General features: G+C 33.6%; 2 protein-coding genes and 1 long non-coding RNA gene across 3 annotated transcripts; 2 read left to right on the plus strand and 1 right to left on the minus strand.

The window, feature by feature from the left end:
* Positions 1-1,856: 1,856 nt before the first annotated feature.
* On the minus strand, positions 1,857-108,262 carry LOC149482053 (synaptogenesis protein syg-1-like). Its single transcript, XM_089703738.1, has 16 exons — positions 108,120-108,262; positions 65,937-66,099; positions 57,495-57,691; positions 34,267-34,377; positions 31,961-32,167; positions 28,726-28,880; positions 28,126-28,270; positions 24,753-24,883; positions 23,505-23,664; positions 13,839-13,990; positions 13,060-13,279; positions 12,200-12,415; positions 10,692-10,823; positions 3,725-3,829; positions 3,153-3,310; positions 1,857-2,027 (listed from the first exon to the last, which is right to left on the minus strand). Exons 1-16 carry the CDS (start codon positions 108,196-108,198, stop codon positions 1,908-1,910), a joined length of 2,451 nt encoding a protein of 816 aa, XP_089559864.1. The 5' UTR covers positions 108,199-108,262; the 3' UTR covers positions 1,857-1,907.
* LOC149482054 (uncharacterized) lies at positions 55,000-55,723 on the plus strand. The gene is made up of 2 exons (XR_016316680.1): positions 55,000-55,235; positions 55,539-55,723. It is a non-coding gene; the product is annotated as an uncharacterized LOC149482054 (long non-coding RNA).
* Positions 108,263-110,406: 2,144 nt separating the features above from the next.
* Positions 110,407-113,518, plus strand: LOC149482055 (uncharacterized). Its single transcript, XM_089704006.1, has 2 exons — positions 110,407-112,476; positions 113,400-113,518. Exon 1 carries the CDS (start codon positions 110,856-110,858, stop codon positions 112,467-112,469), a length of 1,614 nt encoding a protein of 537 aa, XP_089560132.1. The 5' UTR covers positions 110,407-110,855; the 3' UTR covers positions 112,470-112,476; positions 113,400-113,518.
* Positions 113,519-288,358: the final 174,840 nt, after the last annotated feature.

The raw sequence follows: 288,358 nt of genomic DNA on the forward strand, positions 1-288,358 counted from the left end.
TGCTATTTTTAAATTTCCCCGACCTTCCCGTTTTGCAAGACAATACACGTGTTATTCATTATAAGAAAATTGTATTTCAAAATTTATATTTGATATATTTTATAAGAAGAATAGAATTCCATGAATAATAAAGAAGTTGTTACATGCCTAGAAACGCAAGGCTGATGACAAAGATCTTAAAAGATAGAAAAGTCATTTTCTTTCCCAAGAGAACTACAGAAATAGGAATGATGTAGATACATATTTGAAAAGCGTAGCATATCGGTCATGAGATCCGCTACGGCGTAGACATTATGTAGGCGATAAATCGGAACATATTTAAGCGCAGAGGAAGTGAACCTTGGGTGTGCTATTCGTGAAATTCTTTTATGCTATTCGCCGGGAATTTCGTCTCGTAGCAAGCACGAAGGAATTTGCATAGTATTGTTAGTTTTATGTGTTGAAGGAGTTATGTGAATAATGCTAGGGAAATAATTTTACGATTCTCTTTTTGTGCTTTGCCTTCTGAAAATATTCATAACGAATACCTTGTAGAATAGTGACTGCCCTACATTGTATGAAGTATAAGAAAATAATATCCTATGTATTACAGGCAATTTCCGGTTAAGGCCACCAACCTGGTGGTGCTTTTCTTTCATTTATAGAATTTTTAACTTTTTTTTAATTAACAGAAGAATTATAGCGACAAAAAGTTAAACCTGGTTAACTGAATAAAAAATAATAATGGTTTGTCACACCTGCCTTTTCCTAGCTGAATGCGTGCAGCATCTATGCGAAGTACTTATGTTTTATTCACAGTCCCTGCACCGCTTGACGCGTTCGACATCCACTAGAGCTCTTAACGATATTTTTTAATAAAATCCGAAATAGTCACGCTACAAACGAATTGTATAATTCTTTTCCAATAATATTCAAGCGTGTCGCAAAAATCTAAATGACTAAACTCCAAAAATATTTTTGAAACTATGTTCATAGAGAACAATTGGAAAAAGATTTGATTCGAGTATCGCTTACGAATTTTGTTTGAAAATCTAAATAAATTCAATGGAACGTGCGACTTTATGAATCAAATTTATAAAATAAAATTTATATTTCGAGCAATAACTGAAATACCTTTATTTTTATGAATTTTTACTAATCTATGTCACGGATAAAAAGTAGGTCTTTGCGCTTGGGTATAGGATAACTGACCCTATATAATTTCATTAAAACTGTACTCAGGTTTTCTTTTCCTACTGTATAAAAATACTGTTAAATAAACATAATTTGCTTCCAATAATATATATGTATGAATTACGACATGTATATATTTACAAAATGCATGCTTCGCTTGAACCTAGCTGGCTGTGTTTGAAACAGGAAGTATTTAAATATGCATGGGGTCAATAAACTCATTTCCCATTCATTTGAACATAAATCCACTCATTTATTTAATGTTTGCAATTTGTTATTTGACGTCCGAGCGGCTCGACGTTCTCTTTGTGAAGCCTTTTTCTTTATTGCTCAAAGAATTACAGTGCCTTTGAGCAACTGTTGCACAATTTTAACTATCTGACTAAAGAGGATTCAATTTTTCGTCCGTATCGCAATTGCATCTATTGCTTTTTAAAACTAGTCTGAATGTACTTTTGATGCTGAATTAACTGTCATTCAGCGATTTTTGAGCGTTTAATCTTTCATCCAATTTGCAGTAAAATACGCTTTCAAGAACTTTTTCATTATCTTATATACATGTAAATAGTCATACCAATAATTGAACTAAATAAAAAAAAATCAATATTAAGTATCCTACAATCTTCAATCAACATAGAAACTAGTCTAACAATAAACAAATTAAAAAATCTAACTTTACATCAATTTCCCATTGGGACTTTACAAGGATTCGCTATATTAACATTAAGCTTAGTCTACACACAACTCTCTCTCGCGTTCGCTAGGAGTGGTGTCCTTGTCGTGACGACTTCTCTCCGCCGTGACAGAGTTCCGCTTGTCACGCTGCGTCGGTCCTCTCCTAGCGTACCGATGCTCTATAACAATGGTTTAGACGTTATGAAGGTTAAATGATGGGTTAAAAGTTATCATGGGCTCAGAAGGTCGTCTTATATATAAGTTAAAAATAATCTGGTGCTGTTTGATAAATGGGAAACATTTTCACACATTCTTGAAAATCTGTTATTCTTTAGAGCTGAATATTTTATTATGTTCAATGTGTGTTACGCAACAAATTATGACGAAACCATTGAATTATTAGATACAAATTGAACTAAAACATCCAACCATTATGGTAACCATTTGCTATTTCACTACTAACGTTATTTTCATTCAAATTGGCCAAATCAAAAACAGCAAAGTCAAATGATTTGTCACAAAGGAAGTTTTGCGCACTACGCAATAAAGTGAACTCCTAGACAACAGCTTAGAAACGTGGTTGTTATAATATTAATCTAATAATGTCAAGGAACAAATGGAACGATGATGGAGGACGTGTTGGATCTCGTATCTGGCAAAATGTATTTCGCTGTGATTTAACAAGCAGGGGACTTCTTATAGTTGTTTTTTTATAGAGGAAGAATAGACGAAGTTATGATTTTTAGTTTCACCAAAAAAATATATATAATATATAGGTATTAATGGAGAGTTTAGTATATTATGCTCAAATGGAACGTTTAAATTTGTGTGAAAGTGGACATTCAGTAAACCTTTAAGGAAAATTGACGAAATATACTGAAATAGAACTGGACTCCAATATCCAATTGAAAACCCCTACCCTTGTACAAAAACACATTGGACATTAATGATTTATCTCTTCGTTCGACAAAATATTTGTTTTAGGTTAACATTTCTTCATCTATTCCTGCCAACAATACTTAATAGCTCACAACTGTGTCAGTAAGCAATTCCTTTGCACTATTACTTTTCTTTCTTTAAATTTCGTGTTATTTTCATTCTGCCTGCGGCTTCGCCCGCGTTTTCAAAGAAAACCCCGCATAGTAGCCTATGTTCTATTCTAGGTCTTCTGCTATCTACATACCAAATTTCATTGTCATCGGTTCAGTAGTATTTGCGTGAAAGCGTAACAAACATTCATCATCGTGCGTCCATCCAATCCATCCTCACAAACTTTCGCATTAAGAATATAATATGTAGGATACCTGAGCATCAGAAGCTGGAGTGTTCGGCGTGTGAGGCGTATTCGACCTCGTATCGTGTAAGCTATGCACGCTCCGGGAGGACCCCACGGGCGGGGATACCACGGCAGCGTAGGGCGGAGGCTCCGGCGGCCGCTCTAGGTCCCTCGCGCAATTATAATCTATGTAAAATATTGAGACAATTATAGTTAATGAGATATCGAAAACAATGTATCGAATGATTGGTTGGTTAAAGTAATTGATCATTAGGATTATAATATTTAGTTTACATTATTTGTTCATAATGTTGCTAGCTTCAAAAAGAGCATTTTAAACTAAGGTAAAAAGTATAAGACGAAACTGCATAACGTAAATAAATTGTCCCTACTTTAGCTTTATTACCATGTAATACATATACTTCTGACAACTCTAGATCTATTACTGGTACAATTCCAGTTCAAAGTTACAAACATCTATTTGAATACTTCAGATTCGATTACTCTTCATATCAAAGCAACACAGCCATTACAGTCGCTCACAATTGTCAATAAAAGTATCACAGTTCAAAGCGTACAATAGAGAAACAAATACCTTACCTTTACCGAGCGGCACTACGTCTGGATTTTTGTCGTCTGTCTGTATGGGTGAATGGTTAGCACTTTGCATTGAGCCTTTATACGCCTTCACTGTTTGCACTGGCGCTGCAAAAGGATTTCTATTGAATAAAAGTATTCATGTTTTCATAACGCATTGTATGGTTGAAGAAACCCTAGCGCGTGGGATGTTGTTTCACTGACGGCGTAAAGGGCTTGTGAGATTCTAGAACGTTCGTTATGATGCAATTTGAATAGAGTTTCAACTATATAATGGACTTGTATGAACTAAGAAAAAACATAAATGTTGATTTATTTGCACAAAATAATATATAGGTATGTAAGACAGAGTTTTAAGACATAGAACAATATAATATAGGTAGGTTTATAGTGTATGATTTACAGATGAAAAAGCAATAAAAAAATTTACACGCGCATCTGACGTCAAACCTCCGACTTTTTAATATTGTAGTTTCGAAAGCTAACTCCTAAGCCAACACTGCTCCTAAATTACGTTTCAAAGAGATTCCGATACCAGTACGAAATCACAGATAGTATAATACCATACAATTTAGTCCATCTGTTCAAATGGCATACTGGATATGTAATCGTCACTTACAAGATCAGAACGTCATACACGGTAACATGAATGGATCTGTCAATCAATGTGCTCAAAGGACATTGGTTTTATGCATTGGTTAGCGTTTGCTAGTTGGTTATGGACTGTTTGATATGAATAGTGCGTGATTGGTTAGATACATGAATAGCTGTAATTAGAATGTGTTATGCAATTTGTTGCTTATTTATTTTGGCATTAAGACATTGAGATTGTCTTTATAGGATGGTGTGGAATGAGAATATGTTATGAAATTTCTTTGAGCTTATTTATTTTGTCATTAGGACTTTAGGCTTTAAGATAATATGTTTATGTATTGTTATTTGTCTTTAACTTTAAATTTTGTCTATGACAGATAGATTGCATATTCTCTTATACGTACAAAGTTGTTGTTTAAAAAGTTAATAGAACAAAAAAAAACACTTTTCATAATTCACAACTATTATAATAGACTACAAGCCCGCATAGGACAAAAATATGGGTCAAATGAACCACCAGGGGACATATTATCTAGAACGATAGCAGAGCAAAAAATAATAAGATTCATCACTATGCCGTCACTTGTAAGCTGTCCAACTGAGTGCAGATGAGAATTGAAAAGTACAGGTAGACTCGGTAAATTTTGGTCATATATTTTTGTACGGCATTCTTAACCATCGATAGATCCATTAAAAATAATAAGAAACCGCTCAGTGCCGTACAAAAATGTTGGTCCACCAAGTCGGAATTTTTATTTAATTTTCGAGAGTTACCGGGGGTAAATTTGGTCATTTGACCATGTACGGCATCTGTGTCATACTATTGCTATACTGCTTTTAATCCATTATTCCGCAACGCCGTACAAAAATCATGGGGACAAGGGGAAAAAATCGAGAGTTGTAATCTCCTCTCTTTCCCCACTCCAGGGGGTCATTTGACACAACACGAAATAAATTTATTTTTAAAGTATTTTATGCATAGATAATATTTTTTCATGTGCCGTACATTTTCGTTGGTTCAAAGGGGAAAAATCTGAAAAAGAAAAAAATCCATATAACGAAATGTTTGCTTTATATTTTTATAATAAAATATAAATATACATTAATATTAAGAAGCTCGAGGTGGTTAATTATCACCTTGGAAAGTCGGAGTCAGGTGGAATGGACTCCGTTAAATTGATGAACTAATAAAAAAGCTATGAATGAAAAGATGTGAATTATATGCAATCAGTCCATGAATACAGGTAAAGTCACAAGCAAATGCTAGTAATATATACATATTCAAAATGTACAAGTAAAGCGCTTTCAAATGATACCAGACACTGCATATTTATCTTAACTTTATTTTTTACTCTGTATGTTTTGTCCGCTAGAGGGCGCCACATTAGATTTTGTGAAACCCCATATAGCCTTTAGCTAGCTGGTCGCTGGTTATCCAGTGAACAATTCAGACGCTTCTAATGATATGTCATTTGTCGAATTCTGATAAGTAGTTTAGAAGTTACGAGGGAATAGATGAACATACATACATGACCTGTAAACAACCATAACCCTCCTTTTGCTTTGCTGTAGTTGGGTAAAAATATGTTAATGCCGTACTGTATCAAATGGCCATAAAGCACCCTTAAAATTGTAGCTTTCGTCGCTTTCATCAGCCTAAAAGATGTGGTCTGCACAAAAATGTACGGCATCATTTTTTCCTAATTTATCTATGTTAATACTATTTAAAACAACGGATAAAGTGAAGAAAACTATTATATTTCATTAATCTACGATGTTTAAACTTTAACAAAATTTCTGGTTTTGCATTTCTCTATAACTTTTTTTAGAACGGTTTCTTTTGAACGGCAATACTATACAACAATTGAATTTTACAATATCATGTTAAAAAAAAAGTTCCCGTACAGGGTCAAATGACCTTACAGCTCTTTATATCAAGAATTCGATGAAATTAAGATGATTATTGGTATACATTTAAAAGAACAATTATTTTTTGACGGCATTGCTTTTAATAGTACTTTTGAGTGCTAGATAATGTTTTGGAACCGAAGCCGTACTTAGTCAAATGACCCCCTGGAGTGGGGAAAGAGAGGGGGTTGCAGCTCTCGATTTTTTCCCCTTGTCCCCATGATTTTTGTACGGCGTTGCGGAATAATGGATTAAAAGCAGTATAGCAATAGTATGACACAGATGCCGTACATGGTCAAATGACCAAACTTACCCCCGGTAACTCTCGGAAATTAAATAAAAATTCCGACTTGGTGGACCAACATTTTTGTACGGCACTGAGCGGTTTCTTATTATTTTTAATGGATCTATCGATGGTTAAGAATGCCGTACAAAAATATATGACCAAAATTTACCGAGTCTACCTGTACTTTTCAATTCTCATCTGCACTCAGTTGGACAGCTTACAAGTGACGGCATAGTGATGAATCTTATTATTTTTTGCTCTGCTATCGTTCTAGATATGTCCCCTGGTGGTTCATTTGACCCATATTTTTGTCCTATGCGGGCTTGTAGTCTATAACTATCATTTTCAAATAATTATATTAAATAACATTAAAGCGAAACATTATCTTCTTGCTATATATTTTTGTATTAACGACGGAGTAATGAAGATCGTACGACATCAGAGGGAATTCCTCAAGGGCTTTGAATTATATTGAAATAGACTATTCGACTCCAAAGTAATATTGCTAAGAATTTATATTAATATTCCGTTTAAATTTCGAATCATTTCTGTTTCTTGATTTCGTCTAATTATTGGGAATGTGATTTTTCCTTAAACTAATAATAAATGAAATGAATACTGTTGTGTGAATAATTTATTAAAGAAAGTGATGTTCTTTCGTAGAGTATAACTCTAATAAAGATCAAGAAAATTCCTTCTCGTAATAAAATATGATAATTCTAATTGGACATTTCACTAACAAAAATCTTGCTATCTCCAGCTGTATTTTCAAACGATTCAAAACGGCTTTCTGGTTTAACATGAAAATGTATTTCGACATTTATTACTCTAGCAGCAATGAAACATGAAGCAGGGGAAAACTACGTTTACGATCATATAATAATTGGCTTTCAAAAATCACCCCTCTATCTCTCAAAGGCTGCTGCTCATTTGTTGGTACAGAGGTAGATTTAGCCATCGAGTAAATGATTCAGTATAAATTTTGTATGATTCCTATAGAAAGATATTTCCAAGTTGTGAATTATGATTGTTTAATAAAATTGTTTAAATAAGTATGGCCCATTTTTTTATGTCAGAGCAAGCAAAGGAGCAGGTGGGCCACCTGATGTTAAGTGGTCACTACCGCCCATAAACATTAGTGTTACAGGTTCTTTGCTGGCCTTGCCCATGATCAATCCCAAAGCTAGATACCCTCTTATTTATTCAAATTAAAATATCAGATGAGGTTATTTTATTTGTGTCGATAAGTAAAATAAATATAAAAAACACATATTATTACACATAATTATTAGTTAAAAATTTACACAAATATCCCACAAATATGTTTTTTTTTTATAAAACAAGAACAGCATCATAAAATAACCTACAGTAGTACCACCTCACACGAATTTTATGTAAAATTCACATGTCTAGCCGTGATCAAGTTACCTATATCACAGACAACCGATATTTTATATAAGTATTGAGCTTTGATGTCTCATCAATACCTCAGTATTGCTATATATCACGCCATTCTACACTTAGGATCCAAAATTTACCTGGTACTAACTCGGCTTAGCTTCAATCCAGAAATTATTACCTTCGCACCGTCAATGTAGACAATTTATGGCTACGGAAAATGTATAAATTTTTATCTAGCATGCACTCTCAAAATTTCTACTATCAAATTTTGCTTCTGACTATCTTTATGCTTATTTTATACATTTACACTGTATTACATTCTGCATTTCGTGTACCAAAATTGTCTCCAATACGTATCTAAAATAGTATCAATAAATTTGTCCACATAACAATAGCAAATGATTTAATAAAACCATTAATTCACGCATGCATAGAATTTAGACTCAAACGAAATAAAACAGAGAGCAGTCAGCGGAATAGAAACAGTATTTTCCATTTTGTTGAATATGCCCGCAGAATGTGTCTTCTCAATGATAGAATTTATAACTCGAAATTTAATACTGAACTGTATAAATTTAAACACGATATTCCTTTTTGCGGTATTGGAAACTTAATAAAAATGTCTCTTGTGAGTGACGAAACATGCAATTTCTTAAGTTCGGGACATAAATCACATTGAAATGCAGAGAAATGTGTTGCGTTTCGGAATTCTAGACACGAGGGAATCTTTCTATTCTGCTAACCCTGGCGAAGATATTTCGGTATCCGCTTGTGCTGACATTTCAACAGAAGATTATTTATAGCGACTTCTATTTAGATATTGCACTATTTTGTGTGCCATTAAATGAAATAAAAAAAAAATTTATTTATTTTGTAAGACTTTATATTATGTGGTTATTTTGGTTTGCCAGTCTTTTGAATTGTTCTATGTCTCTGATTGGCTTGTCCGAATTTTCAAACGATTAAAAAAAAGACAAAAGTGAATAGCGATTCCCTAAACTTTTGTATAGTTTTATTGTTATGAATATGATACAATAATACTATGTATCTACAATAGTATTATTGTAAATTAATTTTCTTTGACGTTTTAAAAAAGATGGTTTTATGTAGTACCCACGTACCTACTACTTAGGAACATGAATATTATTCTGGTCAAATTACATACATAAAATATCACTTACATCAGACCACTCAATTTAATATCTATATAGGCTATAAGACTTCTCCCTAATCTGAAATTGAAGACATGCTCTATCCTGAAACCCTTTACAGCAATGATTTATTATTTAATTTAATATAATTAATTTTTAATATAATTATTTTATTTTATTTTAAGGATAATAATTATTGTCCTCGAGAAAATAAATTATTATAACACTCTCTTGAATTTTTATAATAATAATAATAAAATTCCAACAATTTAATTTAGTGAAATACTTTCAAATATTTTTCAAGTTTAAAAAAATAACGAAATAACGAGAATTCTTTGAAATTAATAAAACGGAGAAATATGAGCACAAGATATCATATTTCTTTCAAAGATTAGTTTTAACTTCCAAGAAAAACTGGATAAGATATAAATATAAGATTCAAAGTAATAAATAGATTTGATATCTATTGATGGATACAATATTCTTAAGTATAATCTAAAAGAAATTCTACTAAGTAAAACTTAACATTTTCTGCGATGTGGCAAAACCTATTTTTAATTTGGAACACAGATAACTTAAAATAAGGCTAGATAAATAATTTAATCTTTAAGTTACTTTCATGACGACTGAACCCGGGCAAGCGTACAATTGGAAAGAAAAAAAACACAGAAAAACTTTGAAAAATAACATAATTAACCTTCTAACTACCTATTAGATGAATTGAATATTTTATTCGTAATTATTCATTGTATGCACGCAAGCAAAACCGCTCGTGTATACACATATTTTCAGGATACAACAAAAATATATGACATAATAATGTACTTTATTACGTCACTGAATGTTTTACCGAGTGCAATTAACTAATTAAGCATACGACCCATTTATGTGAAAATTGTCGCTAAAGGTGATAATCGCGTCATAAAATTTAAACTTCACCCATTAGCGAGTTAGTACGATTGTAAAACACGCAAACAAAAATGGTCATTAACGCTGCATAGTTTTCGAAATTGTTTTAACACCTATGTAATAACAAAAATATATGAATGTGTCCATTGCAATTTTGTTATAAATTTTAATAAAAGACATGCTAATACAAAATCTGAACTAAATGGAGCCTACAAAATATAGTCACAATATCTTCATTGTTATCAATTAAATATTTTTAGCTTATTACTAGACATTAATTTTTGTTCGTGAAAAACCACAATTAATAACAACAATACTATGGTTCGAAAACTCACATTTAAAAATGTTTCAGAAAAAAAAGAAGTATGCTTTTTAATATTTTTAGTATCAAACGAATCGAAACTAAATATTGTTTTAATAGATAAAGTACAAGACGTGTATAATACAATTTCTTATATTTAATTTTACTTCATCTCAAGCAAGCTAAGTTATTAAATAGCACAGTGTTGCATGCAAGAAAATAATTTTAGCGACAACGGTATGGTAGGTAGGTATGCTTTAGTTATGTTTAGTTTACATTTTGTCAAGTTTTACCAGATATATAAGCACGTTATAGAAATAAACAAATAGTAAATGTACTTCAGCTATATTGGCAGCACAATAAATTCACAAAAAATAGTTATATATATTATGGTTAAAATATTATTTAAATTCGACATACCTTCATATTGCAACGGCCTATGCCGTTTCCTGGCCAACAGCGCAATAGCAGTAAGTATGGCGAGAGTCACCACGATACCAGCTATGATGCCTAACGCCCAGCTGGTGTCCATCCCTGATGTACTCTTGGCCTCTGAAATATTATCCTTTTTAGTATCGAGTTAACAATTAACATAAACCAAAGTAGTACCTATAAAGGTGCTTTTACACCAATAATGTGCGAAGAATATTATGTTTATAACCAATAGTTTATATTAAAGGCAAAACGCTTCAAACTTAAAACTAAATGAAGCGATATGATTGGGTATTTTTATATTAAAGGCAAAACGCTTCAAACTTAAAACTAAATGAAGCGATATGATTGGGTATTTACAAACACATTCCTCACTACACATCCTCGCACATTATTGGAGAAAAATCACCCTAAACGCGCGTAAACCTACTACTGAAATGCCTTAAGTAGAACAGTGTAACTTTCAACGCTTTCATAGTATAAATTATTAATGTCAGAATCATAAAGCGCGTCACACACGGTGAAGATACTATAATATTTTATCTTAAGATACTGTTATATTTTATATTACAGTATCTTAACGCATCCGGTATCAGCGTTCGGACCATCATTTTTCTTTTGTCATTGCGTACTAAGACTCCTGTAGAACCGCCATCCTGTTACAAATGACCCACAAAATTTCGCGTCATTTGTAACAGGTGTGTGACGCGCTTTAGGCATACAATTTCTAGTCAGAACTATTACTATAGAAAGACTTAAGACATCATTACCATCAAATTAAAAACCACCTTCCCTATTTTGCCGTATTAAACAGAACTCATTAAGAACCCGTCAATTCTTTTTAATATGAGTTGAACTATATCTGTTTAACTTAACAAAAAGCTGTACAGTATGAAACTAAAAGGTTCTTTCTATAACCTGAGCTCTATTGAATTCTGTAGAATTTCATCGTCGGATTAAAATACAGCTTAGTTTAAAAATTAATTCTAGAACTATTCCTAAGCATCTTCAGCGGTTTTTGCATTCTGTTGCATAATGTATTCTGCACAATAACAATGTTCCACGATAAAATATGTAGCTTTATAATTTTTAATCTACCGTTTTTAATTTATCTTCATAACAGCGTGGTCTGTATTGTATTATGCAACTTTGCTTATGGAGCAAATAAAATATATGGCTGTAGGTCCGATCTATTTGCTCGCTACGTTTTACATAATAATGTTTTCTGCTGACCTAAATTAAAAATATGTGTCGTTTAAAATTATTCCCTATCTATTACATACCTAGTATATTTACAAGCATAATATTATCTACAAAACATTAAAATATAATAAAGTGTATTTGGCTCAAAAATACACAGACAACACTTTTCGCAAAATTTTTACACATTAATTAAATTTAACGTATCCAAAAAGAGCTCACACAATTCAATTTCACGTAGCGAATTCAGCATAACTAATACGAAACAGTCACGTGAAAACTTGGCAGCTAATTACCTGTATGCAAGGCGAGTCTTGACAGTGTATGTACTCTCATAGTGGTAACTTCCGACCGCCCCCGCGCGTTGTTTGCATAGAAGGCCAACTTCAACGCCTTCCCGGAACCGAGCCCTTGCAGCTTCCATACAGGGGTAATAGTTGAGACGTTGGCTATTAGCTCGCCAGCCTCCCACACTTCTACGAAATACGTCGTTTGGAGGCCGCCGTCGTAACCTTGGAAGAAGAAGAGTGTTTATATAACGCTTGTGTTATTTTAGTACCTAAATATACCTTATATTTACAAAATATAATTTCGAGAAACGTAATTTATGATTTCTATTTTTTTGAAGGAAACGTGACAGATTTTAAGCACAAAATGTAATGGGTTGAGCGGTGGAAAATGACCTATATTTTTTTTTGAAATTTTTAATAATTATTATTATTGGATATTTTCTCAATATAATCACTTTTTCTAAATACATTGGATTAGAAGACATCGAAGATTACTGACTTTAATTATTATATGTATAGAGCCACATCACTGTAATGTCCGGTTTATGATAGTTATAAGTCTATACATCTGCCAAGCTCAAAGAAGCTTCATTATTATAAATAAACTTCAACTTAGGCCTTCTTCACAATCGAGAGCGATGGCCCAACAAATTGTTGTCGATGTTTGCCGCCATTACAGCGATTATGAATAAACATCTACAATGTCGGCCGTTCATAGATATTTAGGCCCTCTATACAGAGGCAAGAATCGATGAAGAAAATAATAGAGGCAATCACAATAGCGTGATTGCCTCTACTCACCCAACGCTGCCCATTGTGAAGAGGGCCCATCAAACAACATAAACATGTTTATAACAACAGCTTACCAGCCGCACATCGTAATTCCGCAGAATCATCAGTCAGATTCCTAGCTGAACAGTTAGTTGGTGGATCTGGCTTCACAGCCGGCAGCATGGTATATCTGCATGGCTCGATCTGCTGGCCCGCTAGGTTCGTGGCTCGACACGCTAGCGAGCCATAGTCTGTTTCTGCGGTCGGCGTGTATGTGAGTATGGAACGGCCCACGCTCGTGACCGTGAATTTACTCTGTAAGAAAGGTGTTTCTGTAGTGTGTTTATAGGATAGTGTAATTAAAGAATTATATTTTTTTGAGCAATGTGAAGGTGGAATATCATTTTGTTTTAATATTAATCTCACAAAAGGCGAAATTATTAATTAATTTCAAATTCAAGGCATCATTTTTTAAGTGAAACTTTTATTACATCGTCTCAAACTTTTTGGTCGCGCGGCTGCCGAGTAGGTATACCTACTCGGCAGCCGACCGTCACGCGACATGCGCTACACAAAGCAGTGTTCGGAACCGTTCGAACAGTTTCACTTTTACCGTGGTTTCATAAAACCACACAACATTTTTTCATAATACCTGATGAATGATTTTCTAAAAATGGTTAATGTATATCTGTTTGTTAGCCAGTTGTTATTTGTTTAACATTAACTATTCTCACAAGCTTTTTTAGTTTAGTTTTATTTAAAACGGGAATCAGCTTTTATCTTTTTGTTAAATAAAAAGTCTCTATCTTAATGATAGAAATTAATTCAACTTTTGAGTCAAGTACTTATAACACTATATTATATGTCTACTTACAGGATCAATCTCCTTAGTCCCCATGGTGTTATTTAGGACCCATTGGAAGTTCTTTGGTGGTGGAAACGCATCTACCTCGCACGTCACTCGCGCCGCTTCGTTGATAGCAGCACCCACTATAGCTGTCATTGTATTCTTGCATACTGGTTTATCTGTAGGAAAAATATAAATATTTTGTATGGAAGAAAGAAAGAAAAAAAGAGCGTCTACCCTTGCACACGTGTCAGAAGTGAAACATCTTTGACAAGATACAAAGATAACGAAATCGTCGCCTTACTCCATGACGTGACTGTATTTCTATGACGCGTCACGCGACCTTGTAATTTTACTCTCAACGCGCCTAAAGAAGTTTCACTTTAAAAAAATAATATTTATTACAGTACTAGCGCCCACTTTGTCTAAACCGAATAAATTATATACTATAGGTCTACCAGAATCTGATGGCATATTTATATTTTAAAAATAAAAGATTTTCATGTGGCAACTTTATTTGACAACTATCAAATTGGTTGTCAAATTATTGTGTTGATGATTAATTTTTTGGATTTTGTCTTCAAAATCTTCGAAATGTCGATAAAACCGCTGCGACCACAAGCAAGAGGTGTTGTTTACAATGTGTATAGAAAAACATTCGATGAAGAAGGGTCAAACACATCACAATTTTCAATTTTAAAGCGCGTGAAAGATTTTATTGCTAAGTTGGACTTACCTGTTTTGATACTTTAAATTAAAAATGTTATAAATAGGTAACTATAATTTTGTTTGTTGATTAAAATATAATTTTATGAAAACTTATTACAGGAGTTTCCATTCTTGGCTATTTGTCAAGTCCAAGGTGTACAAGTCAATTTTATAATGTGTTAATACTTACGAAAATAAACATGATTTTATTTTATTATTGTTTTATTTTATAAAAAATTATAAACAATCGTTAATTAATATAGTAAATAAGTTTTGATCTGCATTATCATTACATCCATATTTTCACATGCCATAATGATATACATATATTCAAAATATATAGGTATGTGTAAATACATAATATTATGTATTACCTTTAGAAAAGTAATATGTATAATTGTATATTATACATGTAATAAGTACCTACATAATATTACGTGGATATCTCATTATTAAATACAGTATTATCCACTTGTTTAATGTGACTAATGATATTGAGGACAAAATAAAAATACGCAGTATCAAAATCGTTCAGTCCATTTTCCCTAGGGTTGCACACTCAAAATTTTGATTTCCCTAATTGCCATCAGATTCTGGTTTACCTATAAAACCTTCATCGAGAATCACTCTATAGGTATATTAAAGAAAACGCATCAAAATCCGTTGCGTAGTTTTAAAAATTTAAGCATACATAGGGACAGAGAAAGCGACTCTGTTTTATACTATTACAGTATAAGCTCACCTTCTGCATCTTATATTATCTCAGTATGAAGTAAAGATACGGAGAAAAATATTAATTAGTGGAAGAGACGTAAACAGAACATGGTCAAAATATTATGTCGCAAAAGGACAGAAAGCTTTTGTATTACACCAGGCAGATTCTTGGTTTAAAAATAAATTGTTTTTATAGAATAATTTCTATGATAAGTGTTTGTATTTGTGATTTTTTGTAAACATTAAACCATGGTAAAATTATTTGTAGTAATAATAATTAATCTTCTAGGTATCTACGCTATTTAAGTTAAGAGTAAGGGATTGTCTTATTGGACGCTTAAGAAATGGAATTCAAATGAATCGAGAAGATAAAACATAAAAATTAAGTACTCATCAACATTAATCACTTATAACATCAGCAATAACATGAAAAAAACCTTTAAAATAATTAAATTCCACCTATTAACAAAACACATTTTCCTTTGACTGCGGTATTTTCATTGTGTATGTATTCAGAGCACTTGACATTTTTTTTGCTCTTATATGATCACGTTCCCACTTCATACAACGCCGGCGGCAATGCCGTAGAGATGTGTAAAAATAACTTTGTAACATCACAGCTCAAATGTAACGTCACTGTTATTTTTAGTAACAGTCACAGCCCGTTAACTCTATTAAGTACGCGTGAAGTTTGATATTATTTTTTTCATATGAGTGTATGCAATTAAACTGCTTACACTGTGATGAGTTGTAACATACGATGTGCGTTGTTACATCGAGATCATACAAATGTAGAAATTAAACGTTTTGTAGGATTAATAATAACTTCAATGAGAACATAATATAAGATATTATATAGGTACTAATGATTGTCTAAAACGTTTTACCAACTCACACTGAAAGTATCACTATTTTACAATAAATTCTCGCGTACGCATACCAATCTCAGCTGTTTTACTACTTTTACTAACTACAAATACTTTGTGTATTTATTGTTAGCGAAAGTCACTAGTATCAACTCCAAGGAGAGCTCACTACAGAGACTACAGAAATAAAACAATGTACTAGATACGTTGTTAAAGTTAAATTACCTACGGAAAAAGGTCTTGCTGAGTTTTTAGCTCTTTCCCATTGTTTGGAGTTGTAGGATCGGATTCAATGAGCCGTTGTATGTTTGTTAGGAGTAAGTTTGGGAGAATTTATTGGTGTACTGGATATTATTGCAAATCGTGACGTCACTAGACATTTGAACGTGTCGTTTATTTTGTAAAGTACTTGGATTATGTGTTGGGGATGAAACTATCGAATTTTATTTCAATTCTAAAAAAGTTGAATAGTCTATAAGTAGTGTATATTGTATGGCTTATTATAAAAATAAAACTGATTTAAACTACCATGTTTAGTTTTTTTATGGGCACGGTTTAACTTTACTTACTTACTTTGTTAGTCTCTGAATTCTCTGAATGTTTTATGTGGATATTGATAAAAAAATATTTCAAACTAAATATTTGAGTTAGTACATAATTCTATAGATCCACTAATCTATAGTCCACGTAATGCTTGCGTGATTTTCCGCAGTAACTAAAATTTCAATATAAAATTACAACTAAAAATGTATTTTTGCTAGCCTTAATGACATTTAGGAATGACATTGGTTTTTTGTTTAGTTTTATGCGATTATTATAACCGTGATTTTGCTCGCTCTAAACTGTTCAAAATAATTTAGAGAACAAATCGAACAAATTCAACTCCGTTTAAAAGCAATTAAATATTACTTTATTTATCGTGGAAAACTGCATGATCGGAGACGTAATAGAGCTGTATACAGTTTTAGGTATATTTATAATTTTATAAATATCCAATTGTTTATAATTTAACTTAAAATATATAATTTTAATGTCAGCATCAATAATTGCTTTTAAAATTACTTTATTTGTCACACCACTACATGAAAATTTCATAATATGATTTATGGTAATCTCTTATAAAATTTTGAAATAGAGTTGTTCTCTAGTGCCTGTTGAAAGCAGACGTGTTAGCAAATTTGCATAAAAATATTCATAATTTTTAAAAACAGTGACAACTTAAAGTGATCCTTATTGGAACATCCTTCAATACAAATTTCATAAACACTTAAATTACTTGAGACCCTGTGCTTCTACTGTGCCAGTGCTGCGGACCGCCGTACGCGCCCCCGCGCACCTTCCGCGGAACAAGAGCAGTTGCTATTTTTTACCTTGTTACACCCGTGCGGAGAGTTTGCGCTGTGACGTACGCTAGCTACATCATGAGTCTGCAGAGAACGCCGCCTCGTAACATCTCAATATGTGGGAGCGAAACGACTAGTGGATCGGAACCTAATCTATCTACCTTCATCGAAAAAAGTGACTATCATACAAATGTTTGCTTTAGAAAACGAAAGGAGCGGTCAGATGAAATCGATTACAAAAAGGATTTCGCGAGCCTGCGCTCGGATATGATGAAGTTCTTAGAGGATTTTAGTAAAACACAAAACGAAAATTTTAAATTTGTACGTGATGAAATATCGGAAATTAAAAACGAAATTAAAACTGTCAAATCCACTGCTGAGAATCTAACACAACAGTTCGAATTAATTACATCGAAAATTAAAACTATCGAATCTAACTACGCATCGAACCAAGAGAAAATTAATACTCTTGAAAGGGAAATAATTCAATTAAAAAATATAACAACCATCGAAAATTCTATACAGCCCGTAATACAAGAGGAATCCGTTATCCTTGAACTTAAAGACCGATATAATCGTGAAAAAAACCTTATTGTCACTGGAATAGCGGAAAAGATTGACAGAAATCCTGACTCAAGACGTACCTATGATAATGAAGAAACTTTAAAGCTTATAACATCGTTATATAAAGACTGCCCCAAGCCGATTAATTGTTTTAGAGTGGGGAAATATATCCCAAATAGGAATAGGCCAATCAAATTATGTTTTAGTGATACAAGTACGCCAAAAAACCTGCTTTGTAATAAAGATCACGTACCCGCTGGTATTCGTATCTACTCAGATCAAACTCCTGCGCAAAAACGTTTCTTACAATCGCTAAAAGTTGAGTTGAATCGACGCACAGAAAACGGTGAAGCCGATCTCACCATAAAATATATTAAAGGTAAACCTACAATTGTCGTTAACAAAATCAACCAAAAAAACTAAACATAAATTCATTACAAAACGAAAACCATACCGATAAAATAAATCACCAATTAATAAATAAATACGAAGATATTCCGCTACACTCCTCCTCACTAAGATTATTTTATGCAAATTTACGTAGTATTCGAAAAGCTGGAAAATTTGATGAAATAAAATGCATAATAAAATCAATAGCAATGACCACACATTTACTTATTTTCACCGAGACCTGGATTACGTCGGAAACCGATGCTAAACTGTATGAACTACCAAACTATACGCATATTTATAACTATAGACCCAATTGTAGAGGAGGGGGTGTTTCAATATATATTCACAACAACATAAAATTTGAAATAACGGAAGATTTATACAAAGACGGGAATCACTATCTATGGATATATTTACAAAAACTATCACTAAACATTGGAGCTATATACAAACCTGGAGATACAAATATAAATAATTTTTTGGAGATATATTCTTCACAACTCGAGAGCAGAAAAAGAGCAATAGTACTCGGGGATTTTAATATAGATTTGCTTACCACAGACACAAGTTCCACAAAATATTTACACGAAATCAAAGAAAATGGATACGAGATTTTAAATAAAATTAACAAATTATATTGCACGAGAGAAACCAGCACTTCTAAAACCATTCTGGACCATATATGTACAAACATAAACAATCACTCATTTAACATATCCATAATAGAATCGAGTTTATCAGATCATAAACAAATCTACATCGAAATAGGATCCCTAACGCCACCCAAACCCAAGAAGATACAATATAAGGCCCTCGACTATGAAAATTTATGCAAGAGTGCGTCATTAGCGACCTATTGTAATGAAGACAATGACTATTGCTACCTCGAGAATTTTATAAAAGAACAAATAAAAAATAACAAAATAGACAAAACAAAAATTTTGAATTTACCACAAAAAGATTGGATTAGCCGCGAAATAATAGAATCAATTAATTTACGGAATCAATTATGGCAACAAACTAAATCTCAACCAACTGATTATAACTTAAATGAAAATTTTTTAAAGCAACGTGAAAAAACTAAGGACCTTATAAAGACGAAAAAAGAGACCTATTATCTAAATTTATTTCAAAAGAACTCCAATCAACCGAAGAAAATGTGGGAATTAATAAACAACTTAGCTTTAAATAAAATTAAAGAATCGAGTGCTCCTCCAAAGCTGTTATCGGGTTCCAATTTAATAACGGATGGCAATTCTATATGTGAGTTATTTAATTCTTATTTTTCCGCAATAGGCACAGAATTAGCAAACAAAATACCAAGCAGATACCATACGAATACTGACACTACACTTTATTGTACACAACTTTCACGTGAAGACAAACTAGAAGTACTAAAACCATGCACAACACTTGAGATAATAAAAATAATCGATAGCTTAAATAATAACACTAGCACTGGACTGGACGGTATAAGCACAAAAGCCATCAAATGCTTAAAAAGCTCTATTGCTGATCGCTTAACTCATTGTATTAATAAATGTTTGACCTTTGGTGTATTTCCAGATTCTCTAAAAGTGGCTAGAGTCAGTCCAATTTTCAAATCTGGAAGTAGAACTGACCCAAGTAACTACAGGCCGGTGTCAGTTCTACCCGTTATTTCAAAAATATTTGAAAAAATACTGCATAATCGACTCTATCAATACTTAACCGAAAAAAATATATTAATCGATCAACAGTACGGCTTTCGTCCAAAATCTAGTACTCTTACTGCCACCGTAGATTTAATAACAAAAATTAAAACTAAAATAGACCAAAAGAATTTCGGATTAGGCATTTTCATTGACTTAAAAAAAGCTTTCGACACCGTCAGCCACGAAAAGCTCCTTAAAAAGTTAGAAAACCTAGGGGTGACTGGAAATGCCCACAAAATGTTCACATCATTTTTAGATAACAGAAGACAAGTCGTCAAAATTGATAAGTACACAAGCTCAGTTCAAAACTTAACATATGGCTGTCCTCAAGGCTCGATTTTGAGCCCCTTACTTTTTTTGATTTACATAAATGACATCGATAAAATTGGCCTTAAAGGATACTTGACACTATATGCAGACGACACGTGTCTCTTCTACTTCGATAAATCCCTAAATAACATTACATCGTTAGCTCAACAAGATTTAGACTTACTTTCTACATGGCTTAAATACAATCTTCTCACAATCAACACTAAAAAAACTTCATTCATGATATTTGCTGCAAAGAATAAACCCCTGCCAAACACTACCCCAATTCTTACTATAGATAAGGAAATCATCCAATACTCAAACTGTGAAAAATACCTAGGGCTGTGGTTAGATGATAAACTCACTTGGACGGTACATATTAACCATATCAAAAGTAAACTAACATCACTACTAAGATCACTCCATAGAGTAACACAGTGTATTCCAAAAAAAGAACGTTTAATGATCTATAATTCTTTAGTAAAGCCTCATCTAGATTATTTAATTGAGATATGGGGATCAGCCGCCAAAACAAATTTAATTTCACTACAAAGAACTCAGAACAAAATTATAAAAACTCTTTTTAACTATCATTACCTTACTTCCACAAAAACACTATACTCAAAAACAAAATTATTTACACTCTCACAAATTTACGCATATTCCACATGTATCCTTATCAAGAAAATAACAACAAATACAACAAAATCAAATTTACAAATAGATAAAAAATCAACAAAATATAACTTGAGAAATCAAAATGATTTGCAACCTATCTCGACTCGAACTAACTATGGGAAAAAAACTATACTCTTTGAAGGAGCACAGATGTTCAATAGACTACCAAAAAAATTAAAAAATTGTAAGAGTCTTAATGTATTCAAAAAATTACTTAAAAATCATATTCACTGTAATTTAGAATAGAAAAGTAGAATACAACCTAAACTTGTTTTGTATAAAGTATAAAAATATGTAAAATTTGTAATGTATGAGTATTACCTTAAACTAGAGATAAATTTAATTTATATATAAGATAGCATGTAACTCATTTTAAGTGAACTATTGTTTTTATGAGTAATAAAGTCTTTAAACCTAAAATTCTCGTGTCACAATGTTAGTCTGCATACTCCTCCGAAACGGGTGGACCGATTCTCATGAAATTTTCTGTGCATATCGAGTAAGTCTGAGAATCGGCCAACATCTATTTTTCATATGTACCACGGGCGAAGCCGGGGCGTGCCGCTAGTTTAAACTTTAATTATAAAATTTTGTGAGAGACTGACTGGAACCTTCTGTTTACCTTTGTAGTAGTTATCTGCTAAATTGTTTTAAACTTTCAAATAATAAATTGACAATCAATATATAACATCATTCTAAACGGAAAACTGGGGCAAAGGATCCCCTATTATCCTGAATTTTATAATCAAATTAATACCACGATACGTGTGAAGAATCATTCAATTCAATAAGTCAAGGATAACAAATTAAATCGTATTGTAGAAACCTTAAAAGTGTTTGTTTACACAACATAGTTCCATTACCTTATAAATTTGTTTTCCATTTATTCATAACTAGCTTACCACTCGCGGCTTCGCTCGCTTTGTCTTAAACCTAATAAATTAAATGCTAAAACCTTCCTCTTCAATCACTCTATCTATTAAAAAAACACATCAAGATCCATTGCGTAGTTTTAAAGATTTAAGCATACAATGGGACATAGGGACAGAGAAATCGACTTTGTTTTATACTATGTAGTGATTTTAACTTATGCGTTCAATATTGATATTTGATATAATAAATAAATTTCAAGTGGGAATACAAAACGATATGATCAAACTGAATACCAGTCGTATTCATTTTATATTCCCTTTGTAATCTTCGACACCAGCGCTGCTCAGCAATTATTAAGAGAGTTTAACAATACATTATTCATATCAGATTTTAAATATAAAGTATGGATTGAGGCAATGAAAATAAAACGTCACAGGAAGTGTGATTTTTCGTCGCTATTTAATGTTTTCGATTGACTATATTCCATTGCAAAGGCTTTGTATATTCTATGATGTTATTATGATGTATTTCAGTGTTTAGGAAGTGTTTTGTATGTGTAACCTTAATAAAAAAGAAATTGACTATATTCCATTGCAAAGGCTTTGTATATTCTATGATGTTATTATGATGTATTTCAGTGTTTAGGAAGTGTTTCGTATGTGTAACCTTAATAAAAAAAAAAATTGAATCAGACACCTTTACAATTAAGTGTCCAAAAGCAGCTAATAACTAATTGTTTTAACCATGTACAAGACACTTTTATATAAACAAAATTTGACATTCGTAATATCCACCAGTAATTATAAAATAGCTATATTTGGAAATAATAATTATATCTTACAATTAGTTTAGAGAGGAAAACATTGAACATTCCGTGTTCACGAATAATCAATGAAAAACAATACTAACGAACAGACAAACTCGTGGCTAGGTTTATGTTAATACCGCGATGTTGGACCAAGTTTCATCCCATTTGCATGTGGCTGCATATTACATTGATTCATCGCGTCATCACTGCGTTGGATTGAATTTGAAGTTCTGAGATCTTATTGGTGTTGCTATTATCCTTATTTAGTTTACTCCACTACTACATGAACTATAATATTAATTTCCCAAAGCAATACTTAAATTGATTGAGATAAAAGTGATAATTCTCAATATTATTTTATATATTATTTACTTTCACGTGCCTATTAATCGAATTATCTTGGTGTGTATAATATTATGGACGTTCCTATGTGTTTTTTTTTGTTCAAATGTTTAATACTTAATTATTTTTAAGAAGCTATCAATCAATGAACTAGTTTTGATGCCACACCCATATTTAAGAGTTAGATTGCTTGACAAAGTTTCCGATACCTACGCTTTATTGACGTATAAATTTCATTTGCACGATTATTTAAATACGAAGGTTTTGTCGGGTCACTAGTCCAAAAATGTTATTTAACTGACAGTGTATTAATTCAAGGGGCAGGTCGATGTATATAACACGCATAATTCTACCCGTGCAAAGCCCGGTTTTAGTCACTTAATAAATTTTTCAATACTCACAAATAACTTGTAAAGTGACCGGTTCAGACCGACCATCTCCCTCAACGTTCGAAGCTATACAGACGTACTTCCCCGCCTGCTCCCTCGACACTCCTTGCAGCGCTAAATGGGCAGATCCAGCAATCACTCCCGCTCGCTGATTGTGCGTCATTACTTGGCCCTGGGGAAATAAATATTAAATTAATAATACTGAGGTATCTCTATCTGAGGGACTCTTTCTTCCATCAAAAATGGTATAAGGTGAACGCTGTTGATTTGTATGATTGACCCGCTGGATCAATTTGGACTGATACCTTATACATAAAGAAATAGTTCGTTTGAACGTGAAGCAAATGACTACGACGAAAAAAACGTGCGAATAAATAGAACTTCTAGATTCGTTTTATATATTGTTCAATTTGATTAATACAAAACTCTGTACATTATCCATAATATGCATAAAGCTTTTATTTTAATCAAATTGAAATATTTATAAACCTTTTTAAAAGCTTAATTCATTACACATTTTATCAATAAACAGATCAAACTTGTGAAACAGCCTTTATAAAAATGTAGAGGTCAAATCAATGTGAAACATAATAAATATACAATAGTACATTTCAAAATACACGCAATATACGTAACTAAAACTTAAAATTATTGACCGCAGAACTTTAATCAAAGCCGCATAAACTATTTTATTAAGTCAACTTATTAATAACTTTCAAGCTGTCTACAACTTGTAAGTTATATTTCACGTAAATCAATCTTAAGAGTTATATAGAGGGCAGACCCTGTCACAAAATAAAAAACACCTAGCTAAAAACTTGACATATATGAGTGACTTGTATGTGACAGAGTTTACAAAAACAGTAATAAAATACACTACTGACTAACCTTTTAAATAATTGAAACTGCAATTCATTTGGCTTTGTTGCATAAAACTAATTGTGATGTTGAAAGATCGAGAAAGGTCTTTTAAATACTATAGATATAACATTCGTCATTGCTTTTTACCCGGATACCACGAGTGAAACGGTGCACTATAGCTAGCAATATCAATTCATATGTATTATTTGTAAACGCAAAGTCAGAAAGAGAGCTAATTCTATTTGTAACGCATTCACAGCACTGATTAGGGATGAAATTTGTAACGAAAGTAATTAAAGTTCTTGCGCATTTTAATTTTATTTTAAAAAATCACCCCAAAAGGGTTAAAACGAAAGGTTCCGTGGTTTTGCGTACACTATGTATATAGTTAACACTTACATTATGTTCCCAGACAACTTTATAAGCGGGCGGGTTCGCATTGACCCCACAGTCGAAGTATACGTCGTCACCCTCTTCTATGTCGTTGGGGTTCAACGTGGACCCCAGTTGTAACGTCACTATTGGCATGACTGGAACAAAATAGAATTTTAGTTTGTAGGCAACATTAAATTTTTATACATATTGGTTATTTAACCAGAAAAGTTAAGGTCTATATGCAATCAAACTGAGTAAAAGTAGTATAAGAACAGTAAAATATATAATAATTGTAATATTCATTAAAAATTGTACTGATGACTCTTACAAAATGATTCTGATTGTTAATTATGTATCATGTAGAAAAGGTATCGACTAAATAATACTGCTACTAATAAATACTAATTTAAATTAAGATGTTTAAAGAGCCTTATTTCAATAATAATAATTTATAATTTACTACGGAATAGCATAACTAACCAGTTTATTATGAAGTCTTAACAACGTAATTATAAATTAAAAGGCGAAAGAAAAACTCAGCGTCTAAGATTTCATAATTTCCAAAGCTTCTAACGTTTCAGGGGAATATACGATATAAATATAGTTTATGTCGATCTTAAAGCTACAAGACAAGGAGTCCCGGGGGCGGGACTTAAGATATTTCCCATCAATTCGTATTATATTTTAGCGTTCTTTGTATTGGCACTTCAGCAGAGTGGTTTTTCATTAGCTTGTGACATTTTGTTAAGTAATTTTTCGGGATGTTTAATTCTCTTTTTCTATTTTTCCCATCTTACAAAACATTATAACAAGATCACATCATAACATCATAACGTCATTTCAAATAGTCTTAGTAAAGAATATAAGTTTTGATTGTAGAGCAAATATTTTTTCTACTGATTAAGCTTAATATAAGTCTTTGTCTTCGTCTTTGATTTAGACTCAAAGTCGTCGCAATTTAGATTTTTGAATCATAAATTCAGAGTTATTCTGCTTCTCTGATTTCATACATTGAAAGCTCACTTGATAACTAGTAAAAGGCGTTCTCTGTTATATGATATTACAGCTGTTCGAGTGTATGAGTTATCACAAAGCCTTATATAATTAAATAAATAAATAAATAAATAAAATAAAATTGTTTTATTTCAGGAAATGTCCCTTCCCATAAGCAAGTTACAAATTACAATCAAAATAAAATACAATAAAATTAAAGATAATTAGAGCATCATTTATAGTTTTTTCCTGGCTTTATAGGTTTATCCCTAGCATAATATGATGAATGAACTTTGCACCAGTACAGATGTAAAGGATTGTCATAAAAGTTAGAGACAGCCACCAGAATACTATTACTGGAGCGTCTCATTCTCTCCCAGAAATTTGCGATTCGAGATCTTATTATGGCCATGAAATCCGGGACCCTCGTCTCCAAAAACATGCCAGATGCACTACAGAACCTGGGCAGTTTCATAAAGAGTCTGTATGCGTTATTATACTGCACTCTCAATGAAGAAATCGCTTTATTTGTGAAGTTACACCACAATTGACACGTATACATGCACATGGAATATGTTTTAAATAACAATTTTTTAACGTCAGTAGTGCACCTGGCAAATCTTCGCGCCAGCATGTTGCTCCGGACTGCAAGGGCCCTGCGCTCTCTTTCAATATCTGAATCGTCTTTTAGATCCCCCGTCAAAATGTGACCCAAATATTTAAATTGTTCCACGATTTTAACAGGAGAACCATTCAAAAATAACCCAGGTATTCTCTCCGGTCCCTGTCCATATCTAAATACCATCAATTCGGTCTTTAAAGCGTTATACTTCAAGCCGTGAGAATTAGCATAATTCTCACAAATTGAGAGTAATTTTCTCAGACCCTTAATTGAAGGGCTCAGCAGAACCATGTCGTCGGCATAACTTAAATTGTTTACGCACACGTCGCCAAGATGACATCCAACCCTGGTTCCCCTGAGCTCGCCAATCAATCCATCTATATAAAGATTGAACAGGTCCGGAGAGGTTAGCCCTCCTTGACGTACTCCACATTCTAACCTATACCCGCTAGACATGGAGTCGCCCCATCTGACATAATTTGTTTGATTTCCGTACCAGAATCTCAACAGACGCGCTACACTGTAAGAAACTCCTGTTGCTTCCAGTTTATCCCAAAGAATACCATAATTTACCAGATCAAAAGCTTTACTAAGATCTAAAAAGCAAGCATACACCGATGTTTTGTGTTGCTTATAGTAATTTATGGTACTCTTTAGGCTAAAAATAGCTGCGTCCGTTGATAGTCCAGGACGAAAACCAAACTGTGCTTCATTAATATTTAATGATCTCTGTATTTCAGGATGAATAAGACGCTCCAGCACTTTACTTAATATAGTTCCTAAAGATATAGGCCTATAGTTAGACGAATCGCCTAGATTACCGCTTTTATTTTTAGCAATAGGCACAACTATTGTTCTTATCAAATTTTTGGGCAAATAAGAATATTTTATGCACTTGTTGTATAGGTTGCACAAATGTTCGACCAACTTCTCACTTCCCCAAATTATATGCTCTATGCTGAGACCATCATAGCCGGGTGATTTTCCCCTTTGTATGCTTTTTATGGCTTTTTTAACATCTTTATGAGTAAATTTTATGCATGATTCCTTATCTATAGTAACTGGCTCGTTGTGAGTGACGGTCTCAACACCAGGCACACTCTTTACAGGGAGAGGCTTAGTTTTGAATTTATTAGCAAATATCTCTGCAATCTGATCTGACATTTGCACACCATCTACAGAAACCGATCTACTCTCTCTACCATTAAGCTTTTTTGTAGTTTGCCAAAATTTTACGAAGTTTTTGTTTTTACTGCATGTAGCTAATATATTCATCTTAATACGATCTTCATTTTTTTGACACCACTGAATTTTATTTTTAAATATTATACGGCTCTTTCTCATATTATCATATAAAGGTCCATATATAGGTTTGCCCGATTCCACCCACTCCTTAAAGCAATATCTAGCTACCTGGTGGCTCTCTCTAACATGGAAATTCCAGCCTACTACATGTTTCCTATTTTTCGCATTGTAAAATGTATTCATATTGCCAGTTATTCCATAGTTAAATGAATGAACCTTTCTTCTGCCTGAACAGAAAGTAAAAAAAAAAATATCTATATATATCGATACTAAATAGAATAAGTATTTTCTAATTCTCCTGTCGTATTTTTCTTGTCTTAATCGTGTAGTTACATAATATGCATATCTAGGTTATTATTATTACACAATCAAAATCCATTCAATCAACATGTTCGTCGAACAATATACCGATGAGGTCTAACCAAGAATTGAAAAATCACTATAGTTGTGTCGTAGATTTTATAGACAAATACTTACAATGCAAATCCAATTTGATACTAGTCTCGAGTGTGGCGTGTTCCAATTTGGTGTGAGCAGCTCGACATTTGAGAGTGCGCCCGTCGTCCTCCATGCGAGGCGTCCACCGGAGGAACGATATAGTTTCGTTACGGTCCTCCGAGTCCTGGGGAATTATTTGTTTGTAGCTTTCTTTGTCTTTGAGATAGAGGGACGTACGTCATGATGTAACGTTAAATTAGTGGTTAGGTGAAATCATTGGGAAGCAAAAGTTGATTATGATTGGGATGAATGAATGAATCAATATGATAAGAGTTACAAAACAAACAGACTTGTATCGTTGATGCTTGGTTTCATCTTGTTTTGTTAATTTAGTAGCTATATTAATATTATATCCTTAACATTTTATCGAAGTCTCATTAATTATATTAAATAAATACCACCTAATTAATGTATGTCGTTTCAATATTCTACAAACGATAGTACGATAATACTTTAGTATACGATAACACTTTAGCATAGACTTATAAATCGTCTCTAAACTCCACGTTATAATTATTATGGCTTATCTTCTATTAGATATTATCTGAAATCTGAATAAATCGTTGAAGCTCTTCATACCTTTTGTGGATCAGTGACAGCCATCTGCTTATTATCAAGCCACCACGTGATGGTAGCTGGCGGTCGAGCACCAACCGCTCTGCAAGCTAGTTCTGCTTCATTCCCCACTGATAGAGGCTGCTCTCTTGACAGGATCTCCACTAGTAACGGCCGCACTGCAGATGATATGGGTTTAGAGATAATGATTACTATATTTAATAATGTTTACTTATTAATACAAAATTATGCTGTGAATTTGAGCCATAGAGTTCAATAATCAAGACAATGACATAATTTTATGCTTGTAACTATTTACTAATTTTGTATTTATTACTTTAACTATCCAAATTGCCCAAAATATTCATATTATAATCAAAAAATATCTAACATGCGACAACACTATTAGTCACATTTTCGATGACATTTCTGTATCGCGTCGCAGTTCAGTGCCTAACGTAATTCTGAAAAACGTTGATGGAAACCTAACATTTATTTTCATAACACTATTAACTAAATTACAGAAGAGCGTTAAAGTCTAATGGAACACAAAAAGTTATAACACAACAACGTAGAATATTAAAACAATGTCACGATTCGAACATTAAGCGAAAACAAAGGCATCGCCATCCATTAACATTAGTAAGTGGAGTGAAAAGCCCACGAAACCATAGAAAACTTGTATTACAAGAAAATTACGGGTCACATAATGATAATGAAACATAATATCCTGGATTTCAGCGGTGTTTCGGAACAATGCGCGGCAATGTGTACTAACGAATCTGTATGAGACGGAGCACAAAAGAAATCTGTAAGCTGTCGTCATAATATCAGAGATTATTTGAGAGTCGGCGTGCCGTTTGATCTAGGTTAATCGCGGGGATTTGTGGATTCCGTTTTGTAATAACCGGGAATGAGGCAGGTGAAAGTGGAAGAATGGCAATTTCGTGAAATTACTTCGCCGAGCGAATACTGGCGGATGGAGCGACGTATTTTTTTAAAGTTTCGGATAATTCGGAGTGGTTCGTTTAACCAATTTTATAGTTATGGCGAAGCATTTGTATCTTATCAAGTAGAAAGTAGATTGGACATTTTTAATCAGGGTTGGTTACAATGTATTTTCGTTAATTAATACAAGCCAACTAAAATAATTCACTTATATTAAATTAAGAAAAAAATATGCTTTGACTCTATTTTAATTAAAATATTACAGCAATATCCCGAAGCGTTATTTATTCCTCGCACATAGATAATGCTATCGTTATGGAAGAGTCTAAATACGTAAGGAATTAAATGAAATATCGACTTTCATATAATATCTCTATTATCTATCTTATACGAAAGCATCTCTTCATCTTAAACATTATATTAATATCTTCTATATTTATATTATGTTGAATTCCTTCCCAGGTGAAGACTGGCCCAACTCATAGCGAAGCATGCTTAACTCCCGTACTTATCCTTGGGTATATATGGAAGTTGAGCATATTCTTGGGCATAATTACTCTAATCTTATAATTTTATTGAACACTTATTTACAACAAGCGTCAGAAGGATATTGTTAGATGAACTGTCAGTTTGGTCTCTTACGCAAAGAAAATCATGAAATATCAACGTAAAACATATTATCTTTTTAATTATTCCCTATGACAGCATCTCTGTACAACTTAATTAAGACTGTTCTTGTCTATCTCAATTTGTTTATCTTGACGTAATTGGATGAAAACTGGATTAAGGCCTGGAGTTGATGTGGATGAAGTATCTACAAGATAAGGTAAATAACTAATCTAATCTAGATGTAAGAACAGTTTCACGCGTGTATTAGTACTACGACTTTGCTGATAAACTTCATAAATCAGTATGCGAATTACTGTTTAGGAAGGTACTACACTGTTTGGTCGGATCATAGCTCAAGACAGACAATTTTGAATTAAGAAATAAAAAAAACGTGTGGCACTCCGGGACTGCCGCGGTAAAGCTATTGCATAGCATGCCTTCAAGCCACACCTCCGCCCGTAGGAGTAGGGAGCGTGAGGTTTTTTCGTTACGGAATTTCTAGATTCGGTCCCCGCGCTCAAGGCCCGCGATACAAGCTATGCAATAGCTTAAAATTGGTAAACATTAGAATGTGTTGATAAAGATGAAACAGTAAAAAAATTTATGCATATAAAACTTTGTAGTTCATAATTATTATGACTTTAATATAGTGCATGTGACTAAACCGCAATTTATTTAGATGACATTCTAGGAAATGTAGTAAGTTTAAACATTTGTGGCAACGTCAAAAGTTTTGCTTTAATTAGCGAAACTATAAAATATAATTATTCTACACGTTCATTCGAAAACTTGTTTACAAAGGTACCTCCAACTTCTTTGTTACTTTTTCTTTTTCTTTGGTACTTCTTTGTTAACTTTAACACTCTAATTAAATTAGGACTTTTATTCATACACAAATTAACATCATAGACGCTTTCATAGATCGTCACAACACATATTAGATACTCGTTTATGATCTGCTAATAATTTTTATTCCCGTCAATTTCTTACAAATCGCTTTTAAGGTAACCTGCCAATAGCCGTAATGTCTATTCATATCAGCTCAGCGTATACAATTGTATTTACTATTCAAAACAATTTCACATTATACGCTACATATTAGTGCGGTTGCGTCAAAGGCCTCGACCATTCACCTCCACCCTTGTAATAACATAAAGGGTCTAGTGAATTATTGTTCTCAAAATTAGACGTTCACACATCACTCACATTCACTAATAACTATTTAATTTAGTTCGCGCTTCTTGTTAACTATTGCATGCTTGAGTTGTTTTGATATATGAACATATTTGGGCAATTTTGGACGGAAGATACAAATTTAATCATTTACTCAGTCGTATTGTAGGTGTTGTGATTGTAATTTAATGAAGCTTAATTCAAATTTACTTGATAATTAAAAGATCAAATTATTAAAATTAAACACACGTCGTATCTCTACTTATATTTAAAGTGGGAATGACTAAAAGGATTTGTATGTAACCATGTTTTTAACGAATTAGCTCAAAAAAATATTGGACAGATTTGGATGAAACTTTCAATAATAATGTAGGTGAACATAAGAATAACACATGAGCTATAGAAATTCTTGATTTTGAGCGGGTTCATCCGCTTGTGAAACCGCCCGCCGCTAGTACAGATATAAAACTACCATATTATATAAATAGCATGGAATTCATAACATTATGTATAAAATATCAATACTTACAATATAACTGTATTTGAACGTTAACCCGTAGCGGCGGCACTAGCGCAGTATTATCTGCAGTACAAGTATACACTGCTTCGAAGTATTCTCTCTTTAGCTTTGGTATTTTGAGCTCTAATGTACTGAGACGGGAACCGTCTTCTGTAGGGTCTAGCTTTGATATCATCTTGTCGTCACGCCACCATCGAAGACGCGGCATTGGTTTACCTAAGGAACACGTTTATGCTTATATATAGTAGTTAAAAATTACACGGGATAAATAATATAATATAATTATAACTAGTGGTCCGCCCCGGCTTCGCCCGTGGTACCTACATGCTTAAACTATCCTATCTCTCAAGTTGGATCGAACTGCACATGGTGTGCTAATTTTATTATAATCGGTTAAGTGGTTTAGGAGTCCATTGAGGACAAACATTGTGACACGAGATTTATATTATATATTAAGATAACATTATATGTTTTTTTTTTTATGTTATAGGGAGGCAAACGAGTATGTGTTGTGTGTGTTTCTTATGTGCAATAGATTTTGGTCTCGCGAAACTAAAACTAAAAGTACAATTATAATTAACTAGCTTTCACAAATATTAAATTTACCTCTTCAGATTTTTATGCTTCAAAAAAATTACACTACATGAGTTTTCTTTTGCCTCAATGTCTAGCTTTTTGGAAGCCTAAGCTCACTGCTCATACTAAGTAAGAGTCGTAAATAAAATGACCACAGTTACATGATATACCACTCACAAAATACATAAATATACCACACATGTGGCTATGTACTTGGCCTGTCAAACTTTCACATTGGGTAACAAATGCTGCACACGTTTTTGCACCTAGCTTGAAGCTGGTGAAAAACTTTTTGTCCTTTTAAAGTAGTGAAATTATCTACATTTCAAGGAACTATTGTATATTTTTAAAGAATTACTTAATGTGCTGTGTATGTTTTCGTTTCAATGTATAAGTTCACTGACTTCATCGTTCGTGTGAAATTCGATAATAGATATTATGTACCTAATAGCTCTTTGAAAATTAATCCGCATGACAATCAAACTCACGCACAAATGTTTAATAATAATGATTACTATTTATATATTAAAACAATTCTACGTATAAAATAATTATACCAGTGTAGCTAGTTTAATTTCCAAATTAGGGAATAGAAAATTAATCTCCTTGTTTAAAAATTGTATAAAGATTTTTAAATAGTAAATAACTAAAGCATTATTTCGCATTTATTTTGTATATTTCAGTTGCTTAAGCATTACATTAAGTAGATTTTATTTGAATATGTTACGTCAGAAAAAAGCCATAATATCAGTGCTCCTTATACAATTACAACGCAGCATAATAATAGCTTCTAGTGTTATTAAAATACATAGAATCTTCTAGAAGTCGAACGTTATTCGAATCAAACAAAGCGTTGATAAATATGAATAAAAAGCTGCCTAACTTCAAACATAATTACGTGGTTGCTGGCAATTTTGTTATGGAAATGGAATGGTTATTAACATAGCAAAAATAATAGACCAATGCTCCAGTTTCATTGTTCTTTGGTAATTAGGTTAAGGCCTTTTAATTGAGTGTTGAATTATAAAAGTAAATAAAGGGCTTATAATCGAAATTGAATTTAACACGAAGAGTGCGAGTTATTCCGTTCGGTTTCATTTTTAAAGGTTTATAATATTATGAAGTTAATAGAATTTTATTGGAAGTTATGTGGATGAAAACATGGTCTAATAATACCAAGTATTTATTAATATTTGGACGTGGATAGTGGATTGAATGGTTTTTGATAATAAATAAATTATTTAGTTTGTGCTCTTAAGTGATCAAGTCTTTGAAACGTCTGGATGCACAATAAATAACAAAATAATGAATAAAGCATAATAAATATCACATTAAAAATGAAATAAAAAGTATTAACAATCTAACATATTTATTAATTATGTTGAGTGTTGAATTATTATTATTGATGTTCACTTTCATTCATAAGCTTTAATTTGTATTGACTGATGAATTTATCAAAACATAATATCTAGAATTGGTAAACCAATTATATTATTACTCGTGTGATACCTTGTAGTCATTAAGTTATAAGTATTGGACAGAAAAAAGCAGAACCCGAACCCTGTGGTCCCGTAATTGTAAAATACGTGTTCTGGGTCTCCGTACATAGAAAGACGAACAAAAATTGGTACATTGCAGAAGTTGTTCAAGGAATAACATACACCAATTAAAAGTTAACGCAACAGAGAAGTTATTTTGATAAAATGTTACCACAAATAAATGTTTTCCACTAGTTTTACCTCCACTTACAACACAGGTAAGTTTGAGACTTGTATCTTCTATGTAAGGGCCGGCTATACCAATTATTTCCTTGTCGCTCTCGTCAAATATTTTCGGCTTTTCTGGTAATTCTGAAACAAAACAATATATATTAATTATGAATAATGAGGAACAATGCGAACGGATCAAAGGAAACCCAACTCAAATAGATTTTAAAAACAAATGCTCTCATTTTATTTACAACAATTTCAAATCTTCCATTTATAATGTAAAGTTACAGAAGCCATGTTGTAGTATGTAGTGAAGCCATTTATTCACTTTTAAGAGTTTTAAGTGAAACCAAATATTATTTATTGCGAAATATTAATCACTAGCGGTCCGCCCCGGCTTCGCCCGTGGTACATATTAACGTTTTCTCTACATAAGAACCATCCTCGTACTTCAAGGAATATAATAAAAAAAGAATTATCGAAATCGGTACAGCCGTTCACACGTGATGCCGTGACAACGCGAAACTGATTTCATTTTTATATATATAGATAGATGTCATTTGGGGAAAATAAAAGATACACATTACTTCAGAGGTCCCTTTGCCTGACGCTTTTTACTCTACATAACAAAAAAGTTTAATTATGTTTACATTATCTATATTTTGTATAAAAATAATTCCAAACAAGTATTTTACAAGTATATTTAACAAGTATTCCAAACAATTTGGTCACTATAACCAGTACTGAGATATAATAAGCTATAGGTAATTACATAGGTATACATACATACATACCTATGTAATTCTTCTTCTTCTTCTTTTAAGAATTAAGGCTTAAAAGAAGAAGAAGAAGAATTACATAGGTAATTAGATGTGGTAATTATGCATTTTGATATCGCTCGATCAGCGTAAATCTCCTTTGAGATTTGTCAATGAAGCCATAGTATGGATAATTACATTTCGGGAAATAACATATGAATTGTAACTTAACCCATTGACCACCGTAAGGCCCGATCGGGGCGCGACACAATAGATTTTCTATTGTGTCTGTGATTCCGAGGACTGATGGATTAATTTAATAACGATTTATCTATAAAGTTCCATATATATCTAAATTTTACGATTAAAGTTAGATAAGCTGGCAACAAAATTAACGAATTTTCTTTAATTATTTTGTAGTTTATTTTAGCTATCAACATAATTTACATTAATATAATTTACATAAAAAAATACAAAACAAACATAAAAAACATCGCCTGATGGAAGTTACAAGTTATTAACAAAACCGCCAATGCAAAATCATTGGTTGTTTTTTCAGCAGAACTGTCAAAACTTTTAAGCGGCATCGCGATTGGCTCAGAATGAATAACGAACATGTATTGTAACGAATGAAAATGAATTGCTGTAAAGGTTTATATTCACTGTACATTCATTTATTTTGCTGAGTATTAAAATACTGGTGTTATTATACAAAAAGCATAATCAAATACAACTTTGTTGACTCTATGAAAGCGTTTTTCTCCTAAGATTATTAAAGTGATGTAATATAGAAAATAAAACGTAAGTGGGGTTATAAGACACCCGGATGGAACGAAGTTCGGTGAGAGAGAGAGAGAGAGAGAGAGAGAGAGCTCTCTCTGACAGGCAGAGAAACATGCGCATGCCGCATGGCATACAACTATTACAAAAAGTGTCGTTACAACTTTTGGTCTTGATTCCATCTAGCCCCCTTTCGCAACGCGTGATAAGGAACTTCGTTTTGAACGTTTTCTAAATTGAATTGATACAGAATTTGTTTCAATTCAATATAGAAGTGTTTCTATTTTAGCTGCATAAATATTCTGTGAGCGAAACACCCTTTGTAATTGGGCAAGTAAAGTTGCTAACTAGCAATCGAAATGTTTGTGATCCCCAGAAATACAAATTCGACTGTTGTTAGAAATTCGCTAAGATCGCCCGAGCTTCCTTGTTTTGTCCGATATAAAGTTTAACCCTTTATCTCTTACCTACTTTCGTTTCAAGTTGTATTGTTTAATTAATATTTTAGTCCAGTTATAACAACCTAATTTATTTATGTATTCTAAAAGATGAATACGTCTATGTGAGACATTTTTCCATATAATCGTAATCATACCTTAAATAATATATTTTTAGCTGGTTGTATAAATCAGCTCTTCTGTATTGAAGGCTATTTTAATACCTAAAATATGGATTAGGTTTCATAAAGTTAAATTAAAACCATTAAAATGTTCGTACTTGTGGAACATTTTTTTATATCAATTCTAATATCCAGAACTAATATGCAAACACCTTTAGATAATAATCTATTCGAAAATCCGTTGAATTGTGTTACGAAGCCGAGCGGGTTCACATAGATTGTACGATAAAACCAATCATTCACACATGCCAAATGATTGCAACTTTTGTGTTAGGAAAAACGATTTTTAGTTCACAGTTTTGGGGTGATAAAAATTTGTTTGGCGTTTTTAATTCGCCACATAACTGTTTTAGTACAATAGTAGTAATCTGTTACAATAGTAGTTTTGTTTAGTTGAAATAGAACGGGATATTACGTGTGCAAAGTTTAAAAAGTATTAATTAATTTATTAAGCTATTGCATAGCTTTGATCTCAGACTTTGAGCGCGGCGATCGAATGTAAAAATTCCGTAACGAAAAAACCTAACACCCTCCACTACAACCGGCACAGCGATGCGATGCTATGCAATAGCTTTACCGCGGCAGTCCTCGAGTGCCACACGTATTTTTTTTACTGCAGTTAATAATGAACATCGAAGAGAAGACACCGATAAGCTGCATAAAATTAGTTAATTTAGGCTAATTTACTTTTAGAGAAAAACCCGAATACTTAAGAAAAAATACTAGCATTTCTGAAACAAAATATGTATATGAGAGTCTCTTACTTCTAGAGCTTCATTTTTATCACGCTTAATCTATTTTGATAAAACTTATGCCATTATGATAGAAACTTTAAAAAAATATAGTAGCATAGAAGTAGTTGTACGCATATTTGCATTTCTTATATCTTAGTGGTGTAGAGATATTATTATATGTATATATAGAGAGTCAAGAGAGAGTATATTATTTTAATATGAAAACAACCACAGCATGGTGACCATAAAATATGTTCTCGAAGAAGCACCACTGCGTAATGAAGCACATAAAATAAACAACGTATTGAAGTTTAAATACATGGTTATTACCAGTCATTAAAAAGGCGACCACCTGAGTCCACGTATTGCAGTCATCAGGGTAAGTGCATCGGTTGCGAAGTAATGAACTTCGGTATAATCGATACTTAAATGTTATTAGCTTTTCAACCGACTTCATGAAAACGAGGTTCTTCTGGGTTTGTTAGCTGCTATTGACTGGGTGAAGCGATTTTGATGATTCTTTTTTTGTTTGAAAGAGTCTTTTTTGTCCAGTTCTGACCATTTGAGGGTAGTTTAGTTGTTTGTTAAAAATTATTATGTGGCTGAGAACAAATACTATGCTATGGTTATAATATAATTATGTACTAGTTACTGCGTGAATTGAATGCATTCAAGGAATGAGGTATTGTAGTATTATTATTATTTATTAGTATAGCATTGTAGTATTTTATCATATATTTACTATGTACCTAGTGGACAGCTAAATACAAGGAAATTAGTTAATAAAGATATTTAAACAAATTTATAAGCTTATTATATTAGTGAGCCGCTGGCGTTTCCACGAATGGATATATTAATTTATTTACAACTCCGTCTCTAGGCGTGTTAAATTTTCGAACTTAACATAAAGGAAGTCATTTAAAATATATTAGGTATTAAAAAAAAATTGGTTGTCTGTAAAGTCGGTTTACTGACGATAGTTGAACGTGACAACGTCCGATTGTGCTTCTTTGTCGCTCGTTCCGCGCTCTCGCTTGCACTTCAAGCCTTACATGGAACGCCTCAGAGCGAGGTAACGCCGCACGAGTTATGTTTTTTCGTGCGTGCAGCCGGCTCTATCGAATTATAAGACGTTGTCACGTCAAAAATCCATAGATATAGATCAGCTTCATAACCAAATTCAACATACTACATATTAAATTAATATTAAATCAGCTAACTTTTCAAAGATTTCACAAAGTATCCCTAATATAATTAATTAATTAACCAAACAATATGTGAACAAAATTGTGGATCAAACTTCAAAACAATTTCTATTTCCATGCTACATTAATAATTTATGGAAAACTTCAAAATATTTCAACCTAGAGCAAACTACCCACTTATAATTACTATTTATAAACAAAGTATGCTTGAATATAAACTAAGAATTTCTTGGTAATTAAGAGCGTATGAAAGTTTATATTGCAAGTTTTCTAATACCAGTTTAAGAGGCTATTAGATAACTGATATTGAAGAAATAATATCGATAGTCGTGATAAATGTTATATATTATTTAATAAGCGAACTTTTCTAAAATGAAGGTTTGTTATACAACCTTTTTTTAATAATATTATTTATGTTTAATATTATCTTGATATTATCAATAATCATATTAAAATATATATTTTAAAGTACATTATTTCACATCTTTTTTAGTAAGTTCATCATACATAGTGATGCAAATAATTATTTAATAACTAGGTACGCATAAAATATATATACAATATGGTTTTGTTTATAATTAGTTGCATTAGCATACCTACATAAAAACGTTCGTGCAATGGAAATATTATATAGATTACTAGCTTTCCGCCCGCGGCTTCGCCCGCGTTTTCAACGAAAAGCCGCATAGTTCCCGTTTCCGTAGGATTTCCGGGATAAAACCTATCCTATGTGTTAATCCAAGTTACCCTCTATGTGTGTGCTTAATTTCATTGTAATCGGTTCAGTAATATTTGCCTGAAAGAGTAACAAACACACACACATCCTCACAAACTTTCGCATTTATAATATTAGTAGGAAATAGAAAACCAAGTTTAATATTTAATATCCACAGTAAATTAACTGACTATTAAACTTGTTTGTTTCATAAAGTTATTTTTAAACGTTGCCAAATAAAACAATAATTTATCTAAAATTGAAAATTCAGAATATTTTTGTGGTAACCTCTGCTTATATTCCCTCGTAACGAAGTCAATTAAAATTTCTAACTGGCAAAACGTTTACCGCCAAAATTACAAGTATATCCACATGTTAAAAGAACTTTTATCGCATATCTGAACATTGGGCATTGTTATCTTTTAACTCTTTAAATAAAACGACTGATATGATTACAATATTCGATGAAAAAACATTCTTATTACGGTGGCGGTGACTGTGAGTCCGGGGTCCTCTTAGTAGGCACTGCCACGGCGGGCAGGTACTCCAACTGCTCGCTAGCGCCCGGACTCGGCCGAGAACTACTCCTGACGGGTCCACGTCACGCTTTCGCAGGGGGTCACTCCAAGACCCCTGCGAACTGTTAGGTAGTGACAACCTCACCCCGCTATCACCAGCGGGACGCACCAAACACACCACACACACATACATACGTGTAGGCACACAACCCCCCCCCGCCCGGAAGCGGGGAGGGCCGCTAGGACGACGATTAGGATAAATAAAAACCGTTAGGATGTCCGATTCGTTGGAGGACCTAGATATAAAAGCCTTTATGGCTTTCTTAGTCAGGGAGAACCCGGAGGTGCTGGATGCATTTAAAGCACACAGCGCCGCCGGGGCTCAAAAACTTGCCGCGCCCGTTGCGCAACCGTTAAGGGACTCTCCTGAGTCCCCACCGCTGTCCCCAGTGGCAGTCGAAGCGGGGTTCGAAGCCCCGACCGTTATGGAGTGCGAGAGCGCTCCAGAGTCAGAGTCGATAGCTTCGGAGGCGGAGTCCTCAAATTCGTCAGACGGCTTCGAAACCGTCACAAATAAAAAGAGACGCAAACTAAAAAATGCTGCTCCGCCCGCCAAACGGAACGCGACCGTTCGCGATTCCGCGCGCGCCGAATCTAGCCGTGCGCCCCCCGCCCCTCAGGCATCCGCCCCTCAGGCACCCGAAGGCCCGACCGCGGGCAACGCCGCGACGCGAAAACCGCCCTCCCCTCCCCCCGTCTATGTGAGGGATAAGTCCGCGTGGCTGAAGATCTCAGCCTTTTTAGATAGTGAAGGAATCTCCTTCAAAGCTCGTCCAACTAAGGACAACATTCGAGTTCAGTTATTAACGTCTACCCATCACAGGGTTTTCACTGCATATTTAAGAGACCAAAACATAGGCGGTCATTCGTTCCCCCTTCCGGAGGAACGTTCTTTAAGAGTCGTTATAAAAGGGATCCCCAAAGAGATCTCTGCCGATCAAGTCTTCAACGACTTGAAAGACCAAGGTTTCCCTGTGCAGGAGTGCTTCCGCATGCACAATAGAATCACTAAAGCACCATATGACATGGTCCTCGCGGTCCTAGATCGTACCCCGAAGGGTAAAGACATTTTTAAAATGCGGCATTGCTGCAAACTCTCAGGGCTCAAGGTGGAAACACCCGACTCCCACAGCTATATTAGACAGTGTCATCGCTGTCAACTTTACGGGCACTCTGCTCGTAACTGTTTTTCGCGGCCTCGCTGCGTCAAATGTTTAGGCGACCACGGCACGGAGGATTGCACGAGGTCCAAAGATTTGCCTAATGAGGATCCACCGTCCTGCGTACTATGTGAGACTTCGGGTCACCCCGCGAACTACCGGGGTTGCCCGAAGGCTCCCAAACACAGGGCGGGGGGTCGCCAGAAGGCGAACAAACCTCGCGGGATCGCCCGCGCCGGGGCTCAACCCCCACAACCAAAGCCGGTCTTTATACCGGCTCCACCTCCCAAGACAAACGCTTGGACGAAACCTCCGTCACTAGTGACGCAGGCCCAGTCGAGCGTGGCGGTGCCGCCTTCAGCGGCTCCCGCTATACATATAGCACCGAAGCCCTCAGCTAAAGTGCACACACCCGAATTAGACTTGCCTGACGAGTCTATCGCAAACCTCGTTTACTTAATGAATTATATTCACGAAATCAACTTTGATGAGGTAAATCTAGTTGCAAATCAACTTAGGAATGCCAAAAGCAGCCTAGAGAGAATCCATATATTAGCAGCTCATAGGGAGTTGGTAATAAAACTTAACAAGACTCCCTAATGGCTACCACAAGTAGAATTAAACCTAGAGCGATCTCCGTAGTTACTTTTAACGCGGACGGCCTTCTCAAACAGACTAACTTAGTTAGGGACTTTGTCACCAGACGGCGTGTCGATGTGCTAGTAATGCAAGAGACATTCCTTAAACCATTTAACCGTAATCCGCGTATCGCCAACTACATGTTGGTGCGTAACGACCGCGAAAACAGCCCCTTAGGCGGCACACTTATATATTACAGAAGGGCCTTGCACTGCACGCCCATCGACACGCCGCCTCTAATTAACTTAGAAGCCACAGTGATCAAGGTGTCTATGACCGGTCATCAGCCCGTCATAATCGCCTCGGTCTATCTCTCACCGTCAAAGGCAATCTTGGAGAGCGATCTCAGAGCCTTGCTTGCACTGGGCGACTCGGTCATTCTGGCCGGCGACCTCAACTGCAAGCACTGGAACTGGAATAGCTCCTACGAGAATGCCAATGGCAAACGACTAGACCGACTGACTGACCTACTTAACGTCACGATTGTAGGCCCCTTAGAACCGACTCATTTTCCGAAGAACACGGGACACAGACAGGACGTGCTCGATGTGGCGGTGATGCGGAACGTGACGCTACAGTTGCGCTCCGTTGAAACGTTGCACGAGCTCGACTCTGATCACAGGCCCGTGTTGTTCGAACTGGGTCCCCCCGATAGCACCACCGTAGAGTACATGACGAAGGTAGACTGGCGAAAGTTGCACGAGGCCTTACAGCCCGTCGACTCGCCAGAACTGGAGTCTGTACCTGACAAAATCGACACGGTCGTAGAGGCGCTCGACGCGGTCTCCTCGGTCACCAGCCACATTCAATCCAAGATTGAATACGCGTCCCGGCGGGTCCCCGTTGGCCTCGGCCACCGGTTGGATCTGCCCCCGGACGTACGAAGGCTGGTGGGCGATAAGAACGCGGCGACGCGCGCCTACGACCGAGCACCGACAGACGAAAACCGTAGAATACTTCGTTCCTTACAGAGAGAGGTAAGAGAACGAATTCACGAAATACGCAACGAGCGGTGGGACTCTTTACTTAGCGATCTCTCTCCCTCGCACACTGCCTACTGGCGGCTTGCGAGGACTCTCAAATCTGATGGTATTGCCGCCACGCCACCGCTCATTCGTCCTGACCAACCTCCCGCTTTTGACGATTTTGAGAAGGCCGAATGCTTAGCTGACAGTTTAGAGGAACAATGTTCCCCCAATCTCGACATGACCGACTCGACTCACATTAACGTAGTTAATCAAGAGATCGCACGTTTTACCGAAACCCCTCGTATCGATGCCGAGCCCTTGTCACCAACGACGGCCACCGAAGTAAAATCACTCATCAAGTCACTTGCCAATAGGAAGTCCCCAGGCGGAGACTCTATTCCCAATAGAGCTCTAAAAAGCCTGCCGCCCGCCCTTATCGCTCTCCTAGTAGCCACCTTTAATTGTCTCCTGGCCAATTGTACCTTCCCCGCTAAGTGGAAGGAAGCAATTGTGATCGGGATCCACAAACCGGGCAAACCCCGGAACGTGGCATCTAGTTACCGTCCCATCAGTCTCCTCAGCTCTCTGGGGAAAATCTATGAGAGAATCATCTCTAAACGCCTCTGGGACGCAGTCATTGCCAAAAAGCTGCTCCCGGACGAACAGTTCGGCTTTAGGCGAGCTCACTCATGTCCTCACCAAGTACACCGCATCACGGAGTACATTCTCGCGGGCCTCACCCGCCTCACACCCCACAGAACGGGAGCGGTCTTCTTTGACGTAGCGAAGGCGTTCGACAAGGTCTGGCACAACGGTTTGATTTACAAACTGTACACTCTCGGCGTGCCAGACAGTCTCGTGTTCATCATACGAGACTACTTGTCTAACCGGTCCTTCCGCTACAGACTAGACGGCACGCTCTCGTCTTCACGTCCCATCCAGGCTGGAGTCCCTCAGGGCTCCGTCTTGTCGCCCCTCCTATTCGCGCTATACACTAGCGACATCCCTAAGCACGATAAAGTGCAACTATCCCTCTTCGCGGACGACACGGCACTCTACGTGTCGAGTCCATACCGCAAAAGAATAACTCCACTCCTACAATCCGCGACCGATGCACTAGGCAAATGGTTTCGCAAATGGGGTATCACTGTGAACCCCGACAAGAGCGCCGCCGTGCTCTTCAGGCGCGGCGGCCCCGAGGCCATAGATAGTGTCAAACTCTATGGCCAAGTCATTCCGTGGCAAAAGCACACCAAATTCTTAGGCGTCACTCTAGACGCACACATGTCATTTAAAGCCCACATTAAGGCAGTCCGTAAGAAAGCCAGCTATGTTCTTAGCCGGCTCTATTACCTTATAAACAGTCGCAGTAAAATGTCCCTTAGACATAAGGTGACACTTTACAAAACGGTGGTCCGTCCTATCCTCACTTATAGTAGTGTAGTTTTCGCGCATTGCGCTCCCAGCTCCATACACAAGCTCCAGACGATTCAGTCGCGGTTCATGAGAACGGCGACTGGAGCGCCCTGGTTCGTGCGTAACGTGGACCTACATAGGGACCTAGAACTCCCCACCATAGCCCAATGGATGAAGCAAGCGTCTAAGCGCTACTTCGACAAGGCTAAAAACCACCCCAACCCATTGGTGACAAAGGCCATCGCATACGTCGCGAATCCCGATCCCACTCGTCGTCGCAGGCGGCCGAGACACGTCTTGGACGACTCCGACGACGACATTACCAAAGCCAACGCACGGCTAGACTCGGCGATTGAAGCCCAACGTCGAACCAACCGCGACACCGCACACACCACAGCAGAAAGCGTACACCGTCTTCGCCGGCGAAGACGAGGTCCCTTGTTCCGCGTTCCCGCGCCCACCCGGGTGAGCGCCCGTCCGATTAGGGCCCTTCTGGCCTCCTCCACTCAAGCGACAGCTCAAGCCGAGGTTCGTGGTCCCCGTCAAGGGGGGACGCCCTTGTGCATGTCGCTACCAGGGTGAACCCTCAGTTCACCCCCGCGTCCGCGTTAAAATGTAGAAGCCCTTCTGGCTAACATTGAGAGACACCACACAAAAAAAAAAAAAAAAAAAAAAAAAAAAAAAAAAAAAAAAAAAGTATCTTGACCGAAATGAAAGTCATCGTGATAAAGTTGGGACACACGGTAGCTCATAATTGAGTTACCCTACATTTAACTTTTTCCCGGGACCGTATATTGCTTAAATAAAAACCTTCTCGAAAAGTCCTGATGCAAATTGCTTTTGACCGGATAATGTTAAAGGACTTTTTGTTTTCAGCTATGTAGGTATAGTATGGGAAATATTAAAGAATCGTCATATTATTATGTCAGTAGGTATAATGGTCAAAAAATGATTCACAAAATTAATTTATAGCTACACGAAAAGAAAGATCACAGCAAAACTTTTTCGGAATCAATAACTTTTTTTCATAATATTTCGCAATATTCTTTCACACAAAAACACAATTTTAAAGTCGATGAACTCGCCTAATACTTTATAAAATACGTCAATAATACCTTGAAACCTTCAAACTGATTTATGGTTCAAATATTCAGATCATAAGAATATAGTTTATCACTACTATTAATATACTATAGAAGATAGTTTATCACTACTATTATAAATTCGACGGCGACACGCGTATGGAATCATAAATTTAATATACTACGCTACGGGACACTAAGTTATATTAAAGAAAATAACCCAAGGCTGAGAAATATTAAATATCTCAATTTACGTGTTTTAATATGACAATTTGTTAAGATATTCGCATAAATATAAAATTGAGAAAATTTTGACGCCAAGACTGATGAAGAGATATTTGTGAATGTTTAAATTGTTTAAAGTACTATTTGACTTTAATAGGTGAAAAGGTTGGTGTAAATGTAAATAGAAAATAAACTTCGTTCGATTTAATTTTAATATGTACAAGCTATGGCAGCGTAAGGACAAAAAAATGAAACAGCAAAAGTACCGACATAATTAGTAATTATGTCATTAATTAAGCAAAAAATCATCTTAATTTTTGAATTGACAATAATTATTCAAATTTATTTTTCCCATTACATCTTTAATCTTTAAACCACCACACAATTATAAAACTTTAACTAATAATTTGTGACGGAAAAATTAAAATCGAATTCAACTGCAACTGCAAGTGAACGAAATAAATATTAGCTACTCGTTTATAATTAAGAATATTGAACTTGTCTTAAAATATTTGTGTTTACGAGAATAAATATCAATAACATTCACATTATTTTTAAAATGTCTGATAGGGCAAATCATCTGTAGAACGTAAGTGCCTTTTGCTCTACTAGAATCTCATTTAATTGCTCTTAGGGGATCGAAGTTCGGCCCTCTCGATTAGACGCTCACACGTAATAATTGATGGTTAGAATATCAGCTTGAAATTGGTATGTATTGTTATTTAATTATTTGAAGGAATATTTATGAAACAAATTATGTCCTGCTCTTAAAAACTGAAAAGTTTGAGTGATTACCGTCAATTGAAACAATTAAGAATGTGATGGTTGTATTATTTATGGTTTATACCATATCAGCAAGGAATAATTGGGACACATAATAACTTCTATATTACTGGTGCATTATAGAAGTTACGAGTACGAGTTAATTTCTTCTGGTAGCTAAATCATTGGAGTGATATTCTCTACAAACATATTTCCACCACTCGCTAGCTTCTCCTATATTAACACAAATAAATTAACCCCAATAAGAATACACAAGATGCGTAAATAAGTGACTTAATAAAAACCGGCGTATATTGAACGTCACGTGAGCGGAACGGCCGGGATGTGTCTTCCATCTGGCCGGCCGCCAATTCGTGCTTTATTATTGCTTAGTATATCATTCTTTTGCAATATATCCTTGACCATGCGCTGCAGCCTGCGGTAAACTGTAATTTTGTTAAGCTGCACGACGCTGCCGATGTTAATTTACGGGCCGGAATTTAGTTTTTGGGCCATTTTCGGTGTGTTGATTGAAACTGTTCGAGATTGTATAGCAGCTAGAGTATAACCACAGTATAACGAATTATATTTAAATACTAATAAGAAACAAACAAAAATACTTTATTGTGCACCAGGAAATAAAAATTACAAAAGCAAATATTATATAAAAGAAAGAGACACAGCACAACAGGCGGTCTTATCGCTAAGACAGCGATCTCTTCCAGACAACCTGTAACAGACTAAATACTTAAGTAACAGGACATCAAAAGTGTATTCTTTATAGGACAAAGCATCTAACACAGCACTAGTGTAGCAACTTTTGCACTTAACATTAGATGGTCAACTTTCTCGTTTACATGCTTTTAAAACTGGTCGCTAATAATAAGAAAATGAATAGAGCATTGTTGTCTGTGTGTGTTGAAATAAATGTTTTCTTTCTTTACTTCTTATTTATATGAATCAAGATGTCCTAATTAAGCAGCCATTGAATTAAATATTTTTTTTCAATTAAAAAAATAACCTATTACTGCTCAAAACACACAAAACCAATTGTATAGTTTTTCAGCAGCTGCCTGTGTATGCGAATTACATGGCGTCATACTGATTCGTGACCACATAGTAATTTCATTAATTAGAGGCAATAAAAGTAAAACATTAACCATGTTATGTAATTGCATTCATTTCGCATTACATCATTTGCAGGGTAATTTTTGAGATTCAGTCAGTGCATTTAATATTGTCATTATTGTGTTTTATTACTTTGTATTATTTTTGAATTGGCTCTCGTTATAATATTTTATATACTCCCTCAATGGAGGCTCTAGTGGGAAAACCAAAATACAATCAAATGGAATAATAACAGTAAAAGATTTAGTTTATTTTTACATTACACTCACACAATACTAGGAAGGTTTAAAATGTAGGTATATAATATACCAATGTGAATTATATCATCATATAATATATCATGCATCAAAAAAATATTAAAAGAGCTTATTAATATTAACTTCATCACCTTTACATTTTTCACTAAAAGAATCGTATATCCTATTCAAGATTAACCCATTTTCATAGGAAATTGGAAACACTCCAAATCGCGAATAGACATCGTCACATCGAAACTCAAAGTACGTTTTTATTATTACCATAAAATAACATCACGTCCCTATTTCCTAAGTGATAGGGAAAGGTTTATAAGGACATATTGCGGTTTTTATATAAAACTTATGACAAAGGGTCTCATTCTTATTATCTAGGGGACAGTGCCATAATGCTAGGTATGCTAATAGGTTCCTAGTGCTGGTTATTACACTTGAAGTATTATTATGCAGTTAGCTAGGCTTCGCCCGTGTTAATTTACGATATCTACTAACTACCTAATGATACTTATTAACTACCTTATGCATCAATTTACTTTTCATACTCATCCTTCTCTGCCTATTTCATACACACACATGCACACACGAACACCACCGTATAACGTCTAGAAGAAGTCGTGAATCATTTTACACCGACGACTACTCCCAAGAAGCACAAAATTGACAAGACATAAAACAACTACACCCCATCCACGTCGGCCATAAACATTCCGTGGGCTCTAAACATTATTTGAACGCAGTATTGGCAAGATGTTCGCTATATAAACCGGCCCGATTTGGCTTCGTTCCTATGTCCGAACATAAATTGTACTGGACAACTGGTTCAGGTGACTTGCACGCTGGCAACACTGGCCCATCGTTATTATTATGGTAATTGATAGTATGCTGTGGGAATTTGTTATTATGCTGTAATATTGAATGGGGGAATTATTGCTCTTTATAGAAATACTTTTCCTAGATTCATTCAGCTTGGATTATCTGTAGTTCTTTCGCTTGAAATTCCCTTTTCATAGAACTCCTGTATTGCCATATAACAAGCCATGTAATGCAGCACTATTTTTCATTATTAATATGGGAAATAATAGTCTGAAGTAAGGTATTTTTACCCTTTTAAACTTTCGTGGAACATGTCAGCTTTTCACTCTCGAAAAGATTGTACTAACTTAACTATTTATAAACGAATATGATTTAATCGCATAAAAATGAGGCTATAAATGTCTTCATGATATGTTATTTCATATAAAGTGGTTTTCACGTGAAAAAGGATATTTGTTCTATCTAAACACAAATATTTTCGTTGTGGTAGCGTTTGCTTGAATTTTTACGTTTCCATAAGAATTTATAAATATTAAAAATGCTCGTGTATATACAGTCTACGTTGAACAGAATTTCAAGTCAATCTATTGACTACTTTCCAATTTTTGCGGACACCAGCGTACTGAAGTTGAATTTTTAAATAAAAAGGAGTTTTCGTAAAGTTCGAAACACGATTTCAAATTCTACATTTGATTTATGCAATACAGTTCAATAAGCTTTTACAATATTGTGTAACTGCACAGTTCAAAACTTCTGGATATATTCTGTTTAGCATATCTGTCAGTGAAATGACAAAAATGTATCAAAGTATACGCAGTGCTGAATGTGGCTGAATAAAAATGAACTTTATCAGTAATTTGTGAAAGTGGTTGTATTCTTGTATTTTTATTCAATTATCATATTATCGAACTCTATTTTTTTCCTTTGAATTTTTCGCGAATGTACGATTAATAAAATGTTTCAAAATTTTTCAATTTTCTTAATTATTAATAAAATTTCGATAATTATTTTAAAAGTATTTCAAATACACAGTCCGTTCAATATGTTATTTAATTCTACGGGTTGCATATTTCCTAGAATACGGTCACAGTCTATTTGCTTGAAACTTTACTCCAATTAAGCGCAAGGATTTTCCAGGAATCGAAGAATGTTTAATAATTTTTAACTCACTAACTGAGAATGTTTTAAGCCGAGTTTACCAACCCAATCAACTTTGATTGGGTTAGTTATTTAGAAAACAAGGAATTTAAACTCTGCAACATAATATTTAATCTAGTTTTTTTTACTGTTAAATTAATTATTTTTTAAAGAAAAAAATTCAAACGTAAACCTTGCAAAAATAATTGTTCTGTACGTCGCAAGTGAACTAATAATAATATGAAGTACAATTAAACCAGAAAATGTGTTTAGCAACAATGACACTATAAAAATATTTTTCATATTGTATCAGTTTAAGAGTTAAAAAAAATAACATTCAACAGTGTAGAATTTGACAACCTTTTTGAATGGACAAAGCAACGTGCAACACTTTTAATACAAAACTCGCTTCATTATGTACAATTTTTGTATTTTTCAAGTATCATCACTTCCAATCACATTTAGTTATACAGTTGTTTTTATACACCTGAATGCAGTAAATTAAAAACGTATTTTATTTCAACGGATTTCGAATAATTATTATTTTATTATTAACATAGCAGCACAGCATCATTCTCTGCATTCCGCTTTTAACAAACGCAGATATTCATGGCAATGGGAAGGCCTTAAATAAATGCCAATTTACATATTTACACGTGAATGAAACCAATCACGTTATGTTGGTAATATATTAATATTTTGTATGAATGGCTACAATTAAGGTAAAAGTGGAAATAAAATTGTGTGTTTAGAATTTGCACGTTTATTTAGTCGTGGATAATGTGGCTAGTGTTGTAGTTAATGTTAAAATATTAATAAGTGCCTTTGGAATTTGTACAGTGTACTTTATACACATATTTTAAATGTGATATATGTTTCTTTACCATAGGTGGTTCTGTACATAGATTTCTTACATTCTTGCGTATAAGAAATTAAAAAAAATAAAGCTCCCTTTATTACGTATAAGCTCACATTTTTATGTAATCCTGGTAATGACCAAACTTAGAACATACCTGTTTATTTAAATTACTAAATTGCTTCTGACTTAACCATGAAATAAATTTTCATTGCATCTCTGGTTTAGCAAAATAAAAAAAAACATTTTGAACAACGTAGATGAGACATGGAAACGTTGGACAATTTCGGATATAAACTGCCAAATCCGACTAATCTTACCTAGAGTGGGCATGGCATTAGAGATATCAATGACGTCGCATTTTAAAAACTAATTTTTGCTCTTCCGATGATTAAACTTTTGTATCAGAAAAGATGAATATATTAACGATCTTATTTAATGTGGAATAAATGATTTTTGGGAATTAAAAGTATAACTAATATTATGTAGGTAGTAGTAGATACCTAATTAACATTATTACTTCTTAGTATCGACGTATTTCATATAGTACCAAAAATACATAAAAAATTCAAATCCAAACAGACCCAAAGGTCCAAAAAATCTGGCAACCAATAGTTTTACAACGAAAGCAATATGGATGACGAAATCCCGGCAACTTTGCGGTTTTTATATTTTTTCAGATTTATCCAATTATTCTTGTCAGTTTTTCGTAGCGAGATTGCACCGGATCGGAAAAGTAATTTTACCTGTACGGTTTCGTTTGACGTTGGTTCTGGGTGCTGTAAAATATTAACAAAAATCTTCGATGAATCCAACCAACGTTGGATCAATCAAAACGTAAGATAAGCTTTTATTTGTACAAGTTCTGGGAGTATAAAGATTACTGAATTTATTTTGAGGACTTCTAGGGTCATTGTATTTTGTTGTAGGTACAGTCTTTGCTGGTACTTTTGATAAAAGACTGCTAAAAGCAGTTTTTCTGAATTTTATGAAATTAGTTATTATGAATTTATTTACTTAAACTGCGTTCATTTTAAACAGGTATTATCCAAACCGTTTTCTATTCATTATATTTTATGAAGTAAGTTTTTTGAAGTAATATGCTTCAACTGCTCTATTCATCTTCTAATAAATTTTAAAGTAATATATAAGGTACTTCAAATCATACATTCACAAAAAATCTCTACAAGCAGATCGAGAAATCTGTTACTGTCTTATCAGTTATAAGAACAAGGGTCTCAAGTAGGTGATGAATATCCCTTTAGTTAAAAACTAATCAATCACTGGAAACAGCTGACGTGCGAGATTCCGCGTCTGAAACGCTTTGCTTTTTGTTCCTCCCGTAATGGACAAGTGGCGAGACGTGGCTCTTAATATCTGTTTCTTTATCTATAAGTGTACTAATATTATAAAGAAAGATTTGTATGTCAGTATGTTTGTAAAAAAATGGCTCAAAAAGTACGGAAGTCCATCTTTAGTCCTATATATACTATAGGTTAGTACAGATTTAGATAGAGAATATCCGTCCAAATATAGGTTCATCACCAGAATAATAAATGAGCTATAGAAATACTTGATTTTGCACGTGGGTTCGTTCGCGGGTTATCCCGCGCGGCATAGCTAGTATACCTAATATTATTATGTTTGTATGGTTGTTTGGTAGATCGCGCTGATTTCAGGAACTACGGGTCCGATTTGAAATATTATTTCAGTGATTGCTAATCCATTTATCAAAGAAGGCTATAGGTTATATTAAATCATCACACTAAGATAAATTGGAGCAATACGTGTAAAACCGCGGGCACAGCTAGTTATCTAAATAGTGTTATGGAAATATGTGTGGTAAGTATCAAGTTTAATATAAAACAATTCTTGGATTCGTTTTTAGATTAAACTATATTCCAGGAAAAAGTGATTACCAGTGTACGAATGTACGACTTATTTTTAAAGCAAAACTGAGTTTTAGTCGTTTTACCATAAAAATAATATTCGGGCAAATCACACTAATATTCTGTTCATGTTACATAATTAGTAAAATCGGTGAATATAAAGTCCCTTTTACACCAGTCAGTTTAAATGTAGTAGTAATTATAGCAGTGTAGTTGTAGTAATGTACTTACACAAATAATATATTTTCTCTAAAATAAATATTAAACTGGATATCTAAGCTAAAATTTCCCACAGAGAGCATCTCTTTAACGGTAAAAGGAAGGATGAAAATCAGTGCATAACTTTGAATACTCCGTTAAGTCTCATGAGGGCTAGTCTCTGACCTCTGGAAGCGAATAAAAGCTTATACATATTATCCTTCTGTATGATTTTGCCTTAATTCCTTTTACTGTGGAACATGTTAATATAAAGTGGAAATTATTTGTAAATTCCTTCAAGAGATTTTAAGTTGAAATATTATACGTATAAATTATATGCAATAGTATTAAAATAATAATTGGCTAATGATTATAAAAAAGGTAAAACATCGCTTCAAATAAAATGAAAATATTTAACTAAGAGCAAACTAGAAAGAACAAAGGAATACATAAATAACGAAGAACAAGATCCTATTGCTAAAATAGCGTAATCTACTAGACACACTGGTAAAAAAGTAGAAGCTAATATTATTTTCTTTATTAAACAGCATTTATAGGCACTAATACTTAAAACACATATAAAACATTTACTGCATAAATACAGTTGCATCATAAAACTATAATAACAATGAAACGGTGTTTTATTTTAAATTAACAGTGTTAACTTTTTGTATATTGGACATTTATGAAACATGCTCCACGTAATAAAATTACTGAGCCAGTTTAAAGTTATTAACGGGCAGTTACTTTTAACAGCGTTTTTTATTGTTAACTCGATTCATATACGAGATGATAATCGTAAATGTGTCGATGTTTTTAATTCGTTTTATATGCAATATTTCAATAATGGTGTACTTGTTGCCACATACCGAATGCACAGAAAAAATATTGATAAAAATTATTTTACTTCTCAAACGTAATTGATACAATTTCGTCTCGAGTCAAAAGTACCCACGAACACAAAGACGTATGTGTAGTTATACTTTTTGAATAAAGACTTAATTCATTTTGTTTCATCAGTCCTAACTAATTAATCCTAATTTGTGTCATTTTTCTAACATGAGCATAAAGGAACAACTCTTTTAGTGTCATTGGTTCAAGTGACGACATGAGACAGTTTGGCATTAATGCCGTGTTGCTATTGGTCTATTAATTGAATACTGCACGGAAACAACACACCATACCTATTCCTTATTATTTTTAAATCGTTTTTTTCAATAAATCTCCAACAACAAATCTTTATATTTTTTAAAAAAGGTATTTATCAGTTAACTTGGGATACTAATATATTTCTATGGAAATTAACTATTTTTTGCAATAGATATTAAAAATACAGTTAACACATTAAGTGCATTTAATGATATTATACTCTTTGTTTATATAAATACAGAACGATAATTGAATCATCTAAAAAAAGCCAACAAAATGTTAAACTTATATTTTCTTCTTAAATAATTGGGTAAGTTTTTAAAAAAAAACTCGTTTTTAATTTTTTTTTTTTAATTATCTAACTACAATAATCAAGACAATAATAATATAGTCTATAATAGTCGCATAAAAAAAAGTACATATTTATAACCAGGCTTGACAATAATTATGAATATTGTTTTCTCCGCATATAGCGTTTTAGCCACTGTGCTTTGGTAATTTGCCTTTTTTATAGGAAAAAAATCCGCAATATCGATACTTCTTTGGTCCTGCATTTTTGTAAACATTTTATGGATACTCTGGTACCACATATTTTGAAAAAATTGGGCTATTGTCACGTAGAGTCTCTTCAAAGTGCGTGCCACAAGTCGTATTTGCATCCAAGGCACCTTCAAATCTGTGCTTAATTTTGCATAAAATCTTTGCGGCTCATTGTATTTTCTTTATTTATCTACATTATATTGATATTATATGATATAGACATTGTTAAAATTCTATATCATGCCGTAAAAAATCGCCACTGACCACCTATAACTTTTCCTGTATTAACTGAACATACAGGAATATGGTTTTCGGTCTTCTCTTATCTCTTTATAGTGCTTGTATCCTCAATGTATACCACCATGACATTGTGGCGTTGCCACTTTTATTATCTATATTTTACGAAACGGAACGTACTTGATCGAATTTTAAATTGATTCGACGATTAATTTTCACTAGGACAATAGTTAATACGCAAAACGCAATACGCAGTTGATACGTATTTAATACCAATACTCAATGATTGTCTCCTGCTAACCTGTACAGACTAGGCTCATTGTGGTGACTGGTGAAACATTGTATAGCATTAACAACATAGTACTGTATTATTGAAAGATCGACTAAACGTTTATTTTACAATCTACGACTTTCATTATACATGGGTAACAAAACCCCATAACATATTCGGTTTTACTCCGGACAACATCTTCAGCCACCCAATCCCCTTGCTTGAAGTCCAAATCCAGCGGAGGACAATAATCGTCATTTACTAAAATTGAAGGTTTTTCGTCCTAGTATAAAAGTTGTCTGGATCCCATTTTATACACAATCTATAGTATAATACTATAGATATCATGTGAAACGTGACTTGGAAAAAAATTATTCAAATAAATCACAAAATAAAAATTTGAAACAATCTTAAAAGTTACGAAATGCCCAATTATACGTCAAAATGACGCACAACATCCTCTTTACAACCAAATGGCGGAATTTACCTGGATGAGCCAACTATGTACTGCTAGGTCTCTACGGCTAATAAGTTGGTTCTGGATTTTGCAGCGATTCGATGGTAAATATAGAAGAGTTCATACGTCAAATTTACGTAGATTGGACTACTAGGGTTAAATGCATAAATACCTAAATGTTGCTTTGTTTTTATCACAGAACAGTAAAGTAGATAGAAGTGTGATGTGGGCGTGGCCCACGTGTCAATGATAAGTTTAGATCACCTTACTTGCTCTCAGTTGTGCGCAGAAAAATATTCGAGTCGGTTGTCAGCTGTCAAACCTTTTTTCCATATTTATTCATTAATTAGGACGTGTTGTTCGGTATAAAGAGTGCAAAAATGATAGCAGACGAAATAATATCAGCAATGAAGGCATTTCATACCGTCGGTAAGTCTTATTTTAATTTATTTTAATTATATTTTATGTTATAACTTCGCTTGTCGTAATTTGTCAAAATTGTATACAAATATCTAGTCAAAATGAACCTTAATCCATAAGAAATTAGTACTATTATAGATTGAACAGCAAACAAGACTTTCTGGAATATTATTGCAATAAACAAACGAATGTCGCTTTAGTGATGCTTGTGGTGCATATCGACAGTATCGATACTTTAGAAAAGACAAACATTATAAATATTAAATTTTATTTTATTTTTCCTTAGCTTTCATTTGTCTAATTTATTTATAGATTTCCCAAAGAGGCTAATTTAAAAGAGAAATGGATAAATGCAACGTGACGAGTTAACTGGATGCCGAACAGTACTAAGCGGTCTAACAAAGGCCACCGATACATCAAACCTACAGCAGTTCCAAGATTTAAAATAATGCATATTTTCTGTTTGTATTTTGTAAATATAGATTTATACTATTCTATTCCGTTTTTTATTTAATAATAATAATATAAAAAGACGTACTTAGTAGTAATAAACATACTCCAAAATGTGACGCATTATACTATACTCATATAAAAGAAAGAAAAAAAATACACAAAAAATATTTATTTATGAATTATCGATAACAAGGCTGACATCCCTCAGAGCATAGCATCAGATAAATATCAAGTTAATGTCATTAATGTTGAGTGACACAAATTTCAACCTTATCTCTATGTGTTGCGTTTCAAATTTATATCTATCGAAAACTAACGCCCTCTGTTGTGGAGTAGCTGAATGTTTTCGAATTTGGAATTTCTGTGCAATGAGAAACAAAACAGCTAATATACCTAGGGATGTTATACTAAAATAAACCGTAACATCGTGTGTTAGGGTACATATTGAAATGCTGAATTTATAACCTAAGTCAGTTTTTACTCAAATTAAGCTGTCCAATCAAAGGCATAGTTTACTTGTAGTGTACTGTATAACTATCGGTTTAAATGTGTGGGTTTGGCGACACTGGTTTTCATACTAATTAGACATTACAGCACTTCTATATGTTTTTACTGTTCTGTGGTTTTTATTATCTAATAACGAAAAAAACCCGTTGATTTCATTCGTTTTTCAAGCTACGTGCATAGTTTTTCCACTAAAATGCCTCAATTGAGTCATAAAGTACACAAATTTCAAGCATAATAAGTCACATCATTTCTATAAAACCAAAACTGGCAATAATATAAGTCGTGTTGTGCGATTATGAACATAGTGCATAAGGGCATAAGTCGTTATATTGCAAAGAGTAAAAAAAAATTATGTGAATACATTGAGTTATTCCATGAAGTACTCGTTCATAAGGCCACAACTACAAAAAAACACGAAAAAAGTATATTTATGGGGTTGTTACAATATGTGTTCCTATGTAAAAATATAGTCTAACATCATATCTTACACATACAAGCTTAAAATTTTGAATTACTAAAGATTTAGTATTGATATACAGTTTTTTGTCTCTCCTGAAAAGTGCTGTTTTTGAGTTATTCCCTTATTCACTGGAGGCACAGGTAGCAATAAATTATGAGTAGTTATCTTTCCTAGGAATCTTCAAATAGAGGCATTCACACGTATTCTTTTGTTTACTAAATAAACTCATAGAAATAGCTTATAAATCTTGCACTGCAAGCTTTAACTTTCAATCGACTGCAATACTTCAAATTTAATCAAGTCGGAACTTCTTTAACCATATAGGGAACTTGGTCGTACTGAATGAAGTTTTCGACGATAACACGAAGCAAGAACTAGCAGTTTCTAGTCTGTGATACTTTGGAGTTGAACCGTGGTAGCATGGGTGGGAGGAATGACGTCACGTTTTGACTTTGGAAATTTGCCATAGAGCTCATTCATGGATATTGTTATGTGACTTCTTTGTTCACATTTAGAAAGTATTGATATAAATATAGAAAAATTGCAATACATAAAAAATATTAAAGCCTATGGCTGAATTTCAGGCAATTTTCTATCGTCTTTTGATTTAATGCGAATGTCCATTTTTCTTCATATCCTTTCGTATATCCTTCCAGATATAACTGAAATCATTTAAACTTATAATGATGCCTTATCTAATAATTTTATTCAGGTCCAATAAAATACAAATCTACCTACCTATATCCGCATGTCTTTTGCGTTTTGATCCAACTGGCTCGAAATGGCAAAAAGATTTACAAAATGTTCTTAAAGAATATTCTACTGAAAACAGAACTCAATTAACTTACCTATAACATGCAGAACAAGTTTATAATTCCTCGTCGGCGACACTTTGAAATCGACCCTGCAGCGGTACAGCGCGCGGTCGGAGGGGATAACGTCGCGGATCTTGAGCGCGGAATGCGGGGACGCGTGCCAGCGGGCGCGCCCCGCGAGCGAAGCGTCGGCCCAGTGTGCGGTTGGGCCTTTCATTCTGCCGTCGTAACTGAAACAAATAACAATAATAAGTATCAAGGTCATATTGTTTCATAATTATTATAGTAGAGTCAATGTCAAGGGTGTAGTAAGTAACTATTGATATGTTAAAACATTTCCCACATAGACTCTATCATAATATTAGGATATTGAACTTCCTTTTTTGGCAAAACTCCTTCGTGTTATAAAAGTTGCGCTCCATGTAGTAGGTAGGTATCCAATACATATTTTCTTTAACTGATAGGTATTATAGTAATATAAATTGTTTTCTGAAATGTCATTACGGTACAGGAAACTAAAAGATACTTCCATGAAGCAACAAAACAAGAGAATAATGTCATTCCATTTTATTTACGCCGCACCTTGGTTAAACCTTGTCAGCTTAACAATTTACGTAATAAGCGAAATCGCAACATCTCTGTTTCCTCGCAGCGAGCTACATAAAATACGGGAATTAAGAAATCAACAAACAAGTTAAATAATTGACGTCGTACCGCTTATTCCTTACAATATTATCTCGAGCCATTTATTCTCCAAGTTTTGGTAGAAATTCGCGTGAAGCTAGCTATGCTTTCAAATATAAACGTTTCGACTCATAAATATTTCATAACTAAGCGGGCTTTAGGTGCCTTCCTAACTCTTAAACGAAGTTTCGGAATGTAATGCCGATGTAATGAAGCATTGGATTGACATGCTATTGCTTTGAATATGTTGGGAAATTAAGTCAAATTTTTACCTAATTTGCATTATAATTGGATACCGTATTCATATGGTATTACAATTCAACATATCAAAGAGGGATATAACGATACGGTTAGTTAAAAATATTATATACTTGTGATACCTAAATGGTACCAGATATTTGTTTATACTGTGATTCTACAATTTAGGTATCTGTGAAATAATAAGAACTACTCACTATTACGGTTACTAAAGACGTAGCAGCTATGTCAAAACGTCGAGTCGATAATACCCGAGCAACAAGCAAGAGTTTATTCTTCGTTTATTACACAATTGTTGCAGAAAGAAAAAGAAAACAAATGAAGGTACTTTTTCAGCAATTTCACCCATTGACAGGTTACAAATACTGACATAGTATCTCATATAATATTATGCATTTATTCAAATATTAAACAGCTCCTGGAGTTATTACTTTAACGGTACTTTAGAATGTTCGTGACGCATATTAGAAATATCTGTTATATAAAATACATTTCCCATTCTGACTGTCTGAAGCTACTCAAGATTTTATTAAAAACATCTAAGAATTGTAAAATTTGGCTGAAAATTTTTAGTTTTGAATTGTTATTATTGGCTATTATAAAAACTTTTTCATATAAATATTTCATTTAGTTGTTCGTTCATTCTGATTTTGTTCAATTCAATTAATTCTGTTGCCATACCGCTGCCAAAATAAATACGATTATCATAACTTCGATATTTAGTAATTTATATCTAAGAGGCTTTGTAGCTTTCTGCCGCAGGCCTTAATGGTATAATTATTTACCATCTGCGGTGTCTTTACAAATCACAGCTACACATCTTAATAGCTTAGCTTAATAGTTACTTGTAACTTTGATATAACCGAATTAATGTGAACGAGGTAGGTCTTTACGTGCTCATGTAAATTGAAAACATGTTGCTCAATGTTTTAACATATTCAATGTACTTGTGAATATTAAAACATACTTGAATAAAGAGCATATCCTATCCTACTAATATTATAAATGCGAAAGTTTGTAAGGATGTGTGTGTGTGTTAAGAGTAACAACTCTTTCACGCAAATACTACTGAACCGATTACAATAAAATTTAGCACACATATAGGGGGTAACTTGGATTAACACATAGCATAGGTTTCATCTCGGAAATCCCACGGGAACGAGAACTATGCGGGTTTTTCTTTCAAAACGCGCGGGCGAAGCCGCGGGCGGAAAGCTATTTTAAAATAAACGCGACTCTAAAAATTTCAATACAAAAAAGTTAGTACTTCATATCTTTATATTGTGTACGCGTATTATAAATGATAATATTTAAAGTTTTCGATCACCACGATTTTTGTAATCCTGGTCCTAGTTATAATAAATATCTTCGACTGCTTCTGTTTACCTAAGCTTCTTGTTGAATAGACTTATTCACATTACATAACTCGACAATAATCCTATCGTCAAACTTATTGCCTGAACTTATCATCCTCCCTTAAGGTTCATATTCCCGTGCACGTACGCCTTATTTACAACTTCCAATGAATTTATCACGTACTACAATTTCGTAAGTATGAAGGCAATATAAGCTCTATATATTTACTAATACCCATCGATCATTAGACCATACACTGAACAGGCTTACTATAATATTCATCATAATCCATCATGCGACATTTTTCTTAGAATAGTGACACTGATCAAAGTTAATATAATTGATATTGGATTAATAGATTGACGTGTGGGTCGAGTTGAGTATGAAAATGGGTTTTAATAAATTGGTTAAAAGCATTATTAGTTTATGCCTTTATAAGTATATGAGAACTCTCATCATAAATTTGTGGTTTATGTGTAAAGTAAAAAGTGTTACCAACTATTTAAATATACAAAAAATAAAACGGTATGGTTTCTCTACAAACCTATGTCAAGTCATTGAATAGTGTACGGACAATTATTATATTTTTGAGACTTATACTAACAAAGGAATTTTTACATATCCCTATAATATTATATTCACATTTTAGCATTGAGATATACATATATGGAGACGACACCGCCTACATCACTTATGTTCCGCTCAACATCGCTCGCCATATGGCGTATGTTGAGCGGTTTTTTTTAATGGTTTTAAAGTGAAACGCATCAAATATGCCTTCGTGTGTGTTTCGATATTGCACAAATAATACAAATAATACGGAAATGTGCAAAGGAATAACTTTCATCGGTAAGAACCTAACTAGATAATAATTTTTAAAACTTAGTTAGAGCAAAAAAATGGCGCACAGATTTTGTTCGTGGTGTCTCCTCCATACGTATAGTAATATTATCTCAATGCATTTTAGGCCTTCTATTAGATTATAATATAAGTGAGTTTATATTAAAAGCACCGACCCACTTCCATTATTCGTATTTCCTTTATTTTCATAGATATTGGACCAAGAATTCCTTTCTTTGAATTGTATTGTGTCAATATTATCGAAGCGAAGGCCAAATTATTTTATTAACTTATTTCCATAGAAATGAGCTATAAGGCAATATATTCAATTTAATAAAACAGTATTTTGTTGTAATACTTTATATTATGAAACATGTAAAGCCGTAAAGTTTTGTATTAAAAGAATTCCATTTTGCTCTATGTGAATTGAATTAAAAAAATACTTGTATGGGTTATATTTATATGAATCCCAATCCAGCTTGCAGTTTCAGATCAACAAAACTTCGTTATTTTTCTATGTTTCGTTGAGATTAAAACAAATGGAAGACAGATTAACATCTGCGGATTAGTAGGCTAGGCTAGGCTTTTCCGGGTATCTCTCGAGTGAAACAAGGAAAGAAAAAAATAATGAGCAGTTAACAGATAAGGACAGCAATATTTATCTCCCTATAAATTAACGACCAACCAAAAACCAAGCTGCACCACAAACACACACAACACCGTAAGCATTTTAAAATTCACCTGTATAACTTCAGTGTAAAACGTCGACACCGCAGCTTGAACCTATAATAGCGGGAACTATAAAAGAACTCGTATCTAGTCCACACACAATCAGAGACAAACAAATAAGCATCCACTAGAGAATTGAACAGGTCAGCAATAATGTGGTAACAGTTCATTTTACGTAAGCACTCCCTCAGCGTATAGATGCAAATTTGTATGGGATATTATCTTTGCTACGTACTTGGAGTTGGTTTAAATAATTAAAGCGCTTTAGTAAATTGCTAAGCGCTGCGTCCGAGTGCAGGTGAATATGCTATATCCATCTTTTTGCAAAATTCCGTTGAAATGTGTGTGGCATTTTGTACCTACTTAATAATCAGATTGACTATCATATCTACTATTATCATACCATTTTAAATATAGATTATCTATTACAGAATAAAATAAATAAATAAATAGTATTGCAAGAAGTTATACTATTATTTTAATATCTTTTCATATGTGAAATATAAAAGTCTAAGAATTTATAGCAAAACTTGTGCGCAGTTAACCTAATATTATTTCAGAAAAGAAACGCAATAAATTTGAATATCTGACATACTATAATATTATATGGTATAATATAGATATTTATGGTATACTAGCTTTTGCTCACAGCTTCGCCCGCTTGCCGTTTAGGCATGAATAGGTAGTATAATGAGTTATATACCTTTTGATTACCTCGATTGAGATATTTTTTATTATTATGCATTCAAATAGAGAAAAAAAAATCAGAAGCTCTACTTAAATTTTTAAGCGCTTTCCACAAAGCTTTCGCTCGAAACAAACACACACATATTGTACTATGTTACAGCGATGAATGTAACGTCATACACTACCAAAAATCAAAATGAAATTCACACAAGCGTGTATTTCAAGAATCTCATGCTAGATTCACAATGGCGTCGTTATGCCATTTTCTCGAATATTCTACACATTCAACGTTACAATTTCTTCGGGGTCGTGTCGAAACTAATTTGACATCCGCACGGAACGGCCATGCATAACAAATGTGCTGCTGAGTGATGTATAAAATATGCACGCATTGCCTGATTGTGATTTACTCGGCTTTGCCTCGCATTGTTATATGATGACGTGCCATTACTGGCCCATATTTTTGGGCAATTGACGCAAGCGGCTTTTAATGAATCGGCCGTTGGTTGAAAGTCGCTGACCTATGTGTTTTTCAGTAGCAAATGGTTTATTTGGTTTATCTCTGTATCTAGTAGGTACTATAAGTAATTTAGTACTAGATCTTTATCATGTTTTCTTTACATTTGTGCCCAAATTAAAACTATTTAAGTAATTTATTAATATTATAGCTTCCCGAGTTTAACAATTACCATTCAACACTCATCTAAACAATTTTGCACGTGCAAACTTTATTCAAGCTTCTATTATAAGTAATACAGAATTATGAAAATGAAGGTATATTATTAGCTGTGCTCATTCTTTAGTAGATTAATTTATTTATAATTGAAATGTACGTTTTGAAAGCTTTCTATTGCAGAAGGCTTCTTTTACGGGTATCGGAGCGTCACAAATCCTTATTAAGCTGTTATGGACGCAAGGGTCCTTTTTTAAAACAGCCGTTTTTACCTTCTTTGCATTTATTCTTCAATAAATGTTTATTAAAGTGTGAATTCATTTTTTTTACTCAAATAAAACTTAAGGACCTATTTATACATTAATACACAGACACAAAACCCTTACATAAATCGAGGTTTAATTTAAATATAGAGATAAAGCATGTTTGAAAGAGATAACAAGTATGTTCATTTTTAAAAACGTTATCTTCAAAAAAAATTGTATGATGTGGTGATCAATGATATTATCCATACTAACTATTTAATCAATTTTTTTAATTCGATTACGAAATCGGTAAACAGTAATTTTCTTCACATACGTCGTAGTACCATAGTACAGGTGCAATTTGTCCCACGCTCAAACGCACATCGGACTTCATTTTGCCCAAAACTGAATATTGGAAAACCTTAGATACCTCGAGTGCCTCTCAATCAAACCATTGAAGCGCGAGTTCAAACTATCTGCATAGCAACAAGCCTTATTTAGCATCGGCTGTGAAGCACTCGAACCGCTTCAAGATCCATAAAAGCAAACTTTTTAAATGGTTCCCGAGCAAGCACATAATGTGCAGAATAACAGCTATTAAACTTTCAAAGTCACGTTTCTGTTATAAGTGGATGATACATTTTTGATGTGTCGACAGGGACCAATGGTGAACGTAAACTGCGGTTTTTATATTTCACGCGACGGAAGCATGTTAGGGAAAACGTAAACTATGAAAAGTCGCTGAAATCCTGAACAACGTGAAATATTTCAAGGGCTTATTACACTTTGGTCGGTTTAAGGGCATTGACTTTCGAAAGTAGAGTAAAATGTTTTAAACTTTCAGTTTAACATTTTTGATGTTTACTTTTATAAAGTTAAACTGATGCGAAATAGAAATTCTCACGTAGACAGCGTTTAATAAAGAAACACGAATAAAAGTGCCAAAATTGCTTCATACTTTCATCGTGAAAACTCGGTTATTCGTCAAAAGATCAGCACAACGCAGTCTCGTACCAAAACAACGTTCAACACTATACTGTAAAGCAAAGCAATTTTTAACACAAGCACGTATTTACACCGAAACACACATACAAGCTAATTAAAATTTTCTACTCAGACGCAAATGCACGCACCAGTTTCTCCTGTACAGAATTCTAAAAACCTACCATTGAGGTTTTAATAAAGACGGTTTAAAGTACGACTACAAATTTGACGATTGGCCCACTTAGTAGAGTAATCTCGTTTATGTAAGCCTAAAACCTCCGAACGAGCGTCGCATGTAAAACCGACCCTAAGTAGCTTCAACATGGTTTACATTTCACTGTAACACAGAATAAGACTTTTTGATTTAAATGTGAGAAATAAAACAGCAGGTGGAGGTTCTCTTTATCCTTATTAGGAAAATGAGTTTTTATTCTTTTGAAATGCAAGACTCTAGACCATCGGGAAAACGATATACCTACCCTTATATTATGTAAGAGCTCTGGTAATATTAATCTTCCGTAGAATTGAATCCACTGTTCTGTATTGTAAAGAATTTGAAGTGTAAGTAATGCTATCGCTTTTGAGCACCTTTTGTACGTTTATATAAAACTAACGGTCCGCCCCGGCTTCGCCTGTGGTACAATTTACGTTTTCTCTACATAAGAACCATCCTCGTACTTCAAGGAATATATAATAAAAAAAGAATTATCGAAATCTTTTCAGCCGTTTACACTACATACGAACAATCAAACCAAGTTTTCTCTACATAAGAACTATCCTCGTACTTCAAGGAATATAATAAAAAAAGAATTATCGAAATCGGTCCACCCGTTCACGCGTGATGCCGTGACAACGGAAAACGGGTTCCATTTTTATATACACAGATATCACATTAAACAAATCTTCTTAAAATTGTTTGATATCAGGTTGTAATTTGAACTTTAAATTATTATTACAATTCGCAGAATGCCCTACGAGTATTTTATATTTAAATGAAATTAACGTGCTATTTGTTTACATATAATATTATATCATTTTATTCGCACCATTATTCACGTAATATTTATTTCCAAGATATCAAAGCGAATGTAGTAAAACTTTGTTTTGCTATTTTGATATAGGTAAGGGTTTATCCTAAAGGATAAAAGGGATCTTAAGAGGCTTACACTCGTCGCGTCTGTACAAAGATGGTATTTGGCCCACAAAATGTAGCGCGTTAAAATTGTTCAAATCTTAATATAATATACTACGCATATAAATCTGAGTATAAATTTAATTTAGGTTGATGGTGTCTTCTATTATCCACTACGTAATGTTAAATAATATTATTGTTTGAATTTTGTTGGGAAAATCGTATATTTTGCGCATTTCGATTACAATTATTTATTAATGTTATTTGATATTTATTTAACCTAAAAATAAAATACCATAAAAACGCACCAAATTAGTAATTACAACAACGATTGCTGTGGACAAGTCAGTGCAGGTAACACATTCGCATGCTGCTGAGCAAGCAAGCTGAGCTTTTGGAAAGATTTGAGTCAATTTTAAAAGTAGCCGCTGTCATCAAGCAAGGTTTAGTTAATAAAATTATGTATCAAAATGATGGCAATACAACATTGCCAATTAATTAAAATAACAAATAAGATTTAATTTGTAAGTAGTAACTACACGTTGCTACTTATTATCATAAGCTCTCAAACCACTACAAAAACAGTACAAATAATTTCAAGCGAAACTCTCACAAAAACGTTCTCTACTTACAAAATTGTAGAATCTAATATTTTAATTAAGGTTTGTTAGGAAATATGACGTTAATTTTCACTCCAAAGTACATTGAAAGAAATAAACAGTTATGACGAAAAGTAGGTTACGGGTATTGATTTTTTCTTTCGTTTAAATATCTGTATAACAATGAATTGTATTTTTGGAGGATGATCTAGATTCACTGTTTGAGGTATTATATTTATATCTAGTAGAACGGTCTTTTAAAGCTGATATGAAACATAATACATTTACCTGTATATAGGCACGTCATCTTTATACCAGACGACGAGTAGCAGCGCGTCAGGAGGCTGCGGTGACCGAGTGTCGCAGGGGAGTGTCGCGTCACCACCGGCCACTGCTGACAGATTAACTGAGTCTAAAGACTCCGCTCTGACACTCGGGCCTGGTCGCAGACCTGGAAGGGAAAGGTGTATCAGATTTGGAATAATTGGTTCATTGGGAAAATAGTTATATGAAGGTGAAAACACGAGGGTAAAGAAGTAAATTGGTGTAAGAGAAATCAAACTGAATTGTAGTTTTACTTATTTATGTACAATATAATATAATGTCTCAATTAAAAAATGGAGTTTTATCTTCAAAGAATATCATTGAATGTACATAATATGCCTTAAAATAGTAGGTAACTGTTAAATTCAACAATCCACTCAGCATAATATACATGATATTATATTATACCAATATCACTAGATTACTCTATAGGTATCTATAGGTACTCAAGTTTATCAAAATAGTTTAGTTTAAATATTAAATTCATATAGATAATATTATCATATATTTTAGCTAATCAGTATGCGTGTCAACGTGGTTTAACACCGTAAAAATATTTCTATGCACAATATTAACCACTATAGGGAAAAGCTTTTAAAATTTTTACGAAACAGTAATTGCATGAACTTTGAAATTTCATTTAAATGTCACGCTCACCTTTTTTGTAAATCTATCTCGCTGATTTAATTAATTAATTTCATCAAATTGCTTTGATGTAGTTTATTTTGTCATAATAAACGCAAATTGGCCGGATTTTCCGTGATTTGAAAGGAAATTCGAGATCTTTAAAGCATTAAGTAAAATGTAGTAGGTACATTTTAATTGTCTGTTAAGTATTTTCTATTGTTTGTTTTTACGCCAGTATTATACATTTAGAAATGAAAGATTTTAACGGATTTTAAACGCGGTTTATTCATTATATTATTATCCCGACGTTGCGCACACTGGCTGTAAAGAATATTATAATGAATAAATCGCCTTTAAAATCCGTTAAAATCTCGAATTCCTAAATATTGAGTGTTAATTTAATATTTTTGTCGTGACTTTCAGATGCGAAAATTTCATCAGACGTGTTTGCTTTCATAGAACAAACTGAAAAAAATAAAATTAAGTGTCACTTTTTGTACATTTTGTACATTAGTGTACTTAACACATTTTTAGAAATATTTTCTGTAGTTTGGTTATAAATTATAGTAGAAAAACACAAACGTATTATTGACCATAGGTAATAATATATAGGAATATTTATGATGTAACACAAAAAACTGCTGTAGGGTATTATTTGAAATTTGGTACGCATAAATAATGCCATGAAATAATACATATTACTTTTTACTTAAGTACAAGTAAATACTACCTTTATTACCAGTGTTTCACCGTTATAATGTTTGAAGAGCATGACTGTCATTTTGGGTTAATGTAACAAAATTGTGACTCTTATATAGAAAATTACTGCAAAACTACATTACTGAACTACGCAATATCCTCTGCTCTTAAACGAAATATTTTCACCTTCTTTTGCAATATTTTAAATTGCTACACTCATATTTGGTTATTGGTATAGCCCATACATAGCCATACTATTGAGTAAGTGTAACATGTATTGACATCGTCTATCCAACACAAACAAATTTTTCAATTCGAACCAATAGTTCTGGTGAAAAGCTCGCTCAAACAAACAATAAAACTAGATCTTCAACTTTATAATCTCTATGCCTAATGTCTATCTCTCTCACAATAATATTATAAAAATAGGTAAATTCCAATTTCCCAGTCACAGCATCACGCGTGACCAACTGGACCGATTTGAATGATTTTTTGTTCATTCTTTATTGTCAGGAAAAATATCTTATGAAAGAAAAACTTAGACAATTTGCACTAAAATAAAAAAAGAGAAATCTTAACGGCTACTTAAACTTCACAGGTAAAGCTACAATTGACGGGTACAGCTAGTATTAATATAGATTACATTTCATGCATGAATTGTTGATAATTTAATCTTTGACTTCCATAGTTCTTAGATACTTTCCTGATTGTTAGACATAATAATTTATTGTTATACTGTGATGGAATGTTATGAATTTTATTTTATGTGATTGAATGTAACGTTGGTATTTATTGATTTAACTGTATTTTATGTAATTTAATGTATTGTAGAGTGATGTGATATTTATCTGTACTATGATTTAGATTCAATTTATTTTATGACATGTATTTAAAAAAAATATTTTACTTGATCTATGAATTGTGCTAAATAATGTAATTTTTAATAAATTTTTTTTAACCTCAATTGTGCTGTGTACATACAATTTGGCTGGCATTTTACCGCAACATGTGATTAAATTTGTGTATAATTAGTCAAAATTGTCAGCTGTGATGTGTACCTATTTAAATAAATAAAAAATAAATAAATAAATATATTACAATTCTGTAACAAAGAGTAAGATCAACTACGCTAACAATATTGGAGACGCGACCAAGGCAATTTGTGTGACAAACAGCAAAATTGTTTGTTCCCGGATCCTTTGGAGCTAACGACATTTATCCCCGTCGGCTTATTAATATTCCTCCTTTAAAAACCTCTAGACATTTAGCTTATTTAAGAGGAGATAGAGATAATTTTCTAAGGATTTTTTGTATCTATTTAAATATTGGAGATCCTTTATAAGATATTACAGATCCTTTATATAACGTATTTGTCTAAAATATAAACAGATGTTACAATTTACCAGATAGCTATCTAATTTATCAAATAGTAATATTTAGCAGTGATCTCTTCCAAACAAAAAATAATTGACGTAAATAGTTATAAGTTAATTAAGTATTGCGAATCATGTTGGTAGTATAATTATTTTATTAGGTAGCCATTATTTAAGTCATTTTGATATTTCCGGGTGTAATACTAAACACATTTATCCAAAAATTGATACTAGTTACATAGCATGATCATTGATCAAGTTATTAAAACAGGAACATGTGTAAGACACTTCGTTACAGCTTTATGATGTACATGGAGCCTGTGAATGTGGATTTATATTACGATTTTGTAAACCTTGACTCAAACATCCATTCAAAAATAACCCTTATTTACCATAATATTACATTCTACTTTTAAACTCCCCTGCTAAAAACGGGTATATCTATTAAGTTTATAAATTATAAGAGCAACATATTATAACCCATATCTCGTTTGAACTGGATTCACAGCGCAGAATAGATAACGTTGCCAAATTGCTCACTAGAGTCTCCTAACGCTCGGCCGCGGTCACAGATCGCTTGATAATCGGAGTTGACCTCAAATTATGGTTACTACGCTAGCTGGCGGATTTTTGTAATTTCCTATATAATTGGTATGAGAAAAAGTAAGTATAATCCGTATAGTCTCTGTGGAGCTGTTGAGATAATGTAAAAGTGGTATAGTTTGTTCACTTGTGTATAGGTTTTATGTGATAAATTTGTCAGAAATGTTGTGAATAGGTAAATATACTTTTCTTTTAATATGTAGCAAAATTATAAAGCTCAAAATAATTGCAATTAACTCACAAACAAATTATAAATCTAATCAATTACCTATTCATTTTTCATAAATATTATCGCTTACTCGCTCTATTAATACAACACGTATAGGAGTATTTTCGTAAGTATAATACAAGAACTGATTTTTATTTGCAAATTGTATTACATAGTATACATTAGGTGTAGAAACTGTTTACAGACTATACAAGAACATCTAGATACATGCTTGTTTCCTGGAATGTATACGCTGGCATTCAATTTTACATTGAAACATGCATATTTTCTCAAAGAAACCAGAAACGATAGAAAGGTATGATAGTGTTATTTAAAAATGCCACGTCAAAAGAAACTGAGCAACTCCAATTATCAATCTAAACCCGAAAGGTATTTTGAAGCAGTTTGAATTAGCGCTAGAAAAAATGCTAGACCGAGTCCAATTAGTGGGAGCAGAGTTTGTTTTATTCTAACGATGTACTGTAACTAGGGTCTGGGTACGTAATTATATGCATGTTTTCGTGCAATATTTGATGTAGCGTGTATCATAAATCACGTAAATGAGGATTGTAATTTTATACAAATACTGTTTGTTTATGAATTGTAATTTTTTCTGTTAACAAAATTTTCAGCTTGTGATTTATTTTGGCAAAAGTTGCAAAAGAATGAAGTTTTGTGACGAAAATACGGTATGAACAGATATTTCCATTTCACACTTCTCCTGTGTAACTCCAATTAAAATAATTGAAGTGCTCTGTAACACTTCTCGTATGAAAAAATCTAATTTATGTTACTTATGCGGTTTTAAAATTTCACAATTGAAGTCAATCAATTTGTACCAGATTTGCTTAATTTATGATTTCAAATTTTGCGATATAATAGTATAGACTGTTTTATAATGAATGCGGTTTTTTTGCTTCAACAAATAAATTAAATTATAACCAAAAACCATGAAAATTTATCCGACATATTGTTTCGAAATATCTTATGAAATAATTATTAAGCAATAATAAATTGTATCAGTAACCTTACAAGGTAATTTATAATATAAAATATTATCACCTGCATTCGTGCACGAATCCTAACTAATTTACTGTTGTGTTTTAACAGGTTCTAGCAATCTGTTGTTTTAGTTTTTTTGTCGTAGTTTCGTTCTGCGAGTTTCTTAGAGGCATTGACACGAACACACCAGAGCAAGCTCAAGTTATTAAAATAAAATCCCTGATAAGATATTACTATTTTAAATATATTATGTTTATTGTAAATTATATTTCAATAAATTACACATTTTTTATCATTGCTTAATTGCAAACGTTTCTAAAATTGCATGGTAATACCCAAAATCAGTCGTAGACTCCTGTGAAATCGTTCGCGTAATTTCGATCGTTCTTTCCCAGTGAATACGGAGCGCGATTGTGACAAATGGTCCGATTAACAATCCCGGTCCCCCAAGAAGATGGCGCGAATAACGAGTCAATATATCAAAGGATTTAACCGCTGACGATATTTAGAGGTGCACTGATTCCTGAGACTTGCATAGAACTGAGTGGTAGCTGGACATTATTCTTTGCAAATGCTTGGAACGTATCTGAACTAGTGCTGATTGCTGTGAGTTTTGCTTGTATTTGAACGCAAGGAAATTATCGCTGCCGCATTATTTTCAGACTTCCATTCTAAAATTCCTGAACTAGCACTTCGTCTGCATTTATTCGATTATATTTTAACTTTTGGCTACTTCGCAAACGAATGAAGCAGTTTGTTTCGCATTGCGTCATCTAAAACATCTGCACAATTTTGCAAAATATAAGTTATCAAAGGATTTGACCGCTGACGACATTTAGCAGTGATGCATTGATTCCTGAGACTTGCATAGAACTAAGCTAATATCCTGGACATTATTCTTTGCAAATGCTTTGTACGCTGCGCGCTATTGACGTGCTGATTACTGTGTGTGTTGTTTTTGTACTATACGCGAGGCAATTATCGCTACCGTATTATTTTCAGACTTTGATTCTGAAATGGCTGGCAACACTTCTGCTCTCATTTAATTATGTGTGAAAAAGAATAAAAGCAGTTTGTTTGGCATTGTGTTATAAAGAATCATAAACATCTGCACACTATCTTACTAATGACTTAAGTATAATAATTTATAAAACGTTTATTAAAATAATGTAAATAACATTAAAACAATAAAAGTATTTATCAACAAGTCGTTTGTGGAATTATAATGAGAATAATCTCTGTTGTTACTAAACAATAATAAACCAGCTGTGCCAATTAGAATTAAATAAAATCTGTACCCAATTCCAGCCTAAGTTAGTTTAATTTCACAAACAAAATTATCTAAAATTACACCAAAAACATCAAACGAAACGCCTCACAAAAATCTGCAACACTTTCAAAACTTCACTCTTCAAAACTCAATTATAGTTCTCTTATACCTCCATTTCAAAGCGTGTTTTTAATTAGTTCCAAGTAGACATGAAGAATTTACACAACGAAATTTACACAAGAAAAAATATATTAATTTACACAAGAATTTAAACTTTAATATCCAAGAAACGTCGTAAAATACACCGAAGATGGAAAGACATCGTACGAGTAAGTTTTACTGGCAAACATTGGAAACAACTGTTCGTATAGGACGTGACGCTGGAAGATAGACAATTGTTTTAAGATAGCAATTGATGGCACGGTTCGTGCTACAAGTTACGTATAGAGTTGCCAATGAAGGAAACGTGGAATGGATTTTGTGTTATTGTTTTATAATAATTATAAAGTATATTAATAAGTCTTAGTGTGTTTGGCCTATAGGTATTATGTCTAAATCTGTTAGATGACTATTTCTGTAGGAAAAGGCAGATAAAGAGATAATATTAAGGAGATATTTTTGTATTAAACCCTCACAAATATACATCTTTAAGCTTAAATGCACCTCTTTACTGTATCCATTTCCAAATCTTAAATTAACTTTATTAACTTTAACTTTATCAACTATATAACGGTTTATAGATATTACTAATATCATCAAATATAATAAGTTTCAAATACAAAAAGAGCTTAGCAATTATAGATAAATGGATACTCCATTTGCACTGGAGTTAAACTTCATTTATTTTAGAGCGATTACAATCAGGTCTTTTGTATAAGCTTTTTATTTCGTATTCGTGTTTTGCTGTAGGTGATATCGTGCTACTGTTTAATTTTTTATTGATACATGTTCTGTAAATTGATGCGATAGTTATCTAAATACAATTTATTTAAACTTACATTAAATAGGGCTTCATTTATCAAATATATCAGTCATTATGTAATATTGACATGATTTAAAAGAGCAACTATGGAGTTTCTTGCCGATTCTTCTCCATAGATACTGCTTTCCGAATCGGTGGTAAATGTTAAAAATACTTATGTAATGACTAATGACGATTCGAAAGTGCTACTAAATAGTAGTCTAATTGAATAAATGAATGTTTGAGTTTGAGTTTGAGTTTGATTGCTTTATTCTACACAAAACGCTCATCACAAAAATGCATTAATTACCCAACTGTTAAAGAATTAGGGTTTTGTTTTTTGAGTGTATTGAAGTATGTATGCATATTTTTAGGCACGCACTACAGCCCGAACTACCGAAGATTTTGACTAATAGAGTGTTGTTGTAATCATTAAAATTGTATAAGTTACATATTATGCTACATAATATGCAGTTGGGTTTTTGTTTTCAAGATAATCATTTTTGTCTAGTAACAATACTAATCTACCACTTACGTATTTGAAATCTGAGTTAAACATGAGGAACGGATTCGACAAAGTTCTAAGTTTGTACGAACACTCGCACCCCATACCAAGGAATTGTAAGCTGACAAGAGCGGCCTTCAATGGATTTGCTCTGATGACGGGAAGGCTTAACGTTACTACTTTTAGCATTTATTTTTATTGTTCAACATTTTTTGTACTAAATGTCAGGAATTTTACATTGTAGAGAAATATGTTGTCTTCCGTATGGATGGATGCCGTAGTGGAAAGGGTGTGTTGTTATTTATCGAATGTTTTATAACATAAACACTAACCTTTTTTGTGATTATCACGTGGATTGGCTTGTCATGTATAGAATAATGTAATACTGCTTCTGTTACTCAAACACTCCATCATTAAAATGTTATAATCATGTTAGAATAAATATATAATTGAGCTCTACATTTCGTGATATCGCTATAATTTATTTTCGTAAAATAACTAAACAAAGACATAGTTATTAATATCTACCTATGCCAAAGTGATATAATAAATTATAAATATAAAATAAATTAATATTGCACTCACATAGCAGCTTCAAAAAAGCAAATTTTAACAATTACATGGAAAAAGTAATCATTTTGTTATTTCACCCTTTTTGATCATCCCGTGTTTACGACGAAAACACAAAATAAAATATTATGTTCATTATTAAAACCGCAAACCAGGAATACATTGCTTTTCCAACAAGAAGCACAAACAAAAAAATAAAAGCGATAGTTTTCATTAAAATGACAATGACAGATACACACATATTTCACTGAGAAACAATTGGACGCCCGGGGAACGTAAAGTGTCTTGAATAGGGAAAATTGCAAACAACGAGACGATATTTTTATTACAATTGAAACTGGAAAGAAATGTGGACTAACCCTAACTTATCAACTTGATTTGTGACTAGTCTGACTCGGGAACGTTCAATTTGCGAATCTTTTAACGCAATGATTTTATTATGTTAGGCGGCAAATTGAATAGCTGTTCTTAATTTATCTAAATCAAAAAATATGTAGCAATGAAATTGTTGGTAAGTAAAGTATTGCTCTATTCTCCTTTAAGTGATTGAACGTTAATATGAGAAAGAATAGGCAATACTGCAAAGAATCTAATAGATTAAACGAAATTGGTATTAGTAGTTCATTCGACGTCATTTATATTTTCCTTCCTGGTTCTTATAAGCTTTTTCTTCCTACTGCTATTTCATTGATAATAATCCTTACTTGCAAACAAATACACAACTACATACAAACTTGCCAACCTAGAAAGGTTTGTAGAAACAATTCATAATATTATATACAGTTAACATTTCAACTAAAAGCCAACAATGACCCTCTCATCCAGTCATAATATAACAATAAATATTCCACATTCAAATGTACATAAGTTCCCGTTAAAATAAACCCACTTACGCAATTCAAATTTAGTTTCACTAACTTCCAGGAAGTAGTGAAAAACTCGGTAACTAACACTGAAGTCTCGGGACGTATAAAACTAAAAATGGCAGTCCATTTAAATCCTTCTGCTGAACGTCCCCTTTTTATAATAGACGTAGTTACAACTTAACCCGTTACGGCTGACTGGTTTGAGTGTGGTCGAGTTTTTTTAGTCCGAGTAGATAATTGGACGTTTAATTTATGTGCCTCTTGAGCATTTTTAATGACAGATTGAGAGAATTAACTTGGTGAGGTGATAGCGCCGTTCCAGTTTGTTACTTGTAGTTAGTAAATTAATCAGAAGATAAAGTAATATCAAAAATTATGTCGATTGCATAATTATGTCATATTACCTAATAAAGTGAATACTGTATTATTAAACTGTAACATTGATTTTTATTTACATATAGAGATATTAGAATATGTTGGTAATGGTGATAAAAACATGAAAAAGTTATTTTTATTGTGGCAAATTATTTTGTGTACATGTACATTCGCACCAGCATGTTCTTTAAATAATATAACCTTACTCCAAGTAGGCGCAACAACAGAAGCTATAATTTCATATAAGTTACGTACAAAGTAATATTGAATTTACATTGAGCCTTTAAATACGCTATAAAGCTCAATATTATAGTGCATTTTCATCTCAGGTAAAAGGCAATACTTAACGTACGGTCGACAATATACGGATAAATACATTACTTAAAAGCAGACAGAGAGTAATGGACTTTATTTAGGTACATTAGAGTTTATTTTTGCTTGGTAATGCCTTACTTGTGACCTTTGGCTGCGGTTAACAAACGGCTATTTCGCTTAGCTAACTCTCCACTGGTCGAACAATAAAAAATAAGCAGCCATTCGCTTTGCAGCAGCTTGAGGTTTCTTTCATCGCTTGCTTTAAATTAAAGAACCTAACCAGCTTACTGTTTGCTAATATTTGTGCGAATGGAATATGCATCGAAATTTAAATTACGATGCTAGTTTTATTGGTATAAATCTTTGTTGTGAAATATTAAATAATGTTTTTTGCTTTTCTAAACAACCGGGTTTGCTGTTTAGAAGATTAAATAAGTGTACTTTTACATAATAAAAGTTCAAAAAACACTAATGCGATAACTTCTAAAGAATTTGTTAAAATACATAATACGAGAAAAATTTTCGTAGATCGTATACTACACTCAGCCAAAATTAATACACCTAGAAAAAATAAAGTCCCAAATCCAATCGTAACATAAATCCAAGCCAGAATTACAAACGCATTAGTTTCGCGGCTTTAGATAAGGAAAAACAGAAACAAATTCTAACCAGGCAACTCGTGTCGTTCCATACGTAAAAACGTATCCGAAATCCGGGACCGAATTGTCACTTTTTATCTCGGGATAGCGCTGCAATCACCCGGCTCACTGAACGGGTTAATTAATGAAATCTATTAACCTCTCCTCCTTAGGGACTACGTTTGTTCGCTGATTTTTTGCTTCGTCATCTATCTGGGCATTTTCCAACTGGTCGATGCTATTTCATTTTGATTGGACAGTTGAACGTTAAGCGGCGCTCTGTGTGACACAGTGCTATCTGTGCTGTTGATAAAATAGCGCTGGAATTTACCGTGTTCCGATTTTGTGGATTGGTTTAGTTCGGATATTGATTTTAAATACGCTCGGGATTTAAATTACTGGAGCGGAAAAGTATTGGAATTGAAGATTGAGATACATGGGTCGGTGATAAAATTATAGATAGGAATTGGGAATTATAAATTCGTTTCTATTAAATCGTACGATTTATTCTAGATTGAAAGCATTTGCTATTTCTGTGAAATAGTAAATATACACAGCACGTTTATTTTATACTTCTTAACATAATAAACACATACCTACGAATTTAAAATTAAATAATGTGCTACGAGTAGGTAAATTATTTTCATTTAAAAATAGTTTCTGAGCTACCTACGTTATTTCACGTTGGTTTTGTCCAACTCGGTAAAAGCTAATATGTTCGTAATTAGGTAACTGACTGTATAAATAATAAAGTATGTCAATGAACGGTAAGCCAGAATCCATTCCCTTAAATATTATTTATTCATTAGTAATTAAGCTCGTCACATACATAAGGTTTCATTCATATTGAAGGAAAAGTTAATGTCTCATCTCTTCACGTATCGTTGCCGTGGAAGTCTAAAATATTTTATTGTAAAAATAAGAAAAGGGAAGCCTGATGCTGACACTTTGTTCGTGTAATTTGATTATTGTCCCATTTTTATTCTTTATTTCACTACCTTGATAAAAATCTAAAGACTCTTTCTTTAAACCTTAATAATAAATAGATTTTTCGTCGTATTTATTAATGAAATTATATATTTTGCCTTGGTACTTGTCTTCAAAATGCTCCCAGTGTTCATTTTGTTTAAGAATAAGCCTGAGGTTGGTTTGTTCAACATTAGCAGGCACGGAGGCTGCGTGGTAAATATCGCAGAGCATTGATGCTGCGTTGATATAAAATATATTCATGATAGGGAGATGCCATATTAATGTCCGGGATAAACGCGCGTGCAAGATATAAGAGAATCGCGAGTTGCTAAATTATCTTGCTAGGGTGCACGTTTGTTGGGGAATATTGTTGAATTTAAAACAATAAAGTAAATAGAACGAGTATTACATAATTTTTATTTAGAACTAGCTGCTCCCGCGTCTTTACTAGCAATGGCTCGCTTCTATTAGTCAGCGTGATGATATAATATAGCCTACCTCGATAAATGGACTACCTAAAAGTGAAATATTTTTTCAAAACGAATCCGTGTTTCCTACAAACGCACTAAGTGTTCAAGCAAACAAATAAACAGAGAAACTTTTCAACTTTATAATAAACTAGAGGTCCGCCCCGGCTTCGCCCGTGGTACATATTTCGCAATAAAAGGTAGCCTATGTCCTTTCTCGGGTATCAAAATATCTCCATACCAAATTTCATGCAAATTGGTTCAGTACTTTAGGCGTGATTGAGTAACAGACAGACAGACAGAGTTACTTTCGCATTTATAATATTAGTATGGATAGGTATAGATATAAAATAATATAATTCAAAATGCATGAAAAATTGCATTTTTTATTGTATTAAGTGCTTCTTCTTGTATTTTATAAGTCGTCGGCTATTACCTAGATATAGCTTACTTAGCAAATTAGAGCACCTTCAAAGTCTGAACTTCTTGATGAACTTTTAGTTCAGAAAGTATGTTCTTATTGTACGTCCCAGAAAACTGAAGTTTCCGAACGCCTCTCACTTGTTCTATGATATTAAAAGCAGGCATCGTGCATTAGTTCGACGTCTGGTGCAGGTGTAATTTTAGGGGGGATTATGGAGCAAATGGGTCATTCCTAATCTCCATTTTTTATACAAACGGGTTTGTTATTCGTTGGGTTTTTTGCCGTGATACAATTTACAATTATTCAGTACTAGCTTTCCGCCGGCTTCACCCGCGTTTTAAAGAAAAACCATCATAGTCCCGTTCCTTTGGGATTTTCGGGATAACACCTACCTATATGTGTTAATCCAAGTTACTATATATGTGTATGTTAAATTTCATTATAATCAGTTCAGTATTATTTCAATGAAATAATAACAAACATCCATACGTACTGGCAAACTTTCGTATTTATAATATTAGTAGAATTTTCTTTCACTGGTTCGTATAACTGGGTCGTAGCTAATTCCATTTTTTATTGCAGCCTGCAAATGTCGGTATGTACGCCGTACGGTTTAGTTGTATTTTTCTTTCATTCTTTCATAGTAACAACAATTAATGCTTCACAGTTTTTTCATACATTGACGATATCTCTATTTAATATATTATAGGTACTTGTGCTTTTACGCAGTTACACTTATAAATATTATTTTACGGAAGTAATTGTAGAGTTTGTTACACTAACTAGGCAGATAAAATAGGTGAATATAATTTACACAACAAATATAGTTTACATTCGTAAACGGCTGAAAATGAAGTACCCACTAATATCAAAAAGCTTTTTTTTTCTGTATTGCTCTAGACTAGCACTATTTACAAAATAATTAAAGTAATTTCTTAGTACTAGTTGTATTTATTTGATTGTGTGGGAATTTATATTATAACTACATTGAAATATTGTACTCACTACAACAATGTTTCTTAATTAATAACAAGTAGCTTTCAACCTATAAACCTGACCCATATCATCGAAGCCTTCACGTGACTTTTTATGAAATATACGATATAAATCCATACTTAATATTATAAATGCGAAAGTAACTCTGTCTGTCTGTCTGTTACTCAATCACGCCTAAACTACTGAACCAATTTGCATGAAATTTGGTATGGAGATATTTTGATACCCGAGAAAGGACATAGGCTACCTTTTATTGCGAAATATTATGTACCACAGGCGAAGCCGAGGTGGACCTGTAGTAGTACATATAATTTTCAGATACAAAGCATAAATAGATTGACTCCATCTATTGATGAGATGGCGAATAATGGAGTCAGTCAATAAATTCATACCTTAATAAATAATTTATCTTACGGAACACTGTCATTTTATGCTCCAAATCTAGTAATATTCTCTCTACCTTTTCACTCTCTATAATATGGGTAAGATAACCAACAGTTTAAAGTCCAGCTGCTCCATTTTATAAGCTATATTTTGTATAACTATTAACAGACAACATGGAATAAGAAAAATTTTCGACATAGTTAAAGGACAAGGGTCAGTATTTGTGAGCTACTTCCTTTTCAAACGTTACTCGACTACGACACTTTAAACGCGTTTAGTACGCTTTATTACGAGTGTCATAGTCACATATCAAATAGTATGACGTTTGAAATCCATATTTCTGAATTTTAAATTTAATAAAAAGATTCTTCATTAGAAAATTTTACACTTTTCATCGTACAACGCTTCTCATAAAAGCCGTCTATTCCTAGAAGCGTTTAGTGAAATATCTGAGAATATTTTTTATTCAATATAAATTCCGCTACTCCACCAGTCTTGAGTAATTTCTTACTAGAACATAAATTACAAATTAACTTTATCATCTGCACTTCGAAAGCTTTCCAATTTCTCATATAAATTCGTATGCGATGCTTCTATCGATATTAGACAGGAATAACATCCTTCAGTTAGATACCTATTTCCGTTGCAATGTTTGAATAAGATATCAAACGATGCTACATGCTTCTATTTATTTTAATATCCTTAGAAGTACTGTGTTTCTGAACCATCCGTACTAATATTATAAATTCTTTTTTCTCTCTATTCTTTCGTTAATCTTTGGTTGCTTCTTTTGATGGATTATTAGTTTTCTTCAATATGCATATTGCAAAACTTTTCCTTACTACTTTTAGTTGTAATATTGTAATGTTAATGAATTTATTCTTCAAACTCTACATCAATGGCAGTTTATTGTAAAATCAATGTAGCATGTCATCGAACTACTAAGAAAATTCTTAGGTCTTATACAAATATATTTGGAATGTTTGTTTTTTCTTACCTACCGGTTTTATTGTCAAAAATGTATCTAAAAAGCTCTACAACTGCAACTCGTAATTTGTTACACAAAGTGCAGAAAAACTATAACTGTACGAAGGCCCTTGACGTTTAATAACACTTCAATTAGGGCCGATTTTTCAATGCTTGGATAAAACTTATTCGTCGAATAATGTATAAAACTACCATTTTAAAAACGTATTCTAATTGCCCGTATTTGACAGTTTACGTGACATTTTAATATTATCGTGTAATACTTTATTGGACGGATAAGTTTTAACCAAGGATTGAAAAATCAGCCCTTAGCAAAATAAATAACAAGTTAGTCAACCAAAAGCCACAGCTATGTAGTATGTAGGTAACGCGTGTAAGGCGTTCCCTTTCCATGACAATGCGTTGAGTTGCGTGACTCGCATAATATAAAACGCCTATTTTAACAATCCTTTGTTTATTCAGAGATATGAGCCTGTACCTGATAAGCTTATCAAAGCTACGTTTTAATATAGTTTTTTTTTTTTACGGAGAAGTATGCTATGCACGCAAGAACTAAACTAAAGATAATATTATAATATGCAAGTAGTAGAGCTTTTTTCTTCCTTGCTATAACTTTATGAATATTTTTGGTAGAGTAGATGCAGGCCTCAGTATTTTCTCTATACTTAATGGTATTGTGCAGGATAAAAAATAGCCCATTATGTTTCACTAAACCTCTCATTATGGAGTCCTTATGAAAGTAAACGTAACAAACAATCAAAAACATTATTTAAGTATAAATGTAATTTAAGTATAAATCAATCTATGATACAATATTTGTCTGTTATTCAGGTTGAACGGATTAAGTATATTATATACACGAAATTTTGTGGGTCGTTTGTAACAGGATGGCGGTTCTACAGGGGTCTTAGTACGCAATGACAAAAAGAAAAATGATAGTCAGAACGCTGATACCGGATACCTTAAGATACTGTAATATAAAATATAACAGTATCTTAAGATAAAATATTATAGTATCTTCACCGTGTGTCACGCGCTTAAATCTGAAATCTCTAATGTCATAAGTACGAGCTACGACTGTCAATGAAAAATTTTTTATGGACGAGGAAAAAGCTACAGTTATCCATTTATATCTTCAAATTCACAAGAAAGCGTTAATTCATATTAAAAGTTGTTAACGGAGTCAACTTCCCCTTAAGACCCACAACACCATTCATATAAATAGCACGTGTGATCTCAACAAACAAAAACATTTAAGAGGAAGTGCGAGTGAAAATGTTAAATAAACTTCGTGTACAATAATCGCGTATTATGACATTAGCAGTTTGCATGCGACTCACGACGGTTTAAATCCGTATTTCTCATAATCTTATTCGCACACTCCTGTAAAGACCTTTTATCTACGTATGTACAGGGATTGAAGAAACTTCTATCGCCTTTATGATGTTTTGTGAAGTTAATGTGGAGCAATAAGCGCGTGAGTTGGAAACAAGAATTGTGTAAATCGAGATTTATATTGTTCATTTGTACAAATACATTTTATAAAGAAAACAACTGAGGAGTAATGTGAATTCGAGCTGAAGATTTAGGATTAAGATGTGGATTAACAGTTCATGACGAAGAAATATGTATTATAATGTAGGCATTGCTATCTGTCTGTTAAACTGTCATTGCTAACTCATTGAAGCATACTTGAAAACAAACCTACTCAAAGCTTTTAATATATATATAATTGCAACACAAATCTTAATTTATTGAAATGCATTTATTTTTTTGTATGATTCTGAATTAAATTCAGAACACATATTATACACAATATTAATTTTATCCATATAAACAGCACCTAAAATGTTTACGTTACAGACTAAAGGAATAAAACATCTGTATGACTAATTTCGAAAATCACCCTCAATTCATCTCGAGAGAAAAAAGTTGATTAAAAGTAGAATTACAAAATGTCCTAAAATTCAATTCCGTTGATTAAATAAATTATTGTTCAGCTGAAATTAAGGTTCCGCCCACGTTTGCTTTGTGGTTAAAAAAGAGTTCAAAGTTTTCCCTTAATTTTATTACTTTTTCACGCATGTGTGTAAAATTAAAAAGTATGACTTTTAAAGCTTTGGTTGTCGTAAAAAATCGCTTAGTAATGGCGAGATTATATTAGTAGAAGTTGAATTAAAATAATTGAAATGTGATTCGTTCAACAAAAAAGAAATAAAGACTACGGCGGTTTTAACGTACTTTTTTAAGAAACAGAATAGTTTTCTTCTGTTGATAGTTTTAGAGATAAATGACATGTCCAATAACAAAAGTTCACTTTGTCCATTCAGAAGCTTTAACATTAGACGTGTGTTCTCTATTAAGTAATTAAATGTTAAAGACAAAATAAAAAACTTAAATTTTTTTTTTTGACAATATAAAATAAAATTATTGTGTAAGCTGCCTTACAATATAGAATCGCTTAAGAATATTGCGCCGAAGTTCAACCTAATATATTTAATGACATTAGAAATTATACACCCGTCTCTTAGACTGGCAGCTTAAGATGCCAAATGGGGATAAATTCGTAGATTGCTCAATTTATTCAAGGGACTGTCGAATTAGCATCCGAAACGATCGCACCGCCTTATAATTGGCGCGCTGTTTAGAGGAGTGATGTATCGACTACTAAGTATCCGGATCGGATGCGGATACCGGATATTTAGCGAGTTTAACCGATGTATTTTAAACAACAGACAATTGGCAGTATTCGCCGCTTTTACATTTTATTAATCATCGCTTCGCAGAAACATGTTCGTGTATTTTTATGAAACAGAGGTATTTTATTATTATCTGTATTTCCATAGTTACAAACCTCACTCCTTTTGGGTGAATATTTTCCGTGCATTTACGTGTCAATTCCAGGTTATAAAAACCTGTGCCCTAAATGATATTCAAATCCATTGAGCCATTTTTACGGGATTCGAACCCAACCTTTATTATTCATAAATATTTTGAGATGTATCTACTTATAGTAACATTGATTTATTATACACAAGGAGTTAAGGCCCCCAGATTCACTTGCATGATACCTGCCTATCAGGTAAAATAGCCTATAGTGCATTAATGTATTATGCTAATAAGTCTTCAATTTATTTGTGTACCAAACTGGTTTCATACATTTTTCTTAAACAAGAACAAGAAAAATCCTTTGGTCTACATTTACAAACATAAAGTTAGTGTAATGTTTTTGCACATATTTATATTTTAATATTTTCTCACTTTAACATTGAATTGTGATGAAACCAAGTAAGTGAATAACTCGTATTTCACCAATCGAATCGTACAATTTGTCAATACCGAATATTAAACATCACTAGGTGTTTACACATTGGAATTCTCTTAGTGTTTGTCGAATGTTGCTTTTGAATAATGGATACGTTACAATTTTGTAGAGTCTGACCTATTTTAAGTTGTTTGGCATTTACGCTTACGATTTATTTCGTATGTAGACTATAGAGATTAATCAGTGAGTATGTTAATATATAAAAAAGGAAAAGTAATTGGAATTTGGAGCACGAAACAGTATTGAATATATTCTAATTCACGGCATAGAAGGACCATTATTAAAAAGACACTACAATGAAAAAGAGTAACTTGATAAAACAAATCTTTCAGTTATAGTTAGAAATTCAAATATTAAAAAATCATTTCCGTACTTACATATTTGTTTTTAAACAATGAAAATTACAATGATTACATTTATAAATGTAATTTATACAGAAATACCAGATTATAGGATTTAATTTCCCTAAAATTTAATGATTATTTTTGATTATTATTGATTACTAGCGGTCCGCCCCGGCTTCGCCCGTGGTACATATGAAAAATAGATGTTGGTCGATTGTCAGACTTACCCGATATGCACAGAAAATTTCATGAGAATCGGTCCACCCGTTTCGGAGGAGTATGCAGACTAACATTGTGACATGAGAATTTTATATATAAGATATCATATAATTATATGATTTTTTCTGTAACTTTGTGAACACTTGTATTATTGTGAATAATTAGAATATATTACATGGTGGGAAGATATTATCGTCTAAGATACAGGCTCGGCCTAGTTTAGACGATAATGTCCATATTTTTAAGTATTGTGTTTATATAAAACTAGCGGTCCGCCCCGGCTTCGCCCGTGGTACATATTTCGCAATAAAAGGTAGCCTATGTTCTTTCTCAGGGTCTAAAGATTATCTGTGCCAAATTTCATCAAAATCGGTCCAGTAGTTTATGCGTGAAAACCATACATACATACAAACCTTTCCTCTTTATAATATTAGTATAGATGAGTGATACACAGTGTAATTGAAGGTATGGATAAATAAAGATTTTTATTATTTATTATAATTTCCCTAAAAGTAAATTTCGCGTTATGCGTGTATAAAATTTTCAACATACTCTGTATTTTATTGAAAACCTTACCAGGAATTACCGAGTCGAAAGCATATTTTAATATACCATCATTATTATACAGGGTTAGTTTTCAATGACCGGCCAAATTTTCAGAAATGGTTCAGAATCGATAACATTTTCGATCTAATGAAAAAAAAACGTTTTTTTTAATTAGATTTCATTCCTGTCCGCCACTAAAAAGCGAACGTGTGAACATTACAAAAGCACAATTCAGTTCAACAACCTAGATAGGTAGAAGTTAGCACACACATAAATTTGGCGATGCATTGATTCTCAATAAGCTTATCGCGTGTTTACGATTTAGGAAATTTTTAAGACATTTTCAAATGAATGCTATTATTTTTTTTTTTATTCGACAATAATATTTCAAATGTATCTTTGGTTTAATATCTAGATCTTAATTTTAAATTTTGGCTGGTCATTGAAAACTAACCCTGTATACATCGACCAGTAATGCCAAATATGAATGTGGTTATACTTTTGAAATTGGATATCTATTTTGCCCTTTGAAAATTTTGCAATTATTACGACAAACAACATTTTTTTTATCATCTGCTGTATACAAAAACGACGCTAGATTCTTAGTAGTAGTTCTAGTATTAGAAACGCATGTTTTTTTAACTTCCTACACAATCCAACACATTACTTGAAATTAACGCTCAATACCAGCCGCACCACACAATGATTTCAGACCGCAACATAAAGGAATAATAAAAATACAATTCAATTATGAAAGTAATTTTCATTTCTGGAAACGACTTAGATATCAACCCCGCAATCATTAAAAAGGGTTAAAACAAAAGCTTAATAAGAATGAAAGTAGCTGGGTTATACTAAATCGATCCAATTATGCGAGATTTAATTAATGCTGAAAAAGTTAATAGTCGATCTTATCGGAACGAACGGGTAGCCTTGGCCGCTCGCAGGTGAGGGTTGATAGGTCAAGAGTTTTTGCCTTTCATTCGACGATGAAGTTTTTCATTATTTCTTCTTGGCTTTAAGGTGGACATAATTAACTTTCATGTTGACAGTAGTAAGTTCGTAACACGTAATTTATTATTAATTTTTACGTAATATGTGAAATTCATGTTGGTAAATTTGATAACTGTCGAGCTGTCCTATAATCACTATTAACAACCCATATTTTCTTCCATTGCAGGAACACAGGCCTTCTATTAACGTTCACGCCGTAATTCAGCAAACCAAATGCAGATTGTCAGATGTCACATGTGGTCGAACTTTTAATTCATGCTCATTGTAGATGTGTCTAAATACGTCTCTCGTAACACGAATCGTTCTCCAAAATAAGATTACTTTAATAAGTCTTTTTTCAAACCGTTTCAAGACTAAACTCAATACAATACATCGTTATTCTTAATATTTATTTGAGCTATAAACTTAAAGCGCTCGATCTAAATTCTTAGGTACCCGAAACACGAGTTGGTTTGTAATACGACTCAATCTTGAAATGTAAATTTTAAGCGATTCCGTTACTTGAATAATCAAGAACAGATAGAGTGGATCAAGTACTCTCCTTTATGTGTTAGGCGTTATTACCTGTTTCGTAAAAAGTTTCGATATGCGTTTAAACATAATATTGTCTATTTCACAACTTTTCAATTACACATTTTCCATCTATTGTATTGTTTTTTATTTATTGAAACTAAATTACGATTATAAGGAGAGAGTGTACAATTTTGTGTTTGTTTGTCAACCCTAGTCGAGTTATTTTAAAAATTATTTGACCATTAATTATTATATTATAAACAAAGACAGGTTTGTGTATCCTGGCTCAATAATTATGGTTCATTGAAACATTAAACTAGGTATGAGGTAGATATAAAAATGAAAGAAGAGAAAGAAAAAAAATTCGTTTTTCTAATTCACAATATTACATTATATCATAACGTAAATTATATTGTTGAATAATTTAAAATGTAGAATCCTATTACTATGCCGCATGAACTGCAATTTTAAAATTACTGAATCGATTTTATTCACAGCAATGGCAGGCTGCTTTAACTTCAATATAGGCAATTTTTCTTATACTAAGTCCTCGTTTTTCTTCCTATTGAGTTGGTAAAGAATGAGTTACTTTAAGAAAGAAAATGGTAGGCAATTTAAATAGTTGAATGAATGAATGAATACTTTATTGCACACACCAGATGAAGGAAATAACATAAAATAAGATACAAACAAATTGCACAATAGGTGACCTTATGGCTACAGAGCCATCTCTTCAAAGTGACCCAACCAAGGAAAACAATAATAAGTTACGAATACAAGTAGGCGGTGTATACTAAAAATGAAGCGATAGTAAAACTGTTGTTTGAATTTGATCTAATCTACGCTAATATTATAAAGAGGTAAACTTTGTTTGTTTGTTTGTTTGTTTGATTGTAATGAATAGGCTCATAAACTATTGGACCGATTTTGATGAAATTTGGCGCAGATAATCTTTAGACCCTGAGAAAGAACATAGGCTACCTTTTATTGCGAAATATGTACCACGGGCAAAGCTGGGACGGACCGCTAGTATTGAATAACTTTATCATGCATAGGAAATGACAGATGTTTTATATATATTTTTTTTCATGCTACGAACCTAAGCAACGAACTTATTCAAGTCTTATGTCATATTTTTTTTTAAAGCCAACAAATAGTTTAATGTATCTTATAAGTTTGTTTTTAAGTAGTTAATCCTATAGTAATCTAGTAAATACCCCTACTATTTTCTACATAGATCGTTTCTCTACAATTGTAGAAAATAATAATAAACAACAGTGTAACCTGCATCGCAATCAATGCACTTTAATCCATTAGGTGGAGTCAAACGCCCCGTGTAGAATACATACTAGATATTAGATTAATTTGATTATCTATATCTATCATTATCTTGCTCGTGTAGCATTGGTTGTTTTTCCTAGTATATATTTGGTTGAAATTTTATATAAATGTGTAGTAATAATTGTTAAATAGTGTATAAATCTTAACGAAAATTATAAATGTGAATGTAACTCTAACAAAGGACATAATATAGGTTTTATCCCGGAAATCAAACGGAAAAGGAACAATGCGGGGTTTTTCTTTGACTACCAGGACGCAACGGAAAGCTAGTAGTCAATAATTAAATAATAAATAAATAAATATTTCAGGACATTTTCACACACGGCACAATCTGATCCCATACTAAGCTTTCGCTTATGTTATGGAAACCAGATGGCTGATATAAACATACATATATATAATTTTTAAATAAATACTTATATAGATAATTAACACCCAGACACAAAGCAAACATCTATGTTCATCACTTAAATATTTGCCCCGCGTGGGAATCGAACCCACGACCTCTGGCTTGGAAGGCAGGGCCACTACCAACTAAGCCAACCGGTCAGTCAAATAAAATATAATTCTACAATCCTAACCACTCGTAAAGCTACGTATAAAATCTTATTCGAGTTCGAATACACCTAGATCGGTTCTCCAAATAATTCACAAACCGATTGTGCCAGTAATTGTATATTGGCTCTTCATCATCCATTGGCAAAACAGTTTATACGGCGCATAGTAATTGTGCTAAGACATTTCAAATTTATAGCCTGTTAGTTGAACAAGAATACCGTAGTGTAGAATGTCGAGTATCAAACTTGCTGCGACTGTGGCGTGCAATAATTTGAGTAATTGTTCTGCTTTGTATCAATTGTTACTGGCTTTGGTAATATGATCAAATGTTCAACTATAATGCTCATAAGACTAGTCTGAATGAATAATGCCGACGTATACTTGTTACGCGATAGATCTGAGATGGTTTTGTACTTTCAAATTGTGTTTTAATGTAGGTACGACAAAGAGTACCTATTGCTTGTTTTATCATTGTTATATTATGAGATTATTTTATAATATGGAACGTGTATGCTTATTAATCGTGTCTAGGGGATACAAATGAAAGATTTTTGAAGTGAAAATTCTTTAGGCGCGTTGAGACTAAATTTTCAAAACTCAACCTCAAACTCAAACATTTATTTATTCAATTAGACTTCTTCTAGAAGCACTTTTGAATCGTCATTACATTTTTTTTTCAAAGTCGCGTCATGGCAATACCGTATCATCATGAAATAAGGCGACGATCTTTGAATTTTGCCATAGAAGTTTCACTTCTGACACATGTGCTCGGCACACACGCTCTTTTCTATATTCCACATTATTATTTTTTTATTAATTTTCAGAGTACTGCTTTCTACATAAATATTAAAGTAATGATACATGTGTCGGAGCTCTAAATATCACACGTAGTTTTGTAAACGAATACGGTGCCTATATATAGTCACTTTTGTTGTTTGTTTTGCACTGTTTTGTTAATTAGTGAGTATCTGAAAACTCACTAATAAATTATGAAGTTGCGCTAATGTAATTGGGGGGATGTTCTGAAAGCACTTATTGTTCAAATGTTTTCGTCAATTATGCTGTAATCCAGTAGATAAGTGTATCCGACATCTGTTTGGAAAGTTCGCAGGCGATAAGCTGAAAATTAATTTCAAATATCATATACAAAATTAACGTAGGCGTATGAGGGCCGGACTTGTCCTATCTTGTTAGGAAAATTTCGACTCAGCGTCAGATGTGCTATTCAGCGAGGTGGTTAGGGCTTTCAACCAGTGGCAGATGCAAGCGAACTCATTGAAATAATTTTAAGAGTTAATATGTGGATGTAGGGAAAATGAGATGTGGAAATTATTACATACTATTTTGAATCATGTGGTTTGTACATAACAAAAACGTTAAAGTTTTTCGGTAATGAAAAGATGAAATTTGGAAGAATTCTTCAACGATAAAGCCGCAGTACCACAAGCTACTCTAATAAAAACCGAAATTTCCAAATTTTTTATCTACCAATAAAGTAACAATATCAATATGGTTAAGAAAGTATTTGGATGTAACATATTTTAAATAAATTACGAAATTTATTGAATGAAACCTAATCTAAAATTAAATGTAGGTACATTATCTCTATATCGCTTTGCTCCACCTACACTATCACCCTTAATAACTTGTCGACATGACAGTTTCCGTCCCCCTCACTCCAGTAACTAATAAGCAGGATAGCGGTTCTGCATGTTGTGAAAAGGGACACGAATTAGGTGTTTCCATATTATTCGAGCAAATAACATATTTGGCAGACACAACTACAACAAAGTTTTACGTACAAATACAATTTGACTGGGTTAAAAGCTTTATTGGGGTGAGTACACATTAACATTTGTACTGTTTACTGTAATAAACTTGAAGTGTGTTCACTGTTGAAATATTTGCGCAAAGAATTTCTATTTGAGAGTTATTGACACTTGAAGGTTAATGAACATGCTCCGGCCTGAAAGAACCTCGAAATCAGCATGTAATGTAATTTTGAACGACTTTACGAGCGTTTTAACGCAGTAATTTGTAGTAAAAGTGATGCCACAAAATTTTATTGATTAGGAGAAAGTTCACAGAATTAAATTATATGCTTAAGTACAATACCTTCTATTTTTCCAGTCCCTGTAGTTCTTAATAACCTTTTTAAAGTATTCTCTGTGTACAATCCAAAATCTCTTGTAAAATTGATACCACAATATCGAGTTATCTGTACACTGTATAATAAAATTACACTTTTATTCAACGTAATAAAGAAAAACAAATTGTTCTACAAAATTTCAAAGAACCTTAATATGTGTTAGTATTGCGTAAGATTGTTCTTCCAAAAGAAAAGATCTTTCTTTTGTAATAAATACATCGTTTTTTCCATGAATAATGTTTACTTACGGCCTTGATATTAATGAAAATAAATGAAGTTCCAGAAAGCTCTATTTATAAGCGATGACCTGTTTTTGATAAATTATGTATTTTGTGCTTTTATTTTCTATTCTTGTAACCTATTCATTTTTAGAAATTTCAAATACAGCATAAACTAGTTAATCTATACATACATAAAAAGCAAAGCATAATATTATGTTTATTTATATTGGAATTGAACTGTTTTTGAAATTGAAATAAAATATACAAGGGTTATACAATTTCAAAAACAGCTCATGGTATATTAATATCAAAACATAAAATCATATTAATATAATCATTCGAATTGTTTCTATTTACCCATAGTATAATATTATGTTGTATTACTATTTTTATACTCTGTTGGGAACATAAACAATTCTCTTACCATCTCAAACGTTTTTCATTCAAAAATATTCAAAGAACTGAGTTATTCAAATACATTAAATAAAATAATGAATAATGTCAATTTTGACCGTGAAGTGGTCAATGGCACCAATAATTTGTATTTATTCGAGGTTCAAATCATTAATCATAACTTTCTAATATATATTTGTTGTTTGTTTAGTGTGTATGAATACTAACAAAAATCATGATTTATTTTATGGAATAACATATTATTTATTCCATAAAATAAATCATGATTTTTGTTAGTATTCATACATTTCTAAATTTTTTTATACAATCATGATTGAAATAATAAATACATGGAATATGGTGTTCAATAAAATATATTGAATGGTTTTTATTTTATTAAGAAACGAGAAATTGCTTTATGTAGGGAATATTATGAAGCGGTGTTGAGAAGAAAATATTAATGTATTTGTCGTTATCGTTACATCAAATTGCATTATTTACGGCCTTCTAAACAGACGTTCTATCTGGCGTAGCGTTGTAGCTTCGTAGTGGCGTAGTTCGTAGCGTCGTAGCTTCGTAGCCTCGTAGATTCGTAGCGAAGTAGTTCGTAGAGTCGTAGCTGCGTAGCGTTTTAGAATTTTAGTTTCTTAGTATGTTATAATATTTTACGCATGAAAAGTAAAATCCTAACAAATCTGCTTGTGTCATTTTTTATTTAATAACATAATATACTGGAGTCACCACAGCCGTGAAAATAGATAAACGTTCAAATATTATGCCAAACGTGACAAAATATCATATTCAGTTATATTTTGACTATTGGACGAACCCTGGTACTTAAGCTTCATTACAAAATTCTATTTAAACGATTATATAAATAAAGGGATCAAAGGTCTTGTATGAGCGTATTTTACATACACCGTTTTAAACATCCAGTATGTACAGTAAGTATGTGGCGACGAAGCAAACACATAATATCACAATGCACTATAATTATTCAGTACCACCAAGACAATTGCGCCACTTAACGTCAATCGACAGCCTTTGTGGGGAGACATAAATACCGCTTCCACTACATTTCCTTAAGACTAAACTTTACTTGAATATACGGGTAATAACATGTGAACTGTATGTTTGTTTCAAAGATTTATTTGAAAGTGCTTGAAATATTTAACTAATTTAGATATGAATATTTTATTATATGTAATAATACGCTACGAAGTACGTAGATAGGTACCGTCGATTTAATATGTGCTGCCTACAATAAAGACATTTTTAATGTACAGACAATTCGCGTTTACTCGTATTAAATGCCATGAAAATAAATCAATTTTGTTCTATATAACATATTTATAAATTCCCTTTAAAATTATAATCGTTAAAAATAACCGTTTGTAAAAAAACCGTTAAAATTTTAAACCGTTTGTAAAAAAGACATTATAGCTAAACAAAAATCAAAATCTTTGATTGAACATTCTGATATACTGAATTACTCGTAAAAATACAATATTCCTAAAACGTCCTTGATCAAGTAAAAAACCAGACTATCGTGTTAACGATAAATAATTCATATTATTAATCGATTAAAAAGCGCACTTAGACTAATTAATTTTGTCCGTACGTCTTTAAATTATACAAAATTGCCATACATCGATCACTCGATGACACAGAGGCTCATAGAAAACGTTTGTGAATGTTAAATTACCTTGCCTTTATAATGTGAACCATAATTTATGTTTAATCACATGTAAATGACGAACGTGGCTTAACGTGTATGGATATAGTACAGCGCTTGAAGTTTTAATGGAAGGAATGAAAATTAGTTAAACATTTCTTCAAGTTATTTCGTATAAGACTTAAAGGTTATATAAGAAGCTATAGATAAAGGTTTTTAAGGTCTGTAAAAGTTGTTGTCTATATATGATAATACTAGATTTCCGCCCGCGGCTTCGCCCGCGTTTGCAAAGGAAAACCCGCATAGTTCCCGTTCCCGTGGGATTTCCGGGATAAAAACTATCCTATGTGTTTATCCAAGTTACCCTCTATATGTGTGCTAAATTTCATTGTAATCGGTTCAGTAGTTTTTACGTGAAAGAGTAACAAACATCCATATATCCATACATCCATACATCCTTACAAACTTTCGCCTTTATAATATATATTAGATATTAGATTGACAAAGAAGACCAATTCCAGTGTAGATTCATCATTTTTGAGAATCAATGGTACTTATTAAATTACTATTGACATTTATATACAATGTATTTTACAGTAGATTTTATAGTAAAGTTTTGAAGTAGAAATCTGAAATACTAAACATTTTTGAATAATCTCCTCTATTAATCTGTTAGTTTAGTAATCATAGTATATATATTTGACCCACGACTTTATTGATCCATTGCCAAAATGCCACATATGCTTTGCAAAAACCATGCATTTTGTATCAAACCACCATTCGAATTTCGTCCAAAGCCTTGTTCATGTGAAGACAATAAAATTGACGTGATAGGTTAACGTCACTCTAAAATTACTTTCCGATTGAAATAGCACCGTCGCGAGCTTATTTAGCTGTTGATCGTCAGTCAGGCTTAATGGTTGTGGTTTGCGTAGCGTGTTATAGTTGGAAAGTAGTGCAGCGTGAATGTCTATTTTGTTACTGTAATTGGTATATAATTAAAAGAGATTGTGTTGCTTTTCTTATGAACAATAAGTAAGCCTTAGAGAAACGCTTGACCACGATCTCGCCTGCTGGTAAGCGAAGATATGGCTTATGATGGAGCGCGCTTCCCTAGAACCTGTTCACTCTTATCTTGATTATAAGAGATTCGAACTCGCAAATCTTGTTCTTTATCGGAACATTAATTCTATCTAGATAGCATATAATATGTAAGACAAATAATACTGAAGCCGTTGTTTAATCCGTCAAGTACATTAGAAGCCTAATCCGTATCGAATGCTACTCTACCATTTAATGGATTCACGTCGATATATTAGAATGTACCGAATATTAATGCATCAAATTGCAAGCAAATATTATGAATCATAATTTTTTGACAGTTTGTTATCTCGCAAGATAGATTATTATCTGTTTTTACAATCTAACGGCGACATACCTTATGTACAACATTCCCCGAGACTTTCCAATACAACCAAATTTCCACGATATCATATTCCACAAAAGCATAATAAACAGTCTTTAACCAAGAATAAAGTAAAAATTAAAACCGTTTTAAACAGCTTATTTCAAAGTTGATTGTCAGTTATTCCGTGATTGGTTTATAGCGTGACACGGGGTGAAGTTATAAGTGTGTAATTAAGTGGTTTATTTCCTACGGTCGCGAAGAAATCTGTATATTAAATGAGTTTTTCAAATGAGTTAACGAATAATTAGATCAACGTTTGGTGCGGAAATTTGATAATATGAAAGTTTTACCTACTCTACTAAAAGTACCTCAAAATATAAATCTCTTTGTATAAAAAGAACAATATTAATAGACAAGGCAATAATAGGTACAATAATTTATGGTCCAATATTGAATTATTACTATGTTTTTTTTTTAATTTCACCAAAAATATTATAAGATTTTATTTATGTATTTTAAACTATAAATGCACCTCTTGCCCATAAACTAATACTTACACTGTTTTTCCTTGACCACCAGGTTGTCTGGAAGAGATCGCTGTCTTAGCGATAAGACCGCCTGTTGTGCTCAACTGTGTCTATTTATTTTATACATTTACTTTTGTAATTTTTATTTATTGGTGCACAATAAAGTATTTTTGTTTGTTTGTTTGAAAAAAAATATGATTATGTATTTGATATAATATTATATTTTTGGATTACATAATTCCTCTTCATCTGCATAATATTGATGGAAGTCGTCTATGAAATAGTTTTTTGTGAGCATAAATTAATTATTGAGAACTTGAGAAATAAAAGAAATAGTTTAGAATAAAATAAAAAAAGATAAGAGAGTTCCTAAGCTTCTATCATGTGCATAAGCGTTTCTTGGAATAGAGAAAATAAAATATCGAAGAAATTAAAAATTATTCTTTGTTTCCAAGAAAAAGAGTTGTATAAATTACAATAAGAAAAATGATAGATTTCGCTCAATTGAACAAACGGCACGTGCAATAACATTTTTTTAACTGAGATTCTAAGAAGCCAATCGTTTAGTAAATAAGAACGACACTTTATTTGAGAATATATATGATTCACGATAGCAAACACGATTTATTTTTTATCTATAATTGAATCTAGAACAAATTTTAACTAAACGTATTGGTTTTACTGATATATTATTTACCGGAACAACATTTTCAAAACATTCTTGGGGCTAATACTATTATTGAGGCGGTTTTTCATCGTGTATTTTTTTCATCAATAAGTAAAGAAGCTAGAATTTGTATTATTTTTCTATTCAACATAATTTTCGGCGTCTATCAATAACACACAGAAATAAAGAAGCAGGAATTGTTTTATTAAAAGGAAAACATAATAAACAAAATCTACAATAGTATTTGCTGGGAAAATATAAAATCTTTCGTTTGTTTAATTTTTGTGCACAAAGCAAAAGGAATATTTGCTTTCCGACATCCGATAGGCCCTCTAGGAGTTAAAAAAATACTTTTGTTTTCTTGGTAACAGACAAAGTTTCACAAAGATGGGGAAAAATTATTCCCATATGACTAACTTTGCACTTAGATGTGCTCGCCACTGTAAAAATATATTGACCTGTGTAAATACAAATAGTTTGTTTCATGCTTGCTAAAATAACTTTGTTTTAATTACTTTGTTTTGCTATCCAATGTTATAATAGCAGTTTTGAAGAGATATAGACTACTTGCCCGTAATATGATGGTAAACTGATGAGTCAAAATAAGACTCACTAAGAAGCCTATAAGAGTGAGAAGTTTGATTTATTTACGTACGTCGTGGGTACACGTATAATACTCGTATAAATAACCTTGCAAATTTTTAAACTATTGCATAGCTTTTATTTCAGACTTTGAGCGCGGCGACCGAATGTAAAAATTCCGTAACGAAAAAACCTAAAGCGCGTCACACACGGTGAAGATACTATAATATTTTATGTTAAGATTCTTTAATATAAAATATTACAGTATCTTAAGGTATCCGGTATCAGCGTTCTGACCATCATTTTTCTTTTTGTCATTGCGTACTAAGACCCCTGTAGAACCGCCATCCTGTTACAAATGACCCGAAACACTGACACAAAATTTCGGGTCATTTGTAACAGGATCGCGCTTAACCACCCCCACTCTAACCGGCGTGGCACAGCGATGTAATGCGCAATAGCCAATAGCTTTACCGCGGCAGCCCTCGAGTGCCACACGTATTTTTTTTTTTATAAAACTAGCTACTTCGGCATAACATTATGTTGTTCTGTTATGATACCGTTATCACAGGGGTATTAAAAATAGGTGACAAATTCTTAAAATGTTTTTATATATTCGGTAATTTATAGATACCTAAAAAGGTCATAATTTATAAAAATGTCGTACTATTTAATCAATACTGTATATAAATATATTCTACTAGCGGTCCGCCCCGGCTTCGCTCGTGGCACATATTTATGTTTTCTCTACATAAGAACCATCCTCGTACTTCAAGGAATATAATAAAAAAAGAATTATCGAAATCGGTCCACCCGTTCACACGTGATGCCGTGACAACGCGAAACGGGTTTCATTTTTTTTATATACTAGCGGTCCGCCCCGGCTTCGCCCGTGGTACATATTTACGTTTTCTCTACATAAAAACCATCCTCGTACTTCAAGGAATATAATAAAAAAAGAATTATCGAAATCGGTTCAGCCGTTCTCGAGTTGTGCGCTTACCAACACATTTTGCGATTCATTTTTATATATAAGAAGATATATAGATTAGATAGAACATGTTTTGTTTGATAAAATAGAACCTAGCCTCTAGCAAGGACGTATTATTACAGGACGACTTACTTCGAACCGTACCTATGTAGCTACCACAGGCCAACATTAAATGTATAATAAAGTATGGCAAGTTTTCATATTGAGACAACGTTTTCTAAACTTTCCCCACTGAATTTCTAAAAGTTCTCTTTTAAAATAATTCAATGGAAATGCTTTAGGAATTCCACTTGAATAAAGAGAATGTCTGAGTTAGTTGTTGTAAAGACTTTAAAATTGCTCTTAAAATACCTTCAAACAAAATAACAAGCGTTCGTGAAAGGTAAGGGAAAGTTGATTTATCTGTTTGCTATTTTATCATTCTCATAAATTGTTAACGCTTTAATTGGAGGAAGAGATACTTGGAATGACACGCAATTTTTATTCTATTTAGGGCCGATCTTTCAATCCATGGTTAAAACTTATCCGCCCAATACAGTATTACACGATAATATTAAAATGTCACGTAAACTGTCAAATACGGCCAAAGAATACATTTTTGAAATGGTAGTTTAGTACGTTATTCGGCGTATAAGTATTAACCAAGGATTGTAAAATCAGCCCATATTGAGTTTTTATCATAATAATAATATAAGAAACTATGAAAAGAAGCGTGTAGGTATTTATTTGCACTTATACCCTTAGAATTATTCTAAGCTTATACCTTTAACTTTAATGTCTTAATGCCGATTTTTTTAAATTAAATTTATATACTAGGTAGGTAGGTAATAGGTATATTAAAATATTCTAAATCATAAAATAAATTTTCTTTGCTTATGAATTATGATTATATACGATGTAATACAATAACTAATTATTACTATTAAAAATTATTTTACTATTCGAAAGCTTTATCTATACCGAGTAAGACAGGTTTTTTTTATTTTGGATCAACCCAAGTAAAGTCGGGTCAAGCGGCTAGTATCTGTATAAACTTGAGATAACCCAAAAGTGATTTCCACAAAACATCGCACAATTATTATTTTTCGTATACATAATAAAAGTTTTAAAAAGGTCAACGAGTTCCTAAAACTCCGAAGTACTTTGAATATTTTTTTATTCCACTTTCAGCATTAATCCAATAAAAGCTTTTTAAATACTCAACTTGTATGGCACACAATTAAAAAACCTTTTAGCGCATCTGTAGGTATATCTAACTAGCTGTTACACGCGTCTTCGCCTGCATGATGAGAGCGCTGTCTATTGGAATTTATAAAATTACTAGCGGTCCGCCCCGGCTTCGCCCGTGGTACATATGAAAAATAGATGTTGGCCGATTCTCAGACTTACCCGATATGCACAGAAAATTTCATGAGAATCGGTCCACCCGTTTCGGAGGAGTATGCAGACTAACATTGTGACACGAGAATTTTATATATAAGATAAGTTATTCAAATACGAATCATTAGAAAATTTCCTTAAAAGAAGAGGTGTTTTTCTCTTGCTTGATGTCTGTCTTGGTAAAAAGCCTATATAACTCTCTAGTACATGATACAAGATTTAGGGCCGATTTTTCAATGCTCGGATAAAACTTATTCGTCGAATAATGTATAAAAATACCATTTTAAAAACGTATTCTAATTGCCCGTATTTGACAGTTTACGTGACATTTTAATATTATCGTGTAATACTTTATTGGACGGATAAGTTTTATCCGAGCATTGAAAAATCGGCCCTTAATAAAATAAATACAAACGAACACTTTTTCGCATTTGAAAGATTAATAATTATACCTAACTTAAACAACCTAATCCCATTTCTACTTCTAGACATTAATAGACAATCTACCTATATTTACTTTTGATTAACATTTATCACATAAAATATCTCATCCAATCCCAGTGCAACAGTGACTTCTGAAATAATTAAAAGCAACGTACATAAAGTTGAGACATAAAGCAGTCTGCAACATCTCATTACGGAGGTGGCCCACGCTAATAGTCTCTCGAAATTGCGTCTACATTTGAATATACTGGGTACACATATTTCTTTTAATTTGCTATCTTAATATACGTATATATAAATCTCGTGTCACAATGTTTGTCCTCAATGGACTCCTAAACCACTTTACCGATTATAATAAAATTCGCACACCATGTGCAGTTCGATTCAACTTGAGAGATAGGATAGTGTAAACATGTAGGTACCACGGGCAAAGCCGGGGCGGACCGCTCGTGTTTTATATGGGAATATTATGAGTTTAATAAATATAGAAGATTGTTGCCTGTTATTAATTATTATCCATACATTGATACTATTGTCAAGTAGAAAAGGCACCTTGTAGTAAAATTGTGTTAACACAAAATTATTGGTTTGATAATGATGATGATTAAATTGCGAATTATTTTTATGGATGTTTAAACGATTTTTTGAATAGTCGGATACAGGCTGAGTGAGCAGCCTCGCGAAGCAATTTATCGGTCTCCGTGGACCCGTATTTGGAAAAATATCCACAGACGCATTCTCTAAATTGAATATGATTATCGAAACCCTATTTAACATTTTTTCCATAAAAATAACTAAGTGTCCATTTAACTTTTAACTCACCACCCACCCACGTTCAATGCATTCAACTCATAAATTATTAATGAGTCTTTCTTTAAAATGTAATAAAAACTACGAGTGATAAGCAAATAATTCATTTGCGCGAATAGTTGAACAACCCTCGAGTGGAGAGGCGAGGAGTAGAAACAGTTGTATGCAACAACTGTCTTGTGAATGATGCACTCCTAGTACTCATGTAAAGAACCTTTGTTGTCTGTGTGATTTCGCAGTTTTACTATTTAAATTAAAAACAGACTTTCGTTTTCAACGAAAAGTAGTATTATAGTACTTCAAATAATAATGTTCTGTGGTTCAATTTATATTAGAAAACTAGCCCCAACCCACCCGAATTGACTCATCATTAGGTTCGCAAACTAATTTAAAATATTGCGAGTTTTCAATAAGTTTATTGATTACTATTTTATGCTACTACTGTTAAGCTTAGATTTACCTAGATATTGAGAATTTAGACCACATATAAATAATCACTTAGGTATATCAAACGAAACTATTACAAACTCCTACTCAATTGATAGACTTACTACGGTGTACCTGTTACATTTCAGTATTTTCTGACCTTACAAGAATTACATTTAAGTCTTAGTACCGACCCTTCTATATTTAAACATACTCCTCATGTTCTTAAATTATTAACAGATAACAAGATCAAACCGCCCACATTAAAAAACTTAATAGCAAACTGTGTCTTGCCAGCCAATATACACAATACACATACTAAGATACGGTTACAAAGTGTGTTGGCCTTTAAATAATCCTATATGGACTTAAAGTCCGGACGACCGCTACGAGCCAGCGGCTTGTAATAAACGAATATGTTAAATAGAACAAAGCAATCAGAACCGCTTGTCTGTGATCATTTAAACAGATACTATTGAAATTGTACTTGAGCCGAGCCTTTGACGGTTTGAGCGCATGTAATTTGTCCAACAAAAGGTCAATATCGGTTGCTTGTTGATTTAATACGATTGAATGGATGTCACTTAATTAGTAAAGGATTAATTATCGTCTCGCCGACCGGAATTTCGATCTTTGGGGACTTTTATGATTTCACAAACTGACGATTTTACTGTTGGACTCGAACATCTATTTTTTATTGGAATTTTATTAATTAAAATAAAGTTAATACAGCTATTTTATGTCTGAAATCGAGAAAGATAAAACCCGAAACCAATTTGTTTAAAAGCCGTAGCAAGTTTTTGTGATAAAATCATAAATTTTGGTTTAATAATTACTCTATTCAGAATCGTTTCCAATGAAGCAGTAATACATTTTAATCAAACGCGATCAATGGAACTAAGTATTTCACGAATTGATGTTTGTTGAAATAGCTTATACATTCCCCCATCCAATAATCCACGGCCATAATAATACCAAATAATTATTTCATAGCCATAAACTCCACACTCGTATAAACTACGTCAACATTTTACCGACTACGCGTTCATAACGTTTCAATATCAAGTGTTACTGCATTTTTATGTAGTCCATAAAGGGGAGGACATTTCCTTACGAATGGGTTATCTAATAAAACTTATTTCACATGATGCTCATAAATTTCGTTGCGTATATTTGACAAAAATCACGCACCTTTTTGCCGCGAACGCGAGCGGTTTCATGCAAAATATAATATACAGCGCACGCAATCGTTTCCTTCGATTTATTTAAGTTCTTATCTACTAACTGCGAATTCAACTGCTCGGAGGTAACACGCACGTACAGGCCATGTCGATTCGGAACTATCGGACAGAGGAACAATCTGACTGTTATATGTATAGGTAGTTTAAGCAAATAGATATATTAGGTACCGACATGATCTTTCTTATAATAAAATTCATTGATGCTGATACTTATGTAACATTTAAACAATAAAGCACATATTTTATAGAACTATAAAAGAGACAATCTTATGGTTCATAGCACAGCAGTATTTTTACAAAATAACCTTCCCTTACACTGACATCTTTATTATTTCTAGTTCTATAGTAAACTTTCTTGTGAGAAAACAAGGTATTATTATTGCTGATTCAAAAGATGATAATAATAGTAAGAAGTAACTTAGAAAAAAGAATCCTCCAATTAAATCGTGGTATAAACATAATATGTATTTAGTATCCATATCATAATATCGTTTTAAATAATGAATAAATTCTCCTATACCTACATGATTATTCTATATCGTTTTTCAATAATATTATAAATTTAAAGAGCTTGATTTCTCCCAGTACGTTGACAGCCTAAATGTAACAATGGGAAATAACAAAAGAGATACGTGCGAATACGGTTTCCTACGACCTTCGAACTTGGGATTCAATTTATCGCCATGTCATCTCAACTCGCTTTTTGTGAATTATGTTTTATGATCGGTTTCCAATTCGTTTTAATGATCATCTAATTGATGTACGTATAAGAATAACCTTTTTGGTTATATTCTTATACGTACTTCTTTTTGGTTATATTCTTTAAGACATTATGTTACACATAACGTTTGTAAGCATGATAACAGTTAGTACATTCAAATCATTCTATGAGATGTTCTAACACAAGCATTTAAATGCTGTTAAAGGATGTCTCAATGACTGATAAAATTGTAAACATATTTGTTACTGAATAAATATTTTTGATTTATTTTATTTATTTTTTATTCATTTTCAGAGAGTTTTTGTACTATGGGTTGCTACATTTTGTTATCTGATTTTCTAAAGGGATGTTGGTTTATTTTGAAGCTTATTTTTTAATGAATGAGTGATTAATATTATCAGTTATCACTATCAAACTAGAAGAATATTTTCATAGGAATAGCTATAAAAATTAACAAAAAAGTATTAAAAATTCCAGAAAAAAAACACGACACATAAATTCCGTATATTATCTGTAGCATAAATTTCACTGAAATTTCGCGCCAAAACACCGTTTTATTTATATTTTTTAATTACAATTACGTCAGTCAAGGTGACAGGCTGCTATGTGCAGTCGGAGCTTCACACATTGGTTATTTTGCGTAGTCACGAGCTATGGAACCGGGCAATGTGAGATAATATTTTTTTAACCATCATATATTTTGAAATCATTTAGATATTATGCAGTTTTTCACAGATGAACCTGTCTTTCGAATTTAAAATGCATATTTAATAGTTAACATTTAATGAAATAATATAAACACGAACAAAAGTTTATTTAGATGAATTATGAAATAATTCTCTTTGAAAATTGACTACATTTTAATTGAATGATAGTAACATAGAATATTTCATGAGCTATTTAATTGTATGAATGAATATTTATATAAAGAACATTAAAAATAATATTCAATGAATTTTAACCTCTACCCACACAAGCGGTCACTCAAGAACACGCAAAAGATTCTCGAAGAATTTAGCCGAATTCCCATTACCAACATTTTCGATATAAAAACCGTATACGTGTATATCAAAGTACGCCGCTCAAAGGCATTCCCGACAATCTGGGGAGGAATTCCAACTGAGATTTAACAACCCCATAATTTAACGTAACGATGCACTGACATCCTCACCTATATTTTTACTCAACCCTTTATATGAGAATTTATACTAGTGAAACGTAAAGGGCTATTTAGCAGAGAACGCTTGTTCTTAAGGAAGTGTGGACATTGATTGATTTACTGCGTTCAAATCTATACTTAGAATGTATTGTAACAATTGTATCTAGTCCTAAGCTTTTCATCATAATGTGTATGTGAGTCTTGTGTACAACACGCTTTTATATCAACACCGTATCGATTACGAAATCAACACTGTAAAAGTCAATCAATGCGATGAATTATAATGTAGGTACTTTGCTATCTTGAGTACACTCTTGAGTACATTGTATGAAAACTTATTTTCGGAAATGTGTTAATGATAAGTACCAAGTGATTTAGATTCTTGATGACTCTATTCACGGAACAGCCAGTCAGCCTACAGTTTAAATACTGAAATGAAAATATGATAAACGCCAAACATAAAATATAGGTAGGAAAAGTATGAAAACATCGAGGCAACATCATGTTACTTAACGTTATAAATTAAAAGATTTCAATTAATTTACATTCATACATCCTGACGACGTTCGTGTGTATATAAACTGAGTTCCTTAATAAACTTGTTTTTAACATGTTAAAAGACCTTTTTAACCCTAGAAAGATAATCTACGTCCGCGAGACGTATCGCGAAATTAAATTTCGTTCTATTTTTTTTATTATTAATCGCAGCGCGCTAGCTGCGCGAGTCAACTCCGTCGGTGGCCGAAGCTCGCGCTGAGTGGTGGTGGAAACACGGTAAGTACGTTCAGTAAAAAGATATACCTACGCCGTACGTCCGCGAGACGTATAATTATCTTTAATGCAACGTTTGCAAATTATTTGAACTGATTGTTTATTGTTATTTACACTTATTTGTTATTACTTTTAGGTATTAATTAATATTATATTATAATGGCAAACCGAAAGGTGTTGGATAGTTCTCAAAATGAGAACTTTTTAAATCAAAGTGAAGAAGAAACGTCATCAGAATGTGAAAGCGAATGCGAAGATAACCTCTTGGAAGACGATGTGCAGAGTGACACTGAAGACGAATTCGTTGATGAAGCTGTGGATATACCCGACGTCTCTGCTGAAGACTATTCAGACTCTACTGCCAACCAAGTTTGGAGGTGAGGTGTCGACACATTTGACCAAATGTGTTCATCAATGTCATGCTCCAGAAAGTCGAACAGATGGCCAATGGCTGTACTTTATGGCATTTTCAACATAGCCTTTGTAAATTCGTACGTGATATATTGTTCTAATATTCTATCAAAGAATGAAAAGCCTCTAAGCCGTAAGAAAATTTAGTACAGATCTCAGTTTACCTTGGATGGAAAAAAGGTTAGAGATGGCAACTCTGAAAAGGACTGTGCGGCAAAATATAGAGGTTTTGCTGCCTAATGCTATATTGTTCGTACTGTCCATCTAAACTCCGCAGGATGTCGAAATTATCATGCGTGGAGTGCAAAAAACCCGTGTGTGGAGAACATAACAACGTTGTGTGCCATGAGTGTATTTAATAACCGAAAATTTAAATGCTGATTATTGAAATAGGTATTGTATACGTTAATTTAAGTGAAAAAGTACCAAATATGCAAATATACAGACTCAAAGTGATTTTATATGTTCCTATAGAAGATAAGTTAAGTTTTTGTTGATTTGTCAAGAAGTTTACGGTTTTTGTTTGTAATTTGTCAATTAAAATTTATTTTTGATAATTTATCGTTTTATTTTCTTAAATAGAATATAAACATTTACTTAAACCTATAAGGTTTGACAAAAATTCTAAAGCCTTACTAAAAATCTTAATTAACTAACATACGTCTGACAGACGTATGATTATCTTTTACGGTAGGTGCTATATGATTATCTTTCTAGGGTTAAAGCAAGTATGAGTTGATTTTATAAACACAGCGCGTTAGCTTATTTTATAAACTCTTTTATAAGTCGACGCTTGTACTTTCGTTATTTTAAACGTCGCACTTGCTTTATTTATTTTACAAAAGATTATTACCCTGTCAAAGGTTCAAATTAAAAGCATAGCGGCTGAGAATTTAAAAAGCCTCACTAATAACAATTTAAGAATTAGGTTTTTTTAATAAGGTATTATCATTTAATTGGATAAGGTATACGGAATAAAAATTTCACATGTGTATAAAGGTCTAATATTTGGGCATTTTGTAACGCGATATTTATAAATTAATTAAAAAAAAAACAGTTTTAGTGTCCTCCAGCAAGCAACATTCACAATACCACACTACAAGCATATTAAAAACGACTCCAAGAAAACCTGCAATATTACGCGATTTCAACATTAATGTTAAACAATCATGCTCCAGTAATTAAGCAGTTAAATGCATTTGCAATTAACCTATTTCTTAAAGTTTTCGAATTAAAACACTTGGTACAATAGAAGCGCGATACCATAATATAAAAAGCTTGTTAACCCGATGAAAACAAAAGTAACTATCTGAAAAAGAAACACTTGTGTTGAACACTTTGTAAAAATGGATTGTAGCAATCACGCTAATGAAAACAACGGGCCCGTCTAGTAAATATTCATTGTGTGTCTGCGAGCTGTATAGATAGAAACGCAAACAATATCATTTTTTTACTATTCTCTTGGGTTTGCGTTTGCGTTAAAAGTACTATTCGAACTTATTGTTATTTGATTGACCGGATTGTTTAGTTTTTATCGTGGTAACCGATAACCATCACCTTCATTTACCTACACTTTACTCGGGAGGGAATACTTTGGAGTCATGAGGCTTCTTTATACGTATAAATTGTTAATTTTTGCTTCATATTATTGTCTACTTTGTTCTAGCTCTACTTGTAACAATCTGAATTAACTAGCTGCGCTCCGCGGTTTCACCCGCGTGGCTTCGCTCCTGTTCGTCTTAGCGTGATGATAGCCTATAGCCTTTCTCGATGAATGGGCTATCTAACACCGAAAGAATTTTTCAAATCGGACCAGTAGTTCCTGAGATTAGCGCGTTCAAACAAACAAACTTTTCAGCTTTATAATATTAGTATAGATAAATAATAAATATATAATTTACATTTACAAAGAGGAACATCAATAATTCCTCATAGATTATAGTAATTCATCTGTTTACAAGGTTGCTGTTCCGTTTGACCAATCAGACATACAAACACACAAACAAACAACTAGAAGTAGCTAGTTATACCAATTGGCTAACACAGAGTAATGTAAACAGCACTAAGTGCTAGGGAATGTGTACTTTACAGCCGTTTATTTAACAGACGATGATATTATAGGAAAATAGGTATATACATACATGTACTTACTTATTTAAAGAAAGTCGATTTTAATGATTTTTTTTCGTTGGATTCGTGACAACTGGGATTTTCCTAAGCACGGAAAAATGGCAACTGGTGTGGAGCTGGGACGAACAGGTAGTCATATAGTATATTTTATTAACATATTTCATTAAGGGGATTAATATATAAATGTTATTATTAAAGAAATAAAAGATTTAGGTCGCTTTAAATTTATAAAATATATAACATTTTAATGTTCGTGAGGAACGGTGTACTGAAACTGTAATGGACTCAGTGCACGGAATTTTTCTATTATAGAACATGTTATTCTTTAAAAGTATAAAATATGATAAATGATAATATTTTCATTTAAGCATTAATTTTATATTATTTACAATTATAAACGGCTAAACACTAAAACAATAATTAAGATATTATAACGTTATATCGAATCTTACCTATAACAGCTGATGATAGGCTCATAAGAAATATTCCCAATCCATTTCAAAAATTTTTTGAAGAGAAACTTCTTTAGGCACGTCGAGAGTAAAATTTCAAAGTCGCAATACCGTTACGTCATGGATTAAGGCGACGATTTTGGTATCTATGAATCTTGCCAAGAAATTTCAATTTGACACGGTACTCGGCACACACGCTCTTTTTTAGGGTTCCGTAGCCAAAATGGCAAAAACGGAACCCTTATAGTTTCGTCATGTCCGTCTGTCCGTCTGTCCGTCTGTCCGTCTGTCACAGCCGATTTACTCGGAAACTATAAGTACTACAGTGATGAAATTTGATGGGAATATGTGTTGTATGAACCGCTACAAAAATATGACACTAAATAGTAAAAAAAAGAATTGGGGGTGGGGCCCCCCATACATGTAACTGAGGGATGAAATTTTTTTTTTCGATGTACATACCCGTGTGGGGTATCAATGGAAAGGTCTTTTAAAATGATATAAAGTTTTCTAAAAAACATTTTTCTTAAAGTGAACGGTTTTTGAGATATCAGCTCTCAAAGTCGTAAAAAGTATGTCCCCCCCCCTCTATTTTTATAACTACGGGGTATAAAATTCTAAAAAAAATAGAGGTGATGCATGCTAATTAACTCTTTCAACGATTTTTGGTTTGATCAAAGTATCTCTTATAGTTTTTGAGATAGGTTGATTTAACTGTAATTTATTATATTTGCTGCTACGGAACCCTTTGTGCGCGAGCCCGACTCGCACTTGGCCGGTTTTATTATTATAATATAATGAACAATGTTTCTCGAAGAGCAAAATGCTATTTCAAAGGTATAAGACATATTTTAAAAACATCTTATTAATTATACATTTATCTAGTAGAGCAAATATTAAGAACATAATTTAATATAATCCTAAACAAACATAGCATAAAGAGTACTATCGCCAGCTTAGTGATAACACAGTGATAATAAGGGGTTTTTCATTCAATGTCAGTAAGCTATTCTCTTTTAATTATCTCACATGCGAAGGGGTTGTTGTGTCAACACGCTTCGTACGGTTTGTTAATAAAAATATACTATGCAAATAACGTATATACGTTTTATTAGTAAAACACTGTTGTCTGATGAATTGAATTATTAATCGTACTTCTATACATACGTGAAAATAAGTTTTTTGCACTATTCAAAACATCAATATATTATTATGTGTTAACTAAAGAGTTATAAAACAATTAGTGTTCGTACTAATCTTCTTAATATCACAGGATTCTACTACGTATTAACATGTTTTTTGATAAAAGTATTATGATATTAGTCAGCACTGTTAAAAACTACAAATTCAATAAACAAAAGGGGAATACATTACTGTGTAAATTCTTTCATAAATCTGAGCATCATTGCTCACGACGAAAACCAAACATCTATACTACTTAAGAAAAACATGTATTATGTAATAAATACTCATTATATGTCCCAACATACCTGCGATATTGAACATGCCTATAAGCAGTGTCCACAAAGAAAGAACCCTCGTGGGGCTGGGCCGAACGGAGCACTCCATCTTAGCCGAGTTTTAATGTCAACATCAGTTCATGTTACATTTTCACGAACAACGCGCCATAATCTGCAAGAATTAAATTTACAGTTAGCTCTTAATACCCCCGCTTTAAGACTTTAGAAGTTGTTTTTTTTTTAGTTAGCCCTGGCTGTGGCATGAATTGGCTGACTGAATTTACCGTAAAACCTTCTAGAAGAAATTGAATGCAACAAAATACGTATGATGTTTTTCTGTTTTGTGGTATAAATTGTAATTAACACTAGTATGATTGATTAAAAACTTCTTATTTAACTTATATTAACTTGTGATTTTTATTAGTTTTATATCACGTTAAACTTCGAAATATGGAGATAAATAGACGACAAACATATTATTACAAAGCCTTCAATTCAGACTTTTATGCTCGAATAATATCTCTACATCAAATTACTAACAAAATAGCTATAGATGTATCTAATAAATTCAACTTGGCTATTGATCTGTTTGTGAATACGAATAATTATCCAGGCGCTATTCGCAGACGTATAAACAGCTCGGAGCCGAACGTCCTAATTAAAGCTTATTCCATCAGATCTGTTTACATCGAACGATTATTAATCTCCGTACTTAATTTCACAATTTCAGAGCAGCATTTAGCCAAGTTAATAGATAAGCTGGCGAAACGCTATCAATCTTCATATTTCCTCAGGAACAAGTGACGGCGAACATTCGTCCCGCTAAGTGCTGCTAACGATCCGATTTCTCGGTAAATCTACGTAACGAAGTGAACAATAATGTTATTCATTTACAACGCTATGGTGTAGCTTTTAAATTGGATCGCTTGGTATTTTATTCGTGGCAATCGTTAGTTATAATGAGATGAGTTCGATTGATATGTGCTATTTTATTCGTTCACTGATGCCCGTTTGTGTGTGGCTTATACAATTTCTTAAAGAGAGTAGGTACATTTATACGACACAATATGAATTGGTTTATATAATACATCATATATCTCTTAACAAGAATTGTTTTTTTTGTTTATGTATAACGTTTGCCCATATGCATATATTTTTATTATTAATAGTGTCAATGTTGTAAATAATAAGTATTAATATTCTACGATATCAATATAAATATTATTGTATATAATTATTAATATTTTATTCCAATAATTAGAATATACATAGTCCAAATCTATAAATCATTGCGAAGTGTTTTAGACCTTCAATTAATTGTTATTATACTATTTTTTGAAAAAAATCAATAGTGCACAATATCTACCGACTACAACCGTTTACAATAGCTACACTAACACAGCTATTTACAAATAACAAAATTAGACTAATAAATAACTTTTATGTAAACCATTTTCAATTGAGAACACATTTTATACAGCTCGGTTTCTCAGAACATGTTACATGTATGTTAGGGCACTTCATTAAAATTAAACCACTTCTCTGTATCAAAGAGAAAAATCAAAGCATACTTCTGCAACTATAATTAACTTTTTCCAATATTAATTAGCTAAAATACTATATTATAATGTCTTTCGTGGATATAATTTCTATACTTAGGTTCAATAATAACACTGATATATTCGATGTCTAATAGAAACATTTTTAAACCACTTTTAAATATTACTAAATGTGTTATTGAAATAGCAACTAAACATGTAAATAATAAAGCTATTGCATAGCTTCTATCGCGGGCCTTGAGCGCGGAGACCGAATCGAGAAATTCCGTAACGAAAAAACCTCACGCTCCCCACTCCGACGGACACGGAGGTGTGGCTTGAAGGCATGCTATGCAATAAATAGCTTTACCGCGGCAGTCCCCGAGTGCCACACGTCTTTTTTTTATAATAATTCAACAGTAAAATAAATCAGGCTTTAATACTACCTCCGAATATTAAAGCTATAATTTGCCATTTATAGGTAAATAATTATTATTTTAATAATTATTTAGGTGTTCGAGCCTTTAGGCTTGACCCACTGTGAGATAACCCTCTTGAACATCAGCGCCATCTAGTGTATTTAGCCGGAAACCGAGCTGTCATCGAGAGAGGTCGGTATTGGTGGTGGGGAGTCTGCGCCAAGGCAGGGCCAGTCGGCCATCTTGACTTCTGTACGCTTTTGAATCTCAGCGTCGTCGCCAGGATAAAAGGAAGATAATATTCTTTAAAATCGAAGTTAAAATTAATGTAAGTTACACAAATATTGCTAATATTTTTTTTGTTTACATGAGTTTCCTTAGCTGGATAAGGAAATAACTCACGTAAGATACAAACATGTCGCCCCGGCACATGTTTTTCACTCGTAGTCCTTTCCTACGATTCGCTTCTCACGAAGCGTCTGTCGTCTCGCAACGAACGACAAAGTTATCAAAGAACCTAGTTTTTCTAGGTCACCATGGTATAATTTCCATTGTTGGTCGTATCGGCTCATACGCCCGGGTCGCATCAATCGAGACTTCCAAACGCATCGATGAGACGTCTAGTCGAATCGACGTCATCCGTCGGGTCGTATCGAGTGATGCGACTAGGGCGTATCAGCCGATACGTCTGATCGCATCAAACCCTAACTGAGTCGTATCAAACACATTATTTGCTGACCCAAACGTTACAAATACGATGCAAGAAGCAAAAATCAGCTGACGTGACTCTTTGCTTGTATTTTCAGACCATGGCCTCTACAACTATGGGGGAACTCTGTCTCAGGCCTGTCCCAAGAGACGAAGAGGGATTTTTCTCCAGGATCATCGAAACAGTAGACAACCATTATCCGGAAGGTTGGAGGCAATGGGGCGTCCGGGATTTATCATACGCAGACCTGTTTGGGGACAAAATATCGTCGCGCATCGAAGCGAAGTTAAGATTCGCGATACCCACAGCTGAAATGGGTAGAGCGTACTACCCGAACGACCCTTCTCTGTCCGAGAAAAAATACCGCCTCATAAAGAGGAAGCTCTTGGAATGGCCACTGGGGAGGGCGCTTTTATACGCCCCCTTTAACATAATGGAAAGGGTCCACCCAGATTATGAAACCTTTCTTGATACAGTTAAGGCCTTAAAGTCACGCCTGACAGCCAGGGAGGAAGCAGCGTCCTCCAACACCCTTAAAAGATCATCGACGTCACCGAACAGCTCCAACAGCATTAAAACGCCTCGTCGCGAATCTCCTGCCCCAAAGCGATCTGTGGAATCAAATCAAGGCCCGGTGACGCATTCGGTCTTAGAAAAGATGATGGATCTGCTCGCCAAACAAACTCAGGCCATAGAACACGTTGCGTCTCAAGTGTCAAATTTTGCATCCAAAAGCGACTACGGTGCATCAAACCTAGACGAGTCCTTTGAATCCGTACCAGACACTACTACGGATGAAGAGTTTGGAGCACCCTCACTAAACGCTCTACCACAAGAAAACCAACTACCGACAAGTGCTCAACCGATCGTTTCAGCAGAGGAAGCGCTGTTAACATCGCAAATCGCTGAGGCTCAGAGAAAATTGGCCGCTCTCAAGGGATCCCCCGTTGGCCCCGATTGTGACTTTTCTCCCAGCACCACCGAAGCCGAAGCAAAACTGACCAAGGCGGACCCAAACCTGGCCGAACAGGGCCGAAGGTGCCAACGGCTGAATGAGGACGGCTGGAAGAATGTTCGGTATGCCGACGTTCAAAAAATGTTTCACACTACACCAGTCTTCGCGGCCCTAAAAGTCAACAGCCACTTGGCATCAATAACGCCTAATTGGAGCTCGACGTGTCAGTTAGAAAAAGCCGATTTGACCCTGGGCGCCATAACGTATGGGTTATTATTGCAAAGGCAAGCTTTTCAAGACGCCTGCCAGAAAATGGATCCTAAAACCAGGGCAGAAATCCAGGAACATATGCTCAGCTCAGACGGCAACTTCAAAAAGATCTCTGACGGACTGCTGCAGTATACTTGCGGAAGAAGAGCCGAGGTTATTCAAGCGCGACGAGAGACCTATAAACCTACAAATAAAGTGCTTAGCGAGATGCTGCACGACATCCCACCATCGGACACTCACCTCTTCGGTGAGGAAAAATTATCCGAAGTGATTAAAGACCAAGGGGGGGCGTATAAGTTCTTTCCGAAGAAAACCAGCCCAAGCTACAAAACCGGAAGAAAAACTTCAGGCCCTAGAAAGCCAAAGAACCCCAGCAACAAAAGCAGAAAGCAGCCACCACGAAATTTTCGCGACTATCGGTCGAAACAGGACTTCGGCTCGGCGGGTCCCAACAGAAGGGCAGCTCAGGCATCCACAAGGAAACCCTAGTTTAGAGGTATTTCTCGCGGGCCAATTGAGTCTTAAGTCAGATCTGTGGGAATCGTTAGGAGCACCAGACACAATCTTAAGTGTCATAAGTGGTTACCGCATACCGTTCATACAGAGACCACCGCACACAAAATTTTCTTGCATCAATATAAAATTTTACGAACCTAAAATTTCAGATAGCATGTCTACGCAAATCATGAAACTACTAGACGTGGGCGCTATCTCCCTTAACACTTACGACAGTGGCTACCTATCCCCAATTTTCCTCAGGAAAAAGCCTAACGGTTCTCACAGACTGATTTTTAACTTACGACACCTAAACCTTTACGTTCATCCTCCCAAATTTAGACTCATCAGCCTATCAAAAGTTTCCCAACTACTACAACAGGGGGACTACTTAGTAAAAATTGACATCTCAAATGCTTATTACCACATCCCCGTACAGGAATCACACAGGAGATACTTATCTCTCGCCTTTAATGGGAAAATATACAATATGAACTGCTTACCTTTTGGGTTATCTAGCGCTCCTTCAATTTTCAGTAAGGTTACTAACTGGGTAGCGTCACTATTGCGTGATAAAGGGATCAGGGTAATTGTCTACTTGGACGATTTCTTGCTTATGAACCAAAAGGCTGACAGACTAGCCGAACAAGCAATCTGGACCATAGATTTTCTCAAACAGCTGGGATGGCACATTAATACCAATAAGACTGATCCGAAACCAAAGACACGCATAGAATATTTAGGCATTATATGGGACACAAAACTAAACAAGAAAATACTACCTCTATCAAAGATTTCGAACATCACAGACTCGATTCTTAAAATTCTACGCGAAAATAAGTGGTCCTGGATGGGTGCTAAGCAGTTACTTGGAAAATTAAACTTCGCAGCAAATGTAATACCACTAGGTTTACTCCGTTGCAGGTACATCCAGATCGCATCAAAATCACTCCCAAGCACACAAAGATACAAGATGTTACGATTACCAGATCAAGTAAAAGAAGAACTGTGCTGGTGGCTTCACAACCTTCGCGAAACCTCAGATATTCAAATCGCCGCAACGTCAATCTTCATCGCTACCGATGCCTCAGATGTCGGCTGGGGAGCCACAATAAACGACAAGAAACTCTCAGGGTTCTGGACCACCTCACAAAAGCACTGGCATTGCAATCAAAAAGAATTATGGACCTTATTCGAAGTTCTTCAAAGGAATATACAAGAAGCGTCGGGGAAAACAGTCTTATTTCAATCCGACAACAGAACGGCAATCTCCTACATAAGAAGACAAGGGGGTACGAAATCCCAAAAACTTCTGACCATCGCCTCAAAGATTCTAAATCTCGCACAGCAACACAGAATCACTATAATCCCGAAATACCTCCCGGGCAGGTACAACGGCATAGCGGACAGCTTATCACGCTTGAAAACTCTTCAGGAATGGCATCTCGATCTCTCGGCGCAGAAGTCAATTTTTCTAAAAATGGGCAAACCAGAAATCGACCTTTTTGCAAGCAAACATTCTGCAGTAGTACCGAGATATGTCAGCGAAGACCACAGAGACACGACAAGCGAATACACAGACGCATTCAGCAGACCATGGAGGTACAAATTGGCCTGGATCTTTCCACCTCCAGCACTAATTCCTCGGGTGCTACAACACCTGAACAGGTCCCAAGGCTTTTACCTCTTAGTGGTACCCAGATGGGAGAAAGCGTTTTGGAGAGCCGAGGTGAAAAAGAGAGCAGTACTCCCTCCTTACAAAATTCAAAATCTGAAAGGACATCTGTGGGATCTTCGAACCAACCTGCCTCCCCGGAACATTCAAAACTTGTCTTTGGAGGTATGGAAAGTACGGGCTGGTCCAACGAGGTAGCTACATGGAGCGAGTCGGAACGCACCTTGTTACAATCGGCCTGGAGACCTTCAACATTAAGAACCTATCAAATCGCTTGGAGAACGTGGCTAAATTGGACGTTAGAAAATAATGTGTCAACAAGAACACCGACTCCCAGTGATTTAGCTAGATACTTAATTTACCTCTACAACGTGAAAAAGTTAGCCCCGAGAACCATCCTCGTACATAAGTCAACCGTCGCTACCTTCACAAACCCTTGCAATTCGGCTTCTCTTAGCGACCATCCGCTGGTGAAGAAAACTATTAAGGCAATTCTACTAAAGAGCCCACCTAAACGATCCTCTGGTATTTGGAATGTAGCTGACCTCGTAAACTGGATTTCCCAAGCAAAAATCGATGGTTCCAGCTTATTTCAAATATCTCAACATGTAGCAACGCTATTACTCCTTGCTACAGGCCGTCGTGTTCACGACCTAACATTGCTTCACATAGATGCGGATCACTGTCAGATTACCAGGGATCAAATCGTTTTCTGGCCCGCTTTCGGGTCAAAAACGGATAATACATATTATCGCCAGTCCGGTTGGTGTCTATCAAAGAACGACAATAATATCTTTGACCTCTGCTATTGGATACCATTACTGGTTACCAAATCAAAGCAGCGCAGGAAAGCGGTCCCAAATCTAACGAACTTATTCATTACCACCCGGGGCAAAGTGAAAGCAGCATCGAGATCTGTAATAGCGGGCTGGCTAAGGATAGTCCTAAAAGATGCTAAAATAAAAAGCTCTCCGGGTAGCTTTAGATCGGCCGTGGCTACAGACAACTGGGTCAATAAAAATCTCGATATTGACGAAGTGTTACGCAAAGGTAATTGGCGTAGCACTACAACTTTCTTCAAACACTACTTCAAGGAAGTAGAGGGTAACAGAAGAAATACTACTACAAATCATGCAGTGTCGGACACGTTCCTAACAATTTAGAAATCAAGCATATTATGTATTCTGTGATTTTAGATATTTTCTAATGTAAGTAATTAAAAGTTGATTATTGAAAATTTATATCTTTTATTTCCCGATCCTCTCTCGATGTAGGAACAGTTCCTACAGAAAATATCTTATAACATACATTAGTCACAGTACGCGGAGTCAGCGCCGGCAGATATGAAACATCTCACAGTGGGTCAAGCCTAAAGGCTCGAACACCTAAATAGAAGCGTTTTTCCCCCGAAGGGTAAAAAACGTATATTTAGGTTTCAGCCGAAAGGCTTGACCCACCACTAAATATCTTGCCGACTTTCGCCTCGCTTCGATTCATCGGTACTGAAGTCAAGATGGCCGACTGGCCCTGCCTTGGCGCAGACTCCCCACCACCAATACCGACCTCTCTCGATGACAGCTCGGTTTCCGGCTAAATACACTAGATGGCGCTGATGTTCAAGAGGGTTATCTCACAGTGGGTCAAGCCTTTCGGCTGAAACCTAAATATACGTTTTTTACCCTTCGGGGGAAAAACGCTTCTATTTGTTAAAATAATATTCTCTCATTAATAGAATTTCATCTATCCTTAAGTTATACCAAACTTTCTCCGTAAAATAATTCGTTCACAAAAAGAAGACAAAATACCCCAAGTTGTACTCCATACAGAATAAGAAGTCCACGCTAAGTGCAGGAATTATACACAATTTTAGACTGTAAATTTTCCTCATTAAAAAGGTAATTGTTAAAAATTAAGCAGCTAATAGTAAAGTTTGTTAACGTTCAACGGTGTATAATATTTCCTTGAGTGAAAATTTTAATGGACTCTAGAAAGGTTGAGTTTAGAAAGCATAAATTTTATTTTAGTACTTGCAGCTTTTACATTACCGTTTCGTTAAGACGTTTATCGCTCCCTCGTTTTAGTATTAATATTAATATCTTGAGTAATCATATCTTTATGAACGAAGCGGTCTGTGATCGTCAAATTTTCATTAACGGTGCTCTGAGGATATCTGTTTTAAACACGGATACAATATTAAAATAGAATAATGATTTTTTAATGTATTGCACCTACAGTTATATAAGAAAAATATAAGAATATAGACAGTTGCATAATTAGGTTGCGTAGTTTTTTTTTTTATTTTTTATAATGAATTTATAATGAATTTTATTTGTAAGGAACGTACTGAAAACATACATAGTAATATAGTTACTCAATTAATATTATATAGACCTATAAAATCCAAATTACGCTATAAATTTTTACAAAACAAATAGGCATTTCAAAGAGAAATGTATAGCATGATTCACATTTACATGTATAATATTATAGCAATGTTGAAGCTATTTAAAAAATGCAAACTGAAATTATAAATGCGAAAGTAGGTTACTATGTCCGTAACTCACGGTTAAACTTTTAAATTCATTTTCACTTCGGCTTGGAGAGAGAAATATAGGGAGAAGTTGAAAATCTAAATAAAAAGTCTAGCACCTTAAATTTGGGAGTGATTAAAGCTAAGTATAGTAAGCTAAGTAAGAGTAAAAGATTTCGCTTTAAAGTACATATTTGTTCTCTTATGGTCAAAATGCAACGAAAAGAACCTAAAAAATTTAATAAGTATTTGTTATCTTATGGTCAACATATTGTGACGAAAAGAACCTATACAATTTAATTTGATATTTCAATCGATTCTCATTTTTCAAATTCAATAATTTATCCTCTGATATGAAAGTGTGCTGCTTAAAACTTTCAGGTATTTTATTACTATGTTGTATGCCCATATTTAAGTGTTAATTAAATTCTAATATTAAATAGCAAAAATATCTTATTCAGCTAAGATTTACGTCTATCTTTAACTAAGCTTTCATTAAAATCTCCGAAACAATAGTACTAAATCGTATTTCAAGTCCGTTTTGCAAATATTTGAAATTCGTTTTCCTAAAATATTTTTACAAACTGGCCTCAAACTAGTACTCTATGCACGAGTAGCCACATCAGCCATCTAATATTCAAATACAACAATAAAGTTGAAAGACTAACAAGACCGTATGTAACTTTCGATGTTAAACCCAATGATCTCATGTTAAAATATTCAAGAAGCAACGCAAAGGTAGCGTCGCAAGGACATTAGGGGGAGATTAAAAATTCAACGAAATCCGGGCGGCTCCGCTAGCCCACTAGAGTTCACTTAGCGGATCTTGGGAACATAACTTTGCGTAAACAAAGTAGTACTTAAATAATAAACGGCTTGAAAGCAATAAGGCGTGAGACTCGATACTTGTTTCCTATTTTTGTGTGTGGTTTTGAGTGATTCGACGTGAGTTGGTGAAGTTTGGCTTTGAATTAGTTATTCTAATAGTGGGTACTAAATACAGTTCGTATGAATGTGTTAATAATAAGTAATAACGTTATTTATTTTAAATTTGATTGCGAATTCAATAATTATTGATTTACCTGAAAACTGAACCGGAGAAGAATTCCAGTATTCACCCAAAAATAGAGCAACAAACTTCGTCGACGAATGAACATTTAGAATATTGTATTAAAATAACATGGGGAAATTAATACTTTTTATGGATTAATTCCAAACAATCTTAAAAATGAAATACATCAAAAGTGTCGCGTATAAATTATTATGTAACATTGTACAAATGTATGCAAGGTGTTGATTAAATTGTTAATGCTGGACTCATTAATTCTTAATCCTGACGTAAAATGTGGTGACCAGAATTCGCGCCAACACCTTAGGCCAACACTAACAAAGAGGGAAATTCAAAGAAAGTTCTAGAACGATAACATATGAAAGAAATGTAATAGGAATAGAATGGATATAATTATAAGGAAAACAGATATTATAATATTATACTGGTAAAATAAATGTTTTCTTTGATACCTTAATTTTGTAATTGAACGTTTGATAATTGACCAATATATTATTTAAGGGGCGTTTATCTTTGGTTTCATAAGACTTCCTAAATATTAATTGCTTATTATGAGAGCGTCGTGGAGGATCTAACAGTGAAATAATTCGTCAAATCGGACCTGTGGAAGCTTTATAAGATTATAGATAGATATATAGTATATTATGTTATCTATACTAATATTATAAAGCTGAAGAGTTTGTTTGTTTGAACGCGCTGGGAACTACTGGTCCGATTTAAAAAAATCTTTCGGTGTTCGATAGTCCATTTATCGAGGAAGGCGATATTATATCATCACGCTAAGACCAACAGGAGCACTGCGGGTAAAACCGCGGAGCACAGCTAGTAATCCTTAAACCGAGTTCAAAGCAGGTTTAATTTCAACACACGATTTCGCACACAGGTTTATATTCCACACGTGTTACACATTATTCAAAGCATCAAACGCAACTTTGTTTTGAATTACCTACAATAATAAATTTGTAATTTAGCAAACTTTGTAAGCTTTGTTAGAAGCTCGGGGCTAAGAAAATTACAACGGAATATTTCTTATGTGGAGTTTTGGAATCGAATTATTCAAATGAGTAGTCCTATTTCTTTTTATTTGTACATATTTATAATGTTATTTATGTAATAAAGTTTGATCACTTAACAGATCTGCCATTTATTTGCAAAAATATTTTATTTTAGCAAATATAAGTCAGTTTAGTTTCATAGTATGATTGATAGTTCAATTGTAGCTTATTGCCTAAATATTCTTACAACAACAAAAAAGGCAAAAGCTGTAGTTGGTCATATAATTATTGTGAATATTGTAACACCATTTATGTATTTAATAATTCACTTTAAACAAACTTATTTACGAAAAAATACAAAACTCCGATAAAATACCCAAAAAACAAAGTGCCTCAACTTTCCTTAACAAGTACGAAAATTGCTATGATAATTACTGAAGACTTTCAACATCTTGAAACCATTCAATGGAAGTTTCTAGCAAAATTGACATTAAAAGAACCGGGTCGAGTACAAAGCAAAGTTTATTAGACTCCCAAGATATTACTCGCTCAATTATACGCCAGAGAAATCAAACTTTTGTTCGTATCCGCGTAAGACTTATCGGCTTGTGCAAACAGACCGACGGTAAAATGCATCTTAAAGACAAATAGAGGAATATGAAAATGTGAAGGACTGGCAAAGTTAAAATTACATGAAGTTCCGAGTTCTTTTGTGCCTCAGGAAGGTAAGGCGGCGAAGTTTGAGCTAATAATGCCCGCAGCTCCTGTATACAATAATTAGTTTTGGATTAGACGCTTTACATAAATTATGAATGGGTTTACATATTGGGCTTATTATGGTGGTATCTACTAGATATAAGAATAGGTAAACTAGCCAGTCTTATTATTGAAAAGCGATCGCCTTTGGGATAGTGTGTAGGCTTTGTGATTTAGTATTTAAGTATTATGTGCCAATGGTGTAAATAATAATGTAAATTATTTAAGAGCTATAATATGTATCTAGTAATAGTGAGAGCTAAGAATAAGATTTATGAAATGTTATAATCATTGCGGAGCAATATTGATTTGAATCTTTCATTTTCTTTTTGTAATCCAAAAGTTATTGTTTTAGTTTAAGTTATAGTTTTTATAATATTTGAGTCCATCTATAATTTTATATTAATATTATATTTCATATTATATTTAATATTACATGTTCATTTTCATTTTCATTTTTCACCACACTCTACCTCTCTACTAGAGACCAAAATGTTTAGTCACATAGTGGCTAATTTAAAAAGTTTAACAGCTTAAAAATACTTCATACTTAAATATTTCGTCCCTAATTTACGTCAACTTTCCTCCGCTTGTGTTAAATAATTTAGAAGACAAAAAATCGGAAACATAAAAAACGAAGCGAAATGAAGCGTTTCTCGACGAAGGCACATAAAGAGCAAACTCGTTTAAAAATTCAAAGCAACGGGATCACTGTTAACGATAAAAACAAAAAAGATTTCATTTACAGAGCGAAAATATTCGGGCACCTGAGCAAAGAAACGCGTCTCGGAGATACGAAGTGTCCCCATCCCATTCTACTGAGTCTATCTGCCTCTTCAATCTCTTTATGGTTGACGGCTATCTATGCATTTAATCCATTTTGTATTAAGAAAAAGGGCAAAACTCGTCTTTGTCCGTGACCGTTGATAACAAGGTGACCTTTCGGTTTATTAAAGAAAAATACACCTGTGCATTCGTCGGTGGGTTTCATTAAACTCAATGGAGTGGATTGTAATTGCAATCTTGCGTTAGTCTGCTTTTATTGTTGATATAAATTAAATTAGGAACACGTTGCATTGTATTTTATATTAATGTTCGAACATCTTTCAAAGTTAACAACTGTGTTTGTTAGTGATTACAGTTTACTAAGGGAAGTCTCATTTTAAGAGTTATATTAAATGAATTATTATTGTATTAAATAAATCAGCTTCGTTTTAAATATTACATCAATTACAGATCTACAATTAAACTTTATTGATTCCGGTTTTACCCAAGTCTCCGTAGGTATTTAATTACAAATACATCTTTGATGCAAAAAGTTTCTAGAAAACAATAACGCAAACAAAATTATTCTTCACAAATACTACCCCCGAGTACTTTATAACTTGACTGAAACAATGCCGTCATTCAATTACAAATATGCTGTATTGTAGCGAATTTTGTAAGCCTCCACTTTATTTACCCCAAGAGTTCCTTGGCAAACATGCCGTGGAAAGGAATTATTAAGGCAGGTTAGCTGAAACAATTTCCCTCACTCAGTCGCGGTATTAAGTCAGGGCGTGGTTGATGAACTAGGGCGTGATACAATATATTGTGCTAAAATGTGAAGTATATTTTCGTATTGCTTTACAGTATTTAAGCGATTTGTACATGTGGTACAAGATTATATAAAAGCAAGACTATAATCTCTATCGGGATTGAGAAATAAAAAAAAAGTTAAAAAATTCCACTTTAATAAATAATACTTTTATTTTAATGAAAGAAAAAAACAAACAAAAATAGGAAACACAAAGCATTCTAAACATCACAATATTAGTCACATACCACATTCACAAAGTGTGATCCTATAACAGAAATCGAATCAACTATCCTAACATAATATACCCCTAGTTTTCATAAATCCCCTACATTTCTGCACCCTAGGCGTTTGTTAGCAGAATACGTACCTGCCTCTCTGTATGAATGATCCGCCGTAAACATCAAGTGGGTAAGGGTATACAGTAGTATTGTGCGCGTAATAATTAATTAAGCGCAAACGTAGCGCTGTCAGCTATCATAGTGCAAATAAAACAGGTTTATTATATTTGTATACGTTGTTACAGTGAAATTCGTAAGACGTTGTTTTGAGAGAAACAACGTCTATATAACGATAGATTTTTTCGTTACTTACGAGTTAATCTGTTTTCTTTTTTAGAATAATTGAAGGAAATGGAATCCACGAAACGAATTACAATATTGGTGATAGCTTTAAATACTTTTATAGATTTTCAATGAATCATTAATTATTATTTTCAGTTCTACCATAGTTAAAATAAATACTAATCAACAAAACCAAAGAAAAAAATATTGTCATAAGGATGACTCAGAATTGTATTTCTCACAAACTAAGACTAAACTTGACTGTAAAAATTCTACCATACATTATACGAATATATATTTATAAGGAATATTAATACTTTTCAGTCCACAATAATTCGCACACCAGCACACATCACGTGGTATTTTTCTGTACCGCTTGGTATGGCATCTTTCGCCTTCTCTACCTCTCATTATACTCTCCATGGCACACCGCAATCAATTAGGGCCGTAGCAACTCAAATATAAGTTACAGCTCTTGAATATCTACTCGTATACGCACCTGCGTTTGACATTCCCATTAGGTGGAGTATTACGCCTTGGGAATTTCTCGCGGCTTTAATACACGCGCAGTGCGCAACTGAAAAATCGAATTAGTTTCATTTTAATCTGATGTATTGGATTACCGTTGGGCTCATATACAGTCGTTATCATCGTTATTTTGTATGAGATGACGGAGGGCTCTTAGACAAAAAAAAACAGAAGTTTTAGCATACATTTATGTATGATCGGATTGGGTAGGTTATCAGAAGTAAAGGATTAAAAAAATCGAGTTTTACAATCATTTTTGATTTAATACTTTAGGTTACATCGTCGTTGATCTTATGTTTGAATAACTAAAAGGTTCTTAATTACATTTCCTATATCCTTATGGGCCCTTTTCACAATGGGCAGCGTTAGCTCAACAAATGATTGTCTATGATTGCCGCCATTACGGCGATATATGAATAAACATCTACAATGACGGCCGATCATGACATACTTGTACCAAAGCTTATACTACATTCAGGCCCTCTACACTATCGTTATTGCCATTTGCTTGCCCAATAATGCCCATTGTGAAGAAGGTCCATAAAGCCATGAGTGTTGCCATGGTTACTCAATTTTTCAGTAACACAAGCCGTCACATTACCAGGTACTGGGTGTATCACATTTTCTTTATGCATATGTAATTTTCCGCGCGCATTTTTATTCACATTGTAAGTCGAGCGTGAATAACATATGCTGGCAGATAAAATATGACACGTCGATGTATTTCTGAATTATATTTGAGTAGCATGTCTACGATATAAATGCTAATATCTATTACATATCTTTACAGACAATTGAGAACTTATTTACAAAGGATTACGATAAAGTGTCATATTCTACATCATATCATTTATCATTGTAGAAAGGGCTCAAATTGAAAGAAAGAAAGCTTTTTTTTCTAGTAAAATAAAAATTCTTTGTGAGATCAATGAATGCCTAGACCAAAAAGTAATGACATAGTGATAATCACAGGACATATACATTAAAGGTAAAATCAAATTCCATTCTAAATATTCAATGAAATAATAATAGTCTGCGTCGTTACTCGTCTGAATATGGTTATTTCGAATACTCCGTGACATCCTTGCTTTTGTTAATCCTCTTACGTTTTGTAAATAGAAAAACCTAACAAAATAAATACAAGCAACTATTCCTAAGTCCAATTTCCCCGGTTTACTCCGTAATGGCGTGTTGGCAAGAAAATGACGCAACATTTCCGTCGCTGTGGCTATATTGGTTGTCTGGCAAGGCTTCAAAAGTCTTGTTATTGTTATAACAAAATCTAGGAAAATGAAGACTATTTTATTAACAACATTATTAATAAGGCGTCAGTTTATTTGCGAGCTGAAGTACTCGAAGCATTTGTTGAAGAAACTTTTTTCGAAGAAACGAGAAGGCTTTTATCACGGGCTCCAATTCCGCGAATGTAGTTTGACAAGATGAAACTTATCCTATAACCAATATAATTCGTAACACAACAATGAGATTATCCCATCGGAAAGTGATGGATTGAAATGGGGAATATTCCCGATGAATAAATCTGATAATATTGATGCCCACAATTTTGATCGAGTAGTTCTTAAATCACACGCTTCGGCCCAATCATCTAAACCAGTGCAGCGTTGAAATTTCAAGCCTTCAGAACTTTTCCTCGAGAATTTTGAAGAATCACCTCAAACCGTGAACACGTCACGTTGCATTGTGACAAATTCGTGACTTATTCGAACGTACGAGAATCTGAGAAAAAGCTTGGAAAGACGTTGAATTATGACACCTTCTGGCCCACGCCATTTATATTTCCAGTCACGTACTGAATAACGTTAAAGTTTTAAAATCGAAATCGATTTTGTTGACCTGATTTGTGCGCTCTATTCACCTGTGGAACTGCCTTGACTCTGACTTATACGAGATAAGACGGAAGCACGTTGTTTCATCAGCTATTTGTATTGAGTTCCGAAATGAGAAATTTAAGCGAGATCCCTTTGAATTATATCTCATTTTAAAAGGATTTCTCCTGGAATTAATTATTTCGAGGACTTATTTATTAATTTTACACGAAGTGAGAGGATAGTAGGTATTGCGAGTAATAATTTATAAAGTTTTGTCTGACTAAGTAGTATATTATGAATGGAAATGAAATTAGAGTGGAGATGCGAATAATGTCCTTATTCTTTATAATACTCATTTCACAAATTATCCTTAAAGTTTGCAAATCAGTCGTTCAATTAAAACTTATTAAAACATATTTAAGACAGATTACTCCAAATATTAAAATACTAATTGCCGCACTTTTTATACATCGTTTTTCAAATTAGTGATACCCAATCTCATTCTTATCGGAAGCATTCGTAATCCAGTTTTTTTTAACGATACCATTAATCCATTTTTTCCTATGCCATCTTTTCTTTTTCCTGTTGGGCTCCGCTATTTGCTTGTTTAGAGGATCTATATTAAATGGTTATATCTTTAGATCGAATATAATATAATATAATACTATTATATATTGGAGGATACAAAAGTCTAGTACTATAGTTATTTATTCGAACTAAGATTTCTCAAATATTTCAATATTTGAGAAATCAATAGCATAAACTACGAGACACTTTAGAAATGGACTCTCAGTAATAACATAAATAATAAAGTAATATAATTCGAACTCAAATGATCAAATTTACGAATTATTCTCACTGCAATAGTAAAATAAAGTTATGATTGAAAATTATTTTCTTAATAAAAGTAAAACTTATAGCCAAAGTATATTGACAGAGTTAAAATGTACATTAACGACAGCTCAGTCCATTAACTTGCTTGCACCTTCATTCACTGTAAAACCCTGAACACAATAGTGACGTTAAAAATTCAATAAATATTTTTTATAACTTATAAAAGGGATATTAAATGAAAGCACTCTTTTATACAAAATTCATGATGGTAATATCAAATATTCTTTATTGAGCTAATAGTATTTCATCTATACTAATATTATAAAGCTGAAGAGTTTGTTTGTTTGTTTGAACGCGCTAATCTCGGGAACTACTGGACCGATTTGAAAAATTAATTCGGTGTTAGATAGCCCATTTATCGAGGAAGGTTATAGGCTATATACAATTACGCTACAACTAACAGGAGTGGAGCCACGGGGGTGAAACCGCGCGGAGCAACTAGTTTATAATGAGCTATAAGCAAGCGTTGAATTTCTAATTAAAATATTTCTGTAATAATTATGAGTTTTCTTTGCTTATTTGAGAGAGTGTACTAGAGTAAGTAATCAATGGGTCTATAAATAGAATCTCTTTATACAGTTAATCATATTTTATGTTCATAAGCAATTTATTCAAGTAAATTAAACAGAGATCGAAATATACCAGACTGAAAATATTCTCTTGTTTCATTTCGTTAAATCTACAATCTACAATACTGTTTCCTTTTTTAGAAATCCAATACATTAATAACTTTTGTATCAAACTACTAGGTATATAAATTGTAAACAGTATCACATGCAGTACTTTATCCAATATATTTTTGTTTTTGTATGTTCTGAATAATTGCACAATTTATCATTAATAAAAACCTCTTTTCATTTAATTCAAAGAACCTATTACTTCAATTCTATTTTCAACCGCCATAAACTTCACAGTTAATAAAATCATCAAACGAGGCAGAGCCATCGATATTGTTAGAAAATCGAAGCCATTTTCTCTCGTCAACTTAGAACTGCACCTGACGGGCCCATTTGTCCAACGTATAGCGATCCGTTCCAAATGAACGGCAACTTAGTATCGAATCATTTGGAATCGCATAGTTTTTGTATTTGCTTTCCTCGTCTTTCCTTGTAATGTTATCTAATGGTTGGAATATTTAGGCAAACGGCATGTATGTTTTTTTAAACGATTTCTTAAAGTAAGATTTTTTGGTTTTTGGTCATTAAGGTCTATGCTTTTCCATAAGTGTACGTAATTAATAAATTATTTTATGCATTCATTAATTAAATAAAGGAAATAAGCACACTTAAATTTGTTTAAACAACAATCAATTTAATAAAGCACAAAAAATATTGCAACGTAATATTTCAAACAGTTTAAGAATTTATTTTCTATGTAGCGAGGTAAAACTTTACCGTGAAATGAGTTCAAAGCATTACAACAATGGACTCAATCAGTATGGAAACAAATTCAAGCTGAAAACCTTACAATCGTGCTGACGTTATTGTCTTTTATTCACTAAGTAGCACGATTGTTTATTGTTGGCCCGTTTGAATTTATTATTTATTAATGTTTCATTTTAATGCAATTTTACAAAATATGAATCGAACAGTTATATTTTGTTACTGGTTTCTTGTGTTCGATTTTACGCGATTATTATACATTTATAAATTAAATATTTTAACGGATTTAAACGCGATTTATTCATTATATTACGATTACTATGTTATATTGTATGACCGTCAATTCGTACATAACATCTTAGTCTCTCCATGACTAATAATAATATAATGAATAAATCGCGTTTAAAATCCATTAAAATCTTCAATTTCTAGTTAGTGGCTGTCAATGCACGGAAAACAATACAAATGTTGCGACTGTTTATGTTTCTGTGTATTAGTGGTAATAGAAAACTTATTAAAAAGCTTTTATATTAATAGCACAAACAGAAAATTCAATTTAATTTATGTGTGCTACGAGTATCCTTACAAATTGTATGTCCAATACGACATCATTCTGCTTTTATATGTACTGAATCTAGTACTCTATTATTTTTATTAAATAGGTTTGAAGTCGGTGCCAAACACTAAGCACTTAGTATAAAGCCCGTGCACCGACATCAAATCTTTTTAGTAAATAGCACATCTAAATAATATGTAGTAATTAATAATATCAAATCTTTTTTATTTTTTACTTTTCCGTTTTTGAAGTCGGTTGTTTTTAACGCAGTTATTTTTATATACTATGTCGTGATTTAACAAAACTGTATAAAAAATCGATCAAACATTTCCCAATGAGCACTTCTGAAATTTAAATCGTCCTCATTAGATAGTCCTATTTCATTATTCAACGTTTGACATCGACTGAATACCATCAAACCCCATCATGACAGCTGTATGGAGGTAGGTTATCGCCTTCATTCGTTGTCCTAGTCAAACCATTTATCATTCCAGTCCAATTAACATTAAACTCATTGTTTACAGAAATATTAAGTTTGTTATTTCACTCAACGGTAAATGGCTATCAACTCCTCACCTTGAGTGTGTTTGTTGATGAAATTCGCGGTCGGAATTTAATTGAAAAGGCAAAAATAAGACGAAATTGGTGCGTGTTTAACATTATTACTTCGAGAGCACTTAATTTCGTGGCTTTACAACTAAATAAAAATAATGAGGTAAATCAAAAGCGTCTGAAGGCAAAGAGTCGAGAATGTTCGATTGGGAGCGAACTTTTTGCGAAATAATATTTCAGTATAATTCTATTATTTTGCTTTGTACGCTTTGTGGTTTATTCAATATTATTACCGCTTTGTAGGCGTACAGGTAAGTGTGTTAGCGTAACAATAGAGAGGTCGTGATTACGGATATTGAAAAAAGTCTCGGTCTAGCAGACTCTGTAAGATTACCCACTCGGCCACAAAGAAAAATCCATCAGTGAAACTTACGTGAAATGTTTGTCCCAAGACCTTTCAGAAAGGTAATGTGTCATTCCTTTATTTATTTGGTATGTAATATTGTGTTTATTTCAGGTGCAATCATTAGGCTACTTCGGTTGAAAATGAAGACAATACAGACGTTTAATTCATTCTCTATACGTACAAATGTAATTAAGAAAGTAGCTGAGAAAGTTTACAACTCTTAAAATAAATGTATATTAATCTGACGTAAATGTTTGTTTCTTGCCCAACCCCATATAAATGAACTGCCTCATTAGTAGGTACATCTGTGTAAAAATAACCATACATAAATAAATACAAAAGTTCACTCCATCATTACACTCCAGACACCCCTACACACCAGACACACCTATAAATTAATTCCATCGAAAATTTCAGCACATAACGAATTATATTCACAAAACATACACATTTTTGCTACAAAATTTTCCATGCTCTAAAAAATAGAACCCAGAATTTAAATATTCAATGTTATATTAGCTGTACGATAGTTTACTCGTTATATTATTTCGGTAACGTTCCACATTGTAGAAGAGGGTGTAATTACATCATAAAATATCTAGCCCACTACGTTATTAATTACTACAAAACATGTAATTATTCGATAACCGTGATTAAAACATTGTACTTACTGTGGTAACTATGGACATTATTTTTTATTTTCAGGTATTTTTAAGCTGTTCATGCAAATTGGTTGGAATTTAAAAAACAATTTTGGAGTTGTTATTATGTTATTTATATAGTAACCATGCTACTTCGCTTTGTGTAGGTACTCATATGAGCTGCGTGGTAACTCAACTCAAATTGATTTGATGATTCCTATTCTAATAATCTTGAAATAAACGAAAAAAATGAATAGACACTTTATTATCAAAATATTTCACAGTCACGAATCATACTAGAGCTTTATATTTTGACTATTTAATTTTTTCACAGGTTTTTACTTTGAGTTTTTTCATTTTTACATGACTTTGTTGATTACATGAATACATGGATCTTTTTTATCACAAAAATGAGTTTTAGTATATTCCCAACATATTGCGTACACTAACAGAGCTTATTTGGTGCTTCCCCATAAATATTATAAAGATAATAAGCAATGAAATTCATGCTTTGTTTTGTAACTACATAATGAAACTACATTTTTAAACTTTTATTGAAGTCATACTTAACAATAGTACCTAATTCAAGTATTACTTCACGTCCATAAGGACTTGTAACCAGCATTACTAAAGATTGTAAAATATGTACGTAGAGCTTTTAAATTATGACTGACATATTTAGAGCCGATTTTTCAATCCTTGGATAAAACTTATTCGTCGAATAATGTATAAAACTACCATTTTAAAAACGTATTCTAATTGCCCGTATTTGACAGTTTACGTGACATTTTAATATTATCGTGTAATACTTTATTGGACGGATAAGTTTTATCCAAGCATTGAAAAATCGGCCCTTAATCAATCAATAATTCGCCCTTGAAACTTCAATTTCGTTTATCAACGCGTGAAACAAGACAAATTACTAAAGACTCAGTACGCAATACTTTCCGAATAACAGTATAATTTTTAAATCCCTCTATTCCTTTGAGAATTTAACGTAAAGAAAGACAACGAATTTATACCCGCGAAGTAAAAAAGCATGTAATTAAAGAAATTGCAATTGCTTTGTTCTCGTATATCTTATCTATTAGATAGTCAGGTGATCAGTAATATACAATATCTACGATATATCGAAAATTCTCCGACGTATCGTAAAATATTCATAAAACTACCTCTTCGGGCACCGTCGCAACACCTACTATAAATAAATGCATGCTCTCTCAGTCAAATTGAATGTAGTATCGATACTACTGGTACCATTTTAAAATGTAATACTAGTTCATTTTCGTCTCCTTTTTTTCCTCTATGTAGCTATGTATTTGAAAATTGACCAATAATTTATTAAAATACAATGATGAGAGCTCTTTTAATAGTCATATTGTTTAATAGCACGTTGCTATTTAATGTTATTTAAACTAATTAAATTTGTTCAAGCACTTACAGTTCAAAGTACTTACTTGAAAAATAAAATAAATATTTTATATTTTTTTCACGAGTTATTTTATCATTTTTATAACATTTATTTCAATTCGTTTATGTTTAAAACGTAAATATTGTCATATACTTCCGTCGATTGTCGAATCACGTGAAAGCCTTTTTGTCGTATTGAGGCTTTCTGAGAGCCATTTATAAATTACGTTTCAGGCAAATGGTGCACGAAATTCGCTGTAAATTCAAAGAACTTTCTGACTTTTAGCTAGTTTAAAATAGAGTTCAATATAAGTTTGGAAATAGTACGGTTACACATGATAAAGAAATTGGCATAAAAAATGTAAGGCCGACTGCAACTGACTGTTTTTTTTATGTACCTTTATTTACCCTATCAAATAAACCACGCTACTAGATCTTGTCTAAAAATTAACATAGCTATATTTCTCGGGATTACCAGCTTATGAAATAGATGACGATTTGTAACAGACGAGTTATTCAAAATAATAAACACTCAAACTGGTGTTAAAACACACTGTCAAGAGTACAATAATACACAAATAATATGATAATTTGAGTACAAATTTTCATAAAATGATTCCAAAACTAAAATGTACAATGTTGCTCTTTATATTTATATTCCCAAAATAAGTATGTTTTACCATTACTGTACAGGAATAAGCCCAGTTAAAAGTGTTAATGGATTTCACGTGTTAGCATCAGGATTCGCGTGAGCTCTAAGTGCAAATTTTGTATACGGTGCAACTCTGCAGGTAATGGACTAGTAAAAAATATATAGTAGACTTAGAATACATATATAAACTATGGTAGAAGCGGCATACGCATAAAATACGTTCCGTTTGAAGTAAGCTAATTAGCTTGGTTGTTTAGTCTATCACGTTGTTCTTTTCAGCTAAGGGTGAAAAGAACAACGATGTGATGCGGAACGCTTTAACTGCTAGTTTATTCGCACATACCGCTTCTACGTCAGTTTATTTATGTATTCTATAGATTATTTTAGTGGGAAACTTATGACATAATCTGTTTAACCCCAACAGATGTTATCAGCCACAGACTGTTCTTGATAATCCGTTACTCTATGACTGGCATCGGATTTGAATGTTATTTTTTTATATTAACATTTAGTTATGATAATGTATTATTAGCTCAAATTTTACGTACAGTCAATTATAGGCGTCTTAAGAATACATAGAAATCGGACTTCGGTACCAAAAACTAGAAATAAACGGATAGAGCAAAGCTGAATTTCATAAAAAAAAAACTGTCTAATATGAGTACTTTGATCGCAGATTATAAACAGTGAGTGTTTTTATAGAGTGAGTGTTGTTTAGACTTTGAATTCCTTCGATAAAATGTGTATACATTATACAATGCAGTGTAATGTGTCGATTCTATTCGATAAATGCGATCAGTACTTTGCCTTCACTTAGCTAATAACCTATTATAGATAGACTAGCGGCCCGCCCCGGCTTCGCCCGTGGTACATATGAATAGATGTTGGCCGATTCTCAGACTTACCCGATATGCACAGAAAATTTCATGAGAATCGGTCCACCCGTTTCGGAGGAGTATACAGACTAACATTGTGACACGAGAATTTTATATGTAAGATGATGAAGATATAAACCACGTATATATCTGTCAACTGTGTATAAACATTAAACACAGATTTAACTGTAGCAGACGTTGTTATAGGACTTCCGCAAATTGACAAGTGGCAACTGTCACTTGTTAATTAAAGGTAAAGTGACAGTTTAGCATTAAGTAAAGTATTTATATAAATACCACTATTAGGCCAATACTTTTCATAATTATATTGCTTTTACAATCATAAATTTAATATCTTAAGATTCTTAACGAACCAGGCACTACTAAAGATTCTTAATTAATGTAGAGATATTAATAAGCTATATTTAATTTTAAATACAAATAATATTATTATTATTTATTTTTATCAAATGAGGAAATTCGCGTTATTTATAATATTTTATAGTAGATACAAGCAGTGTTAGCCAAAAAACATACCTATAAGTCATGGTTTGTTAATATCTTTGGTTGAAAGATAGGCTTACAACGGCTTCCATAGATTGATGTCTCCATGACTGTGATGGATGGAACGAATAAACTTTTTTTTATGACGGGGAAGTAAACAAAACGTATTATACTTTTCTATGCGCTTTTCACATTGTATTGATATGGAAATATTTTTGTAAAAAAAAGACGTGTGGCACTCGGGGACTGCCGCGGTAAAGCTATTGCATAGCATGCCTTCAAGCCACACCTCCGAGCCCGTCGGAGTGGGGAGCGTGAGGTTTTTTCGTTACGGAATTTCTCGATTCGGTTCCCGCGCTCAAGGCCCGCGATAGAAGCTATGCAATAGCTTAAAAACTTTTATAACTACGGCATTCCATACGTATCAAAAAACGTCAACGTAAAGTCAAAACAGTATCAAGTCGCTTTCCACCGTATGTGTGTCCGTATGCTTAGATCTTTAAAATTAAGGTTTAGCATAGGGCATAGGGTTTTTTAATATAAAGAGTTATTCAAGAGAAAGGTGTTACATATAATTTATTAGGTTTTAGGTAAACGAGACGCGGGCGAAAAGCTTATATTATGATATAAACCAGTAAGAAAATGTTTGAAGTATTATATCAGAGCATATACTTACCTGTATTTTTCAATAAAATAAGCTTGGTTAATTAAAATTATTATAATAAAAATGGTAATATAAGTAATATCTCAACCAAATTACTACGGCTTAGTTTTCATTCGCCAATGGTTTGCATCGCGTGTTATTTTAAGAGGCTCTCGTACACGGAAGCGTACTTATACCTAAAGAGGGCCCTTACATGATATTCAACAATCATTCCTCTCATAAAACAAATAAAGCTCCAATTTCTATGCAACATTGTGGGCGAATTAATTGGCCTGGTATTATTCTTCATCGTTAGTTTGATTTGGATCAAGTGTATAGTTTGAAACGTTTTGAATAGCTGCAATTATCCAGAGCTATTGTTTATGCAAAATAAAAAGCCTCCAATATATAGGTAATTTACGGGCTTATCAAAAATTAAAGACAGTGTTTATGCAGATTGGCTATTGAGTATAATAGCTCAATTTTCGACATCATTTTGGATAAGAGTATATTCGGCATAAATTGGGACACGTTAGTTGAAGTGCTCTTGGCTAGTTATAGTCAAGGAGAGAAAGTTTAATCGCAGCCTATTGGTTGATGCCACCTGATCGGTAATCGCTTCCATAGTTTCAAAGCCACATAATTTCCACTTTTGCCCTGCTGGAGTTTGTGTGCAAAATATGTAAAGACAAATAGTATCATGCAGCTTTATTTTCATAACGGTTTGATCGCATTGTAATGCTGTTATTAATAAATAGGGTTATTATATTGTCGCCGCCATCCTTAGAATATAAAAATATGTATAAACTATTTTCTATTTTTTTTAATAATTTATATTCTCCTCCTTCTGTGAAAGTATTTATAATTTTAATATACATGTGGAAGATAACATTTCTTCACAGACTAAGAGTTAAAATTTTAGATGAAATTATTTTATGATTCAGTTTAACACAATCCTGTACTAAATATTAATAACTTTCGTTTTAATATTTTATGCACGTGTAAACAACGTTATTAAATTCCATAATAATATAATGTTTCATGATAAAATAAAGGTCGTACAATTTTTATAGTATTTTTATACGCACGTCCACAGTCATTATGAACGGGCTGTAACTATGGATATAAAGAAAATGTGGGTTGAAGTGTATAAAAGGGTCGTATTGTTATTATTGATAAAAAATACTTTGGGTCAAATAATATAACACGAGATTTTTTAGTTCACATTAATTTATATGCGCTGTTATAATGTCCTAGTCTAGCCTAGTTCAATTATGATAAATATTATATTATTATTAAAATCAAAATTAGTTCAACTATTTGAAATAAGTCAACCGAAGAGCCATTAATATAATATCTGAATTATGAATTTCCGTTTTTTTTTTTAATCTCTCCTATACTAAAATCGACAGACAATAATATGCAATATTTTATATTCTTTCAGTTGAAAAAAGTTATACCTAAGAATCTTTTAGCGTTTAAAGGTTATCGGTAACCTTATATTTTTACTAAACTATAGTAGTATGAGAACACTCAAACAATAATATATAAAATTGATCGAATCATGAATAAAAAAAAATGTTAAAATAATTTCGTATAATTTTAGACAAGTCATAAACAAGAAAAGCTGTTTAGTCACAAATCGATACTCAATTAAAGTAAAAAACCTTATCACAATTGCTTATGCAAATAGCGTAAAACTACGCAAAAATTTCCATACTAAACGAATAACTACATACTTCACCACCACTTAACCCGGTCAGACCAATCATAGTAATGAAAACAGGCCAACTATTTACTGCCTTGTGAATATTCAGTTATTTCTTAACTGCAGTACCAGATTCTAAACGCAATCTAAAACCATATCCCGTACGCTGTTATCGTTAAAATTGATGGTTGAGCGAAACATGGCCGGATCATAGTTTATCGTAGAGGCTTTTTAACCGATTGCGAAGGAAAAAACTGCATGTACGATTACTTACTTTGAAAGAAATCTATACTATAATAATATAATATTAAAAAGCTGAAGAGTTTTTTTGTTTGTTTGAACGTGCTAATCTCAGGAACTACTTGTCCGATTTGAAAAATTCTTTCGGTGTTAGATAGCCCATTTATTGAGAAAGGCAATCCATAGGTTATATTATATCATCACGCTAAGACCAACAGGAGCGGAGCAATGCTGGTGAAACCGTGGGGAACAGCTAGTTATGTATAAGAAAATAGAAAAAATAGAAAAATCTTTATTGAAAAAGTTTCAAAATAATACAGCATTTCATATAAGGATAATATTATAGTTTTATCAAACGTTAAGTACGTTTTATTATATGCAAAAAGCTTGTATAGGTTGATGAAAGTTTATTATTCAATCACTCCCGAACTGTCGAATAAATCTAAATGAATTCAGTAAAAGCTACAATGTTTTTAGAAATTTAAGGATTCGCAACTGGTTTAAAACAATCTATTTTGTCCATCCGACTCTGTTAGCGACCCGTAAAGTATTTGAAACATCAGATGAAAATATAATATGATCAATGAATTGTGTTTAAAATTGTAAGGTCGTTAATTCCGAAACTTGTAATACTTACACAAAATGCTATATTTATCGTAAAATTGTCTATCTTTAAAAAATTCAAATACACAATTTTTCATTTAAAATTGTTAAATCTTGTAAGATACTGAACATAATACATACATAACAATAACTTACTCAGAATGTTTATGTAGTAAATTAGTCTCATAAAAACCCTACTCTAATTTGCCCAACAAGCAATTCCAATTCAAAAAAAGTATATAAAATACAAACGTGAAATTTTTACAGTACCAAATGAAACAATTACAATAAAACCACTATTACGGGTGCACATAAAAATTCGCGGTACGTCAATAAGTATAATAATTCCGGACAACAAAAGTCCCATTATAGGTCAGCCGTGGTTACGAATAGTCCAGAACTGTAATCATGCTTTCAGGGCCTATTCACTTGATTCTTTATTCAGAACATTTTAGCCGACTTCCAATAAAACGTTTGTGTAACGAATAATGTTATCCTTTTTAACATTTTTTGATGTAATTAGAACTAAGAAAAACATAGTTTAATGTGCAAAAAACAAAGTTGTTTTATTTGGACTTACGGTTAAAGATCTCGATATCAGTGATTAAAACCGCAAGGCAAATAGTTTATTTTTATTTTTAATGTGCCCTATTATATTATAACTAAATTATCCAGCTCTATATTTACAGCTAGCCAGCTAAACCAACTTTATTATTCTAATCTAAATAAATAAACGTCTCAATCGGATAAAACTATAAATAGGAAATGCATCTAAATAGTACTACAATATCCTAAGAAAACCTTCGTTGATTTTTAAAAGAAATAAGTCCAAAAGACACTATTTACAAACTATCTTTGTTTGTCCACGTCTCGAGGCAACAATAAGGAACTCAGTTGACTCAGCGCTTTGGGCACACCTCGAAAATTCTTAACTTTATACGAAAAACAATTACGTCAAATAAAAAAGTTAAAAGTTATTCAGAATGCAATATTATTCGTGTCACAAATGAAAATTTTGTAGACAAGCATGCTTCAGCTCAAAATAGGTCACGGTTCTATGAAACAAATAGCTAAAGAGAATAAGGTATATTTTGTATTATTTGTGTTTAATGTGCTCTGTTTAGATGCTAATTCTTTCTGTGTCTCTAGATATCCTCATAGTCCTGTATATTATTATCTATATTCCTATGTATATTGCAACAATTTTCAAATACATAGCATTCTGATAAATATTATTTAATATTTACTTGTCTTTCCAGGATACGGGCAAATACAAAACCTTTTTAATAACATATTATTATCCCTTATTGTTATATAGCCATAGTCACTTTATAAAATAATATATCAACAGAACTCAACAATCATTGCGTTGAATGATAAAATAATATTATCTAACAAAGAGGAGTCTGAACGAATTGTAGTTTTTAGAGTAAAATAACTATAGTGGAATATTAAAAGCATGAAACTTTTACATTTAATTCTTAATAGCCTTAACGGTATGCATTACTGAACATGCAATGTAATGGACCTGCTTTAACGTTTCGCAAAATTTTGTAATACTATTATTTTAATTTTTGTTAAACTTTGATCTGACTGCTGGAAATTTTAAATAATTAATTAAAACTAAATCCTATTTGGTATAGTGGTTGAGTGAAGAAAATTCTCAGTGACTATCAGTGTGGGTTTCGTCGGAACCGAAGTACGATAGATCAGATTTTCCTCCTCAAACAGATCATGGAGAAGAGGTGGGAATATGCTCAGAGCATTCACGCGCTATTTGTGGATTTTGAAAAAGCTTACGACAGTATCGATAGGGGCGCCCTGTTCGCAATTTTAAAGGAGCTTGGAATTCCAACCAAACTGGTGGACTTAATAAAAGCGGCTATTGGAGTCAGTAACATGCGAGTGAGAGTAGGCAAAGAACTAACAGAAGAGTTTGCGGTTTTTACCGGATTAAAACAAGGCGATTCTCTGTCGCCTGTGCTATTCAATTTGGTACTGGAATACATCCTGCGGAAAATGCTTGCATTGGACTGCGGAGTGCTACTAAATGGAAAGCATATGGTAATTGGATATGCAGACGACCTCGCATTGCTTGGTGAAAACCGTGACGAAGTTAGCAAAGCCGCTGAGATCTTGAAAGAAGAAGCAGAAAAAGTCGGACTAAAAATAAATGTCAAAAAAACGGAATATCTCCACATGAAGCGCTATAGGGACACACGAACTCAGCGCCAAAACCTACAGGTTGGAGATACAACGTACACGGGAGTAGCTAGCTTCAGATATCTGGGTTGCACGATAACTGATACACACACCAGAGAGGAAGAAATTAAAATCCGCATCCAAAATACCCTCAAGTGTGGTGCAGCATTGCATAAAGTGCTCGTGTCCAGGCTTTTAAGTAAAAAAACCAAACTGCGGATATACAAGACGGTTATAAGACCAATACTTACATAATATGGTTGTGAAGCCTGGACCCTAACCCAGAACGAAGAGCGTAACCTTTTAGTTACCGAACGAAAGCTTCTTAGGAAGATCTTTGGTCCTATCCAACAAGAGGATGGAAGCTGGAAAGTCCGTAAGAATGCCGATTTAGAAAAACTCATGGCCGAGCCAAATATACTTGGGGAAATAAAATCACGACGCCTGCGTTGGCTCGGGCATGTAGAGCGAATGGGTGAGGAGCGAGGTCTGAAGAGAGCATACTTGGGTCGTCCGTCGGGCCGACGGCCAGTTGGTCGACCCAAGTATCGCTGGCGCGATCAAGTGGAGAGGGACCTGAGTAAGCTCCAAGCCAATGACAATTGGCAAGAGACCGCTCAGGACCGGGGAAGGTGGAGAGTTCTCGTCTCGGAGGCCAAGACCCACTTCGGGGTTTCAGCGCCACAGGAGTAAGTAAGTATAGTGGTTGAGACTCGAGTAACACAAAAATGAATTAAAAATGTATGGAGTACAAAAGCATTATCACCTCCATGTCAGTAAAGTAAAATTGATCAGTGTGGAACAGAAGTGGTATTATGGATGCATAACTCGTGCACCTATCCGTACGTAAAGTCTAAACTGCAAGAGGAAAAACAACTTCACTAAACATAAATGAACAAAGCATGTACAGATTAAAAATGTCGATAAGCATTATGAGCAACGGTGTGATCATTACCCAAAGGTGTCAAGCCGCGTTACCCTGCGTATTATTACTCCCACGTCGGCGAATGTTTTCAAACATTTTTTGCCTCCAGTTACTTATTCTTTTATTAATAAAAGTTTACGCGACCTCCGCCTATGGCGGTTCGCAATTTCCTCCTCTGTTTTACTCTTGCTTTATTTGGGACTTCGAATTTCAATTTAAAATCAGCGGAAAGCTCTCACAAACGGAATAAGAAAGAAATGATTTTAAATCGCATTTTACGTGGAACGTTCCTAATGATATGCCATAATTACTAAACGTCCAGTCGCTAATATAATCGATTTTATAAATATTGGATTTGAATTTTACCTGTATTCAAAAAATATCTGCTGAAATCCATAAAGCGTATCCATAAAATATGAAGTTACTGAATTGTTTTTAGAGTTATACACTCCAATTGAATGTCAAACATTTTCACATGTTTCAATTATAGGCTTTTGTGGCAATGAAACATAGGTTTCGGTCGACAATATTCCTAGAATTTAAAAAATTTCAAACAATTTGAAATGACATGATATACCTTTAAAACATTTTATTATATGACATCAAAGCTTCTTGCAAACGACAACGTACTGAGGATAAATTTAGTTTACGTAAATCCTCCCCTATGTTCACTTAATATTTCGTTACATAATATAACTGTAAGGAAAATTCAAAACATTTTTCATGCTATAAATAAGAGTAGGTTTAATGTCTGCGTGAGTGATAGACGTATATTATTTACGCCTAACAAGCTGTTATTCTTAGTGAAACAGCCGCGTATTATGTCATAATTTTTTGGTGAAATGTATGACAATATGGTTACCATAAATGTTCCTGCATGATAAAACTTCAACGAAATACATGTTCCATTTTATCAAGAGTAGATATTTATTTGTGTCAAGAGGAGTTGAATTTGTGTCAATGCAAGGTGTGTCTACCATGAAATCCTTCGGCACTATTTTCTAAATTCTAAAACGATTGTAACTTCATTTATTGTATTTAAAGCACGTAAATAACACAGGTAAATACAGGAAGATAATTACGATTAAAATATTGAAAAACTCTTGTGTATTTAACACAAGGTCTAAATAGCTTGCATCAGCGTAGTCAAGGATAGAAAGAAGCAAAGACTGCGCGAGCAAAATTTTCGTGGGTTTTGGTAGAAAATTGCGCAGTCGTCTTAACATCGAACCAACCCCAAAGATCTTACGGCTTACCTGTTGTACGTGTTCTGTCCACGATAGAGTTTGGTCAAACCATATGCCGAGATTTTTAACCGTTGGACTGTAGTCAACATCAACACCATCGATAGTAATTGCAGGCAGGTCTTCAAAAGAAACCCTAGATATGAAGTGAGGACTGCCTATTACTATTACTTGCGTTTTCGTTGGGTTAATTTTGAGTCCATACTGATGAGCCCATGTCACAATAGCACGCAGATCATTATTGATACACTCAACAGCTTGTTCAAGATGCTCAAGACTTGCATGGGTGTAAATTTGTAAATCGTCTGCATATAGATGGTAGAGAGAAGATAATTTACAAGTTATTGAATTAATAAATACGCTAAAAAGGAGTGGTGACAACACGCCGTTTAGCTAGTTAGCTGTTGCAAGTTTAGCGTATACTTGCTGTATTTTTTGTAGTTCGCTACTGTCTATTTTCCAATTAAAAGATTATAAATAAGATTGTTATTGATCTAAGAATGCATGAACTATATTATTGACTAGTTGCGCTCCGCAGTTTCATCCACATTGCTCCTCTCCTGTAGGTCTTAGCGTGATGCGTAGCGTGAGGCTGGCTATATATGCCAGCCTTCTTCGATAAATGGTCTATCTAACACTGAAAGAATATTTCAAATTAGACCAGTAGTTCCTGAGACTAGCGCGTTCAAAGAAACAAACAAACAAACTCTTCAGCTTTAAAATATTAGTATAGATTAGAATTTGTAGTCCTACCAAATAAAGATAAAATATAACAAATCGCTATTTAATGAAGGCGCTAAAAATAGTTTCAAAGTGAGCTTTTTTTAAGTTCTTTTTATAATTCATGTTTCAAAATGTTTATTAATTAAGACAAAACCTTTATAATGATCAAAAAAGAATGTTAAAAATGAAGAATATCTTCTGATTAAATATGTACATCCCAAAACAAGATTAATATGTACTGAAGTTTTTATTATGATAATAACATTGGAAAGTATCATTTATTCTCAAACAAATTATCACCTGAGGTGACACTTCTGTCGAAAACCTTCGTATTGGAATAATCTATACCTACTTATAATAAATCTGTAGAGAGGCCAATTCTGTACATGAAATATATTAAAAAAAAAACTATGAAGGGGTGATAAGGGATCGCTACTGATGCCAAAAATGCAATCAGTAAAATTTTTGTCTGTCTGTCTGTCTGTCTGTCTGTATATTCGTTATAGAAACAAAAACTACACGACGGATTTTAACCAAATTTGGCACAATTATTCTTCATATTCCTGGGCAGGTTATAGTAAAAGAATCATGTAAATCGGTGTAGAAACACCAAAGTTATACATGAAATACGCTATAAGTCATCGCGCGAGAATACAGAATCATGCCATAAGGATTATTTTTGTGTATCAGTTGCCGCGTCCGACGCGCTTCGCGGCGGGAGCTATAAAAAGGCGGCGGGTCTGCACCCGTTTCGCGTTGTCACGGCATCACGTGTGAACGGCTGAACCGATTTCGATAATTCTTTTCTATTATATTCATTGAAGTACGAGGATGGTTCTTATGTAGAGAAAACGTAAATATGTATCACGGGCGAAGCCGGGGCGGACCGCTAGTAAAGAAATAATAAATTACTCTTATTTGTAAAGTAATGCTTGACATGGCCTTGTTGTGCTCGAGAATTATAAGTACCTCGTTTTTGTACTAATAAATGGGAAGTATATTAGTTAGCATAAAATAGATTACCTAGTATATAGTATATTTCTTGAAAAACAAATAGTTAGCAATAAAATATTAACCAAAGGTTTTTTTTATAATGAATAGGCAGACGTTTGACCACGATACCACCTGATGGGAAGCGGCGATGTGGTCTACTTGGATGGCATCGGTGCTACGCTCACGCATCAGTTATAAAGGTTTAGACTAGTTTAAAAAAACGTTTATATCATAATTTTATTGTCACGGACTAATTACTTTTAAAACTATGTCTAATTACATTCGCTTAAGACACATAAAAGCTTCAATGCGTCGAAATGGAGTAATAAATGCTGTATCTAATTCATAATTAACAATTGCAAAGTCCGAATTCTACTCTCAAATTATTAGACACATTTTTTTAAATATTTTAATAAATAATTTATTAAATTAAGTATATAATAGTTATTAAGGTGCAATATGTACAACGGTAAGCATGTTATATGCATCTTCGTCTTCATACCGCTTCCTCATATCGTGTAAATTTGATTATAATCTCAGATATTGGATGTGACGCAAATTATTAATATCTACTCCGTTGCTAAGGTCTCAAAGATTTATTAAGCGGGATTATTATTTCGTCATATTATATTATATTATATTGATTTATAGTAAAAGCAAAGGCAACGTATGATTTTATACACCTCTGGCGCGTCCTTTTAAGTCGATGAATTGAAAAAATATTACGAAATCGGATTTGTCAATCGTTTCGTTTGTATTAAATTGGTAATTGATTTCTGTGTTTTGGCCTGGAACAATTGAAACATAATGTATTTGAGGAAAAAATATCAAAGAATTCAGTTTTCCTCTTTCATAAATTACTTGTTGATAGATTTTTCAATTTTTAATCAATGTGTGAACTATAAAATTATGAAAAATGTATTCACATTTATATTGTTCCATAACAACATGTACTTAAATGGTATGTCTTTGAAGACGATATTGATCAGTAGATAGAATAACTCTGAAGAAGAACGCTATACTAATAATATAACAAAAGTTATATTGCGAAAGAAATGACCAAGAAACGCTACAACCCAAGACATATTTCCCTACAAAATACAACTTCAATGCCTACATTTCAATTACCAATTTCAAGGTTCATCATCACGTAATCTCCAATAAACCATTAGTCGACGACATTTCCTCGTATTACCGTTTTCTTTGGCACACCGTGTGACTGACATCGAGTGATGACATTTGACGTGAAGAGTTCGGGATTCGAGGACCACTCAGAGCACTCGACTCGCGAGGCTACTCGAAGGTTCTACCGTTGTAGAACAGATAAGAGAACTCTTAACGGTTGATACTGATGTAATATTTAGCTTGAGACATACAAAGTCAATCAACAAACCACTAGAAACATTGATAGATTATTTTAATGACTTATTTGTTATAGCAGCATATTATATAGTTCTGTTATAGCATATTTCTTGACTACTACAACTTCTTCAAAAATAATAAAAAACTGCCCTGCCCTGCGGTTTTACTCGCATTTCTCCGCTCCTATTGGTCTGAGCGTCATGATTTTATATAGCCTACAGCCTTCATCGATAAATGGACAGTCTAATAGAGAAATATTTTTTTAAATCGGATCCAAGATCCCTGAAATCGGCGCTTTCAAGCAACCAAACACTTCAGCTTTTTGATATTAGTAGAGATATAATGTCTTTATCAAATAGCATAGATATTAATCAGCTAAATACTAACTTGGCTACCGCTTAAATAATTGATATCTATTGCGTGGTTAAGAAGGAGTTAGCTAATATAGTCTCCGTGGACAATTTACCGTGTACCTACGCATACACACTCTGCATATTTCAATTTATGTATTACTAGTGGTTCGCCCCGGCTTCGCCCGTTGTACATGTTTCGCAATAAAAGGTAGCCTATGTCCTTTCTCGGGTATCAAAATATCTCCATACCAAATTTCATGCAAATTGGTTCAGTAGTTTAGGCGTGATTGAGTAACAGACAGACAGACAGAGTTACTTTCGCATTTATAATATTAGTATGGATATATACATTATACACATACGTATATAATTTGAAGCCAGCCTATCTGCTTAGTACCTACCTATGCTTATCTGAGTTATTGAATTAAAAATACACTTTATATCGAAACTCAACTGCCCTAAATACCTCACCATCTATGGTTTGTACACATTGAGTGGATGAAATGGCGTAGGTATATTATAAAGAATTTTAATGTACTCATTTTAATATTTTATGCAATGCTCATTAAATTGATAAAACAAAGGCTATTATTAATAATGTTTTATTGATGTTAATGTTGTTCCATTTTCATGTTCCATGTTCAATCAATCGAATATAATGTATTACTTTTTTGAATATCTATTTAAAATATGAGTTAAATTTTTTAACGGCTTTTATGTACATCTTGTTAAAAGATATTATCATGACTTCTACGAAATAATATAAGTGACTCTATATGTTGATAATTTCAATACACTTTATAAAAACTAAAAAAAACACAACACTGCATACTAAAACATCATTCTACATTTTGGCTTAAGGGTGCGTATAAAGCAAAATTACCAATCTTCTATTAGATGATACGTGTAATATTCAAGACCAAATCTCAAAAATAAAATATATATCAAACTAGATGATATTATGTTCAACGATTCTGTTCAATCAAAATCATAAAATATTAAAATTGACTCGATAAAAAAAAATCACCAAGTTAGCTCTAATTTTCACACTTTTACGTTTTCTACTTGACATGGTAATACTTATTATGATTTTTTTTTTCATAAACAATTATATTAAAACATTTGCAAGATATTTGTCAGAGCATTTTGTGTAATTACTTTTAGTTTTGGTTTTATCTGCGATAAACCACTTTTGGCGCTCTTTTTTTCTCGAGATAAACGTTTGGTTTTGTCACGATAAAAGTGGTTTATCGCAGATAAAACCAAAACTAAAAGTAATTACACAAAATGCTCTTACAAATATCTTGCAAATGTTTTAATATAATTGTTTATGAAAAAAAATCATAATAAGTATTACCATGTCAAGTAGAAAACGGAAAAGTGTGAAAATTAGAGCTAACTTGGTGATTTTTTTTTATTGAGTCAATTTTAATATTTTATGTTTTTGATTGAACAGAATCGTTGAACATATCATCTAGTTTGATATATATTTTATTTTTTAGATTTGGTCTTGAATATTACACGTATCATCTAATAGAAGATTGGTAATTTTGCTTTATACGCACCCTTAATAAAAAACGAATACACGCGAACGAATAAATAAAATACGATTCATAAACCGGCCAATATAATATGTAAAATATTCGCATATTTAATGAAAATCCATTTGTTACTCTGTAAACATATATCAGTGTATCGCAATAATTATGAGGTTACACACATTCAATAAATAACCTGTATTGATTAAAATTTTCTGTAATGAGTTATTTATGCACCGTTTTGGCGCTCACAAATTGCTGGATTATAATAATATGAGCGAGGGGACTTATTAATTGACAAAATTGAAAGCCGTGGAAGCTTTTAACTCTTGTATATGCGAATCTGCGTGTACCCTCGTGGGGTATGAGATATATAAATTTAATAGATACCTGAGTGTAGGTACTTCAATGGTACATTAGCGACAGTGATATAACTGAACTAGCTGCGCTTCAAGGTTTCACCCGCGTGGCGCGCTTCCTGTTGGTCTTAGCGTAATAATATGTAGCCTATCCTCGATATCGAACTATCGGTTATCGAACACCGAAATAATTTTTCAACTCGTACCAGTAGTTCCTGAGATTGATTGAGCAGCTAGTATAATATAAGTTGTGTGTTTCTTGTATCTTTATATGAATGAACGAGTAAAGCCTACGGTATAGTTTATTTTAACACTATTTTGATATTCTTGCATGATATTATGCTTTAAAACGATTTATATAACCAAAACCCGCGGATGTAGTCGTATGATGAAAACGCGGTTATTGAATTTTCAATCAAGTGCAATGACGTTGAAAGAATAATTTATTTGTTGCGGCTTTTCTGTGGTTTCCATTGATGTCGAATAGCCTTTGAAACGTACTGCTCTATTTATCCCTACACCTTTTTGCAATAAGCGATAATTATTCGCGATTAAACGGTTGTTTATGAGATTTTTGGCTTTGTTTAATGGAATTTATCTCATAATAGGTATTTTTTTTTATACTACAACCGACAAAGGAGCGGGCGGTGTAGAAGGTTGTGAATATCAGATAATAATATCTATCTTTTAATATATTTTAATCTTAATCTATAATATAAAAATGAATCCCAAAATGTGTTGGTAAGCGCATAACTTGAGAAAGGCTGAACCGATTTCGTTAATTCTTTTTTTATTATATTCCTTGAAGTACGAGGATGGTTCTTACGTAGAGAAAACGTAAATATGTACCACGGGCGAAGCCGGGGCGGACTGCTAGTCTTCTTATATATAAAAATGAATCGCAAAATGTGTTGGTAAGCGCATAACTCGAGAACGGCTGAACCGATTTCGATAATTCTTTTTTTATCATATTCCTTGAAGTACGAGGATGGTTTTTATGTAGAGAAAACGTAAATATGTACCACGGGCGGAGCCGTGGTGGACCGCTAGTATAATATAAAACGCAAATGTATGACTGACTGATCTATCAATGTACAGTCCAAGCTACTGTCTAGAAAGGGTTGAAATTTGACATGCTAATGCAACAGCAGAAGTTTGTACCTACCCTGAAATTTTATTTTGACCTCGCGGACAAAGCTACAGGCAACAGCTAGTTGATCATAAACAAAAAGCATCAATTACCAAAGCAAACAGTTATTTATTTAACTGTTTTCTAATCTACACTTAAACACAATATTTTAAATTAAAAGACATAGTTTATAATGAGCACAGAGATTAAATTTTACACAAGTGTAAGTTCTGTTAAATACCCACATGGTTGAAATTTTAATGTGCTTTCAAATTTTAGTACTTTCTGGAACGACGCTAGCGTATATTTAGTTACGTTCAAAAGTTTTAGGGAATTCCCACTCAGTGCAATTTGTCGCAAAACGCATTCCCATTTGCATTGGACGGGATATAAATTTATACTTTTTATTTTGAGTATTTGGGACATCAAAAAATTACTATAATATGTAGATTGTAGAAGGAATAGTAGACATTAGATTAGTAGTAAACTCATGATATTATAATTTATAATATATACTAATATTATAAACCTGAAGATTTTGTTTGTTTGTTTGAACGCGCTAATCTCAGGAACTGGTCCGATTTATAAAATTATTTTTGTGTTAGATAGCCCATTTATCGAGGAATGCTATATGCTATATATCATCACGCTAAGACCAACAGGAGCGGAGCAATGCGGGTGAAACCGCGCGGCACAGCTAGTAATCAATATAGTGTTAAAAATGTTTTGCCATAATAAACATTGTCAACGTCGAAAAATCTGAATAGAACACATGTTAACATTAATATTTTATTAGAACGTTACGACACAGTAAGCTATCATTAATTATTGAGTTTACATCTGTAATCTCACCTAAAAGTTTCCGTTTCGTGACTATATAGAAAACTATTTCTTATTGAACTTCTTATCAATGACGTACACCGTCCTTCTAAAGAAGAAAGAAGCAACCGAAGTTTATCTAATTTCTTTTTAGTTTTTCATGCTTTTCTCCTGTTATAAACCTCATCTTTCTCGCTCAGTAAGATGTAAGTCGTGACCACATTAACCCAACGTGCACGCTGTACTGCATGTACAAAGGTTATAAACGTAAAAACAAGAGCCAAGGACTTTTCAAGGTCAAAATAGTAATTGAGTGGAACCTACACGGTCGTTGTTATGTTAATTAATAAATTCCACGAAATGGCCGGCCTCGCAACACGGTCCCGTAATTTCAAATTGTTCACCTCACACGACATTGTTTAAGAATTGGGTCAGAAATTACTTTGTCAGCGTCTATGTAATTTTTAAGTGTAATGCGAGAAGGAAATTTTAACAAGGGACGTAATGTTATGTTGTGATTTAATGACCGGGTTGTCATGGCTTATATAAAATTTGAGGCTTCAAATTCATTTGAACAGAACTGCCCCCTTGCCAGTATTATATGTATAATTTTTAATACGTCATTGATTGGATTACTTAAAGGTTATTGTCATATGATTTAATTGACAAAACAAAGGAAATATTTATTTATTATTTTATTCATAAATAATGAAATACATGAAGTACTAAAAAGCTCCTAGAAACAACGTAGCAATTATAGTCACGCACTTTCCAAATGGATTTATTGTAATGACCACATTATTATACTAAAATATTCAGCTTAAAGTTTAACCTTATACGCATTTTCATATTACCTTGGTTCTGTTACTGAAATAAGCAAGAAGATAAATATACGAAACATAACCTATTACATACAGACCTATTTGTTCTTTAGATCTAAACTAAAGCCCAGATCGTATTTGATGATAGGAATCAAACAAAGTGCGAACGACGAACACCTCGCAGCTACTAATAAACATCGTAATAAACAAATAACCCCCAGGGACGAAAGAGCTCGGACGTATGCATACGATAGTGGACAAACTTTCACACAAGGCTCGAACGTTAAAAAAACTTCATCCACGTCTGAAGCGAAGTGGGACGCAATTAAAATTTAACGAAAAAATAACCGTTTGAAAAACAAAGGGTGCCGACGTGAGCATTCAACTTTTTTAACACATCAGAAGTAAGTACGTACATCCTTTTTACGATTTCACACGTTCATGCGGAATGGTTTAAAACGGTTTTTCGTTCAAACGTTTTAAAAGCGACGCATAATAGAAAGTTCTCGAAAGTTTAATTTGAATAATTTGCGTGTGTTAGGGCCACGCCTTTGAGATTGAGGTTTAAAGTGATGCTAGAATAATTGTCAATAATTCTGTTTTGGGTGTTTATTTCTACTTGAAATACAGTATTATAGGTCACGATTTATGTAATACTAGACTCTATGTTATGAAAGCTTTTAATGTATATTTTTTTTTTGCTCTGCCTATCTAAAATCAAAATTTTTCGATATTTCATGAATAAAATATTACAACTATGTGGGGAAAACTAGTGTTTTATATGAATCACATTATTCATCAAAAACATCATTTATTCAACTTTATTCATAGATAAAACTAAATAAAACGTGGAAACACATCATCGTAATTGGTTTTCCATCCATCAATATTATAACAAGAGGTCAAAACTATTCATTCCAATAGCTAAAAAATAAACATTTACAAAAAGGATAGAATATGTGTAATTTGTTCCAAATTAATATATGAAAGTCTTCAAATAAAATTCAACTTTATGTCGCAGGTATAAGAGTATTTTTCATTTGTTTTTCGTAAGGAAAGTAATTCATTTCATGAAGGTCGTAGTTTTGAGTGCGGTATAGTTTAGATTGGCTGATAACGATTTTAATATGAGCCGGAACTATCGTGCTGGGCCCCAACAGACAAGGAAAATAAGCCAATTTGTTTAAGTTTATCAAATAATTGATATTTATTTAGCATGTTCAATAAACACGCTAACTTTTTAAAAGATGTGGTTTAAGGCAGCGATCTAACAGTATCTTGACTGGCAATAATACGAATACTTCGCTGTACAAAATTAGTAAAATCATTATTCATTTATAATTCCAAAAATTCGTTTATTGACAAACTTTATACACAATATGATTTTCATAATGGTTTTCCAACAAACCCAGCTCCTGTCTTAGAGAGCTTAGTTTAACAATAGACAAAATTTAATTGTAACTCGATTTCGTAAATAGCACTTAACAATTCACGAGGGAGTAGGGACAGTCAGTACAATATTCATAGTCGTAATTATAATACTTAGTACAGTCGGCAAAAAAACTCGCACTTTATTAGAACAAAATACGCTTCACGCTACATAAATAACACATCATCCAAGTATTATCCAGCTGAGTGTACGAATGTAATTTGCAAATGAAAAATGACTTTGGGGGAGCGGTCGCACCGTGGGGCTAAATATTTCGTGCAATTTATTTGTAGACGGTACACGGAAAAGGGAAAAAATGCGGCTAATTTTAATGTGCTTGATTGTACCACTAAAGGTAAATAAATATACACAGTAAATCATAGTAAAGAATATGACTTATATTTTTCATGTTTAATTATTATACTGCCTAAAAAGTACAATTTTCATCTGTAAATGTACAAATTAAGAAGTAACAAATTGAAATATTGGAAAGTTGTAACCATGCAATATGTAACCACCTTGTTACATATTTGGACAGAAAGAAGAATATAGCACATATTTTCGGCTCAATTATCTACGTACAAAAGTAAATCCCTTTCAAATAAATTAAATACTAAGGCCTGTATATTCTGGACTAGAAGTGTCCCAAAACCTTTGTCCGAAATTGGAAAGTTCACCGACCACTATAGAACGTAACAACGTCTCTGGAAGAGGGTTTTACTCCTTTGCAATTCGAATAAAACATGATTTCGCAAATCGTCATGTATTTTCGTGTTTAGTATGGACTCTAGGGATGGAATCCTGTACCTTGAATTATAAGTAAGCTAATATATGTAGTAGAATTATTTAAAATAATAAAACTATGAAGAAGACACTAGTATTTATATTCCCTTTGTTCCCAAAATATGTTTATATACAAACTCATACAATGTAACTGCTTTTACAAGCACTTCAGATCGTCATAATACAGTTTTACCATTTACCACTCGATCGGAAAGCAGTTTCTACAGAAAATATATAAATAGAAAATAGCCATCAATAAATCTTCGTAGTTGTTCTTCTATAAAACTACTATACAAAAATAAACTCATTTTCACGTAGATTAATTATTCTCTTTAGCTCTACATCATCAGAAAGCATTTTTTTTGTGTTATTTAATTAATGTTATGTGATTTATTAACAACCGACAATGTATAATATGTTTGTGGTTCATGCATTAATTTATGTTTACACGTCCAATCATTTCATAAGAAAAACCTCAACTCAAGATCATAAAACATCGGAAAGTCGACCGCGAATTTCCCGTCGCATTGCTATTTAACAGTTCCCTTACTGTAATTGTTCGCAAACTTCGCCGAAGTAGTACACGTAAAATATTAAAAAGCGTCAACAACTTTTCCACAAGTTTACGTTTGTTTCGTTCTTAATTTAAAGCAAACAAGCGCTGTCGATTTTTTTAATATTAAGTAGTACGGAAAATCGCGAATTTTCTCTGTAAAGCAGTTTCCGCGTCAACATTTTCTGAAGCGATTTTTCAGCTTAGTTGCGTGAATGTAAACAAAGGGATTTCGTGAAAAACGACCTTTCATCTGTTTAAAACTGAAGGATTTATTATTTTCGTTCTACACGCCTCCGATACAATCGCCTGTAAACAAAATAAACTATGGGCAATGATGTAATAAAGAGAGCAGAATTTTCGCTCTTTTGTTGTATTTATAAACGTTATTTTAACTTTTTGAGATCATCATTTTAATAAAAAGAGGTTAGTATGTGTATAGGCTTCGAAAGAGGAATATAATTTGAATGTAAATTAAACTTAAACCATTTTACTAGTTTGTAATTAAACTTAAACCATTTTACTAGTTGTTGTTTCATGCATATTATCTTAGTTTATGAAACACCCAAAATTACAATAATGACATGTTTCATTTGTAAAAAAAACAAAGAACAAAATTCAAGGCTAAAAATTGTTAAAATTGCGTTCATGAATTCCATTAACATTTCATATAGTAACATTTCCCATACATAACGATTCCTATCCCTATAATTGTCCAATCAACGTCTAATTTCCCAACAAACTTCACATACCAATCGAAGGCTTTGTGCCCGTTCACGTGACAAAATTGATAAATTGTTTCCATATAAAAAACCGATATTACGGTCGGTTTGCGTGTTTGAGAGTCACGCGAAACTATGGTCAACCAAATCACGATAACAAATGTATTATGTTGTAGCATTTAAACCTAACAGGAGAAGGACTAAAATCGATTGCATTACTTTTTTGTTTTCAACTTGTTTTCGTGGCTGTACAAGACTTTGGGTGTGTTCTGAAGGTCGAAAATAATGACCTAGCCTGTAGTTTTTCAAAATAAGACAGTTTTACGAGATAATTTACCTACGTTATTAATAAAACATAATATTAAGCTGTAGCTTCGTTTAGAGACGTACTATAGTCGAAAAAGGCCATAATAAAAACAATGCTCAGATCCAAAATACTCAATAATTTTGCTTAATCTTTCTATCCATTGGTATTGGTGTTTCATAACTAGCCAAAAAAAAAAAAATTTCAAACTAGCCAATATTTTTTAAGCTATTGCATAGCTTCTATCGCAGGCCTTGAGCGTGGGGACCGAATCCAGAAATTCCGTAACGAAAAAACCTCACGCTCTCCACTCCGACGGGCGCGGAGGTATGGCTTGAAGACACGCTATGCAATAGCTTTACCGCGGCAGTCTCCGAGTGCCACACGTCTTTTTTTATACACAATATTTTATTATACCTACGCGAAAAAAAAAATATAGATACCTATTTCAAGAATAGCATCGCAGTCCCGAATTCTATGAGAATAAAAAAATTACACATTCAAATTTTGTGAGAGTATAATATTGCTATGTTTATTAGCAAAATTTACAACGACGTATATCTACAAAAATTTATTAGCCAAACCTTTCAGAAAAATAAAACTGTATCTCTTCAAAAAATTGTGTTCGCTTTTCATTTCTACTGACACGAAACATATTCATGTTACGCGTTAAATAAAATACAGTCGGTGTATCATTTGCATAAATATATAAAACACTTGATTCCTGTGTACGGTGAGATAACCCAAATTGTATCCAATTTGTACCAATTTTACGGCAAAACAAACCGATAAAGGGTCTTGATGGTTTCCTAATTGCCCATATAATATTCAAAGCGGGAAATAATTGTAATAAGCAGAAGCTGAATTGATAAAATATTAATCCTTCAAGGGCACGTGTATATTTTTGTGGTCTTACAAGCGGTGTTTACCTTTGAATATGTTTTGGGTCACAAATATACATTTATAAGGGCACGGTTATACCACTAATTATTCATTAATTTTAAATCAAGAGACACACCTCATGTTACCTCCCTCGGTATCTGGAAAGCCTGTTTATCATTTTTTCTTAATAATGTAATATGGATAATTTTTCAACAAAAAAAAGTTGCAACAAAAGAAAGAAATTACCCACTTATCAAAAATCAAAGAAATTTGAATCTAAACATTTAGTATTTGCAAATAATATTTTTATTAAAGACTAGCGGCCCGCCCCGGCTTCGCCCGTGGTACATATGAAAAATAGATGTTGGCCGATTCTCAGACTTACCCGATATGCACAGAAAATTTCATGAGAATCGGTCCACCCGTTTCGGAGGAGTATGCAGACTAACATTGTGACACGAGAATTTTATATATAAGAGAAGATTTCCAGGTACACATAGTATTATTTTTTTAAATAAAGCCCATAATCTTATAGTTTGAGGTCAACATAGCCCGTGCCCTAATTACCGCTCTCTTAAATCACTGTTGACTAACTCCCGCTTATCAACTGAACAACTTATAGCATATGCCATGATTTATGCAAAAAATAAAGCTTTATGAGGTAATTTAAGCTTGTTATGAAGTCTTTAAAATGATATTATAATAATAGGAAAATTAGATTCCAAAGCTCTGAAATATGCCTTACTAAACCTAGAATTTAGAACTAATAAGAGTAATTACATTCTTGTTGATGTAAATTATAGAGTAGTTATTTGAATCGTTTACAAATTTATATTTATGAAAGATAATAATACCAATGTCTAGACAACTTAAATTTTAAATACTAAGGTCAATTTTCTATTACGTGTATCTCGAAAACGAACAACCTACGTATTACAGCAAAAAATATTCTCATTACAATTTTTTTAATAATTACAATCGAAAGCAAGACAACTAGCATTCAAACAACAATAGAAACCTGTAAGTAAAACACATTCTTAAAATTGTCATACGTAAAATTACTTCATGTCTTCCATATTATTAAAGTAAAGCAAACAGGGGTTACCATGACTTCTTAAAGCAGTAATAATCCAATGTAGGAAAGTCACAGCGCTAGACGACCTTTTTTTTAAGTGGGGAAATCTTGCATACGTACCCACGGCCCTCGGGGAAGGAGCCGTGGGTTATGTCGGATTCTGTTGTGGGCCGCGGGTATTGGTTGGAATTCTTCCGCGACCAGCGCTAGACAACTTAATAATCGGCTAATACGAACTGTTAATACTGTTTGTTACTACACCCGATGTTGTAATAAAAAAACTGTTTTATATTCAATCCCCCTTTCTCAGTATGAAGAAGAAATATCAAGAAGGCAAGTTTTATTTTAACTAATAACTTAACAAGAAATATCAAAAAGGCAAGTTTTATTTTAACAAATAACTTTATACCATAGTTCAGATGCTATGAAATATGGTAAAAAGTCTACATTGATAACGTGCCGGCATTGCGAGATTTTCAACGACAAATTTTTATAAACGGATTTATCCGGATAATATCCTGGTTCCGTGACTGAGGTAAATTTTCTTTATATTATTATCAGTACTAGAAGTGAACTGGAAAATGCTACATTTTAATAACTGTAGATTACATTGTTTTGGGTAAGAATGTAAAATATTTAGACTCTGAAAGAAAAAGTTTTTGCACATTTATATATTTTGGTGTTAAATTCACAACTGCCGCCATGCGTGTTTCTTACAATAAAAAAATAATAATTGTTAATTTCAGATAATATATAAATGATATATAAATCAAAGTTCGATAACATTAATTATAAATTCAAAGCTGTTATGTTAGCTCTTTCAACAATTATAGTTTGAGTTTGATTTTTGTTTAAGTAATTTTTTTCATAAGCTAAAACCAAGATTGAAATCTTTGAAACGTTGAGCTAAAACCAGTACAACAAAGCCAAAATAATCGATCTGATGAATATTTGAAACTTTCAAAAGAACAATATTTGTACCATTGCACCAAAAAATCCCGCAATGCGTTACACAAATGACAAAAAATAACAGAAATGAAACATCTTTTTGATAAAAAACCACAGATACAAAGTTTTAAAGAGACTAATGAGCAGAAAATGTATCGGGACTGAAAATCTAGACTGTATTAAAATCTTCTTTTGCGATTTCAACATCGACCCTTGTAGCAATATTTATAATTTAGCGAGAAACCTTTGTGTTATTTTAACTTTTTTTTTCGTTCGGATAATACTTTGACATCATCATTTAAACAAACATCGTTAACGTTATTTACTTATTTTCAATACATATTAAAATAATATAATAATAAATTTCTTTCCCTTACATTGAAAAGGTTATGCTTTGCGTTAGTTCAATAAAATATCGGACACAATCTTTTCAATTAGTAAATTGGACGTGATAAAAGGCCTAAAAGTCAATCTTGATTAAAATGTTTTTAACCTTTATATGAAGACTAAATTTTTAACCGACTTGTTCTGACTGTAAATCTTTGCTCCTTTTAATCTATATATATAAAAGTGAAACCCCTTTCGCGTTGTCACGGCATCACGTGTGAACGGGTGGACCGATTTCGATAATTCTTTTTTTATTATATTTCTTGAAGTACGAGGATGGTTCTTATGTAGAGAAAACGTAAATATGTACCACGGGCGAAGCCGGGGCGGTACGCTAGTTATTAATAAATTCTGTACTATACAACATTTGAACATAGTTTTGAAATAATATAACAATTACCTACGTGAGTAGGTTTAAGTATCTTTCTAAAGAAAAAACTTGTTAGCGAAAGCAACTCTTCTGGACTAAAATAAAAAAAATAACAACCATAAATTACATTATCAATTATCAATATCATTAATGTAGACAATCTTTCTTCTTATTATTATTGTTAGATACTACTCTAGCCGATGCATCCCGTAATAAAGCAAAGTTTCAGTGGTATCTGTCATATGCAAGTGTGCGATATGAGGTTAGAATTTATATTAGGTCAAAAGCAACTGAGATGACAGGATTTTCATCTAATTACAATTCTGGAGCATTGTTTAGCAAACATTGCAGTGAGGCATGTAAACTATTTCATTGTATTTTGGGTTTAATTGCTTCCTAGTGTAGTTATGTATATATTTTTAATTACATACTAGGTAAAACTATACGACAAGACGATTTTCTTACCTCACTAAGATTCACACAATAGTTATAAGTATTTATATTATAATGTATGAATTATAAAAATACATATTGAAATATTAAAAACGCTTTATTTGGGACCGTAGCTTCATATAAAATATGCAAGATATAAGACTATTTCTTGAATAACTGGTTTAGAGCCTATGATTTATTTATATTAATTATTTTTTCGATGTCTGAAATCTCAATATTTTAGGATTAAAAATAGCTTCGTATATTGGGGTCATAAGATGTATCATACCTATCTTTTATTAAAGTGAAACTTTTATTACATCGTCTCAAACTTTTTGGTCTGTGTAGCGCATGTCGCGTGTATCGCGGCTGCCGAGTAGGTATACCTACTTGGCAGCCGACCGTCACGCGACATGCGCTACACAAAGCAGTGTTCGGAACCGTTCGAACAGTTTCACTTTTACCGTGGTTTCATAAAACCACACAACATTTTTTTATATAGTTACTGCTTGAAAAGCTTTTCTATTTTGATTTGGAAATACATGAAAAATTTTGTTTATTATATATCTTCTATAACTACTTTCTACAGCAAGATTGTTAAAGTTAATATTTTTATAGAGATAAATAATTATCTTCAATTTTGTAAAAGTATGCTCTACGAATGTAGAGCAAAGCATATTTGGGCATAAATTAATAAATAGCTCAACAAATATTGTGAATTTGATCTTTTTAGTTTTATGGCATTCAAATGCTTTATAAATATAAATTTAAAGTACCAATGATGATGAATAAATCAATGTAAATTTTTTATCAGTCCCTTATCACAGCTTTCGCTTAGATTAAAATGTTTCCTACATATATGTTCATGAAAATGCTGGAGTGAGATAAAACAAGCTAAGCTCAAAATCGTGACGCATGGCAGAGTACTGTTGCCGCCCTTTGCCCCAGCTAGGGCCCTTAGGATATCAAGTAAGTATGTTCATCTCACCTCATCCCAAGTAAGAAACCCAATGGCCAAAGACACAAATAAAATTCCCAAAGGTAAATTTTCCAATGATTATGTAAATGTTAATGTAAATCTTAGGATTGTTATTAGGCGATTTATTCTGTAGATATTTGATTCTAATACCACATTGCTACATCAAACGTCGTCTGTGCTACGAAGTCTATTAATAGTGCTACGAAGTCTTCAGTGCTACGAAGGAGTATTGAAAGCTAAATCAAATTTTCCTATATCTTGGTTTTTTGTTCAATAGAGCGGAAAATTTTAGAAACTTTTAGAAATTTATAAAAACATCTAATTCTTTATTCTAAACGATATGTATACTTTGTCTTAAAAATGTAAATCGAAGCATATTAAATTATATATGCATACAAGGTAAGTGTTCAAATTATTTTGTAGTTCGTTTATTACCACGAAAAATAACTGCTATTTAGTTTTTTGACCGAAATTGTTGTAGTTTATACTTAAAATCCCACATTTAAAATCCTATAGTTATAGTCTATTATTAGGAGGCGTTATTCATCCCCCCGTGGTCCAAGCCTTGTCGCGGCGGAGGGGCTCAGTAGCTTGGGGTGCAAGCCAGCACCTTGAGTGAAGCGAATATGGACCGAGCTGGTTGCTCTCTGTACCTCTCTTATTAGAAGAGTATACAAGAGATGCATGGCGCTTTGGCGCGTGTCTGTGGCTCAAAGGGGCCAGCGGAGCTTTTGCTCGCAGGATGGCAGACAGGGCCGGGAGTTCTTCGGGACTGCGGGGAAGACAACCCCTATAAAAAATTACCCCAATCCTAAGTCAGTGACACTCGGCGAGAGGATGAATGGTCGGTGGGAATCCGGCAGATAGAGATGTCTCAGGGGAGCGCCCCCTGGTTAACAAAAAAGCAAAAATGGAGGTCAATAAAACTAAAACTACTCCAGGAGGGTACCACCTCGCTTCGAGTGTGGAGAATCCCTCACGGGACTGTCCCGACGGGACAGTACCGTCAGCCCCATCGTATTCTGGAGGGGGCACTGGCCATCATACGGGTGATGCATCAGGCCCTAATGCTACTGAGCAACTGACCACTGGCAAACGACTAACGGATACCGATAAGCTTAGCGAAACGGAACGCGGGGTGGAGGCGCGCACCCAAACGGGGCGCGTTGAAACCAGAAGAAGGAAGACTGGACCCAGTGGGCTGTCCACGGCAACGTCCGTAGATAGTCTCATGACGGTCCAGTCATATGAGGAGGACAGACTGTGGGCCAAGCGAAAGCGGTCCTCTGGAGCGAGCTGCTCAGGCTCCTCCACGGAGGAAGGCCGAACGCGGCAGGCCAAGAAAGCCTCGAAAAGGGGCAAAGGGCGAGGGGCTGCAGCAGCTGGGTTCTGTGCAGGTACAGCCTCTGCAAGAAAGACCTTAGTGGACATGACAGCCGCTAGGAAGGCCTTGTCGCGCGTACGGAGGGAATCGGAGCTCGAGGCTAGCGAGGAAACGCAGGTCTCCCGAGCCTCTCGAGCCGGTACCTCTCGCGCTGGAGAAACTGGGGACGGACGTCTTGCCGACGATTCTACCGCGGCCCTCCAACGCCGTATAGAGGAGAGCCTGGATGCCATTGAGCAGGTGCGGGCAAAATCGACCAACCTAAGGGTGGCGTTCAAACGCTCCCTCAAGGATGCCTCGGACACCATTCAAGAAGCAGCGGTGCTTCTTGCACAGCGTACCGCAACAGAGGAGACGCGGCAGCTGCAAGCTGCGAACACTCAGTTACAGGCGGAAATCGCGGGCCTCCGAAAAGAGATGGGAGAGCTGAGGGCCATCATAGGGACCGCACAGCCCATGCAAACGCGAGTGGACTCCGAACTGACCGCGGAGATTTTGCGGCAAGTTGGGGGAATGGTGGACGCCCGGTTTGAAGCGTTGGAGGAGCGCCTCCCTCCAACGAGGCGTGTAAGGCCTCCATTGGCGGGGGATGGCAGGGTTGAGGGAATGGCGGTTGGGCAAGCCCCAATCGAGGACTTTCCTCCTCTTCCGCCGCCAAAGCCCCCTAATAGGGCGCCAGCGAAAGGTGCTGCCCCAGCAAAGGCGAGAAAACCGGAACAGCCTGCTGCGAAGCCTGCAAAACCGGATTCAGCTGCAAAAGCCAAGGGGAAGGGCAAGGGGAAGGCTGCACGGCAGCCGGAAAAGACCAAGTCAGCTGACAAGACTGTGCCCACCACTTCTTCTGCTCCCCAGTTGCAGCAACGTCTGGAGCAGGAATGGACGGTCGTTGGAAAGAAGGGCAAGGCGAAAAAGAAAAAGGGGCCGGCGCGAGTGCGCACGAGGGCGCAGAGGTTGCGCAATCCTTCGTCCTCGGCTGTCGTAATTGCTCTGCAGCCAGGCGCAGAGGAGCGAGGCGTCACTTATGCCTCTATAATGGCTGGATCACGTCAAAAGATTAATCTGGCGGAAATCGGCGTAGGTGCGCTGCGGTTCAAGCGTGCCGCGACTGGAGCAAGGATTTTAGAAATCCCTGGTGCCGCAAGCTCGAAGGAGGCAGATGCTCTCGCTGCAAAGATGCGGGAGATTTGGGACGAAAGCACCGTCAAGGTTTCCAGGCCGGTGAAATGCACTGAAGTGCACATCACCGGCTTGGACGACTCGGCGGCGGTAGATGATGTCGTGGCTGCGATTTCTCAGGCAGGAGAATGCCCTACAGAACACGTTAAGTGTAGTGGACTGCGCTTGGGCTCTCGCGGCTTGACTTCAGCCTGGGTGAGCTGCCCGATAGCCGCGGCAAAGAAGGTGGCACAGGTGGGCCGTATCCAAGTAGGGTGGATCTCTGCAAGTGTCACGCTTGGCAGGGTGAAGCCGCAGCGTTGCTTCCGCTGCCTAGAGGTGGGGCACGTAAGAGCCACGTGCAAGTCGCCCGTAGACAGGAGCAACGTCTGTTTCCGATGTGGAGAAACAGGCCACAAGGCCGGGGAATGTTCTGCCTCCGCCGCTCGCTGCGTTCTATGTTCCGAGGCCAAGCTACCGGCAGGCCATCGGCTCGGGGGCCCGGCTTGCAAGGCTCCCAAGCGGAAAAGAGGAAATCGGGGACGCGATGGTCCAGGTACCACGCCGTGTCCTTGTCCCGCGCCCGTCGAGGCGAATGTGACGGTTAGCGAAATGGAAACGCAGTAATGGCTCCCCTCCATTTCCTCCAAGGCAATATCAACCACTGCGCCGGAGCTCAAGATCTTTTGCTCCAGAGTCTGGCGGAGTGGCGGATAGATGTGGCGGTGGTGGCTGAGCCCTATTTCGTGCCGTCCCGGGACAACTGGGCGGCCGACTTGGATGGACTGGTGACGCTAGTAACGCAGGGCGGCACAGTAATGGAAAGGGTAGTCCGGCGGCAGGGTTGTGTCTCGGCCTCGATCAATGGTAACACAGTGATCGGGGTCTACTTCTCTCCCAACCGTAGCCTGGATGAATTCGAGCGGTTCCTGGCAGATCTTGGGGAACTGATTGACCTCGCTCCTTCGCAGCCCGTGCTTCTGGCCGGAGATTTCAATGCCAAATCAATGGCATGGGGATCATCGGTGAGAAATGCGCGGGGTGCGGTGCTGCAGGACTGGGCGGTCGCAGCTGATCTCTCGGTCGTAAATCGCGGGAGTGAGCTAACATGCGTGCGGCAAAGAGGGGGCTCCATCGTCGACATCACCTTCGCTAGCCCCCCCCTTGCAAGGCGAATTAGCGACTGGAGGGTTGTAACTGATGTGGAAACGCTATCGGACCACAGATACATCCGCTTCAGCGTCTCTGCGCCATCCGCGTTTCGCGGTGAGCCTTCCCTAAATGGTGGACGTCCACGTTGGTCGATTCGTAGTCTCGATAGGGAACTCCTAATTGAGGCTGCCATAGTTCAGGCATGGATCCCTGCACCGCAGATCGCAACAGTAGAGGACGATGCAGCATGGATGGCTGATGCCATGGCGCAGGTGTGTGATGCGGCCATGAGTAGAGTTCGCTCTAATCCGCGCAGAAGACCGATGTATTGGTGGTCCGCCGAAATTGCCCAGCTGCGCGCATCCTGCGTGGCTGCGAGGCGGGCGTACACCAGGCACCGGCGACGGAGTGCACGGGACGAAGTGGAGGAAGCGCAACTGTATGCCTCCTACAGGGAGTGCGTTACCTCTCTGAAGGAGGCAATCAGCAGCGCCAAGGATAGAGCATGGGAAGAGATGCTCGAGGGTCTGAACCGAGTGCCGTGGGGTCGGCCGTATAAACGGGTGCGGCAGAAGCTCCGCCCGTGGGCTCCGCCCCTGTCTCAGTCTCTCGAGCCCCGTCTGTTAGAACAGGTTGTGGTGTCTCTGTTCCCGGACCGGGGAAGATATTCTCCTCCGCCGATGGCGGCGACACCTGCGTCACAGGAGGAGCCTGCAGAAGAAATCCCTGCCGTTACCCATGAGGAGTTGGAGTCGGCAGCTACGCGGCTTAAAGGGAAAAGCACTGCTCCTGGACCTGACGGTGTACCTGGCCGAGCGTGGGTGCTAGCGTTGGAAGCCCTCGGGCCCCGGGTGGAGCGGTTGTTTTCGGCTTGCCTTGAGCGGGGCCAATTTCCCCGTCGGTGGAAGACGGGGAATTTGGTCCTGTTAAGAAAGGAGGGGCGCCCGCGCGATTCTCCCTCAGCGTACAGGCCTATTGTATTGCTTGACGAGGTGAGCAAGCTTTTTGAGCGCGTTTTCGCAGCTCGCCTCGTCAACCATTTGGAGGGAGTGGGACCAGACCTCAGCGGGAACCAGTTCGGCTTTCGCCGTGGTCGGTCCACACTTGACGCGATATCTCGCGTGAGAGCCACCGCAGAAGATGCGGCCGCTAGTGGAGAAGTCCTCCTGGCGGTGTCTTTGGACATCGCCAACGCGTTTAATACCTTACCGTGGGACAGTATTCTGCAAGCTCTCCACTATCATCGCGTGCCGGGCTACATGGTGCGACTGCTGCGGTCATACCTATCAGATAGGACTGTTGCCTATCCAACCCGCGATGGATGGAGTGAGAAGGAAGTGTCGTGCGGTGTCCCACAGGGGTCAGTCCTCGGGCCTCTTCTGTGGAACATCGGGTACGACTGGGTCCTGCGCGCCACTAACCTCCCAGGTGTTGGCGTAACTTGTTACGCCGACGATACTCTGGTGACTGCGCGTGGGGCCACATACGAGGAGGCAGCTTTATTAGCTACCACGGGAGTTGAGCAGGTGGTGTGCCGCATCCGGCGGTTGGGACTACGGGTGGCGCTGGAGAAATCCGAAGCCATCTTCTTTCCCGGTCGCCGGAGGCTACATAGCGCAGGCTCAGAGATCCGGGTGGATGGGGTAGCGATCAGGGTCACCACCACCATGAGATATCTAGGTATCGTGTTGGATAGCCGATGGAGGTTCACGGAGCACTTCCGTCGCCTCGCCCCCCGTCTTGTAGGGGCGGCCGGAGCACTGGGAAGTTTGCTGCCAAACCTTAGAGGTGCTGGGGGTGGGTGTCGCCGGCTATACACTGGCGTAATCCGCTCCATGGCCCTCTACGGGGCCCCCATCTGGGCAGACACCCTGAGCGCCCGTACCAGACCCCTCTTGCGGAGGCCGCAGCGGGTCATGGCGCTCAGGGTAGTTAGGGCATACCGCACGGTGTCTTTTGAGGCTGCCTGCGTAATGGCCGGAACGCCGCCATGGGATCTGGACGCCGAGATGCTAGCGGACGTGTATCGCCGCGTCTCGGCGTCTAGGTCACATGGGGTGAATCCTTCCTACGAGGAAGTAGAGGAGTGGAGGGTCGAGGCTGCCGAGCGGCGGTTCCGGGAGTGGGAACGCCGGCTCGAGGAGCCCAGCGCGGGTGAGAGGACGGTTGCGGCCATACGTCCAGTCCTCCAAGAGTGGTGCGACAGGCGGCACGGGGCCATAACCTTCCGCCTTACGCAGATACTGTCCGGGCACGGCTGCTTCGGGCGGTACCTGTGTAAAGTCGCGAGGAGGGAGCCCAGCATGGTCTGCCACTGGTGTGCCTGCCCGGAGGACACGGCAGATCACACTCTTGCCGTGTGTCCCGCGTGGGCCGAGCCCCGTGCTCGCTTAGTCGCGATAATTGGGCCGGATCTCTCTCTACCCTCCGTTGTTCGTGCAATGGTGGATGGCGACAGATCCTGGCGTGCGGTGATCGCATTCTCGGAGAGCGTGATCTCGCAGAAAGAGGAGGCAGAGCGGGTGCGCGAGAGGGATCCTCACGCGGACCCGATCCGGCGCAGACGTCTTATTGGGCGTCGTCGCCGTGTTGCGGCCGCTTTACACGGTCGCAACGTGCCTCCTTGACGAAGGGCGCCGGGCGGTGGAACGGGGAATGTAATCCATCGTCCGGTGCGGTGAGGCGGCTTGAGACGTGTTCCGCTCATGCCGCCAACGGGAGGGAAGAGCAGGCAAACTACCTTTCCTGTTCTTGGCTTGCGCCTGGCCTGGAGATGGGCTGCCGTCGAGGGGGTCGCGGAAGAATTCCAACAAATACCCGCGGCCCCATCATTAAAGCGGCTCGACGGAACACAGTGGGGTTTTAGTCGGTAAGAATCCGACATAACCCACGGCTCCTTCCCCGGGGGCCGTGGGTATCTTTGGAAGATTTCCCCACTATAAAAAAAAAAAAAAAAAAAAAAAAAAAAAAAAAAAAAAAAAAAAAAAAAAAAAAAAAAAAAAAAAAAAAAAAAAAAAAGGAGGCGTTATTCATAATTATATTTATTACCTTAATTTAACCAATAAATTTGAATACAATCAAATATAAAATATATTTAATTCGATGTTTTATATCTATAATCTATTATTGTTTTCTATGAAGAAGAATAATAACAAATTTGCATCGCAAAATATTTAGCAGCAGTTCATGTCAAAAATAAAACCCACCACTTATGGTAGGGACATCGTAATTTTCTTTTGAGGTGCTTAACAACTTAAATACAAAGTACTTTTACTATATAAATATAAACTATGTCACAAACATAAAAAAATAATATAAATAGGGCATATCAAATGTCATTAAAAAAAAGTATTAAAGTGGATATTTCTAAAATCATTTAGCATTCATCCACTCAAAACCAGACACATAAAGCAGTTAGTTTCTATCTCCTGAAAGCTTATACCTCAAGTTTGTATTGAAGCTTTAACGTGAAAAAGCTTCAAGCTATTCATTAAAACGCTCTGAGTAGCTATGAGCTATATAAGAATGAATAAACATTTTTTAAATCTTATGTTATTTATTAATAACATACCTAAATGTAAAAAAAATATTATCCAACATGAAAACTAAAAATAACTTGCAAGAAAACTTATCATTTAATCAATTTAGAGTTATTAATACATATTTCTAGAAGTCACGATCATCAACATTAAAGAAATACCTAAATCTTAATATTTCTCACATAAAAAAACCATCAGCATTTAATTACCACAAATGTACTTACGCAAAAAGTTTACACAATCTGCACTCGCATAAAAATCCACTCACAACACAATCACGGCTAGTTAACTGAGTTAGAACTTTACCATAAAGTTGACACTCACTCAAAATCCCTGACTCACTTACAACAATGTCCTAAAGTCCACCATCCTCGCGCACACCGCGTAAACACGACAACGCGAAGTAGTAATAACCGATGCGAACAGGTTCAGACCGGTCGGCGGGCGGCCAATTACTAAGGACCGCATGCAAACCCGCGCTAAAAACTGAACGGCGCATGCGCAAACACGATTGACACTCTCCAAGTTTTTCGCACGAATTTACAAGTTGATGTTTAGTTGGGAGTTGGGATTATGTCAACAGTTAAAAAAAATACAGAAAATACAATAGATATTAGTAGATGTTCACATTATAGAGATATTTCAGCTAGGTACTTTACTTTGAAAGATCATGTTCTACCGTACCTAAGCTCTACAAATGACTTCACATAATCTTTAATCGAATGTAATTTAGTATTCTATCGTGAAAATTGTTGTAGAGACTAAAATTAAGCACATTTTGTTTAATATGTATTATTCGAGTCTCTAGTCTCTGGTCTCGGCTATGATAATTACACAAATATTATTGCAATTCGATTTAATTAATTAAAAAAAAAAACGTGTGGCACTCGGGGACTGCCGCGGTAAAGCTATTGCATAGCATGCCTTCAAGCCACACCTCCGTGTCCGTCGGAGTGGGGAGCGTGAGGTTTTTTCGTTACGGAATTTCTCGATTTGGTCCCCGCGCTCAAGGTCCGCGATAGATGCTATGCAATAGCTTAATAATAATTTTTGGGCGGTTAATTTAACAAGAAGTCTGATTTCTTGGTTAGGTGTTTGTTTTTTATCCCATGAAATGAGTTAAAATACAGTAGAAACAAACAAAAGTCAATTTTCACTAAATTCAACAGCAGAAAGGAAAATTATTATGTTTACCAATCATCCATCGTTTAATCAAATGAAATATTCCCATTTATTTCACGGTTCGTTTTATTTTCGTTTGCGAAACTTTTCTGCGTATAATAATATGGGTTTATTAGTTCAGGTTTTAGAACATTTACCTTATTACTTTATTAATCAAATCATCCAAACATTACATTTAGTTCGATTTCAATTTATGAAAAATTTACATTAATATTTGCTTTCCGTGTCATAAGCCATAGTTTTTTCAATTTAACCCGGCGTCATTGTGGTAGAAAACAGATACGCGAACGTTGAGGTGGGTCATATTACCCATATATTTTATAGTTGTTATTTTTAAACTTTTTAAGAAAATTAGTATTCTGTGTTATTATTATAGGTTATAGGTATTCTGGTTTTGATAATATAAAATAAAAATAATAATTAACCAACGTTTTATTCACTTTAATCAACTTTGACATAAACTCATAAAAATAGGAACAAAATATTGACCTCTTACGTTTTCATGTCATTACTACGCTAATAACCTGTAATTTTGGTTACAAATAGCATTTTTATAAACTTAAGTCTAATATATTAGAAAAAAACTTTAACAAAGATAATTAGAATCTTCGTTGTAAATGAAATCAATTCAGAAAGCCATGATGCGTTCAGGACAAATAAATTTGGGGCAAGCTTGACAAAAATGTTTTGTTTTACTATTTTTATTTCCGGACACACTTAACATATTTTGCGGGAATTGCAGGTGGCTCCTCTGATGATCCACCAATAAATTCTCTGATTCCTTAACCCATTTGTCATTGCTATCGATCAATTCCTGGCGAATTTTCAAATGTTCTAAGACCAGAAAGTTTTTCAAAAAATTACGTCGCTTATCGTTTGGTTTGTTTTTATTTATGCGACGTATTATAAGCGCATTAATTCCTATGTGTCGAACATGGCATAAAAATTGTCAGGGGACACCTTTTGGAGTTACGACTCACATCATATGAGGCGCAAAGTTCAATAGGGACGTCAACCCCATATTTAACTTTATTGTAAAAGGTATTGAATAACGGTTTTCGCTATTCTCCGCTTGAAACACACTCCGCACTCTAACATGATCCTCAACTTCTATTTCATCATCATAATAAGGTAAGTCTGAGGCAGACAGAGTCTAAACCCACCATGATACGTGATATTTTCGATTCTATCCGTTTATAGTACCTATTTTATAATAAGTACCTGTTAGACAAACAAAAACATTAAATTCACAGAAACAAGCAAAAAAATTTTTGCAGACACCAAGAAATCATACACAACAGTAAAAATCGATAACTTAGCCATGGCGCGAAATTGTTACATCAATTGTGAGGATGGGTCATATTTACCTTTTTCGAAAATACACGCGTGTAGCTCCCAGTACACTCGACGTCGAAAGGATTTCACTTCCAAAACGTTTAATGTACATTATTATCTCCAGCTACTACAAAGAACAGCACAATCGTGTACGTAATTACAAAGATATTGTAAATTATAAACAAGCCGGGTCATTTTGACCCAACCTCAATGACGCCGGGTTAAAATAATTTACTTTATATAAGAAATATAAATAAAAAGGTATTTCCTACTCCTCTTTTTGCTCCACTGGACGGTGTCTGAGTGACATCATTATTTTCTCTGATATTAAAACTCTCCTTTGATGCAAATAAAATATTGAAGACCAAATTATTCAAGCACCATTTAGATAATAAAATATTTCAGTAATAAAACGGTTGTTACGAAAATTTGAGCGACCCAACTTTTACAACTTCTAAGGAAGATAAGGCGGCAAGTCCGACCCAATAAAATGTAATTGCACGAAACAAGATTCTTATTAGTTCATCGGCGCTCAAATTAATCCACGGGACATCTTTTAAACCTCGCAAAGCTGGAACATTCATCCCCTTTTATCAGAACGATTGTACGAAACCACTCAACCCTTTTAAACCCCAATTCGAAATGCGTCCGGTCGTTAGCAGACATTAATGGAATCCAGACGGTTAGTCTGCCGTGAAAATAACAACGATTTGGAGTCTCGGTGTGTCGTGAACAACAAAAACGGTGTTGGCAACATGCAGAACCGACTTGTAGGCACCTTGATTAACTGCCAGTGATTGCGAGCGCAAGTTGAGCAATAAGGCGATGTCTTTGCGTAACTACGAGTATTATTTCATCCTTTGTAAATTAGCTTTGTGCGACTTTGAATTGTGGAAATTAAAATTGTATGCACCTCTGAAGTTCTTTGAGCGACGTTGAGTTTCTAGTATTGAATTTCACCTTAAAACAATGCTTTGCAACGCGTACTGATGCTTTTGAAATATGTTTCCTAGCTTATTAATTTAACTGTATCTTGTCATATATATATAAAGCTACACTACCACTCACTCACTCACTGACTCACTGACATCGCTTTTCTCGGAAACTACGTGGAAAGTGGGGGGGATTTCGACGTGATCGTGTAGAGGTGCGCCGAGTGACCAGAGGAAAAATATAGCGATCTCGATCATCTTCGAAAACCAAGTGGACCCCTGGAGGTGCGCAAAAACGGTGATACCTGGAGGGGGGGTGTCTGAACAAAAAATGCTCAGAACTGGTGGCGATTACCAGGGGTGGTGGAAAAATGGGGATTTTCGCGAAAACAAGATGGCCGCCGTACTTTGCCAAAATCGCCGTTTATGAATCCTTACGTCTCAAATTTGGCACACGTGCTCTGTTCGAGCCGGCGAATCGATCGGTGCCCCGTTCGAGTGGCTCCGGGCCCCCGTTTCCAACTTCCATACAACGTAAAATCCAACGGCCCGCGATAACGGTGAGAGTTGGGTGGGGGGTGTCGGAACTAAAAATGATCACCACCCTGGGACGCTACCAGGGAGCCATAGTGGGACGCTCGATTTTGGAATTTTTCCATTTTTGGCGCAAACATAAAAGCGTAAATTTAGACGAGGTGGCGCAACGGAGAAATACACCAATGATGCATTCGTACTCGCCCAGCTCCCAGGATATCCAGAAAAATCCGAAATTTTGAACTTTCTCACAGCCCGCGGAGACGGTCAACGGCCCGCGCAAACGGTAGCAGCTACATCTGGGGTGCTCAAACTAAATGTGTAGTAGGCCTCGAGCAATTACCACAGATAGTGAAAAAAAATCAAAATGGCGGAAAAAATGGCCGCCGCCATACAAATGCTAAAACGGCCATCGCTGGTCTGATCGCGCTGAAACTTGGCACAGGGGCTTTAATCGAGCCGCACATTAAGTTGGCATACTCATCATCGAGTTTCCATCGCTGGTTTCCGAGTTTCATACATCGCGAAATTCGACGGCTCTCCGAAACGGCGCCAGATAGGTGGGGGGTGTAGAACTAAAAAATGATCAGGAAGATGGGGCGCTACCAGGGCAATGGAGAAATTTCAAATTGGACGCAATTTTTTTTTCAAAAATGGCCAATTTTTCAAAGCAAGATGGTGGCGCCGGTTACTTTACGATCGGTCTGAAAATTGACTTCTATGCTCTAATCGGCCAGATTTACAAAACTACATACTCAGAATTTCTTTCCGACCCCCGGTTTCCATTTTCCATACATCACGAAATTCAATGGTTCTCTGAATCGGTGACAGGTAGGTTGGGGTCGCCGAAGTAAAAAATACTTCAAAACTTGGTCCGCTTCCAGGCATATAAAATTTTTTGTTAAAAAGTGAAATTTTTTTTTTCGAAAATTTTGTATGGAAATTTTCATAGTAGGAAGGGTAATTGAATAGCAACGGCAAAAGACGGCGCCGCGGGCTGCTTGCTGCCCGCGCACCGCGCAACCTCGAAGGTCGACAGCCTCCCGGAGTAGTAAATATTTGAATAAGTAATTTATAAGCAGTTTCGACTGACTGTGGAATCGCTGTTAGCAGATAATAACAAATAAATGGACAAGAAATTCGAATGCATTTTCAAATGACTGAAGATTTCTTCCCTGGGACGTGCCGCGGGCTGCTTGCTGCCCGCGCACCGCGCAACCTCGAAGGTCGACAGCCTCCCGGAGTAGAAAATATTTATTAACTTTTGAACTACCGCACGAGCCAAGCGAGCGAAGCGAGCGAATCACGGCAGCGGCTGGCGTAAATATTCAAATAGGTAGCGAGGAGCGAAGCGACGAGCGTGTTAGGTTAACTTTTGAACTACCGCACGAGTCAAGCGAGCGAAGCGAGCGAGTCGTGGCAGCGGCCGGCGTAAATATCGAAAGAAGTAGCGAGGAGCGAAGCGACGAGCGAGTTAGATTAACTTTTGAACTACCGCACGAGTCAAGCGAGCGAAGCGAGCGAGTCGTGGCAGCGGCCGGCGTAAATATTGAAAGAAGTAGCGAGGAGCGAAGCGACGAGCGAGTTAGGTTAACTTTTGAACTACCGCACTAGCCAAGCGAGCGAAGCGAGCAAGTCACGTCATCGGCCGGCGTAAATATTCAAAGAAGTAGCGAGGAGCGAAGCGACGAGCGAGTTAGGTTAACTTTTGAACTACCGCACTAGCCAAGCGAGCGAAGCGAGCAAGTCACGTCAGCGACTGGCGTAAATATTCAAAGAAGTAGCGAGGAGCGAAGCGACGAGCGAGTTAGGTAAACTTTTGAACCACCGCACTAGCCAAGCGAGCGAAGCGAGCAAGTCACGTCAGCGGCCGGCGTAAATATTCAAATAGGTAGCGGGGAGCGAAGCGACGAGCGTGTTAAGTAAACTCTTGAACAGAAGCGACTTTAGGGCGATTCCCACTCAAACAAAAATACTACGTAGGTTAAATACTATTAAAACTACGTCAAAAACGGAAAAGTAGGTTCTTATTTTTAGTGCCGAAAGCATAATGAATTTGATTTTAAACGAAGCTACTAAAAAGACTGAAGTTTTCAATACGTAATAATATACACATCTTCACACATTTATTGAGTGAATGAGCCAGTCCTTCACGCTTTATAAGCGTAGGACTTACACCAAGAGTAGTGTAGATTTTGTATCGAAAATAGCCAATTTTTTGTATCGCGAATAATGTTATTGAATTGCAAGTAGGTAGTTCTTGTATCGAAATAATCTTAGTTCTATAAAGAAGTCGGTTACAAACATACAGGTGAAGCTAATATAAAGCGTGTAAAAATAGCGTAGTAGTGCTTGGCACCGACTTCAAACCTATATAGTGAATAATAACACAACTAAATAATATGTAGTAATTAATTATTTTTTACTTTTCCGTTTTTGAAGTCGGTTTTTTTAAAGTACATAGTTATTTTAATAGTGTAACGATATCTTATTCGATACACCCTTTGACTGTAGTCCCACTATGGCTTTCAGTTTGATATTTTTAGTGCCGAAAGCATAATGAATTTGATTTTATACTACGCTACTAAAAAGACTTGAAGTTTTCAATATGTTTTATACATCTTCACACATATTTTATTGTCTTGAACAGTTTATTATGAAAAGTCACCGCTATTGATTAGACACCTCAAATAAATAAAATTCGGGATCACGTTTCAAAAATTTAACCAATATTTGAATAAGTAATTTATAAGCAGTTTCGACTGACTGTAAAATCGCTGTTAGCAGATGTAACAAATGGACAGGAAATTCGAATGCATTTTCAAATGACTGAAGATTTCTGCCCTGGGATGAGCCGCGAGCTGCTTGCAGCTCGCGCACCACGCACCCTCGAAGGTGGACAGCCCCCCGGAATAGAAAATATTTGAATGGGAAATTTATAAGCACTTCCGATTGACTGTGGAATCGCTGTTGGCAAATAATAACAAATTGACGGGGAATTTTAATGCATTATCAAATGACTGAAGATTTCTGCCCTGGGATGCTTCCGCACCACGCTCCCTCGAAGGTGGACAGCCTCCCGGAGTGGAAAATACTTGAATGGGGAATTTATAAGCATTACCGACTGACTGTAGATTCGCTGTTAGCAGATGTAACAAATGGACAGAAAATTCGGATGCATTTTCAAATGACTGCCCTATTGCTTCAACCCAGGGGCAAAAGGGACTCGCGGGCTGCTTGCAGCCCGCGCACAACGCACCAGCTAGTCTTATATATAAAAATGAATCGCAAAATGTGTTGGTAAGCGCATAACTCGAGAACGGCTGAACCGATTTCGATAATTCTTTTTTTATTATATTCCTTGAAGTACGAGGATGGTTCTTATGTAGAGAAAACGTAAACATGTACCACGGGCGAAGCCGGGGCGGACCGCTAGTTTAATATAAATTTATTCAAAGCAGTCACAGATTCAGAGCTTAATTTTAATCCATAAATTTATTTAATATTTGATACATGTTATTTATGTATTCGAAATACCATTTGATGTAATAAAATAGTAATTTCAATAAATTATTCTACCATTAAGATAATTAGAATTTATATGTTTTATGAATCTGAATATTTAATTGCGTATCATGTGAATTTTGTTTGTTTGAGTTAAAATTCGGCTCCAAAATATGCAAACGAAAAAAAATTGTAGCGTTAACCATCCGTAGCTTAAAAATTCAGATACATACCTAGTGCACACTAAAAGTTTTGCGTTGCGAGCCACCCATAAATGTTTGAATTTTGAATGTTATATTTTTTTAACATATGAAGTCTCATTAGTTGTAGAAAAAAAAATTGGGCGGGAAGCACTTGTCAATTGTTTTTTATCTCAAGTTGAAGTTCGTTATCCGTAGCAAAAATGGAACTAGCACGAAAGAATTTTAGGGCGGTGATTTTTTACGATTTTAAAAGTTCGCTTTCTCCGAAAGCTTGCACTGCTCGCCTTTAAAATACTTTCTGGAGGGAAGCACCTTAGTTGAGGACTGTAAGGCATTGATATGCTGAATTTCATCGCGGCCGTGTTTCTCTCCATGATGACATTCGTGAAGGTCAACCCTCAACTGCGATCACGGAGGAAAATATGGCTACCGTCAGACGACTAATTTAAGAAAATTGCCATATCACTTATTAGGAGATTCGGGGACATTTGGGGATTGGTATGAGCCAAATTCAGAAAATTTTACATGAACATTTCAAAATTAGGAAGCTTGGTTGCCAGTGGATTGCTCACAAACTCACTCCAGAACAAAAACGACATCGAGTAGATTGGTGTAAAGAAATGCTATTAAAGTACAATCACGGACATTCTAATGCTGTGGATAATATCGTAACAGGATATGAAACATGAATATATTGTTATATTCCAGAAAGAAATCACCAATATTCTTTGGGGGTGTTTGAAAGTGACAGCAAACCAACAAAATTAAGGCAGGCGAGAAGGGTCGACAAACAAATGATTGCGTTTTTTTTCTCCAAGACGGGTTCTGTCTGCACTATACCACTTGAGCAACAAAATACTGTAAATGCTGAGTCGTACACCACTATTTGTTTGCCCAATGTCTTAGAAAAAATGAGGGAAAAGCGACCTAGAAGTCGCATCCTGTTGCACCATGACAGTGCTCCGGCGCACACCACGACCAAAACAAAGTCATTTTTGGCTTCTGAAAACATAGAGCACGTGACCCATGCCACACGCAGTCCTGACCTAGCATCGTGCAATTTCTTCGGTTTCCCAAAAATCTAAGATTCAATGAGTGGTTCGACATTTACGTGGCCAGAAGAGGCCGTGATTGCTTTCAAACAGCACGCAGAAAACATACCCTCGGACCAATGGTCCTCATGTCTCCAGAAATTGTTTGAACGTATGAAAAAGTGTTTTAAATGTCACGGAGAATACTTTAAAAAGTAGTAAATATAATATTACTCAAATGAATTGTTTTATTTATGAGTTACGCAAAACTTTCAGTGTGGCCCACGTACGTCATACATTTTTGCAGATTCCAACGTGAATAAGCGAAGTTATATTATTTTTATAAATACTAAAAACTATTTGTCCAGATTTCACATTGTGCATGGGAAAACAATACATACTCGTAAATACGAACATTTCGTTATTCCACACAAGAATTTTGCAAAAAGCGCAGTCTATTTATACTATTCAGAAAATATGTGGAATATCTACATTACAGTCCGCTCACAGTAAAAACCGCTTTGATATAAAAACGACACGTTATTGAATTTTTTTACGATTTCATAAGTAAAAGCTATACATTAACATTGTTTAAAATTAACACATTTCTTTAGTTATTATTCTTATATTTACTTAGTTAATTTAAGATAACCCCCTACAAAAAATGCTAGTAATTCTAACTCCCAATTATTATTTCACTACATCAAAACAAAAACGTTTCAGACATTGTAAGACAGCACTATTCGAACGTATGTTGAAGCTAAAATATAAGCTGAGGCTTCTATCACCATCAATGGATGAATAAATAGTATTGTTCTCAATTTCGCTACGAATCGAGCGCTTCCAAAGATATCATGTTCCCCCTTTTAGATCCGTAGAGAACGTGTATAATAACATAGGAAGTATTTTTATAAAGACTAATAATAGAATTTCTCACGTAAATATAATAAGCTGTAAATAAGGTAAGGTTGACTCTATTATAGCGATGCGGAGGGGCTATTAAAATAGATAATGGAGTCGTTAGCTCTTGCAGCCTATAATTTATTTATAAAAGACTATTTGAGCTGACGTTGCTGGTTGCGTCAATTGAGGCCTAAAAGCTATCTCGAAATGTTTTTGAAAACACGATTTAAATATTGATAAAATCTTATATATAGGAGATTTTATCCATAATATTTTCGTAAAAACATTTAAAAACGTTTCTTTAGTTTGTATGTGGTTTATATAGCTTCAAGTGGTGACACAGTATTATGAGGCAATATTTAATAAGGTTTATTTATAACTAGCTTTCCGCCCGCGGCTTCGCCCGCGTTTTCAGAGAAAAACCCGTTCCCGTAGGATTTCCGGGATAAAACCTATCCTATGTCCTTTCTCGGGTATCAAAATATCTCTATACTAAATTTCATGCAAATTGGTTCAGTAGTTCAGGCGTGATTGAGTAACAGACAGACAGACAGAGTTACTTTCGCATTTATAATATTAGTATGGATGTCATGTAAACAGTTAGTTTACTGACTGCTATACTGACACTACTATATCTCTAACTAAAAGAACAGATATAAAGAACAATATTTATATTGCAATTTTCACCGATCTGCATAGTTCTTCGAGAAAAAGACAGACATTATATCATACAAAATTGACTGGTAAAGTTTGATCGTTTATGAAAGCTCAATGAGGCCTTCTAAGAGCTAGTAATGATGAAAATAATTTAAATAAGGTTTCGTAAGCTTGCTTCTAAGCGAAAAAAAGGTTTATTGTTGTAGTTAATTCCTTAGATGAAAAATTATATTCGGAACATTTTCCTGGACGATAAATCAATTAAATTAAAATAGACGACACTTCGAGTGACAATCAACACGACTGATAATAATTGACTCTCTGTTGGTAAATTCCGTGAGTTATTTTCGATAGGTTCTCGTAAAATTTGAATTATTTATTAATGGAAAATAGATCTATTTGCATTAAAAATTAGAATACTGAATTCGAATTTACTTTCGCTTTTTAATAAATACTTAGTTGCTTTTGCTGTCGCATATTTTTTTTGCTTATTCAATAATAGTTTTCATTTCAATTAAAAATAACATTGGCATTACTTGTTCCATCCAATTCTATTTTTTCATTCATCTGCAGGGCCATTGAATTTAAAAACAAACGCGTAATTTGTTCACATTTACGAATTCCATCAAAGCGTTAAAAAATAAACGCAGTGACATCTTTTGCAAAAGTACGTTCCTGTAAACATTTCTGTTCGCGTAAAAATATCTGCATTGTGTGGTTTAAAACGTGCACTTTTTTCTCTATTTATCATGATTCCGAGCGTATAGCCCGAAAAAGTGTTCAACTTTCTTTCTCTGAGGTGTGAAAGGAGGGTTTTCGTTGAAAAACCGCTTTTAAGATAACTCCGCTTAATCAGTTGCATCAATCTCTATGGATGTATAGAATGAAGGTTGCATGTACATTTTACATAGTGTTGCTATAGTATTTATCTTTTCACGTGTAGTTTTTGAATGTGAAATCTTTTTCATGGTAATATTTACACTATTTTTATATTACATTACGGGATAGTATACTTCTATAAACATTGTGTTTTCGTTATCTTAATATATAATATAAATCTCGTGTCACAATGTTTGTCCTCAATGGACTCCTAAACCACTCAACCGATTATAATAAAATTCGCACACCATGTGCAGTTCGATCCAACTTGAGAGATAGGATAGTTTAAACATGTAGGTACCACGGGCGGAGCCGGGGCGGACCACTAGTATACTATATCGATATGATTTGTACAGAGTGACTGACGCTGGGTTAAATTGATGTGAAGTATTTTTCAGTGTCGCTTCTCTTTTTGGTCATAATATTATAGAAAATATAATATGAGATGTTTTAAAAGCTTCTGGGTGACCGTGTTTAGCTTCGATGTCAACAATTCTAATTATGATTAATCGTATTAAATAAGTTAGATTAAAATTTTCCTGTGAAAACCGAATACCTCAAAGACAACACTTACCTAGTTTGAGAAAAAATTGTATTTATAAAATACTTCGAATAAAAGAACAATGATTCTTCTAATTTATTTTTAATCCCAAGAAACGAATTACGCGCAATATTTCTATTCTACTATGATGTAAATATATGATATTTTATTTCCTTACATAATATATCTCGTATTATATCAAAAACTTCACTGAATTTCTAAAATACAATATTGCATAAAAATCGTAAATGTATTACATCATATTGTTTTAGGTGGAGTCTATAAAAGAGGGTGTTACAAGCGTAATTGAATTTCACTCTCTCTGTGGACTTATATTAAATTAAAACTATAACGTGGATGTTCATCAGCGGAATGCCTTTTATACCGCACGTTTAATTACTCCACCGTTATAGAAAAATGTTATAGTCCAATCTATTTTTATAAGTAACTAGCCGCTTGTTCCGGCTTTACCCGATTTGACCAGAAAAATAAATACGTTAAAGCTGCTCGGCGCGGGTCAAACACAAGCGGCGCGGGCGCGGGCGTGCCATAAGCGCACCTCTTGAATCTGTTTTGCACCACGTACTTCTTATACATTTTGTATGAAAGAATTTTGGACAGGCGTCGAGACGGCACGCCACGGTTGTGCCAAGGTTGCGCCGCCTTTCCAAAATTATTTCATACAAAATGCCAATAGCGCACCCGTTGCACGCCGGCAGCGCGCCCGATGCGCGCCGCGCCGCTTGTATATGTCCCGCGCCTTACGGTCAAAATGAAGAGAGCAAAAATACAACAGACAATACATTATCAAATAATAAAGGCATTTTTTTTTTATTTTCGCAGTTATCTAACAGTAAAAAAAAATTCAAAATCGATAGAATAGTAATGTTCTTGTGTGGTCTTTACATAAAAAAATATAAAAGTCACTGCTTGAAAAAATAGCTTCTGCTAATCGTTAAAGATACGAATTTGACCTTTGATAAAAATAGCCTCTGCTACTCGTTAAAGATACTTACTAATAATAAAAGAATTTTTAAATTTGATACAGAAGTTAATAGTTCATTCGTTTACTTACAAATGGAATCTTTTATATAGATAGACAAGTTTATAGTTTACTAGCTTTCCACCCGCAGCTTCGCCCGCGCAGTCAAAGAAAATTCCGCATAGTTCCCGATCCCGTGGGATTTCCGGGATAGAACCTTTCCTATTTCCCGGGGTAAAAAGTAGCCTATGTCCTTTCTCGGGTATCAAAATATCTCCATACCAAATTTCATGAAAATTGGTTCAGTAGTGTAGGCGTGATTGAGTAACAGACAGACAGACAGAGTTACTTTCGCATTTATAATATTAGTACGGATTTGTTAGCTACAAGAATACAAATCTTTCCTTTTTATAATATTAATCTAGATAGAGGTTAAAAATAAAAGCGATCAGGTCACACGTTGATAATAATGTACCGTTATTATATTTATAGAAAGGTCCATTGTGTCATAGCTCAATTTGGTGCTTTCTTTTGTTATCCATGTTCCGTTAAAAGCGAAAATGTAGAACGAAAATGTGTTCTAGGAAAATTACGAACGGATGTTCGAATGTATGACTAAATGAAACGTTTGTACTAAATTATGTTTATAAAAGTGAGATTATGTTAATACTGAGTTTTTTTATTAATAAAGTTATTATGTAGAAATCTATTTAAAAACCAATAGTAGATAATTATTTTTTTTTTATTTCGAGTGCATACACTTTGTATGTGTTGTAATTTATGTATCTATAATAACTGCAAATTTATTTATATGGTTTAATAAAAAATAATAAGGAAAACCTGCACAATCATTCTGATACAAAGTTCTATAATTTACTTTATAATCATTTAACACAAAATGTTGTAACTTGTATTTGAAAATATAAGGCTTAAATCATATTGTTAATATTTAACAGAGGTGCACAAATTAAATCATTCTAAGAATAATTTCCACGTGCTACGTAAGAATATCGTAGCGCTCGTAGCATATTCGTAGCAATCTCGATGACTACTAACTCTGAACACAATATTATTTATTTAACGATATGCATGCCTTTAAATAACTTTTCATCCTATTATCTAGTAAAATTTAGAATAAAAAAGATATTAAAATTATATATGAAAATAGGTTTGATCATTGTTTTCATTTAGTTAAAAAAAATTGTTTCAAATATCAATTGCCGATTATGAAAATATAAAGTTTATAACATATTATAATAAAAAATATAAAGAAAAATACTCATCCTCTAGATAATAAAACGCAAAACCCACTTATAATACTCGGTACATAAAACTAGCGTCTCTGTACGGTACAGTTTCTATCGTTTAAATACAAACAAAGTAGATAGGGGAATGCGGACAAACCCATAAGCTGGCACAATATAAGTTTTCAGTGCTCTGAACGGATAATCTCTGTAAATCTGTGGAAGCCGCTAATCCATGGGCATTATACGACTTCACTTACAATAGCTATGAAAACTATTTAATTATCGGATTTTTTACATACCTGGTGTCTCATGGGTTAGGTATTACATAGTGGCAACATATATAATAGGATTAGATATGTATTTACATAATATTTAATGCTTTATATAGGTGTTGTATTATCTTGATATGGTTGAGTTCATCAATATTAAATACTTAGTTGACTACTGTGTGTAACATTTAAATAATCCATCAACGCTTTGTCGTATATATGAATTATTTGCTTCAAGGGATAGGTATTGGATAATGTAAAGTATTGCTTATTGTCGTAGAGGCCATTCTTCTTCGTACAGGTTCTTAAACACATTATGTTAGTTAAAGAACTCTGTATTGCATTGAAGGCTTAACATCTAATTGTGTCTAAAGTTAAATCAATACTTTGAACAGAGCTAAAATGCATACATTAGGTATGCATTTTAGCTCTGTTAAAAGTATAAAATATAAGATATAAAATTGTAGCGAAAATCTTTCCCTTTGTCTAATTACTCCTAATATTTCCCTTTGTCATCATAATATACATTGACATTCTATAAAGTAATACAAGTACAAGTAAAAATAATATTAATTGTGATAGCTCTCGATACGACCTGACCTTCTAAATATAGGCCAAGTCTATTTAATTAAAATTTCATCAAACAACAACAGACTAGTGCACGAAAATCATCTAAGCGAATCTTAATCATTTCAAAGCTTCGAAATTATAGCGACAACTGCATTGATTTCAAAACCTCAATTTTCAAGCTTTTTTATGATGCAGAATGTTTTAACTGGGGCAAATCATGCCGGTAAATGCAATGTGACCCAAATCTGCGAAACCATACCCAGGAGTGAAATGATATTATCTGAATAACATTACTTCATCCGCAAGAACTATATTGTTTAAGTATGAAATAATAAATTTGTCTAATTTTTATCTGCAGTTATACCTACTACCTAGTGTGTAAAGCCCCGTGTAACCTAGTTGGGTATGGGGCATTATACATCTGTTTTACTGATCAATTTCTTTTTTTGTGGACAAGTAGGTGGTCAGCTTTTTGTGTCCTGCCAGACTGATGCATTTTTTGAGACCCTACTAGGAATCGAACTTAATGCCTCTCGGTTCTAAGCTCGTGCGTTAACCGCTGTACCAAGTTGGCGATAATAATTACGTAACTAGTGTATTAGTATAATATCTAGGTAAACGTTGAAATCATATTTAAACTGGGTCTTGCATATTTCATTGAGGATTACGCTCGCTACATGAAGGTACAAACAATAGTATAAACATTTAATCTACTTAATGAGTAAACTCCCTAGGTTCCTCATTAATTAGTCCCCGTCTTGTCTAAGTCTCAAATCCTATACAAATAATTTAATACATATACACTGTTACATGTCTACATGTACATCAGAACTAATTTAAGTAAAAATAACAGACGCAATAAAAAGCTTCTTTAAATAAGGGAACTACTCAGTGTGTTGTAATTACTTACAAATATAGCGTTTTCAGTAGCTCTTAAAACATCAATGCATTTACCGCATTTTACATCGACATATACATTGGTATTTTATAATAAATACTCTGCATCTGTACAACAAATATAAAAAAAATATTCAAAATATAGCATAATAGACTAAATTGATTAACAGTTAGAGAAACTGTTACACCTATAGGGATAAATCGATTTCCACTGGAAAATATTATACTATGATGATTTGTAATATTTAAATACGTATAGTACGTGTTAATACAGCTTTATATTTGTGGTATAGAACGAATACCCGCTGGGGCATCCATATCTTAGAGTGGAGACCGCGATTCGGCAGAGAGTGAGTACAGTGCTTGGTGCTCTGTATTTGACGACGAACAGCTCTTGTATAAAACAACAGGTTATCCATAATTGGGTTAATTTAGTATACAATTTTTTGTGGAAAAGTAGTTAAACGAGGTTTCTTGTTAATCGTGGTTATAATTTCATGTAACCTATATTGAAAAACATGTTTATTAACAGTATAGAATAATCATCCGAACGAATCTTTGTAACAATTAAGTCTAGTAGTAGTCTGCAAGTAACCACGGATTAAATCTTAGATCCAGTGATACTTATCTCCTTAATGTACCTAATACATAAAACTAAATTTTTCAATTCCTCATTAACAGTGAAGGCTATTAGACTATGGAATGACTTACCAATAGCTATACGCAAAGCGAGTTCCATTGATGCTTTCAAAAACTTGCTTTTTAATTACTACATATCTTTAATCAAGTGATGACCTTATATATTTATGTATTTTCTCTCATCTATTAGTACGTATTATACATATTTATTTATTTTTTATCTTTTTATTGCTTCAGTGCTTCAGTATACACCACCTACCTGTATTCGTTGTTTTTGTCATTGCTTTCCTTGGTTGGGTTACCTGGAAGAGATGGCTCTGTAGCCATAAGGTCGCCCATTGTGCAATTTATGTGTATTCTATTTTATGTAATGTCTGTAATTTGGTGTGTACAATAAAGTTCTCATTCATTCATTCATTCATTCAGTCTAGATTTCATGCTACATGAAAATAAGTCAAAAGTCAATTAAAAGAGCTCGCGAAAATAAACTTTAATCTGAATAAAACATTGAAATGTTAACTCGGATTGCGACTTGAGCGCTAAGAGAAAATTACTAACTTGGACGATTGCCACTGACTGTAAATACCTCGATTGTTAAACACTATGTTAGCATGTAAAACGACTAACACTTATGCGCAGTATATCTTACTCGACCCTTATGTTACGAGCTTAAACGTCTTGGCATTTCTCGCGTATTAAGTCTGAGATAATATAATGTGGTTATGTAATCCTTTATTGCTATTCACTTGGTCTGAGGCAAATCTTGATAAAGAAATGCCATTTTACTCTTATAAGTGGGAAGGATTTGGAGGTTTTTGTTTGTAATCTCATAAAAGCGTGTGTGGAAAAGGTTCCAGTTCGACATGCGACGTAAGCTATTTAAAAGAGAGATAGTAAGTATAAATGAAATGTTCGTGTAAAATTACTCTATTAAATTTGATTATATTTTCAGAAAAAAAATAACGTATGTATATTCCACTCTAATTTTGAAAAATTTCAATTTTTATTATTTTTGCGTGTTATGAATTTGCTTAACATTTTCTCATATAGAGATGGTATCTTAAACTACACAAAAGATTATGTTCCAAAACTTCGACCCAGTCTTAGCACAATACCGCCGTCTCAATACTAAGTACAAACTCTGATAACGTTATCTTTACATTAAATTCTTTCGCATTAAAATAATATTTCTTAGACCTTCTTACCAGTACAAATAAAATGACTACTCCAATATTTTCTTAGGACAGCGCCCTGAAATTACACAGCCTTTGTCCGTGATAACATAACCTATGTCTTGTTAACTCAAACAGAATATATTGTTCGTAATAAGGGCTTTGAATTTCCGCGTGTAGAGCCTAGCGGGGGCACACGATGCGTTGCGGCGCCGCACCGCAAAGATTTCACCGTGTCAGTGGGCACACGAGTGGTGCGGCGCCGTAACGTTGTTCTGTCGCAGCGGCGTCGTAGTAGCGTTGTACAGCGTGTCCTTCCTTGTGACGCAAAACAACTGAGCGGTGCTGCTCCGACGTCGCACCGCATTCACCCTCCCCGCCTCGTCTTGGTGGTTACAAGTCTGGTGCGGCGTCGGAGCGCATCGTGTGACATGCCACAGATATTTCTATGTAAGACGACGCAGCGACACCGCTCCGGCGCTGCACCGCCGCCGCAACGCATCGTGTGCCCCCGGTCTTACTTAATACACAGACGTGCTAATAGGTCAATAGAAATGGTAAGTTTATTTATGAATTTGTAAAGAGCAAATGTAAATATAAAGAGGAGAAGTATAATGTTGTAATGTATTTCCTTTGTGAAGGGGCCAGATTGTGCTATAGAGACATGGGAAATTGGTAGTTCATAACTGCTTCACATCGATAATAAAAACAAAAGAAGTAATAGACCTAATATAAATTTATAAAGAATAGAAAAAATTCGATCACGAGGCGGGGAGGATGCCTGACCAACTCGGCCACTCGTGACCCGCCAGAGCGATCGAATTTATTCTATTCTTTCAGTTTTATGTGTCTAAGGGACACACCGTGTCCCGCCTCGTGATCGAATTTTGTCTATTCTTTATAAATTTATATTTATAAAGCATTTGAATGCCATAAAACCAAAAATATCAATTTCAGTAATAGACCCACTTAATGACCTAATCAGATCTCTATTTTTTTTTCGCTCAATTTCCGCATAGCGAATCCAGAATGTTCAATCGGTAATCCTTGTAACTGAATGGAGGCGACATACTATCATGGACACAACACATTTTCTAATTAATGTTTACTTACTGGGAAATCAGTATTTTTACTTAATTCGAAAAACTATGAGAATTATGAAAAAAATTCACTTTTTTTTTAACTAGAGGTTAGAATACTTTTCTAGCTCTAATCTTTATTCTTTTCTATACATAGATAAACCTCTTAACCGACAATAATAGTTTTATCCCAAAAATTGTGAAATGTAAAGCAACACTCAGATTATTACTAGACTGTGTCAAAGATAGCAATAATCCGAGACAAGTCGGGGAAAATATTTGCGCGCCAAAGCTAGATGTTACGTATAAATTATAATGTATTACGCTCCTCTAAAAGCAGGTCATATTCAGGTAAGTAAGTGAAAATCTTCATTCTGTTCCACGGTTATTCATATAGCTGTTATACCTGACGTCGTCCGTATTCAGTTAGGTTTTTGCCTCCCATTTTCACGTCCACCATTAACTGCTAAACTGATACTGTCATCATAACCCGTTGAAATTTATATAATAGTCGAAGAACTCACACTTTATTGGCCTAAAATGAACCGCTAAATGTGTTGCTAAGCGCAAAACTCGAGAACGGCTGAACCGATTACGTTATTTTTTTTTTATAATATTCCTTGAAGTATTATTTAATGTAATAACTTTTTTAATATTGCCTGTTAATCAGAACTCTTTAATGATTAGAGCACACACATTTCTGTTTTGTTTAATTGTATAGATATATTGTGTATAGATATCGCCTAATTTATTATTAATTTCTGTGAATGTAGTGTTCATCTGTAATAGTTGTGCATAATAATGTGTAAATCCTATGTTACTGTTTTACGTGAATGATACATATGTAACAACTGGTGATGAACCTTTTTAATAAATAAATAAAATAAATAAATAAAGTACAAGGATGGTTCTTATGGAGAGAAAATGTTAACATGTAACACGGGCGATGCCGGGGTGTACCGCTAGTTGGTAATAAATAAATAACGCTAGGGGGGGAAATATTGATAACAGTCTTTTGACCCATTTCTGCCACAGTGGCTTGATGGAAATAAGCCAACAGCGCAGGAGAGATATTGTATTACATAGAGAGATATGACAGTGGATTATTATCTATATTGATTAAAAATAACTATATTTTACACTAGTTGCCTACTATGCCCCTCTGCTGTTTTCACGTTATTGCGTTTCGCATACATTTTCATACTAAGAGATAAACTCAGATTTCACTACAAAAAGCATGATCTCTAAATAATATATCATCCGTTTGCATTGCGTGTTTCGCATTTATAATAATGGAATGAAAAATTATTTTTGTTACCGATAAATAGCAGTAATCCCTTAAGTTTAGTAATAACTAAACGGAGGGCTTATTTCATTTTAATGAAGAGATTGTTATTCAAAAACGTATAAAATAGAAAATGCAGTATAGTATGTTTTTATTAACGCCTGTGATAATGATCAGTTATTGACAAGTGTGAAACATAAACATTTTGTATAATTTACGTTATTTTAAAGAAAACCTAACCTATTGCCTTTACTTGTTATAAAAACATGAATTTGTTATGTAATCATCATTGTATTCATTGTATATGTTTTTATTTCACACGTTAATAATACATAGCGATTTATTTATCCTTAATACGAAATCAATTATTAACTTAATATTTATTTGTCGGATTAATTGTTATAACATACTAAAAATTTGGATTAAACTTACACATTTTTTAAAGATAAAGAAGAATTTACAAATAGTAATCCAACTAATCTCAGTAAACAATACAGGGATTTAATATTGAAATCATGTAAATATAGACTTACTCAAATTATGCACAGCCATTTACATAATCTCGTATTCAAATACGTAAGAGTTCAGCTAATTTTATTTGTTTTCCCGCAGAATTAAATAAGGTCAGAGCATTATTAAATTTTTAAAACATACTTGCGTGTCCGTGCTGTGTAATGAAATGAATTATTATAATGAAAGGCTAGGAGTCTCGATTTTTTATAAAATCCAGTATATCTTTACTTCCTAACAAGCAAATAGATTGCCTGTTGTCATAGCAATATGTTACAAATTCCTAAAACATACAAAGTTGTTTCCTATTGCACTTGATTTTACTCATACGGTGCGACTATTACAGTTATTAAGTAATAAAACTGTTGAGAAATACGTTATGCTAATTAAAAGAATATATGAGAAAACACAAGCAGCATTTGAAAATATATGGACTGCAAAAGTGATTTTCATATAAAAACAATGTTATTTCGAGTATGCAATGAATGTTTGTGCATGTTTTAGTGCTAACAATTTAATGATAGACTCAGTTTGTTAATTGCCGACTAAAAGCTATATTTTACTTACGTTTACTGAAATATGTTTCCATGTTTGAATTTGTTTTGTATTTGAAATCTAAAATAGTATTTATGTTATTATAATGTTCATGCATGAATAGAAGGTTTTTTTTATTCTTGGGGAATTATTTTCAGAAAATCTTGCTGAATACGTTTGATTCTGTAAAAATAATACGAAAAAAATATATACAGAAGAACATGACGCTTATGTTAACTAACCCTTTATCTGTTGAAAATTCCTATGGGCTTGCGTCATCATTTTAAAAACTTATAAGTACCACTGCGTTTTGCAAGGACATTTCCGTTGTTGTCCCTTTTTATTGGCTCCGGGCGGTATTTAAGCGGTAAAAACTGGATCCAGTTGTTTTTGTATTAACTGTTGGATTTCCATTAGAATTTTCGGTTTAGGGTCGGTCCTTTTGGCCAGCGGCGGGAAGTGTTTTTGTAACACCCGCGTACTTCATACCGGTTCATTAATTTCCCTCGATTCTTTTGGACAATAATCAAAAAGAAAGAGACCAATTTGTCTCGATAGTTCTTGTGGTATAAAACATTTTGCTAGCTTAATTGGAGGTTGTCGACAATGGTGAAATTGAATTTTTCAATAAGCTCGGTCGTAACTTCTTTGATCATAATTTTTCTTTATTATTGTATGTTACTCGGCGATTTTAACATAAGAAGGGGAGCTTTGTCGCGGGCTTCTTTGATTTCTTTCCTGTTATTAAAATAGACTTATAAGAATTTATTTATATACCATTCCTCAATTAAACCACAAATTACTAACTTCCCAAACACTCTTTTGATAACAATATACTTCAGACAAAATTCCAAGAATCTTCAAATTATATCTTAAAATCATCATTATATTCGAATTGAAGATTATTAATCAACACGGATTCCCTACACAATATTCTACGACGCGATATTATTATCGTCAGTTATCATTTTTGTAATAAAGTTTAAATGATACAGATTCTTACAAAAATGGATTTGTAAGAAACTTTTTAATATAATTGAATACAACACAGTGTTTGATAGACACAGCTATTATATTAGATAAGTTTCGAAAGCAGTGTTTAATTATAATTTCGTCTACGACTAAAGTTTTATCACACCCTTTAATTACGAATGTAATGACAGCGCGAATATTATAAAAACAAATGAATGCAACAGGATTTTATATAGCCAAATAACAATTTTAATGAGGCGTCTGCTAACTTTAATATAGCGTTGAAAGCATTGAAGTTCATAGTTTTTAATAGCGGCTTTTAATCATTTTAATGTGTTGGGTTTACGAATAGAACGCAGGTAAATATTTTAATGCATTTTCAGGAGTGGTTCGATTTGATAGTTTTAAATTTAAATTTATGAATTAACAAAAAGATAAGACAAACAGTTGTAAATATCAAACAGCCGTATCAGAACCACAAAAAATGTTGGTTATCCCTTTGACATGCGTAAAGGTCACTAACCGTATTCCGCCTGCCCTAAAAACAGAATTTAAGAATCCTTTTTATTTATTTATTTAAATACTTTATTATGCTGCTAATAAAAAAATGACAAAAAGAAAACTTATGCTGACGTTTCGCACACTTTTTATTTATTTCAGACATAAAATGGAATCTTAAAGAAGTTTAATTTATTAAATAAATGATACGTGACTTACTTTTTTTTAATCAACTTAATTCGTGGTCTACGGACAAAAAGAATAACTCTTGAGTGCCAAATTTCATCCAGATCCAATCAGCTGTTTTGCACCATACATTCTTACAAACTTTCTCGTTTATATGGACTTTGTACTTACACTAGTGTTAATACATCGTTGCACTAAACTTTAACATAAAACGCGAACGTGAACATAGTAAACAACCATCAATTAGGGTTCGTTCGCCATACGCTCGCCTGGGCGTGGCTGCTATTAATTATCCAGAGTCACTTGGAGCGATCTACGGAACCACCTGATTGATGGACGACTAAGTACTAACCAAGTGTTAAAGATACATCGTCAACTATATCCGTAAAGGATATAGATAATAGAATGGAGCAGTTCCTTATTGTTTAAAGAATAAGAACGGTTTTTAGCAGTGAAGAAATGAATGCTAAAGCTCAGTTAGTAAGCTCTATATAATTTAATTTTCGTCATATCTATGTATATTGTATAGTGTATAATACGCACTTCATATACGTTATATTAATAATTCTGTTTATTTACCCTTTTCTTTCATTTTTTTATTTTTATTCCAATTGACAGGTATCAGATATTCTATCTCGTTCTTTTCTTTAAATGCAATGTAATTCGTGGTTTATAGTAATTAAAATCTTTGTCAGAAGCAATAATATCATAGAACTTAATGCAAAATATTTTAAATCCTACTTGATTTATCTGATCATCACCAGATGATGAGCCATGGGACGACGAGCTCAAGTTTTATAAATTATTCTCATTTATTTATCATTCAAAAGTAATTATTTTAAATGAACAGATTTCACGTCCCATCAGGAACATGAAACGTTAATTAAAATTAATGATCTTTGTGACCAATGAATTGATAACTATCGCTGTAATAATATACTTGTAAATTATTAAAAATTAATAATATTACTTTTGAATTCATAAAAACGACAGACAATATTTTAAATTTTATATTGAGCTTAATTTTTGCTTTTGATTGAAGTAATTATCCAAATCTGTCGTTGATTTATTGATTACAACTTTTTTTTTTTACTTTTTTAAGTTTGTAAATAAACGGTCATAAGCTCTACTACCATCGTTACGCTAATTATATAAATAAATTTTTTTGGAAATCTTAATCTATTAAATCTTAATCTATTTTAATAGTTAATAAGCCGAATGTTTACTCACGGTTTTTGAGTTTTATTAAACATATAACATATACTAAACTCGTTCAAAAAGCATATTGTTAACATTTTAAACAAATTGTATAAAATTTAAGTTTTACTGTTTAGTTGCAATTTATAATTTAATTTTTATGAAAAATTGTTAAAGCGTAAGTGCCTACCTGTAATTTAGATACGTAAATACTAATGTTTATTTTAAGGGTGCTATAACAGATTTTTAACAAAAACCGCTATTTTACGGTACAATTTTAACTCAAAGCACTTACACGTGAGAACAAAGTAATATCTTAATTTAAAGATAATATATTCAGTTCTACGATCATCTTATAAAAATTGTACGACGTCATACAAAATTGTCACTGAAATACGATTTTCCCAGCACAATGATGGCATAAAATGCAAAAAAATGGGGTCTAAACCGGTACACTTTTAAGAAAATTAAAAGCCTAATCTATCTTCTTACCTATAAATTATTGAGGGATATATAGTCCTTTATAGATTGAGATAATTTTTTTGTATCTAAATCAAAATTTTATTTCAATTATAAGCTAAATTAAAAATACTTGTCGATTTCTTCATACATTTTGCTCTCGCGGGTCGTCAGACCGCGCTCAGAAGCGCTCTTGGAAGGACGGGTGTATCGCTCCTCGTCCCAAAAATAAAAACGAATTAGAAAAAGATTATTGTGCGTATACTGTCGTTTTCGTGATTTGAAATATTTGATACTTTATAAGAGTAAACTGTATAAATTTCATATTCCAGTTATTTGTAATTTAAAATTATGTTTTAAAAATTATGTTGACTGAGATCCTCTTTTTTTATGGGTTGTTGAACGGATTGGTGGGGTAAAGCAATTTGACAAAACTTAAATCCAAAATGGCGCCGACGAAAATTTGCCATCTTTTCGTCATGGGTGTCATTTTCATGGTTTTTGGGGTAGCTATTTACCAATATGAGGTCAAAAATAAAATCCAAGATGGCGCCGACGAAAATTTTACATCTTTTCATCATGGGTGTCATTTTCATGGTTTTTGGGGTAGCTATTAACTAATATGAGGTCAAAACTAAAATCCAAGATGGCGCCGACGAAAATTTTACATCTTTTCGTCATGGGTATCATTTTCATGGTTTTTGGGGTAGCTATTAACCAATATGAGGTCAAAAATAAAATCCAAGATGGCGCCGACGAAAATTTTACATCTTTCCGTGATGGGTGTCATTTTCATGGTTTTTGGGGTGGATATTACGCAATATGAGGTCAGAACTAAAATCCAAGATGGCGCCGGTGAAAATTCGACATCTTTTCGTCATGGGTGTCATTTTCATGGTTTTTGGGGTAGCTATTAACCAATATGAGGTCAAAAATAAAATCCAAGATGGCGCCGACGAAAATTTTACATCTTTTCATCATGGGTGTCATTTTCATGGTTTTTGGGGTAGCTATTAACTAATATGAGGTCAAAACTAAAATCCAAGATGGCGCCGACGAAAATTTTACATCTTTTCGTCATGGGTGTCATTTTCATGGTTTTTGGGGTAGCTATTAACTAATATGAGATCAAAACTAAAATCCAAGATGGCGCCGACGAAAATTTTACATCTTTTCGTCATGGGTGTCATTTTCATGGTTTTTGGGGTTAGGGTACTTAGAGTTACAGGAGTGACAGGTCAAGAAGTCTTGTTTTAACCTCATATTCGTTAATAGCTACCCCAAAAACCACGAAAATGACACCCATCACGAAAAAAGTCAAATTTTCGTCGGCGCCATCTTGGATTTTGGTTTTAACCTCATATTCGTTAATAGCTACCCCAAAAACCATGAAAATGACACCCATCACGAAAAAAGTCAAATTTTCGTCGGCGCCATCTTGGATTTTAGTTTTGACCTCATATTTGTTAAGAGCTACTCCAAAACCTTGAAAATGACACCCATGACGAAAAGATGTAAAATTTTCGTCGGCGCCATCTTGGATTTTAGTTTTGACCTCATATTGGTTAATAGCTACCCCAAAAACTACCCACACTTGCAAATATGTTTGCTACGTAGGAAAAGTTCAGATTTAAGAGTATCCTAGGTAATGTGTTATGTGACGAATACCTATAATTTATTTCATTCCGACTATTTTTCGGAATAACATACATTTACTAAGAATTGTATACAATGCCGGATTTAATACAGTGCCGGTAACATCATAATATGTATGATAATAATTCTACATTTCTTAAAAAGCTTTGATATTGTATACAATTCATAGATTATTATTCAATGAAATAATGATGTAAAATAGTCACACTTTTTTAAGTTGTTTGAATATACGAACATACTTATTAGGATCGTACCTACTAATAAAAGTAACAAAATGAATTTTTAAAGTTCCTAGTAATCTTCTGGAATCAATTTCAATAAAAATACATAATATCAAAAATTAAAAATAATATCAAGTATGAAGATGGTCTATAAAATGGAATGCGCTATGTTTACGTGAGCGTGATATTGCCGCGAACAAAGTTACGTCGTTAGATACCTAAATTTGAGTAACGCAGATTTGTGACAGCGTCCTTAAGTTAATTTTGAATTGTTTGACCAAAAAATTATATATCTAGTTGGTAAGCCTTTTTTTAAATAAATAAATAAATAAATGACTCTACATTTTAACGATTCAAGTCAAAATTAGTTCATACACATCACATTTCATACTATACAGGTTTTTTATTATACAGCATAAAAAACCTCAAAAATTTTTTATTTCATGACATATAAACAGTATTTATTCGTAAGGCTCAAGACGTTAATCACCGAACTTTGGTTATCGGAATGTGTAAAATAGTTTAGTTTTAGTGTATTTGACTTGACGAATTTATAGGCTTTCACTGTAGCCTCTGTTGTTATTTAAGGTGTTCTAGCTAGCTGCTAATTCTAAGATTTGGATCCTATATCACTATTATTTTTGTCTTCTTCCACAAAGTACTTGAAAAATAGAAATAATATATTCTAATTTATACTAATATTATGAAGCTGAAGACTTCGTTTGTTCGCTTGAACGCGCTAATCTCAGGAACCACCTGTCCGATTTGAAAAATCATTAGATAGCAAGGCTATAGGCTATCTGCTATATTATATCAACACGCTAAGACCAATAGGAACGGAGAAATGCGGTTGAATCCACGGGGCACAAATAGTGTATTAAATAAAATTATAATAAAGGCTAATAAACAGTTTGTTATAATCTTATTTATTAGTATTCAAAATACATCAAAGCATATCTGTGTCACTCGCTCGCCATCTTTCATTCTTTCCGAAGAAATATCGAAGAATATTCATTGAATAAATTAAAACTTCATTTTACTTTGCTGTTATATTATTCGCACCAGAAGATATTTGATTATAATTCGTAAATAAGTAATACACTTTTTTATTTAAAATTAAAAGGATTATCAATAATTTGATTATGGGCTTCAAACATACACTCGCAATTATATGTCTAACTCTCACAATACACTCATACAATATTTAAGCCATAATGCGTTTCAATATCACAACATTAAAATTGCATACATCTTATGCACATACATTTAAAGTTGCCCGGTCGCAGTCGCTTCTATTGAAACATTTTTCATTCTGAACTAAAACATTTTTCATAGTCGCCACTAAAAGAGTTAAGGCACTTGCAAACATCTGGAGGACAGACAATTACGGAGTACGTCTGATGTCGGCTTATATGCTATAAAGAAACACTGAGCTAAGAATTTCCTGTTTGCCTTTGAAACTTTGCTTGAGATTAATGCTATTGCTCAAGTACTTACACGTACGCGGAGAGACCTACATGCAGAGCGGCTTACATATTTAGAGTTTGCATGTTGGTAATTTTAAACGCTAATTATACCTTTAAATATAAAAATGTACGTATAGGAAGAAGGGTACGTAGTACTTACTTGTAGGTGAATTTTTGTAGGGAAAAATTAATATCTTATATAGAAACAAAACATAAACAGTTGTTTTATTTTCTATATTTTAGTTGTACATCTTAGACTTCATACAACCACTTAGTTGCCAGATGTACTAACATTCTTAGTCATTTTTACGTAACACTACCTTCTTTGTCATAAAGATTTTTATTCAACTAGAAGCTATTAATACCAAGTTATATTATGTCACATTTCCTGAACTTTATTTTTGACTTGGAATTTTATACTACCCGTTAAAAATGCTACTTCCGCATACTTCCTACGAACTATAAGGCGATATAAACCAATTTTATTCAACATTAAAATTTAAACACTCATTCGTAACAGTTTGAATTCTTAACGAATTCGTTCGAAGTTCATACTCAATCGAAACTCCATGCACGCGAGTCAAGACATAATGTGGGGCAATGATAGTATCGTGTGAATTCATGAATAAAAAATACTCTATTGTTTTACAAGACAGAATAATAGCTGAAAGTATTTTGCAGAAAGGAAATGTGTTAAGAATGTAATTGTGATATGAAAAGGCATGATCCTACAAAGCACAGTCTTTTTTTTGTAAGAGGGAGGAAATCTTCAAAAGAGACTCTGTATTTTGGGGGTAAAAGCAGAGCATGTGGGATTCATACCCACTTAAACCTCCTCGGATGCCGATCCCAAAGGATTTTACGGGAACCACGGGATCTCCGATTGAACGCAAAAGGGTCCCCAAATCATTGTGGTAATCTATGTGACTTCTCTTCCACTGGAATATTTTCAATGTAGAAACGACTTCAGGTTGAAGGACGACAGTCTACAGATAACATTTTGTGGAACATAACGTTATGTGGAAACTTTCATTGCAAGAGAAGAAAAAGATATTTCAATTCCCACTTTATCCTTTTCCTTACCCCTCCCAGTGTTTTCCCTTATTACTTCATTTAGCAAAATTTTATTGATTGTTGCCATAATATACTCACTTAATTAATTTAAAATGAAGCTCAATGTCAAATTATTCCAGTATCAATTTAATAATTTAGTTTCTAGCTTAAGATACAAGTTATAAATTACAATCCAACTGAAAACAAGTTCTGTGTGAAAATTTAATATCAGTAAAAGTTTTAATAAATTATTAAGAAAATTATATTTCGTCTCAGTAGACTTTGTATTCTTAGTTACTATGAGAACACGAAATCATATAACACATAGAAATAGAGAGAGAAATACACAAACCCCGTAGTACTTAATTATTATGGAGTTGACTGATGAAAAAATTTCGCCTTTAAAATTATATGAGACAAAATATTGTAATTTTGAGGATAAAAACCACGCATATAATATGTAAAGAGTAGGTACAAAAGATAGAATACCTAATACCGGTGAAAAAATCGATTGAAGGCGAAACTAGGGCGGTCTTATCATAAATCAACTCAAAATTCAAACAAAAAATGTATAAAGTGTTATCTTCGTTGTATCAATGACTAATTAACAAATCTTGTAGGAGCTCACTATACAGCCACTTAGAAGTGACTTGCAAACTAAAGTGCTAATCATGCCGCATCCATTAATCTATTCGTTCATCTATACTGACGATTTTAATTAATAAATAGAAGCTGAATATAAAAAATCTTGATGACGCTGCTTGTTGGTTAAGGGGATTTCATAGGATTTTTATGTAATTTAAACAGGTAGATTACATAGGTCAAACTTGAAGTTGTATGTTCTCTATTAATATAGAATGATATGGGCATTTTGATTAGAACTTATTTAAAGCATTAAAATGTTTTATATATAAAAGAGGTAAACAATAATTTTTGTGCATTTATTTTTATTTTAATATTTGATTATTTTCAACAAAAACGTTTTAATTTAGAAGTACCATGCAAATAAAATTAAATCTTAACACCTTAAAATATCTGAATTGGAGCATTTATTCTCTAATGTTTCGCATAGTGAAATTTATAATTATTTATAACATAATTAATCTACATATTTTGTCCTATGAAAAAATTTTAATTTGATAAAATTTATAATCTTGAAATTCCCTTAAAAATATTCCTGCCTTTCTACGTCGTAACTTAATTAAAGTGCAGTGATTAAGATTCCTTTCGCCGCTTTATTAAGGCTTAAGATGTTCAGATATTAGAGTCACTTTGTGAAATACTTTAAGTATTATGTCGTCATAAACTAAGTATTAATTAACAATAGAAATTTGATTCCAATAATTTAATAAATAACAAGACTATAATACTTATTATCACAATAAAGTAAAGCAATTCAATAAAGTTTGAAAATTTTACATTACATATTTTTAATAAATAATCAAAAGCTCGAAAGAAGAATCACTTTCCAAATTACTTCAATTCAAAAATTATTTAATACCCAACAAACGACTTTAACCAAGTAATTCCCGTTATAAGTATTTATACTTTGATACAGAATAAGCCAAGTTTTGCTTTCAGTAACATAATACCCTTATAGATAATTTCTAAGGCGAGTAAACTTCAAAAGTTTTAACTTCAATAGCAAAGCGCGAACCAACGTTCAGCGAAGTGACGCAACGAGCATTGATTTGTTATATTGAGCCTTGTGGTTTTTGGAATAAAGTTTAAAATGCGTGGCCGTGCCAAATTAACGTGAATTGCGTTTTGAGACGAATTCAACTGTATGTTATTATGTAGATGAACATAATTATTTATATATTAGTGCATAATAAGCGCGAAACCATACATTGATCGTAGCAAGATATTATATCATAGTATGAAATAATTTATGTATTTTTAGAGCAATGCGTCTTGGATTTGATCTTTATTTCCCTATTGCAATAGAGATTTGGCATTTAGATTAGGAACTATGCAGGTTTTCCTTTGAATACGCGAGTGAAGCTGCGGGCAAAAGCTAGTTAACATATTAGTGCAACCAAATACTTTAATACGTTTATCGGTAGAGACATTAAGGAACAATTTAAAAGAAATAGCTTGGTAAAAGTACTTAAAGATATATTCAATTTAAAATTTAAAACTCCTTTAATAACTTTATAATAGCCAAAAGCCTCGAAGTTTAACACGAAGTTTTATTAAGTTTATAGGTGCAATATTTGTTTATCGTTGGTAAGTTTTTTTTTATTGGTAATAGGGAAGTGTTTGACCACAATCTCGCCTGATGTTAAGCTGAGATGTGGTCTAAGATGGAACGCGCTTCCCTAGAAGGTACCTGTTCACTCTACGCTTGAAGACCCCCATATTGTGCTCGTCGGAAAACGCAGACTCAGGAAGCATGCAGGAAGTAGGTATATATTAAAGTGGAATTTAAAAGTGCGAAGATTTAAATACCTTTATGTGTATACATAAATTTATTAATTTAGTATGGAATATACTATCAGATATAGCAGTGGCTGTACTATAATCTAATAAGTAAAGTGATTCTTGGATCTTAAATTGCTATTTCAGCACAGTATTATTATTTGAAATCACAATTTTACACTTGTAGGTACATAAAACATATTATGAAAATGAAAATCATGTTACCAAACATAATAATGTAATTAAAACAACCACTTTTCTAATTTTTACTCTTCTTCTCCATATACATTTCGTCACTTCCGATGGAACAGCATCCTTAACATTGCACAAACAGATTCCACAAAGAAAATGTAAAAAACTCCGTTCCTTGTCGCGACATGAGCAAAACTGCTCAATTGTAACTTTACAGAGACTGCGAAAGAATCATGAAAGAACTGTGATTGTGCCAAGTGGAAAGGGTTTGGTCGCTTTGTCTTCAAATGTTTTCCTTCTGCGACAATTTCTTAGTATTTTAATCTCGCCCGCTTTTGTATGGACGAAGGATGAGGGACAGTTGTATTGCAAAAGTGAACATTTATAATATACTAGCGGTCCGCCCCGGCTTCGCCCGTGGTACATAATATTTTCGTTTTCTCTACATAAAAACCATCCTCGTACTTCAAGGAATATAATAAAAAAAGAATTATCGAAATCGGTTCAGCCGTTCTCGAGTTATGCGCTTACCAACACATTTTGCGATTCATTTTTATATATAAGATAACGATAAGATGGTTCTAGACACTTGTTCTAAAATACAAACGAGATATGAATAGGCAGGTCATCATGCTCCATCCTCGACCACGCTTGTCTTTCGCTTGTGTCATCAGGCGAAGCGATGATCAAATGCATGCCTTATCCTGATTACTACCGAAAATGCAGTCCACAATCATTGAGTTACCATGTACTACGTACTAGAGAGGACATCGCCACTACACTATTTGTAACACGAGTTAGAGTCAATCGTCTCAAACCAATATTTATTTGTTACATTGATTGGTTTTAATTGATAAGATTATTCATAATTTTTTAATAAGATAACAATATTTATTTGTTACATTGATTGGTTTTAATTTATAAGTAATAAGAGGCAGAATATCTACAAAGTGTATGACTCACTCCCCCCCCCTCGCAGCCGCGCTTGTCGCACAGATTCTGTTTGTGGTGTCCTCTCTATACAGGGTGTAATCGTGAAGTGTGCACAGGCGATTATTCCGTAACTATTACAGATATCAAAAAACTTTAAACTGATATCGAAAGTACTTAACCTAATGAGTAAAATGGCCATAATAAATTTTTAAAAATAATACGAGAAATATCTAAAAAATTAACTTTAAACCCTCCCATACATTTAGTATGAGATATGAATATCCCATGTACATGGGTTGATCCAAAAGTAATGATAATCAATATTAAACAAGGTCATTACAGTTAAAATAATTATGTATTTCTCTAGATAGTCTTCTAACTAGATAATATACTTCGATATTTTTTTTCCTTAACTTATAAAAAAAAAACTTTGACTTTATCTACAAAAACCCCTCAAAATCGGCCATCACTTCGCTGTCGTCTTAAAATTTCTTGTATCGACGGTGTTTCTTGTGCCGAGGTAAGAGATAGAATTAACTAGGAGCTAGATCTTACAAACAGGGTGGGTGTTCAAGCATTTTCAATGCCGATTTTTGATTGGCAGCCATCGCAACTGACGCTTTGTGATCTGGTGCGTTGTCTTGGTGAACCAACATTCAAGACCGAAGTTTGCCATGTCTCTTTTTCTTACTAACCTACCCGCAATCTTTTAATTTGGTCTGTGTAGTAAGAGCCCTGTGTAGTAGTGGCTACCTTCTTAAAATATTCCACATTTCTTCAGCGTCCCAAAAAACTACGGCTTTAATCTATCTCACTAATTTTCACTTTGAAAATCTTCACCGTCACTTTGGAAGCTCGCATCCAGGCCATTGATTGTTTCTTGGTTTCAGCATAAACATGGTGAACCCAGGTAACGCCCATGGTCACAAATCATGACAAAAAATTATCCTGATCTCATTAAAAAATTAGAAATTCACCCTCTAAATGTCGAATCGTTGTTTCTTCTTTTCGTCGGGATACATTCTGGCTCGCACTATTCACATTAAAATTAATGTTAATACTTGGAAACGTGGCCTGTAGATATAATTTTTTTGTGATAACTTAGTGATTACATGAGCAAGCATAAAACATTTATTTTATATTTTTATGTGCACAGGAAATACCCAATTATCATTACTTTTGGATCAACCTATACATTTAATATGAAAGATTTTAGCTTTTTTTTTTGTTTTTTTGGTTTTCTGCTTTAATTACTTCGCAAATTTGGGGGGAAGTTCATTTAGAAACTGTAAATAGACCTCCTCATTGTATTGCACAATAAGGACGTCACTTCGAAAATCTACTATGAATCATGAATACAAAATGTATGGGAAATAAATTGTATGGGAGCGTTTAATGTAACATTTTTGGTTATTTCTCGTTTTATTTTTAAAAATTTATTATGGCCATTTTACTCATTAGGTTAAGTACTTTCGATATCAGTTTAAAGTTTTTTGATATCTGCAATAGTTACGGAATAATCGCTTGTGCACACTTAACGATTACACCCTGTATATTTATTCTAAGTTAAATATTCTCCGTATGTGTATAGAATGAGTTTAACTCTGATTTTATTTTAACATCACTTTATTGAATTTATTTTAAAAATATCATACTATTAATAATTATTCTCATTTTAAATACTATATATAATAAGACTTATAATATATAATAAGACTTACCATAATAGTTCTCGAGATCTGCGAGTCGTATTAGATGGAGAGAAGCCCCACTATTTCTTACTATTTAGAACCGGTCTTTTGTAGATCTTCATTTGAAATGTGGATGTTGAATTTCAAGTATTATATTACTAGTTGAGCTATACATTCAAATATATCGAATTAACTTGAGTTAAAATATTAATAATGAAAGAAAGTAACACCAAACTTGCCCAAGCACCTGTGCACAAAACAGTTGTTTATTTTTATTTTCACTAAAGATTGAACCCATGACTTGAGCACTATGCAAAGGAACCAGACAATTGTTCATCCAAAAAAGAGATCATGTATTAAAAAAAATACGTCTTTACTTCTTATATCATATCACTTGACCACATTTTGTGTATTTATATTTTATTTACACACATATAAACGTCCCTGACATTGACCCTAAAAACTAAGCCGAATGTATGAAAATGCTCATCTCACTGTCACGGCTTCAACAAGCGCAGTATGCCAAATTTTTCCCCGTCAAGTTCAAATTAGACCTCTATTATCCCGTATAACCCACGTCAGCTGTCACAATTGTGTATTAAATAATGTACTTTTCCGCAATCAGCCGTCTCCGGGTGAGCCCACAAGTCTGCGGTGTAGCCGTACTTCCGCGTTTAAGTGGCGTTTACCGAATTTATTATGTATAAATGAAACAGTATTAAAACAATTTAAGGGAAAGAGATATCATCAAAACAGCTGAAGTGAATGATCGGTGAAATTTATGAAGACCATTAAATTTTAAAGAATAGAAAATGTCGAACATGAGGCAAGATTCGAACCCGCGTCTTTCGCATACTTGAATGCTGGAAAACTAATTATCAAATTACGAGAAGGATAAATTTCTTATTTAAATGGTCATGTTTACCGAATATTATATTGAAGCGAATAATACTTACTTTTTAATAATTGTATATTGCATTACTTATTTGTGTTCAATAAATACGGGTTTTTTTAATAAATATTGCCTTTATTTCGAAACGTTTCTTGAGAAAACTCTTTATTATAATAATATCATAGTATAGAAATAATTGATTCCACTACGCGCCCACATCTCAACCTACACTCTGAAACCTCATCAAATTATAAATTAAGAACTGGATAAGACATCTTGAAGAAATAAAATAATATTACCACCTTGAAACATTAGATGTAGTTCTTCTATCTTTCAAATAATTTTATATTTTATTTTGTAGGAATTATCGACAAGATTAAGCATTCTCAGTTTACTGTTTATTCAAACAAATTCAGATATTAATAATATAAAGAAAGTAAAGTCCTTAATTTTTGTCCTTAAAACCATATAATGCTACTAGTTTTAATAAACCACGGCACTAAGAACCCTCACACCACTACCCTATTCATAGCGCGCTGAAAATTTACACGAAACATATTCAACAAAATCCAGAACTTTCCGTTTACTGCGCACAAAATACTTGATAAGCAAATATACATCGTTAAATGCTTTTACGTATCGCTTTAAGCGCTGAACGTGTTAGATAAAAGCGGTCCCGAGATCCGGGGTAGCCCTCAGGGAGGATTTAATTAGAAATATTTTAAACGCCTATCGATGTACTGAAGTGCTCTTAAAATACCTTTGTATCAGACCCATATTGTTAGAAACCCTTTGATAGGAAAGGCAGGATCGATTGTGTTGGTAATGATGACCGTCTGTCAAATTCTTGGTAATCGATATCAAATACTTCGGATTCCATTCAACTGTAAGAATACTGGATGATTCGTTTCCTTACCATTTCGCTGGATACATTTTTTGTTCTATTTATAATTTGTAAATTTTATGCATATAGCACTATAGTCAAATCAATCAAAGACAATTTTATAATTAGTCAATTTGTCGTCGCACTTAATTAAATCTATTACCTAAATCCCGTCAATTGTAAAAAACACAACAAAAATATATCGAACCAAGGAACATCCAACACACCCTTAACCGCTTTTATTTCCTCAAATACACTCCCGATAGCCCCAGGATATTTTAATATTCACATTAGCGATATTACATTTATAACATTTTTCATACCAACGATGGTATATCCGTACCATCGTATAAATATTTAAGTTAAAACGTAATCAAATTTTTTGTTACTCGTGTCAGGGATAAAATTGGTAAGCGTTTTATTAAGAGATCCCTGAATGGGCTTTGGAGTTATTTTTGGTTGGGCTTTAGTCGGTTTACACTTGGTTCAATTGATCTATGTTTAGATTTATTGTTATCACACATGTGTAACGTATGATAATTTTTATGGAAAAGGCAATCGAGGAGATAAATCACCTCATAGAAAGTTAACTATAGATCTTTTTCAATAGTAGGTGCCTACGCAAAATTTCAAGCTATTCAGCTAATAAGCGTGCACACGTGATTAATAATACAATTGCATTTACATACCTACTATGTATTTAACCCAGCATCCGTATCACTTAGCAGTGATCTCTTCCAGATAACCAGGGCCGAAGAAATTAGCTCGATGAAGTTTTAATGGTAAGTTGAGAAATAAACAAAAAGAACAAAATTGTAACCGATAACATAATATTATAAAATATTGCAATAGGAAAATTTTCACACACATACAAACAATTTTCACACACATAGAACATTTTTCTTAACGACTACAGTCTAAAAGATATACCGACATACAACTATACTTTCGTGTGAAAAAGAAAACACGAAAGAGCTGTACAACAACGTGCATAACTCCACTCCACCAAACTCAATGAAAAGGCTTACATCATAATATTTCACTCTACACGAGTGTCCCTTTTTATCTTGTTCAAATGAAATTACATCGACCGTACGAGGGATTACAACATCATCCCTCCATTAGCGTTTTCGACACGAATCAAACACCGGCCAACGCATAATGCTATGGCAAAATAGTCATATTTTGGGTTTTGGTAAATCGGGACCTTTAAATATCACTCTGTCATTATATGTATACCTTCTATCTTTTCTGGAAATAAACTTGAGTTGCATTCTGTTTAGATCTGAGTGATGAAATAGGTATAAACAGACTCTATGTTTATTAGCAAGGATGTATTTCTTTATAGGCTACGTCAGTATAGTTTATTTCGGATACCCTTAAAACCAGATTTTATCTTTGCAAATTGGGAAACATGGTACCTGAATATTATTGAGAACGAGAATATAATATTAGAGCTCCACCCGTGATTATGGAATTTCGTTATTCATTAATTTTCTTACATAATCAGCAACAACTTATAACCAATTCACAAATAATCCATACTATTTAATATTATAATTGCGAAAGTAACTCTGTCTGTCTGTCTGTTACTCAATCACGCCTTAACTACTGAACCAATTTGCATGAAATTTGGTATAGAGATATTTTGAGAAAGGACAAAGGATAGGTTTTATCCCGGAAATCCTATGGGAACGGGTTTTTCTTTGAAAACGCGGGCAAAGCGGCGGGTGGAAAGCTAGTGTTAAATAAGGCACTCAAACGTAACGTTAAACCGTGTTCCAATAAATTAACTTTCAGAAACCTTAATAAACTAGCCCACACAATTATGTTCGAATCGTATTCAGGCAACTTTAGCAGGCCAATTAGATCGTCAATTAAATTCTTCGGGGAGTTTTCGGTACGTAATATTTTCAACAGTTTACACGAGCTAAAGCGAAAATATCCAAACCGCACGAAACAAACTGCAGTGAAAGCAATAAAAGTGTATTTTGTTAGTTCGGCTTCGAAGGCTTCGATATTTGGCGTTGGTGCGGTGTAGGTGCGCACAATTTATTGTCCACGTGCGATGTCACGCTGTAAATATCCGACGCTCTTTTAAGGTATAAGTGTAAAATGTTTTTGGAGGTTCACCCACTGTGAGAAAGTATGTAGAGGCGATATCTGTTGATTCTTTGTTATGTAAACAACATTTGAAAAAAACAGAGTCTTTTTGTGAGATTGTTCTTTACTATTTGAAAGTAGATGGTATTTCCAACTCTTTTTTTTTTGCAATAAATAGAAGTTTATATGAAATAAATAGAGAGATATTTTACTTTATTTTTAGTGCAATTTAACTTTACTGGATGTAAATTCGGCCAGTTAAACAGAATCTATACAACTGAGTCATGGAAATCAGTAGTTCTATAGAGTAATCTATTTTTTTGCGAGTTGATCTAACGCAAATACGTAATCAGCGGTTTGTGGTCGGTATAATTGTTGATGCAATATTAAAATACACTCTCAAATAGCTAATCATTTAACTTTATAAACGTAAATGATTTTTTTAAACCTTTACCTATCAGTCGTACATCACAAGAATAATGCAAGAAGATGTTTTTAGTATAGTCGCTCGAATATCTCTCTGCATAGTGTGTTAACTCACTTACGGTTCGAAGCAGTGTGCTCAGCAACCGCATTTACGAGGAAAACATTAAGGAAGATATAAGATAATGTCTTACCATAGAAAGATAATATTAACGCTAGCCCGGACGTAGATCTAAGACATTATTCAGGTAACTAAATGTTGGTCCGTTATGAGCGGGAACAAATGCACATTCTCACGCTTTGATTATATCTACTATATTAATTATAATGTTATATTAAATTATATAGTTAGGTACTTGAAGCTTGAACTATGAAATTGTGAAATAAAAATTGGGAACTTTTTAACAGCTTATTAATTCAGAGCACTTTCTTCTATCTAAGCGTAGGTTGAACAAAATTTTCCGACTTAAAAAAGCTCTTGCTTACTTAAAATTAATAGGTTATAAATATTTATTAGGTACTCCTTATCAACTTATAATTTTATATAACTAAAACTATAATATTCCGACAAAATAACACGTTATTCATAAAAAAGTTAACAATACAATTTTGAATATTTATTCAAATCATATGCTATAATATCATACATAGACTAGAGTAGATAATTTTTGAAACAAAAAAAAATCGCAGTCGGATGAAACCCATTAGAAAAGGAGAGGAATATGATGAAAATTAAAGGAAAAATAAATTACGGTCAATCCGAGTTCGGGAAAAGGGAGGGGGGAGCTTTTAAGAGAAAAAAATGGTTTCTCTTGATTTCCGACAAAACTACAAGTCCTACGGAAAAAAGTTCAATGAAAAAGTTGTAGATAATAAAAAGATCTACAACTTTTGTATTGACAATTTTTTCACATAACCTCAAAATTTAGGTGAAAAATTCAAAAAACCAAGTTTTTGGTTTTTTATTTTTATCTACTTCAAAATTTATTTATTTTCTACGAAATTTGGTGGAAACTTGCTTTATTATGTCCCAAATACACTGTAATTTATTTGACTGAAAATATTTATTTTTTCGCCTTATTTTGAATTAATACCAAAAAAACAACCTAATTTTCAATCGAAAAGTCACCCGTCAAAATATCAGATTTTTTCAAAAACTTGGGGAGCCTTTTATTCATTGAAATCTCTACTTTCATATGGTGTAAAAAAAATAAACATGACCATAGTAAATGTTCTCAGAAAATGCATACAAACAGTGTGAAAATGAGCTTTTACTAAATCAGGCACACTTCTCAAACTACCTGAAATGTTTTTATCGACATCATTTTGCTCTTAAATATGCTGTAAAATATTATACTTAGAACAGATATTTTTTTTTCTTTTGAAATATTACCGAAAAGCCGATACAAGAGAAGATATAGAGTTCGAGAAGTATGCCTGATTTAGTAAAAGCTAATTATGACACTGTTTGTAAGCATTTCCTGAGAACATTTACTATGGTAAGGTTTATTTTTTTTACACCATATAAAAGTAGAGATTTTGATGAATAAAAGGCTCCCAAAGTTTTTGAAAAAAGCTGATATTTTGACGGGTGACTTTTCGATTGAAAATTAGGTTGTTTTTTTGGTATTAATTCAAAATAAGGTGAAAAAATAAATATTTTCAATCAAATAAATGACAGTGTATTTGGGACATAATAAAGCAAGTTTCTACCAAATGTCGTAGAAAAAAAATAAATTTTGAAGTAGTTAAAAATTAAAAACCAAAAACTTGGTTTTTTGAATTTTTCACCTAAATTTTGAGGTTATGTGAAAAAATTGTCAACACAAAAGTTGTAGATTTTTTTATTACCTACAACTTTGCCATTGAACTTTTTTCCGTAGGACTTGTAGTTTTGTCGGAAATCGAGAGAAACCATTTTTTTCTCTTAAAAGCTCCCCCCTCCCACTTCCCGAACTCGGATTGACCGTAATTTATTTTTCCTTTAATTTTCATCATATTCCCCTCCTTTTCTAATGGGTTTCATCCGACTGCGATTTTTTTGCACTTTTTATTATTTTTAAAGGGATCTACCCCAGTGTAACAGTAACATGTCAAAAGTAAACAGATATTATAATGACCCTTTAATGACCATAGATACTTGAAAAGCACTATCTTCATTACACAATATTTTCTTAGGACTAAGGATCGTTTCCAATCCATGTTATAACTCAATTTCTAGTCTTCAAGACTGAAAAAAAAAAAACTAAAGCAGACTCTCTAATACTCTATTTTATAATACTAACACTAATAATACCAGAAAATTATTTGCAGACCGCATGTTATAAGCCCATAAAGCGTAGAAAGTCTAATTTAGCTCAATCTAACCTAACGCGAGAACTACCGCGAGTACATACATAAATCTCTATGATGGAAAATAATTATATGGGCTCATTTTCAGTTAGTACAGAAAACTTTTGAATTATAAGAGCTTTTTATAATATTCAAGAAAAACAACAAAGGTTAATATACGTATAAATCTTGCTTATAATATAATTTAATATCAGATAAATAGAACGAGATCCAGTTTGATCCATATTTAATCATATTAATATTACATCTACATAATATAATCATGATATTGTATATTATGTCATAGAATGATAACATAATTTAACAACAAAGTAACGATAACCAATCAAGTCTAAAACATTACAGTAAATTTAATTTATTTCCAATTAACTAACAAATACAAACATTCTTACAATTTTTCGAGCTAATAATATTTGTAGGATTCATAAAACAATATTATTCTATACTAAAAGCCTTACCTATCCTCATAAAACTATAACCTCATCGAAAAATCGATAACATTTAATGATACTGTTCTACAATACAGTATAACACAATGATAAATTGCCACCAAAATAAAAGCTATATCTAAATGAGATCTATTTGATATAAAAGGCCAATAAATATTCACGTATACTTGTGCCTGCGTTTAGTTTTATATTCGCCAAGTTATGAGAAAGTTTCACGTAACACAAGCAGTAAAGTTTCGAAATGAACAAACGTGATATTTGTGAAGTTTTATTGTTGAGAAATGAGAATAGAAGTCATATGTTGGAGTTTTCATATTCGCTCGCTACGGTATGGGCTTAGTTAGACTATTTTGGTTTGTTGCTAGGTCGATTGTAGTCTTTTAGATTTAGAAAGAAAAGAAAGATTAATTTAGAAAATTAGAACATGAGTAATTAGCATTATTTAGAGTATTAAATAATGGTAACCTATTAAAAACTCGAATTTCTATTACCCGAATCTTAAAACCCCGAAAACGGTTGTTAGAACTTTTAAAAGACAGATGTAATGAATGACAAATTTTTAAAATTCCTTTTTTAATTTCCCAGATGAATCAATTTCCAGATGCACCAAAACCAGATTTTTAAAAAGTATTTTTTTGTTTCCCGTATTCTCATAATACAGATCTCAATATAACAGATTCTCAGAATACTTTTTTTTTGTTTCCCATCGTACCATTTTCCAAATAAACTATTGCCAAATTTTCATAATCTTTTTATTTGGTTCCCATATAATCGTATAACAGATAAACTACAGCCAGATTTTCATAATCTTTTTATTTGATTTCCATACAATCGTGATTATACCATTACTATCGACTGAAAATAAACATTGTCAGTAAGTAAATTTATTGTTTTACTTGTCCATTACAGACCGGTTTTAGTGTCAAAGTCGACTCAGTAGGTTAGGTTTGAACTACGACCCCCACGCTAGAACTGACTCGCTATTGTTTTACTTGCCTATTACAGAAAGGTTTAAGTATCAAATTCGACTCAGTAGGTTAGGTTAGGTTTGAACTGTGACCCCCCATGCACGAGCCGAGCGAGCGAAGCGAGCGTGCCGCGGCAGCGGCCGGCGAGTGCCAGAACCGACTCGCTATTTTTTTACTTGCCCATTACAGAAAGGTTTAAGTATCAAATTCGACTCAGTAGGTTAGGTTAGGTTTGAACTGTGACCCCCCATGCCAGAATCGACTCGCTATTGTTTTACTTGCCCATTACAGAAAGGTTAAAATGTTAAAATCTATTCAGAAGGTTAGGTTAGGTTCGTGCTGCGTCCCTCTGGAAGGATTACGTTTTGCTGGATATCCTTTATTGGAATTTCAATAATCTGGACATTGTTTGTCTGTATATCAATTAACTGTATTTCAAAAATTTGTGTTTTAAAAATCTGGCTTTCGTGCATATGGATTACGGTCATCTGGATTTTGTGCATTTAGATTTCGTATGTCTGGAACTCATTCGTCTGGATTGTAAAACGTCGTACAAATAAAGAAATGGGCAAATGAAATTCGGAGTTGCGATTATATGGCAAACAAAACTTCGAAATTATAAAATTCGGGGTTATGAAAAAATGTCCAAACGTTTTCTGGATTATGATATTCGGAATATTAAAATTCGAGATTAAGATAGGTAACCTTAAATAATATGTATAATAGTTTTGTGTGTGCAAGCTTAATTATATTGTTATTTGGTTAAACTTTCAATGTGTACAAGCGTGCTCTGGCATGAATTAATCGAATCAAAAATAATCAGGCGTTGACCCTTCAATTAGCTATTTATATTATTCTAGGTGTACAAACTATATATAATAATGAAAAAAGAAAACTTGCCCATTACTTATATAAAGTAATTACATCCTTAATTAATGAATAAATAGTGTCTCATTTCGCGGTCTAGAGGACTTTTATCAGCCCCAGATAATTAGATCAATGGAATCCTAATTACGACAAAGCAAGACCGCCGTAATGTATTGGATATAAGGTTTAATTTCCCTCGTCTTTCAGTAAATATTTTCACGAAAGACCGTATTTTTGATGCCTGTTAATTAGTTATGGAGTTCCTTTTTGTGCGACCTCAGATGTACAAACTGCCACACGACTTTTTAGATACACGCTATTTTGTACCTTATTCTGAAGGAGTTAGGTTAGAAATTAGTCAAAAGGTGTTTTCATTTTAGGAACAAGTTCTGATGTGTATGGAAATTTACTTTCAACATGTGGTTTTGTTTAATGAAAACTTTAATGTTTAAATACGATTTACAACTGTAGCGATTCTAATGAATTAACAAACATAACTTGGTGGGTAATTAGAAATATAAATGGAAGTACATTGTTATTGAAAATAATCCTTTTCACATACGTTTTACTCTGAAAACATCAGACTAAAAATAGGACATAAAGTTTATATACGGTTATATTCAAATATCAATCCTAGGATTGAAACTAAGATCTCTCTGTTAAATAGCTAAACGCACTAACCACACAACTAAGAAGGCGCTCATATAAAAGGGTTAAATACTTTACTAAATATATTTAATTTAATTGAATTGCTAAAAGTAGAGTTAAAAAATATAAGATCAATTTTGTATGTAGTATAAAACACAGAAAAAGCCTCCCTATTCTTCTCCAGACATTCAGCCAATACATTAAATCAATAACAACAATGGTAATATGTTTTTGCACTTCCAAACTATTTACAAGTTATGTGACATCCATTATTAGTGGCAAAACTTACCGCGTAATTAAATGTACGTGCCTTTGAAGGATACTTCCTTTTACATAATAACGTTTTTCTCAGTATATGTTCTTATATTACCGAGGTAATTTTATTTTCCATATCTTATATGTGTTGGAAATAGTTATAAGATAAGGGAGAAAATATTATTTATTGATTCGCTTAGTTTGTAGCGGCCCTGTCTTCGAAGCCAGACATCGCGGGTTCGATTCTCCCCCGGTATAAATATTTGTGTGATGTTTGCTCTATGTCTGTCTATTTAGGTATACCTATATAATTATATGAATGTTTATCAGCCATTTGGTTTCCATAACACAAGTGAAAAGCTTACTATGGGATCAGATCGTTTCGTGTGTGAAAATGACCTGATTTTTTTTTCCTATCTGTACACACGTTTGCTAATAGCTTCAAGCCCCTGTAAGCTCATCACACTACAAAAATAGGTTTTGTTTGTTCAACGAAGTAGGTAGCTGTGAACGAGGCTCTTGATAAATACTCTACGGATTAATTGTAACAACATTTGGATATATACAAACATTTTAAAATATTGGCACGATTGTGGAATAATCTAATACACTATTTTGGTATTTTTAACAGGGAATCATCGAAGCTTTGTTGGGAGACGCTGGATCAAGGACGCTAGGACGACGCGGACGTGGTGAAAATCTTATGAATACTGGAGTCTTCCTAAGATTCCTGGAGGAAGGGATGTCCTGAATATTATGAAGCAGTGATAATGATATTGAAGCTACAATATAACATATATAAATATAAAAAGATATATAAAAATCTTTATTGACCAAAAGTGTAGAACATTACAGTATTATCAAACTAGGCTGTTGCCTGTGTCTTAGAGTGTATATATATTTATATCGCCAAATCCTTTCTCCATAAAATAGTTTGTTTGAATATAATACTTTTAGAAGATGACGCTGTATAACAACGTTAACAAAATAGAATCAAGACTATGAACATTTAAAATTATCTATGATACAACAAAATTACTAGACTATAACAATGATTGACGAAAATAAACTACAAACTAATTAAAACTTCATGGTTTTATAATCACTGTGTTTATTAATTCTAAAACAAATATTAAGTAGTGCAAATTTTAATTAAAACACCTTCAGTGGTAATTACCTAAACCTTTAACAATTATTTTACTAGTGTTTCTTTTTCTAATTAAGGTTAATTATTAATTTGAGAAGTTAGACTACAACTTTTTTGACTGTTTAACTAATAGATTTTGTCTAAGATATCAAATCCTATACTTCTAAAGCATACGTAAACATACTCCGGGCATCTTCAAAGCCAAAGTAAGTAGAATTTATTTATCTAAACAACCCTTAGGTACTTTAGACCGCTTCTGTGCACTTTCAAACTAGATAACTGGCTAACCTGACTACCTCTAACTTATATAAACAACCTTAGTCGCATTGCTTCAATAGAGGGTAAAAAACTTAGTATTTTCCAAAAACATGGTACAGAGAGGTGTCAAAAAATATAATTAACATGCGTAATATAAAATTAAATACACACAAATGATAAATCTAAATTCCAATATAATTAATTGAAATATCATTCCATGTTTGCTAAAGCTTCTCGTGTTTTTAATTCCAAAGGTTATTATTGGCCTATTTTTCCACCACAAAAATCTACATGTACCGAAAGTGACCAGACATAGTTTGCGAAGTGCAACCTACAAATGCCTTTATTATATAAACCGCTGTAACAATATTATCTTAGTGTAGTTCTAGTTAATTTATTCATCACTCATCCAGCACATTCTAGGAAATTCTCTCGTTACTGAAAGTCAACAGTATCACAGTCTACCTTATAATTAGTTGCTTCATGTTTCATGAGATGAGTATATTAATACGAGTAGGTACTTTGTGTATCTGTGTGATTAATGTAATTATGATATACATACAATCATCCGTATCAATATGATTGTGTATATAATATTATTTTACTGAAATAACTTCAATAAACAAACTCCAGGTCAAAAACTAAAGGATGTTATTGAAAAAAAGAACGTGTGTGCCGAGCACACGTGTCAAAAGTGAACCTTTTTTGGCAAGGTTCAAAGATACCAATATCGTCGCCTTACTCCATGACGTGACGGTATTGCCATGACGCGAACTTGAAATTTTACTCTCAACGCACCTTAAGAAGTTTCACTACAAAAATAATTAATAGAATGGATAAACAAATATTATTAACACTAGACATGTTGAATTCTTAGCTATCTACATACCTACCTACAATACAATATTGGCTGTAATACTGACTAATTCCAATGAAAGCTGATCTCTTTGACTTGCTTTCTTAGAAATGTTTCTATTATCACGAAATACAGCTAGAAATCTTGAGAAATACGATTTTCGTTTGAAGAACCACGGTCAGAACTCTTCATCCGTTTGGAAGCTACATTATGCAAGGATACTGCTCTATGTCAAGCGTTAAGAACACAAAGGAATTTCTTAAGACATCATCAAATGAATGAAAATACCGACTAAACACGCGGATATAAAATCAATGCGATAGTCATATTCTACAAACTAACATTAAAAACATTCAATATCGCAAAATACCTATTTACAATCACCCACACATGAATAATATGTGCACATATCCAAAAATAGTATCCAAACAGCAGTCACAAATCCAGGTCAGCTAAAATTAGAGACAATCGTTTTGTCTAATTAGTGCTATTGTATTGGAACATGTCAACCGGCGCAATTAGGCGCGGCATCTCTTTGATTACTGCAACAAACAGTCTTGGCGAGGCGTGGGTAAACGATGTGTTAACACCAATGTAGTTTAGTAATTTCATGTATAGGTACTCTGTAAGGAATAACTAGCAGTTTTCAATCATACAAAATTGCGTGACTATTTACATTTTCAGTCGTAATTATACTAACTAGACTAGATTAAGAGATGAAAAACGACAAATGCCTTGATTTTTGCTGGACTATTTTTTTTTCATATATTACGAATTTCGATTCAAATTGAAACGCTGTTGAAATTTAAAGATATTTTGTGAATATTTTTGAATATGAGATGTTTGTTGTTTGTCCAAAACTAAATAATTAATTTACTGAAAATTACCATTAACTGTATTAAGTATCTTATTTAACGATACTTAAGTTCATACAAAGTTAGTTATGACGTCATTAAGGGGATTATTCTAACGCTCCTATCTAATATTGTTTAATTGCAACGCTGGTTGCTTTTGAAATGCAAACAATGTTTCTTGTAACTGAACTAGATGCACTAGAATTAGTCTAATTAACAGTTTTACTTGCATAGTTGATATAAGATTTAACGTTAGATACTGTTTATTTGAAAAGGTTTATGTTTATAAAAGAAATTGAAAAAGATGCACTTAAAATACACATTTCTATTGTATTTTTCTAATTATTGTTGTTTTTTGTTTGATATATTTCTTCAGTGGAACAATATAACTTATTTTCTTTGAATTGCACAATTTAACGTCTTGTCCTGAAAACAATTTTTTTTCTTAAGACTTAGGCTTTAAAACCAAAGACAAAAATGGAATTCTCAACTCTGTAACCATAACGTGAGCTTATAAGTTCAACATTCTTACTCTTGAGTGAGAAAGCACTCTCGTGAGGTTAAGACGGTCGGTAGCAGTTAATTTGGGTACGGTGGGGCCCCTAAATCAGGGCCCCAAACTGATAAAGTACAGGTAAATTGTATTGTGTTCTTTTACGAATAGCGCTGAATTATAAAAGACGTTTAGATCTCGTTATATTATTTCGTAAATGTTAAAGTATTTTTAATTATGTATTTACGAAATAATTAAGAACCCGTGTTCTTTTATAAAAATGGGTGTTATGATTTTTATGTGTACTATAATCAAAATCTTTAAATAGCATACTCTTAAGCACAGTCACGTTAAGAATTGAAAGGAAAGTTTAGCGAAGAATATTTCTATGAAAAATTCCTGGAAGGATTATAACTATGGTTAAAAACAAGGACATAGGAGGTAAGGGGCCTCTTGACCGTTCAACTACGTCACTGGGTACAGTGTTAACGCGAAAGTTTTAACTTTGCAGGACTTTAGACGTGAGTCTGAAAAGCCAGTCATAACTGTTATATATGATCTAATGTCGGATTATTTGAAAAGGTATAATAGCTTACGTTTAGTATAGCGGCCATATATTTTAAAACTTACTCTAACATTATGCTCTTACATTTTCATAGAATGTAAAAGGGATTACCTGATCTCTTTTTATTTTAATTCAACTACAAAATTATATATGTTTGAGAAATACTAAGTAATTTTTAAAAGAAAATTTCAAATGATAATGTGAAGCATATACAATTTTACAACTCGATAAACATTTATTTCCTCTTTAATTTTGTCATTCTGCAAAAACGATAACAACACTTCAAAGTCAGGGCAACGTTACACAAACATACTGCGAAATAATATTAGACACTTCCCAAAGTGACATAGAATGAGAATTGAGAGCAGAGCTGCACCTAATAAAGCCACATTATTCCGTCGAAACTAATCAAGACGAGTAAATTGAATTTAATTTTGCAAGCGGCCGCCGTCCTTTGGGAGTCGGCGTCGACAGTAGATTATGATTAATGGTAAACTCTAATGTGTTAGGTGTATTAATACAGGGTAAATAATTAAACAGGATTTCGAAGGGTCAATAAAGGCGACAGGGTTGTGAAGTGTTGGACCGATTAGTGACTTAGTACTCGCGTAGGCGATATGAATGTATATTTGATGAGCGGTGAGTTGATTGCCGATGAAAAGTGTAATTTGTATATTCAAACATTTATAAAGGTAAGTGAAGCTGATTTTTGCAAATAATATTTTTATATTATTCGTTTACTCCACCCAAAACATTAAAATATTCAACTAAAACGAATAAAAGCAGCGTTAATAAATTATAACCGTATCTCAAAATAGACATGCGTTAAAACAGTAATAAACTGTAAAATAATATCATAAAACTGCACGCCATTCCAATTGGAATTAAGCATTGATAAAATCATGTCACAAACGTTTCTGCGATACCTATAGTAGGCATACTAGAAACAGTACGTGTAGTAATACAATTTACTTTATTTCACACTATATTACATCCAATACCAATTCGTGAATTAGGGCGGAAAGCCAACTGATTGAGTTTGTGACAGATGCCCGTTCAAACGTAAAGATATGGACGACTTCCGACATCCTAGTAGCTATGATAATTACACAAATTATATCATAGAAACATTCCTGACCAAAGGGATCCATTTATGTATAAATAAGGTTTCTGTCTCCCGTACTATCATAATATAGAATAATTCCGTATAATTCATTATTATAGAAGTCTTGCTACAGAATATATTTCGCTTGGGAATTTTGTAAAATGTCGCCCATGTTTCAATTATCGTTAACTATATCTATGTTAAGTTTATGTTCAGTGCAGACTTTGGGTTGTACGAACTAAAGATAGGGGCGTTTATTATGTTAATAATTAATATTCTGCAAATATGTTAAATAGTTCTTATATCAAAAACATTAATTAATGACATACTTAAACCTTCCTCTTGATTCACGCTATTTATAAAAGTGCATCAAAATCCGTTGTGTACTTTTAAATATGTAAACATACAGACATTAGGACAGACGCGGAAAGCGACTTTATACTATGTAGTGATGTACCTTATAGAAAAACACATTTTTTATCAAAAGGCAAAAATAAATTGCCACATATTTTACCTTTATTATAATATAATCCGCACTTTAATATTGGCCCTAATACTATTTTACGTAGCTGACCTGCAAAATAGATTTTCTTATAAGTTTCAATACGGTCTCCAAGTTTATATCAGAACACATTATTATTTTATGTGTTGATAGTAGATCCTCTATTACTTTGTTTTCAGTTGTTCAATGTATAAAATGCTACAAAATATGACATGAGTGTTGAGTTAATTAAAAGTACTTCTAAAATTAACAAACATTTCGTTTAGCAAATTACAGTTAGAACTCCGTCTAGACGCAAGCTTAACAAATACCTGCGGCACATATTAACCCCTGAAAGTTTGACCTTTACAATTATAATAATTATTCTAAACGTATTGCAGGCCCTAAAACATTTTAGGGCCTTTAAAATACGTGCCAAATACACGAACAGATTAAAGATAGAACAGGTAAATTCAAAGCAAAATTCATAGATTTTCTTAATTACAATTTACAAGTAAAATACTGAAAGGCCCGTAGATACTTCCATCGCGGGGCTAATTAATTAGATGTTCAATTAGGGAATCGAGTATTGAACGCGAATTCTATAAACATGAATCAAATACTGATCGAGGAGCTGTTTGAAGTTTGGGGAATAATGTTTTGTATCTTTACATTTTTGTAACAAATAAATATAAACTAAAAAAATGAACGTGTGTGCCGAGCACACGTGACAGAAGTGAAACTTCTTTCGCAAGATTCAAAGATACCAAAATCTTCCATGACATTAAGTGCACACGTACCGGTTTGAAATATGTTTTATGTAGTTATAATAAATATTATGGGCCACGAATTTTGTATTAAACTAAGTCTTACTTTACCGAATTGAAATCCTATTTAAAAATATAATTTTCCTTCGGTAAAGCAAAAAGACATTAGAACACTATTGAAGTTTTTTAATAAGAAAAAGTGTAAGTAAATATCGGCCTGTTGCTCTTATTAAAAAATAATAAACTGATTGGAAACTAGATATTGAAAACTAATAAATTGAAATAAACTCAGGTAATTAATTCAGACAACATCTTTGCAACACTATAAAGTTCAAAGAAATAAATCGGTTTGCATCGGAACAAAACTTATAGTAAGATGATTAATTTATGTACTTTGTATTTTAAATAAGACTTGTTGAATTAAATTTAAATTTTACAACTATTCTGTTTTATTAATAGAATGTTCTGTGCTATTTCTTGATAAAAATAAAATATTCGAGGTTTTGAAATTCGTACAATTAATTAATAAGTTTATTGTCGGTTCTTTCTAATGCAATATTACATTTATTTTTTGCGAAAGTTTGTGAAGATGGATTTATGTGTATGTTTGTATGATTGTTTTTCTTTTATGCAAATATTACTGAACTGATTACAATGAAATTTAGCACACATATAGAGGGTAACTTGGATTAAAACATAGGATAGATTTTATCCCGGAAATCCCACGGGAACGGGAACTATGCGGGTTTTTCTCTAAAAACGCGGTCGAGGCCGCGGGCAGAAAGCTAGTTACTATACAAAATAAAAATGATTGAAAAAGTCCTTTTATAATAATTGAAGGTTATTAATTAAGATAACAATTAAAATAAAAGGACATTTATCTTCCTTTTGTGTATCTGCGAACTTACAATTTTCTCTGTTTTAAAATTAAACCGCGCTTTAGAAATCCTCTACCATATTTTTATTTCCAATCAGGCCAATAATCCACTACCGTCGTAGTTTTTAACTTAATTGACTCCCTTACTCGTTAAAATCTTGTTCGTGTGTGGTTAAACGATCCCTAATAAAAGGGCCGTAGTTAATAAAAGGCACATAAGCAAAGGTTTAATCGACAAGCCCGCCCCGGCCACATCGACAAAGGGAATTTCTATTAAAAGCCTTTTAATTACCCTTTAGAGGGATTAATCAAGGCACTAATTAGGTAATAAGTTGTACACGTAGTTTTATTTTGAATAGTTGTAGGCTGTGTAAGTTTCGACAGAAATCTGATTTAGATGTGTTTTGAGTTTTGTAGGGTTAGGGTCTATTGATTTATTTCATTTTATCTATTCAATAAAATATATTTTGTTGTATAAAGAACATCAATTATTTTTCTATTTGATAGATAAGCTAATTCACATTAGAAACAATTTCAAATACGCACTTTGAAAACGATAATTAAATGGGTTGCGTTCACAGTTGCGTTTGATCATCATTGTTCTGCACACATAAAATTGTATTTATGTGTTCCAGCCACGACCCGATTTTTAGCGAGTAAAATGAGCCCTAGGAAACTTTAATTTATTCCTATATTTTATATAACTTTTTATAAAATTTCATCAGAATATGTACCGTAGTATGTAGTGGGTATACTATCAAAAGATAAATCAATAAATACCACACCGTATCATAATTTTACTGTAAAAGATTTCAATTGCGGTTGTTTAATCAATTTTACACGAGGCACACTCGTTGGCGGTCAGCTGCGGCAACTTTCCACTGCAAAGCCCGTTAAATATCAATGTTCACCGAATACCAAATAATACGAGCATTTTTCAACGTAAAGCGCAGATTGTATGGATTTATCGGAACACCACATATGGATATAGTGGTTGTATAATCAGTTCTTTGTAAAGTCTAATTAATGCATACAGGTAACTCTGACTTACAGGAATCTCTATAACCGACTCTATATTATGTGCTCAAATCGTTTTTAATACTTCTGTATACATAATATAACATATAGTATTTAACAAAACGCACTGATACATATTGTGCCAAAAATTCAAGAAGTTTGTCGTATACGACGATTTTAATTAACACTAAAAGTTCAGATGTATTATGTTTAACAAAAGAGTTATTTCACAAAGATGTATACACCTTAATTATTCTTTTTAAAGTATAATATATACTTACACACTTGTATTATTAATTACACGTAGTCTAAGAGTAATGAAAGTAAAGCGAGGTACCGTCCCTGGGGCGGATACTTAACACCGGTTTCAATAACCTGTGTAAGTTGATCTCATTGATCGTAATAGGTAAATGGATATAAACTATAGGAGATATAAATTGTGAAGAACGCTAATACATTCATTTATGTATTGAAATTGTGTTATAGAGATTAGGAGAAAAAACAATGCGACAAAAATTGTTTTAAATATAAAAATAATTATAATATATTTTTTGTCTAATCGACTTAACACTGTTTAGTAGTTTAAGTTAAAATTACATTTCAGCAATTACATCTTTTCGATTTTTTTTATTCAGTATACCTAATATTATAATTACATTTTAATAATCAATTAATAATTGCGATAACAACTATGCTTTACGTTTCATGGTTTAAAGCTCACCGCAAAATACGTGTACCTATATAAAGTGTAAATATACCGCATCCAGTCTCCACTTCTCATACTCATACAATCTATACCCATTTTTAAACCCGCCAGCATCCAAGCGAGATTCATTTCCAAGAGTAGATTGCAGAGCACTTGCAAGGCTTAGGAATTCGTCGCATATGTATGATGTTTATGCAGCTGTACTTGCAAAACGTAGCCTCAGGAATTTAATTTCATTATAATGCTTACCTGACGCCAGTTCGGTGCAGGTCAAAATGCATAGAATGCAATATTAAATTCCTGCAACAACTATTCGTATTGAAAATAGTTTTTGGTAGCCGGAGTCTACGGTACGGTTATCCAAGATTGTAGCTTATTTTATGCCCTGGATGATGTACGAATCGTGTATTTGTGCGGAAAACCGCAGAGTAGTGAATGCAAATGCTTAACACGAATTTCTGTAAAAGGTTTGATACTATATTCCATTGTTATATTAATTTTGTATTATAAAGTTGTACCATTTTACAAAAATAATTAATTTATATCAAAAGGGGTTTTTAAATGCTCTATTATATATTACTATTCCTATAGTAAATGGAATTCACATAATATATTAGCAATGCAATGAAAGTTCGCTTTTTATATCCAAATATTTTTACGTCGTAAATAATAATCCTCTGTTACGAAGAAAACCCACTCCTAGATTTCGTCCCACCTCATTGCCCATATAAACTTATTATATAATACGATATATAAAACTAATCCCATTTATAAACATGCTTTCCTCAATTTGCATTACGTAGGCTGTTGTAGTTTCTAACATATTATCTATTAATAATAATATTCCTCGACGCACAAAAGCATACTAAACATCGATAAACAGGAGTACAATGGAGACAATATAATCTTTTCAAATTTTCGCGTACTAAGAGCTCTAGTGCTCTCAATAAAGGTCGAAAAGGAAATACGAAGAGGCCTTGTCGATAGGCAACCACTTGTGGATCCACGAGTGCCAAAAATGACAATAGTTGGAGCCAATCACTCTATAAAATGAATAACCTTTAAATTTTCTTGGAACTCCAATAATTGTGATCGATTATGAACTGAAATGTTGACCTATTGTTGTATAAGTTTATCAATTAGTGATGATTTTAGAATTTATGTAGTGTAGTTTCTGTGAAATAAATATTTGTTTGTTCTGTGAATAATTTATATATCTCGACCCGATATTGTTAAATTGCAGGATATTAACAAAAACACTTTACTTGTACTTAGTATAGTAGATATTATATTATCTTCATTTGTACTATATCAATAGCAACAAGAAGCTTAAACAAGACATCAATTAAAATGCAAATTAGCTACAACACAACCCTACAGCATGGTTATGCCGCGAAATAACAAGGCAATCGTCATTTCACAAACGTCCCGTAAACCGTTCCGCCAATCAAGGCGTTTGTCTTCTGATTACCATAGTTTCGAAAAAGTTCCACAACTTATTGCTGAGCTCATTCAGCCCGCGTTCCCTCGCCGCTAATTTGTTGGATTCAAGTGTTGAATTCTTGAAATATTCGCTTAAATTTAAACACGAGACGTGATAGATATTGAAGATACTCAGACAGCTGAAGTCTGTTCTTGATTAATACCTACGATTTAGTTTAACCTACGATTGTTCAGAGCAATGCAATTTATTTCGCTAAAGAAGTCCTACTAATATAATTAATTTAGATAACCGTTTATTCTGAGAACTCAGCGATGTGATCGTTTAAGTTTCGAATTAATTTAATAGGATCATTTTATTAAATTTCCATCGTATTTTATGAAGCGTTTAGGAAGATTTTTGTATTGTGTTTTGTCCATAAAACATTTAAAAAACTTATAAATTTGATTAAGAGTTTATCTTACCTACTTATAAAATATCAAATGAAATAAAATGATACTCAGTCAGTGGTAAACTTTATTTATTTGTATTTTAATGTATTACCAACGACGTTTGATAAAAGGATAACAAACAGTAAAATACATCCATCTATCTAACAGCACAAACATTGTAAGTAGACTGGTAAAAAAACATTACAACCTTTACTATAAAAGTCACTACAAGAACCACGCACAACCCACCCGCAAACCCACATTTTTTACTTCCTAACACAGTTTACCAATAACCAAAATCACTGAAAATCAATAACATGATACCAATAACTGTACATCATCAAAACATTCCACGCGTTATTGAATCCCGTACATAGTGCATAATCTTCAGTACTAGTGGAGCGTATTAGGTAATCCAAGTAGCTGAAACAGTTTGATAATAATAGTTTACACTCTGTGGCATACCGCGATTGCCTGTAAAATTAATTGAGTGACCCGAGTTAGGATGGCTTGTTCTGTCAGCAATCAAACTCAGCGATTAACATAATATTCGCTTTGCTGGATAAACGACGGTGTTTGGATGGGAATTGTTGATTATTATATGTTGTATGAGATTAATGTTAACTTTGTGTTGTGTTAAGATTATTAATAAAGTAAATGTCTCACCTTTCATTTATGGCGCAAAAGACACTCTCTATTATTTAAACAGTATAGTTTTTCGATAGGTATTAATTTGCCTCGCTCATGATGAAAAACAACTGAATTTCATCATAATCAGTGAGGCACTTCATATTATAGAAGTAAAAAAGGAATAATATAAGCCAAAAAATTAACAAACTTTTAAATTTTTACGTATGATTTTTAATTAATTATCAAATTGCACACTTAATTAAACAGTATAAAATATGAAGCACAACTCAATTATCGTATCTTAAATATCTCCCTAACCACTGTGAGCAACTAAACATTATTTGTAAGTTTATCCCTTCGGTTACAGATCCTGCGTCCCATAGGACTGTAAGAGTGATGGAATAAAGTTTCAAGGTGTTTGTTAACACATCCATGTATGTGTAAATTGTATACATGTATTCATGTTATGAACTGTTACAGTTCGTAACTAAAAAACTTTGATAACATGAAATTTGTGAAGATAGATGGATGTGGTATCACAGACTAATAATAATATACTACGTATACAAGTGGTATGTATGTCTCTTTTACGCGAAACCCAACAGAATATTAATCATTTATTAATTGTATAATTTTACAACTTAATATTAATTAAAAACGCCCATTAAAAATATCTTGATTCAAGTATTAAGAGTGAATCGAGCATTTGAATAAAACAACCAAAAATGGAGCTGCTTAATGAATATAAAATCGAAATGTGAACATTTTTTTCCTATTAAACTAAAACTGAACTGTATTTATTCGCAAGCTAATTTATAACCAAATAAAAATCTACAAATGGAAGCCTTCGAGCGACACTCACAATATGAATTTATTTCAAAACGCCTCATAATTATGAAAATGAAGAGGAAAATATAATAAATTTCCTATATTTAAATTATTCGGTATAATAAGTTCTGAGGTTTCAAACGAAGGAATAAAATTCTTAACGTTTCTCTTGGGCGGTGAAAAAAACCAATTTCAAGTTACGACGTTGTTTACGGAAACTTTTTTCACAGATAGGTATCACTTCGCTAAATATAATTAACTCTGGAGCTTAAGAATCGGATACGGCGAGTTATGAACTAAATTTAATTTCGTTTGCTAAGGATTCCGACGTTTGTGCTGCAACTGCATGATAGTTCCGAACTTAAATTAATTTGCGTTCAAGTATGTAGGAAGAATTTATACGGTTGCTGAGACTTACGGAATACCAGAAGATATTTATGACGAAAGCGAATTATTTATTAATCGGCAATCCTTTGATTGTACTTCAATATAGCGGAATATAGAAAGAACACTGCAATATAATTTGGCTTACTTGTACACCGCTTTTTATCCCAAATTTAAATAAATAAAATACTGGAATATTCATGTAAAGTAATTAATTTTTTGTAGTGTATAAACTGGTTGTTGAAATGAAAGTAATTTGTTAGTAAAGACCGAAATTGATTACGCTGAAATAGTTATTTACGCTCGCCATCCAAGTTTGGTTTAGTTTTGCAATCAATTTACTTGACTGTGTAACGAATAGTATCCTATATCTCTTGATATACTATAGCAGATTAATTTATAATTTAATTTCTAGATCGAGTAGGTATATATCTATTTGTACTAGCTTTACCGATTGAAAAATGTAATTTATCGGGATAAAAAGCATCCATGCAATGTGTTTGAATGTGTATAATTGATTGTTGTAAAGTCTTATTTATATGTGATTAAATGTTTTGTATATAACAAATATACAAACTTTCAAAATCATCTGATTAGTACATACATACCGAAAATAAATATGTGTCTATTTAAAATTTGTCATAATAAAAATGAATCCCAAAATGTGTTGGTAAGCGCATAACTTGAGAACGGCTGAACCGATTTCGATAATTCTTTTTTTATTATATTCCTTGAAGTACGATGATGGTTTTTATGTAGAGAAAACGTAAATATGTACCACGGCCGAAGCCGGGGCGTACCGCTAGTCTATAATATAAAAATGAATCCCAAAATGTGTTGGTAAGCGCATAACTTGAGAACGGCTGAACCGATTTCGATTATTATTTTTTTATTATATTCCTTGAAGTACGAGGATGGTTCTTATGTAGAGAAAACGTAAATATGTACCACGGCCGGGGCGGACCGCTAGTTTGTCATACAACTATTGCAATAAATCACCAATCGGTATATCGCCTACTACATTTTTCGTCAGTTTAATACTCGTATAATCGTATACACATCAAAATAATATTCGCTGTATTCTGCTAACTTATTTTGTCAAAAGAAAAGAAATTGAAGATATTTTACTAAAACAACTGCGTTGGAAGGACGAAAATTAATTACGCTGAATTTATGTTTGCGATTGCTATCGAAATGAGCTTTGCAATCAATTAACTCAAGTTTATAACGTGCAGCATACTCTCGTGAGTCTCAATAGCATAAAATGGAAGCAAAATACAGCAAGATCCAATTTCTGTATTGGCCATTGACATTTATACAATTCTCATTACATTAAAAGCTAAACAAGTCAACCGGCCAGCTAAATGCGAATTATTGGGAAAGGCAACGACTAATCCGATTAAAAACTCCGACAACGTTTCACTCGATTAACAATTTGCTCTGAATTCGAGAAATGGCTCAAGTTTTTTACTGTTTTGGGCTTAATCTCCATCTTCGTGTGGACGTGCATTATTTATATCTGATACGGAGTAATGGCGCTAATCCGTGTATTCGCAATTGCATAGAAGAGACCGAGCTTATACGTAACTTTATACTGTAAATTATTAAACATAAAGTTTTGTATTGAGAATTTCAGATGCTATAATCGAACCATAAACTTAAAACTGTGTGATATTTTTCGTTAGTAATTCAAATGTTTAAGCAATTCTCATGTTACATGTTGAATTATACAACATTCCGACTCATTGTTATGTACGTTTTTCTTCATTTTATCGGTATTTTTCTATGGATTTCATTTTTATATACCAGCTCAAGTCGACTTGAGTTTCCTCAACGAAAACGATGTCACGAAGCGGAAAGTTGATAGATTAGATTAAAACATTTCAACAGACATTTACTGAGTCCCAAACTTACTTCAGTTCGTTACTTCTAAAAATAATACCTTAAAATGAATTAATTTAGATAATAATTATCTTTGAAATATAGATTTATTTTGATGAAACTAAATCTTTGCAACAAATGCTATTCTACTCTGCAAAAGTGTACCGTCCAACTCAATATAAATAACACAAAGATTTTAGTTGTAAGTATGAAACTTTTCTAACATCACTTACAAGTTATAAGCGCGAAAGTAACTCGCCAACAAGAAATTCCCCAGATAATTGTAAACTTCAATGCCATCCTAGATAGCTAACCTTACAAAAGTTTAGTTAGTTTACGTATTGAAAAATGAACGCGGGTCTTCGATCGTTTCCTTGGAACAAAGTAATTTCAACTCAGCCGGCGTTTGCCGTTGGGAGGAGATTAAAAATAAAAGATGCGAGGGCAGCTCTAAACTACAGTTAAGATAAGCCAAGTTAAAGCGTGGCGAGGTGGTCATAAAGTCACATCTTTTATAAAAACTTTAATACAGAAAACAAATTTCTATACAGAATGGCTCCGTTTAAACAATTTTATACAAAGAGATAGCTACTCGGAATTTTAAGAGGTTATAGAATATTCGAAAGTTTAACCCTTAGTTGTTTTGGAAACCATTTTCGTGTTCCAAATCAAAAGTTCTGAGGTCTGTTATTGGTTTAACATTTAAATAGATTTATTTTTTGGTAGAGCAAATTAAATATTTATTAAATCCACAGTGAAAAAGGATTCCTCCGTCTGTTTAGAATATTAAAAATTTGGTTATATTTCTGTTTTAGATTTGACTACATGATAAGCTGAAAACCTACGCATTTGTTAGTGCTTTTTTGCGGTCAGCGCTTATTCTATTCCCCTGAATATAAAAATATTAATGTTATTCTATCTTTTATCCCTTATCTTCTAGTGAAAATTCAATAAAATATAATCGAGTCCTCAGTGATTAGTGGTGATGTGGCAAAGAGACAATGCAATGGCTACACTCGTAACAATATAATATGTATAAAAATTGTTTTATTACATATTATATTTATTTAACACGTGCGGTAAGTCATTCAAAAACACAACACAAGATCTATAATTAAAACCAACATCTACGCAAAGAAAAACCGCGTGAAATTACCACGTGACACTCGTGAAACAAAAAAACGGTGACACGTAATACCGTCGTTTCTAGACAAAGGGAGAGACCCACGATATGGTTGTTAGTGCTAACAAGACCCCGCGGAAGTCGGTTAAGTACGAAACGAATCTGTGTAGCACCGTCCGTATTTATATTTCTGTACGTCTCGAGCTTTTTTCGTGGCTAAATTTTAAGGCTTTATGTAGTGAAAATGTATATGCTTTGCACTGTAAATACTATACTGCAATCATCTGCGTTTACAGTGTAGTATATGGTGACTCTTTCTAGTGTACTTCTTATTGTTTATATGTGGTTTAGATAGGAAAGTATGCGTGATACTTATTTGAATAGGTATGTATATGTAAGCAGAATCGATTGTACTAGCTAACTTGTGCAATGCTTTCAACAAACATCACACAGCACAGAAACTTAGACCATATTAGTCTACAGTAGAATTATTATTCATCCAATGATATCCATATACGTATATTTTATACAGGGTCTACTCTTCTTTTGTAACCTTAGGATCATTAAAATGAGAGCTTTTTTGACGCTCTTGCAATCTAAACGTTCGTGTAATTGTACAATGTACATAATATCACAACCTTCCTTTGTATTGTTATAGCAGCATGATATAATGTTTTATGATTTGGAGACGAAAAGTCTACGAAAAACTTTAACGCAAAACAATAATGTGCCTACTAAAATACCGTCTTAGTAGACCCCCTTTTACAATACATACCTATAACCATACTATAACTAAACAATCTCATTAGGACAGTGTTCCAAAAAAGGGAAATTAAAAACACAATTTAAGAGTTCACTGTTATAAAAGTTTCACCTTGAATCCAGAAGTCAATATTGAACGTAATTATGTCTGCATTTGAAACACAGCTTTAAACAAGGTCTCATAAATCATTATAATAAAGGGGTGAATAAACAGTGGTCTTTTCATTAAAACCCAGCACAAAACCAGAGTGTTGTCAAGTGCTCTTACTTGATTTCGGCGCCCATGTTTCAGTGGAGTACAATCGGGGCGACCCTCCAAATTATCTTGTTTTATTTGCTTTTACTAAGTTCTGGTTACTCATTATCTGATGCGATGATAATATGGATTTTACACGAGTTTTTTTGAGGATAAATGGTTTGGCTTTGACTTCGCGAGTGAGTCAATGTTACTACTCCAATTGACATATGGTGTTATATTGTTTTGGGAAATATACGTATATTTGTGTATGGACCACGTTTTTTCTGGCGTGTAGTGTCAAGTATATTTTCATAACAATTTGTATAAGGACCATGTCTATAAAATTTAATGACTAAAAATAATAACTTTGATAGAAAGTTTATAGAATCAACTATAAATTTTCTACAATATTAATTATAGCCCTCCAGCAACGACAGAATCTAAAATAACTAGCAAAAATTTCTATTCTTCAAAAACTACTTAAAATAAAGGCTAATTAATATTAAATGTTCATGGATATTAACAATGATATGAAATTAAGATTAATTCTTAGAAACTTCACGAGTTCTAATAAATTTAATATTCTATATTCATTTTTTATAAAAGGCTATTACTGATCCTAACACTAACGATGATGAAGAATTGTTTTTCTTTATATTCTTTTTAGCATAATGTGTTAATTTGTAAAGTACTTTTAGTCCTTTTTTATGATAGATGTGAAAATTGTTTACTAGTATAGTGACTTAGAAAAAAGTTAAATACATAAAAATAAATTTTTTATATTTAAACACGTGTGCTTATTATCAAGGTCCTTTTATTTGTTTCGTAAGGAAAAGTAGAAGCCTCTTGGTGGAAGCTAGCTAGCTCCACTTTGAGTAGAATAATTAATTATACAGTACTGCCTACTAAAAAATCTGTTTTAACCAATCTTCTGCACCTCATCTGCGTGATACATGAGACATTACTGGCTTCTCTGAATGTATTCGTTGCAGTGTGCTTGATGCGTATTCTTCTATGAAAAAACTGAACACGTCATTGTTATCGTCAATTTAAGCACATCAATGTTTGTGATTAACTAAACAAGTGCTTAAATGGATGGAGTTTCTTGCCGGTTCTTCTCCGTAGATACTGCTTTCCGAACCGGTGGTAAATGTTAAAATATGTAATGACGTTTCAAAAATGCTTCTAGAAGAAGTCTAATTGAATAAATAAATGTTTGAGTTAGAGTTTGAGTTTGAACACCCACACTCCATATAAATCCCCATCAAAGCAAAACAAACACTTCCCTTAATCGTGCCATTTGCTCGGTCAACTATTGCAAATGTGTAAATTGCTCAGTATAATTTTAAGTACAGGCAAAGTTGCTAGTGTTATCATAATTGCGATTTCCAAGTGCTTACCCGGGCTCATTCGCAGAAATAGGCAATTAGCGGGAAGTTTTTTGCAGGCACCCGTTTAATTTGCTCCGATTAACAGCCACTGTTTAATCAGCAGATTGTTCGCAAGAATAGTGCAGATTCCGTTGAATAAAAGTTGCTTTAAAAATATTTAATATGAAGTGATAATAACATTATCTAATGGCACTATTACTTTTCTTTCAGTTCATTTAAAAACTACGTAGGCCGATTGAAGAATATGGGATCCTTCCTTGTGACCTGACAAATAAGCATTCTTTTCGATATTGTCAGCATATATAAACAAAATATTTTAGGAACGCTTTTAGTGCTAGTACAAGTCTATTTCACATGACTAATCTTTTCACTCAATGTTATCAAGGTCAAACACATAAATATTGAAGCCGATCAAAGTCGAGAACATTCCATAAATTCTTGACTTGTGGCCAGCATTAAGTTCATCTGTCCGATCGCGGTTCGACTTCATGTCGGCTACGTTCCGATGGATGCAATTTCACAGCCCAATGCCCTCTGATATTACTAACTGCTCGCCCTAAGGCAATAGAAACATGACAAATTTTTTACGATATAATCGATACCGTACGTGGTATGAAAACAGATTTTTTGCTCTTTTTCAAACGTTCGGTTTTGCGCAGCGCTTGTTTATAGCTTACGATGTTTTAAAAACACGGATTATACTAGAGGGATAAGGAATTTTTTAGGGTTTTGTCGTTGTTTAAAACACATATTGGTTTTAAAGTGATAAGTTCGATTTATCCGATAAAATCCCCAAACCAATATGGCTTAATTGAATTAACACGCTGTATTTTATTTAACCAAAAATCTAAGGAAAGTGTGGTTTTCCCTACATTGTGCTTACTCTTAAAAACTATATTATGCTAGTGATGAAAATAGTGAAAATGATTCAGAAAATCAGTTCTCCGTCTCCAATAACGCAGTTCACGAGCCATACGATTAGCCACAGATTGGTCTTGTGATTCGAGCAAGTTAGACGTAGACTTGCCGCTCCGTCGACTTTGATCAATCTGGTAAACAGTTTACTTACGAGCAATCGTGACACGATGCAATAACTATCGGCTAGTATGCACAGGATCTATTATTTCTAGAGAATGATACTGGACTATGTCCAGTGAAAAGAAATGGTAGTCTTATTATGCAGTTTAAGGCTCAAAAGGTTATTGGGAACTGGGAAGGTATATAAATCTTAGGATCATCGTCACCAATAATTGTCACGATCGGATTATTATATGCATTTTTATCTTCGTATCCTTAATATTGAAATAGTTTAAGAAGAAAAATCCAATTAAAACAACATTCAGTTAAAATATGTGAGTATGGGTAGTGCGATTATAATAATCCGACAGAATATTATGTTGAAAATTGGGAAAACATTTCAACTGTGCGGTTCAGGAATCGGATTGCTATAACAGCATTCTATCATTTTGGTAATACAAGGAAAAGTACAGAATGAAATTTTCGTAGACATCGTTGTTATATCTTCGATATGTTTTCTTTTCCTATATTGAAGTAAGTGGGTCTCGACATTTTTAGAATAATATGAAAAACCCTCAATCTTTTTACGTAGTACGTCTATATCATTAAGTTCAGTTCTATAATGTCCAGCATCTGTAAAACTAATTTCACATTTCTGTTCTGAAGTTATAAAATAAAAAAAATAGCAGAGAATAACTAACTTTCTAATTTATTTTTATAGGTCACCATCCAAACATCCCGTGGATTAGGTGTGAAAGCTTAGAAATAGGTTGAGGTGTTTCGCTTTTATAATATAAGCATATTATCATATACTAGCTTCCGCCCGCGACTCCGTCCGCGCGGATGTCGGTCTTCGCGTGGATGGTTTATTTCTCCATTTTGAGTAACTCTGACAATGACATCTCATTAATATCTATTGGACCCAAATACGGCTAGGCCTATAATAATACCCAACGTGTGTTCGCTGTTCTACAGAACAACGTCTATGGATAAAGCTGAAAAATTAAGATTATTTTTTTTCTTCGTATTTTTTCAGGATAAAAAGTATCCTTTTTTACGCCCAGGATAATAAGGTATAATTATACCAAGTTTCATCTAAATCGAACCGTTAGTTTTCACGTGATGTCTTCACATACAGACAGACAGACAGACAAAAATTTTTTTAATCACATATTTGGGTTTGGTATCGATCCAGTAACACCCCCTGCTATTTATTTTTTCAATATTTTCAATGTACAGAATTGACCCTTCTACAGATTTATTATATTATGTATAGATATAGATTATCTAAGAGCTAATAACAAAAATTAATATGCAACAACTTACGATCTCCCAGCTAACCGATAAGCACTTGACCCAAATCGAGCAATAGCTTCGTCTCTTCAATTTATTTATTCATTCATTCTTTAAACTCGTTTCTAGTTTCACAATTAAAACGTTCCCAGTGAGGGCTTCGTAAATGCTGTCCACGTAGCATTTACCTCCTGCAGCTAGGATTAAAACGACTGGAAATCCAGCAATAAGTTCCTGTTTACAATTCGCTCACGTTCTCAAACGTTATTGGGTTATTCATGTATATCGAACAATTTTAATGTTTTCCATTATGTGGAATAATGTTTCATATTCAGTGTGGTAACGGTTTTTATAATCATACCATATCTTAAATGCACGGCTATAAAGTACCTAGTACTTAATTAATGCAATTTTTTGCTCGGCTTTTTTATTTTAAATTTCAAAAAAGTAATCAGAAAATACAGTTAGAATTGAATTTTTGACCGTATTACGGTCATAATTAACGGTAACATTATTTTTCGAAAATTTTGTTTTCTACTTAGAGCCGTAGCCCAATGCGCTGGTCAGATCAAATTAAAACGACCGTAGAAACTAGCGTACCTGAAGCAATCCACATCGCAGAAGATCGAGACAAATGGCGTAAAATAACTAGGAAATCACAACTCCAAAATGATCACGACCCTCAGCAGTGAGGATTTCGACTTAAGGAGGGAGGACTTAGAGCTAGCGCGCACGAGCAACTTTGTCTCCGCAACTATTTTGTCTCTCCCATCAATTTGTATGGGGAGTTGCGTCGCTACGTGCGCGCACTTTCATACTAGCCCATGGGTGGGAGAGACAAAATAGTTGCGGAGACAAAATAGTTGGGGAGACAAAGTTGTTCGTGCGCGCACTGTCTTACTTTTTAGACCTATGTATGTGTGTAAAATAATCAAATCCTACCTACCACCTATCAAAACTATTTCAGTCAAATCGAAAAATAAGGCCTTGTAAATTTTTTACAGAATAAAGCATGCTCTTAATCCAGAATATGTTTTTTTTGTACTAAAATATATGCTTATATCAACATGACCCTGGCAGGCTTCGTTTTTGATTGGAACATGTCATGGTTTACAAATTTTGACGTTGTCCACTAGATTATTCTCGAATGTCAAAGTGAAGACTAGAACACAGCAGCACAGTCCGGTGTCGCAGATAACCATAGCCTGCAAACGATGATTACGCATCAATTCCTAGCTCACATTAAACTTGTTAAAGGTCTAAAGGATCTAGATCCTTAACTTAACAGAACAATATAATAGAATGGACAGAAATGACTAGGTAGGACACAATAATAATTCTAATTAAAAGCCAAGCCAAATAAATAATATTTCCATTACATCTACGTCGAGCCAGTTCTGCCACGACCTATAGAAAGGAATAAGACCTTTTCGTTTAGTTCTTTAAGATTAATAACCATCAAAAAGAAAATAGAAACCCAACAACACATCATCACAACAAACCCTTTCTTTTTCAACCATTCCCTGTCCAAACAAATAAACTTAATACATATTTATCATTTACATAAGACAATTACATATATTTGTTAGAATCTGCCAACCTTAGAACAAACAGGTGCATCTCAAAGTGTGCGGTTCAACTAAATAGCTCTTGTAAATGGTTGGGGTGACGCGTCTCCTGCAGAGATGTATTAATTCTCTTGAGTTAACATTGCTCTTATGATATTAACTAATATCATATTCCTTGTAAGGACTTGTGTTTATAACATTATTAGATATTTTGCAGTTTAAAAGTGTATCTTAGAATAAGTATCGCTTGTTATTTTGTATTTGATTAAAATATGTTTTCGTTGGGAATGAGGCTTCACTAAATTAATCAAATGAATTGATGAAAAAAGCGAGCATTTTGTCGGTATATATTACGACTTTTATGTTGAGAAGATCATATGAAAGAAAAAAATAAAAGACCTTTTATGTGCACATAACCGTATTTTATGTAACCAAAAACAATATCTTAAACCAATTTAGCCGGACCTCAGATGAGTAGTCGCAAGTTTGGCAATATATAACTATCGTTATTAATACAAGCATAGTATTAAAATTGACTAGGATTTAATCTTTCAAAGTTCCCAATATCCAATAGAGCGCTTTGTGGCTTTAGTGATCGAGATTGGCTTGACAATGTTTCGTTGCGACGTGTTTCGCTTTGTAAACATGCTTCCGACAAGCCGAAGATTAGTCTAAAAACAATACTGTTTCCAGTTAAACTTTGAACACTGTTAGTTGAATAGTTTATTAGCTTTTTAATACCTACAGGCTACGCTTGTTATTTGGGAATTAATTATACAGCATTTTGATTTTTTTTTATTTAACGTTGAGTCTTAGAATGAAGCTTTTGCACTTCTACTTATTGATAATAATAATTGTGTGCTTCTGTTATATCTTAATAGTTTTTGTAGTTCTAAACATTATTAAATAACACATACATAATATGACAAAATCATTTTCAGTAACAAATACCAGCTCTACCTATTTAAAATGACCTTTAACCGTGCAACATTTAACTACATGAATACATTGTACACAACGCAATTTTGCACTATAATATTCAAGAAGTGCCTTTCAATTTACGATATCGTTTTATTGCATGAATAAAACCGTTATCAAGTTATCGCGTAATATATTTTCACTTTTATCCTGAGCTCTTCGGAGTCAACTGAAAACGTATTGATATTTTGTTGCCATCAGAATTCGCAATTGCAGAGCGAACGAGTGAACACTTGAATGATAATAATAGATAGAATGTACACAAGGCTTTTACTGCTTACGATACGACTACGTTGCGATATTTTTAGTCACGATCAGATAAATTCATAATCACGTTCTCTATCTCTATAGATTTATAGATATTTACAAACCTGGTAACCTTTGAGTTACGAGGGACATAATTTAAAGCTTCTTATCGTAAATATGAATTATTTTGGGAACAATTTTCTACTTAGTTCACAGTCAGATAAAAATTAATAGAAATAAATCTCATTCAATGAAATCAAAGATAGTATCGATTTTATTAACACATTATAATAGAAACACATTTATTTAACTTAAATCGAGGAATCTAAACACAAACAAAAAGAAGAACATTGGAATGATAATGCACAATATAACATTTTCACAAGCACGCCATAAATTTCGAAATAAACACAGTCGTCTGACCTAAATATGCTGACGAATTGAAGTTCAACATAAAACTAGAATGTTTTAGAGAGCTTAAAATAGACTATTTCATTTTTATATTCACTCTTTCATTTTGAAGGTACATAGGTATTGTTGACAATTGTACATACTCGTATATGTTGCGAATGTTTTGTTCATTGCTAATATTGTATTGTTTTTTTATACTATGTTTATAGTGACATCTTGAAGTGTTATAGTGTATTACTTTAATTACTGATTACTGAAACTATGAAAACTACATATGTCTACAATATATACGTTATATTATTAAAATTTATTCATAATAAATTAACTACATTCTTAGCGAGTTTTCAGTAGAAACAGAAATCCGAAAATGTTTTGTTTTATTTAAATACACAATTCATTAGCTTATAGTGAAACAGCTAATAAATAATTTATTACAATTTACCAGTAATCAAATACTAAGATAATACACACGCTCTTTTGAATATTATCTTAGTAGACTGCAACTGATTTCGTTCAATGAGACTTATAACAATAAGCCATGTTTACACTCCGAATGTAAATCGAGATATCAAGAACAAAGGAATTCGGGTTTTGACTGCATTTCATAGCATTATTAAGTTAGACATACATGCTCCAGATTGTTATTCAGCACTAGAGCACTTTAAAGCTAAGTTACACAGAGTTAATTATACTGAAGCTTGAATTACTTAAAAGGACAGTACAGCTGTAGATTGCATAATATCTGAACGCTACAAAATTTTGCCCCTGGACGCATGGTTTTAAGTATTTGTGTGATTTTTATTTAGTTTGGTAAATAAAATATCTATCATTTGTAGAGTTATCTACTTGAATGAATAAAAGTAAAACAACATAATATTATAAGTATAACCATGTTTAATTTTTTAGCATCGAATATAATAGTATTCCGGTATATACCTACCATGTTTCCACTCCAACAGCTCAACGTCGACTAATGTGGTGACGCTTAAGACCACTCTTTATATATTTGTGCATTCATAACACATACACAGATACCTGCATGAGCAAATCTTATACAGGCAAAAATACAGACAAAAAAAATCTTTATATACGTGAAAGCGAGAAGCAAGGATAAAAAGATACGGACTAGATATTACAAGTATTACTAAAAGTAAATGAGCTTTTCATGATAAGAGAATTTGCAAAGTAAGTCGACAAAAAATGGTCAAACGGAAGCGTTTCTTTCAAACGTTACTTTTATGAAAAGACACAAAGAATTCTTTATAATATGAGTAACATAGAGAACTAGCCAGCTAATGTTTTATGTTGATGCTTTAATAATAATTTAGTACACACATCACTTTTGATTCACTTAAAAATGCTTATCCTACCTATCCTATCCTACTACTAATATTACAAATGCGAAAGTTTGTGAGGATGTGTGTGTGTTTGTTACTCTTTCACGCAAATACTACTGAACCGATTACAATGAAATTTAGCACACATATAGATGGTAACTTGGATTAACACATAGAGAGGGTTTTATCCCGGAAATTCCACGGGAACGGGATTTATGCGAGTTTTTCTTTGAAAACGCGGGCGAAGCCGCAGGCGGAAAGCTAGTTCTGATATAATTGAGAAAGCAGCATCTTACTAAAATTACATTAAACATCAATTTCCTATCATTTTTGAAATCAATTGAATGTAACTTTTCGCAAGGCAAAAATCATAATCTTCGATTATCTCAACGCATTGACTATTGAGATACATACCTATATCTAGCCACCAATATGATTAAATTACCTGAATGCCCGATTTAAAATACTCTCCGGCAATAACAAATACTTATACTTCTGTTGCTATCATTCTGCTATTTATACTACATCACTGCCGAGTATCTTCAAAATCCGAAAGAGGAACAAACATCGTCACATCCTTTTACAAACGCGTTTATAATTAGTAGGATTGCTATATACTTCGAACCCTTATCAATCCATGATGAGCCTTCAATCACAGCTCGTCACGCACCCCCCACAAAACAATGGCTTCATTGCACTGCCTCACATCGATTCTCCATGTAATTGGACATCACTTTACAATGTCACAATAGGTACTTGACATGAATGGGACTTCCTTCGTGGTTTTCAATTAAATTGAGCGCATATGGAGGAGGGTGCGCTCTGTACGAAGATTTTCTGTGGATATGTTTATGTGATTTGCACGTACACAGTTTAATAAAAATCCGTCCAGTGTTTTAAGATGCTAAAAACTAATGTCTATAAATAGTGGTATCCAAAATCCTACAATGCAAATACGGGAAGTATTCGCCACGCACGGAAACTTCCAGTTATAACAATAGATATTCCATTCACTAAGTAATTAATCGCAGAAGTAATCAGTACCGTGATCAATAGCAAACGAACTCCTAATAGTCGATAGCAATATTCCATGAGCAACTAAGATAGGCGACCAATTCAATTAATTATCGGATACAAGCGACAAACAGTCAAGTCCTCTTGAATAGAGCTTAAACCTAAGTGCATCGCTAACAATTATTCTGAATGCCAGGTCTGAATTGCATCACGCATTAACTGATCATTGAAGGCCCCGGGGAAATCATGCTCCAAATTTCAACACGTTAAATCAATGGAACAATTACCGATCGAAAAAGGCACACAGATGCGGTTTGCGCTATTTTGGTTTTAAGTTCTTTAGTGATTCTTAAACTATGTTGATCTACTCATGGACAAAGCATGGATATTATATCTGCAAAAAAATATATTTATAAACCATCAACAAAATTTTCATCAACCTTTTCCGTCTTAAAAGACTTTCACATATTATATTATGAGTAATATTTTTTCTTTCTATCTATAAAAATACTGACAATCAAATTCACAGAACACAGCTAATGAATAGAATATCAAACAAAGGGCACCAATTTATCGGGGCCTCTGAATTGTCTTAGATAATCATTATTCTAGGTATCCGTACACAATAGAGATTATAGGTAGGAGATTTCTCCAAGGGGCAATAACAATCAAAATAGCCTTGGTGTTAACTACTAATCTCGCTCATAATTGTCACGACTATCAAGTAGGTTATTAATTTAATTTCTAGTTTATTACTAGTTTTCTATTGCACGCCTCATAAGCGAAGCGTTGAGGTGGGTACTACTGTCACTTCGCGCAAAACATCTGATTTTTCAAACTTAAAATGTCTTTATGTATCATACATTGCACTTGTAAGATAATACATATACACACATATTAAGAAAAAACACTATTTTTAACGTTCATGATATTTTTGATGTCATTTTTGTTATTTAAACTAGTTAAAAAACAGTTTAAAAAAGTTCTGTCTTGGACGTCCGTGTGTCTGTATGTGCGGATCCTTTTTCTTGTTAACACGATAGCGACCGAAATACTTTACTAATCGAGTCTTTTTTTTTCTCTTACGCTTGAGTATGCTCAGGAATGGAACCCTTTCATTTTTCAGGGTCTGATTCGATGTGGTTTAATTGTTATTAAATAAACAGAAATAATAATTAATAAATATTTATTAAAAAAAAATATGAGGCGTGCACTTTTGGATTTTCCAAATTATTTTTTAGTATTATAGCTGTTATTCTTATAACGGTGTATTTTTGGCTCTAACGCGAAAGCTATAAGAAATTTTATCTATAAAGAATTCCAATATCTAATATATTTTCGATTTCCTTTTTACTTATATTATAATTATTATGTGTCAAGATGTCATAAGTTTTAGGAATAACTTGTCATAATAAAATAGCTATTTAATATTTTATGATATTTGCAATAAACTTTATTGATACACCAATAATATGTATTTATAATTCAGTATGTATTTATAAATTATCACATTAAACAAAGCAGTGATCGGAATAAGTAAGGTAAACGTATTGTGAAAATGTTATTGCAGATAACGCCCACTCGATTCCAGACGATAAACGTTGCGTAGGAAAGGTATTAAAAATAATTATGGATATTTGACATGATTGTCAAATTAAAGATACCGAAAGAGCCTATTCATCTATTTTTAAAAGTACATAAATTATATCATTTACTCTCAAAAGAAGTTATTTCTACAAACAAGGAAACAAAACTGAAATATTTCCTTTTAAAATAAATAAGTACTCAATATGTAGATACGTATGAAGCTTTCATATTACGCAATTATCCATACTTATAACGCGCCCCAGTCTCCATATAATTGGCGGAGCAAGCGTCGTTCGTTTCCAAACGAAACGTTTGAACGGTGTATGTTTATGACGTCACAATTTCTACGTCACTTGACATTTCCAAGCTCTTGATTCGCATGTAATAAATCACGCTACCGTCACGAGGTGCGGAATAGTTCTGTTAAACGATCGTGTTGTTCCTATCCCTCAAAGAGACTTGCGATGCGTGTGACAGAGATGAGAGTCACAACATTCACTATGTCATGTGTCGCTGACAGCGCTGATAGGTGCTTTACCGATTGTTTCATAAACTTCCTTGTGTTTGGGTCATTCTTCTCAATGGTATCGTTTATTTTATAGGTCGTAAATGCTTAGCCAATGGGATCATCAAAAATCTATCTAATCATATATTAGTCAGCTTATAATATGATAAGATGATGTATTTATAAACAAATGTATGAAACTGTATTATATTCAAATTCCTTTTTAGGATCACTTCAATAATCTGCACGTATCTTTGGTCTGGATCTTTCCTTATTATCCTTAAAGCTCATTTTGCTACCGTCATTCCTTATGTTTAAGATGTTCAGCGACAAATTTTAATATCTAGGACTCAGAATCATTGTTTATCGTACCATATTTCCAAGGCAGGAGTTCTACGGGGCACAATAAAACGGCAATTGCTTATTGCCACCGTGGAGCGCAACGTACCGCCCTGTGGGAAATCTGATAGATGGCAAGCTTAGTACGGGGCCCGCTGTTTTAAATATGCTTCTATGAATTCTTGGGAAATAAACTAAAACGCGTGAACAATTTTAGTATTGACGTTATGTTCATTTGGTTACATTGTTGAGGGTTGAAAATATTCATCTATTAAAATCATTAAATCTAATGCTGTGTGTAATGTCGTATCTAAATAAGGGACTTTAACCAATTATTATTAAAGGTTTGATGACGGGATTAAAGGAATGAATTGGGAAGGGTTAGGAAAAGGAAACGGACCTCCGGCTCCGGAAGAAGTCCAAAACTCACAGCAGCATTCGCATGGTAATATAGCAAGCCGACCTTCTGTGAGGGTGTGAACCTCCCGCAAGCTGGCCCAATTCACTCACACGATAAAAGCGGATGGAACCACATAAGGACTTATTTATACACGCCATGGAAATATAACAAAAAATATTTAAAAAGTTTTCCATTGGTCCGTCTTTCCTGACTCGGAAATTCATACACCATAATATATTATGAGAGGGCCTTTTCTGGCTCATAGGAAAAATAACCGAGAATTACAAAGGCTTCTTTTATTTAGGAATAAACAAGAGGTGGCTGGGAACTTTTTTCATTAAGCAAACGAAATCGCGGGCATCAGATAGTACGTAATAATAAATTCATTCGAAACAAATTCCCTATAGAATAAACAAAGCAAAACAAAAAATGAGCCTGCAAAAACAACAAAGCCGAAAAAACCAGTTCATCATTGAATCTCAGACCTAAATAAACTCAGATATATCTGAATTCAAAGAAAACCCGGTTATCGTGTCCGCATTCCAGCAGATTTATACACAAATCAATCTTAAAGCATTTTCAAAACGTCGGTCGCGCTGAAAGAAAATAAATCTTTTGTAAAACTTTTTCAACGGGATAGGTATTATTCATGAGGGTGCCAACCGACTGATTGATCGCCTTGTTTAGGTTTTAAGTGAGGAACTTGAGCGTGCTAAGTTTTGCGCGAACAAACTAACACTGATAAGTTGGGTGTCAAAGCATCTAGGTTTAGGAAACTCAAACCAATTTTACGATGAAGTTTTAAACTGAGCATTAATTATGAGGACATAAAAATCTAGGGATGAAAATTATCATCAAAATAAGGATACTTCATTCTTGTTTATGTGACGATAAGTTGCATGTTAATATTTTATGTCTGAAACAGAAACTTGTTAATAATAAATACCACCATAAATCATTATGAAAATAACATTTGTACATCGATTCATATTTAACTTATTATAATGTTTTAAATGTTTGAGTAAATGTAGTTTATTATATTAATTTTCATTCAAATATAATAAGGAAATTAGCGGGAAGGATACATAAATACTATTTTCTTACAATCTATCTAATATATTTTTTCCCGTACATAACTCTAGTGTTTACATCATAAATTCAATATCCATGATTTGTTTTTCTGAATAAATATTACATATTAATATGTATCAAAAGGAAAAACGATAACAAAATTTCAATACAGTATTATTTGATGAGATAACATCCTTATAAAAAGGTTTATTTATTCTTTTGATTTTATCAAATTCCAATGTTATTTTATTATTATATTTTCATCTTCCATTTCAGACACAATTGATAAAACAGTTTTAAGAACTGAAATAAAATAAGAGTGAACTACCACACCATCCAAGATGAGAACTAATCTTGATACTTTCTCTATAAAAATTACCCCTTATTCGGTACTGAATACGCAAGCTGTTCTAGTGTTAAATATGATCCCGGATCAAAACATAATCGCAAGCAAGCGGCTTATAAAATCCAATCTTACGAGGTGTAGACATGAAAAAATTCCCCGCCATTTACACGATGAGATATTTCGCAAGCTCATAAACTTTGGACCACATAATTTCGGTCGCTTACGGCAAAAATGAGGAACCTCCGACAGATAATTTTCTCATTTACAGGGATCAAATTATTCCTTTTTACTAAATTTTTATACTGTACAACGATAATTTTGTGAATATTACATCAGAATTTCGTTCCGTTACCTGTATTAAGAATTTAAAAACCTTTATATAGAACGATTTATGGCTTTGAATAGAAAATTATAAATATAAAATACAAACGATATTTTGCTTATTTAGGAAATAGTAAATAATTAACTGAGAATTTATGTTCTCAGTTAATTAACAGCTTGGTAAGAAGATACGAAATATTTTTTTTTCTCGAGAGTGATAATTTTATATGTAGAAGAATCAAATATTATCTCAAAATTCCTGCATATTCACAATATGTTGCGATCACACACCTAGAATTGTAGAGTATCATATTTTTTTATAAATAGTAAAATTAAAAACGACGATGCATTATACAATAACTTTGTTGTGTCGCTCAAAGTCGACTGCAAAATTTACACTTTGACACATTGAGTTCACGCCTTCTTTCAAAGTAGACTTATCGAACAAAAATAACCTAAAAGTTACAATTAAGAGAAGCGACGAATATTTCAATCTCAGTTTTTAACACGGCAAAAAGTGACTTTAAGTCTCATTAACAATTTACTTTAAATGTAGGAAACCGTTGACTCGAAACTGAACTTTCAAACTCGAGGCCACAAACTAAAAAGCTTCTTTAAGACTTTACAGTAGGAAAGGTTCTGTTTAAATTGGTCTGGCAGTCGAGCGTCCTTTCTGAGTCACTTGAAAACAACTTCCTGGAACATAAAAGCTATTTTTATGAACTAAAAACATTAACACAAATGCACCGGAGGGCGAAACTCACAGAGTATGTCTCTTGTCTTGTTTATGTTACAATCTTGGGAATTCAAATCACAAAGAAATAATTTGTAAGCAAATAAATCACTTAATTAAATTATGTATCTGTAGCTTCGATTCCCATCTCTACATAGGAGTATATACGACTATATAGGAGTATATTATGTAGTTATCGTTACATAAATACTATCGGAATATGTTTAACTTCTAAGACAATAATATCAAAGAAAAGTAATCTTCAACATTTCATTGTTTTAATATAATATAATATCTTCAATCCTTAATCTTTGAAAGTAATAGAATAAGAAGTAAGTTAACATTTTAAGATCAAAAAATAAAAGCGTATATTTTTTGTCAACCAGTATAAAAATATAATTTAAATTGCCGTAAATTAGTTTCAATTTAATAATTAAAGCGAGTACGAACAAGTACAATATTAACTTGACCGTTACTGAAATTATTTTACTGAGTAAACTTTAGAAGCTAATTAATTGCTTTATTTTTATAAAATGTTTCCAGTTATTTTTCTGTAAAATATTTACTTCGTGATATTATAATAATTTATTTTTTAAGAATACTATTTTAATAGGTATAATAATAGGTATATATTCTATTTAAATATTACTGTGATTTGTAAATGTGACCATCTTTTTTAAGACTCCATAATTACATAACCACGATAATTTTTATTGCCTTAGAAAGGACATGGGCTTCAAAGAATGCCTTACAACATAATAATATATGTACCACAATATATAATTACCAAGCAGGTCAAGTGGTTTTAAGGCATACTTCCTTCATATTTGAAGTATTGAAATAGCTAGGTGAAATAAAATTCAATTTCTCCATTCACATCGGAATTGAATTCCAGATGTTTTGATCGAAATTAGGCCGAGGCCAGAAGTTCTGAGAACCTTCTTTAAAACAAATGTAAAAAATATTACAAGTATGATATGCTGGTTGCAAACGAGAATACCAAAACTTTCATAACGACGTAATGATTACAATTGAATATAAATAGCACATAAATAAAATGTATCGAATTCTGAAATTCCGCCATATGAATAGAATTGCAAAATAAACCACGGAAACTATAGCGTCGACAATCGTACTAAAAATAGAGGAGATATGTAGCCGTTTTTCAGCCGGCTATAAGTCCCTTAACGAACGGTTCAACCACGTCCCCAAGCCGGGAAAAAGAAATTTAACTACAACAGATAATAGACGAGTATCGTATTAATCCGTATTGTAAATAGAGCAAGTGGAAATATTTGTACGAACATTCGTGTATTTACAGTTTAGATGCACGTGATGCGGCTTTGTGTTTATTGTTTTAGGGTTTTATTTTGGAGTATTGAAGTGGTTATAAATTAAGGAATAGAGGAAATTTTATTCAATTAAATGATGTTATTATTATGAGAGAATACCTAACTAATAACTATATCTGTTTAATTAACTATACCTGTACAGTGTACGTACTTATTTTGATTCCAACCGTCGTCGTTGTCGTTTAATCGTATTTAAATTAAGTCTCTATAAATAACAGACATACGCAACAATTCAGGCGTATAATATTAAAAAGGGTTAAATTTAAAAACATTAAAATGTATGTACTCGAAACTCGTAAAAAAGCTGATAAGCATTCCCAACTCCATGCGGGAAATAATTCTGAACTTAATAATTACCACCATGAACCCAACAAAAACGGACGCTTTTGGTTTTGTCCTCAGTTTTATCTTAATTGCTTTAAGAACTCAATATCGTTTAGCGACAAGGTGCTTTTTATCCCCTTATTCAGTTTCGACGGCAAACAAAGCCAGAACTTTGAATTAGTTTTCTGTTTAATAGATTTGGCCCGATAGCTGGTATACAATAAACAATTTTGATCCTTCGAGGTATTAAAGTATAAAATTAAAGGATAAATGAGCCCATATTTGTTTATGTTAGGAGTTAGGATGAGAATGTTTCTAATTATCGGGTGCTCCTGAAAATTTGTGTTGGGGAAGTTTAAGGTAAGGTATAAAGGTAGATATTTTCACGTTTAACAAATCATCATAAATTTCATCCACCACGGAAAAAAACAATTACTTATTTCATTATTTAAATCTGTTAGAGCTTACCAGATAAAAAGATAAATGTCATTTTCTCTTTACTTTTAATTCTCCAACAGTTATCGAACCCAAGACCTCTCCGTCCATTCACGCTATCACCACCACTGTACCACGGAGGATAGGATTCAATAAAAAGCTAATAGTGTATTTCGCTGCTATGATTCGGTTTGATTATTTCCTGCAGTAGGTAGTTAAATAGCACCGATGAATCCAGATCCGTATCAATTTCCTCGTCACATGAGTTTCGAAATTGTATGACCGAAAACAAATATAAATGGCTATTTCCCGATTATTTATGTTTTGATGTTCTCGAGGGAAAATTAATCTCTTTTATTTTTTCGCGCACGAATAAATGAAATATTTTATAACGTTTCAGATTGATTCGTAGCTTTATTTAATTATATTTTGATGTTGTTAAATTAGTGGTTTGAGATTTACTCAGCTTACAAAATTGTTTTCATTAAAAGTATTTATTAAACGACTCAGTAAAAGTCTCGTAATACAAAGAGTAAGACAGAACTGTAATATAATTAAAGTAAGTAACCGATAATGCTGTGGCTTTGGATAAATATTATACACTCCCACCGTGACTCATTTCTCCATCATCTACACATTAACATTATCAGTTCAAAGAAATTTGCAATATTTATTTCGATATCCTGGTTTATCCTTCACATAAAATGACAACACATTTCCCAGAATTAAATCCAATCAAGTCATAATCCCATCTGTATGGTATCGATGTGACATCAAAAAAAGATTCACAGAAGTACAAAATCTACCGCAGCGATCCATTACTTCTTATCAAAACGATATAAATTTTAGAGACACTCAGACCGGCATGTTGCATGCTAGAATAGAAATAATATTGTGTACCTGTACATTTGACAACAGCGAGCCATAACTTCGTTTGACATGCGAAAGAAGTGCAACACGACAGACTAGAACTAATGCAAGATTGTTTGATTAACACTGGTATAATATGTAGTTAATTGTCTTGTGCGTTATTTGTATAGAAGGAATGAACTTGTTACCTTGAACCATAAAATAATGCAAATGACATTCAAAGACAACTGTTTATGAAGGTATTCTATTAGAATGTTGCGCCTTCCATACCTTTTTTTTTTACGTTGGGAAATGCCTTTACGCATCTCCCTCGGCAGTTTTACTGTCCAAGGGGGTATGTGGGACTCGCTGCGAAGCCATACCCACTAAAACCCAACGGTGGCCGTCTATCACCCTGAGCGACGGGGGTTAACAGCCAGGCCTTATACCCCCGCCGTCTGTGTGGCGACTGCCGCGTCATGGCGACCCTCCGAGGCCCGGAGCGTGTAATGGGCGCCGATATTAAACAATATCGCCGTTCCATTCCGGGCCTATCCACCTTACGTCGCGGGGGAACCGGTTTCCTTGCCGCGAGCATAGCTGCAGTATGCGCGTTTCTACGGAAACCTCCCGCGCGTTTTTTTCTCTAGGTTGTTTTATGGCTGGCGCTGGTCATATAGACGCCTGCGCCTGCCGGGTCTGCGTCGACGCAGAGGATCCGCCCCTGGGTCGTTTTCCCGGGCCCTCTCTGCGTCCTCCTTTCTCTTCATTACCGTCGCACAGAAAGTGGCGACGATCTCCCATGCGCGGTCATCGTCGGAGGAGACCATGGTCTCCACAAGAGTCTGCAGAGTCAGCTGGGTGTCTGCTCCCAGCAGGCTCCGGAGGGACTCACGTTCGTCTGTCCAAGCTGGACAGTCTGCAAGGGGCGCCTTCCATACCTATAGGTAATGAATGTATGGGTTTTATGTCAAACCAACAAAATTGAACACATACTTTGTAGAACGTTGTACGAAAAAAGAGTTTATTGTAAAGTGGTGATTTGATGTAATTCAACAGCATTTCAATTTTTTTTTAGATAATTAGTATAATTTATCATAACAACAGCTGTAATGTACCTTCTATGAATAAAAAAACTGTTCTTATTAAAATGCATTTTATATTTTATCGTAAAGTAAGGCATCTGAATAAATTAATACGGGTTGCCATGCATCAGGTGTAAGTACATTCCACATTCTCCGGACTGCAACAAACTTGTAAAATTGTTACGTTAAATAAATTCATAAATAAAGTTGTTACAAAGTATAAATTCGACGTACAAAGTCATTCATTCTATCTTTATGTGTTATGCTTTCACATAAACGACAAACCAATTTTGCAGCTATTTTATATAGATTGACTGGACTTTTGAGAGGAAAAATAAAGCTCGTACATGCAAGATTACAATTTTTAAAATTACTTAGTACTATTTACAGTTGACAGTGATAGTTTTATATGGTAAAACGTTTCATTAAAGATGAAATATAAAAAAGAAAATAATATAACTTTAAAACGTCCGTTCTTATGCAACTCTTCAAAGCATCTGGAAATTGGTAATTATAAAATGTTGTAATAAGATGAAGCTCACTTTTAGGTTTTAATTATTAAAGAGTCTCTACCTAGCTGCATTCCAATCTACACTAATATTATAAAGAGGAAAACTTTGTTTGTTTGATTGTAATGAATAGGCTCATAAACTACTGGACCGATTTTAAAAATTCTTTCACCATTCGAAAGCTACATTATCCACGAGTAACATAGGCTAGGTTTTATCCCGGAAATCCCACGGGAACGGGAACTATGCGGGTTTTTCTTTGAAAACGCGGGCGAAGCCGCAGGCGGAAAGCTAGTATTATATATAAGTTATAAATGTATTTATTAAAAATGTTGATGTATGAACAAATTCAATCCATTAAAATAACAAAACTTGTTTGCTCATCCATCCAAATCTTTTAACGAACAATCAACCGCCAAAACAACGACCCAATATTTAACCCGACCTTAATCCATTGAAGCACGAATACTAAACAACACAATGTACCGTTAGAATAACTCATCACAAATAATGGATTAGGTTACAACGAAAAAAGTTTGTTTGCACATTAAGGACAGGTAATCTACGACCACCGGAGATTTGGAGCATCGCCAGGGTGGTAAATTCCTACCTCCACAGTCGAACATTAAAGGGGTTAGCTTAAATATGGACTGCAACGTGAGGAAGTTAAATAATTTATTCAGGGAACAGAGGATAACAGCTTGTTTATTGTTGACGTTTTAAAGACTTTCTATTTGTCTGCGTCGGCGTGTTTGTATTACGCGTTAATCCGGCTTATTCTTTCACTGTGTGTAAGTTGATTTTGTATTCATATTCATATAAATGTTAATTATTATGTAGGATTCAAGGTGTCGCTTCGTATTGTGTTTTAGATGTTTCATCAAAATCTTCAACTTGTTTTGAAAATATTGCCATTGTAATTTCATTTTTTAGCATTTACAAACCCCTTTTATTCAGTAGTTAGAACGTGAATGTTTCACCCAAGTTCTGCTCCTGGGTTCAATGTTAATATAACCGTTGAGAGAACACAATATAACCTGTTAAAAATATGAAAACAAACATGAAATGAAAGACATGAATGATATGATGAATACAACAAATGCTTTATAATTTTTTAATTTAAAATATCAACAAGATTTAATTTTCTAGAAAAGAGCGAGCAGCCTGACGAAGCAATCGCTACTGAATACGCATGAGCCGCCATTTTCCCCGGCGGAGGCACATCCACACTGCTGCTGCTTCGCGTGGAAAATGCTTAGCGAGGCTGTCCGGTTTGTGTGGTCCCGCCTATTAAAAACCTTATTCTCGCTGTATACTAAGATAAAGTTTCAAAATAAACAATAAACAAGTGTTATACAAACCAACATCACTAACAGCACTTCATTTGATCTCCACAGTACATCGTTTACGTCTCTTTCAAACATAACCACACCATTAATAGCCGTCATTTGTTTGATTGTTACCCCATAGTTGAGAGATAAAATCTCATTTCTTTTAAAGTCGCACAGCCCATTTCTCCTATTTACAACACAAGGGCTCGCTCTAATGCTATTTGCGTGAACTCAAGCATTCAGCATTGTGAGCCAGATGAATGGCCCCGAATTAGTGAGGAAATCAAAATTGTGAATTCACTTTGTTTTTTCTTGTTGCCTGCCGGAAACTTACGGTGATATGAGTTTCATCGTTGGTACCTGTTTAATTCAATAATTTTATTTTTTTGCGTTTGCGTGTAAATAATGGTTCTGCTATTTTTAATGGTTTCGTAATTATTTATATCGCAAATGTCCAAAACGTAATTGGTTATTTAATAAACACATTATTATTATTACACATTTAACATTTCTTAACTTCACGCAAACAAAAAAACAATTATAAATAAATAATACTTATAACACATCCGCAGCTCTAGAAGTCGCACAAAAAGTGAATAAAAGATGGCTACCGCGCGCGTCCTCTGTTAATCGTTCAACTACCGCCCGCCATCCTGAAAATAAAAATTAACAATTATAATCAATTTAAAATAACTAACTATTCTTAAGTTATTTAAAATGTTATAACAACTATTATTCTTAGAAAATTACATTCATATTCATGAACATATTTTAACATGTTTAATAAAGAAAAACTGAATTGTAAAATCATATTATCATAAAATATGATTTATCGGAATAAACAAAGCAATCCAAACAGCATTTAAGATTTAATAACACCGTGGTCAATAATTGACATATTCAAAATCAAATGTCGGTTTTGTTTTGTTAATATATTCACAATTCAATTAAGAACATTTTTAATTCAAGGGGATAAGTGTTCACGCAATACAAAGGTTAACCACCACCCTATTAAAAACCGTAATCAATTAGGCGATTGACTGCCTCGTATTGTTTACACTTTACACGATTATAACAAGTACTCCTACTAATACTTGATGTACTTGCACTAACACTAAGAATACTAAAACTTACTTTGTAATAAACATGTTTATACAAGCACTATTTAAGATATATAATATAATATGCGAGCGTATTTATATTATCTGAAAAGAAGTTCAATCACTAGGCTTCGTTTTTAATTTTTCATTTGAATCTGTAACGTAGCTCTTTGTATTTAAAATATAAATAAGTATCTATCTCGATAACGGGATGTTTCAACTTTATAAGTGTCGTTAAATATGCATTACTATTATTGTTTACCTAAACAAATCTACCTGATTTGGTGTATTTATTTACATATTATATAACTAGGGCTTTATGTATCACGCAAAGATGTTAATTCTTTTCGCGAAACGTTTACCCGTTCACAATATTAATTACTTTCAGTATTCAAAACACAGTCCCAACATTTAATTGCACAATACAACGCCTCGTACTAACAACCCTTGCTCAAATTAGCTTATTGAATAGCCCCAAAATAAGGGGGTGTGTACAACGGGAAAAGTTCCCTGGAATTATTCATGAGTCGTTCGGAAATCCCGATTGATTATACTGTTTATCGCAAATTAACTCGAGTGGGTTTGAGTTGCGTTCGGACGAATTGGAACTTTCGGTGCAGTGTATAATATGCTTAAATGCGTAATTATGACTCAAATGTAGCGTTTAATAGCTGTACACGAACGTGCTATTTTAGTGTAAGTTGTAAATATAAAGTGTATAGGTAGTATGTATGTAGAAATTATATTTAAGCTATTAACTGATACAGCATTTTCCAAAAAGAATCATGAAGTAGGCATGCCTTATTTTAGCAAGTAATTCATGCAGCAAGGGTTAATATAGAAACACATATAGAACACAAACTGTAAAAAATTTTAAATCGTACAAACCATTATCCTTAATAATTCATTATTCAACATAATTCTCAAATTATTATTTATAGCTTTAAAGTCATATAAAAGCGCCCTAACCAAGATCTCGATTGGCGCAATTGAATATTTTTGATTGCTCCACAAAACTTTCCGTATCCGATTTTATAATTACTCGAATTTTCGCTCCTAATTAACAATTTAATAGCATTTAAATTACAAGAGAATTATGTCACAGAATAAACTCGGTATGAAGTAAAGTTGTAATATTTATAAGATGGTCGATGAAATCAAATAAATGAATAAATCGATAGAAATAATAGGTACTTTTTACTGTAACGGCACCTATAAGATTAATGTTTTAATTTAAAAAAAATTAAAATAGCTTTGTGAATAAAATAGCTTAATCCTTTTATTTCGTTTAATCCACTGTAAACTTACTCTTAATGCTTCAAATAAAGAAACTACACCCACATACACTAAAAAAAACCGTTTTACAAGCATCTCCACAATGAAAAATCCAAGTCTAAAACGCCATTAAATAGAGTATCCTTCAATAGCATATCGCAGCATAAAAATGTAATATTCCTAAAGATATTCAAGATGAAAGTGGAGTCATTACTAGCCAGTGAGACAATGAATAAAATATCACCGGGTAAATTGGCGTCTGGGGATACCTAGTAGAGAAATTAACATCTCGAGATCTGAATTACAATCACGCTTTTTGTTTATACACGGCGTAAATATTGCATCTGTGGTTGTTGACGTTGGTCGTAGTTTTTTCAGGAATAAATACTTTTTGGCGGGATGTTGCAGTTTGTACGACCGTGTACTACAGTTTCTTGATTTCTGTGTAATATGATTATAAGAATATTATTTAAGTTTTATACTGATATAGGGTACATACAGCTAATTAATCGTTTTATTATTTTTTTAATTTGTAGTGAACATTTGCATTACATCAGTTCGTAACTATTTATTATTTTAGTAATAGCATGTTAACACTGCGATACTACACAATTGAAATCTACATTCATTAACATTAAATATTTATCGTATAATAAGGAATAAAACTACTAAAGAAAATATATATTTGACTTCAAAGTAGTTCAAATCAGAAAAATCCATTTAATTCCAGCTTGACTCTCGATTATAAAAGTACTAAAATTTATAATCGTTTAATAATTCTCTCTAAAACAATAAGTCTAAAAACTTCCGAACGAAAGGGAACTCAACAGTTAATTTAAACATTGACTGTTCAAACCATCTGTTCTTCAATTAACGGGTCAGCTCATTAAATTACTTCGTTAGAATCCTGAAGCCCTGGTAGCTCGGATCCTGATTCTATTATCGTTAAAAAATATTTTTAATATAACAAAAGTGGTGGTCTTATTATTACAAAACTTACTTGGTTTTAATTAATTTAAAAATATATATTTAGAAATTAAACTAGTAGAAACTATATTATGAATGCTAGTACTTACATTAAATTTATCACTCACAATGAAATAAAAATTCTTAGGAAAATATTATTTTCATACAACATTGAAACAGCAAGAAAAATCATCTACAGATATAAAAACCACAGATTCGTTAATCCGTAAGACGTGGCAAATTACCTGGTATTCGCTTTTACGACACTAATACCTTTACAAAATAAAGGATACAAGACTATATTTTAATGAACAAACCGATTTCTCGGTAATCTATAAATACACAAAGCGGTATTCATACTTGCAAACGAATTTTACCCTGGCATCTATAGACAAGATTTTCCACCATCCAATTTCTAAACTTATAGTATACTGTATAATAGACAAAATTATAGAAGTATAATTGATAAGTATGATAATAAAATTTTGATATCTTGTTTATTTGTCAGGAGCTTATGAGCATTAATTTAACAAATCCATCCAAAAAATCGGTATATTGTAGAATTTTAACGAATTTGTAATTATTTTGACAAAAGTGGGTTGAAGATAAAAGAAGGCACGTTAAAACATATTTACATTTATAAACATACTAGCGGTCCGCCCCGGCTTCGCCCGTGGTACATAATATTTACGTTTTCTCTACATAAGAACCATCCTCGTAGTTCAAGGAATATAATAAAAAAAGAATTATCGAAATCGGTTCAGCCGTTCTCGAGTTATGCGCTTACCAACACATTTTGCGATTCATTTTTATATATATAATAAACATATTATAAATCCGTCAATAAAACACCGGTTAAAATGCTAAACTTGGAGTACCCTAAAACAGCGGAACGTCAAATTATGAACATTACCTGATAAATGGAGCTAGAGAGAAAAATTTTGATGTGTAATGGCAGGAACGGAGCCCAAAAATATTGTTACAATGCTTTTATAGTGTTGCCGTTTCCCATTTATTCCACTTATTTCACGTGGAATGAATTATTTCTGGACCCCAAAAAATAAACCGTGGCTTTGTAGGTTCTTTTATTAAATGCAGAATATTATCATTATTTAAAATAGAGTAGCAAGAAACCTATCTTCTTTTATTGTAGAGTGTAGACCAAGTTTTAAAGTTCGAATAAAAATTACATTTAACATAAACGTACATATGTATTATTCATAACTAACAAAGTACTACAACAGAAGTTATGGTGAATTTATATTATATGCATCATTTTATTGAAGTAGCATTGTGTAAAGTTTAAAAATAATTTGCAAAAAAAGGAAATCTTTAAGGTAGAATCAATGATGTTTTCCTGATAAAATGAGATGATTATTTATTTATTTATTTTTTTCTTATGTTAACAGCCTGTAGCCAAGCCTGTTGGTCGTCTAATAGCTAGTTAACGAGCACCATCTCTCACGAACACTTGAAGAAGTATCTGCCTCATAAGATGCGTCGTCCGCTTTTAAAGGAGTGAGAAGGATTTTGGACGGGAATAAAGAAATGGACTCCGATTTTGTATAATACTAGCGGTCCGCCCCGGCTTCGCCCGTGGTACATATGAAAAATAGATGTTGGCCGATTCTCAGACTTACCCGATATGCACAGAAAATTTCATGAGAATCGGTCCACCCGTTTCGGAGGAGTATGCAGACTAACATTGTGACACGAGAATTTTATATATAAAACTAGCGGCCCGCCCCGGCTTCGCCCGTGGTACATATGAAAAATAGATGTTGGCCGATTCTCAGACTTACCCGATATGCACAGAAAATTTCATGAGAATCGGTCCACCCGTTTCGGAGGAGTATGCAGACTAACATTGTGACACGAGAATTTTATATATAAGATAGTATTCTTAAACATTATTTAACTGATATTGCTATTGAGTTAATAGTCTATAATCCTTATTGAAACAAATAATGCTATTGAAAATTACAAACACCTTTTTCGAGTCAGCCTTTATTTTACGTAAAAAAATATTTATCCAGTGTCCCTTTCTACGCTGTAAAAACAAGGGCTTATTCTGAAACAATCACGAGATCAGATAGCGAGCGACTATCATCATATTTCATCACATATCGCCTCGCATTCTGTTTTTACACACACAATTTACCTTTCAGCGTATCGTGTTCGATGTCAAGCATTTTGGATCACCATTCAGATACGATACCGGAATAGCTTCTTGATAAGTGATCCGGAATATGGACGTTATTGCTTTTGGAATTGGGAATATCTTGCTTTTATATAATAACTAAAAGTAACCTGTATGTTGTTGAGTATTTTGATATTGAAAGTTCAATAAATGATAAGTGAAAGTTATTTCATAAACTCGCAAATTGTGACAAAAATATCATCTGTATATTGGTACTAAACATAAATATGAGCAATCTAGTTAATTGATAAAATTTTATATAAACTTCGCAAATTATTCTCATAAAGGTCCATGAAAACTGGATAAATTCCTACGATATTCAAGCAATTCTAAAGCAATAAATTGACTTCGAATGTTATCCGTCTGATACAAGCAAATTGTCCTACAGTTCCGCAGAGCTCATTAAACTTCTCGCGACTCAATTTATTCGCTTGACGATTATTCCAATTTTTGCATAGCAACCGTAATGGGTATTGATGTCAATCAATGTCGTATTGCATCCCCCTTGTGTAGGGGAAAGCTACGGTTACAGAATCCTTTTCTAAGATATGGAAATTTACTTCCTCTTAGGTATTTACGGGTTTTTACTTGTGACTTTTGAAGTATTCGTTGAAAAATAATTTTTAATAATTGCGAGCACGCAGCTGATTTAATGATTAAATTGATTAACTAAGTGGTTAAGATCAAAGATGAACATTGAAGCATCACTAACACTTGCGTGTTACATATACATTATCAACAATATCCATAACGAAATTCCGCAAGACACGAGTACGGAAGTTAACTCGTCTTACGAAAATAGTAAATTGAATTATTCACTATCTCAAATTGCCATTGGTCCCAAGAGACAAGGGAATTTAAGGTCTCACTAATGAGATGTTGATTGCACCCCGCCCCGTTGTCGCTCGCTCCTTTGCATTTTATTTCGCCTCATATTTTTTCCTCGGCTGAAATGCAGAATGCGTCTTCACGTCCTTTGTTGTTCTGAGGACTTATGCAGATTTCATTAAACGCTCTTCCCGTTCTGTTTAAGTTATATGGGAGTAAACTTTCGATTGCAAATTGTTTTGTCACTCCGCTCGCGTGCCGCTTTAAAGCCGATAAATAACAATATTTTAATCTTTAATACAATATTGTTCCGTTTTTTATCTGCTGGTTGCGTCGGATATTAACGCTATTGTATTGAATCAAATCGTAGTCTGTTTCGATAATATTTAAGTTACAAGAAAAGCTTTGATTGACTTTGAGACTTTCATAGAAGAAAAGAAAGTACTGAAATACTGGCATTTTGTTCAAAACCAAGGCTATGTATACAAAAGATACTCACAGAGAACAAAAGAATGTTTAAATTACAGTCAAATTCAATTCATATTTTAAGGCACAAATAAAACATCCTAACGTTTATAACCAGCATAGTTAATACCCATAATTCTTGAATTTAATTCCATTTAAATATAGACTTAACTAAAAACTGAAAAATACTCGTTCAACTAATAACAATCTACCAGGACATCATAAATCTCGGGAACCCCGTACCATAATTATGTTAAGTACCGACTCATATTCATACCGCAGCACCTCACAATCTCTATGGGATCTAGCGTTGTATAAGTTCCGCTCGCGTGTTCGGGAGCAATAAACTTATTTGCAAACGTTTGCAAATAACTAGATCTCTAAACGATTGCAATGCGACATTGTTCTCACATCATTGCATATTGACATAATTATTATGTCGCGGTTTGCATTCTTACAAACGGTATGTTCGCTTTTTAGTTCACCATGTTTTTGTACATTACATAGAGAAAATTGTATACACTTTACATCGAAACGTTTCATTAAAAGTTCTGAGTAGACAAATATCAATTGAAGAGTTCCATGTAAAGAGTTTCAACATATTTTTCCTAATAAAGTGAATTTTATTTATTTTACAAATTTGTCCAATTTACATATTGACATTCAACATACATTCATTTTTCTATGTTCAAGGTGTTCCGTTGAATTTTAAGTTCATTAATACCCTATAAGGTAGATAACCTATACCTATGAGGTAGATATTCTAATATCCATATGATAATAACTTGAATAACATACATCTTTAGGAAAGTGTCGTCGAAATAGCGAACTTTGAGTTTTACAAACTATGAAGTTTAATTCAATAAGACTTCATGAAGTGACCAATACTTGTATTTTACAAAAAAGCACGTATTAACTTCGTGATGTATTTTTGGACACGAAACTACGTCATAAATTTTATGGCAGAATATATTGAATGCAACTTAATATTGCGAAACATTTAATTATGTGATTTATATGGGCATTGATTATTCGAATATTATAGTCATCTTGCAAAAGCATTAATCAGTAAAAATCGTACCTCTAATTTACATAGTACCTACGAAATGGTATGAAAGTAACCTAATAGAATCATTATCACCGTAAGAATATTCTAATTTACCCTGAAAACAAGTTAGGTCTGGCACTAAGTGTGACATGGGCCTAACATCCATCCAAGCAGTATAGGCAAAGATCAAAACCAAGACTCGTATGCAAAATGATCCCAAAGGACCTGAGGACCGATATGCAAATTACTAATTATTAACATCAAAGGTTCAGGTCGAGTCACTCTCAGTCACTTACTATTAATTATTAAATAGCACTAAAATTGATAAATACGATTACAGAAGTTATTAATAGTACTTGTGTTGAACATATTCGGTGATCTATATATTGGGCCAAAAGCTTTAAGTTTATTTATTAAATATGTTTACATAGTTCCTATTTAATTACATTAATATGTTTTGTTGTTGTCAAATATTAAAGTCTTTTATTTATTTTTAAAGAATCCATAAAACAGCGAATATTTTTCATGAAACATTTCTATGAAAAATGACAAAATACAGATTTAAAAATCGGAGCAGCAACATCTACTCCATGCGTTTTTATCCTTAATGATTGTTAAAGCTTTGCTGTATCGTTAAAACGGCAATCGTAAATATTCACCTACACTACGTTAGTCAAAGCAAAATGATTCATAGTTTTCAACTTGTATCGGCTCTGTGAGACTGAAAACGTAATGGAGTTACCGTGCTACGAATATTTCAAAGGGTTTTCAATTTATTTTGAATAAAAAAAACTGCATTTATCTTGAATTCAATATACTTTGAAAAGAAAATATCTGTGAATCAGTATGAATCGTTATGTACGTAGCTAAAAATATCTCTTAACATAAAACACTTTCATGTTGACTTTTATAAACATTAATACCTTTCCAACTAAGAGTCGGCGCTATACAAAAAATCTCAAAATACGAACGAAATACACAACACTACACATTTCACATGGTCACAGTGTATAATTCAAAAGTTTTAATATGTTAAACATTTTTTCGTATGAGTATAGTCAAACTAAACGAAATGATATTTCACAGTAATATCACAGACTAATAATAATATACATGACCTCGCAATTTCAATATTTACAAACATTCAATTCATTAGAATCAACCAAGGTTTACACATCCAAATAAAGTCATACACATGTGCTATTTCTAATCATGTTAGAGGACAACCTTTAAAAAAGGTTCAGCATAAAATAACCATAAAAGCTCATTTAAGGTTTAGTTAAACGATGTTTCTAACACATAACATTCATCTAAATTTTTATTCATGAAATAAATAAGTAGCTATGAACATAACCACCTTAAATCATTAAAATTACGAACATTCAGGCACATTTAAATGGGTTTCACTTATAGCGTACAGACCCAGTTATTGAAATCTCACTGAAAGAGTGCTTTGATCGCTACGAAAGGCTCCGCTGCTGTACAAATTGCAATTTGTATTATGTTCATTTTACTGGTCTGAGATCTAAACGATTATGCTTGCCTGGTACTTTGGCTCCCCTTGCGTTTGGCAACATTTCAGGTTTCAAATTAATTTTGATAGAAACACGCTGATATCTAATATCCTCCAGTTAAGTTATATAACATTCTAATGTATTTACTTATTTTTTAAATTTTATTTATAATCTCTATACATATTTTAAATTATGCTTAGTTTAAAAAATATTCCACTTTCAAAAATTCATAAAAGGCAATAATTTTGACATAATAATATTTAACTGAAATACATGCACCATACACATGAATTTAAACGACTCTCCACTCAATCCAGTAAAATCGGCATTGAACAGCGAATACATAAAGCATCATTTAAAAGTCAGATATTCGTATACGGGGCACGTAGCGCAAACCGAGGACCTTTTTTCCAAAATTATGATCTCCAGTTATGTCCGTATGGGTGAATTTTATCCCAGTTAGCTCGTGCTTCGAACGGCGATTCGTTTGCGGTTTAAATATTCAAGTCTGGTCGATGCTTAATGTACACCTCATTTGCATAATGTAATATTTTGCACGTAACTTCGATGAAATGTGGCCTGGCGTTTTTTTTGATGACAGGGAATGCAAACGAGAGAGAATTTTCGAACGTTGTCACGGCTTCTGTTGATATGGAAACAAAATATTTTTAGGGCGCTTGTGCACTACAAGGAATTTTACTGTCCGGCATTCCGATTTTTTACGGTCCGGTGTGGCATGAAAAAACCGATGAATTGCTTGTGCACCTGTCCGTCTTTACTCGGATCAGTGCGGTACAGTTCAAGGAAGTTTGGCGGTATAATGCTATCATAAATGATTGTTTTTGCATTTTACAAGAAACGAGTAAAAAATATAGAAGGTGAAATATTATATTATTTCGTTATAACGTAAGATAAATAAAAAGTAAAGTTCCGTAAGAGATTTAAAATGCGTGTTTCACTTATTTATTTTAATCGGTGACGAGGAGCTAAAGCTATTCCCACTTGAACTTTAACTTACCAACACTTACTTAGATAATAATTATAGGTCAATGCTTGGTCAATGTATATAAAATAACAATACCGACTTCTCAAATCTCATTGCCAACTAAAAGAAAGTAAAACAAGAGCTTGCTTTCAATTGGCATATGCAGTAAAAACAGTAAAATCCAAGCAAGTGGGCATTCGAAAACAATTATACCTACAGCGACTCGTAGACACAAAAAACCATCCGGAATAGGGAAAAGTAAAATGTCGGACAGTAAAATTACGTATAGTGCACAAGCTAGTATATAGATTAATGGCGTGCCATACCGGACCGTAAAAAATCGGAATGCCGGACCGTAAAATTCCTTGTAGTGGACAAACGCCCTTAGTCGTAATTATAACGAGCTTTTATTTCACTTGCTTAGTTACTTGCGTCGTGTCTGCCATTCTGGTCCATTGGTAATCCATTTTGCTCGTATCCTATTTAGTTGAAATTTTGCATAGAAACTTAAATCGCGACGCGGTTGGCGCAGTGGTAAAGTAACTGCCTACTGAGCCGACGGTCCCGGGTTCGATCCCCGGTCAGGGCAAATATTTGTGTGATGAACTCAATTATTTGTTCTTGGGTCTGGGTGTTATTATCTATATATGTATTTATTAAATATTATATTTATCGTCGCCTAGTACCCACAACACAAGCCTTAATTGAGCTTACTGTGGGACTAGGTCGATTTGTGTAATAATGTCCTATAATAATATTTATTTATTTATTAAATTCAATGCTAAATACCAAGTGGCTACAGAATACATTATCTGTATAGTAGCTTAAAGAGATAATATATAAAGATTTTTCTAAACGTTTCTTATTTTATGTTGTGGCTCTACAAAATATGCTGTCTTGTTTGATATGAAAAGAAATTATTTTAAGTTAAGTTAGAAAAATACGGCCTCAAAAGAAGCATTGAATAGTTATCTGATTTTTGCTAAGTAGTTGTTTTTATAAAAAAATATTTATATTTACTCTTGTTACTGAGGACTATATTTTCGTGGTTGTCTGAAACAGTATTTTGAGGTACCTAATGTTGATTTAAGAAAAATCTCTTTAGTTGTAAACAGGTAAAATAATATCAAAAGAAAACTACTAAAAAATCTTTGGAGAGCGATCGTATCAGAGTGGTTCTTCATCACAAAATATTCTGACAGTATAATAATATTTTTATCGCCTTTAATTAATTTTAGTCTTCCTCAAATCAAATTTTTATCAGAAGTTTATATTATTCTAAGATATAATATACAATTTATAGTCAATAAAGTACCCATTTGATAGTAGTAGAGACACAGAAAAAAGTAAATTTTTAAATAAAAATTGTTTAGGCGCGTTGAGTTAAATTTTAAAGTCGCGTCATGACAATGCCATCACGTCATGAAGTAAGGCGACGATTTTGGTATCTTTGAATCTTTCCAAAGTTTCACTTCTAACACGTGTGCTCGCATTTTTTAAATTTATATTTTATGATCATGTTGTTTTTTCATCACGATATTTTCACGTAAAATTCTTCACACTTACAGCCTTACAGCCCTCGAACACTACAGCAAATCCACTTCACTAGTCACGTGTATTTAAAAATAACGTTGATTTATATTTTTTTTTTAATATTCACACCTCATATCGAGATTTTTCTACCATAATCACAACATAGTACATATATAAAACAAAGTCGCTTTCTCTGTACCTATATCCCGTATATACAGGGTGTCCCACTATTGGTATACTAAGCGCGAAGGGACTTGTAGTTTTGCATACACTGATCACGTAAAAAATACTTAAACAACAAAATTACGCCAAAAATTTTTTGCTTAATTTTTCCTGAAAATCCATGTTTTTATCTCTAGCTTGACGCAGCCGGCATATACCGCTTCTCTAATGTGAGCATTTTGTCTATAAAAAAATAATCTTAAACGATAGCTCACGTGCTGGTGGCAAAGTTAGGCGGGTTGCTTGTTAGGGTTGTACACATAGAGTTTTAAGAATTCATCTATTTGTCAAAAAAATTCATTTGGAATTTTATAAGTATTTTTTACGTACTCAGCGTATGCAAAACTATAACCTCCTTGGGGCTTAGTATACCGTTGCTGGGACACCCTGTATACACGTATACATGTATTACTAAATCTTTAAAACTACGCAACGGATTTTGATTCGGTTTTTTGAATAGATACAGTGATTCTCGAGGAAGTAATAGAAAAAAAGTGTATAATCGAGATTTTTCTATCATGAAAATCATTCATCATCATAATCATCTAATATAATTCAGTACGACAACGCCATGTACGACCGTAAACATACAACTAAATACCGTCGACTCAAATGGGTTTCATAGTTAATTGAGTTGAACATTGCAGTGGAATTTAAGTTATTTTCATTTATAATGATCTTTATTACGCCCACGTGGGTTAGCACGTTATCTAGGTAACAATAGTGTTAGCTTTACGCAATAATAATAATTAGTGTTTAAGTGTTAGGGATGCGAGAAATATATCTACATCTACACTAATATTATAAAGAGGAAAACTTTGTTTGTTTGTTTGATTGTAATGAATAGGCTCATAAACTACTGGACCGATTTTAAAAATTCTTTCACCATTCGAAAGCTACATTATCCACGAGTAACATAGGCTAGGTTTTATCCCGGAAATCCCACGGGAACGGGAACTATGCGGGTTTTTCTTTGAAAACGCGGGCGAAGCCGCAGGCGGAAAGCTAGTATTATATAATAGTTTTGGAAAGAAGAGTGATGATAAAGTTATAATTATTATATTGCATTATCTATAATACATGCTTACTTCTCTGGTAAAGAACAGTACATTCTTTTACCACATACTTTTTATATTACGTTTAAAGCGTTATAACGAGGAATATTATCTACTGATTGTATTATTGACATAAAAATCTTTTGATAATTACTGATTTATTAAAATTCTTTATCGTACAAATTAATGCTATATCTAAAAACATTTTATAGAGTTTGAAAAATAGATTTGAAGCTTTTCTTATTTCTAAATAATATCTATCTATCTAATTGGCAAATAAGATAAATACGTTAAAAGATTGGTTTGTATAGTTTTTAGATTAAAATTAGATCTGTTTGCAACCCTAAGATAATTAGTTCCATTAATAATAATTAATCGTTAATGCACCTTGTCGATAATAATGCTAACAGTTCTGTTAATTTGAGCATCCTGACTAGTATACTAATGTGCTCATACAAGAGCGTAAACATAATATATCAAAATAGCAACATACACATTATATTTCACAATAGATATTACTCCAACTTTTCATTAAAAAGCGCTAATCAGTAGAATTATGGTTTATTATATTACGGTATCTACAATATATAAGCCATCATCTTTAGGACTTTCTTCGGAACTCTTTTCTCATTGTACCTTAATAATAAAACAAACACACACACATATATACATACCTTAAGAATAAACATACACATATGATACGATACACACATGGACGTTATACACTCTAACATGAAGTTGGGAGCAGAGCGACCAAAATTCATTAAAAACGAAGCCAGGATTTTAGACGTCAGCATCCTGATTGGTTTTTAAGAGATTGACAACGTTGAAACCAAATACTTTTCCCAATCCTATTTTGTATTTAAAATTTTGCTATATTGCCTGATAAATTACATCGCTCCGCTATAAAAATATTCGCCAAATTATGCATTGCAACTAAGTTTGTTCTGAAAATTCTGACGCGCAGATTTTTATTATTATTCAGGACTCGTGAATTTTTGCTGAGGGCGTAAATATGAGGGGTGTCTTAAAAAGTGCATTTTATGCTAAATACTCTTTACATAGACCTTGCTGTTGCCAGCTCTTAAAATGCGGAGAGGTTTTTAACGGTATACATTATCTTGCGATCCGTTAATGTAAATTATTATTATGGGTCCCGGTACTTAGCTATACGTTAGGAAATATCCATTTTATTCTGTTATTTTTGTATTAAAGCAGCCGTAACTTTAAGTTACAAGAAAGCGTTGACTGCTACATGCACTCCATTTTTATTATTTACTAGCTTTTACTCGCAATTTACTCGCCATATTGGATTTATTATATCGTCAAATGGATGAACAGTGGATAAAGAACTGTTTTCTATTTTTACCGTGCTTACGGAAAACACCGTAAAACATGTTCTTTTTCTATAAAAAACTAATCATGTTATACCGGTTTTTACGGTGCAATCAATTTTGAATAATTGTATCTATTTACAATTATATTATTTTATTCAAAGCAGACTTTATAAAGTTAACAATTATAAAAAGATATTTAAAAGAATAACAGTGATCCTAAGCAGAATCGAGTGTATTTTTAATGCGAGTCGTTTCCAATAGAAGTCATAACAAAAACCATTTTCTGAGAAAATACATTTCAGAATAATTATTTAATGCATTTTAAGTATTTAGATAATGTAAAACGTTTCCTAAATAAATAGTACATTTGTGAGTTGTATCTATAGATTGTTGCAATGGAAGATTTTTGTAAAATGTTATTACATTTTATTTTCAGCTTTAGTCACAAATCCGAACGCGTAGCGGCTTACCGGTTTAATGCACACGTCACACGAGCGGCGAGTCCACCGCGATATACGATTTTGTATGACAATTGTTTGATAGGTCGTAAAGTTGCTTGATAGGTCATAAATTATAAATATATCACAAAAAAAATTTAAATGGAATTTAAAGAAGATTATACTCGCAAAATCTATAGGTAACTGAGATCAGTTCGCCACCTATAGATTTTGCGAGTATACATAGAGAATAAAATGAAGAGAGAAGAGATACTAAATTAATATAGAGATACTAAAACACAAGCTACATTTAGTTATTTTGAAGTAACAAATAATGGTTGTACCCAAGAGGTATAAAAATAGGTAAATATTTTTTACGTGTAGTACATACTTTTAACATTAAAATGTTAAGCTTTGCGAAGCGAACAAAACAAACTAGGTACATTATATCGAAACATTTTTATAGCATTAGCTCTGCCTTCTATTTGACAAAGATAATTTAACGTAACTGCGGAATACCGTAGCTAACGTGATATTACCAAAGGAATGTGGATAAAACAGAAGTATACTATCAAGAAATTATATTATATTGTGTAATTTCATACTGAGATTGAAGATTATCTCTATATCCTAAGAGTATTACATCCTAAGTACTCTATACCGTATACGTAGGTAATATATTTTTTATTCAATAGCATTAATAGGTAGGTATATTTTTTTCTGAGAATATATTTTTATTACATCTTTAATATATGTAAATAAATTTCAGATTACCTAGGCTTCTTTTTATAAGTATATTTTTGATAATGGTTATGAATTATGATAAATTTACTCCCAACCAAATTTCGCCTAAGTTGGTGAGTACATACAATTAAGTATAAAGTCTACTTGATTTAAATCATTAAAATTCGTATCTCCACCATTTCTCACAGCTGAGGTATGAAATAGCCACACAATCCCAAAGAGATTACTGTTCAAATATTTGCCGTCCACCGACACTTGGCTAGTTCCGATACATAAAACATTCAGCCACTGCATATACCGATCCTGCACGCCAAACAAGCCTCAAACTCATACATTTTAAATAAGAATTACCAACAAGTGAAGGAGACAGAGGAAGTTATCCAATGGCGTCTAACTATTACTCCGAGAAATGCCAATTTAAACTTGTAACGAGGTTTGCCGCAAGTGGCTGCGGAATAAAATTAAAAACTCCGGAGCAACGGATAGCAACTGGGTGCCTGTAACGGGCCTAACTTTCAGCTTGACTTTGTTAGGCCCGACGGCAATTTTCACCGCTTTTTTGTAATTTGATCCCAGATATTTCACCGATACAACACCTCTTTATAATGCATTTTTGCCGTGTAATCATTTTCGCGCTGGAGGCGAACAAAGCTCATTACATGCGTTTTACATTTATTATTAAAGAGAATAAATTATTACGTAATGAAATGGTAATTTATTTCCTTTTTCCCGACAGAACTACGGACAAAAATATCCACATAATACCGAAAGCTATTGAAGAGCTATCCGGAAAATACGCCGTAATTAATGTTTAAGTGATATTAAAAGTTCCATTAATAATCTTCCTGGAAAACGTTCAAGTCGCTATATAACATAATAACATACTGCGAAACACGACAAAAGCTTTCAAGAAAGATAAAATCAACCTGTCCAAAGCAGGATCCAGTTAACAATATTATTTTAACAACTGACATGATACTGAAAATTTTATAGCAACAATGAAGTTATATCAAATATCATTTAGCACGAGAGTCACGTAGGAGGGAATAAGAGTTAAAACTAGTGCAGTTGGAAACAAACAGAGATACGGCGTGTTACAGAACAGTCCAGATGCTAAGTGCAGGTCCACACTGCGAGCCTAGCGCGGTTGCGACGGCGGGCGCGAAATATCAAACGTATGAAACGCGCCTTTGCGTCCACATTGAAATGACTATGGCGGAAGCCTAGTGCGACGGTAATGAGCGAGCCAGCGCGCGTAGTTTTCAAACTCTCCTATCCGCGCGTTCTGGCCACACTACGGGCCTAGTCAGCAAGCGACCCAATGCGCGGACGGCGGGGGTATCAAACCAGTTCGGTCTTGTCGCTCGACTTCTTATATTATATCCTTTATTGTTTTTCGTAAAATAGCGGTAAATACTTAATTGTTGAAGTGAAACTTCTTTATTTATAAGTGCGATTCAATCTAAAACACTTATATACACCACAGTAATTTTGTAGGGTATAATCTCAATTCTTCATATAAGATTTACCCGTTATTCCTCTGTTTTATTTATTTCGTGTACAACTTCTATAATGATCTCATCTCAAAATCGGACTGTCCAGTAAAAATAGCAAATCGTCCAAAGTTTGCAACACCCGAAAAACGTCGAACCGCTACTTGAGCTCGCGCGTCGGTGTGGCCACCGCGAGCGCCCGCTCGTCGCGCCCGCCTAGGCCGCCGCCACCGCGCATTCAGTGTGGACGCACACTAAGACAGCGGCTACGTGACGGGAATCTTATCGGCGATATGCTATTCAATATCGAAATATTAAATACGATACGTATATACGAGTCCGAGGGTCACTCACCTGGACCATGCTGTATATGCTACATACAATGTTTTCGATAACGTCTAGATTCTTGGCTCAAGAATGAATACGTGAACATTATTTATTTTTGTGAGGACTGTTATAAAAGTTTAAAGCAATTTTTTACAGAAGTTAAAAAAAGTTAGTTTAAAAGTATACACAGGTGAATTTTTTTTTAATGTCACAGCTAAAGTTTATTCACAAAATTCATGACAGTTAATTATTACTGGCGCTACTATTCCGTCTAAGGCCAAATAACACACTTTATATAAACGAAACCAGCGAAAGATACAATTTCAAATATGGGAAAGTTTAAAAATAACAACGGTAGTATACGAAATAACGAATGTAACTTCAATGCCTTTCACACTATCACGTGACATCATACTAGGTCATAGTTGATGCTCCTTTTTGTGTCCTCTTTACTCATTTAGTTTACTCATTTATTAGTAGGCAAAACTATTTTTTTGCTTTTAAATTAATACTTTTCAAGCTGCTTATCTTAGCTTCAAACAGGTGGATATTTTTAATATGTGTATCATACTAAGAAGCGGTGACAAAGCAATTAATATCATTAAAATTAGATTAGCTGTTCTTGTTGAATGGTTTAATACTTTTTTTTAAACTCGATCGTGTCCTTATCAGTGGTATTAATTTCCCTTTAAAATTATATTTTAATGTCTTATTAATTTCACCGATAATATAATAGTTTGAATTCTTTACGGCGCATTGTATTTCAAGACGCCGACTGTTCAGCCAAGAGCATGTGCGAACCTAGATGCCTTCCGTACGTGTCCCGAATAAATACACTGACCCATAGTGTATGCGAACGGTTATTGATAGAATATATGTAATGGTTATAGATTGCCTGTAACATTTATTGGATGATTTCTATTTAGGCGTATAAAAAATGGAAAAACAAATTTAGATTTGGAGTAGACGACTAAACGTGGTGGGAAAATTAAATATATTTTTTTATAAGTGTTCATCAATGGTATATCTAGAGACACTGAAAGATATAAAATTATATTATTTGTATTTTACGAAAGATTTATCCATAGAAAAAATACTAATATTCTACTTCGTTCGTAATTTAGTATCCCAGGATACCCGAACATTGTTAGTTCAGGATCTTCACTATGAACTCTATACAAGGTACTGCTAGACCTTTTATTGTGTACCTTCCTTCATTAGGCTTTATACACACCATGTAGGTTCAGGTAAATGTATGCAATTAAATCAAACGTTTTGAATAGATAGAAGTGTGTGTACAACCCTGTTAAATTTCACTTTACATTCAAGAAGTGTTTGCAGTTTGTTTAACGTAGAGGCGGCCTAACGGGGTGGCAAAGGAAGAACCCGCCTTAGGCTTTGTAGGAGCCTCATATTATAACATATTTTTTGTGAAAAACATAACATTGATCGTAAATTAAAGTTAGGAGAACCGATAATACATTTGATGTGTATACGTATGATGTGCTTAAAATTTATTATAAAATAAGCTATGATTATGTTCATATATTTGTTTATTTTGTTAATTCAATATTTTTTGTATTTTTTATTACTTAATATTCAAAATGTACATTGTAAAACATCGCAAAAAGGTCATCAACCGCCTCATAATACGCTTACCACCTAGAGCCACTTTAATACCACCGCTGTTTAAGATAAACAACTCAAGATACTCCGGCTAATAAATGTCGATATCCAACAGTCCATTATCCGTCTCCATTATTCCTTACAATAATCTCCAAGGAAATTAACCGTTGCCGTGCCATATTTGAGCCATCACTGTTTAATTTACGTTCCACGGGAGGCATTTATTTTTAAGGACACTTGCCGGAATTAAAAGCTTTGCAAACAGCCGCTCTCTTAATCGTAGGATAAGGTAAAGGACAATATAAGAAGCAAGCATGGTACTTCTATCTCCTATTTTACCTTGTTTTGCAATCACTAATGGATTCTTCTATAAGGAAATATAAATAGTATAAAGACTTGATGCGTAAAAATTAGTCAAAATAATGTAATAGTCTTTTTTCCCGATTAGTAAACAAGTTGAGATACGTGTGTTATGACTACACAAAAAATAGTAGATACGTTATATGATATTACTAAACAATTTTGAAGTTATATGTACGATTTACTTAGATATCTTCTATATATTCGTATATATACCATAAACTATTGTGCAACTAAACAGTTGATTGTGAGAATTCGTTGGCTTAGTGAAGACTGAAATATTTAAGAGCTAGAAACTGGCGGAGCCAAGTCACGCGCCGTTGGTCTAGTGATTTAAGAACGTCTAGACCAAGACATATTTCCTGCCTGACGACGTAGGCCAGGCTGTAACGATTCCTTTCTCGAATCATTTATTTTGTAAGATACACGACTTGCTAGTTCACTTTAAAGATTTTCACTTTAAATGTGTTAAAGGAAAACATGTTTGTGTTAATTACGAGGATGAAATAATTGCTGTTTTTCAATTTGAAGCGAAACGTTTCTACAAGAATGTTACCTTTTGTTATTTTATTTTTCAGCTTCGTTGCAGCGGGCGTTGGGAGTTCGAATTGCACATTTTTCTATTATCATCAGATTACTTCTAGGAATTGATATATTAAAAAGCATAATAATTTTAAATAACTATAACTGAATATTAATTCTATCATATCAATGTGTTTATTTGAATCCTAAGGGCAATACTAAACAGAAATGCAATGGCATTTACTAGAAAATACTCTTATTTCCATTCATGCTATTATGTACTAAACCTTCTTTATATACACCCCACCCATAAGCATCCACTTTAGAGAATGTATAGTGGAGGTTTTGAATAGGATTAAAGGATATGAACAAGAGAAAGTAGGTATATCTTCACCCCTCTTTGTACGATACATAGTAACATATTGCTATTGTATTACTACTTTAACGCCGACCGAAGTATGGCTCAATTGATAACAAAATAATGCCGCTTCAACCTTTCATTTTCATGGCAAAAATGAACACCACAACGACGACAGTTAGTCGTTAAAAAAATAGATAATTTCGATCCATTAAAATATCTTCCCACAAAACTCAAACTCGAGTAAATAATGATTCTTATTCCTTAGCATTAAGGTCTATCGAATGTCAGCTTATCTAACGTTTCAGATCCATTAAGAGTAAAAGCATTATGAAGTGGACATTAAGTGAAAGAACACTGGTAAATGATTATTCAGTGCTTTATATTACATAAATATTGATCGCGCTTAGTAACGTTTTGTGAAGAAACAAGTGAGGGAACCATTTTTTATGTTCATAGGTTACACCTCTAATAAATAAGAAAGGATTTCATTCACTTTTAACTAACTTATAATAGATGTTATGTTACCCATCACCATAAGATAAATATTCACACAATATAATACACAATTTAGTGACAAAATGAATAAGTTTATATTTGATATAAATATCTGAGCTATTTATTTTACTGTCAACAGGTACAATAAATCATAGATTCAATCTCAATTATTTACCAAATATTCCACGATATCTAATAATAGTATTTCTTTCTGATAACTGTCTCAGACAATACATACGCTGATCATTTAAAAATCATATAAATTGTTAAAAATCAAATTTTCATATTTTTAAAACAACATTTTACTTTTTATACACATGTCTAGAATAGCTCACTCTTCTTAGAAGATATCGACATCAAGCGCTTTCTGCGCTTCTCAGTTCTTCATCAACATCTATAATTGATTGCGGATGCTTAAGCACAGCGCTTTTTACTAACTATCTCACAGCTGTTTTCTTGCAAAAAATAACTAACCAAAATGAAAGATTTCTCAATATTTTACACTTAAAGATTTTTAAACTGCGATTGGATATGATAAAATATTATAACTCCGACTCTTGCTTTATATGTATACAGAACTTTTGTTGTAAAACTTATGAAATATCAAAGACTAGTGGTCCGCCCCGGCTTCGCCCGTGTTACATATTTCGCAATAAAAGGTAGCCTATGTTCTTTCTCAGGGTCTAAAGATTGTCTGTGCCAATTTCATCAAAATCGGTCCAGTAGTTTATGCGTGAAAACCATACATACATACAAACCTTTCCTCTTTATAATATTAGTATAGATATATCTTTCAAAATTAGGTACTATAATAATAATTGAGATATTATCACAAATAATACGTATGATACTTTAACAAGCTGAGGATATTGGCTGGTAAAAAGCAAAAACACATTGTTCTGTAAATGGATTGTCGTTTTTCGGACAAGCTCATTATTTTTATGTCACACGCGACAACCATATGTTTTTATGAATAAAATCAGTTTTCTATTTTATACCAAATGTATTTTCTGATTGTATCTTTTATTCTTTTTATATCACACTTGTTTTTGCCTTGCCAAATCTAGAACATACGGAAATCATTATTTTTACTGGACACTTATTTGACATAAATTAATTATTATAAATTAGTAAGTGTAGTAAGTGTAGTGTAAGTAATATTAATTTAAAAGCTTCATTATAAGATACCTTGTCAAACTTATCTAGGTCTTTAAAATAATTAAATTGGACTTGGGAGCTTCACGCAAACCGTCTTGAATGAACTATTTGAAACTAGATGAAAATATCCATTTTATAATTAACGTCGCCACCCAACACCCATTTCACCTGAATCTTCATAAAGGCTCAATCCGACCGCTTCGCAGCCACAAAGTATGCTTTCGTCCTAAAAAGACTTGCCTACTTTTCAAATATCCGGGTCGGCTATTGTTCCTTTGTCTCAAAAACGGACAACGCGCCGGACAAACTTAACTTTGCTGTCCGAGCTATCTCCATTGCTCATTTGACGGACTAAGACCTCTTATTGTGTCTGTATTTTTAATTTGTCAACCTTCACAAAAGATCTGACTCTGGCTTCGTTGCCACTACCCTGTTGTTTGACCATCGCTTGTATTTTTAAGTAATTCTCTTAATGGCTCGGCTCTTTAATTATTTAGTGACAATATCCTTTCTTATTCTTTTACTTTTCAACTCGGCGCTTTTATAAATTGCCTTTTTCTTGCTTATTATATTAACTAAGTATCCAAAAATAAAAATGCGCGACACGAGTTAGAAAAATGGCTCTCTTGGTAAAACGTTTTTAAATAAAATCGGATAAAATGCGTCGACATACTTCGTACAGTGGAAAGAGCAATTGACTCACGTGACACACTCGGGAAGTTATCTTCACGTGAAAATCGGAGTGAAAAAGTGGAATATTTATAGTATTGTATTGAGTTCTACATTGAACTAAAAGTGTCTGGAGATCTTAAGTCTGTCTTTTCGTGCGTTTCTATCTACATTAATATAATAATTAATTTTCTGTAAAATCTACTTGTTTTAGTGTTAAGAGCGCATATTCTATTTAACGCAAGTCAAAAACTCCGCGATCTATTACGATAGATCGCGGCTTGCGCTATCCTTTTACTATGAACAGCATAGGTCCGCAGGAGAGCGCCGAGCAACATGTCCTCTCTCTGGAAAGGCTCGCTGCCGACTGATTTTAATCGGGTCGCGCGCAGTGTTTTATAGTACTTTAAAAAAAATTGTAGAAAAATAATAGAGGTACCTTAGTTGATTTTTTAAATTTTATCTTATAAGTAAGACATTCTTTTATTGCAATATGTATAAATTATATTCAATAAAGTCAAATATCTTGGTGAAAATAATAATTTTGTCGACTATAATTTCTAAAAAAATTCACATTGTTCGGATTTTAATTTCGTAAGTTAGGAGTCCAAAATAAAAAAATCTTTTAACTAACTATTTTAATAAGGATTTTTGCAGTTAGTTAAAAATAATTGTGTGTTAGATCTGTCAGCAATTTCAGATATTTTTAGCTTCGAAATTGACACTAAAAGTGAAATCAAGTAATCATCGGATCAGTTATCTTGATGGTATTCAGAAATACTGTATTAATTGAAAAAACTCTTAACTAACTACATAGACAATAAAATTTCCTAAAATTATTAGTAATTCATATGTTTGTAAGATAAGTGGTTGATGGACAATCTGGTTTGAAAAATCACATATTTGAGCCAAACAGCGCACGGACCGCGTACACAGCCTTAAATCCAATCAAGTATTATTTAAACCTTGGAATTTAATAAATTGAATGCATTTTTTAATATTAAACTGAGATACAAACGTATTATGTGTTTTTATTTACTTATATATTATCACACCATAATATTATGATATCTACTTTACATCCTCTATACTCGTATATGGGACAAAATAAAAGAAAAACAACTATTAAGGCTTATCGAAATACATCATTCCTGTAAAGACGTCACATGTTCATCATCCATAGAAGGACATTTGAAAAGCGCACATAATACAGCATTTAGCAGAGACGAATAGGAACATTATCTAGGATTCCATTTCTCCAAGGACGTTTAAGTTGTGGGACACGTAAAGTGTCGCCATTTGTTCCCTTGTAAGTTGTGTTTATTCTTTTTTCCGGGCTCCTTTTCGGTTGGTTATGAAAAATGGAAGGATGGAGAGCGCTTGACATGGACCAGGCTTTTATGAAGTATGTTTATAATAGTTTAGGAGTGTTTGCAGCGTATTGTGATTTTCCGCCCGTCCCATTGTGCTCCTCGAGGATTTTTTCTTCTATTATACAGCATAATGCAATAATATTTCTTGTGCGAAATTACCATTCTTTAATATTTTGAGTTAAACTTTGCAACGGCTCTCCTTTGAAGCGATTCTTTGTGAGGAATATTACTTTTATTATGAGCTCTTGCGTAAAAAATGAGGCGTCCTCTGTGACCGTAGACCATCTTCAGAATTTGCTAACTGCTTTTAGATTTTTTCTTTAGGAAATATAGAACCATCAAATAGTAAAAATACGAACGATTATTATTATCATAATTTGGCATGGTTTACAGTTTTATTTTAATTAATCTCGAATGAATCTATACATATAATTAATATCAATGACAACGTACAAAATATAAACAATAATACATTTTCCAAGAATTATACGAGAAGTTTTTCCGATTAAAAATATCTCGCATAACATAATATTATAATATCATTACATTATAATATTACATACTGTAAGTAATATGTAACATTATTGTATACATACATATGTGTATAAAAATAGCTAGGGCAATATGAAAATGTACTGTTTTCTTTTGCACGCCTCATAAGCGAAGCGTTGAGGTGGGTACTACTGTCACTTCGCGCAAAACATCTGATTTTTCAAACTTAAAATGTCTTTATGTATCATACATTGCACTTGTAAGATAATACATACACACACATATTAAGAAAAAACACTATTTTTAACGTTCATGATATTTTTGATGTCATTTTTGTTATTTAAACTAGTTAAAAAACAGTTTAAAAAAGTTCTGTCTTGGACGTCCGTGTGTCTGTATGTGCGGATCCTTTTTCTTGTTAACACGATAGCGACCGAAATACTTTACTAATCGAGTCTTTTTTTTTCTCTTACGCTTGAGTATGCTCAGGAATAGAACCCTTTCATTTATCAGGGTCTGATTCGATGTGGTTTAATTGTTATTAAATAAACAAAAATAATAAATAATAAATATTTATTAAAAAAAAATTATGAGGCGTGCACTTTTGGATTTTCCAAATTATTTTATTTTTATATCCTGTATATAAAAAGGTGTAGAGATTTCTAATAATAAAATTAAACAAACAAACCATAAAAATTCTATATTTCAAATAACACTTGGATCTACTTGAGAAGCTGAGGAGCAGATCCGATACTAAAACGCTACGTATTCAGGCTCGAAATATAAAAGATTTAGTAATTGAATTCCTCACAATGGCGAGGAAAGAGAAATGTATGTAGATTGCAGTACTTGAAGGAGATAACAGAGAGTAGTATACTAAGATTTTACACTTCGCCGATGGCTGCCAATCCCTCTAATATTATTATGGTAATGCGGCCAATTTCAATAAAAGCGTTCGTTCGGCGCCAAAGACATTTTCTTTTAGATAGGTATAAATCTGGTAGACATGTGACGGTTAAAAAGACATGGGTCTGAATTTGTAGCTCATATCTTTTCACGGCTTTTTCTTCATTTCAAATTTGGAAGAAATCGAATAACGATGTGCGAGACGGATTTCTTTTTCGCGAATATTTCGGCTTTGTTCCAAATCTGTTCATAAATTTGATGGAGTTCTTTATTCGGCGACGGTCAAAGCTCAATTTTGTTTTAATAAAACCTCGGGCCGGGATAAATCATCGTTTTCTTTAAACGTTTTATGTTTGCGTGTGACTTTATTGCCACGATTTATTCTTATTTAGGTATGCTTATGTGGAAACCCCAAAATATTGGAGAAACTGGTTTTGAGTTTATTTATTTCGATAAATGCTTAGTCTATTGCTCCGCTGTTTACAAATTGAAGCGTAGTCATCAACAACTCTGTTGCTAATTTTAACTTCATTATACAGGACGAAATTTCGATCATGACGAACAATGAAAACGTATTTTCCGCAAACGATACCTATCTACATTGATGCACGATACGCCAAATAGTCCCGTGTACCAAATAAGTATCATTAAACTGTCACGAGTATAACGCAGGATTTTCACTATAACAAGCTACTTAACAAAATATCATCATTTTAAATATTCGAAAGATTATTTTGCGCTTCCTGATTTTGTTGTTTGAAAATCAGGCTAATTTTCCTTTATTTACTACGCTTATATACCATAAAATACAACACTGGATACGTTAAACATTATATTCTTAGTCCTTTAATACAAGTAAATAGTACAAAGCATCACATCTAAGGAATCACCACATAGGCGTATAGCCAACCTTTCGCATGAGTACTTCGATATTTGCATTTTACAATATCACAGTACGGCAAGTCTTGGCAATTCCTTATTGTTGTGTATCTTTTGTGCCTTGCATTACTCTTTGTACTGTGTCGCTGTATTTCATTGCTGCCATACAAAGGATAATAGAGTACTTTATGCCATTTTGTTACAACACTTAAAGCAGAAATGGCGCGAACTGTTTTTTATTTTCATTTTAATGTATTGTTTAATTAATATTTCTGAAGTAGCCAATTAATTTTAAGGAGTTCTTTGGTTACATATATAGACAATTATTTTATTTAAGTATACATAATCCCAGTATCATTTCTTCCAAATATAAACAATACGTGCAAACATTTGATACTGTTATTATAAGCCTTATAATAAGTATTGATGGCACAATAATAGTCATTATAGTAAAATGTTTCCATACGACATGTCAACTTTGGCCTAGCGCAGTTGATTAATTACCATGTTTTAGTCGATGTCCCCACGGATATACTAAATTAATTGGTTTTCAGGTTTTAATATACACGCTAACGACGCATGCGATTAGTGGGACGCGTTTATTTTTATTTTATTTCATCGAAATACAATTATTAATAGATATCTATGGTGAAATACGTTGAAACATACATACTTCTATGTGAGTTTTTTTATGCCATAACACTTACAATACTCATAAGAATTGCTGTGAAAATGTACATTATAAAAATACTATATGAATTTTAAACAACGTAATGCAAACTTATTTTACTTACAACTTAAAGGCCTTTGATTCGAACAAATTGCCCCTAAACTTCTTTTGACAAACAGACGATAGTCAATACATTAGCAACAATCTAAATTAGATTCCGATCTACATTATTATTATGTCAATAAAGATTTTTATTTCTTTTATTTTATTATGCATTCTAAGTATCAATATAATAAACAAGCGCCCACGAAAACTCTCAAAACTTAAACGCCTACTATATTAGCATAGCAATATCGTTGGAACGGTATTAGGCTGGGTGATATTAAAGTCGATTCCGTCGTTTATCACGGTAGCCGCATGTGGCAATAGACACGAGGAGTTGCCAACGTAGCCACCGACTAAATTAATGTATTAACGCTCATAGCCCGCACTACATTGACTGGACTATGTATTAAGACAGATATTATACACTTAACAATTAATCGGATCTGTGGTCGCGTAATTGTAAACGGGGAGGTTATTTTATGACTTGGGATAAAATATATTAAACTATATTGACTGCTCTATGTATTTAGACAGATATTATACTTAATTGGATCTACGGCCCCGTAATTCATCATCGAAACAATTTGTTACACTACACTATTTGTACACACATAATATTATTTATAGTTTATACATACTACATGCAAGTTGTTATTTCTAGAAAATTTTTTATAGTTTTATGACGACAATAGTCAAAATTTGTTGTTAATACCAATTCACAATATCTTATTAATAACAATACTTATTAATTAACAATACCTATCACTCATACCAATAGGTGATAGGTATATTCGCAGTTAAGCCGAGTAACAACATTAAACTTACATTAAAATTAAAAAGAACAATACATTTGAAACATGTTTACAATCTCCACTTCCATACTTCAGTTTATAACAATATGATATAATATTTTCATATTTTCCTCTAAACGAAACAGTAACTTTAATTTAACTCGCCTTACTTCGATTACATTCGTAGCCTAATAACCGTACCGGATTTGCTTTCATAATAGCCTTATTCGTATAAACTATGCTGCTTATTTGAAATTCAGTTTATAATACTATTTGTATTTCGTATGGAGTTGGAATTATTAACTGCCTACGAGAAATGTACTAGTTAAGAAACGGTGCAATAGTATGAAAATTTTCGAGAATAAAACAGCATACGTATACTTAGAGATTTATTGACTCTTAATACAGTACAATTTCAACAAAGAAGTACAATTTAACAAATCTGTTATTTATAATAGGACTAGCTTTCCGCCCGCGGCTTCGCCCGCGTTTTCAGAGAAAACCCCGCTTAGTTCCCTTTCCCGTGGGATTTCCGGGATAAAACCTATCCTATCTCTCAAGTTGGATCGAACTGCACATGGTGTGCGAATTTTATTATAATCGGTTAAGTGGTTTAGGAGTCCATTGAGGACAAACATTGTGACACGAGATTTATATATATTAAGATTTTGTTATTCGACCTTATATTTAGAATCAACTAAACTACTCACTTTGATACACAAGTTCATGAACTAATCGCTCTGATTTACACTAGTAACACAAATTAGCACAATTTCCAATGTGCATCCGAACAAAACATTACTCTCCTTCCATTCCCAATACAAGCCAAGATTTCCAGTGCATTACACAGCGGCCTCAATTCGGATGCAGGCCAATCCGTCGTCGAAAATTCTAGATTGTTTTTTTGCGATCTGATCAATGTGAGTGTACCCGGTCTCCCCACCTGCCGCCGACCCAGTTCCAGCCGCTATTGAAAACGAGAACAAAATTTATGATCCTTAATACGTATACATTTGACTTTTCTTTTTTAAATAGACTTGCATTCGGCACTACGCAAACGTATTGCTGGCCAACGCTTTCCAAACTGTTGTAAATCTCTTTAATGTAAGGAATAAGTCGTGTGCTTAGAGTAGATTTTGTTTTTGAATTTTCTGTTACAACAAGCAGCATTTATTTCTTTATACAAAGTAGTTTTCTATGCCATAAATACTTGAATATAAGGGGCAACATTATTGCCAATGAAGATGTGTACGAGTCTCTAATAATAATTTGTGCAATTATTTTTAAAATTTATAATAATTTCTACATCTTCTTCGTTATTAGTAATGAATGTATCTATATTGTCAACACAAAAAAGTATGATGATAAAATATTTCAAGTAAAAAATACAGTGCACCATGGAAAATGGAAAATGTACATAATACCGGCAGTTTATAAATAATATGTCACAGAACATAACTCATACAAAAGTCCCATCTAGGTATTCCAGTCAATTCAACCTCCCCGCTATGCGAGGCCACCCGCAGCGCAAAAATCGCAATTTGAAAAACACTGCACTACACTAATGGAAGCGTACATGTGTAATAGGCTTTTGAGTTTGCATTTTGCACTAGCTAAATAAGAGTTATCGGAAATTGTACCTTACAATTAGATAAATAAGACTGAAGGTCACAAATTTCTATAAAACACTATATTTCAATGAAAAGTAGTGTTATAAAAAAGTTATCAGGATTAAAAATGCTCTAGCAGTTTTCCCAAAGCAACTCAGGGTATTTACGAAGATTAATAATACATTAAATTGAATTTTTAAACTTTTTGTCTAATAGTATTACTAGAAAGTTCTACATAATATTGTTGTAAATTAAATGGAGTACAGATTTTTTTTATTTTTCAGCATACTTCAATGTTTTAATATCTTATGAATTATTGAAAATGACTAGAGCACACAGTCTGTTCCAGCTACAAACACCAACTATTTTATGTAAAAATTCAATACAAGAATATCGTTCTATAAGATATTCGTAGAGCTTAAGCTAAGAAATTACTTAATTTTTACAACAAATATTAGCGAAAATATTTTATATATTTAACCTATATACTACTATAATTTATTATTGTCCTACGTGTGTAAGTATGATCGTATCTAAAGATTTGAGATATTGAAACTTTCCAGAAAAGAGGCTTTATCTTTGTTAAAGTTTGATACTCTATGTCCCTTTTTTGTTTGATTGGTGGCGATGATGGCGAGGCTGATTGTTGCCTGAAAATACCGTAAAAATATTTTTTAATCTGTAGTTCTTTTTAGTTTACGAAAAGATTTTAAATTAATGGATATTGTATTCAGGTACTAAAATAAATTACTATACCATACTTTTCTACCCAACGTGGGTACGTTACCAAACTTGTATTACGTTAAAGCTGTTTCAGCAACTTTTAATCATAAACTGAAAGTGAAATAACTTTATTAAAAAATAGACTATCCCAGCGAAGTCTATCAAAAACTAATCAAGTGCGCCGAGGTGTGGTCGCGCGGTCTCCCTGCTCTTATAAAGTTCACTTACTGTTCACGATATGGACACGACACGATATCGCCACACGATACGACACGATTTTTTTGTTATAGGAATAATATTTGGCTGAACACTGGCTGTTTTAAAATGCTGAATTATTCTTTAGTTTGTATTGAACGTGGATATGAATAATATTCCTATATTCATATTGATGAATTCAAAAGTACTTACTACATTTTATTCTGTGTTTTCCCAACTTTTGTTTTCCAAAAATTTAATTTTGTCAAAAGAAATATCTGCTTATATGCTTTTTTTCCTAGATATTTAAGAAAATGATCAAATTAAATGCAATAATCTATAAAATGTATGATAAATTTCGAGTAAATTAAGCTTTCGGTTAATTATGTTTTCTTGGAATAAGCGAGAATTAACAATTAAAGTTTTTGCTATACCTACAACATTTAAACCACCAAAATGTAAACACAATACATAGAATATTCTATATCTACTAGCGGTCCGCCCCGGCTTCGCCCGTGGTACATATGAAAAATAGATGTTGGCCGATTCTCAGACTTACCCGATATGCACAGAAAATTTCATGAGAATCGGTCCACCCGTTTCGGAGGAGTATGCAGACTAACATTGTGACACGAGAATTTTATATATAAGATTTTTGTACGAGCCTTTGCTAAACATTGTATGCTCGTAAATAATTTAATGAATATCGGAAGTAGTGAATAAAAACTTACTAGGCGAAGTTTTTAATGACCTCCCCTGGGCACGGCACGGTCACGACTCAACTTATTAATGTACGATCCTTCGTCAAAATACCAAAACTGTAATGCATTGTAAAATGTAGAACGTTTAACATTACCTACTAAACCGCTGGCATGAATCATTTTAAAATAAAGTAATTTCTCAAATAATATGTTCTTTCCATAGAATTTTATATTTAATAGCTTATCTGCAATATGTAAGTTTTCAATATGAGTATATTATTTTTTATTTACCTACGACTACTACTACAACCTGGTACAAGTCATCCGGTCTTGCCGCGTCTCTAAATTACTATGAAGAAATATAGCCTAGTTAGATATTATAACTATTATAGGTAATGTAATTACTTTAATGGGTATTGATCTAATCAGTACAAGCGTAGATCGTTTCCTCTTATTAGACGGTAGGTCTCTACCGATCTAGTATATTATCTCATTCTGAGTTCCAGCAAAATAGCATTCGGAAGCTCATTATTTGTATCTGCAAAACGCATATCAAATATAAAGGACTTTAGGATATATATTATCTTGAATAAAAAATTAACGTCATATATTAAATTGTGTACAACTATAATCCAACATCGAATTAAGATTACTCCAACGTGTTTGAAACCCACAAAATAAATAAAGAAACTAAACGCATCAAAGTTATAAGTCACGATGTTACTCCTGGCATTAAAGTTTCAAGCGAAGTTAATCTTATAAGGTGTACATAAAGTGCTACAAAACCTAACACATGAACACTAATATTAGTAAAATATGTCATGTGTGAGTTTAGGGTACATAATTATGTAACATACCTAACCGATACGTGTCTAATGCCCATGTTAATATATTATAGATTTTCAGCTCAATTACTAGTAGTGAAGTCCCGTGTCCCCGTAGTGGGGTAGGGGGCAGATGCATTATTCATACATCTGTTTCACTGATCGATTTTTCTTTAGGGACAAGTAGGTGATCAGCCTTCTGTGTCCTGCCAGACAGAGACATTTTTTTTTTCGTCTCCACCGGGAATCGAACCCAGGACCCCTCGGTTCTACGCTCACGCGTCAACCACTGTACCGAGGAGGCGATCAAACTTACTAGTAGTGCCAGTAGACTAACACCCTGCCTTACCGACACAACTTCAGCATATGACAAGAAGAAAAGCTTACTCTATTAATGAACTTATGAAATAAATCACATACGTTCTAACTCCTACTCCGTAATTAAAAATACGTATGGCACAAAAACATGTGACTATTACTTTCGCATAATTTAAATAAAACTGCTTTAACTACTGCTAATTGCAACCCACGTCTAATGTCGTACATTTTCTGCGAAGCCAGAACTAAAGTTCACGGAATCTTCAACATTTAATTAATGTAGACACTCATATACATAGGCTAAAAAACGACTAAACCGAAAATGCGACCGAAACTGACTCTTAAATTTCAAGAGGTTGAGTTTATTTTTGCTCAGCAATGTTAAAAGGGGTAAGAAAAGTGAAGCAATTCATCAAATGGTAGTCACAATCACGGTTGGGTGACGAGACGGTTGTTGTGTTTTAGGGTTGCTTCCACTGTAGTTTTTATAAATCATTGCTATTCTATTTCCTCTTTAGTTTGATAGTTTTTTTTTTGTGCACCCATTAAATACTAAAAACTGTTTCTTCTACGAATCGCTATAAGCGATAAATAATATACATATGTTTGTGTTCTAGAAGCATATATAGAACTGGTCATAATCCTCTTCCTGTCAAAAGCTCAATGTTTGTGTTATTTTATGATTCTCTGTTTACCTTATTTGATTCATCCACCTCATTCGCTTATTTTCGAAGCTATTTCTCTGAAACTCAGGCGTTACGTAACTGGACGTCGGCCCTTACATTTCACGCTTTGTAAGATTCAGTAGGATTTCTACAATTTATTGAAAGCGGTCTCGTTAAGTGCAATGGATTGTGAATGCAAATGTCTGTCTAGTTGGACGCTGAGTGCATGGTCCAGGAACGTGAGACCGCATTTATCTGCGACTGGGGCTTGTTGTTTTTTAGAAAATAACCCTCGGAAATTATCTCTCGGTGATCCTTCGCATTGTGGTATACCTACATAATATATGTATAAGAAAGTCGTGATAGTTACACCACTAACTAAAGATCGGTTAGGTATATGAATTTTAATGGTTTATGGTTAGTGGCATTAGAGTAATAACCGAACAAACAAACAAAAAAATAATGAAAGGTAGAATATAATATAATTACGTTAAAATATAGGTAATATGTATATTTCTTTATAAATTTATATGTAAAGCATGCTCTCTTTTGCCCTTTATGCAGTTACAGGTATTCATTAAACCACAGTTATAAAATAAATACTGTACAATTACTCATTATCTCAACATCATCATTAACTGAACCAAAATAATGTTAAAGCTATAATTTGGTTCGCAATCATTAAATAATCCTCATGATTCCTCAATAATATATTTTAATTTTAATATTACCCATAAACAGTAAAGTAGGTAGAGTAACTCTACAAGAGACTGATACTTGTTCACGCCCAAACAATTGAACTGATTTAGATAAAACCTCTGTACCAAGATTGTGAAAACTGAGAAAAGACATAGGATAAGTTTTATCACAGAAATCCTTGAACGGCAAATATCCAGGTTTTCCTTTGACTTCACGGACGAAGTTGCGGGCGCTAGTTACCAATAAACACCTTTTTCGCAAATAATAAACACCAATAAACACCTTTTTCGCAAATAATAACACAAATAGTACAAAAAGGGACCTAAAACGTTCGTATAATTCCAATTTAAAATCGTAGAAGGCTTATTTTGCTTAAGATGCCGGTATAAAAGCAAGTGTTTACTGAACCAATTGAAGCAAATCGAAATACATTTACCAGAGCGCGTCTCGGAGATTTATTGCACTATCCAATAAAATATGTAGATTTTAAAAACGCTTATTCGAATTGCCTTGTTTAATAGCATTTAGCGGGGAATAAAATAAGGGATGTTACCGTACTGTTTAATCGAGTAATTACCTTTATGCAGCCGTTTAATTCATTACTTTAAATGATGCATTATAATTAATAGTCATTGGGATATTATTAAGTATAGTTGTAATATAATGCATTATTGTTACTGAAATTTTAAAAATATTCTAAAATTATTGGATGGACTTTAATTTGGTATCCCTCATAAGTCTCATAACTTGACGAATTGCTATAAAGCTTTACAAATATTTACATGACTGGTTATGAAATTAAAATATAATTGTTGTTTTTATTTACAAAATACAAATCTGAAGCACATTCGAATCCTTTGCCAAAATAAGATTAAAAAAATGTCTGAGGTGTCACGTGTGGGACACCCGATTGGAACGAAGTTCCTTTAGTTTTGAAATAATTATTGTTGGCGGTATAATTAAATATTTAGGAGTTAAATGATAAATGAAATAAGTGAATCATCCTCACATTATACTACCAACTACAAACCTTATTAAAATAGAATTGCCATCATCATCGATAAAAGCTATTCGAAGCGAGACAATCGATCCACCTCGTTACCACAATTATCACTAAACAAGTTTGCGCTGTTTTCACTTTTTCCCGCGCAAAACTAATAAACGGACCGTTCTTTGAAGGAAACTTGTTTTTCTTTTATCTCGGCTTTGTTCTGAATAATTTGCAAATAGGAAAGGGAGAATAATTTATGCGAAGCCGATCTATGAAGAGAATAACTATTTTATGTTGCTTCGATTAAAAATAATTGGCTCGTTGTTTACTTTGCTTTGAATCTACGTTAAAAGTTTAAATCTTCATATTTAGTAGTAGTATATAGTATCACAATATTATTGAAATGGAATAGGCCAGTTCACACAAATTACTTTTACTATGTGTTAAACTTAAACGTAAAGTTTAAAATCTACTTTTGTCTTGAAAGTTTTAACTACACCCAATGACAATCCATTAAATTCAACCTGACTCCAAAAATATCTATGTACCAATTCCTGCAACGTAATACATTTTTATTCCACACATTTCAAACAAAAAGTTTGTTGCACGGAACTGGGTACCCGCAAATAGTCACAACACGGGATGAGATAACGTAATGAGGGTTGACAAATTAGAGCAAACTCCGTGACAAACAGTCGCGAGTGCGGTCTTATTCTATTAAATTATTACGTTTGTACGCCTCGGCGGTTTTTTAATAAAAAAACTCAGAGGATTCCTGACCGTATATTTCTTTGTTTTAACATACCTAGTATTATTTTTTTACAATTAAAAGCATTTAGGCTATATTATGCAAATATTTCGTTTTAAATTATAATTCTTCCCTTTTTTATTTATTTTTATGTTTTCATTCAATTACTCCATCATTGATATTATCAATTATTTAGAAATACAATTAATATTTTTAAACAAAATCATTATTTAGGTTTAAAAAAATTGTTCAATGTGTACTTTACATAGATAGAAAAGGCAACGTTCAACATTTTATGTTTTACATCAGGCGCGTCTTAAAGTTTTCTTTCTATCAGCTTATTACGGATATGGTATTATAGATTTATTCATTTACTTTTTATCTGTTATTTATTTACTTATTCGATTGCCATCAGAATAAGTACGTGAATTTTAATTTTCGTCTAGCTAATATTTAATTTAGAACACAAGGCCGACTCAACTATAAATGGAATATCTGTTTATATAAATAATAGTTACAATAAAATCTATGCCAAACTTTTTCTAATATTAATAAATTGATAAGGAAAAAACAAATATCAAATAATATCATCGTGATGTTTTCAGTTATTTTCTTCATTCTGAAAATGATTATTGTTTCGTTACCGTGTAATTGATCGTGGTGTCTATTATCGATGTTTGGCACAGAGTATGCAAACAAAGGTTGTCAAATTATTTTGCAACTGTCATGCACCACGACAGTCGAGACCTTAATCTGTGGTCGACACTTGTACTTCCGCATTCGATCGAGCCGCTCCTCTGCTGTGTGCGCGCGCGGCGGCCATTAAAACACGTGTATCGCATCGGATAATTGGGCGCAAATTCATCGAGTGCTGCAGCATCTCCAAGGTACGTGGTGCATTGTTTTTGCTGCTCACTATTTCCGAACATCGATTTTGTGTTAACGTAATTTTCCCTAATGTAGTAGAAGCCACCCGCTATTTCGGCTTGGTGCGATTCTACATTATTTCTGGTGCCGAAACCCGGGAATTTGCGTATCAATTATCATATTCAAAAGCTTATGGTATTACTGGTTACACGTAATTCATAATCTAAAATCAAATTCAATTCCGTTCGTATTAGGTTCTTTGTTTAACAAAGTAGGAAGTTGTTATAAGATCTATTTAAGCAAACACTTATTTTATCGGTGCTTAAATTCAACCGGCTTAAAACAATTTCATATTCTAAAACTTAATACATATTCAGAAGTACAAGTCAAAAGTGTTTAATTATTGTAGGAACTAGTTAAGCAATCACATATTTCATCGGTGCTTAATTTTACATAGGCCTATAGTAATTTCACATTCCAAAACATAATTCATTCACGTTACAGTTTATCCTAACTACATAACTAATATTAAAACGTAATATTAGGTTAAATCGTAATATAAAATAATTTCATTTTATATTAACACTCGGGGGTAAATTGACAATCGAACGTCGAACATTCCAGCGGCTCGCGCAGCGCATCATCATTGTAACTTGTTATTGTAAGTTATAATCTGTATTCATTCACATTACCGTTTCATGCGATTTTCATCCTTAACTTCATATGCGTAAAGGTGAAATAATAATTTCATTGTTTCATTTTATTTCATTGTTTGAAAAATTACATCGAAGATTAACTTTGTTATTTAATTGTTTGTTTATAAACGTTCTTACATTTTGTTTATTCGATATATAAATTTAAATTTAATAAGATGTCTTTATTAACCAAACATACAACTCGGAAGTTAGGTTCTTTGAAAAATTCAAAATCTAAATCGGTGGATGAATATTATACGACTAAGGACTTATCGACATTGCGTAGAAAACGTACTATAGCGCTTAAAAGATTATCGAAGGCGTTAGAAATAGGTAATGCAGCTTTGAGTGATCGTTCACAATACGACCTATTTTTATCGTATCATCAGGAAATTAAACAAATCGTTTCAAATTTCGAAAATGCTCATTTTAATATACTCGATCTGTCAGACGACGCGGATAATGAAACTGAAATTGAGGAACAATTCGATGAATTATATTTTCAGATACAGTCTATTTATATTAGTTTAACTAAACATGATACAAATAATTCGAATAACTCGAATATCAATTCATCGAATATCCGTTTACCTAAAATTACATTGCCACATTTTTCGGGCAATATCAAGCAGTGGCCTGTGTTTTATGATACGTTTAATTCTTTAATTCATAACTCAACGTCAATTTCGGACACGGAAAAGTTTCATTATTTAATTTCTTCTCTTAGCGGGGATGCGTTATTGGTGGTTAAGGCGTTTCCTATGACTCACGAATATTATCGCGACGCGTATGAAGCTCTTATTAATCGCTATAAATGTAAACGAACATTAGCTTTTACTTGTTGGCAAGATATTTTAAACACTAACTTCGTGCATAACAACGCAACTGAGTTTCAAAAGTCACTCGACTTATTCGATGAAAATTTAAATATTTTAAAATCTATTGAGTTACCGATAGCTCGTTGGGATTTTGTTTTAGTTTACCATATTTTATCAAAATTAGACAAGAACTTACGCCGCGATTTTGAGGAGAAATATTCTAACGTGGAGTTGCCGTCTTATGATCAATTAAGGGGTTTTTTGCGTTCCAAATGCGAAGCCTTATTACGAGATACACATTTTTCTGGTGTGAACAAATCTTTAAAGCCTTCGACTACTCAAAATCAATCAACGAAACGTTTCAATTCAAATGCACTTGTTGCTATGAACAATAGAGGTAATTCGAACGATAAGTCTAAGGTTTATTCAAGCAACTGCGCGTATTGCCATAAGTCGCATTCTATTTTTTCTTGTCAAGATTTTATTAGTAAATCGATTGACGATCGTATGGCTATTGCCACTCAAAACAATTGGTGCTTTAATTGCCTGAAGCCATCACATCAATTAAAAAATTGCAAATCTATTTTTTCGTGTCGTATGTGTAAGCGTAAACATCACACCTTACTCCATCGCGATCATAACACTAAGATCGAATCAAATCAAATCGGGTCGTCGCTGGTGTCAAGGTCACATACGAATCATACAGTGCTGTTAGCCACAGCTATCGTTCAGGTTAAGGATGCTTCAGGTAATATGCAATCGTTTCGTGCCCTGTTTGATACGGGCAGTCAGAGCAATTTCATAACAGAATCAGCAGTAAAACTTTTAAATTTAACGCCGGCTTCAACAACCGCGGCAATTAGTGGCATAGGGGAAGCGGATGCACCTATTATTGGTGACGTCACTTGTTCTATCGGCACTAACGGTCGAATTCTATTTAACTTGGATATGCACGTCATATCTAAAATATGTGGCGATCAACCTATCGCTCAACTTAATTCATCAAGTTGGTCCCATATTAAATCGTTGCCGTTAGCGGACCCTGGTTTCGATATACCTGGTCCCATTGACATTTTGCTTGCTGCTGATGTATTCGCTGACTCTGTTCTTAATCAACATATCAAGGGAGGTGTCAACCAACCTACCGCGTTTAATTCAATCTTTGGTTGGCTACTTCTAGGTAAAACTAATATTTCATGTAGTAGTCTGTTGCAGACGTTGCCTGTAATCGATAATGATTTAAATTCATTAGTTCATCGTTTTTGGGAATTAGATTCGGTACCGCAAACTTCAATGCTAACTCCAGATGAGTTATTATGCGAACGTAAATTCGTTGAAGAACACTCACGTGATGAATCTGGGCGTTATATTGTTCGTATTCCATTTAAGAATAATTCAGAACCTACATTTGAGGGCTCTCGCGAAGTTGCTTTGCGTAGGTTCTATGCTACTGAACGTAGGTTGTCACGTGACGCTTTGTTAAAATCGCAATATGTCGACTTTATGTCTGATTACATCGAAAGTGGTCACATGACAGTGGTTCCTGCAGCACAAGTTGGTACAGGAAAATATTACATACCTCATCATTGCGTTCTACGCCCTGACTCTGCGACCACACGCCTCCGCGTTGTATTCGACGCTTCTGCGAAGGATATGCACTCTAAGTCACTGAATGACACACAACTTATCGGCCCAAAGCTACAACCGAATATTTTAAATCTTCTTTTACGCTTTAGGGAACACAACGTTGTCTTCATGGCTGATGCTCGTCAAATGTTTAGACAGATTGTAGTAGCGCACGAACATCGTGATTACCAGCGTATTTTCTGGAGGAGTTCTCCTGATGAGCCCCTTTTAGAATATCGCTTAAATACAGTCACATATGGATTAGCTTCGTCTCCGTTTCTCGCTTGCCGTACTCTTCGACAGCTTGCTGAAGATGAGGGAGATTCTTATCCACTCGCAAAACGAGTACTACTGTCTGATGTTTATTGTGATGACGTCACAACCGGATTTTCATCGTTAGAGGTCGCTCAGGAAGCAAAGTCGCAGATTATTAAACTTTTTAAGTGTGGACAGTTTGAACTTAGGAAGTGGGCTAGTAATAAACCGCAGTTATTGTCTGATCTACCCAGTGATAGTTGTTTGACTGGATCCGTATCGTTAGACAATTCTGATAATCAAATTCTTAAGGTATTAGGTCTTAAATGGAATCCATCCACAGATACGTTCGTTTTCGAAATTGAATCTACTTATCGGCCATGTACTAAGCGTTCAATTCTTAGTGAACTCGCTAGGGTTTTCGATCCGTTAGGTTTTTTATCTCCCATCACAATTCAATCAAAATGTTTAACTCAGAAGTTGTGGATTCTCGGCGTTGGTTGGGACCAAACGCCGCCTAACGAGATCATCAATACATGGAACAAACATCGCACTCAACTTAATCTTTTGAGTGAACTTCTAATTCCTCGGCAACTTACCTGCACGGATGCTGTATCGTATGAGCTACATGGGTTTTGTGACAGTTCTACCCTTGCATGCGGAGCTGTCATCTATTTGCGTGTTACAGATGCTGTTGGTAATATTCATGTTTTCTTCGTTTGCTCTAAGGCTCGAGTTGCACCTCTTAAACATACATCGTTACCACGACTCGAGCTCTGTGCTGCAGTTCTTCTATCAGATCTTTACAAATTTGTAAAAGATACGTATCTTTCTCGTATTCATATTGATTCTGTATATTTGTGGTCTGACTCAACTATCGTTTTGTCTTGGCTGCGTTCTCATTCTTCGCGTTGGACAACATTTGTCGCGAATCGTGTCAGTCACATACAGGATATCACCCCTACAGACTGGTGGCATCATGTATCCTCAGGTGATAATCCTGCTGATTTGTGTTCGCGAGGTTTATTTCCGAGTGAGCTTGTGCACAATGCCTTATGGTGGGCGGGACCGTGCTGGTTAACCCAAGGTAGTGATACTTGGCCTACGGATACAGCTGTTGTCACATCAAATGAGGAGAAGGTCGTTATGGAGAAGGAGCAACGGAAGGTAGCTCTTTCCGCTGAAGAGGGAGCTCCAATCGAACCAACAATAATTGACTCTTTGCTTAATCGTTGTTCGTCATTTCAAACAATCGTTAACATTTTGGCATTTGTATATCGTTTTATCAATAACTCTAAAAACCCAGCTCAAGCTAATCGTAATAACTTCATTAATAACGTTGAAAGACATAACGCATTATTAAAAATCGTTAAACATGTACAGAGTCAGGTCTTTTCGAACGAAATTGCTAATCTTAAATCGAACAAACCTTTATCGAAACCTTTTCGAAAACTCAATCCATTTATCGATCGATTAGGTATTCTCAGGGTGGGCGGTAGAATTTCACGCGCAGGTTTAGAATACGAACAAAGGCATCCAGCCTTTCTACCGTCTGATCATCCATTAACGTTTTTGATTATCGACAACATTCATCGTAACTACTTGCATCCGGGCATCAATACTACGCATTTCTTACTTCTTCAACAATTTTGGATCATATCGGCAAAACGTACTGTACGCAATCGTTTAAGCAAATGTATACAATGCTATCGAACTAATCCGAAGCCATTACAACCGTTTATGAGTGATTTACCGTCATACCGTGTTAATCAAGTCAAACCATTTTCTATAGTAGGCGTCGATTTCGGCGGACCGTTTCGTATTAAATTAGGCCCACATCGAGGTGCTAAGATTGAAAAGGCTTACCTTTGTCTTTTTATTTGTCTTACAACAAAAGCAGTACACCTCGAGGTGGTGTCTACACTGTCCACTGACGCATTTATAGCTGCGTTACGACGCTTTGTGGCACGCCGTGGTCGATGTAACGTGATGCACGCGGATTGTGGAACAAACTTTATCGGTGCAAGAAATCAATTATCGTCTCTTATGAATCAAGCTTCTAATTTAGAAAAGATCGAATTTAAGTTCAATCCTCCATCAGCTCCTCATTTCGGTGGTGTATGGGAAATTCAAATCAAGGCGGCTAAATCTCATTTACTTCGTGTAGTTGGTGATCAAGTTCTTACGTTTGAAGAACTTACAACGCTTTTCGTGCAAATCGAAGCAGTATTAAATTCGCGACCGCTTTGTCCAATCAGTTCGGATCCAAATGATCTATCGGTCTTAACTCCAGGCCATTTCCTTACCTTAGAGCCTTTGACAGCTGTCCCTGATGAAGATCTATCAAATGTTAATATAAGTCGGCTTCATCGGTGGCAGTTGTTACAATCATTTCACCAGAGTTTTTGGTCCAAATGGAAACACGAGTATCTTAACTCACTAACACAACGCGCCAAATGGACTAAGGATTCTAAACCGCTTCAGATAGGCTCAATGGTGATAATTAAGGATGAAAATCGTGCGCCACTACAATGGTCTCTTGCCAGAGTAGTGGATCTTTTACCCGGTTCTGATGGTGTAGCTCGGATTGCAGTAGTTAAAACAGCGAAAAATCATATAATTCAAAGACCGTTGGTTAAGTTATGCCCTCTACCAATCGAGGACTAGCTTAAATCGTTTATATTTCTTTTAGTATCGTAAGGTATCTAGACATTAAGTTATCGTTAGCAATAAGATATCGTGTCTGTGTAACATCTATCGTGTTATACAGAATCAATTAGTTAGGTAACTAGTTTTTATCGTAATCAATAAGTATCATCAATAATTATGCGGATCATTCTTATCGTTCTCGTTCCCATTATGTTCTATTTATCGTCTGACCAGAAAATACCATAGGCATTTTGGTGGGCGGGATGTTTCGTTACCGTGTAATTGATCGTGGTGTCTATTATCGATGTTTGGCACAGAGTATGCAAACAAAGGTTGTCAAATTATTTTGCAACTGTCATGCACCACGACAGTCGAGACCTTAATCTGTGGTCGACACTTGTACTTCCGCATTCGATCGAGCCGCTCCTCTGCTGTGTGCGCGCGCGGCGGCCATTAAAACACGTGTATCGCATCGGATAATTGGGCGCAAATTCATCGAGTGCTGCAGCATCTCCAAGGTACGTGGTGCATTGTTTTTGCTGCTCACTATTTCCGAACATCGATTTTGTGTTAACGTAATTTTCCCTAATGTAGTAGAAGCCACCCGCTATTTCGGCTTGGTGCGATTCTACAATTATAAATAGTATGTACTCCAATATAACTAGTAAGGCAGGTGTTATATTTTTTACCTTTAATTTATTGTTCTTTTTATATATTAATCACACTGAATGAATTCTTCATCCAAAACTATTACACACATTTTTAAAATAAAATTTTCGCAGCCTGCTTTGACGCAGATGCGTTTTAAAATTTTGGCTATATTTAAAAATGTTGCACGAATTGAAATTTCAAATTCCGAACGTGTACCGGAAGCAGGCTTCAAATCCAACAACAAAGCGCGTCTGAGGTTTCTCCATACGTATAGTTTCAACTTCCGGCGCGGGATGCGAAATAAAATAAAGCGAAGTTAGAAAACATGTTTAATTTATCTGTATACTTCAACAAAAATTACAATAATGAACTACTATTTCAATAATGAAAAACGCTGAATCCACACATTACATATAACTTGGACTTCATATTTTCATTGATTGAGATTATTGACAAATTTCTAGACATATACTAATAATTGGTTTCTGAATTGAGAATTGATTTGGTTAAGATTTCAGAAAGCTTATGTTCTCTCTTCTATCTGTACAAGAAAATATTTAAGAAGCATTTAGGTATGGATTGATACGTCAAATACTCTTCTATCTAATTTAGATGGTCGATAAACACTATTTCTAAATTTTCTAGAATACAGAACTTTTTGTGAAATATTGAATCTTTTTGAATTTACTTGTACATAATATTGTTCCATAATGCTAAATTTGCAAAATAATTTTCAACAAATTTTGTATAATTACTTTGATTGTAATGAAAGAAAGAACAAATTAATCCTCAATTATGAATGAAATG

This window comes from Colias philodice, chromosome 15, assembly GCF_061535455.1.
Source record: "Colias philodice isolate Cphi_HAF_F1 chromosome 15, ilColPhil1 Martin Lab GWU primary, whole genome shotgun sequence".
Classification (NCBI taxonomy): domain Eukaryota; kingdom Metazoa; phylum Arthropoda; class Insecta; order Lepidoptera; family Pieridae; genus Colias; species Colias philodice.

What these genes read in the sequence shown, in the direction of transcription:
- LOC149482055 (XM_089704006.1), top strand. Translation starts at nt 110,856, where the DNA reads ATGGCCTCTACAACTATGGGGGAACTCTGTCTCAGGCCTGTCCCAAGA.
- LOC149482053 (XM_089703738.1), bottom strand. Translation starts at nt 108,198, where the DNA reads ATGGAGTGCTCCGTTCGGCCCAGCCCCACGAGGGTTCTTTCTTTGTGG. An exon ending in CTGTCACTGATCCACAAAAG is followed by an intron (nt 28,271 to 28,725) that starts GTATGAAGAGCT and finishes ATAATTCCCCAG; the next exon opens with GACTCGGAGGACCGTAACGA. An exon ending in GGAATTACGATGTGCGGCTG is followed by an intron (nt 12,416 to 13,059) that starts GTAAGCTGTTGT and finishes TCTTCTTCCAAG; the next exon opens with GTTACGACGGCGGCCTCCAA.